The 288358-nt window shown below is 33.7% G+C and overlaps 9 protein-coding genes across 13 annotated transcripts in view; 4 read left to right on the plus strand and 5 right to left on the minus strand.

The window, feature by feature from the left end:
* LOC137925968 (probable sodium/potassium/calcium exchanger CG1090) overlaps nucleotides 1–9384 on the minus strand; it is a 13411-nt gene extending 4027 nt beyond the window's left edge. The window contains exons 1-10 of the mRNA XM_068769472.1: nucleotides 9216–9384; nucleotides 8315–8486; nucleotides 7464–7542; nucleotides 6633–6774; nucleotides 5702–5812; nucleotides 4579–4756; nucleotides 3016–3162; nucleotides 2381–2478; nucleotides 1366–1472; nucleotides 346–462 (exon numbers count right to left, since the gene is read on the minus strand). Coding sequence (XP_068625573.1) covers nucleotides 346–462; nucleotides 1366–1472; nucleotides 2381–2478; nucleotides 3016–3162; nucleotides 4579–4756; nucleotides 5702–5812; nucleotides 6633–6774; nucleotides 7464–7542; nucleotides 8315–8486; nucleotides 9216–9381 — 1317 coding nt within the window. The 5' untranslated portion in view covers nucleotides 9382–9384. The remainder of the gene's footprint in view (nucleotides 1–345; nucleotides 463–1365; nucleotides 1473–2380; nucleotides 2479–3015; nucleotides 3163–4578; nucleotides 4757–5701; nucleotides 5813–6632; nucleotides 6775–7463; nucleotides 7543–8314; nucleotides 8487–9215) is intronic.
* Nucleotides 9385–62171: 52787 nt separating this feature from the next.
* On the plus strand, nucleotides 62172–63469 carry hkb (huckebein). Its single transcript, XM_068769473.1, has one exon. It carries the CDS (start codon nucleotides 62174–62176, stop codon nucleotides 63173–63175), a length of 1002 nt encoding a protein of 333 aa, XP_068625574.1. The 5' UTR covers nucleotides 62172–62173; the 3' UTR covers nucleotides 63176–63469.
* A 12883-nt stretch (nucleotides 63470–76352) lies between these two features.
* Nucleotides 76353–78125, minus strand: LOC137925845 (uncharacterized). Its single transcript, XM_068769307.1, has 2 exons — nucleotides 78110–78125; nucleotides 76353–77332 (listed from the first exon to the last, which is right to left on the minus strand). The coding sequence occupies exons 1-2, from the start codon at nucleotides 78123–78125 to the stop codon at nucleotides 76353–76355; spliced, it is 996 nt and encodes a 331-aa protein (XP_068625408.1).
* Nucleotides 78126–86795: 8670 nt separating this feature from the next.
* Nucleotides 86796–129502, minus strand: CkIalpha (Casein kinase Ialpha). 5 transcript variants are annotated; one of them, XM_068769526.1, is made up of 9 exons: nucleotides 129178–129502; nucleotides 117805–117911; nucleotides 105966–106087; nucleotides 104995–105189; nucleotides 103338–103437; nucleotides 92833–92935; nucleotides 92029–92115; nucleotides 91438–91614; nucleotides 86796–88633 (listed from the first exon to the last, which is right to left on the minus strand). In XM_068769526.1, the coding sequence occupies exons 1-9, from the start codon at nucleotides 129307–129309 to the stop codon at nucleotides 88631–88633; spliced, it is 1026 nt and encodes a 341-aa protein (XP_068625627.1). In that variant the 5' UTR covers nucleotides 129310–129502; the 3' UTR covers nucleotides 86796–88630. The 5 variants fall into 5 exon arrangements, with proteins under 5 accessions (XP_068625627.1, XP_068625626.1, XP_068625625.1 ...); XM_068769525.1 differs by lacking the exons at nucleotides 86796–88633; nucleotides 129178–129502 and adding exons at nucleotides 89736–90398; nucleotides 124315–124539; XM_068769524.1 differs by lacking the exons at nucleotides 86796–88633; nucleotides 129178–129502 and adding exons at nucleotides 89736–90398; nucleotides 121751–122036.
* A 1542-nt stretch (nucleotides 129503–131044) lies between these two features.
* On the minus strand, nucleotides 131045–172081 carry LOC137926006 (4-hydroxybutyrate coenzyme A transferase). The gene is made up of 10 exons (XM_068769521.1): nucleotides 171727–172081; nucleotides 153590–153752; nucleotides 147995–148133; nucleotides 144993–145083; nucleotides 141231–141422; nucleotides 140528–140654; nucleotides 138716–138804; nucleotides 136613–136732; nucleotides 133817–133963; nucleotides 131045–133023 (listed from the first exon to the last, which is right to left on the minus strand). The coding sequence occupies exons 1-10, from the start codon at nucleotides 171911–171913 to the stop codon at nucleotides 132839–132841; spliced, it is 1440 nt and encodes a 479-aa protein (XP_068625622.1). The 5' UTR covers nucleotides 171914–172081; the 3' UTR covers nucleotides 131045–132838.
* Nucleotides 172082–178478: 6397 nt separating this feature from the next.
* LOC137925846 (myrosinase 1-like) lies at nucleotides 178479–183604 on the plus strand. Its single transcript, XM_068769308.1, has 6 exons — nucleotides 178479–178516; nucleotides 179386–179504; nucleotides 180124–180794; nucleotides 181252–181557; nucleotides 182328–182566; nucleotides 183388–183604. Exons 1-6 carry the CDS (start codon nucleotides 178479–178481, stop codon nucleotides 183596–183598), a joined length of 1584 nt encoding a protein of 527 aa, XP_068625409.1. The 3' UTR covers nucleotides 183599–183604.
* Nucleotides 183605–186417: 2813 nt separating this feature from the next.
* Vha55 (V-type proton ATPase subunit Vha55) lies at nucleotides 186418–199439 on the plus strand. The gene is made up of 11 exons (XM_068769628.1): nucleotides 186418–186581; nucleotides 188901–189019; nucleotides 189477–189606; nucleotides 190411–190542; nucleotides 191091–191215; nucleotides 193154–193384; nucleotides 194056–194158; nucleotides 195646–195800; nucleotides 196851–196988; nucleotides 198001–198129; nucleotides 198594–199439. The coding sequence occupies exons 1-11, from the start codon at nucleotides 186497–186499 to the stop codon at nucleotides 198729–198731; spliced, it is 1485 nt and encodes a 494-aa protein (XP_068625729.1). The 5' UTR covers nucleotides 186418–186496; the 3' UTR covers nucleotides 198732–199439.
* Nucleotides 199440–200744: 1305 nt separating this feature from the next.
* Nucleotides 200745–211128, minus strand: Pp2A-29B (Protein phosphatase PP2A regulatory subunit A). The gene is made up of 6 exons (XM_068769324.1): nucleotides 210761–211128; nucleotides 207055–207289; nucleotides 206563–206749; nucleotides 204578–204732; nucleotides 202317–202434; nucleotides 200745–201863 (listed from the first exon to the last, which is right to left on the minus strand). Exons 1-6 carry the CDS (start codon nucleotides 210984–210986, stop codon nucleotides 201012–201014), a joined length of 1773 nt encoding a protein of 590 aa, XP_068625425.1. The 5' UTR covers nucleotides 210987–211128; the 3' UTR covers nucleotides 200745–201011.
* A 2120-nt stretch (nucleotides 211129–213248) lies between these two features.
* LOC137925847 (uncharacterized) lies at nucleotides 213249–214918 on the plus strand. The gene is made up of 2 exons (XM_068769309.1): nucleotides 213249–213408; nucleotides 214521–214918. The coding sequence occupies exons 1-2, from the start codon at nucleotides 213249–213251 to the stop codon at nucleotides 214916–214918; spliced, it is 558 nt and encodes a 185-aa protein (XP_068625410.1).
* Nucleotides 214919–288358: the final 73440 nt, after the last annotated feature.

Genomic DNA, 288358 nt, shown 5'->3' on the forward strand with positions numbered 1-288358 from the left:
ATTAAGCGTTAACTTATTGGTCGTCGATGAGTAACATTAAATGTAAGTTATATAATCTTTGTCAGTCTAGCACTGCTTTTCAGGGGAAGTGATTGACAAGTTTATTTAGGTTGTCAATCTTATTATGTAGTCCGTTAAGAAACAATGGCATTAATACTTTTGAACAGCTGTATTCTTCATTCGTATAGGTGTTATAAAGTAAAACCGCTTTTAAAAAGCGCTTGTTGTCTGATAGTGATTTTATTTCAAATCCTATTTCCGCTTAACGAAGTCATTTTCATAGATTCTACCAATCAAACAATTTTAGTATGAAATTACTGTCATTTTTTTAGTCATGCAGCCTACCGGGGGTGCCGGTTGTTGTTGGTTCTCTTGCGTCTCTTGCTGAGCAGGAGTTTGTGGCTGCGCTTGTGCCGGCTGCGGTTGTTGTTGCCAACCTGGCTGTGCGGAGGCAGCTTGTGACTGGAATCAAAATGAATCGGCATCATCATTCTAGCCGTAGGACCTTCAAGAAAGTCTAGCAGATAGTGTATCTAAGCTTTCCATGGTCTTTCAATGGGTCCTGTTGGAAGCGGCTCGAACCTAGCACCTTCCAATGACCATGAGGCTGTCCATCAACTATTATTACATTCAATGAATTTAAAATGAAGCAATGATTCTTGAACTGTGCTATCTTTGGACATTGCTATAGAAAGACTAGTTGTCGATTTGATGTTTCACAGAACCTTTCTAAAATAGTGAAAACGTAACGACCAAATTGCTTTAACAATATTACACGACTAAGAGGAAAACCGTCTAAAAACATATAGACGTCTAAATGTTGGCGAAAACTTCATATTTAAATGTTAATTGTACCAAAACACTTACAAAGTCACGTAGTCAGCGAAGTAATTTTAAATATAGAGTTTTCCTCCTAGAAGCTATTGGCTTGTAACATTCTCAGAGTGATCACTTTATTTATTGATAAAATGTAAAAAAAAATATTTCATATAGATAAATTATGTTTAATGACAATGTTAATTTGCAGAGATAACTGTCAAACGCGTGAACCTCATAACAAGCTGTCAAGCGCGCGAAGTTCACTGTGAATTGTCAAACGCGCGAAGTTCATAGCCAACTGTCAAATGCTCGAAGCTCGTTCAGCCATATTACGGTCACAGCTGGACATAGACTTCCCCCATAGATTTTTATTAAAACCAGTCGAAATAAGTATTACGTCCTTTTCATGTCTGAACTCTGTAGTATCGGCCGGCATCGATAGATGGCGTTAGTTGTTCGGAAAGTTATTAAAGGGGCACCGCGCAATAGATATACATTAAACAAGAAGAACCCACAACAACACGAGATATAGATTAAAAAACATACCTGATCATCCCAAGCACGGTCCGGGTCCCAGGCCTGGTTGGGATCCCACACGGGGACAGACTCCGCGTTGTACGCCGCATTGTCGTATGCCCCATCTGGATTGTATGCTATAAAATACATTATTAGATAAGGAATATATTAGACTGTATTTTAAATAACAAAATGCACAAACACAAAGTATATTACAGAAAGTATATTTTTTAATACAAAGGATGATTGATTATAGCTGTAAAGACTTCAAAGATAATATAAAGCTAATTATTTAGCAAAAAGCTTTAGAGCTTCCAGAACTATTTTCAATTACACCGTATAAAGTGAGATCGCGTTAAAATATGTTCCATCAATTTATTTTTTCTATTGGAATGCGAATGGACATTCACTTCTGGCAGAACAGTCTGCCTTGACCGATAGCGAAAAATAATTTATTTTAATTCATACTAGCCTTCTCTATTTTAATATATTTTCATTACGTTATTTATTATGTCTGAAGCTATTGATTTTAGGTACGAGATACGTTTACTCCTTTCAACTAATTATCATGTATACTTCGAGATTAAAATTCCTACTGACATTCTGTATCCAAAGCATGAAAAGGACCAATATTTAGCCACTTCCGCACATGTAGTGGTAGTCGTGCAATAAAGTGCACCGCCCGCCAGCCCGCTGGTAAATGCGCATGCGGCAAACAATGTGAATTACACAATTGCTACCGTTAAATCACACAACACGTGTTTCACCCCTCCACGGGGCATCTTCAGGAATTATGTTACACCAATTAGTGCCACATACAGAGCCTCTGTAACTGTGATGACTACCACTGCATGTGCGGAAGTGGATAAATATTTGTAGTTTTCTTATTTAGGATGGACTTCCGCAAAATAACGCCTGATTCCATTAAATATTCTGTATCCACTCTTCTTCGAGAGGAGTCCAAACGGCAACAAGTCTAATAATCCAAAACTAAAATGGAATTTCCCTATTCTACAAATCGACATGGTTACCATACAAAGCTCACCGGTAGGCTGCAGAGGAGTTTCTTTAGTTTGTCCGTCCATTTGCGTGTACTGTCCCTCGCCATTGGCGGCAGCGGCAGGCGGTTGTCCTCCAGAACTTCTGCCGGTATAACATGTTCAAAGATAGTTTAATTCTATTTTAGACCTATTTTTTCTTTATTTATCTAGATTTTATATAACTTCTTCTTCTTTTCACCCCATAGACGAGGATCGCCACGATAATTATTCTTGCGTTACCCGCATCCAGCGACAAATGTATGTATGTCGAGAGCCCACCTAGAGGGAGGCGTATCCACGTTCCGATTACCAGCTCGTGGTCACCACTGGGGAACTTGGGCCCCAAGGATAATCGGATGCACCAGTGATGTACTCCGCCCACTGCCACTTCAAACGAGCAATGAGCATCGAAACTTCGAGCAAAGCCCATCTCCATTTCTCTTGTAGTAGTGACCTTTTCATGAGGCCCATCGTAGGCAACCACGTCTTGGAACTGTATATCATCACTTGCTACACACATTAAAAAAATCAATAAAAATGCGAGTAAATGTAAATGCCTACTTAAATGAAGACATTTGACTTTTTGAATATTTTTTGTTTATTATCTGGTTTCTCAACAGTGTAAACATCACTAACTTACCTGTAAGTGACGAGGGCTGCTTGTTCCTCACGCGTGGGCAGCTTGAAGGGCAGAGGCAAAGTCAGTGCCCAGCGCTCCAACTCCGTATTGAACCTCAGCGCAACGCAGTACACGCCGTACATGATCAGCATGAACAGAGCTTCAGGCCTGGACATCATAAGAGATATTGAGTTTCCCAAATTTCCAAGATAGAGGTGACAAACTATAAAATACCCGGTACTTCTAATAAATGTATTATGAATTATTTTTTTTCCTTCTATACTTAGCTTCTATTAGTTTGCTATAAGCGGATGGTTTGTATGCCGTGTGCCTAAGAGAAACTTCCTCCGAAGCCAGTCCTTTTTCACTTAACTGTATTTGTTTATGCAGGTTCAGGCTTTGATTTAATAACTTATAATTTTTTATAATTCGTCAGCCAACTGATTTGAATGGTTAGAGAGTCGTAAATTACTTTTTAATAAATGTTCTGTTCTCTTTGGTTGTTGTTATTTTTGGATGTTCGTGGAATTCAAAGTTTGTTATGTATCAAGGGAATAAATACCAGAGTATAAGTAACGTAAACGTAAAGTACACGAAACGTAATCTTAAAAACTGGAAATAGTTGGGGCGTCGTTAAAATGGATTAAGAGATGTTACTTCTTTAACATCAACACTGTAACATGCAAAAACGTGGGTAAAAAAATTAAATTATATAACAATAAAAAACAATAACGAAAAAGTATATATCTTTATATGTGTTATATATGTTTTTAAATTTTACTGTATAACCAAAAAAAAAAGTCCAAAACTCCAAAGTTCTAGAAAGTCTTTATTGAGAAAAATAATGTAAATATACTATAATATAATATAAAAAATATACTATAATATAATATAAAAATATAGAAGAAAAGTATTACATTTACTATCCGATACATATCACAAATTAAATTAAAACACCTGTCACTTGCCGACAAACTTTTGATGACAATCGAAAAGAAGAAATATATAGGATATTTTTGTGAACTACCTATTTGAATTATTTAGCATTTTTTATCGAATTCAGCTCTATAATTGCTTCCATTACGGTTAAACTTTGAAATTAAATCGCAACAATGTCAGGCGAGCTTTTTATTTTTCTAATCTCCTCACAAGCTTCCTTGATACTTTCTAACATAAGGTATAGCTGAGACAAAAGAACGGTTGGACGAAAAAGACAGGCAAACATAATGTTTAGTAGTAGAGTATTGTTAAATATCTCGTATGCGGCTTGTAAACCTACTTTGCCGCGTCTCACACAGCCAATAAACCTCAGATTGTACCTAACATTCGCGCACTTAATGAAGAATGAATATAAAATGTATTTTGTTTAATTTGAATCCTATAAATCCTTTACATACTCTACGCTTGCCAATTATATACATTTTCTTATTTTACATTACACAAACAATCAATATAGATAAGAAATGAAGCATAAAGGACAAGCTAAATTTAACATCTCAAAGTCTTTATACAAATTACTGTGATAAAATTTCTAAATTTTGATTGGTACATTGTTAATTTCAGCTAGTATCTAAAGTGACTAACCAGGATACGTATTTATTGGCGATGGTGCACAGCATGACGAGGATGGAGATGGCGTAGAAGAAGCAGTCGCGGCAGAGCGGCCACCAGTTGAGATGCGAGACGGTTCCGGCGCAGAGCGCGCACACCGATATCACGAACATAATGTTGAACACCGCAGACCCGATCACGCCCGATACGCCTGGTGACAAGTGCACACATCTTTAACTTATGCCTTTTATCATTATTACGTTAGCCTATAGATGCACACAGGCATAGGTCTTGTACCAACTAATAAATAATCGAGTAAAACTTTCAAATTGTATTGTTAATATGTATAAATTTTTGCTGTATTTACCCATAAGAGAAAATTGTGTAAGAAAAATTGTAAGAAATTATAAGACAGCGTTTTGTGTCTCGCAGCTGGAAGAAGAAATATCCGTATCAAATAGCGGCAACCCTCTCCCAACTGTCTGCGTTTAGCAAAAGCGAAAAAAAAAATTGTAAAAAAAAAGACACTAGCGATCCAAATTAGAATTAATAAAAAAAAGGCATAGGTCTTCCCCAAAACCCCACGTTGATCGCTCTTACGCTGCCTGTATCCAACAACTTGCCGAGACTCCATGCCTTCTTCATCTCCATTTCTTCACAACTATAACAGCCTACGAAGCAGAGTTCTGTTAAAAATTATAATGTTGAATAAAGGATTTTTATATTATTTTTGTCCACCTAGTGAGGGGGCTCCTTGCACACGCGATACTTTTTCAGGCTTGTTGCCGGAGAACCTTAAAACGGCTGATAGTTGTACGGGCGATGTGCTACTCCTAGTATCACTTCAGACGAGCAATTCTTCGAGCTGCATCGATGACCTTGGATCTTCTGTGGATCTTCTCATATCTGATTCGATTTCGCAGCGAAGCTCTGAGCATACCCCGCTCCATTGTTTTCTGCCGTATGCCTTTACTTCGGATGAATTTATTTGAATATGAATTTAAAGTTCTGGTTTCTTGTTAAGGCCATCGTAAGACACTGAATATTGTACCGTTCGAAATGTTATTAGAAATCTATGGAGAGCGCCTATAGCCTATAAGAATTTTATTTATTAAAAAAGGGCGTTATAAAAGAATGTAAAATGTGGTGCTTATACCTATATCATCTTGGGCACAGAATACACCGATGACGACGGTAGCCAGTTCCGGGGCGGAGCTGCCGGCAGCCATGAAGGTTGCGCCGGCGACGTCAGGCGCGAGTTTCAACTCTATAGCATTAAAAATAGAATTAAATACAGACAGTAAATAAATAGAAACATAAAATATACAAGATGGCAGGTGCTTAGATGTAAAAGCTTTAATTGGATTTCTAAAATAACAAATATATTAATGATAATGTAGTATGAAAAAGAGTTTTCAAAATTTAAATTACTGCGTATAAAATTTCATTATTATTTACTGTCCCTGCAGATTTTTTACTGCAATAAGTTATTGGCCCGTCGCAATAGAAAAAACAAATAAAGTAGAATATATTACTAAATAGTGATAACTTTGTTTTTTGGTGACAAATGAGTATTTAATTTAAATTAAATAATTAACTAACCGTTTTAACACTTTTCATCTATAAGCTGTATATTTAGAATTAATTTTATTAATATCTTACTTTTGTACAAAAAAAATGCATTGTAAAGTCTTTGTCCAAAATCTATTCATTTGTTCATGTTATTATGTTCATATGATCATTTACAGTGACCGCGTGTGTATGTCATGATGACAAGGCTGGAAGAACACAATTTATTTGAATCCAAGCTTTATTCTACCTTAAAAATCCTTAACACTGTGATATGATTTTCTAATAATTTTTTGTTATCAAACTTTTTAAATGTATTACACAATAATTTAGAGAGGTTACGTGGGCGCGTAAATGTGTGTAGCCTAAGGAAAGCCTTTATATATAAATACAGTGTCGTTATTGAAACCTTAATATTTTTTTCCCAAACATTTCTCTAAGATCGTTAAGAAGTCAAAATAATAATATTGGTAAGAATAAAAATAAATTAATGAATTATGAAAACAAAGCGTCCAGACCTTCACAGATCCTGTCCAGGCTGCAGACGAAGTACTCGTCACAAACGATGGCGAGACCGATGAACGTGAACACAGCCACCAGGATGTGGAGGATCAGACCGCCATGCTTACGCGCAGTTTGACCCATCAACGGTTGGGGGAACTGAAATTAATTTACAACTAGGTTAATGTCTAAACTGAATAACTAACATGTTGAATTTGCAAAAGGCAGGCTCCATAGCACATAGAAAATATAGTTATTAAAGCCTTATTCTGTTGAGACCATGACAAACGCAATTTACGACGTCCGACTAAAACGTGGACAGACGACATTCCAATTGTACCTATAGAGGCAGCTTATGTCATACTATCATATTCATAATGTCGCTTCGAATATGGAAATAGCACAAATTTACTGTCAAATCACTATACTGCAAAAAAGCGATTTCTTTATATTTATTAGTCGTATAGAAAGAAACCCTACCGCGATATCAAAAGACTAGTGGCGCCATCTGTTATTGTCTATCTGAACTAATCTAATAAAAAATTCAAATTTGGAATCCATTTAAACATAATAAAATTATGAGGAAGTGTTTCATATGTGTTAAAATGTGGAAAAGGATATTAACGAAATATTTCTCACGGCAAAATCTACATCCAAAAGATTCATTATTAGTTGCTCCTGTAGAATCGTATTTGTTTTATTCTAAAATCAAATATTTGATTTTTTAAATCAAAATAAGTTGATTAGTTTGCCTGTACTTAATACACGCCTCTATCACAAATATCCCATCTGAGATTCTTAAATGTTAAGTGTTTGAAAGTAATAGAGTTGGTAAAAGCATCAAATACCTGTTCAATTGCGGGCGGTGTACAATTCCTCAACGGATGCACAGTCGGGATAGCGTCGTCCTGAAACATAAAAATATTACTGTTTTTATTATTATTTTATTTATTTATTTCTATCACAAAACTGATGCAGACGTATTTGAATTTATCAGTATTAATTCCTATAGTTCATGTGTATTAAGTGAGAAAAGGACCAATATTTAGCCACTTCGTTGCACGACTATCACTGCATGTGCATGCAGCGGTAGTCGTGCAACAAAGTGCACCGCCCGCGAGCACGCTGACAAATGCGTATGCGATTATGTTACACCGATTAGTGCCAAACACAGAGTGAGCTCAATGCTTTGGCACTAATCGGTGTAACAAAATTCCTGAAGATGCCCCGTGGAGGGGCAAAACACGTGTTGAGTGATTTAACGGTGGCAGTTGTGTAATTCGCATTGTTTGCCGCATACGCATTTATTGGTCCTTTTCTTACTTAGGATGGACTTCTGCAAGGTAAGCCTGATTTCATTAAACATGTGTATTAAATTTTAGTAATATTGTTTTCTTTACAGTATTAAAACCGCAATGAATTCTAACAATTCTATTCGGTTTTTTTTTCTCATTGATCATGAACACACATCTAGATCTTTAGGTAGCGAGTTTGATTGATAAAACATTCTGTTACAAGTGCAAGCTTAACTTAAACTTTGCAACCTGGAAGGTAAAACATATGCAAACTCAATATTCAAGTTATGTAACTAGTCAATTTAAAATTAACAAGTGTAGAGTCAAATATACGTGTCATAGTGATATTTGTTAAGATGGCTCCTAGCTGAGAAACCATTACTAAAGGGTACGTATTTTGCTACAAAAATATATTTACATTCACATAGCCATCGTCTTTTTGTTTCTTTTTTTCTCCTTCCTCCTCCTCTTCCACTCCTTTGAGCATTTTTTTACCGCCTTCCGGAGGCTTCTCGCTGCTTTCATCTTCTTCTTCACCTGGACTAGACGCGGGGAGAGCGGACGTAACTTCATTCTCTGAAACTGAAAATGCAATCAACCAGACAATTTCTTTAACAATTAGATACTTTAACGTTATCTTATAGATTTTATATAATTATTGTAAATTGAGATCATAATAATAATTTTCCATCTTGCGGATTCCCTTTAGCCTTTTAACACCACTGATAAAATTTACAAGTTGTGTTATGGTAACAAACTACATAATCATCTTATAGCATAAAATTATGTATATTTAGTCTTGTCATAAATATTGTGACAAACAAAAACAACATATCTTACGTAAGATGTTCACTGGTAGAGATGGTATTAATAATATTGAGTATGAATAGACTAATATTCTAATTGACGAACAATAACCATGTCCATCATCTTGACATAAAAATCTACTCCATTCCTCCATTTTCATCTTAGGCTGACGTAACCGTTATTTATTATGGGACTAAAGCTACTTGTCGATGTGATTACTCAATCCATTTCAACTTCGCTACAGTTTATCCCAAAAAATCATCATCATGTAAGCCGATAGACAATCTCTATAAGTCATAGTTCCCTTCCAAAGTAAGGGACTTCCCGCGACCTTTAATATGTCATCGGTAATTCTGGTAGGGGATTTACCGGCTCGCGATTGTACGACCGATGTACCCTTTGAGACAACCATTCTTCGAGTTTCGTTTGTGAATGAGTGTGAGTTAAACTTTGATTAATGTAAACATAAATATCAGAAAATAATTTTTAAATGTTTACCTTTGGTTGATGATTTCGTAGGATGATCATCGGTAGATAGGGAAACAGGTGTAGTGTCAGTTTTAGTGAGCGGAGTCGTCGAAGCACTCAGCACTGCTTGGAAGATCGAGTAAGCGATGAAGAACACTGACACCGTTAACCAACGATGTCTCCGAGGTCTTCGCATCCTCTGCAATTAATTAACTTTTATAAATAAACCTTACAAATTATAACAGAGATAGTTAAATGATTGAGGAGCAATTTGAAGTACGCTATGGTCAGACCATATGCAAAACAAATGGTAGCCAGAACCTAAAGATTCTAGAGCAGAGATCACGAATCAACAAGCGCAGCGTAAGATGTCCTCCCACAAGATCAAAAGAGGATCCTGTCAAAGTCGTCGAATGAATACAGCACGTCTAAAACAAGTCCTATTGTAAATCTATTGGGGAATCCTATATCCAGAAGTAGTCGTTTTACAGCTGAAATGATAATGGTAAAGTAAATGATTCTCCATCATCAAGACAAACCTCCCAAAGGCTTCTTCTAGGAAGACATAGTTTGTAATATACTTCGGTTGAAGTTTATCAGAACCTTTAGGCAAGTAATGTCTAACTTTTTACTACTCGAGCTAACAATGAAATTGTCGAAACAAATGTTGACACGTATGTAAAATTATTATCAGATGATAAAGTAAATGAATGTTTTACAGAATGTGATGTTTTTTTTTCTATTAGTATTACTGCAAATCATTTTATATCATTCTTATGTAAACGATAGACAAAAGCTAATACTTCGTTTTAGGGAATTCAAAGGGAACTGTAAAAGATTCTTTTACATGTGTCCGATACACGTTTAAAAGACCTATAGTGCTACCGAAACTGCTGTACCACGCCGTAGACATTCACGCGGCGAAACGGAAGGAGGAGGGAGGTATTGACGCAGTTCCGTTAGTTCTTTAACACTCTTGGTGGCAGCGCCCATGTTCTTTTTGCCTTGATCGCTTCGTTTAGTTTCCCTGAGCACGGTGCAGTGATTTCTGTAGGACTATAGACCTATACACGTGTAAAAGAGTGTTTGTCTTACTGTCTCCGTATTGATTAAACAGGTGAATATCTTTATTGCGTCATTGTCAAATATTGCTGTACCGTCCTCTTAAACTTATTATTAAGTCCCTTGGAAACGAAATAAAAATATATAACTGTTGTATAAATAAGAACTATTCACGATAATGTGAAAGTGAAAAGAAAAATAAATGTAAGGATTTGTAGTAATACTAATAGAAAGAACATCACATGGTGTAAAAAATTCATTTACTTTTTCATATGATAATAATTTTATGTACGTATCAAAATTTTTTTAATTAATTTTATGGTTTTTCTAAGTAGTAAGTAGTTAGCCATTACCTGTAGGTTAAGATGAGACTTTGGGAGATTCGTCGAAATAATGAAGAAACATTTTCTACTTTTTGGTGAAAAAAAAATTTATGAGACTTGTCTAGCTGGCATAGCAAAACTAACCTTCCTGTGACTTCTGTATTTATTTCATTATTTATTTGATTCCTGCACAAATCCCTAAAATACATATTCGAGCTTAATTTCGCATTAATGAAAATTATTATTTCTTGATACTGGATTTATGTTAAAAAGCGAATTATAGAATAAATACCATTACAACAAATAAAAATAAATTAATTTAGTTAGTTGTCAATTGACAGTTAACTTTTTAAATATTCAATTCTCATTTGCACGAAAGCGTTCATGTCAAGGAGCTACGCTAGGAAACCGTTATAACCTATAAAATATTTTATCGCACACAATGTTATATTTCCGAAGAATTCAGCTATAAAATGTAAAGGATATTTTATTATAGGCGAGACATTTCGCAGTTTATTAGAGAAATGTTCTAGTTTCAATAACATAATTCGAAATATATCGAAAAATAGCTAAATAGCTATTTTATCGCTTTTAACGATTAAATTAGCAAATAGCTTGACAAAAATAGCTATTTTAACGTTTTTAACAATTATATTAGCAGGATTTGAGCTTACATTGGAGAAGTATATAAATATATAATCTTTTAAATTTATTTATACTCTGGTCGTGAATGAAAATGAAATGAAACTCTAACATACAAGAAAAAAATATTTACACAGGATGATTCATTGCAGATGTAAAACCTTTAAAGGGGTGAATGTATAACCCATTTGCTGCAATTAATATTTCATATGCATATTAATATATGTAGTATTTCCGAAATAATAAATATCATATCGGTAATATAGTAAGAAAAAGCGTTTTAAAAATTTGGATTATTACATATTAAAATTAATTATTATTTATCGATGGTCTCTCAAGACTTTGGATTACCAGAATTATAAAGTCGCATTTCAATAGAAAAAATTGCATTGATGTGACATATTACATAATGATAACTTTATATAAGGTAATTGTATAAATGAGTAAAAAGTTTTTCCTGAAAAATATGCTATACATTCATCCTTTTAAAACTTTTAAAAAATTCTATCTTCTACATTAAACCTACTTAATTTTGTTTCGTTCTATAATACAACACTAAAATTTAAATGGGTTCAAGCTATAACAGTTATAATAATAGTTAAAACGTAGCTAATTTGATCGTTAAAAGCGTAAAAGCTATAAATAGCACAGGTGTAATTTTGCGCTACTTTTCATCATATTTTCAAGTTTATTGAAGCACTTAGAACGATTTAATGCTTTTACACCTATAAGAAATCACGAATAAAAAAGACAGTAAAGAATAAAGCGGGTGAAAGTTCTCTAGTATACCTCAAAGTTTAGCGTTTTCCGATTTTATTATTCTAGTCGTTATCCGTAAAACTCTTTTATATGCAGACGTTATGAAAATTCTTACTACTCGGTCATAATGCCAAGCGTTTCTTGACTTTTAAATAGAGAAAAGAGCTGCCGGGTATTTTGAAGGAAATGAAATGGATTTAGAAAACTTTTATTATTTTGAACTAGCTAGCTATATAGCAGTAGACAGTTATAGCTATTGATTATAGCTATACAGGTAATTAAAAGAGAAAATTAGTTAAAGGTGTTAAGGTTATGTGTGTGTGTTGGGATACAGGAAATAGCCCATCAAGACGTTTGCAACTGGACACGAGCCTCTCCCAGAGGTTTTGCAATAACTGCTTTTGGGAACAGCCTGCAAATAGCATCTTCTGGATATAGAATCACATGGCGACGAAAGATAAAGAACATCTTTACTCCGGAAAGAAATTTATGTACTAACTTACAAGGTAAAAAAGAACTATCAAAATATTATTTACTCTGCAAAGAATATGCGTGAAGAAGCAAATTTGGCATGTCAAACATGAAATTTAGGTAAGGAGCGAAAATGATTCTTGTAATTGAATTTTCTTTCTTACTTAACATTTAATTTGTATTCGTTAAAAATATAATTTTAGAAATAAAACGAAATATTAATGTGCATAAGAAGTGTCAAAATTGTTTTATTATTTTATTAAGTTTTTTTTTTATTTCCAAATCAAAGTAATTTACATGTTACAAATGTTTGTTACTTCTGTTTGTACAATAGACCTATTAGTCTAATGTTAGTATGGTTAGTTTTTCCCTTGATGTGAACCCCTTTAAGGTGGAGGCCTTCACCTTCTTTGACTTTTCAGAATTTTCAGTTTTTATCAAGATTCATTCAATTGTGCCTTGCCATTGCTGATCTAACCTGACATTTCTTTTACCTAATGGGTGTAATGAATTACTTTTAGGGGACTTTAAAAGTAATATATTATTAATAACCTTATTTAGCAGGGACAACAAATCTTTATCAAAATAAACGAATAACGCTATATGACCAAATTAATTAATACAACAGTACAGCGGAGTATTCAGGTCGACAAATGGTTTTATATTTCGCCGACTCATCAGACGCCATGAAGGGATTACGAATTGTTGCCTTTTGCGCGTATATTTTTATTTTTCCGAAGTTCGTTTAATATTCTTGTAAAATTCATTAAAAGTTTTGTATCCGTTTGATTATTTTCTGAATTATTTTTTAGCCAAAAACTTTTTATTTGAAAGTGATCCTAAGCCTGGTACGAACCGGAACAAATTATGGTTTTCTTTTCCGTTATCTTTCCCAAAGATCGCCACGCCGGTCTTGCTTTGTCGATCCACTTAGTAGAGACTTACCCACCTCGCGTTTATCGCCTCATGGTTACCACTCGTGATCTTTCGGTTTCTATGGTTATTTGTTGCATGAGCGATGTGGCCAGCCAACTGTTACTTCAGACGAACAATTCTTCGTGCTATGTCAGCGATCTTAATTCTTCTGCGGATCCTATTATCTCAGATTCGATCTAGCAGTGAAATCCAATCCAGAATCCTGTCACCACCGGCAACACGTATTGATTAGAGACCTTTCTATGTCTACAGACATTGCGGTATTTTGGACGAGATGTTTCGGCGCTTTCCGAATGCTAACCATCCGGGTTATATACGGTAAGTGATCTCTTCCTCGAAGATAGACTTACCAAACTCGACGGCTTTTCCGAGTTTTTTATAATCGTCTACAATTTCGAGCATATGTCCCCAAAATGGGGCAGAGGGCGTTCACAGACGGTCTTGAGCTTCGCGCTTTTCTTCACTTCACGTCATTCCAACTGCCTTCACTTCTGCAGTGATCGTCCGTCGCCAGGTTTGCTTTCGGCGGCCACGTCTTTGCTTTCTTCGAGGATTCCATTCTTGAGCTTTACTCGGTATGTGATTGGGGTTCCTTCGGAGCGTGTGACTTATCCGGTTCCACTAGCGGCGTTTGATTTGCTGGTCGATCGGCATCTCATCGCAGCGTTTCCAGAACTCTATGTAGATTTTCTTAAGCCAGTATATACCGAGAATAAGACGTAGACAGTTGTTAACGACGATTTGGAGCCGACCCGAGATACTTCATATATCTCCACCTTAATTATTACACTAATACTTATATTTGAATTTGGAGATGTAACCTTCCTTTTACGAAAAATATAGCAATACCTTGTGTCAAATTATTATTAATACATTCGAAGGAAGTCCACTGGTGGGCATAGGCCTTCTTCTTCTAAAACTGGCCTGCATCCAGTGTTTTCCGATGACCTTAACATGACCATCTTGTGGGTTGATTGACACTTGACACTGCTGATCCGTGGTCTTCGCTCCAGAACCTTGATGCTCCAGCGTCCATCAATTCTGCGCAGGAGGTCTTCACACACACCACTTCAATTCATCCATATCCTCATTCCTTATTCTTTTGTATGTTCGTAATGAAATATTGAGTACGTAATAAAATATCACGTTTTCCATTTGAATCTCGTTTTCGTTTACTTGGTTACCTAAACCGGTGTAGTATAGCTACTTACGAAATGAAATTATTCAAAAGAAAATCTCATTGTGTAAATTTAGGAGCGTATTCCATTATAAATGTTAAAGAGACCTCTGTAATTCAGTACTTGTGTAATTTCCGTTCGCAGTCGGTTAACAAAGGCGGGGACGCCCCGGGGACGGATCGAGTTCAGGCTTTCATCGTGGAGTACCCTTAAGATCAAGTTACGCGAACTAATAATGATACGATTTTATAGACGTAAGGCTAACTGACGAGCGCTGGGCCCGTTTGAATTCTATATTGGAATTGTCTTGTTCGAAAACAATTGCGCATCTAATAAAAATAAATGCGCCATGTTTGGTTTATTTATGTGCTTTATTATCTGTGGATGGATGTCAAAGCTTGAAACATAAAAAAACTGAAAGTATAGCTCATTTGTCAACAAAAAGAATATAAGCACTTATAATCAAGCACCTGTATACCATTAAAAAATGTAAGGTTAATTTTGGCTGTGATATCTGAAAATGCTACATAATCAGTATATTTTTATATTATCTAGTTCTATTTATATTTTATAGTTATCTTTGTCTATTATCAAAAAAAAAAGTTTATACATCGTTGACCATAACCGCATTGCGGTTTGATTTGTTCAATGTTTCTTAATGACTTTTAGATTAGTTTTAACGTCTCAATCCATTTATAACAGGCATTACAGTGAGTTTTGTTCTTGATTAATAAATAAATTTAAAATATAATTTATACTTCATATCTCTACTTTTGAATATTGACTTCTTTCTCTTACTTTAAAAATGCATTATGTTTGTAAGTCAAAGGTCATCTGTTTTGCGTAAACTTTTGAATTCACAGTCTGTGATATTTAATACGTTCATGTGTACACTTTTAATGTATTTACAAATCGTTAGCAAAACACATCTGCAATTTTTTCAAAATTTCCAACTATTCGATAGCATTTTTTCAATAATTAAAATAAGTCAGATTTGAAATATACTCACACACGGACAACTTGTGAATGTCCTTAAAACACAAAGCTAATAGATAAATTTCTTTTATTCATTATTGGAACTTGTAACAGGACTTCTATTGATCGATATTTTTTTTAATATACTGTGCTCGTAAGGTGTTATACTTGTAAGGAAACAAAAATAAACTCCGCAACACACAAGTATTTTAAACAAAATTTATGAATAGGCTTATATTAAAGCTTTATATATTATATGGAATATGATTTATACACAAACACTTTATCTGATATAGCCTGAATGCTATCAAAATAATCTAGCGACGTACATACCATACCTAGGACTCTTGTCATTTAAATATTCGTTTATTGAATATTATGCCATCAGTTAACTTTTAATATGCATTTTGATTTTTATAAATGGTAGTCCAATAAGGTTTTTCGGAATTTTTTTAAAAATATTTGATTATTTTAACATAAGAAGAATGACAGAAGGGCCCAATTTAATAGAATTTAGTAACAGATTTAACTTCCATCGTCATCCTTAAAGTAAAGCGGCGAGGGTTGCATACACGTCCTTATCAGGTCCCACAAGAAAACAGACTGGTTTTGTTTAAGACATTAACAATATCCGGAATTACATAAGAGCAATTTATCTGATAATAAAGCTAGAGAGCTTTTCACCACTCAAAAAAATTCGCTTTAGTTATTTATTTTAACGAAACGTACAGTAATAAAAAATAATGATAAAAATGAGTAATAAATTTCTGTACACTGTTCCCACCAGAGAATGAAACAGAAGAGTCTTAATTAGTCAAAAACAATAAAAAATGGTACGAAATGGTTTATATTAGTATAGAGCATATACATTAATAACTGTATTCTATTTACTATGTAGTATGTTACTAAAATGAGCAGTGATACTCCAGCGGTGGAGGACTGAGACTTGCAATACAATCTCATATAATTCACACTTTGTGCATTACTTATATAGGTTTGCCACTGCTCACAAACAAGTTTACAGATGTACGTACCATAAAACCACACTGCGATCGTTCACCAGCCTGCCAATCGTGGTGATTATGGTATATATATATATATATACCTATATATAAACATTTACATATACATATATATATATACATATACATACATATATAAATGTATGTATGTACATGTCTTTGGGGTAAGCCTATACTTTGCAGTGAGGTTCTAGGGGCTGAAACGACATTGACACTAAAATTTTACAAGCTTTTCTTTAATAAACTTCGTAATTTTATCAGATATACATCTCAAAAACATTGTAAGGGAATATTGTTTTTATAAAGTACGCAGTTGTCTACAAAATTCAGTTATATTAAGTCTAGAAAATTGTCTAAATTATTTTGTAAACAAAATTACAATTTCGTTTATAAAAATGATTTGTAAATAAATAATTAAATGGAATGTATTATATTTCATTGAAACAGTACATTTTAACGACAAGAGAAATGTATCAACAATGACTCAGCGAGGCTTCACGGCTTCACATGCTGATGTATGAACTTTGATGTACCTTAATACGTGGTAATAAGGTTTATATTGCAATCGATTATGGCTCCAAAGTCACCGGTCATCCGTCGAGCGCATCGCTGTGTCGGATCAATACGAGGAACGCTTTTATAATTTTGTTACCATCGCATTGACGTTAGATTTAGAAGATTAAAAAATGTATGAAGCTAAACCATAGCCCTATAATAAACATAAATTTGGGGAATTGAAATTGGTTTCTACTGTTGGGAGAAAGCTTTGCGAATAACCACTAGGCATTAGACACAACGTGGGTAAACCTGACCTGACCGACGACATAGATCATGGGAAGTCAAGCATTTGGACAGCGTGAGACAGGTCTTGCAATGAGAGTCTTTCACATGATGATAATGATGATTAAAATCGGTCATATTGTAATTTCTTTTATAAACGAATAACTACTTTTTATATTTTATTATGACATTAAAATACGTGAAAAACTTTAATGGTTTTTATATTGTGTACTAACTGTCTCAACTGACTTTGTGGCTAGATTTAACAGGTCCGTCGAATTCAAATAGAAAAATCATTAATTAAATATATATATATATATATATATATATATATATATATATATATATATATATATATATATATATATATATATATATTAGTTAATATTGATTCAATTTGAAATGAATTAATTAATATTATCAATGATAAATACTGGCCAATATAGCTGTGACATGACGATACTAATTTGCAGCGCGTGAATTGTCAGATGCTGATTTTTCAATATTCGTTATAAATTTTTTTATATTTTAAGTTTAACCTTCTACAGAATATAAAATGGCCACCTCATATATTAATAAGTACGGTATGAAGTATTCATTGTTTTTGGGCGACGTCTACAAGATCCTGGGTATCGATCGCTCCAGAATCTTTAAGCCTCAAAGGACATCAATTCTATCTGATAGGTGTCGTGCCCACTGCTACTTCAAGTTGTCAACCTTCTAGACTATGTCGCTAATGGTAATGCTATTTTAGTTTGCTTATATCTCTTTATTCTATATTCGTTCTCGTGGTGAAATCTCGGGCAAAGCTATCTCCTTGGCAGCCTTCAAGTCTGGTGAGATAATGAAGTATCGGTACATGCAAAGATTCTAGAAAGTTCCGGATTTTTGTTACAAAAAGCCTTTTGCGCTTTGCTTTTTGGAACTTGGTAAAGGTGCTCATCATTATCATAATTTCAGTCATAAGACATCCACAGTTGGATACAGGCTACCCCATAAATCTCCAACTGCGACCGGTATGTAGCGGCCTGAATAGAATCCACCTTGTGAAGCTACGAAAACATTTGACGGTGTCAAAAATGTATTCAATCTCTTTTCCGAACGGAATTAATTTGTTTAATAAGTATAACTCCGTCATATTTTCTTCATCAGCATTAATTTTTGTGAGCTAGATATTAATGATATATTTCGTCTATATAAATAAATTGCACTAGCTAATACATTTCCTGCTAGCACGGAACTGATAGCGTCGAAACGGTTTCTAATCTCTCGTTTAATCATACGCGGTAACTCGGTACTACGATAACGTAGATGTAACGTTGCTACTTATATAAATTAACTTTGTATATTGTCACAATGTCTATATATACAAGATATTTTCGGGCAGTGGTAATTGCAATTGTACATCGCGGGTTCGATTCCTGGGATATATTCTTATATAATTCACATCTATTCTATTAATTATGTAGTGTTGCCAGTGCTCAAAAACAAGTTTCCTTGGGATGGACAGCAGCGTCCTTTGAATACTGTATCACACTATGATCGCAATCCCGCCTACCAAGCGTGGCGGTATATCTCCCACATAGATATCTTTAGGAGTGAGGGGTCAATTGGCAGAACCTGTGCTTAATAAATTTCTTTAATTTACCAAGAGATAAATTTATTGCATCACTTGGTACTTTGTAATCAAATCGTATACATACATTTGAGGGAGGAGGAGTCCGGTGTATGAATACTTTTTTTTATTAATTCTAATTTGTATCGATAGTGTTTTTTTTTACAATATTTATTTTTCGCTTAAACTAAACGCAGACAGTTGAGAAAGGGTTGCCGCTATTTGATAAGGATCTTTCTTCTCCCAGCTGCGAGGCACGACAGCGTTTTATAATTTTTTACAATTATTCGCACACAATTTTCTCTTATGGGTAAATACAGCTAAAATTTATACATATTAACAATACAATTTGGAATACTCAATTACATATTAGTTGATACGTTATTTTATTTCAAGTCGCTGCCCAAGCGCTACAGACCGTTAAATGCCTTGAGACTTAGAACAATGTGCTGGGCCAACTTATCAAAAGATTCTGCTGTAGATTTTTTCTTGAGAAGGTCCGGTAAGCTCAACGGAGGTATATTAAGGTTTTCACATAAGGTCTCGTGGTTACGTCTTTTGGATGCGAATCGGGAGCAGTGTCTGAGTAAGTGATCAAAAGTCTGTACTGTGGAGTCGTGGTGTCAGAATACTAAGTGGGTATTATCAACGAGTGACAACAAAAGTCAAGGTCCTCACTTGAAGACTTTTGAGATTAGTCACTCCATGGAGCGTTCTCCGAAAAGATCTAAGAGGTCTGCGGCCTCCTAATCCGGTAAAATAGTAAAATCGAGCGTTGCACGAGCACTCTGTACCATAACACCTGATACCCGCGGAATCTGCAAATGCCATTTTGACAGTAGTGAGAGTTCTGTCAAAAAAATACATTTAAAAAACTTTTAAGTTAAACGGTTTTTTGATACCCATATTGTGGTGGTTGTGGAAAAATATGTACCTAGTCCGATCCATCTTGAATTTTAAAATTTGACATAATCATCGTGTTTTACTAGTGTAGCCCTTTCATTTGATACCCATATTGAGGGGGTTAAGGAAAAATATGTAATCCGCCATTTTGTATCGGCGGCTATCTTAGATTTATAATGTTATTAAATTTATTATATTGTATTGTCATCTGAATTAAATGTGTGTACCAAATTTCAGATCAATCTGACAACGGGAAGGTGCTTAAATTTCAATTTCTAATTTTGATCCAAATAAATTCCGTACGGGTCGAACTAAATAAAACTGTTTAAAAAGAAAGACGTATTTTACGTTTCATTTATTTAGCTTCGAGATTTACTATATATTCAGTTGTAACAATCACGATGATTCAGATAGTATATTAAATATATACGATCCATGTTATAAAATACCTGATTTGTATTCCCCTGATCGAAGTATCTTTTTACGATCAAATAACACTGTTCTTTATTTCGAAGCACGAGTAAATTAATAGGCGGAGTAATCGTAAAAGGGACTTAAAATCCGACATTCAATTCTCGAAGCATCTCAAGGTTTAAAGTCACGCAAATGATCACTCCTTTAATTAATCTACAGTTGACAAAGTAACCGATAAGGTCGCAAACGATGCGATCGTTTACTTCAATAACAGGAAGCCAGATTGGATTTAAGATTAGGGTGCTAGGAGCGATTATCTCCGGAGGTTACTCCAAGCCCCCTTCCCTTTCATAGCCCCCCCTCCATCCGACCCCGGGGGACTATTTTTGGACGAGACCCAGACTGGAGATAAATTGAGAAGATTTTAAATATTATACGCGTATACTGCGTATTAAATTAGAACACAAAGCGATAAATTTGTTGTGATAATTCGCTTTTGCAAACAAATTTGATTATGAAACAAGCAGAATATATTCAAGGCCTGGAAAATAATGTCGTTTCTGTCGACATATTTTACAAAAAAAACCGATTGGTTTGTTACCGCTCCGGCATCGAAAATTTGTATACTAGACGGCAAAAGGTTGTTGATAACGAAGGTAAACATATTGTTGATCAGATATAGAAACTTGTGAAAAATGTAGTCGTGTGAATTTAACTTAAGCGATATTACTTTCCGGTCCCCGTAATATTATCTATTTATTCATATTGTTATCCACAGATAAGAGGGTAAAAAATAATATAAGATTATAAAAACATTTATTCAACATTGAACAGAACATCTATTCAACATTCAACAGAATTCTTTATTTATTATTCTTTATTGTACACATTAAGATACATTTAATAAGTTTTACAATAATATACAAAAAAGTACAATGGCGGTCTTATCGCACAAGGCAATCTCTTACAGACAACCATAGTATGGAAAAGGTAAAAGTACTAATAATGGGCAGTTTACGTGTACAAAAAATATATATTTACAAACAAACGAACATAAACATACATAGACATACATACTTAAATATACATACATACGTATATAACATATATACTTATAATCAATAAGGTTTAATACATATTATAAATATAATACAATAATAAATAAAAACATCTGACTTCGATCAGTATTGGTTCCATCGCACTTGCCTTAGAAAGAAACAGAAAAAGAAAAAGAAATGAATTAAGAGATAGATAATTTATATATAGATATATAATAGATAACTCTTATTGATCGTAAATTTTTTTTAATCTATTTTATGTTCGACTCAGCTCCGCAAGGTGTTATAATTGAAGGAAGAAACTCCACGACAACACGTATGATGTTTAACATATAATTTTAATAGCAACATATTCAACATCTTTCAAATTTTTTCAGTTTTAAAGTACGTTACAACTCTACATATACGGCATATGATATGGCACGTCGAAATATTTTTCGCCTGATATTCTTCTTCTCACTTGTCTCTTCATTTCTAAATGCCATTCTTTTCTGGGTGTAGTAGTAATAAATATTTTTCGGAATTATTAATCCTTTATAAACACGAACACACGATCGGTTTAATTACTCTATGTATGTATGTTTGCACAAAGTTGTCAAACAAAAGGTAATAAAAAGTCAACAATTAATGATATCAGAATCGTGTGCCAAATCAAATGCCGGAAACTATACATATATCTACTATACAAGATGTAATGAGTTAATTGATTAATTACGGTGTACATGTTTGACACAAAATGCGGCAGCCGGAAGATTTTAATTGGCATTGTGGCTGGTTATACAATACACGTTTTACATTCGAGTTCTTCGTGGAATCATTTTTATTTCTATAGTCACGGAATAAGAAATATCTTCAGGCAATCGTATAATTGATCCTTTTAACTTACTTTTTAGCAAATATTGACAGATAGAAGTACGACCTTTTGATCTGAGCTAGAAGAGAGTTTAAAACACAGTCTAAATTTATTCCACAAGAGAGGATTTCGGTTTTAATTATCACACCATACGCTCTTAGACAACTAGAGATAGCCCAGCGGTAGAGGACTAAGATTTCCGATCGTAAGTCGCGGATTAATTTCCCGGGATACAATCTTATATAATTCACACATACAGAATTGCCACTGTTCACAAACAAGTTTCCAGAGGATGAGCAAGAGCATCCTCTCCGTACCATTATACCACACTGTGAGCGCCAACCCACCTGTCAATCGTGGCGATTATGGTATATCCCATCATAGTTTTCTTTGGGGGTGGCTTTTAGCTTTCAGTGGGCGTCTATGGACTACGAAACGACGACGACGTCGCTCGTAGAATTAGTCTATGGTACTGAAAAATGCCGTAAGGTTTATTTGCCTTTATTTTATATAAATATATAGAAAACATATAAATAAAGATAGCATCTGATAGAATCACTCAGAAGCGCTGTCTCCACTTAACCCATTTTAAAGTATTATCAACAGAAGTAAAATACGTATTAGTTACTTAACATATGTTATATACTACATCAAAATTTATAATAAGTACGATATCCGTGCAACGACAAAGAATACAGCGTGATTCGTTATAGCTATAAAAGGGTGAAAAATTCAAGGGTTTGAAAAATAAAAAATAATGTAATGATAAAAAAAGAATTTTCAAAATTAGAATTATTACATGTTAAAATTAATTATTGTTTACTAATTTCAGTAAGAAAAGGATTAATATTTAGCCACTTTAGAGTGAGAGACTCTGTGTTTGGCACTAATCGGTGTAACATAACTCCTGGAGATGCCCCGTGGAGGGGTGAAACACGTGTTGAGTGATTTGACGGTCGCGGTTGTGTTTCGCATTGTTTGCCGCATACGTATTTATCAGCGGGCTGGCGGGCCGTGCACTTTGTTGCACGATTACCACTGCCTGTGAAGAAGTGGCTAAATATTGGTCCTTTTCTTACTTAGGACGGACTTCCGCAAGGTAACGCGTGATTCCATTAAGTTACTAATTTCATTTGTAGCAATAAAATAGAGTTTTAGAAATATCACTTTATACATTGTGATTGGAAATATTTATATAACCTTAAAGCTTTTTGCTGACAAATGAGTTGTACATTCACCGATTTGAGGCTTTTACATCTATAACCTATCACCTTTTACACGCTGGCTTGATAACGATGTTTTTGTTTGTCGTTTTAAATTGAACCTTACAGCTAGTATTTTAAGTCAGAATTATTAACCAATAAACTACACAGTATACCTCTAAAATAATAAGTTAAATAATATGTATTACTTCAAGCTGTAATACGACAATATCAAATACCAAAGTAAAGTCAGGGCGTCGGAAATTCGCATTAATGATTTTATTACATAACATTAATGGGAATGCGTGAACGGAGACGATCCGACGCGACCGTGACGTCATCGGTGCCGTCCAGTCTCCAAGAAATCCTTGACTTTCGTCTCCCTCCACTACTGTACTACATACAAAAGAATTCTTCAAAAGTAAGTGATTATTTCAATAACACTTATGGCATTTAGGAGAATGTATTTTCGAATGTACTATTTATAATTCTAATGACTTGATTTATGTGCAGTTTTTTTTATTTTAATTTAACGCAAACGCAATTAAAACTTAATGTTATTTATATTGTATCCTCTGGATTTTTAATTCAATTATGTTTTTAAAAATCACCGGTTATCGTGCTGATCTTTGGAGAAAGTCTATACCTTGCAGGGAAAGTTTGAGGTTTCGGCTGACATGAATGAAGTTATACTAATAATAAACAGTGTTACATTCGTTAGCGTGGTTTACCTTAAATATAAACGACATATTGTCGGAAGACGTGTAACTAGGCTCTCCGCCTATCCAGTACGAGGACCGACTACATGGTCAAGCTGATGGGAGGCCCACGGGAGGCCCATGGGAGGATACTAACAGCAACCTGTCATCGACGTTATCATAGGGTATGTCTTGTAGTGGATGATCGTCTGATATGATGACGGTGGTGAAAAAACATGTTTTTCATCCAATTAATCTAAAATGTATCAAATAGGTTGTATTAAAATTAAAATAAATTACTTTATTCATTCTCTCGTGAATGAAAACAGCCGTAATTTTCCTGCCACGTTTTGTAATTAATTAACAAGTGACAATCATGCTCAATTAATTTATAAATGAGGCGTTATTATTTCTATAATATTCATGATTTTTTTTTCTAGATGATATACTTATTAGAAATATTTTAATAAATAATCTCTTAAATTTTTTTCAAAATTGATATGAAATTTTTCAGATTTTAAAAATAAAAAAAATACATAGATTTGTAATTAAACTAAATAAACCGAGTGATTGGTTATAATACTGTAGTCGAAAATAAAATATATAATCCTCGTTCGGTAAAAAGTACTTTTGTCAACACTTTTCCCAGTCCTTGAAATAGTCGAAATAGTCTTTTTCCGGTATAGCCTTAAATTCCTTCTTCGATTTGGTTTTTATATCCTGAAGCGTTTTCAAAGTTCGGTTTACTGCATATAAAAATTAATTTTTGTTTACATCTGTCCTTGCAGACTTTATATTGTCAAAATATCGTGTCGCAATTCAATAGGAGGAAACCGTATACATTAATATAAAAATATATTGTATTAACATAAGATATTTCTGTGATCATTTTGTACAAATTGATTGTAAAACTACTCAATCACCCTGTCCATCCTCGTATAAAACTATATAGTATATGGAGCATATATGTGACGGTAGTTTTGGCGGGAAAGTAGGACACTGAACTAAAATGGCGGTGCGTGTTGGCGCCACAATGTCTACGAAACGTGACATGCTCTTCCAGTTATTGCTAAAGGCATAGACACACTTATTTATTTTATGTATGGAATACATATGTGCAATCTTTAATGTCTGATAATGTTATCAAAAATATAGTTAATTTAAGAATAAATGTTTTTTCCTATTTAAATTAAATATGGTGGCCTAGGTATAAAAGCTTGAAAATGTTGCATATATAGGTTTTTACTGTCACTTGATGTACATAGATATGTATGTAGATAGGATGTATCTAAAATCTATGCTTACAGAAATAATAAATAATATTATGATGTCATAGTAAGAAATAGTTTGACATATTAAAAATATTATTCTTTACTATCTGCTCCTGGAGACTTTGAACTGCTGAAAGTTCCGCTAAAGGTTTTCATATTAATATATAAATATAAAATTAATGCAATATATTTCCGAATCATCGCTTTGTACAGAGTGATTTGAAATAGGCGTGAAAGATTTATAGCTTTTTTCTGACAGATTTTGCAAAATTCATTCACCATTTTAAAACAATAAAAAATAGTATAGTTTATTATTTAATTAAATTAATGTATATCAATTAAAATAAAATTTTGCATATATATTGTATATTTGCATACAATACAACCTGCAGATATTTTTTATTAAAACAATCGATACATCAAGATCTGCAGGTTTTGATTTTAACGCGTGATTTTTCTTCATCTACCATCTCGCCATTGCAATGGCTTCTAATCATCAGCTTCTTTTGAGCCTCCTCAATAGGACTAGTGAAGGCATCCGGCGTCTTCAAGCAACCTTATCAAGGTTATTTATTTCCTTTCTGGGCGGCAACCCTACGCAGCGCTTTCTGACCAATGGTTTCTACTCTAGAACCATGGAACTCCAGCAACCAACTCCTTGAAACCATCTGTTCGACGCGCTGTGTATTCTGCCCTCTAACACTTCAACCAGCCAATCTGCTGGGCCATGTCGATTACTTTAATAATAAGTCGTATAGTCTCGACGTATTTCAATATAAAAAACATGACATAATATTTAAATGGGTTACGCTTGAGCAGGTTATCGTTGTCAACTTATCCAGGTCGAACTTTTAACGAGATTTGAAAAATAAAGTTTCAATGGTTTGTTAAACGGAACTATGGTTTTTATTGATATAGTTCTCACAATTTTAATGATCATCACTAATAGTTTATTTCTTTTTCTTTATTAATTATTACTAATTAACATAAGTTATGAAAAAGGGCGTCTTATAAGAAGACTTAAGATACAGAGAGTAATATAAAGTAATATGAGAAAGGAGAAGATACACGGAAGAACCAAGATCACTGAGATAGACAGGACATATAACTTATGCAATCAGATGTTGGAGTCGAAAGGTTCTTCGTTGCGACCACAGCCGGTAGACGCGGCATGAGTAGGCCCCCCCTAGGTAGACCGATGACAAAGTTAAACTTTGCCGGATGTTACTGCATGCCTGCAGCGTAATGTCATCCTGGCGATCTTAGAGGAGAAAAAAAAAACAAATGTGTAACTCACATCGTTGTCTATGACCGGAAACTTCTGGAAGGTGTTGCTAGTATAAAAAAAAAACAAATTCATATAAATGATTCAAATTTATTCGTAAATAAAATGAAATGGCAGAAGGCAGCCTGTGTAACGCGCAGAACAAATGACCATTCAGACTTTGAAGTTCTAGAATGGAGACCGCGGGTCAACCATATGGTGGAATAACAACCCAATGGAAATTGTCCATTGGTCATATTGGGTATTTATGGGGGAGCTCAGTGTCCAGCTGTAGATGTCCTAAAGCTAAAATGATAATAATCATCATAGAGATATAAATATTGATAATATAAAATTAAAAATAAATAAAGTACAAACAAAACTAAAATGTAATACTATATTATCCATTCCATAATTCCACAGATAACATTTCAATAACCTATGTATAATAATCTATATAAAATAATAATCTATACAAACTCTCTTACAAAAGTTATATCGTCGAATATCAAAATTTCTATAAATGAAACACGTCATATTTAGAGTTCACTCTAATTAGTGTAAGAGATCAAGCGTTTGAATCTTAGAGGTAACGAGTAAAGTTCAATTAAGTAAATTATAAACTGGCAACACAAAGTAAATATAACAGCGAAGCTTTATGTTGTGGCAATTATATGTTTAGTTTTCTCTTAGTAATAATTAATGGCGCGGGAATACCGTTTATATTAATATTAATTATTTACTAGCAACAACTTTGTGTTTAGGTATACAGAATTATTAGTTATATGTTTAAAAGTATTTTCAACTAAAGTGTAGTTTATACATATCACTTTGGAATATGTTAAATTAATTTCATTTTTCAAATTATGATGATGTTCACCTATTTCAATTTGGGACTCAAAACATTTATCTATAGAACACGGAAAAAATATCACTAGTACAAACCTAACCATTCTACAGTTTTAACACTACCAAAGGGATGAAAGATAAATATTATTTTAGTATTCAACGTAAATAAAACGTAGTTCTATTAAAATACGTTGACCTAGCGAGCGAGGCTTCACCATACAAATACATCTTCAGTAGAATGTTTTTCAGTAAGCGGTTTTCACTGGAATGGAATTTATATAATTTCGCTCATCTCTAGCGCGGAGGGAATGAAACAAATACGTAACGTAAACTTTATATTGAGGAATATTTTCAGTCATAAATATTCCTAGATGAACATTTTGATATACAGAATGATTAGTTATACGTGTGAATGTTTCAAAGGGGTGGATATATATATACATAGTGCTCATTATATAATTTACTTCCTTTCCAATGATCAATGGATTCAGAAGTAATGAATAACGTAATAATAATATGGTGTAAAAAAGTTTTAAAAATTTTGAATCCAGCTTATTAAATTTAATTATTGTATGCTGTCTGTCCCTGCAGAGTTTGTACTGAAAAAATTTACTAGTCTGTCACATTAAGTTAGAAAAAAAATAATGTAACATATTTCAGAGTGATCACTTTATTCTAAGTGATTAGAAATAGGTGTCAAATAAAAGTTTTTTCGCTGACAAATAATCTTTACATTCATCTCTTTAAAGCTTTTACATCTGTAACCAAACGCCCTATATAATGTTTAAGATAGATGTGCCTTTTCCCACAATTTATATCGAATTGGTCTAGTACTCGTGTAGGTTAATTAAAAAAATATGAATATATTTTCTAAACTTCTTCTTCCATAATCAATCACCTGTATAATTACAGTTTCGTGTATTTAAATATATTTTTTTCGGAATAAAAAGGCTCTAAAAACATGACGTGTTTTGCAGGATTATTCAAAAGTAATAGAAGCTGTAACAATATCAAAACGAAATGAAAAAATATCGAATTCGTTTACCTTTTGTTTAAAAAAGTATATATATGCTATATACATATCAAAGATATAAAGCATGTGTGGTTTAAGGAGTTTTTCTCAGTAATATATACCACACTGTGGTACCTATACCACACTTAAACCATTACTATGTTCGAAAATAATAGACAGTTTCTCTTTAGGGATTCTTTAAATTACGAGTATTATTCTTCACTTGTAATAATAATTTATTTGAGAAGAACGCAGTTAACTATTAGTATTTAATGTGCTGTGACAACAATGGGGTCGTTCTCGTGTGCCGATCACGAGCTAGTACACACGACGTGGTTAAGCCCACCGCTAGTTAGACCGAAAACGTACAGCATTTAGGAAAATGTATAATTTATCAAAACATAATATCCTTTTTAGTATTTATTTCTTGCGTATTTAATTCTGGTATATATTTAATAATCAAGATCAGGGAAGTCGGTGAAATGGTGCTGGTCGTTCAATCATCATAGTGACAATCTTTGGGGGATGCCTATACCTTACCGTGGACGTCTATCTGCTAACTTTATGGTGATGATAGCAATGCAGTTTTCCAGGTTTTTAAATACAAAATCACCATACGCACTGTGATAATATTAGATATTGTGAAACATAAGATAAACTTACTTCGACATTATATATCCATTCATATTAATAAGATTATATATCATTTAAAGCATGGATGCACAGACCGCGGCCCGCCGGTCGAATACTGGTGGCCCGCCGACAGCAAAAATAATACTCTCGTACTTTCAAAAAATATTGAATTCTATTCCAGATCAAACCAAAAAAAGTAATTATCTTTACTTCTGGCGGCCGGCCCGCCATCAGTTCATAATTTACCCGAGTGGCCCCTAGTCTTAATAAGTCTGTGCAACCATAATTTAAAGTGACCACAGAGTACGAAACCCAAAGCCTTTAAGTTTCTGGAGAGACCACAGACGGTAAACGCAGAGTATAGAGCGTCTATGTACAAGATGACAGGTGATTTTGTTAAGGCCGACAGAAAACGCTGGATGCTATCCTATTGGAAATAGATGGTGGAAGCCATGTTAAGTAGTGGATGTCCTAAGGCTCATGATGAAGAAGGTTTGAAACGGTTTAAGCATTTGTGTTTAAAATTAAAAATGAGTTAAGTTCGCTGTGACCAACTGTAGAGTTTTTAAATTTAGAATGACATTTTTAAATTTAGAATGGAGGTTCAGTACAAAGGTCAAAGTTCACTTTCTTGATAACATTTATAGTTCCTCTTGTTGACGGGTACTGCGCTGCCTGCATCTATTGACTTTCCGCGACCTTAATTTTGTAGTCCGTCCACCCAGTGTGGACCTATCCACGTCGCATTTACCTGTTCGTGATCGCCACTAGCAAACCTTTCAGCTCCAACGCCCCTTTGTCATGAGTGGTGTGCCCAGCTTACTGCCGCTACTGATGAGCAATTCCTCGAGATTCGATGATCTTTCGATTCTTTTACAGATCTCCTTATTTCTGTTTCGATCTCCCAGCAAAACTTCGAGCATAGATCTCTTCATAACATTCATTAAAGTGTTACAACTTTAAGAATTTACCAGAAAATTACCAAATATATATATATATATATTGAAAACTGTTATTTTAAGTGAACTAATAAACTAGTTAAGATCGGAAGATGATAAAATAATGTGAGGTAATAGTCTCTACCACGCACTATCACTAATCCTTCGATATATAAATTATATCGAGTTAATTTTGGTGTCGACAGTCTTTTACGAGGACTTTGGTTAAATTTGCAGGTATACAGGTTAGTAGGCGCTGCAAAACTTTAACATGGTGAGCGCCCACTTTCACAGAACAAGTCGCAATAAAAATTTCAGCCACATTTAACATTTGGTACGTGAATTATTTGGCAACACACCGACGCAGCGGAGCGCGTTCCAGCACTCTGCTTCGCGAGTACAAATTAACGTTGATTTTAGAGTTTCCAACGCTGCACACGTTCCGTTGATTGTGACCTAATAATTCGTTTCCAGGTCTTAAATATTAAAATATTTTAGAAACTAAGTATACATACCTGTTGTATAAGATATATACAATATGTATTCAAATAATCTGCTTATTACTGTATGTATGTATTGTACTTTAATTGTATAATTTATGAATTATTGTAGTATGTAATTATTTTTATGATATACAGGTTGATTGATTATAGTTATAATAGCTTTAAATATGGTTATATGGTATAAACTTCTGAAAAACAATAACAGTAGAACTTTTACATCTATATTATATAGTATATTAATAGTAGTAGTATTTCTAGTAACTCGTCTATTAATGTCTTATTGCGTGAATACTTCTAATATTAATAATAAATGCTGGTATTTGAGTGTATTTTGAACACCATAAAGCGTATGACATGTTAATTTAGGTTTATAATGATAAGAAAAAAATCTAAGATTAAAATCTTCTCAATAATCAAATATAAGCAAACGTTTACAGTGCAATCGTGTGATATAGTACTCATGGTATGACTTATATAAGGTTTCAAAGGTGGAACGATTATAACTTAGCAGTAACTTATTTTGGTTCGAAAAAAAAACGTAAATTATTTTTTCCCTAAACTACTAGGTTTACGAAAAAATTATATAGAACAACTTCGATTCAGTTTTACTATATCTATCGATTGACAACAAAAGCAGAAAAAATAAAATAAGTCCTAAGTCCGCCCTACCGTGATTTCGATCTACTGTGCAAAGTTCAGGTGGTTTAAGTGACAACATTATTTGTTACACTTACAATTATTTATATATTATAAGCACTCAATTAATATAATAACATTTACAAAAGTATGTTTACTTCACAATATATGTTTCTTACCAGTCAATAGATTTTACAATGTGTTACATCGACCTACATTTTAATAAAAACGGACTGCCCTCTATAACATACGTTATTTTAATGTATAATTAGTTCACCTCGGGCAGGATAAGCTCAGGCATGCAGGTTGTCGCACGCTGCAGTGCTGTTACGTCAAGAGCTTCCACGTGCATAATAATTTCCCCTTTACCGCCACCACTACTACCTCTAAGCGCACTTGAAACATGTCCTGTTACGTAACTATGTATTAATTAGTCTATATGTTGTTTTATTACGTTTTACTACGAACGCGTCTATTTACACCAACACAGTCGATGTAAGCTTCCCAGAAAGATCAAGAAATCACAGTAGTGGGAATATAAAAAGTTTAACAACTAACAAACCCACGTGGGCTCAGTAATTAGAGGAGGATATTACATTAAACCAACAGTGGGCTGATTGCAAACCGCGCCCATCTACAATAAAGTGGGTCTGTGTACCAACAATAGAAATATATCGTGGAAATATGGGTTTAATAGAGGGATATCTTCTTAGCTTAACACACTAAGTGAGACTAAGAAAAATAAAGATTATATATATATATATATATATATATATATATATATATATATATATATATATATATATATATATCGAGTATTATCATAGCGATATCTCCCAATTGTTTCTCCTTCTTTTCAGCCGATGAAGGCTCCCTGCAAGGGATAGGCCTCCCTTAAACATTACCACGATAAGCGATCTTGCGCCGCCCGCTTCCGGCGACTTATATTGTCATTATCGCCCACAAGTTAAAACTCACATGTATTTTTTTGTTCAACTACTGTTATTTATAGTTAAAAACCTTTTATATATGTAATGTCCATATCGATTATCCGTAATTACGAGGGATGGCGCAAAACTGTTTAATGATATATGTCACAGATAGAAACGGCTTTATTACGTATCTGTATCACAAAATACATCGTTGTGAATGTGTAAGTTGTATTTCTACAGTAATTTAGTAGAATGAATGAACTAATGACAAAGAATTGTGCATGTGGAATGTCTTAGAGCGTAGAGGGCGCTTTACCTAGATGTCTATAAAGTAACTAAGGTCGGACGCTCCCTCAGGAACTTTTATTCTGGCAGTTACATTAACTATTTAACCTGATATCTAAGTCGTCGAGGTCTTACGTCTTTTAGACTATAGCTACATGGGATAACTTGGAAGAAGAGTTCCAGAAAGAGAATCTTAATTACGCTCTCCATTCGAATCGCGTTTGCTTTCCGATTCGATGAGAGAGAGAAATATATATATATATATATATATATATATATATCTTTATAGAGGGTATCTTGGTTGGTTATAAGTGTAAAAATTTGAAAGACCTGAATGTATAGTTCATTTATTGTTAATTTATAGATTCTACTTCATCGTCGAAAACATGAGTAAATTTAATAGTATATTTATATTATAATACCTTTATAATATCAATTTTGATAAGTATTATTGAATGTCATTAATTTTATTGTAAATAGATCGCCAAATGTATTGCTAGACGCAATTTTATTTTATATTTTTATCTTTCGGGTGTAAGTTGGGATCAATGGTTATTAGATATAATTGTAAAAGCCTCAAATAGGTATATATTATAGTATACTTATCCGTTTTTCAGATTATTTTCTGTCTGGAAAATTAAAATTTTCAGAAATAATAATTATCGTAATGATACTGTATTTGTAAAAAAACTTTTTAAAGATCCTATTATTACATATTAAAATTAATTATCATAATATTATTATCTGTGTGTAATTCTTAAGTTATACTATTTGTTTCTGAATGATTTTATTGACATTAAACAGGATACATTTTAAAATAAGAGAGTTAGTGAAATTTTGTCACGAGCCATTTTTCATTTATTTTTCGCATTGTAAAAACAAAAATAAATGTAACGGAGATATTCGTTCCATTTTTAAGGTTTATCGAATTAAACGCATCTATATGCTTTAGTGAAATAAAATCACTTTTATAACAAATACCGTCTCGGAATTCATATAAAATTTGTAGCAAACCTTTCCATAATTAGTTATATGAACATTATTTTATTTAAACTTTAATTACTTCTTACCGGTTATTCAAACATAGTGGTTTATATATGTCAAGAATTTCTAGATAGACATATTGTCATATCTCTCTCTCATCCTCTGTCCTACAGTTCATTAAGACAAAACTCTTCATGTATGCTAGTAATGACTCTTGTCATTGAAACGTGGTCTCTCATATTGAGCATACTTGGTAAGCTCTCTGACGCTCAATGATTCATGAAGAGTTGATGAAGCAAACGAAAGAAAGAAAACGACAAATCTAAGCGAAAGTGACAGTGAACAGGCCACATAGCAGATGGCATTCTGGGCTTCAAGTTTTTGAAGATACCACCAGCTCTGTAAGCAAAGCAAAGAAGCCAACTAGATGGAAACGATAACCTTTTTAAAGTTTTCGGAAGACGACTGTGTCCAGTATTATATGTCTTATAGTTTAAAAAGTGATGATGAAGTAATACGTAAACTTTAACGCTTAGTAATATTATTACAACCTCTTTTGAAATTGGAATTCGTTACTTTTTTAAATTTGAAGATGACAAAGATAAATGTGGAAAAATTTTACTGGAAAGATTCGAAATTTGGTACATTCTGAAGCAATGGCTAGCGATCTAATTTTTCGACTACCCTACAGATATTATTCATGCAGTTAAACGGAAGGTTAAGACATTAAAAGCCTATTGCGGGCACTAATAGGCTTTATTTCCGTTTCCCTACTTCAAGTACTATCATTTATTATTCAATGTAATATATTTTAAACGTATCATATTACATATTATGTACGTATGTGTATATTTGTATATATATAGTCACATCACCAGATTACTACTAACTATAGGGAAAGTGATTGTAAAAGATATCGTTGATCACCAACCCGCTATTGTGATGAATTCAAAAAGCACAAGATAGGATTGTATAGACAGAGCTTGTCATAGATTAGGTTCTTAGTCATCTCTAAATGAAGACTAAAAAGATATTACGTAATATTTATTTATTTATATATTTACACTTTTTAAACATTGTTTAATGGATAATCTAATGCATTACAAACATACTCTACGAGTCAATATATGTGTAATATGTAATGAAATAAAGAATCCTTCACCTGTTTAAAACTGAACGTTTTAATTTTTTAAATATTAAAAACTAAACGTCATAGATATTTTTAATTATTCCTTTGTTTTTTAAGTTTAAAGAATTACTAGCCAGGTAAAGTGTAACATGCAAAACTATGCCAATTCTTTGTCGTTGAGCTTATTTTATATTGATTGCACGGATTCACTTGTAAACGGGTGTACAATTATATTTGCCTATGCTCGGGACTTCTGTACGAGATCACGAATGAGCAATTCCGTAGACAGATGAAATAGCCCACAAAACCCACTAGCTTAGCAAGTTGAAGTGGCAGTGGGCTGACTACATAGCATGCAGAACTGATAGAATCATAAATGAACAGTCCCACAGACAAATCAAATAGCACGCGAAGCCCACCAGATTAGCAAGTTGAAGTGGCATTGGGCCGACTACATAGCGTGTAGAACTGATAGAATCATAAATGAACAGTCCCACAGACAAATCAAATAGCACGCGAAGCCCACTAGATTAGCAAGTTGAAGTGGCATTGGGCCGACTACATAGCGTGTAGAACTGATAGAATCATAAATGAACAGTCCCACAGACAAATCAAATAGCACGCGAAGCCCACCAGATTAGCAAGTTGAAGTGGCATTGGGCCGACTACATAGCGTGTAGAACTGATAGAATCATAAATGAACAGTCCCACAGACAAATCAAATAGCACGCGAAGCCCTCCAGATTAGCAAGTTGAAGTGGCATTGGGCCGACTACATAGCGTGTAGAACTGATAGAATCATAAATGAACAGTCCCACAGACAAATCAAATAGCACGCGAAGCCCACCAGATTAGCAAGTTGAAGTGGCATTGGGCCGACTACATAGCGTGTAGAACTGATAGAATCATAAATGAACAGTCCCACAGACAAATCAAATAGCACGCGAAGCCCACCAGATTAGCAAGTTGAAGTGGCATTGGGCCGACTACATAGCGTGTAGAACTGATAGAATCATAAATGAACAGTCCCACAGACAAATCAAATAGCACGCGAAGCCCACCAGATTAGCAAGTTGAAGTGGCATTGGGCCGACTACATAGCGTGTAGAACTGATAGAATCATAAATGAACAGTCCCACAGACAAATCAAATAGCACGCGAAGCCCACCAGATTAGCAAGTTGAAGTGGCAGTGGGCAGACTACATAGCGTGCAGAAATTATAACCGCTGGGGTCTTAACAGATGACCTTGTTAAGGTCGCCGAAAGACGCTTAATGCTTCCAAACGCTCCTTTTGGGAATATATGGGGGGAGACCTCTGGTTTGGGAGGCTGAAATGGTGGTGATAATAGAGTATACTAGAATTAAATTCGAACATTGATTCCATCAATTTCATTTGCTTTAACATACTATTAAATAAACATGTTGAATTGGGGTTATCATACTCAGATAAAAGTAGTCATGTAACTGATCTACATATAATAATTGAATGATCTAAAATACAAAACGATGCAGTGTACGTAAATAGCTTTTTTATCTTTTTAGTCATCATCTCAATTGTTATTTGAAGCATAATTAATTGTTTTGAATTATTATCAATAGTAATGTTGTAAATTGCATTGTGCATTTAAGAAATTTATATGTGTAAACTATCGCATTACGTCACTAGAATAATTGTTACGAATATAGAAGATTAATAATTATTTTTAAAGAAACTCCTAGAGGATGTAAATGTCCTTTAAAATGAAAATAATAATGTTAATTTAAGTATAAATAATGTAGAAAGGACAATCGACAAAATGCCTCCACATTTTGTAGACAAGTAATGTAACTCACCGAAGGCAGCATTTTATCTGGCGTCCGTCCAGCTGTTCTCAATCGTAGGCCGCTATTTATACGCCCAGGATATCGATTTTCCCCGGTGCCGTTACGTAACACACGCCAATGGGAAAATGTTTGGCACCTCTGTCAGGGCCTACTCATAAAATACCTTCGCGCATAACGGAAATCGGGACTACCGAGTGCTTCCCGGCGACAAGCCTTTCGTTAAATGAAAAATTTACTAATTAAATTGTAAGGACACGAAATGAAAACTTTACAATCGTACAACGACGGTGCAGGATTTGTTTTTGGGAGCCAAGAGTCGAGTGGAGGACCCTGGATGCACGCACAATTGAATCAGGATCACGGAATGGAGTGCCAGTTATTCGTAGCGGGCTAAAGACACGTCCGTGCCCAGTGGCGCCACCAAGCCGACTGGTGGCCGGAGCGAGAATCTCGCGGCTGCGCGCCTCTTCACGCACACATAAACAACATGTGCATTATTCATTATTGATATTTATATTTACAACCTTAAAGTTTACATTGGTTTGCCTGTCAAAGATACACAATCTGTGTTTATATTTGCGGTCGTTCACGACTGTATTCCGAAGACGCAAAGTTCAAATTAGATTATATAATTGCGCAATGAGTGCCTGAATAAAAATGTTACAGCATTGACGGAAAATAGAGACACGGCGTAGTGAGTTCACTCGTCACGAATAATTGTGAGGGATATCCATTGTGTAGTAGAGGTTGGATTTTTTTTAATTTTCATTCGTTTCCTTCTTTTAAATCTGCGTAGCTGAGTAGAGTTTCTTGATGCAAATAATCATACAATATTGGAAATGTAACCAATATATTTTTAGATAAAAATTTTAAATCAGTATTTAAAAAAAACACTTATAAATTTATTATACCTCTTAACATTATTTTAGTGTACAACGTGAAAATAACACCAAATTAGTCCTATTTGTATAAAATTTATATCCATTATAATAGCATCAAAGAAATTAAAATATATCTACGAGTTTTCCAATTACTTCCCGTTCCTAAAACAACCCGCCAAGAATTCCATAGATTTTTAAAATTACGTAGTTACTAAAAATGAGAAAATGCACTGCCAAACTAGGTGATACCGTTTTTAATGCCATTTATGCTATTTACTGTACTAATTCATCAGTAACAGTAACCACCGGATACTTTTATCAATATTACGAAATTTTAAAGTAAATGTATTTGATAATCATTTTAACAAAATGATCTGTCATCCTCTATTAACCTAGTCATTACAAATTCGTATCATTGGAAAATAAATAGTGAAAATGGAGAAAATTTTTATAATTAATTTAAAAGAAAATTAATAATAAATTTTCGAACAATATCATAAAAGACAGCGTAGGATCTTCGTAACGCCGTGCTACGTCATTCCGAAGCTCTACGGAGTGCCTACGTCACAACATAGCTACGCATGCTCTACGACTCTCGTAGCACGGTTGACGTAATCGTAGCAGTAAAAATCGATGGCTTCAATGCTGTTCTTGTTTTCAAATTAATTAATTTTTTTTTCAATGAAATATTTGAAACAGCATTTTTGTTATATAATTTTAATGAATTCAATATATTATCTTTGAAGTCCAAGTTTTGATTTGGAATTACGTGTCTTGCGATTTCATAAGCATTGTTGCAATATAAAAGAAAAGTTGTTTTTTTTTGGTTTTCTTTATTGCCATCTTCTAGCAATTTTGTTAATCATTTAATATTTACATCTGCTGTATATAAGCCTTTCCTATAGTCTATCTGCCTTTTGTTTGGACATCCTTCGCTGCATGCGTTACTCCAGTATCTTAAGACCACATAAATAGAAACATGTAAACAAAAAATCTGTAAATATGTATATTAGCTGGGGTTTGTATTATAATTTATTAAGGTCTGCAGTTACAGTTGCTTCAGACAATAAATTTGTTAACCTTATTAAATATAATTTTATTAGTTAATGTAGGATTGCCTTAGTTTAGGATTTTAACATAGGATTACTTTTTTAAAGTACAAAGGCAATGAAGGAATGAATATACATCAAACTTTTTTAAAATTAATTACCGTTTACAACCTACTTCTGACTTTGTAATGTTAGAAGTTATTGGTCTTTCACAACAGTGCAAATACACAGAGTGATTGAAAGTGATCATATAAAGGTTGATTTAAAATAGATATAAACGTTATAAAGCTTATTACTGGTAGCTATGATACTATTTAACCATTTAATGCTTTTATATCTATATTCAATCGCCATGTAGACTTCTCTACCAATTTCAATAGCACCTACGGTAATAAATAGCTGAATATTTTATGTCGCATATACGGGAGTATTTTTTTATATAGTTTTATTTACAGGGTTTCTTTAACATAGTCAGAGCCTTTATATCTATTTACAATTTCTAGATGGAGGGGGGAAATCCTGCATGGAACTCTTACTGATCAAAACCCCCCTCCGTCGCCTCTGTTACAATTAAGTTGCTTATTCTCTAATATATCTATGGTATCAATTCTTATTTATATTACACTTATTATTTTTTTAATCTATTTACATGTATTTTTTTAATCTATACTTATTTTGTGAGTTTTTTTATGTTTAATACTAATTCCTGTCTATATCTTTATTTATACATTACAATGAGCTTAATACTTATATTCCTATTTTCTTTTATATGTATACATCTTATTATGCGGGAGTATTTGCCGACATAGAGTTCGTGAGCGAGTTTGTGAACCAAGATTCAATGATCAGCGATAAAAAAAGCTGCGAATAGGGAATTAGGCGGCGTGCGCCACTAGACAAGGTTGTTATGAGCAAGCGAAATCTCGATATTCCTTCACGGCTCTGAGTCGTGATCAGCTCGGACAGCAACCCTGAAAAGTCATACCATGGACAGTACGCAGACGCATTAGTATACTTCTCTTCTAGCAGCTTAAGATTAAGACCAGACTCTCCTTAATATACTACCAAGGAGTCCAATTTATTCTGGCCACTTCACCTGCAGACAACCAGATAACTTCGACAACGTACTAGTGCTTAGAGAAAAAGAATGACCACGCTGACCAAATAAACAAGTGAACTCCCAGTTACTACTGTCCGGAGGAAAAAAGACGGAAAAAGCTAGTCATCATTTCTATTAATGCATTTCAAGGACAAACACGACCTTTAGAAACAAAGAAACCATTGAGAAGAGAAAAACTTTATTCAAGGGAGAGGAGTTTTCGATTTCTAGTTTCGGTTTTAGTTTATTAATTTAATTTTAACTAGGCACTGTATTTTTACCTATATCGATCTAAAAATAAAATAATATGTTTTATTTTGGTCTGTACTTTTTCCAACAAGAAACTATTAGTGAAAAAATGAAGCTTCCACACAATCACATGGGATTACGTTATCTGTTATTTCTGTTATTTTAATTATTGCTTTTTATTTTATTCTATACGTAATTTTATTTCAACGGAAAATCTAAATATGAATTATTGTTCCTATTCTTACTAGATTTGTATCCGATACGAAACCTCTGATTGTAAATGAAGCTTACACAAATAATCCAGAGTAACTTCGCTACATCTATCGGGTGGAAATTAAAAATATGAACATTATAACAAGATTTTCTCTGATATCACACGAGATGGCGCTGTAACAAATTTTTAAAACTTATTACTTAATTACTCTGTTTATTACATATTCTACTATAAAATAATATGAACTAAACAGTAAATTCAGCAGTATTCAGGTCATTGTGCTAATAATCTTTTCTAGTTAGAGTTACAAGAACTAAAGAGTTAACCCAATCTGGTAATAATACTGCGTCGGCTTGAGTCGAGTTTCGCAAAAATTTCCAAGCTTGGTTACTTGGAACGAAGTTTAGGTAAACCGGCTTCTGCGCTCTGTCTCCTCAAACATCTATACATCCTACAAAGGAGAAAGGTTTGTAAAAAATTATTGGTTCTGAGAGCATTTGCATTATAGTGAGATTATTCTATTTCCTATGTGTGACGAAATAAGTGGAGGCGAAGGCATCACAGAGAAATATGTAAAACAATATCCTGTTAAACACTAAACCTGCAATATTTATAACAAGATTAGATGGTACTTCCTGACCAATGACCTAAAGTTAGACTTGGAAATGCCAACGACTGCCCAAAATCCACTCAAATAAATTAATTCCGTACGTCCAAACGCCGTGCTCGAAACTCTGTCGCGAGACTTGCGACGTACAAAAAAAATATGTAGTCATTCAAAATCCACACGGTCTCGTTAGATTCGAGGTCGGCTCAAAAATTAGGGAAAGCCAGTCCCCGATCAAGAAGCTTATATCAAGTTCCCTCCGCCACTTTTTCCAACGTCAAAGCTTTCTAAAATAGTACTAATGTTACTTATGCAATTGCAACTGACCGAGTCAAAGTTCGGCCCACACATCCACTGGGTGGAGAAGAAGGAAGAGGTCTAGGTACCTCTTAAATAGACCTCTTATATAGACTATTATATCTATTTATTATTTTTTTTAAAAAAGTCACTCATAATTTTCAAGAAGCATACTGATCACGTAAAAAACAGTAATAAACCATTTACCCTTCAAGTATCAAATGATGTCTGTGTACATAGAAGAATATAAATTAAAATAAAAAAAACTCTCCAGGGTACAGAGCGTCGATGACATAACGTACAAGCCGCAGTAAAGCGAACCTGTTTAATAAATCGCGGCGATACAAAAAGCAGTGGGAAATAATTCGCACATCTGTTCCGCCACACCCATTCGTTTATGAACGAAATGCAAGCGACGCCCCTAGCGATGTAGCAAACTTGCTCCCAGATTTTTGGCTAATATCAACAATTACTTTGTTAAAACCTTATAGTATGACTATCTTATAATATAGGCCACTTTTTGTCGCCTATAGTTAGTCCATAAATATTATATGTGTTTAAAAAGCAGTCTCAACCATCTTTACGAATTTTAGGTCAAAAATGTGCCAATCCCTTGAATTCTACAAAGCTGTAAACGCGCTACGGGTTTTTTTATGGCCCCCGCTTTTGGAGGCCTCTCGTACCCCTAATTAGTTGGGATCAGCGTCTTTGTTTACAAATAATTTTTTCAGATTTTTCATCTTTATTCTTCACTCACTGTCATACTTCTCAATTTCTTTTATTCTTACCTTATTTCCATCACAATATCTTTCATTCCTTCTTGCTTTCATCGCCTTCCTTCCATCATCTTATTACTCTTAGGTGGCTATGTACATCTTTTTTATTCTTTATTTTATTATTTACATACGCGCTACGGGTTAACAGTAACGAACTTGAATGTATTTTTAAAAAAGGAAGCTTTTGTCTTATCAAATTAATCATTTAACTATAATGTAATTTTCCCTTTAAAGCTGTAATGGATACTTTCTCACATACCTAAGCTCGGTTTTTGCGTATGCTAACGAATCGTCTAGAGACTCCAGGTTCTACAGAATAGGCCACAGGAGCACCGTGGTTGTTACCTAATGTAGATCTAAATAAGGACTTAGAGCTGCCAACTATAGGCCAGTTTTACAAAGGAGTATACAGATGATTATGACTATGCTGTTCCAAATCAAAATTTATTATTTTTTCTAGCACAACAACCTTCAAACGAATCGTTTCAGACATTCTTTCAGCACAGAGAGATAAACATATTATCCAGTTTAAAGACGATGTAAACTGGTCAAACAATATATGAAACTATTCGCAGCAAAAACAAGCCGTCATGGTGTGATCGACTAAAAAAATAAAGCGATTGACAAGCATAATTATTATCTACAACTTCATCTCCAAGTGCTTATGCAATACGAAATTATAATAATGTTATCCAGGCAATGATAGCCCGACCAAATCGAAGTTCAGATCTTTCTGGCTTTCTTAAGTCGTAATACCTCTCGGGGACTTTTGCACCATCCATAGAATGTCCACTTAAAGTATTTAAGATCTCGGCGACATCTTAATTTGGTAATTAAAATATTATGTAGCGACCAGAGTAGAGGCTCTCAACGAAACCTTCGAGCTTTGCTACTTAAACGTACTAACACGCTTGGTTGCCAACGAGTTTGAAATTCTTGTTTAAAAAATACAACTTCAGCTAATTTATATCTTATAATAATAACAGAATATTATTCCATTACATCAGACAACCGATCAAGCTGTGCGAAAATTGAAACGTCCCCAAAATTAGACACGGCGCGTCTAGCCCTGTCATGGGTACTCACCAAAGTCAAATATTCAATTACAACACAAAACAATTTTACGTTTTACCAATAATATGTATCGATACATTCAAAACTCGTTCTTAAAACTACCAACATAAAGATTGTGATAGATTAAAGAGATGTAAAGTTAAATTTGCAAATCCGAGTACTTAGTATAGATGACAATGTTGAAGACACGAGTGCATTAGCTATTGTGGTTGCGGACACAATGAATCAATGGAACAAGTCAACGGTTCAATACTGATCGCGATGATCTACAAACGAACAGAGATTCAAACTTTATTCCTTTGAAATAAGGAATGGAATGGAATATATTATTCATGTTTGCATCCCGGACAATGAAATCTATGGAGATTTTTTTTTTCGTTGCGTTCGCTAAATTGGGTAGGGATTTTAAAAGCATTATGTCGGCTTAAGCGGTTGACACTTCGATTTGAGAGGCTCAAATGTTTACGGTTTTCGTTTTGTAATCCCATTTCTTCGAGTATTTCGAGTGTTTATTATTGTTTTCTTCTTTCGCACGACCGTAATTGCATTATAAGATTTCTTTACACGTGTTTGTAACAAGGGAAGAACTTTTAACAATTCAGTGATACATTCCAAATAGATTACTTTTTTTTTCCTTTTACATAATGTAGTAGATGCCAGTGATGATTCATGGTACTTATGTTATTAAAAATATAGAAAATAATTATAATAAAAGTAGACACAATACGAATAATTTAAAAATATCTTTTTTTACATTTATAATCAACTTCATAATTTTAAATTTTTATTAAACAAATAATATTATTATACAGCGATTACATATTTTTAAATGATATAAATTAATTACATTTAACATTAAACCTAAAATTAAATCTATTACCAAAGAAAAACTTATTAATAGCTTTTTTAACCATTCCGCCATTTTTTGAGCATTTGTTTTACTAAATCAACATTAACATTTACTTATAATAATATTAAGTCGTCGTTTCTGCCCATAGACGACCACTGCAGTGGCAGGCCTCCCTAAAAGATATCTATGGGGGGAAATACCGTAATCGCTACTCTTAACAGGCAGTTTGGCTATCGCAGCGTCGTATTATAGTACGCAAAGGACGCCGCTGCTCATCCTCTGTAAGCTGTTTTGTGAACAGTGGCAATCCTATATAATGCACAAAATGTGAATTATATGAGATTGTATCCAGGAAATTAAACCCGCGACAATCGCGATCGCAAATCCCAGTCCACTACCCCTGGACTAGCACTATTCTACTATTACTAAATATAAAGTAGCGATTTGCAAATAAATACTTTACCTTAAATTTATTATATAAAATTACCAATAATAATAAAATTGAAATAGTAAATATTAATTTATAACTTCATATCGGTTTCAAAAGCTTCTAGAATAATCTAGCCTTGTATATATATGTATCATGGCCCGTGTCAAAATGATATGATATCTTTTTTTTTGTTTCCAAACGGCAGATGTGCGCTGAAAGGACAATATCTCATAACCTATTGTGTTGTGGCCGCATGCGATGCACGGCCGATGCCTGTTCTGCGGTGTGACACTTCATCGAGTAATCTTAATTGTCTATGGTAGCCCGCGAAACTTTTGGCGCCATTTTGATTGGTGACAATTGAAAATTGTATAATATTTTTATAATTGAATAAATTTAACATTTATTGGCGAAAAATTGCAAGCTTTAAGCATACTGCAAGTATTATAAATGATATAGAACTCAAACATGCATATAATTACCATTTTATCGTGTCACAAAAACTAAAGATTAAATTAAATATCCGAATCAAATTCGGAACGAGAATTAGAGGAAATTGAAACTGATTATACAATGTATAAACATATATTTAAATGTAAATTATATGAATGTCATAACTATTTGAAAGTGCGTAGACAAGTCTATTTGAAAAATAAAAATAAATGTTTACCAATATATTTCCTTAGCATTTTATATATTATCAACAAACGTTTTTGTTTAGCACAAAAATATAAACAAATAAGTTTAATTGAACAAGAGTAAAAATGATTTCTTTTACTATATTTTTACATATTACGGATAAATTAAAACAGCAAAAAAAACAGCTTGATTTTCGCTATTTCATTAAATTCAGTTTAATAAGCTAAACACGGGTCTCCCCCGTAGATTTCAAATAGTACCAGTTGTAAATGGCTTGCATTGAGCATCTTTCGACGTACATAATACGATCGTCTGTCCATATTGTAGGTGGAAGTTGTATCCTTGTCGATTCGGCCTCTATTCCAACATATTAAGCATTCAGCTTTCAAATATGAGGAAATTCGTAAAAGAACCAATATCACTGACGTAGCTCAAAGAATTGTATTATCCGTTGAAGCCGGAAGATTCCCGAGTGGTGAACACGGGCCGGAAGACGCGGTGTGGGAATTTTAATGATAACGGTGTTGTTCGATTCCAAAATTTAGAGACTAAACAATTTGTGTGAAATCCGGAAAAAAGATTTGAATTTGTTTCGTTGCGTTGGGATAAGTATGTCGACTTATTGCCTGTGAAAAAAAGCATAAATTTAAGTTATTTTTTTAAATAATCATGTTCGATTTTTAAATATATCTTATATATCGTGGTTAAGCCATTAGCGCCGATGACCAGTACAACTATTCGTAGTTTTTATGTTGAAGTCAAGCGCTAGAGGGCGCTGTGGACACGTGGTAGCGGACGCCTCCAACACACCCGGCGTTTCCACGTCACTTCCTTCGCATTGTAGCGGATGCACGTCATTTGTTATCTATGCTTTATAAAATTTTCATTCGTCCCCTGTTCCGAGGCGAACCATTTATACGAGAGGCCAAAAAGGGATGACATCTTTTGTGGCCAGCATTCGATTATATATACATTAGATTTGTTCACATTTTCTTGGTTGCTTCAAGACCACGAAAAGTGTAAACATTCAACTCAGTTGCTTTTATTTTGTGTTCACTTACATAATCGTTCTGAACATGAACTTTTATATCTAATGTAATTAGCAACTACGGGCAAAAATTTACTGCTGTATCAAGGCGTCATCTATATTTGACGCGAAAAAATACAGTCATGGTGCGTTCACCGAAGATATCAAAGAGTTTGGCGGCCTCCCAGCTATTTGGATAGCAATGACAGTCCGGTCTATAAATAAAAAAAGCTTTTTTTATTTATCTACTTACTCATATTATTATAAATACAGGATCATTTACAGTGTGTACAGTATTTATCATGAAAACAATGCCAAAAAAGCTTAATTTAATTGTTGGCGAGCGTGTGGACTGTATAAACGGATTAAATAAATACAAATGATGGTGGTAATTTAAATATAATTTCACAAAACTGGGTAAGAGTACGTTGATGCGTAACAATAGACTGCACTGAAACAAAAGCACATGTAGTACGCCTAACGACACAAGCTGTCAAATATAAAAGTATAAAAAAATCTTAAAAATATAAAAGAGGTTTTAAGGGTCGCTAAAACTGATACTAACTAGATTAAGAATTAACTCCCTTATTATAACATCCTTCAATTTAAAACAACAATGAGCAAAATCTTTAATATAGTAGAACAATTCATTTCCTAGTGTTATTACTTAAAATCATTTACAATATAATAAGAATTCTTTAAAGTTTTTATTTATTGAACTTCTACAGTATATAGGAGTATATTATAATACTAAACACATTTGTAGATAAAAGAGACTAATTTTACGAAGCCTAGAGGTAGAACTTGTCTATATTTGTAGTACTAACCTCATATACATATAAATTTTTCTTTGATTTATTTACATTAAAATTTACATAGACTAAATTGTATATATCGATTGTATACATCTTTACCAAATTTTTTTCTTAGACTCTCTCTGTATTATTATTGTTTAATTTATTTACGAAATAGATTGTTTTACGCTGAATGATATTATATAAACAAAAGGTAAATTTGATTCTAGTTTCTAGAAATCCTAGTCGAAATCCTTTATTATTTGATTTGTACAGAAAACGGAAATATATTAAACAAAATGGATAATAATTTCATGAAATATGTAGCTTTTGTATTAAATTATCTAAATGTATTAATAACAATATATTTAGTCTAACTTGTATCCAACATTTTTTTTTCTTAGTCGCGATCACTTCTAGCGACTGCTAGCAAAGTAGAAGAGTTCTAATTTAAATAATAATAATTTTTACAGATTCTTTTGAGTACATTTAATAGAACGCTTATGCCTAATAATATTCGGCCTTTTAATTTTAGCCCAATTCACATTTTATTTTGTGCTCTATTATTTTTTTATCTTACATTTAAAAAAAATATATTCTCTAATCTATTTACATGCTTTGTGTACATGCACTCTATTTAAGAATAGAATGCACTGTGTACAAATTTAAAATATATTATGATTTAGAAACTATCGTTACTTTTTTTGCCCTTTTATTGGTCGACTCGAAATCAATTAAACAATATCTCCAATACAACTATATCCATTGACAATGTGACGCACGAAAAAAGTCACAGAGATTATGATTGTTTTACATAGATTGAAACTATAAGTGTTTTTTTAACAAGTATCTAAAAAATGGATAAACAAGAAATGGACCAATATTAATATATTGGTCCTTTTCTGGCTTGGGATGGACTTCCGCAAGGTAACGCCTGATTCAATTAAATATCCAAAACAAATAAACACAATTTGATAATTAGCGATAATAACATAGCATACTATTGTTTTTTAAACTTAAACTGTTTAGCGTAACTTTGCAAAGTCAATATTTCTGTAAGGCTTTTTTTTCTTTCACACTCGACAGCTTTACATTGCCAATTGTGAACAATAACAAGGCATTACCGACGCGTTTTTAGACAAGACGACACCTGTTGACAGCCTCCAGAACGCCGACAATGTGGACCAAACAATGATTCGCCACGTCTCTCGGCCGCCGGCTTCTTTTGAACTAATTTACGCGCCTCGGTGTACAAATTCCGCTAGCTACGAGTCGGACTCACTTTAACGAAGGGTTCCGCACAGCCAACGCTAATGCACAAATGATATCGTCTTTTTCCGACAGATTTAATGAAGTGATATTTATCATAGGTCAAAAACATGCTTTATAGACATCACCCAAGTATTTTGTAGATATCCGATTGCAGGATTCCAATATAAACTGCGTTTCAATTGTATAAAATTATTTTTAATTCAATCGCAAACAATTTACATTAAGAATCGATATAATCGCAAATGTCAAATATAAAGAATAAGAAAAAAAAGCTCGTAGTTCAGAACGGTTTTTAGGTATGATTCACACCAGCGTAGTAATAAACTGTGTATTTCTAAACTATCTAACTTTAATTAGTATAAGTTACTTTACTTAATTGAAAGCTTTCCTGAAATCTGCATCCAATGCTGTCATTACTTCAAGTTATTAGCGGTTTATATTACAGTCAATATGACTATTTTCCTTTGTGTATTAATTAACACACAGCTAATTATATGAAGTACTTTAATGTAACCCAATGTTCTATAGCCCCGTTTTATTGTAAATATTTTTATGCATTTTTAAGTTGAAAGTTGTAACAAGCTTAATTATTACCAAGGCTGTGTGCGCCTAACATACAATGAAAAAAAGTAAATAATTTTTTCCTGTTAGCTTGTCTAAGTAAAATAAATTAAGTCATTTATAATTACTGAAATAAATAAGCAACAATCAGTTGTAACATACGTATATGTTCATACCAGGGAAATTTTGATATTGTCTTAGAATGTCAATTGAAAAAAACATGGCGTAAGACGGCAAAGGCTTAATTATACGTAGAACCAGTTCTACGGTTGAGTGTAAAGTTTTTTAAAAAGATATAACGCCGTAATAACTCTGACCAAACTGAAACCCGTAACAATATAAATAAATAAATAATAGGCCATATAATTGAAGGTAGACTTAATCAAGTATTTTCATAATAATTTTTATTTTCTTTGGACCACCAACTCGCCTGTTGAAGAGCAAGGATGTGGTCAAAAATTAAACAATGCAAATTCAGTATGGGAACCTATTTATTCTGACCCTCAAAAGACCTGGGTTGTAATTCTCGAGAAATGAGGTAGACGGCAGATCAGGCTCTCGGGTGGTGCAAATCAGAATCATCCTGATTGCTTGGTATGTCTCCAAAGAAGCCTATAACTCGAGATAGTTTTCGTTGTTGAGCCTTTTTCCAGTGTTGAATTCAACAAGGTTCTCGACTCTCCTACGGGACAAGGTATAATATTAATTGAACAGTACAATACGAATGCAAATTTTTCAAGAGTGATTTATTAAAACTGAACAAAAAGCAAATAATTATATTTTTTGTAAATTGAATAAATACGAAAGATTTTTAATATCTATAACGCAGACGTAAAATATTCTAACTGAACTTCAAAAATGTCCACAGATAATAAATAATTTCATACAGATACACGACAAAAGCAAATGGGCGGAGTCGGTTGAGTGACGCCGCGAACACATCAAAGTAAGTCGGCACTTTGCAACGTCACAAATGTATTTATTTGTTCAATTGACGGTGCGTTTAATGTCGTTATTAAAGCATCGACATGAATGGTCGGCCATGTTTTTGTCATAGCTTCACTATGATAGCCGGTAAGAGGCTGAGTAAAAGAAACTAATATTTGTGTCACAAAACTTGTTATAAATTTGAAATCCTTAAAGAGAGAAAAGTATAGTGTCTGACCTTCAAGTAGAGTTATATTTTTGAAATAAAAAAAATTATTTACTAATTTTTTAACTATATTATTAACTAGGTGTCCTCTTTCACACGTTGCTTTGTTATGCATCTAATTCAAACAATTTTTTTTTAAAAACCATACTTGGGATATATCTATTATTTTAATATTTTCACGGTGATTCGATTTATGATTGAATCTATCGGATAAAGACAGACCGGCGCACATTCATATATATACACAGGTTTTTGCAGATATTCTTTTTTTTAAATAAGTCGCTACTTCCAACATTTTGAATATTATGCAAATTATTTGATATTGATTTTGATGATTAATTAGATAAAATCTATCATGTAGCGTAAAATTCTATAACTTATATCTAATATATAAAATTCTCGTGTCACGGTGTTCGAACTTGAACTCCTCTGAAACGGCTTGACTGATTTTTACCAAATTTAATATGCGTATTCAGTAGGTCTGAGAATCGGCTACTATCTATTTTCTATACCCCTAAGTGATGAAGGTTGTTCACACTTAAAAAAAGTTATTTTTTTAACGAAATTTTTTGTTTTTATTTTTTTATGATACAGCATACAAGAATACATACAACCATAAATTTTCACCCCTCCACGATCAACACTTATTTTTTATTTATAAATTAAAATATCAATTTTTTTTGCAAAACAACGTTTGCGGGATCAGCTATTAACTTATAACTTAATTATTGCCAACTTTAACTGACAAGTGAAGTACCTCAATGATGCTTTAACTATTGGCTTACGGATATGGTTTATAATTACAATTTCTTGTCGCTTTCAACTTATGATCAAAGTTACTGGACTAACTTACTTTGAGACATAGGGAACCTAAAAGAAAAGTGGTTCATTACGATATCACAGCAAGACGAGTATTTGAAAGTCGAACTTTCTTGGTTTTTATCCAGGATACTATTAATTTACACTTGCGTAAATTATTAAATTTGAAAATATCTATCACCACGGAGTTCTTTCTTTCACGAGTTTCTTTTCACAAGGTTCTCATAATAGAAAGAATATGTAAAGATTTTCAGAGAGAAATTCATTGATTTAATAATGCCATTGGCGATATTTAAAACCAACATTAAAAATGAATATTATTCTATCCGAGAATACTGGTGTTATTATGTGGAAATGAATGTTGTTGATGCTCACAGGAAGCTAATTACTGTCGCGGACTCTTAATAAAACTATATTTATAAAGAACAACTGTTAAATTTCCCGTCGGATCTTCTCAACAGTACTGCTTTCCGTAGCGGTGGTTGCTTCCTATAAGGCTAACAATGTCGACATTTTATGTTAATTATCGTCTCTAAAGTGCTTGTAACAGCTTATTCGAATAAAGAATATTTCGATTTTGATTGTTTATTTTAATAAAGAACAATTACTTAAAGTTTTGTACCAGCTTATAATTTTTTGATTTTGTACAATGCATAACTTGTGATTATATTTTCATTCTGAATAATTGTATTGTGATACGAATGACATTAATTATTATTTAGTGTGTAGCATCCACGCTCTATAATACTGGCCAGTTTTTTTTTAATTTAAATCATTCTTGGGCTTTCGATTTTAAATTCGAACGCTGATTTGAATTCGCTGCCGTCGAATTCGTGATGTAGTCGCTGCCCTTCCGTAAGGGTCAAAGGATGTAAATTGTAATATTCTTTGCATATGTGTTATTATACCTATTTCAATCACTCTTGGTTACATACCTCGCCAATGTGCTCGGGTATAAGTGTTTTTTAGTTTTAATTACCTAAAAAATAAAAACCTGAAACATCTTTTTAACTTTCTTTGACGTTAAAAGCTACAGCTAAAAATGGTAGTAGCTAGAAATATGTTTTTTAATTTACTCCGTAATTTGAATGGGATGAAGAAGTTGCGCAATTTTTCATTTTTTCTTTACCCAAAAACCTTCCTCGTGGTCTGTCGATGATTTATAAAAAACTTATCGAACTAGTAAAGGCTTTTCTTTTTGAGTTTTGAGTTTAATTGCTCTCATTGTACGATTAGTTTTGATTTATATAAATTCATATCTATATTTTATAACTAATTTGTAAAACTAAAATCATATTACATAGTATCTAACATATTTAGATTTTTAATTCTTTATCGTATATTTGTTAGCGTTTTTATTCTTAATTATAATTTTTTAAGATCATTTTCAATATTTTATTGATTTATATTTCACTTTTTGTACTTAACTTTTTAAATTAAAATTAACAGTACGTTTTATACAAATATATTTACTTTAAATAATTACATATATGGTAAGAGCGTAAATCTACTGTACAGGAGTGAAGGGTGCGCTATGGGCGTGTCTGTCCGCGTTCTCATGTTTGTTTGTCGGCCGGTATGTTAGTTCTACACCTTGTCGGCAACGCCACAGATGTGTTACCTATTGCTTTGCGGCAATGGACCGTGAATTAACAAGACGAGGGTAATCCACGCGGTTCTGCACGGTTTTAAAAAAAAAATTAAGATTTACACCACTGTTAAATTTTTATTCCTATAATATCACTGTAATGAAAGTATATAGTTGATTTCTAGTTTTATTATTATACAAAAGGCCGTTTTAAATTGTTTTGTATTAATTTGATCTCTAAAGTTCTTTTGTAAGCTATCCTAATTAAAGATAGGCAAATATATCTCTTTTGTATTGTTATATGAAACTAACGCAAACTTATACTATGTATTATTGTTGGCTTGCCTATTAGATATAAATAAATAAAGACAATAAAAAAATTGGTGCATCTATTATAACATTTTAATTATAAAAAGAAAACGATTCAGTTTTAATATCGAAGTTTTAAATTCAACATTTAGACGTCAGTTGCGGGATATAGGCCTTCGATTTAAATTTCCAAGAGGACCCGTTGAAGGTAACCTGCATCTGGTGTCTTCCGACGACCTCAGTAGGGTCATCCGTCCGTCTTGTATGTTGCACTTGCCGATCCTTAACCTTAGCGGCCAATTTTATTTCGTCTCCGAATCTTCTAATATGTGATTCGATCGCGTAGCAAAATTATAATATTTATTCCGTTTTAAATAATAAGTCTTTAATGCAATGAAGTGACACGAAAATATGTCGTTCTACTAATATTATATAATAGATTATGATAGTAACAATGTTTTAGTATCCTGATCGTATACAGAAGCACATATGGACTAAAAGTAATAAGATAACTGAGGCAACAATTGGAATATATAAATAATGATTTATTGTTTAGAACATTACTGTAACTAATATATGGTTTGAATAAACAAAAGTTAATTATTGTAATAAAAAGAAACCAATATTTTTTTGTTCCGAGTGGAATATGTTAAGAATGTTCAAGATACCCTGCTTTTGGGTCTGTGGTTGCACTCTACGTAATTTAAAGGACACCGGTAACTCCATAAGGATATTTTTTATTCTTGCCACAGTCTTTCGCGGAGAGTCATTCCTAGGGTATACGAAGTATCTGTATGCTATCCTTGAAACCCTCGAGGAGTCATCTCGATGATTGGTAACCACATTGATTCATTGTCCACCTCAGAGTCGCTGAAGTTCTAGAAAGTTCAAGATAAATGCCCCCCTAAATACCCATGACTCCAAAAGGGATCTTAAAATATTTCTTATAACATTTTATTGTGCGATTTAAAACATTATTATAAAAATACCTTTAGATATATTACACTGTGGATTTTCTAAAATTATTCAACTTTGGACATACATATCGTATTATCTCAACAATTTTATCAGCTATTATGTCTCTAAAACTGACTAGTTTTAATCGTTGTGCATTTTTTTTTGGTAAATATACCACCGATCAATAATACACACATCACATTAAACCTATTTAGACTTCCTTTTATAATATGAAATATTTTCATCTACAAAAACAATCACATGTGTTTGGTGAATATAGTTTATATTAGTAATAGAGCAAGAGATCAAAGCATCTGTCTAGATAAATGACGTGGTTTCTCTTTAATATTTTAACATTAGCGTGACATACTATGTACTCCAGAAGTGAGCGTATTGTGATGATGCGAGAAACTTTTGATCATTCCACATCATCGTTTAAGCCTATACGCCTACTGCAAGAAATAGGCCTACCTAAAAGATATCTACAGAGGTATATACTAGAATCGCTAACTTGGTATGCGGGTTGGCAATTGCAGTGTAGTATTATGGTATGCAAAGGACGCTACTGCCAATCCTCTGGAAACTTTTTTTATGAGCAGTGTAAATGCCATATAATTAATGCGCAAATTGTGAATTGTTTAAGACTGTATCCATAGAATCTGCTAACTACGATTGCATTTCTCAGTTATATATTTATATTTAATAGTTTTATTGATATAGGGTTCAATATCTTCGACCTCTGTCATTGTTTTCAAGTACTTTTCAAACTATAAACTGCTAGTAATTGTCTCGATGGTGTTATTTAGATCCTTTTGCGTGTATGCCTTATTATATTTGCTGGCGAATCTCCAAATCTGGATGCCGGACACATGGAAAAAGTTAAGTCATATATAGGCCCATTAAAAAATGACAACTATTCAAAATGGCTACCTGTCAGTTTGACATTGTCAATTTAAAACTTGTTTGTAGCGATGTGACATATTAAGACGTATCGATCTTTCAACCCTTTGATATATATGTTTTTTTTTTCACTCGGAACAATTAAACATATTAGTGGCGCTTGTTTGTAATTGATTAGTATGGAAAAAGAGGCGACATATAAAGTGGCAGTGATATTGAAAAACTAGATGTTTCATAATACGGACTATTAATTATTTATGTTTGTTTTGTATTATAAATATAAAACAGAGTCATTTATACTTTTAATATAACGTCGTTTATTATTATTTTAGACGTAGGACCACCACCGCTGCTAGACACAAACCTCTGCCATAGTTTAGCTAAGTAAACAAACACCCAAAAAAATAATGTAATGTTTAGTATATGTCCGATTTGAACATGCAATATTATTTTTGCCTTTTTTCAAACGTACCGTATATATATCGAATATACATTATTTCTAAATTGAAATTAATCAATGAGTAAATTAAAATAAGCCGACTGGAACGTTTGACAAACAATGTTAATAATAAGAGCAATTGTATTTGTTTAGTATTGAAAAAATACTAATTAATACGTGGTTGTACAGTTTTAAATTCTGTACAATTATATACACAAAATACAAATTTTCGAGGCTTTATATAGTGCTGTAAATTTATATCGAGTATGACTTGTCATCTCTGTCTATCATAAAAACCTTGCAACGGAAACTTTAATTTCCGCCAACAATAAATATAACATTAATGGCATAACGAAAAAATATATTAAATCAAATAGATTGTAACCCTAATTTTTATTTTGCCCCCTTGCAACGCTCCCTTCCTATTTGATGGGAGGGTGGTTGCTCCACCCCACTGACCCTAACGTTCAGGGGTGCGACTCTCAACCACTTGATGGGCCTTTACAATCTTGTTGCGGTTAAGTGTTCCACAGATTAAAATAAATAAATTTATTTTTACTTTTAATAACTGAACTTACGACATAGACAAGGTCGCGTGAAGTCGCTGAATATTGGCCCACGGGATACCGATCATCGTTACTTCGCAGTAAGCTGATGATGTTGCTGAGATTAAATTAGCGTCCGAAGTTTATTTACCTTTTCTTCAGTTGTTTTGACTTAGGATTTCTTTAAGAGAACGAATCTGAAATATGATCTTTAGGCAAACAAAAGTAAGTCCACTAGACTTACTTTTGTTTGCCTAAAATTGGCAACTTGGAGCGGTAGGGCGAAGGCCATATCATATATCATATAGAAGACTTAATAGGCTTTAAGGTTCGGGAGTGGAGATGATAGACCGGCAAACGTAACGTACGACGTCCTCTAACAACAGACAGACACGGACAGACATCCTTGTTTTGGTCATCCATTGGATGTAAGCCGCTTCCGACCAGTCTTTTTAGAAATCTGTGGTACCCAGGAGGGTACTCGGCAACGTTTCGATGCTATGATCAGAACCTTACACCGCATTGCAATTATTTTCGTAAACACCATGTTTTTATAACAGATATGAACATATGACCACAGATAAGAAATAAATTTATTTTTCATTTTTATTTTATTTTACCGATGGAAAGTGCAGGATAGGCCGTCAAAAAGGATATACGTCCTTGTTAAGGCCTTAGAAAGACGCTGTTCGCAGGCCGCTTTCGGCTGTTTTTATTATAAATCTACGGAAAAGATCTATTAACCAGTGCTGTGATATATATTAGTCTGTGATTTTAAAATATATATGTTAATAATTATAATCACCACTGGTGGCCCTAAATTAATCAACAGAAACTGCTGTTTTAAGAACTACTCGTAATATTTTAATTGCGTTATCTCAGCACATCGTTGTGCAATGTTTATTGAATTATAATTATATATATTTCGATTAACAGTCAAATTATTATTAGAGCATCCACTTATGGCAAGTCTAAATAAATTTTAAAAATCGTTAAACGGTGACCCGTGGCGTCGTGGCGTCTACTGTTCTCGTCAATGGCGAGCGCGGGACAATGAGCTGTCAGCCACTTTGAATTTATGGCGCATTTTGTTCTTGCGGCCGCTTATGAGCTTGTGCGTTTGTGTCTAAATACAACGCGGACCACACAGCTCACCGCTAGTACTACAGGATGTTCTAAATGTCATTAATATATTAGGGGGACAGGGAAGTAATGTCGCTTTCTTAAGTTAAATTTCCACGACTACATTTTTAACAAGTTTTTATTTGTAATTAACAATATATATATATACAAATTCTCAATGCCGGAGCGGTCATAATTAATCGGTTTTATCTGTAAAATATGTCGACAAAAACGACATTACTTTCCGGTACCCCTAATATGTACGTACTATAATAATAATTTAGTAATTAAATAAATTATAAATAAAAGTATTTACTTCGAGAATGAAGTTAATTTTATTATCCGATCCCACTATTCGGTACCTGAAGACAAATGCCTATCGATGTAGCCTAGCAGATTGGCAGTTTGAAGTAGCAGCGAGCACACCATTTTACGAACAGAACAGATGGCTACTGGACCCTTAAGAACTGAAGATGAAATCCTAAGAAACCAAGGCCGTCAGCGCTAAAGGTGGATAGCAGAGCTAGTGAAGGTCGTTGAAAGACGCCGGAGTTTGGTCGCTTAAAACGGTCCTACTGGAAATCTATGGGGTAAACCGTTGTACAGAAGTGGGCGTCCCGTGACATAAATGATAATAGTAATGAAATTGACGAAAAGTGTAGGTAATTATTAATGTTCGTTTAGCTTTAAAATATATTTTTTTAAAGTTGTAAAGACTAAACACTTGTTTGAGTTTACAAATGGAGCATCCTGTAGCAACAGTGACTTGAGTTCCATTGATAAAGCTTGCACAATCACGACAACCGTAGTAATCGTGATGCACAATGCTGCGCCAAAAAACTGCACAAACACGAAAATATAACTTATAAAGTTGTCACGCTCTTCGAGGATTCCACTCACGAAACTTTGAATTCCTTAGCGTATTGTAAAAGAGATTTATATGATTTTTATAAAGAGATTAAACCATTTTGGCAGTATCGTTGCGTTAGTTACGGCGCATGCAGGCCGATTTGTGAAAGGCGTTATGGAATTTTATTTCGTGATGTATTTTTAATTATCTAATATATAAAATTCTCGTGTCTCGGTGTTCGAACTTGAACTCCTCTGAAACGGCTTGACCGATTTTTACCAAATTCTATATGCGTATTCAGTAGGTCTGAGAATCGGCTACTATCTATTTTCCATACCCCTAAGTGATAAGGGTGGTCCACCCCTAAATTATTTTTATTTATTTTTTAGACAATTTTTTTAGTTTTTATTTTATTATGATACAGCATACAGAAATACATACAACCCTAAATTTTCACCCCTCTACGATCAACCCTTATTTTTTATTTGTTAATTAAAAACTTTTTTTTTTTGCAAAACAACGTTTGCGGGATTAGCTAGTGTGTATATAAGTTACCTGATTCTACACTTTTAGCAAATTTTAAATTCCTTTTTTTTATTTGTTAATCGTCAGTTTATTTGTGAAATTTGACCCCTGTCTCGTCTCATGTAAAACGATGACTTGGTCTACCAGGGTACATGCTTGCCTAGGAGATACCTGTTCACTCTTGACTTGAAGACTCCCAAGTTATATTTAACTTGACACAACGACGGAAGGTTGTTCCACTCCTTGGTGAAGTAGTGCGTACAACTATAAAAGAAGTAGCAAAACGCTTTGTGCGGGTAGAAGGACTTTCAACCGTGTATACTTATCATGAATCCGTACGTCTTGATGTACGATGTAAGAAAGGAGAGAAATTAATCCATGTAACTCCGACCCACACTCTCATTCTCGCTTTCAAAATGCAGTATAAAGAACACTTATAAATTTGTAATATTTCACCTTCTAGCTTTAAAACTTCAGATCGCTCATCAAAGCATTGTTACGAATCGTTATTTTATAATTTAATCATTTTTAACATCTTAATATTTATATTAGGAGGACCGGTAATGTCGCATTCTTAAGTTAAATTCACACGACTTAATCTTTAACAAGTTTTATTTCTAATCAACAATATATTCATCTTCGTTATCAACAACCTTTCGTCATCTAGTATATAAATATTCAATACCGGAGCTGTAAAAAATAATTCGTTTTCCTGTAAAATATGTCGACAGAAATGACATTACTTTTCTGTCGCCTTAATATATGTAATTAATATTAAAAATTTAAAAAACAAGTTTGCAGGAAGTCGTTGGATATGACCAGCTTAAGACCGATTATCCTGACGACCTTATGGTGAATCCTATGCCTTGTATATCTATCGGCTGATATGATAACAAATATTTTAAATTGTCATATTATTGCTTTTTTATATGTATTCTGTGGATGTGGAACTATCATGTGAGAAACTGTTGCGTGTACGCAAATACATATCGCCTATTTACGTTATAGTCTCTATAATAAAAAATAAGCTAATCATTAAATAGGTATATAAATTCTAATTTAGTGATAAGAAATAATTCTTGTTCAGCCAGCTCTTTCAAATGAAACATATGATGTTTTTAATGATTCTTCATTGAGAATTGTATAAAATTTAACACGGGATCTGTTTAAAAAAATATAATATTTATAATAGGTTCTATTACTTCTTTTCTGTTTCTCAATATTCTCAAAATTTGTTTATAAAGTGAGCTATGATCGCCCAGCGATAGAGCATTGACACTTGCGATTGTAGGTCACGGGTTTGATTCCTGAAATCTTATAATTCACACTCTGTACAAATTTCACTACTAACAAAAAAGCTTCCAGAGGATAGGCAGCATTGTCTTCTGCGTGTCATAATACCACACTGCGATCGCCAACCCGCCAGTCGAGCGTGATGATTATCGTATATTCCCCTTCCCCCCCCCCCCATAGATATCTTTGGGGGAGGTCCATGCCATAGGGTAAAACGACAAATCGTTTTAAGTTTCAATTGACCAAAATAAAAATATCGCATTTTGACGGTATTCAAATATTTATTTTTATTTAGATACAGTGATTAGTAATAGATATAAAAGTTTTGCCGGTCCATGGTCTCCACGCTGGAACAGAACCTTTAGACACCAGGGGCTATCTGTTTAGCATGATATGACAAGTTCGGTCACTTTGGTTCATCTACGTAATTGTATTGCGCCTAAATTTCTTAGTGTTTTTTTTTATTCATTTAACAAAAATAGAAATTATAGTGATGTATTCTTTTTTAAAAAGTTCACGGCATCGATCATCCGAGCCCGCGAAGCAAAAGGCGCGACACTTCAAAACACTCAAATAAAACGGAATCACGAAGAAAGACGCCAGAAACGTGTCAAGAAATTGACGTATTGGCCTCTTATTATAATGGCGTTGTAAAAATCAAAGGAGAACCGTTAAAACTTCGTATAACTTTAATAATAAAATATCATATAATAATAATGCTGCCTTTAATCAATACATGTTTGAAATGATTATGGATACATTTGTAAATAATTTTACGTTCGATAAATAGAAGATTTGTAACATGAAAATATTTTGAAGGAAGCGTTTTAAAACGTAAATTTTAGGTTTCTTGTCAGTTTATTCCCAGTTATAATCAACAGTCCGAACCTAGAAGTACTATATAGAAAAAATTAAAACCACTGACACTATGTGTAAATAGATATTTAAATGTACATTATATCAATGTTTTGACATTTCAAAGGTCAGCAAAGTTTATTCTAAAGAATTAATTGATGTCACATTCTTGTAATATGATGCTAATAAAATAAACATATTATTTAAAGAGCCGTTAAATTTGATTTTGTTTTATTCAGTTATTATCATTTAAATATAAGATAGGATTATTTTGGCCCGACCCTAAAACACTCAACCTATTTAATTTAGTACTTTTTAATTTAAATTTTATGAATATTAAAATTATGCCATGCGTTTGGCTTGTTTATTACGGCGTTCTAAATAAATGGCAAAATAAATTAAATGTCGAATAAGAAACCTTTTATAATAATGTTCACTTGATTGTGAAAACTGAACAGGAAACAGAGCAATTTTTTCGTTTTACGTATTAATAAATAGCCGTAATTTAAAAAAGGCTTTTATTGAATTTAATTGAAAAGTATAATTAGTTTTAATAAATCATCGATATAGACAAAAAAACTCAATTATTTTACCATATATTTTTCTAATTTTGTGACATTGTAAAGTAATCAATCTAATAACCTGAACCAAAAAATTATATAAATTAAAACGCATTGTTAAGTAAGAGAATCAAAAGCATAATCGTCTGAATCCCAAAAAAAAATCAATCTGTGACTATATTATTGACGCAATCAAAATGGCGGTCGATCGATCACGCGGGACATCGAATTTGACAGATCGCGTCGATTCCGTATTCCGTCTAAAAACTAACCAAAAACGGATAAAATAGAACTCAATCAAGCCCATTGTATTTGAATGGATTTGATTCGATTTGTTTAGGGCCATCCATTTTATAATATCAGTGTGAAAATTAAAAAGAAATCTTTAATATTATTATAACTTTTAATATTTTTACGACAATCTTTTATATTTTGTATATTTTCATTTTATATTGATTATGGAAAATTTACAGCTAGTAAATATTTATAAATTTTTAATAGTAGCAGAAGGCAATTATAAGTTTTTACATAAAGTGTGGTAAACCATGCTTTCAAACCTTCATTGCATACATTCGTCTCATTCTTCATACATGTCAGAATAAAAGTTATAATAATCTTACTGGGCGACTGTTTGTTTGTTAATAAATAAGTAATATATTAAATTTCAGAAGAGATATCAGAAAAACGATAGCCGATATAGCTATAAAATACAGCCTTACATTATTGTGCATACACTTGAAGCAGCATAATAAGTTGTAATTGCGTAAATTACATTTATTGAACATCGGATGGCTGCTAACACAAAATTTGGTTTATTTGAAAAAAAAAGTTCCAAGCTTCAACATACATTATATATTAGTGCTACTCTTCATCTACAGGGTGTTTATTTACAGGTGTAAAAGCGTTAAAAATGTGAACGTTTACGAAATAAAAATTTTAACATCTATTTTAGTTATAGTGTCACGACAGTTTTTATTCTTCCATCTTTTCGCTTTGACATTTGAAATGTTCCTTATGATTTTTTTTTAAATTTAAATTCATTAAAAAAGGTTATAATACAAGTTGGATGCATCCAGCTATAATGCATTTATTTGCGGTCAACAAAAATCAAAAGTTTCAGAAATTATAAACAAAGTAATGCGTAAAATATTCTCGAAGTTGTATTTGCAGACTTTGTGCTATTAAAAGTCTGCTTGTCACATTCCGAAAGGGAAAAAAAATAATGTTACATATTTCAGAAAACTCACTTTATACAGGTTGATTAGAAATAAATGTAAAAGCTTTATGCCTTTTGCTGACAGGTAGTAAACAATAATTGATTTTAACAAAAAATAGACAAATTTTGAAAACTATTTTTCTTACAATATTATTACACGATATTTACTATTATATTATTATTTTAGAAACCAGAGATAATCTGAAATATTCAGCCCTATAAAGCTTTCACCTGGTAAAAATTGGAAATTAATAATTGTTTAATGTAACAAACATTTCAAATAAATTTTCTACCAACGTGATGAATATTTCCCAAACGCATCTGCACTAAAATCGCCAAGTCTCCCATAAACCGCTTGTTATAACAATAAGTCTATATACGCATACGCGTCTATATGTAACATGTAAAAGGAAACGTTCGAAAACCGCAACAAATGCAGGGACCATTAAAACAAACAAGCCTGCAGCTGTGAGGGCAGGAGCTAGTCGCGCAGAACGCTCTGCCCCTAAGCCCGCCTCCGAAAGAAGCACAAAAATCAACATAAATAACAATACACACCCCTATCTCAAACACCATGACAGCTAACTCAACTGAAACGTTATATCTTGACGAAGAAAATCAATAGAATCTGTACTTTAATACCTAGAGTTTAGAGATTAAAATTTATTAACAAACAGTTAGGTTCATACAGAATATGCAAGGGACCAAAGAAGCGTGCAACAATTGAAAAATATTTCGTCTCTTTCGTCCATTCAATGGCACTGCTATCCCTCTCCTCTCGGGAGCTTTTATTAAATTTATTGTTAAAGAAATGTATATAAAAGTTGTTGAAACGTGGAAGGGTCCCAGTCTGTGAGTTTGTTCGGTGCGATTCGATCCATTAACATGCTGTCCATCGAGCAGAATTATTCGAGGCTCTTCAGGCCGTGGGACGTGTGTGAAAGTAAAAATGAAGAGAAAAAGGACTCAAGTGAAACAAGTAGCTCGAGCAATCAAGGTAAAGTTAAAAAGCGGAAATTGGACGAGAAAAGAGAAAGTCGCTTACGAAAAATTCGCGGCACTTTCAAGAAAACGGAACGCAATGTCCACCAAGATGCAACAGTATCTACAACAACTATAGAAACAGACACCGAATTCAAAGCCGAATCCGAAGATAATACAAACAATCCAGCGGAAACATTAAGTTCGGTAGCAAAACTAAGCATGTGCTGCGACAGATTACTTCACGAACCAGAGAAACCTGAAGAAAAACATAGAAAATATAGAAAAGATACCATAGAAACAACTTCACCAATTTTACCGCCTGCTGATCCTTATACTTCAAGTTTACAACCACATAACTTACCAATCCCCCCTCATCCTTACAACCGACATCCGTTTATAACAGAACACATTTCCACTGACATCGCCCAGGCATTAGGAGTTCCGCCTACCGATCCCCTACTCTTAGAATCACTCGCGCAAGGTTACGCTATGGAAATAGAATATGCTAGAATACTGCAACAAGAAAATGAAGCGAAGCTGTTAAATGCAAGAAAACAGCGACCAAAGAAATACAAGTGCCCTCACTGTCAGGTCGGATTCTCGAACAACGGCCAACTGAAAGGACACATCCGCATCCATACCGGGGAGAGGCCGTATAAATGTGACGAGAAGAACTGTGGAAAGACTTTCACGAGGAACGAAGAGTTGACCAGACATAAAAGGATCCATTCAGGGGTCCGGCCGTATCCTTGTCCAACTTGTGGTAAGAAATTTGGAAGAAGAGACCATTTGAAGAAACACACGCGAACTCATTTCATGCATGCGGAGAGAATGATGCCGGTGTTTGTTCCGTTATCAGCTATTCCACACGTTGGCGGGTTTCCCTATCTATACGGGTATTGATCTTGCATCAACATCATCATATCACCCAACAGGCGCCCACTGGAAGGACGCCCTCCGCTAAAAATCGCTGCGAAAACGGATCTTGACAGTGATTTTGACTGTCATCGGTCCATCTAGAAACATAGCAACAAGTAACTTCGAACTCAAACAATGAAGAGCGTAGACGTCAGTCGTCGAAAAGTCATGAGTAGAAGATGATGGAACATTATGTGAAAATTAAAATATGTTCCTTGTTTGTTCTGTTAGTGAGAACGAATTTTGGTACAAAATTATTTAGATTAATCCCGTATTCGATTCGACATCAATAAGAAGCAGGAAGACATTTTGTAATATTTTATTTTGAAATTGGAAAACGATACATAGATTGTTGCTGTTAACTTTATAAAAAAAAAGTTTTTTTTTAATTTTCGCAACGGTGGAGCAAACTATTATATCAATTAAACTCGCATTGTGTTCAAATCAAATCTGTTTTACAGTGTAGAAAAGAAATATATTATAGAGAATTGTATTTGTAATAACATCGATGAATGTATTGGATTGTGTGCAAGGAATTGTAAAAATTTATATTAGAATAATCAAATGAAGAAATATATTTATTTTTTTAATCTCGTTACATTTCATTTCTCTTCGCCTATAACGTTAAAAATCGTTTAATAGACTTAGAATTTTGATAGAATTTTCAGAGTCAATCTGAAAATGTTGAAGTGTATAAATATTTACAATTTACGTCCCTATTACATTATATAACCAATAATTTACAACATAGCCTTATGGATAAATAGAAAACTTGCTAACATAGTTCGCGGGTCCGAAATCCAATGTATGAATTGATATTAATGAGAAAATTTTTATTTTTATTGCAATATAATAATTTTAAAGTAATTCTAATATTATAGAATAAATTTCATAATTCGCTTCAGTTTTTGACCTGTTCTTCTCAGCAGACCGGCATTCCAAGCTGGTGATAGGTTACCACGTAAAATATTAAAATATTTGACCATTATAAATACGTGTGTGTACATACCTACCTAAATAAAGATATTATGAAATTATAACTAAGGTATTTGGGGTGATATACCATAATCACCACGATTGCCAGGTGAGTTGTCGATCGCAGTGTGGTATTATGCGAAGCAGAGGACGCTGCTGTAAAGTAAGCTAGTTAGTAAGCAGTGGCAATACTATGTAATTAATGCGCAAAGATGATTTACAGACATTGTCCCGAGAATCAAAGCCGCGACCTAAGATCGGAAGTCTCAATCCTCTACCGCTGGTCTACAACTACTCAATGCGAATTTAATTAGTTCAATATTATAAGAAAAGAGGTTATAAAATCTTGAAAATTTTGAAAAAGTTGATAACATATTTCTAAATTTATACAATGATATAAACAACGTATTGTATTCTCAGAAAATACTTTAAGAGAAATAACTATGATAAACGTTTATTATTATGTTATTTATAGGGGAAAAAGAGACAGCGACGTTCGTAAGACAGTGACATAATGTAACAGTTGGACTTTTCAAATGCAATATCTTACGTCGACCAGGTTCGCTTCTCAATACGTAACATACAATGTATTACCAGCTCGATATATTCTTATTGTACATGTGACTTTTGTTTTTAAACATCTTTTTTACTCAACCACACAGATAATGGCGTACAACCTGAGAATGGCAACATAGAGTAGGGATGTAACATTGTCGCACAAACCGTTATTTTAAAAACTGAACTTTGTTAGGATGTGTAAATTATTTTAAAAAGTAGTTAGTGGACTTCAATTCAGTTTTAAATATATTACGAATTAAATAAGTAAATAGTTTAAGAAACAGTAAACTCTGTTACATGCAAAAGCCTGACCAAAAAATTAAAAAATCGGAACTATTAAATGTAATAGTAAAAACAAAGGCAACGGCGCTAATGTCTGTGAAATATAGACCCTACTAAAAAAAAACATTTCTTTTAAACTATAAGACATTATTAACTAACATATACATCAAAATATTGAGACATTGTAATTTATTATAATTTAATTGTCGACTAGTGAGTCTTTATTGGTGCAAATAATTAGGATTGTCATAAATTTATAATTTCTGTTGAACGCAGATATCACGGTGGCTACAATTACGATTGTTTATTTATTTTTAGTCCATATTGTATAATCCATATAAAAGATAAAGATAAAACTAATTTATTCAATATTGGAACTTTAATAGGACTCTTATTGATCGACAACTTTTTTTATTCTTATTATTTACTCTACTCTCTCTGCTTCGCATGTTGTTATAGTTCTGAAGAATAAACAGAAAAAAAACCCGCAACACATATTTTAAACAAAGTTAACAATACACTTTATGTATCCAACACACTTTCTGTTAGATTCAGTCTGAATTAAAACAAAATAATTTCTTGTCACTTAAATATATATATATATATATATATATATATATATATATGTATATATATATATATATATATATATATATATATTAGCTGATCCCGCAAACATTGTTTTGCCATGTATGTTAATTCTAGGAAACATTAAAAAAGAAATAAAAAATAAGGGTTGATCGTAGAAATTTGAAAATTTAGGGTTGTATGTATTTTTGTATGCTGTATCATAAAAAATAAAGTAAAAAATTTAGTCTAAAAAATAAAAAATATTTAGGGGTGAACCACCCTTAACATTTAGGGGATGAAAAATAGATGTTGTCCGATTCTCCACCCTGGCCGATATGCGCGCTAAGATTCACGAAAATCGGTCGAGCCCTTTCGGAGGAGTTCAATCACGCACACCGTGACACGAGAGTTTTATATATTAGATATATATATATATATATATATATATATATATATATAGTGTGTACGAAAGTGTAGCAAGGAGGTTTGGTATTACGTTATATCTGGAAGGTAATTGAAATGAATCCTTTCGATATCAGGTTTCGTCATAATTTAAGCTTAATAACTTTAATTCTGGGCTACAATAATTTTAGTGTTAAAGATTTGCTTTCACAATACAAATATTGTTACAGATCACTTGTATCTAATATATAATTCTCATTTTGTGCATTAATTATATAAGATTGCCTATGCACACAAATAAGTTTCCCAACGATGTACAACACCTGACTACGTACCATAATACCACACTGCGACCGCCACAGGGCATCATAGTTTTTCTAGTTATTATGCATCAATGTATTTCTCTTCTTACGTGTAAAATAAGTAATATTAAAAATATTAAGCAAATAAAAAATTTATCAAAGCATATTAAAATATTTCTTTAATATGAGATTATCATAAACCTGATTATTACGCTAGCTAGCTTGAACTCAAAACGTTCTTATTTCTCATTTATAATTACATTGTTTTTTGTTTTTTTTTTTTTGACGTGACAATAAGTCACTGTTGACCACATCGACATTAACAGGAGGTGGGAGATATTATATTACGTAAAGAAAGATACGAGACAGTTTAAATATTTCACACGTCATTGCCAATGATATATTAATTGTTTACAATACGTAATTGCGCTAATCATACAGATAATGCAAAAAGATGGCGTCCAGCTGTCAGTGAGTATAACACGTCATTCAGCCAATTTGCCTTTCACTTTTCTTAAAACTGTCCCCCGCTGGGATTCCCGAACGGACTTCCGAATACGATGCTCCTTAAAATATTTGGGGTAAATTATCACGTGGGAAAAAGTCTAATTTGCGCATCGATCTATTCAACGTATCCGAAAATAATTTATTGCGTTTTTGAACGTACTGTACATAAAAGATGAAGGTAAATATTATGGCAGAGGGCAAGCCACATAGCACGCAGAACAGACGACAACGAACGGATCTTTTGGAAGTCTGCACAGGAGACTTAGGTTTATCAGTGGATGTTCTATGAATTAAATGATCATATTGATAATAATATTCTTTTTTTTTAAATTAAGCAGTAATTTACTGCATAACACAATGGTTGTTTATATTACACATATTTACGCAAATCATTTTGTGTGTGAAAATTAGACCAGTAAACCAATTAATTATAAATGTTAAACTATCCTTCCTTAGACTGGTGAGTGGTCCACGCTGCCCTCTAGTCCTCACTCCACATGCACTATACCAACATCAACACTGATACGATCAGGAAAACTTCGTTTTAGCTTTTTCAACCCTTGTGAACTATATGAAAAATGTATGTATATTTTAAATATAGTTCACGGACCGTTCCTCTCCGTGAGCTCATATCAAACGAAGCTGTAAAAGCCTTAGAGCTAACAGCTATAACATCTTCGAAGCAATAGAATAGAACATAAACTCTTCCACTTCGGAATTCGTGTTGTTACTAACTCAGGACCTACTCAAGGAAGAATGTTTATTTATTTATTTACTTTATTGGAGATAAACAGTAACAAAAGGGAGTAAGAAAGTACAAACTTAGAAATATAAAATTAGTTAGTAATGATTTATAGTCAAACAATGACAAAACAAATAAAAACATTACTAAACAGGCATTCTGCATATCACACCGCTCAATTGTATTGTGTGTACCCAATGTAACATACTTAATGAAGCCATGATGGTTAAAAGATTGAAGAGAAATCACGTGATTTAATTACACAGTGAGGCATTGATCTCCTGTTGTATTAAAACCCACCCGTCTCGCATCTAATCTGATTACAGATGACACCGTAACAAAAAAAATATTTATCATTAGAATTGACATTAAAGATTACGCTAAGTTAAACGTAATAAGAAAAAAAATATTTAATAAAAGAATGGCAAATCTCCTTTGCCTCTTGTACAATGAGGCGATATTTCAAATTTAAAAAAAAATTCGATCCAATCTGATGCATCGATACATCATCTATTATGCAGTAAGTGATATAAAAACATGCAACGTTTAGTGAATTTAAAAGAAATGCGTTGAGTGCAGACTTCCGTTTCCTAATGCACGCCTGGACAATTTGTTGTCATAAAAATGTTTTGACTTTTGCCATTGTCGACGAATAAAGCATTCGCACTTGTGACTAGAATGAAATTTTAAGAATTGTGTTACGTTTGAATGTTACACGTGGACATTCTGTTTTTGTTCATGTAAATAAACATGTAGGCTCTTTGCCTAATTTACTGTTATTTCCTCTATCCGTCCCTATGCGCACAAATAACGCGTGAATTAAGGGGCGAAGACCTATTGCGCACTACCCTTACTTTTATTAATAATTAATTAATAATTTATTTTGTCTTAAGAAAATTCTTTTACGTGTAATCATTAGAAGTGCAATGTTTAACAGACTATTAAACATTAAAATGTAGGAAGAAAGTAAAATTGAAAACAAAACGTTTGAATAAATAAAATTAAATGTGATACCAACTGCAATAATGTCTACAAATTTAATTTGTAAAAAATGCTAAATACTTTGTGATAAAAAGGTAGGAAATTCATTATCTGTGATATTTTAAAAGTGAGGTAAAGGATGAAAGGTGAAGAAAAAGGGGAAACTAAAAGTGGATGTGTATATAAGATCAGTATGTTAGAAGATCGAAGAAATGATCTTAAGAATGCTGAAAGAGGAGTTAAGAAATAAACAGAAGGATGTGAAATAATTAATTAAAAATTGTAAGTCGTTTAGGCACAGGGTCCCTAAACAAAATAGACATTATATTTAAGATAACTAAGAGTGCAAAAATGTGCAATGCAAAATTGTGTAAACAACACCAATTAAAAAAAAATAAAACGTAACGTAAATAGATATATTGTTGTTCTTGTTATCATTGTTAATATGAACAAAAAATAGTTCGCCATTGTTGATGTCCTATAAAAATAGAAAAATGTAAAGTATGTAAAAACACCAAAAATGAAAGAATTAATAATGTGACATATAATACGATGTATGAATTAATAAATACTATCTCAATTCTTTTAAAAAAATTATGAAAAACATTAAACTTCTAAAAAATGTTAAATTGCCCCAGAAAAAAGGATCAAAGTGGGGGTGTGACCGAACATTTTATCCCAAAAACCAATACACAGTTTCTTTAAAAAGTCTGGGAATCAAACATAATTTTATTTGTTCGATAACCCGCCTACAATCCGAACAAATTTGTTGAATGGGTAATTTATAGCGCGCATCGGAATTAATATCACAGATAAAAAATATTTTTGACATTTGTGTCGCAGGTGGCGGCTTAGGTCGCGGGTGAATAAAATCAATTCACGAAGGAAGGATATTAATGATGGGACCAATGTAAACATATATTGTTTGGTTTCAAATAAGACTTTCGGTCTGTCGCGAAAAAAGGTTTCGGACTTTATGACATCGTATAAAAACTTAAAATTTACAACAAGTATTGAAAATTTTTTTTAATCTAACTAAGAGATATTTATTTACAGCTTTCTTATAATATTTAAATTATTTATTTATTTAATTCGTTACACCAGCAATACAGATTAAAAATACCATAACGAAAACCGTAAAAAATTTAATCCTATCGTGTTCCTTTTTTAAAATTTACTATAACAAACATTACAAAAAAAATATCAAATGCCAAGAAAAAACTCATCGCATGTAAAAGTAAACTTCTGTTTAACAACTTTAAACACCCGAAGACGAATCTTAATGACATAATTTTTCCCCCGGCGCACAACCCTGAAGAAATGTGAAACGAGAAATTCGGCGATCCAGTATTATTTGTCGAAATAATAAATCATACACTAAGCGACTGATAATTAAAGAACTACTAAAGGTTTTTATAATTCAATAATTTAATAAAATTACTTATTCGTTTGTAATAGGAAAACAAATGGAACTATTATGGAGGTATTTTAAGCCAAAATATGGCTTTATTTATTCTCTATTCAAGATAAACTTCAAATTTGTAACGTGAACGAATACAAATAAGCTCCTAACCCTTTAAATATCACAAAAAAATGTTATCACTACAGAGGTATTTCTTCTTTGGCCAATTTGATTTATAATATAAGCAATTCTTTCAGGCATTTACACGTATTTCCAATCAATTCTTTAAAATGATCACTCTGCAAAAATTATGTTTTTTTTTTTTTTATTAGAATGCGACAAACTAATAACTTTTCACAGTTAAAAGTCTGCAGAGACAGATAGTAAACTAATTAGTGTTAATTAATTTTAATTTGAACTACTCGTAATTCAAATTTAGTATAACCTTTTTTATACTACAACATTATATCGTTATTTATTTTTTCTGAAACTGTTTATTTAAGAATAAAGTGTTCTTTCATACTTTTATAACAGGAAATTAGTTAGTTATTAACCTTTATTGTACACGCTATAAAATATATACCCAGTTCTGTAAAGAAAAAATATAATGGGCGGTCTTATCACAAGAGGCAAATTCTTCCAGACAATCATAGAATGGACACAGTAGGGGGATAAATAACGGGTAGTTTACTTGTACATATAAACAAAACATAGATATATAAACATTCATGCATATACACACATGTACATAGCATATATATTTATAATAAATACGGTATAATACATTATTATAAATATTAATATTGTACTATATTCATAGTTTAAATCTTTTATACCTGTAACCAATCATTGTGTAAAACTGAAGAATAAAATAACAAAATAATTTCAATTTAAATTTAAAATACACTTTACATATTTTTAACTCACTTTATAGCATGGACATAAGTAGTTAGTCACACAAAAAAAATATTGTGCATTAGGCCAAATTACTCCAACGCAACATTCCCACCTGGCCTGGTTTCTCTGGGTCATAAATTAAATGTAATACGTCAAAGACACTTGTTATTGTCCGGCCATGGGAACTTCGATCAGGTGGTTCACGCCTACCTTAATTTTGTTACATTCTACCTGAGGCTACTTGCTTTGACCAAAACCAAAAATTAATAACAAAGCGGATATCGTCAATAAATCTTGTACAAGTAATTCATTACTTTTTATAATAATAAAGTATTTAAAAAGTTATAATTCGATAAATCGATTATAAATATATTAATTGATTACAGATTCTCAATAATGTTGTAAATAGATCATAGCTGTCAAATACACATTTTTGGAGACTTTATCATCATATCATAGTCACTGAGCTTCCATTGCTAGACATGGCCTCTCGCATATATTTCCAATAGGACTGGTAATAAGCGGCATACATTTAGTGTGCTCCAAGTACCTCAATAAGACGATCCGTCTACTTTATAGTTGAATATCCTATATGCTTATCGGTCATTGATCTCCACTCCACAATCTTAAGTCACTAGTGACCTCCTGTTCTGAGCGCAGTGGCCTGTCTACTATCACTTTAATTTGCCAATCCGCTTGGCTAAGTCGGTTACTTTCATTCATCTTCACCATCATCGTTGGAATTTCTCGTTTCTGATCCGATCTTCTAGAGAATGCTTGTAGTAACATGGCGCCATTGGCGGGAAAAACAAAAAGTACGTTTGACATTGACACTTGATTGGAACTATACAAAAGTCAGAAAGAACTAGCATAGACTGACACTCGTGCTGGTCGATATGGATATGATGTGATCCGACTCATCTGCTGTATACCTTTTTTTTGCAAGTATAGCCATTTTTACTATTAAATTAATAACTCTTTTATAACTTTCACTGGTTGGCCGTGAACTATTGAAAAAAATATTCTATATATATGAAAACTTTTTCAACTATCACAAGAGAACGTTTTTATTCAATTTTAAAGTTATATCTACATTATACAACACACCCTTTTTTAAATTTAAACACCTCATTATGAAAATTATCAAGACAAGTCAAGCGTTATTGTGTAATTTTGTTTTATGTTGTGTCGAGACAGTTTCATTACTTTAATTTTTTATCATTTACAACTTTAATATTTTATTGTAAGTTTGCTCTTTTTTTAATTTGTAACAGATGCAGTATCTTATACTAAAGATACACATTGTTTTGTACTTCATTTTCAATGTTAACTTGTAATTATAACCCGTATATTTTTTTGGAGAACTTAAAAATAAAAATAAGATTAATATACGGCAAAGAACTAGGTACACTACTAAGAGTGAATTAGGACATTTTGAAAATCGTTTGTTCCCTGCACTTTATTCACACATAAAAAAGTGCACCAGAAATTATTCCAACAATGCAAATAGAGTTATTTACCGCGGTCACTGCATCACAATGCTCATTCATGACTTCGTGTATTAAAAAAAAAACATTACGGTTCCATTCTCATGTGACTCTTGTGCAAATTCGTTTCGCGAAGCAGGTCCGAGCACTTTTTGAGGTTTGACAGTTTTTGAACGATCAACCTTTTTAATGGTGGGTTGTTGCGTGATCGATTCGATGCAATTTTTGTGTTTGTTTAGTCAACCTTTTCTACTTCTGTCCATGTAAATGCACCTTGTAATACTCCCACGCAACAAGTACAGAGCTTCATATTTTTTTACACGAACTGATACCTAATATTATTATAAGACCTATTTAAAAGATTGTAAAATTAAATTAAGGGAAATTTATTGTTAGATAATATTTATCCTATTTACTCGAATTTATCCGTAGAAATTAAATGCATTTTTAACCTATTAGACCATGAAAAGGACTACCAACTTAAAGAGGAATCTACAAAATATAATAACCAGAACATATTAAAAAAAATAGATGAACGAATTGTCTTCGTCCACTCAAAACACAGTCATACTTCACACATACACAAACACAAAAACGTATAAATAAATATTAGTTGTATATATGGTAACACATTTTTTAACCTGGTTATAATTTTTTTATTTAAATAAATTATTTAATTATTTCGAAATTCAAGGAGAAGAAGGCTGTCAGCTATTATACAGTTTGTTACTATTGTATATAATATATAATACAGCCGCTAAAATGAAATAAACTTTTATTAAAGAATAGATATTAATAAAAATATATTTCCACATATGGGCATCACTAACGCAAGTCACGCGAAAAGAAGCCCGCGCAAACTACCACAAAATGGCGGCCACCCACGGCGTTCGATTTGTCACCAATCAATGTGCTAATGATCCTCCTTTGCGTTGATGTGTGACTCTTAATACATTAAATGCGGTAGGGATATTTTTGTTCCGACGTTGAAAAGGTAAAAACGGAAACGCTTATTTTTTTAACAAAACTCGTGTCAGATTTTTGAATGACTTTATAAAATCATTAATTTTTATTACACAACGATTAATTTAAAAAGGACTAAGTTTTTTCGTGATAACACTGACTTAGGTGAACAGTTTTGCTAATATCTATATAATTTATAAATTGTAAACAATATTCCTTAATGATTATAAAAATGTTCGTCACTTGAATTAGTTACCTCAATAAATAAATAGTCATATTTATTGAATATTAAATAGTGAAACAAGAATATATCATACTACAATATTCAAAATCTAATCATATAAAATTACTTGAGACATCATATATTCTCTGTAAGTGTTTCTATCTAACAAAGTCGTTAAATTTTTTACTTTAAAATGTTGTGATGATATTTAATGTCATTGTTGTTGAAAATAAAATGCATTTACCGATAATGTCTTCTTTCTTTATTCAATCGGATACGTTATGTAACGAATTACCTAAGCATAATATGTGCGGAAATCATCTGCGTCGAGTCTCATGATGATAATTTAACGCATTTCGTTTAAAGTATCCAGGAATAAGGGTTAAAATAAAAAAGAGTTAACATTAAGTATTTTAATCGCGATTTGGCTTTTGAGCCTAGTCGATCTATGCTAAGTCTACCGAAGCGATCTCTTAGATCGGCGGCCTCCCAATCCATTAAAATTAAAATACCTACCGTCCTGAGCGATGGCTTCTCAGGGAGCCCTCCATCTTTGCTATCTTATAAGAATAAGGTTTTAGGGTAAGTGCCCTGAGCACCATGACCCCCGCACCTGCGGAATGTGCAAATGCCACTTAGGTAGTCAGGTAAAAAACTCCGTGACATTGTAGCCTTAATTTTATTAGCTCGGAAATAGGAATACTGGTACAAAGCACGGCAGTAGAAATGGACTCTTTTAAAATAGTCAAAACTTTTTAATGAACGAGTGGCATAATAATTTATCAATAAAATATTTCCTTTAATTAAAAACTTAAGAAAAAACCTGTTTCCGTCGATCCTGTCACAAAGACGCGATAGCCAGCTTAGGTAACGTAATGCTTATATTATAAGCAATATCCAACATTAACAATTTTCGATAACACTACGATGAACGGAAAAACTCGAGTTTGTTATTGCGTTATATATATTGAAGCTATGGGATTTTGTATCATAAGTCTAAAGAAATATAAATAAAAATTTTCTACAATGAGGCCTTCTGAAGAAATTTTTAGTCGTCTCTGATCTGATTATCGTATTATGTATTATCAATTTAAAATATTACACCTGAAACGCTTGTTTTGTTAATAATTAATTTAAGACTGGCTGGATATTACATTAGCTTGTAGCGAAATAATCACAGTTGTCAAAATGCTTTCGCTTATCTGTCAATCCATCGGTCTACGCATGCGCAAAAACTAAGGACGCGCGGCGTATGATTTGCAGGCGATTGTCAAAACCTAAACCTAAAAAATATTGTAAGATAAAAAATGGCGAACGGCGTCAAGTGACATATGTGTTGTTATTTGTAAATTTGTTTTAAATCTTTAGTGCTGTGATGATATTTGGAATTAAAGACTATCTTATATCAATTTTGAATCAATGTTTAATATTTACAAATGAATGGTGAAAGTTTTATATGAAAATTATTTCATTCGTATGACAAATAATTTATTACGGCATTGGTGTATCTGAAGTAGTAGGCAGATGACCTTTAAAATAAACTGTGTCTATCTTTCATCTAAGCGTTTTAATTTTTGTGCTCCATCTCGCTAGGTGTTGTCTCTAACATTGCCTACCTAACCTGTTAAACTCCACCACAAGCTGTTAAAAATTATGCAAATCAAATGACGTATGCTATTCAGATCAAGATTATCAAATATGGCTGACAGCTATACTCATTGCACAAATTAAACCAAAGAAAAAAAACAAGTATCATTTGACACATCACTGTCAATTATAAAAGAGGTGGCATTTAATAGAAAGCAACAAAGGCCAGTCGATATCGCGGAATAATAAATCAGAATAACAACTACGTTATACATACGGGGACCAAAATTTTATTGTGCTCAATAACCCCTCTATAGATGCTTTTGTATTGTATACATTATCTGTGGTCGGATTCAGACCACACAGTATAGTATATACGGCAACGAATTATTTCCTTGTGAAATTTGTGACTGTTATAAATTTTAAATGTAACGCACTATTTGCTAAAATATTTTTAATCATTTAATGACTAAATGCTCTAAAATATTGACGTACCTTTATGAATTATGTTTTAAGCGCACTACTGAAAATATTTTCATTGTATTATTTTAATTATACATTATTATACTTATGTTTGGGATTTTCTATGAAATGGAATAAGGTATGAGGAGCGCCGTAGATGAACGAAAATAACCGACATAACCCAGCGGATTAATATATAGCAGTTGGCAGGCCATATAACGCACAGAACTGTTCCACCGAGGCCTTTAGAATCTAGAGTGAAGACCACGGCACCGGCAAACGTAAATTAGAACGTGCACGTTCAAGTTGGACAGACGACCTTTCCGACACTAGATGCTAACCGCTTCCAACAGGTCCAGGATAATTTGAAGGACGGAAGGCAAAATTGCAATGCAAATGCAAATAAAATAAAATAAAAATTATTGTAGAAAGAAAGGCCTATCTTCAACTTACCTTAAAAATGACAGGTCATTTTGAAAATTTAGATTAAGCCCTTATTGAGCAGTGATATACTGATGATAATGATGTTGCATACTTTAATTTTAACCCGTTATGATTTTTATAGTAATAAGACTTGGTATTTAAGTTTTTAACCATATAAAAGACCACGGTCTAAAACTAGATGAAAACGCTAAGTTACAGTAATACATTAATCAGTAATTTTTCCATCTTAAGATACTCTCGATCGTAATTTTCTTCATATATGTCTACAATATTAAATTAAGTAAGACAAGAAATAATGGTAGCAGTGAGTACAGGGCCAAGGAGCGGTAAACAACAAATAATGTAATATAAGACAAGGTTTTATTGCAATAATGGAGGTCACAATTCATCTTTCATGGCGACATATTTCAGTTCCTGCACATACTTCTCTAAAACTCCGTAAATATCCGTTATGTTCGCACCGTACTTGTGGAATACTTTTTCATTACTTGGATTAGTGACAAACTGAAATAGTTCGCTGAACACTTCAATGGGCTTTGATTTGCCCTTGTAGACGTTCATACAAAACGGTTTTATCTTTCTGACTAACTCAAACATCGAAGTTATGATTTGTCCCGCATTGGGGATAAACGGGAGCGAGGTTTCAAAGATGTTTAGCAGACCGTTACACACGTGAGCGGTCGACATTCGCTCCAACAAACCTATTCTTTGGTATATTAACAAGTCTTCATTACCTTTATTCTTCACACCGTCACTTCTCGCTTTTATATGCTCGTCAAGAATCTTATTAAACAAGTTCAAAAGAGTATGGATAGCTGTGACGTCTAGATTAGAAATTTGTCGGTAAAAAGGATCTAAACCTTTTAGTTTCATGACGCGCGCCTGCATCTTCGGACTACCAGGCAACCATAAGTCCAAAATATCTAAGGCATAAGCTTTGATATTTATACTCGGATCATTATCAAATATTTCTAGAAGGTTGTCGAGTATTGCAACAGGTATGACAGCTTTCGTAGTTGCCGGCGCGATATCCATTAATTGCTTCGCAAGAATCAAGAGCAGACGGCGCAATGGTGTGTAAGGTATTCTCATATTTGGAGCCACAACCCTGTCAAGTCCTTTAGCGCGTAAAAATTTATAAACATTATTTGAATTTACATTTAAATCTATTAGAGCTTGTATTATCGTTGCCATTTCATCGTAAAGTTCCTGAGTGTTCTCTAAAGGCAAGATGTCTTCAGCTGAAGGTTTATGTACCTCTTTAGCTAGATCTTCAAACATCTCGATATATTTCTCAATGTCAGCTTGCGGGAACTCGTCGATTTCCTTTTCGTTTATTGCATCTGAAAACTCTGTATCTGGAAAGAAGTATTCTTTTAAAGGGATTATCATATCAGCAAGATTTAAATTTACATGCCCTATATAAAGGCTGATTGATTATTGTTTTAAAATGGTGAATGTCTATACATTTGCTGTCATTTAATATAAATAACAGTGATTAGCGTTTTCAAAATTCGGACCAATTTATTTCAAAATTAATTATTTTTATTATCTGTCCCTACAGACTTTGTATTACCAGAAACTGGGCTATCGTATTCATAAAGAAAAGCAAATAATTCAGAGTGGTCACTTGAACTGGGTTTTACATTCACCCGCTTAAAACTTTTACAGTACCAGGCGATAAATATCGTCACATCGACCTTTGAAAAGAGAATCGGCTTATTACGGCTTCGTAGAGCGTCATCTCTATAGCCTTTACTAAAGATCGCCACGATGACTGGTCTTGCACTGCCTGCATCCAGCTATTTCCTGCGACCTTAATTATGTCAGGGTTCACAAATGTGGTAGACCCACACACGAAGCATATGACGAACATTCTTTCTTCGTTAGCTTGCGTCTTATACTTTCATTTTAACTATTATCCATTTTTTATCCATTTATTATATATTCGTTGTTTCAGCCCATAGGCGCCCATTGCTAGGCATGTCTCTTTCTAAGATATACTATAACTGTTAAATTTAGCTGGCAGCTTGACGATCGCAGTACGGTATTATTGTACCCAGAGGCAAGCGGTTCGTGGTCACCACTCAAGAACCTTTCGGTCCCAAAGGCTTTGGGGTGTAACAGTGACGTACCTCGCCCCACTGCCATTTCAGACGAGCAATTATTCGAACTACGTCGGTACTTTTATTTAAAATATTTTTATTATAAGTCTATTTCCAACTCTCCTGTATCACACGATGACAGCATGCTTTATTTTCTTTAATTACAAAGTTAGTTCAATAGTTGAAATCTTTTTCTTCTTCTCATCTGATGGACGCTCATAAGCCTCCTTCAAAGATCGCCAAGATCAGCCATGCGATGGTCGCATCCAGCGATTTCCCGTGACCGTAACTATGCTATCGGTCCACCAGAAATAAATCTATTTATAAGTAAGAAAAGGACCAATATTTAGCCACTTCCGCACATGCCAAACACAGAGTGCTTCTATGGCACTAACATAACTTCTAAAGATGTCCCATGAAGGGGTGAAACACGTGTTGAGTGATTTGGCGGTGGCGGTTGTGTGATTCGCATTGTTTGCCGCATACGCATTTATCAGCGGGCTGGCAAGCAGTGCACTTTGTTGCACGACTACCACTGCCTGTGCGGAAGTGACTAAATATTGGTCCTTTTCTTACTTAGGATGGACTTCCGCAAGGTAACGCCTGATTTCCTTAAAAATCTATTTACAGTTATTAGAGATAAAAACGCTTTTATACATCTTTTGCCTATTTCATATATTTTCTCTTTATATCTAGTTTTAATGTACAATAAAGAGTAAATAAATAAATTACCTTCAAATATATCATTCGCGGAACAGGCTGTGAAGAAAGACGCCATTACGCACACACAAATAAAATCACTTTTCATTTTGGATTAACTTGTACGCTTCGTTATGTCATTTATACTTCTGCTATAATGACAGTTTACTATTTTCATGTAACATAACGTTTTTCAGACAGTTTGATAATTTAGTTTTTTTTTCATGAAGTATGAAGATCTAATGTGTGTGTTGCATATTAAATAAACGCAATAGACTATGTGACTAAAAATGATTTATATAATTGCATGAATTATTTTTCATAATTAACTTTTAGCTTTTAAAATGGAATTGTAATAAGTTTACTGGGCAGTGATAGTTTAGCGGTAGAGGAATGACACTTGCATTGTTATACATAACTTCCACTTTGTGCATTAATTAAATAGGATTTGCCACTGTTCACAAACTAGTTTTCAGAAGACAGGTAGCAGTTTCCTCTGGGTACAATAATACCACACTGCGATCGTCAAGCTGTCTGCCAAATTTGACGGTTGTAGTATAACTCAGGAAGAAACATGCCTAGCAGTGGGCGCCTATGGGCTGAAACAACGAATATGGATAATAGTTAAAATGTAAGTACACCTATCCCCCGATTTACACGGTACATACGTTCCTGAGAGAAACGTGTAAATCGAAAATTAAAAATTTTCAAGTTAAAACCGTGTAAATCGAAATACTTGCAGAAAATGCATGATTTTGCTATTTAACAGTTGCGGATTTTTTTCAATAATTTTAGGTGTACACAGAAATAAAAATAATGCATTGACAAGTTAAAATATTTAATATATTACGGAAAAACTGATTTTTTTTTTATTATTTAATTACAACACATTAAACAGAAATACAAAAAAGAAATTACTCTCATTCTTTTTTTCGGAATCGAAGGTTCGAATTCACTTTCATCACTCCAAGTTATTTGTGCCGATTCAATATTTGGAGCAGAAATATTTACATTATGAGAAATGGTAATAAAATCGGTTATTAAAACAAAAAAAAACTTATTTGGAAAACCGTGTAAAAGCGAAAACTTGTAAAACGAGTACCGTGTAAATCGGGGGATAGGTGTATAAGATGCAAGCTAACGATTAATGAAAAATGATGAAAAAATGATGATGTCATGAATAGATTTGTTAAATAAAATGTCTCTTTAAATAAACTTTGAAATTAGTTTGATTCTGCTAGCCCTTTTTGATGACAATTTTTAAGGAGGTATATTGAAAGATCGGTTCATAACTCATCTAACACTAGGCTACCACTGCTATATGTAAGCTTAGTTAGAAAATAAACATAAGCTAAAACTGAACAAGAAAGATATGAAATCACCGACATTACTCGGCAACGTACTGCAGCGTTGATTTTTAGTAACAGACCAGCTAATCCGCGGCAATAATTGGACTAAACGCCGCGCATTATTAAGTTTCGTTGACTTCCGTCATCGTCATCATTCCAACAGGAAAAAATATCAATATACGTTTTCCTTTTTGACAATTAGTTAAATTATACAACTGCCTAGCATTGCACTATTATTACGCCATTTAAAATTCAAATAAATATATAAAGGCATATAAATCTTTTTGGGAATATTGCTATTTAAAAAATATACAATTTTAATATTAAATTTTAATAAAAAATAATTTTTAATGTGGCAACGAGAAATAAAAAAAAAAGTTTTCTTATTTTCTGACAGCAATGTCACAGATGTAGATAAATTATAGAAGTAAAGGTTAATAAAAAAAAACAACACGATGGACTCTGTGCGGCGTTACTTCGACGAGCATTTGAACAGGACGATGTCGCCGCGGACTACGGTAGCTGTTATATCCGTTATCAGCATGGTATGAAATGATTATTTTACTTAACACTCTTCAGGATATGAACCATCTAGCAGGCACTAGCTTAACCCAAAGGGCAGGGTGAACCATCAAGAGTTCGCACTTAAATGTTTGATTGTGCAGCCGTGTCGTGAAGGTGTTTCTTTACATAAAATCAAATACAAAATATCTTTATTCAAGCTGGCATTTACATTCACTCGAATCGTTGATTATTTAACATTATAATTAGTAAGCTACCATCAGTTCGGAACGCTTATATCCTAAGAGCCGACCAAAAACTCATTTGCTCTTTTTAAATGAAATTTTTATATGTTTTGAGGTACACAATATAATTCTATTTTAATTTAATACTCTTTATTCTACACGCTAGAAAATATTTTCTTCTGTACAGTGGCATAAATTAAAGAAAAAAGAATAATGTCCAGTCTTATCACACGAGGCAATTTCTTCCAGACAACCGTTTTAAGGAAACAATAGAGGAATAAATAATAGGTGGTCAGCGTTGTACATATAGACCATGGTTACACAGACTTATTACGACTAGGAGCCACTCGGGCAAATCATGAACTGATGGCGGTCCGGCCGCCAGAAGTATAGGTAATTAAAGACAATAAAGAATTGATAATAATTATAATTCGATATTCTTCGAAAGTACGAGAGTATTATTTTTGCTGTCGGCGGGCCACCAGTATTCGACAGACGGGCCGCGGTCTGTGCATCCATGATATAGACCAAACATATATATACACATAGTTGTAAATAAAATAATAAATAAAAACATCAAACTGCCTTGGATCGCAATTGTCTCAGAAAGAATAAAGGGCCAGAAATAAAAATTAAAAAGTAAGTAAATAATCTTGCTAATATTTCTTAAAAATGGGTAGTGACTTATCACGTCTTATACTCAGCGGTAACATATTCCACAATCGAAACGCCTTTGTGGTAAAAGTTTTGACCGTGAACGAAGAAGAAAGCGCTGGCATTTTAAATTTGAGATTCTCTGATAATCTCAAAGACCTACCTTAAATTGAAATCTTGATTTAACTCTGTAGTATATAGTAAAGAAATTGAAATCTTGATTTAAGATCATAGGAAATGAGCGGATTCAAAAGAATATTATAGAGTAGATAAAAGATATAATACGAAGATTTTTGTACAATAACCTAAGGAGACGTGGCGTCTTTTCTCTTCTTATAACAACCTGGCGATGTTTCCCTACTCTATTATCTCTTGAAACCTAAACCGACATAACATAACCGTACATACGCTCCGCGCAAATACGGGACAGCCAGTGATTAGGCACGCCACGATCTGGTCCACCGCAGGGTCGAAGGACTCTCCTCTAGTTTAAATCTATGCAGGTACTCAGCGAATTCCCCGCGCCCCGTGAACATCTGGACCAGAACGGTGTCCAGCTGTAACCGGTGATGAACGCGGTAGGAGTAGACGGGGTACTGTGGTTGTATAGCTTATTTGCTGTCAATTACTGTATGGTACGACTTATCAAAAATCAATGGTTACAGAAATAACAACTACTGTAATGATATTATGGTCAAAAAATTGTTTTAAAAATTCGTATTACTATAAATTTGAATTAATTGTTGTTTACTATCTGTCCATGGAGGCTTTGTACTACAAGAAGTTATTGACCTATCGCTTTTTAATAGATAAAGTAAATAATATAACTTATTTAAGTGATGACTTTATACAGGAAGAATGGAAATAGGTGTAAAATATTTAATATTTTTTAAGCTTTAACGTCCATTGCCAAACAAGCTGTAAAAATGAATTTATTTTTATTCTTTAAACAGATAGCAAGCTACGCGGATTTCTTCACCTGCGACAACGACAGCGAGATGTGCAACTTATGCTGCTCCCGCCGACGCAGCCAGCTGCAGATGTTGCGCGACAACGTGTGCCATCTGAGGAACCTTCTCATCAGAATTTTCCAGGCCGCCAACCTGTTCCTTCTCCTGGGTTGCGTGGTTGTAAGTATTTATTTATTTACACCAGCAGCACATATAGGTTAATAACTACAAGTTGTCGTATAAATAATAGGTGACACGAACAAAACATTTTAAACTTACATAGGTCTTTCCCAACTCTGATATTGATTCAATTAAAATTTCTTTGGAGAAAAGGTCAATTAGTTAATCCAATACGTCAGGCGACGCATCTGACGTTGATTTTTTTTAATATATTAGCTCGCGGATTTCGGATCAACGAGCTCTGAGTCCGAAGAATCTGTAAAAACCAGAACGGCTAAAAGCGTCCAGCACCGATCGAATATAGCCTAAACTTACTATACAAATATATAATCTTAATTTCAACGAGTGACTTAAACGAATTCACCACACAAATGATAATTTTAGTTACTTCGTATATATTGTGATACATCTTTAACAATATACACACGAGATTTTGGTGTATTTACACTTGGGTAATGTACGCGGTACGGGCTAAATCGCAACACCCGTTCTTAGGGGGCGGCCACCCGCTCACTAACCGCGAACAGCGTGGCCGAACCGAAGCTGGATCCGGATACATCCTTGGCTCGCCAGTGGTCCCCGCTGCCGTCCCAAGCCGCAAACACAACATCAATACTACACACCTCTACTCGGGTAGAGCGGTTTACTACGTGCGATCGTCACCATACAACTGAAATGCGTCTGTCCAGTTTCTGTTTTATTTTTAAGTTCACGGGCCCTTCCGCTTAGTGTACTCGGTTCCAATGAAGCTGTAAAAGCCCCCCGGGCTAACAGCATCAACTTCAACCGGAACCAAGCAGGGACCAAGTTAGACCCGTGATCTATTGCAGCCAGGTGCTTTCCCTACGCTACCAGCGACGCCAACATCTGTAACAACATTACGACAACAATGGACACTAGATATTCACGTAGCCATGTGATTTACAGGAAAATTCCGCTCTGATGCAACTGTACATTTGGTACACGCTCAGTTTCGTCGTGTTCGGCTTCGTGGTGTCAATCATTGAGTTTCTGTCCCGGATTAAGAGAGAGCAAGTCTGGAGTTTCGTTGCTCTCCTCGCCGACGTCCTGTATTTATTTGGTGCGTATTAATATAAATTTGACGTCTTACATAAAAGGCATTGCTTCTCGGGTTGCTACCACGAGACGGTACACGCGGCGTGGTGGACTTGGTCACATCAAATATCGACAACTTGCGCGCAGGTAGCCGTAGACATGGGTAAAGCAAGACCAGTCATTGTGGCGAGCTTTTGGTAGACCTGGGCATTGCAGTGGATATTTCTCAATTACCACGATGATAATGTATTTATAAACTTAATCATAAACAAAAATTGTTCAAAATTGTTAGTTTTATAGATTAGTCTTACGAAAAAAGGACGAAAACCTCCTTTTATTATCGTCCGAAACGATGCTGAAGTTTCTTTCCCACGTCTTCTTCCAGCGCTTTATATTTCGAAGTGATAGTAATGTTAGCAAGGCAATAGCGATCGCCCAGATTAAGGTTCGGTGTTCTCAGGAACCCTTACTCCATGGACCGTTTGCCCAAGCGATCTAAGAGCTAAACGGCCTGACAGGCCGTCAATACAAGTAATAGGTAACAACCTGAGCCTGCAAGTTTTACTACTGTAAAAATCTATAAATGTCATCAAATCAAAAGTGATATTCCATCAATTAATAATAATGTTATATTGTAAGCTGTAAGTAGCTCCATCTAGTGCAAACAATATGACACTTCATTCATTAAACGCCACAAATATCTTAAAGATAATTTAATTAACTTCTTGTATTCTTTTTACAACAAAGTATTATAACCGTTTTGTATAGAACATCCTTATTAGGAAAAAAATGAAAGACAGACATATGTGCGACTGTTTCAAAAGCAAACCGCAAGTCGCGTAAAATCGAACAAGACTACGCCGACCTGCTGGCCGCGTACTATGTTCATTTGGCCATTCCCCGGCATAAATACGACAGAGCTGCTGTAGAACCTGTCACGACAAAATTTTTACAAAGATAGTAGTGCATTATAATTATATAACAATAAAAAAAATAATGTTATACTGCTACACATATCATGGTATTAACCATGTCATTATATTTAGTACGATTTTAAAACCTGTACATTTTTACAAGCTTCTATTAAACAACGTAAAAGAGTCTCAATGGCTCTCATCTAGATGGCGCTTGTATTTTACTGCTAAAATTATTTTTAATAATTGTCTGCATAAACGCATACTAAATTTCGCAAAAATAATTAATACAACAATTCTTTAACCTCACTTGTATAAGTAGGTGGAAAATGCTGATTAACTTTGTTCAGCATAAATAAAAAACCGATACGCTGTCAATTTAAGAGATTATTTTTTTAATAATATAGTTTTCAACCATTAGTTCTATGTCAATTGTATTCATGTTTATTCCATGACCAAGGTTGATTCTAGTGCTTCGCCAGGGGCAAAACTAAATTTTACGCCCTTTCACAAAATACACAATATATGTGTAAAACAGATATTTTTTTTAAAAAATAACAATGGTTATTTATTTAGAATTGATGTAACGTATTGAATGATACACATATAATAGAATACAAAAACATTTCATTTCATTCGTCCGATTTTCCCGCCTTTTTATCAGGCGCAGTCGATTCTTGGTTTCAACCACAGGTTAAAAATAAATCTTACCAAAAAGAATTATAACAGAAAAGAACATGTCCGCGCCACGCAAATGACATACAGGCTGACGTTTTGTTTAGCGTAAAAATCTTTTGCTCATTATTATTATTTAGGTGGCATTCGAATTTTCTGGTATTAACTGTCCGGTGAATAGTGTAATACATTACCCGGCGATAAATATTACACCCAATATGCACACTACCTATTTAACGTTTTCTCAGTGGTACGAAAGAGATAACGCTCTACTAAGCTGAAATTATCCGATTGTCTCTTTCCAAAGGTCGATGTGCAATATTTATCGCCGGGTACTGTAATAATATGCCCTATTACAGTAAGTATAATTTAATTTGATACAATCTGCAGTCTTTTTTTCTTTTCAGTTATATTTTGGTGTCTTCCTATTATCGACTCGTACAGGAAATCACTAGGTACCACTCCTCTCCCGAAGAGAGCCTCGCAAGACGTCATTTAAATACAGGATTGTTTGGTTCGCTTGAAATAAAAACTCGGCTCATTAGTGTGTAAAATATATTTTTATTGTCTGATTATAAACATGTGTTGTTGCTTTAGTTTTAATATATACAAAAAACCAAGAAGTTTTTATATTTTATCAGTAGAAGTCGTAGCTTAAATATATAGACGATGGGTTAACGCGTTGAGTGTATGGTTTTATAGCGACTTCCCCGTCAGGCCGCGCACGCAATACTTGCAAATTAGAATTTACTCAAATAAAAAATTATGGACTATAATAGGGGAAAGGCTACTATGGACTTATCTGATCAGATGGATGGTTATAATAATCCACTAAGAAAGGTTTTAATGTGGCATAAGAAAACTGGCTATTGAACTTTTACTAAGTAGTTTTATTTATAAATATAACGACGAAGAGAATCAGCATTACAGAATTCCGAAAAAAATTGTCGATTTTCTTAACAAATTGCAAAGAAGCCAGCGTTCCATCTAGCAGCATTGCAACCAGTCAAAAACAACACAATCTGCAGACAAAACCTGACTGAGTTTGAGCAGTGCGAAAAAAATTGCAAATCGTGCTATGAAGAAAATGCGGCAATGAGTACCAGGTGCCAAACAGGTTATAACACTTGCGAAGCACAACCATTTTTATGTTTATCTTGTTTCAATATAATCCATTAGTTTTCTGTAAAAAATCTTTAGTTTTATTTCATACTTTATAAGAGTCACCAGTGACTGACGTGGCACTCAACATGTTAAGGAGAAAATCTGGTATTTGAGCTATCATTAACATCTATTTCTGCAGACTACTGTTAGAAGTTTTTGGGTCTGTCCATTATAATAAAAAAATATTAAATGTAAACAAGAAATATTGACAGCTACCATATTGTTAAACATTCTTCTGGAACAAATGCTAAGAAATGCTGTCTTTTTTTACAGTTTATACAGGTATATCCACAAGCATTGGTAAAGGAATCAATAAAAAAAACATCAGACAATTTATAATTATATTTATTAATTTATTATAAAGTGCAACATATTTACTCGTTTGGAGACAAAAAGATGGTGTTACAGCGGTCATGATAAAAGAAACATTTTTTGGAAGAACGGCTACGTAATCATGCTTGAGAGAAATGATGACTTTGAGATCCATTTTATCACAAGGCGAAAAATTCCAGTCACCGAATGCTAACTAAATACAAACTACAAGATTTTGACTTACTGGCTCGCCTTTCGCATGAGATGCGACAATCAAACGACGGTCATAAGACTACTGTTCCGCAGAAAACAAGTCGTGGATAAACCTCTTGGGAGATTTCTGGTCGTTATCGAGTTCTGACTAAACATCTTTGTCCCCAAAACTCCACTCATTCACCCGCATGCACTCTATTACCTAATTAGGTATTCCATTCCACGAATCGCGGCACCCGTCTGAGATCTGACGGGGAATCTTATCTACTGTGTTACTCATACAAAAATATCGCTAAGGTCTGCGTTAAAACGGGTAAAGGGACTTAAGACAGGTCCCGCGATTCGCGAACATTAGCGTGTTCTTTAAAAAAAAAAATAAACACTGAAAAATGAACACTGTCTCATATTTACAATTTGTATCATTAAACGTAAATACATATTATGTAAGACGCCTCCGATTCACAACGGGTTAATTATGTACAATTTAGTCGATCCAATAGCGCAGACGATTTTTTTTTAATCTTGTCGTGGCTGCGACGCGGAGGTTATCTGATGCCTTAGCCTAAATTTTTTTTCGCTTTTCATGTATTTTTTTCTCATTTCATTACGGAAACCTATTCATTATTAGTATCAATAATTTTTAATGCATACTTTTAGCCAATAATTCGTAATCGTGGCGGGAGTGTTACGACTTTTCCCTTGCAACCCCCGCTGGCCGAAACACTACCGGCACATTCACTAATCGATAAAGAATAACACTAGCTAATTAGAATGAAACTAACATCAAAAACTAAGTTATACAGAGAGATACTGGACTATGAAAACGCAAGAGTTATTTGTCCCGTCACATAGTTGATAACGGCTTCATTTATTATCATTTATTTTCACATAAATACACGTCTGTTGGACCAGTCGATCCTAATTACATCTACATTCGAAATGAAATAATAGAGCTGTGAACAAAAGTTATAATATATATATATATTCATTCCTTGTGTAAGACTTACACAATTATTACTGAATTTACATTCAAATTACAAAGAGTGTACGGATGACATTTAATTTCTCTTCGTTTAACTAAAACACTTCTGTTAGATGAAAGTGATCTCGTCCTTGAAGCGTTCGACTCGACGCCTGTAAACCATCTCGCAAATTCTAAACGATAAGCCAAATTAAGCCAGACCAGTCCGTGCACCTGCTCCGTTCCCGAGTTGATTAGTGTAATTAATGTGCAGTTAAAACGATATTAGTGAGTATTTGGGTGTCGTTCGCTGTGACGTTTGACTTGAGACTCCGTGACCAACAGCGCGTTTGGCATTTCGTCATATCTTATCTGGCATCAATCATTGAAATAAAATCCAATATCAAATATAGAATCAATAGCATGAGATTTTATTATAAATTTTACTTTATATTTAAAACTGCCAATGGGCGTACAGGTCTACGAGTCCCAGTCACAAGCGTCCAAATGGAAGGTGCTAGAACGTTTGGCTTAAACTGGCTTAATGGCGCAAAGTTTTTGAGCGCCGGCGACACACACACTCACACAACGCGTCCGACAAACACACACAGCACTCGGATGCTATCGCGCTCTCTTTCTCGCCGGACCACCCGTAGCCGCCGAACGCCTTAATCTCTTTCACTGGAAAAAGAAAAAAAACATGTCAATACTTGTAGCATAAGGACCCTCTTGTGGTTGTGGTTGATGAATGAAAAAGTTCAAGGATGCCTTATAGTAGAGTTCAATCTGATTCTAGTTTCTATTAAACTTGGCTCTTCCGGCGTTCTTACGACGTACACAAGTGTTTACATTATTCTATAATTAATGATTTTTAAAATCACGATTCGATGTTAGACTGGGCAACAAAACAAATTAAAAATGTGAATTATGACATTACATCACCACATTTCTAATTACTATTTAATCTACTTAGTTGTAAAAAAAAACAACCTATTTTCCAAATATTACTCTACATCTCATTCAGTAAAGTGCTACATCAGAAGTATCTATATGTCTAAAAACCATGTCAACTTTGCTAAGATGTAATACCTTGTTAGTGATGATTACCATATCCCATTGCAGTCAAACCTTGTTAAGATTGTCGGGAGACGGCCGCTTACAACAACCGGTCCTATTGGAAATCATGATGGAGGTCTATGTCCAGATGTGGACGTCATACGGCTGAAATAATGGTGATGATTGTCCTATTCCGCTGTGACACTGGCAATATGCTGTTATTTGAGACGATATATGATATCTTAATCTTATTGCGTCAGTTACAATGTGTTGTATTATGACTAAATAAAACTGTGTATATACAAATTATTAAAGATACACACACAAACACTACAGCTATAGAAATTGACAAAAATTAGTTCACATTTTAGGGGAAAAACAATGATTAAGATAATTCAATATTGCATAGTAAAAAAGTTTTAAGTGTTTTAAGTGTTAAGTTTTACATTTTGTATGTAGACTCCCTACAGGTACCGACATCATAGTCAAGGGTCGCGGGAAGTCGCTGGATGCAGGCAGAAAAGGATGACGACTCCAAGTTTTATAAATGAATCTTCTGGAAGTTTAAAAAATTGTCAATACTTATCGAACTTTAAGAAAAAACATGTACAAATGAATAATAATGTTTAACAAACATGGAAAGGTTAACAAACAACAATTATATAAATCGTAAAGGTATATCTTCAAAAAAAAACAACAAAAACCTTTACAAATTGTTATGTTTTAATGGTAGCATCCTATTTTAAGTCTCGACGGATCCTTTTAATTATATATAAGTTTCGTTCTGTCGACTTTTTACATTATAATAAAAAAAACATATGAAAGTATAAATAACATCCAGTTACTATTTCGTGACGCATAAAATTGTCAAAAAATGTTTGTGAACAGCAAAGTTCAACGACAATTATCAAACCGTTCACGACACTTGAAAATTTTTATTTACATCTGATAACGCTGACAGTATAAAACAAAAAAACAATAACATCATGAACATTTTTAAACCTTATTTAATATAAATTTACATGCCGACACCCCGTCCGCACGACAAAACAACACTAAAGCACGAGACAGCTTCTAATCAATTTTAATTCGGACAAAACTTGTTTTTTTATTCGCAATTAAACATTGAAAATTTTATGCCAGTAGCTTTGTCATGTGACGCACCACAAGATGTCGTTGTTCGTGTCAAACTATCTAACTATATGAAAGCAGTGAACTGTTATACAATTTAAGGTATATGGTAGGGTCGAACTAAAATAATGGACGAAAAGTGGTGGTTATAAGGTTAGGAGATGGCAGTGAGTTTTTTCTTCATTTGGCTGACCGATTGGTGGCCCTTGACCGTCTGTTTGTTAGCCGCGGAGTCCGCCGTAGCATGAGCAGACTTGACCTAAGCAAAAAGCGTGAGAGGGTAACCAAGATGACAATGAGTTTGGATACGGTTGGTTATTTGGGATGATGTGGTAAACAAGCGGTTGCAACATTGACCTATTTCAAGCAGGCGTCTTACGGCTCGAATGATGATTATTTTGCATGATCTAAACTAGTACTTAAACATCCGCACCTGATACAAATAACACAAAGATGCGTGGTTTCTGTGTGTGCTATAAGTACCTATGTTTAATTTGTAAATGCATATATTTTATTTTGACACTTGATAGTCCATTGATCCATAATTAAATAATTGAGGAAAACAGTGTACCTAGTCCTCTTTCCTACAACGCGAAGCGCCTCCGCATGGTGAACCATTGGAATACTGACAAGTTATGCCCTAACTAAACAAAGCACTAATTTCGCTTAGTGATGCTGTGTAACTTTTTATTGAATACAGATTTTTTGCTAATGTAAAAATGATGTCCAAACGTGACTGATAAAAATATACTTCTCAGAGTGAACACACAATGGACAATGAGACCTGCAGCCCCATCTCGCCGGGCGTGGTCCTGTTGAAATAGTAGCACTACTGGCAAAGCCGTGATAATTATTGAACTTTTACTACTTCTCTACATAGTTTCATGCTTCACAATTACGCTAGTCAAATGTTAGATTTATTAAAATTCTTCCGATGTTCCTAAACTTTTACCTGCCCAGTATGAAAACTTAACGTACTTTAGTTATTAGTAATAGCATTTGAATCAATAACTGCGTTTTAGCACGACGGCGAAAAAGCAATTTCCGTAACGCTATTGTGGTATTGGTTAACCACAGCAGTAGTAGTACAAGCCAGTAGAGGCTGCGCTGGTTAGTAGACCCCTCGCTAGGTGAACCATGACAAAGTGAATTAAAGTCGCTTGGACGTGGCTAGCGCCAGACCGGTTGATAGTTGTCATGGCGATTTTTGGAGTAGGCCTATGGCAATTCAACGCAGTGGCCGCCTATCGGCTGACATGATGATGATGAAGGGCAGTGATATCGGTGGTGGGTGTCACCTCGTTGTTGGGCGGCGGCTGCGGTTGCTGCTGCTGTTGCTGCTGCTGCTGCGCGCGATCGCGACGCTCGCCGGGCATATCCAGCAGCTCCAGGTTGTGCTTGCGCTGCCGCAGCACGGTCCAGTCGAACGTGTAGTCGTACTGGTAGTTCATCGTGCGGAAAAGTATGCGGAAGAGCTGCTCAACAAAAAACATAGGCGGTCATTAGTTCAAGTGCAAAAACTTTATGGCTGATGGTTTTGCAAAGTTATTTTTCCCGGGAATAATAAAACAGGCGGTTATAAATATTCTACTTTTCAAATCTATGTAAAAAAAAATTTGACTTAAGGGTGCCAGAGAGGGACTAATTCTTTTCTATTTTTGACATGTACCCCCTGTTATTTGTAAATCTCTCATTCAATCCTGTCTAGGTGGAGACAGGGTGGACCGAAGTTAGATTTGGTCGGTTGCTACTGCACATCGGAAAGCATCGGTGCTTCCCAATGAAAGTTCTCCAGAGGGCGAACATCAGCTGTGTCAGTTGCTGTTAGATTATCAGACTGTACATAAAGCTTGATTGGACTGGTTCTTTACTAAGTGCAGCATTCTCACCTGTCTAAGGTACATGTAGTCGGGCGACTCGTCGAATGTGAGCCCGCGGCAGTAATTTAGATACATCGCAAACTCGGCCGGGAAGCCCTGTAGGCAAAGCAAACATTTATTAAAATATGCATTTTTTAATTTATTTATTTTAATTTATATCCTTTATTGTACACGTCAGAGAAAAATAATATTAAATAAATATAAAAAATCATATTAAATAAATTAATTACTACAATTACACACATTGTATTGTTAAAAAAATAGCGGTCTAATCACTCAAGGCAATTTTCTTACAGACAATAATAATATTAGAAAAAAGAAAGCAAAAATAGAAAGTGGGCACTCATTATATAGTGACCAATCGCATATTTTTTTTATACAATTATAATAAAAAAACATTAATTAAATCAATCATCACCATCATCTCGGCCATACGACACAAAAAATTGTTAATTCTTATCCTTAATTTTAATAATGAAATGTTCATCAGTTTCTTTTATTACTCAGTTGTAATTAGCTCATTATTAGTACACACATATCTTCACTCAAACCATAGGACGTCCACGGTTGGACATGGGTCTTTGACATAGATTTCCAATAGGACCGGTTGGACGTCCTGCATCCAGCGTCTTCCAACGAATTTAACTAGGTCGTCTCTTCACTCTGTGGGTTGACATGTTATGCTGCGCTCCGTGGTGATGGTATATACATCGCAGATCCTTGTGGCCCCCGCGTCCATCTCTGATGGTACGTGTGGCGAGTACAAACTTGTCGGGCGGCCCTAATGTACGTAATCATCGACACGATACTTACCTTGCAGAGCACTTCGACGGGCGTGGACATCTTCTTCTCGCTGATCCTCTCATACTTTTGCTTCTTCGTAATCGCTTTCAGCCCTTGCCACGGCAGCGAGCCTCTGAAATGACATACGTAAATAATTACATACTGCACTTTTTACAAGGTCATTGCTTACTTATCATCTTTAATTATAAATACAAAAGCTTTAAATGAACATATAGCTCATTTGATGTCAATTAAAACGGTAACTCTCTATTCAAAAAAAACAATGTTTTCAAAAATAATAATACGCGATGATAATGTAGTAAGAAAAAATGGTTTTTATCTTTTTTTTTATATATTTAATAAATATTTCTTTACCATCTTTTCCTGCAAAAGCTATTTTCCTATCACAATTCCAATAGAAAAAATAAAATAATGTAACATATATCATAGTGATCACTTTATATAGTGGGAAATAAGTACAGAAGTGTTAGTTTTTTGTTGATAAATGAGCTTATACGTTAACCGCTTTACAACTTTTACACCAATAACCAAACATCTCTGCATAAAGAGGTCCTTCGCTTCCTATCCACAGGGGTCATAGATAAAGACATTAAAAAACTCTTCAGCAAAACATAAATCAATCGAACAAGAACAGATGAATAAACATGTGACGTTAACTATGAATACAATTTACATAATGAATGCGCGTCGACCAAAACAATAATTTACCGGACGATTATCTAATAGATATTATTAAAATAATACCGTGAATATAGAAAGCGGGTCAATGTGCAATGGATAAGATAAAAACATTCGTCGATACATTTTTTGTGGTTTGTTTTTTTCGTCTGAAAAACATAACTGAAATTGTCTTCTGCGTGTGCGTATAAAAATGTCGGTAAAAATTGTAAAAATATATGTTGCAAGATATATTTAAATATCACAATATTGGCTGGTTAAACCATGTTTTAAGTCGATAAGGTGGCAACATTAAAAATTTTATGGCATACCACTTTATTGGATTTTTTTGGAACGGACTTTCATTGCCAAATGGATTGTGCAGATTCCGTGGATTCGAGGTTGCAAAGCACCGAAACCTCTTTTAAGTTAGTGAAGCTCGAAGGCTTCACGGAGGAGCCGCTACCTACTACTATTTTACCAGATTGGACGTTATTATTGACTATTATCAAATATTGTCAAATGGTTTTTACTTTTATATGACCTAGTAAATACCTCTTTTGCCATAAAAGAGTATTCTTGTTTAGCCATTGTGTACTAGAGTCAATTACAACATCCTAACGCCCGTCGTTCTGCATTCCTCATTCGGCTTCTCAAACTTTTACAAAGGTATGCTATTGTTTAGTCTTAACAGATATTGAGTAATCGATATATGGATTCATTGTTTAAAGTAACAGATGTAGGGTAAGGATTGTTTACCTAGCCTCGCGTATCGCGACAATTACCTAGATTTAACTGCCACGCATCACCGCAGTATGTGCCGTTTGTAAAACTGTTATCCTAAAAAACCATGAATAAATTCAATCGCTGAAATAAGCCATCAGAGCCGTGCACGTGTGAGTGCTTGGGTCGGTTGCACAAGGCGCAAGGATTTCTCTAACGGTTATACAAGCGGCCGCGAACGAGAGCGCGCCATCGACCGCCCGCATTGTGCAAGTGGCGCTCGCGACTCGCGCAGGACGCGCCGCGTGTGCCGCGAGACTATCTCAAACACAACAGCAAGTTTCACTTTCTAGACGCCCCGCAAAACTGGAACACAATTCGTTTGGGTTTTTTTTGACACTCACTAACGCCGTACGTCCGTTTGCATTTACATCTTTAACGGGTTTGTAATGGCGGAGCGCTATGGGCGCTTAGCGTTAACTCTCATTTTTACGTATATGATTTATTGGTTTATTTTTAATTATGTTATCTTATTTCTACGGGTGGCTATCCAAATTAACTAGTTATAGGGTTCCTCAGCCAGATACACTTCGAGACTGGGTACAGGGGCTTTGGTTTGACTTCTTTTATAATAACGGCTTTTTTTGTTCACGGCTGGACATGGATCTTTCTCAGATATTTTCGAAAGAACCAGTTGGAAGCGATCGGTTCGTGGTTTCCATTTCAAAACCTTAAGGCCACAGCACTTAAACATTTCTGCGACCTATGGTAACTTGCTTATTACTACTTCAACTTGGCAATCCGTTATGTGTGTTATTTTCACCCCTTATTCGATCTCGTGGAGATACCTCTAGTATATTCCTCTCCTTGGCCCACTGAGCGGGCTTGCTGTAAGACATCCACGTTTCATTGCCGCCATTGGTTGTAAACTTACGTCATGGTTGCTATTAACAAATTATATAAAACTCAAGCCTCGAGTCTCCAAGTTACATTAAATAACAGAATCCAGTGACTCGGCTCGTAATAATGCGTGGACACAGAGTTCTGATTGATTCTTCAAAACACATTCGGGGACATAGATTGAATGCACTGTCATTTAATCGTGGGATCTGAAACGATTACCCAACACCAAATAAACACTAAAAACATTGAAACTAATTTGCTTTTTCAAATACAGGTAATGTATAAATATCAATCAGCTGTCGTTGTCGTTAATTATATAAAAATTGGTTGCGCGGCGTGGGTGTCACCAAAGGCGGATTGAACGTGCTATTACTGGACCCGCCGCGCTGCGTCGCTTGTGAAGTGACGATATACTTGCATTTGATATTTGTTAGTATTTATTGACGCGATATACAAACAGGTGTTTCCCAGCTGTTCGTGTAATCTTGTATACAAACCGTCTCTTGTAAAATCTAAAATGTTCACGTACAAACCACATTATTAGCAACCTAAATTCACAGTATAATGCTTAGTCATGCACGAGTTATTTTGTACGAAAATTCAGTTACAGGTACAACGGTACAGCAATTACTGTAATGAAAATGTTAAAAAGTTGCATGTTTCTTTGGTTTGAAAATTATAACACGTTTGAATGTTGTCTTTTCAGCACATTGATTCATGACCGTTACAGAGCGCCGAACGAGTATATCGATAAAATAAAAATTAAACACAATCTACTGCTAACTTCTCCTTTTCAGCTTATAGACGCCCACTAGAAGGAATAAATCTACCTCAAAGATCACAACGATGATCGGTCTTGTCTGCGACCTTAACTATGTCGTCGGTCCAACCACGCTGTGTAGATACACCAGATATCTCGTGGTCGCCCACTCGAAAACCTTTCGGCCTCAACTGTCAAATTCTTCGGGCTTCGTCAATGTCAATGACTTTTGTTCGTCAATGACTTTTGTTCCAACTCGGTTTATGCAAATATTATAAATTTTAATTTATAGTAATCCTCACTTTCCACTTCTTCGTTTAACTGTTGTTATTTATATACATTTATGTCGGGTTGTAGAGATTTTTCCTGTTTTCTTTTCTTGTTTTATACTTGTCTCTACCTTTATAACACCGATCCCATTCCCAAAGCTAATGGTTAGTTTTGTGTTGTAATATTACCTTTACCAATTTATGTACGCTTTTGTAAAAATTCTTTTCATATACCTACAATTGAAATCGCTAGCTACTGTAGCCTATCGATCTGAATTCGAACAAACCATGCCTCAGTTTCTCTGAATTGTATCCTTTACTAATAAAAAATACACAAGCAAAAGGGAACCTCGTCGATGAAATATTTCCAAATCGATATGCGCCGGGCATGTCCGTGAGTCAGTTTCCGAGAACGGCGCGTCAGGGTCGTGACGTATCGAGCGGCCGGGCCGTTACAACTTCTATGGCCGCGTATGTACTAACATTAATTTCTTTGAAATCACAACATGGGATACAATATTATGTACATACAAGTGTAAATATACAACACAACCGTTACATTTATTTCGTGTCTGTTTACACATGGACACAGCTTTAATAAATTATAACTCACTCACACAGTGATTAGTTTTAGCTAGTAAAAGTAGTTTTAGCTAGTAAATGTACGGTATATTAAAAAATCTATGGTTTCAGAAATAATAAAAATCGTATGATAATATTAACACATTGTATGCGGGCATTTTTCGCGAGATTCGACAATCAGGTAAATTGCGCTAATTTGGAAAATACTCATTTGATTTTTATTTTATTTTTTTGTATCACCTAGAAATGTTACCTAACCTTTTTACCTGGGTAATTCCCGCTTAACTGTGCGCTAGTACGTACAGATACATATATACAAGCGACCCGCAGCATTCTACCGCCAGTCTATGAAAAACCTATTTATATGTGATCCGCTCTCTAGTACTAGTCGACCAATAACGACTTAACATGCGATTCGACTACAATGTGTTAATAAAATTCGATTCAAAATCCACATTACTACTACATATTAAAATTAATGATTGTTTATCATCAACCCCTGCAGATCTAAGCATTGCCAGAAATCACTAGCCTGTCGCATTACAATTAAAAACACATTCACCCGCTTAAAGCTCTTACAGTTATAATCATCCGGTATAAAACAAAACATAATGATCTATTGTACTACGAGGGTGGATTGAAAAGTACTCGGCCTAACCAAGAAAATAAACACATACTGAATCAGTTATATTTTTATTTTTCTACATAATCACCATCAAGTTCAATACACTTTTGCCACCTCCCCTTCCAAGCATTTAGACCGTTGAAAAAAAATGATTCTTCCTTAGAGTCAAAATATGCGTCTAGAGCTGTTTTGACCTCGTCGTTTGTCGAAAATCTTTGACCTCCCAAGTGCTTTTTTAGGTTAGGGAACAGAAAGAAGTCTGATGGTGCCAGATCAGGTGAATACGGCGGATGCGGTAACAGTTCAAAGCCACAGTTGTGAATTTCAGCCATTGACTGTACTGACGTGTGAACACGGGCGTATCTTGATAAAACAGGACTTTTCTTCTGAGCATTCCTCGACGTTTATCTTTTATTTCATCTCGTAAACGACGTAGTAAGGTGCAGTAGTAATCAGAGTTTATAGTCTGACCCCTTTCAAGATAATCAATCATAATCATACCTTTCGAGTCCCAGAATACTGAAGCCATCACCTTATTTGCCGACAAAATCGACTTAGCCTTTTTAGGGGGTGGTGAACCAGGTCTTCTCCACTGTTTTGATTATTGTTTTGTTTCCGGTGTACAGTAATGAACCCATGTTTCGTCCATAGTAACAAAACGATTCAAAAAATTATCTGCATCGGCTGCAAATAACTCCAAACAGTCGCGTGAAATAGTCAATCGCGTCCTTTTTTGTTCAACTGAAAGCAGTCGCGGAACCCACCTCGCAGACACCTTGTGGAAACCCAACTCGTTGACAATGATGTTTTGAGTTCGTTCATAAGAGATGCCTATAATCTCGGCTATCTCTCTAATTTTTAATCTGCGGTCTGCCATTATTAAATTAAGTACTTTTTTAATATTTTCGTCAGTAGTTGACGTCGAAGGCCTTCCAGAGCGGGGTTCATCTTTCACACTCTCTCTACCACGCTTAAATTCTGCTATCCATTTTTTGACGGATGAATATGACAGAGCACAATCGCCTAATGTACTGACCATGTCATCATGGATGGCTTTTGATGATAGCCCCTTCTTATGGAGGTACTTAATGACGGCACGCTGCTCGATTTGCTCCATTCGCGGAAATTGTGTCCGATTACTTTGTTAATAAATTTATAAAATCATAACTAATTATCGCACACGTTTCGAACTTCACACAATGAACTAGTCTGAACTGAACTAAATAATGTGGATAGATTTGATTATTAGAATTGAATGGATCTGTGTTAGGCCGAGTACTTTTCAATCCACCCTCGTATTACATTCAAATAGGTTACTGACCATACCCGCTCCATATTAGGTCACATTAGAATATATTTATCTATACATTTACAAAGAAATATTAATTAAATTAAATTTTTATCGTAATCCTAATGTGCGAGTTCGCGGGCGCGGGAATGCAATTTAAACCGGTATCAATACAAACTCCGCCGCTGCACTAACGAAACTGTTTTCTTTTTTTTAATTAAAATTGCAACGGAAACGATACATACATTTTTTTAATTTTATAACATTAAACACTGCATTATAATTAAAAATAAATCAAAAGAAGATTTTCATAAACAAATTAAAACATTTTTAAACGGTTTTATTTAGTTCGACCCGTACGGAATTTATTTGTTTATTTATTTGGGTCAAAATTAGAAATTGAAATTTAAGCACCTTCCCGTTGTCAGATTGATCTGAAATTTTGTACACACATTTAATTTAGATGACAATACAATATAATAAAATCAATTACATTATCAATCTAAGATGGCCGCCGATACATAATGGCGGATTACATATTTTTCCTTAACCTCCTCAATATGTGTATCAAATGAAAGGGCTACATAAGTAAAACCCGATGATTATGTCAAAATTTAAAATTCAAGATGGACGCCGTTCCAATATGGCGGACTAGGTACATATTTTTCCACAACTACCACAATATGTGTATCAAAAAACCGTTTAACTTAAAAGTTTTTTAAATGTATTTATTAATGCAAGCACTTTGGCACAATTTTGAATTAGGAACGAATTTGTCTCAATTACCATATAACGTATACTATACACGTGTCATGCGGGCGACGGAGAGAAATATTCCGTACACGTTCGTACATGTTCCTTCTTCGATGGCGACACGAAAGCAAGTGCGATCGAGGTGGTATAAATTATACCAAACAATTTTACCCAAACACAACGGGCAGCGAATATCTCACTGATGGCTTCCGAATACAAACCTACATTCGAATTTACATTTAAACACGCAAGAAAAATATAACTTCGATAGTATTGTGGCCGTAGTAGCCAATCATATACATGGTGAGTAAAGAAACTTTATCAACTTTTATTAAAAAGTATTAATATCCAACAAAATAAATAACATAAAGCAATTCTACTTGCAATTGATTTAACACTCTCGGAAAACCTTGAATAATCATGCAAAACGCATATCGAATCGCAGTCGAAGTCGAGGTCCCACGTCGGGGACCCTCACGCCCACCAGTCATTCCATGAAACGTTCACTTAATGACATAAAACAAATGTTTATCAATACATTGATAAAATAATGCCACGGCCCGTGTCTAGCTGGTACAAAGGGGTGTACGCTAAGCGTCTCCCGGTCCAATGCACGAGCTGCATTCGTCAGTAATGAAAAACGAATATTTTTAGCAACACGTTGAACTTAATTGGACCAATACCGGGTGAACACCTACACCTTGCTTCGTCTCATTAATTTATTATAAAACCTCAGGGCCATTAAACCAAGCCAGTAATTATGCTCTAGTGTATTTGTCTAGAATACAGTGACTAGAATATCATTCAACTAAGCCAACATTGAGCAAATATACACCATAGTAAATTAGAAAGCAGTGTTTACGTTGACCAAACAAGTTCGTAGGGATCATAAAACCGTTTACAACAATCGATAAAGCCTAAAATCATTTGTTTGATACTGCTACGGCACCATTTCTGCCGTAAGTCGTCCACAACTGGAAATTGACCCCCCCCCCCCCCTACACAGATTTCCGAAAAGACCGGTTAGGGGGTTTTCCGACGAAGTTAACAAGGACACCTGTATCTTGTGGGTGGACGTCCAACGCTGGGCTTTCCGTCCGTGGTCTCCAACTTTAAGACTCCAGCGGAGCTTTATTCTGTGCGCGACCTATTATGTGGTCTACTCATACGAGAACTTGTGTTTGTTGTGTTACTGAGATTCGATTATTAGACCCTATTGATCTTCAAAAGTCAGTTTTTGTTTGTCACTCCCAGTAAAGCGGTTTCGACCGCGTCAGTCAAAATGCACGACGCTAAACAAATCTACCTACACACCGACATCAACGTAGGAAATAAACTCCAACATTAATCGCGAGCGATTTCCCTGCGCAAATAAACATTGCGAGAAACGTATTATTGAACTCGCGTGACTAAGCACCGGTGTCGTTGGCGTGGAAACTATAGAACATGAGGCAGAGCGGATTTTATGTATTAACACACACACACATTTTTGTCACATATAGTTCCGGTTATAAATGTGGTCACAGTGCCTATCGTGGTTGAATAAATGCACGATTTGTTAGTTTAGTGTAAATCTGATGAATGTATCAGTCAAAAACGAGATTAAACCGAAAAGATTTTCCGGTATCCTTTTTTACCTTTTAATTTTATGTCCCGACCTTATCTTTTTTACTTCTACTTTTACATCCCATATTTAGATCCACTTTTTTTCTAATACAATACGGTCAACTTCTAAAATAACAATGAATTAATTCAACTCGCGTCGCGAATATTATATGATGCCTGATATATCATGTTCAGCTTAACATATACACCCATAAAGAAGAAAGACGACCTTGTTAGAAGACGATGGATGCAGGCCGCTTTTAACCGGCCCTTCTGGATAAGGATGAGGAGGCCTATATGCAGCAGTGGACGACATACGGCAGAAATAATTCTGAATAAGCATGTAACTAACGATACTAGGCCACATCGATTGTTGTAAACTGTTTTCCGATCCCTACGAACTTCAAACGACCAATAAAATAAGCCACAGCGGAAGGCACCTAGACGGCTTTTTAAAGGTTTTATTTAGTTCGACTCGTATGGAATTTATTTGTTTATTTATTTGGGTCAAAATTAGAAATTGAAATTTAAGCACCTTCCCGTTGTCAGATTGATCTGAAATTTGGTACACCACATTTAATTTAGATGACAATACAATATAATAAAATCAATTACATTATCAATCTAAGATGGCCGCCGATACAAAATGGCGGATTACATATTTTTTCTTTAACCCCCTCAATATGGGTATCAAATGAAAGGGCTACACTAGTAAAACACGATGATTATGTCAAAATTCAAGATGGACGCCGTTCCAATATGGCGGACTAGGTACATATTTTTCCACAACCACCACAATATGGGTATCAAAAAACCGTTTAACTTAAAACTTTTTTAAGTGTATTTATTAAAGACCCATAAAGTAAATCTGTATACATATGAAGCATTGACAAACCGTTAACTAGGATATTGCTATAAAAAAATATAAATAATAATTTCAAAATACCAAAGAAAGTATGAACCTACCAACTTGTTGCAACCTGTTACGACCTGTTGAACGTCAATCGAACACGCCGCGACACGAAACCGGTAACGAACGGTATCCCCGACGCGGACGACTATCATTTGTGCTATGTGCGGGACCGCACTGCCGTCAGTTAACAAATCCTTCACGAATGTAGGCATATATAATAATAAAGTTCCACAAAATTTCTTACATCTTTGTTAGTAGACTTATTAACATGGTTGTTGTTACAATTTATACATCAAACATTGTTAATTTTCACTTAAATAGAGCAAATGTCGAGTTTCTGGTCGGCTCTTCACGGCATATCAGCATTCGGAGCCGGTAGTAGCTTCCTACTTATAATGTTTTAAAAATCGTTGAAAAGGCTATTTCAATAAAACATTTTGAATTTGATTCTAAGCACTGATATACAATGAATTCCTAACTATTCACTTTTGCGTGTCGTTCGTAAAAAATTTTACCCCGGTTTATTACAAAACTGCTGCACTGAACATAATTAAGGAAAAGCCTTCAACTGTTCTGTCCATACAAGGTTATGCACCGTATGACTGACCAGCATCGACAGTGAAAACTTTCCTAAATAGTTAAACGGTTTTTTTTAATATTCTTTTTGTTATTTATTACATTATTATTAATATTTTTTTAAACTAAAAATGAACATTACCGAATTAGACTAAGCATACTGAAATTTATCGAAAATGATTGTATCTATAATTGGTGTTTTTTAGTAACTATAGGTACACTTCTTTTACTCTCAGACGTATATTTGTTTATTTTTTTTATTTTATCCACATATTCAAAATTTCCAGAAGAAAGTATTACTATTACGTAATGCATAAAACTATCTTAACTTTTTAAAAATAAATCTAATGCACATAATAGATTTTTAAAGCTACCAGATCGCCCTTTAATGCTTATAGTGACAGAAGTCTTTTTTAACAATTAAATTCACTTTAAAATTACAATTAATAAAATTATATATTCTACTAGCCACACGAAGTCACTAATGGTCAAGATATAAGGGTCATTGTCATAAAGTGGACACACAATTTTGATAAGGTCTCAACGAAAATCTGTCCGAAGAGTTTGTGTCTAGCTGTGGACATTCTACGGCTGAAATACGTTTTTTTTATTATTTAAATACTAATAGGTGCTTGTATGATATAACGTGGTTTGAAGTCATTTATAATAACAATGTACAGAGTTGGGGTTTCCAAGGTTAATAACTGCAAAGAATTAAGCCACACGTCTTTTGCGACCTGCCCACTCAGAATCCAATTAAATATTGTTAGATCGTTTCCACAAGGGATGTGTTTTTAAGGGACAATAAACACGTACTTTTCACGGCATTCGTCAATGACATAAAAATGCGCTGCACTGACCTGTTGAAGTACATGAGCACGTAGCCCAGCGACTCCATGTCGTCGCGCCGCGACTGCTCGATGCCCAGGTGCGCGTTGATGGACGCGTACCGCGCCGTACCTGTGCAATAGTGCTTACATACACTGCACCGCCTATACAGGCTGATAGAAATACGTAAAGTTGTAAATCTTTTACACCTATAACCAATCATTTTGTATGGCTAAGACAATACCTAACATGCACATCATTATCAGATCGTGACGTTTGTACTATATTTTTGTCAAAGTTATTAACTATAAAAGCTCTTTATTCGCGCTTCCTTCATTGACGTTTTAACTATTCGCGGATTTAAAAAATGCGAACACTATTTTATATTCGCGGCCGAAAATTTCTTTATTCGCGGATCTAAAAAGCACATACGTAATAATAGGTAACCAACCCAATATCCTTTGTAAAGACCTTCAAAAAGACTAATAAAAAATGAAACATTTTATTACGTCTTTCTCTAAAATATGTTGTTAAATAATATCACCGAAGACTTTGACATACGCTATCTTCGCCGTGATCGGTGTATTTGAGAATGTAAACAATGTGAATGAAATCAGCCTTATTACTCAATAAATAAAGTATTTTGGAACAAATTTGACGTAGCAAAATGCAACGTAAACAAATAATCATTAGAAGAACTGAAACCACACATTGAAGGTCATGTCGGAAAAAACTGTGGCCTGCTCTGACTGCGGAAAATAACGAAGAATCTGTGCAAGTTCAAACTTTGACTGCAAACAGTCGAAATCGCGAATATAATAGGGCGAAATGGGTTCAAACAGATAGAAACAAGACATTCAGGGACTGCTTGAATCGCAAGATGTAGATTTGACTAAGTCCGACTTGGGGAAAATGTTAAATTCACAGCCCGTTGAAGAAAAGGCTTCAACAAGCACTGGAAACGTGACATTTCATTTGAAAAATATTAGTGAACGTTTAAAAATTGCCAATGAGCTTAGCGATTTCTTTATGAACATTGATCCGTCTATGGAACGAAGTCATTTTTATGAGGCAACTTACTAATACGACTACTGCGTATCAGTCCGAATTGAAGGGGCTTTAAAAAACTGCCGAGCAAAAGTAAATCACGAAATTCTTCAAACCGTAGTCAACCGTAAGCCTTAACATAATTTTTTTTTATTTCGTCACCTAGGAACGTATCCCCTATAATCCCATGTTAATGAGCATTCCGTAACCACGGTGTCCCGCGAATAAAGAGCTTTTGCTGTATAACACTCTTTCAACCGCTTCATTTTGGCAAGTGAAAGGGACAGATGATTTTAGTGGGCGTCAACAACTCCAAACAAATAAGACGTACTGCTGGCTGTAGGCTACTGTTTTAAGCGGCATTTTTTGTTTCATTGTTTGATGTGATAAAATCTTTTGTTTAAATAATCGACGTCAGTATGCGTGGACATTTGTTTATATTTCGAGATTCTCTCTTTAATATGATTTGAAGAGCAATTTTCTCATCGCAAATAAACTTATAAGACGGACATCATCATCAAGTGCGGCCTACGCTCCTACAATCATCGGCACAATGAAGAATGATGAACTTGCCGCTATTTTAACTATATCAGTATACCTAATGGAAGGCGTACAATAAGATACACGTGGGTTTAAACTCACCAGTCAAATTCTTATCCTCGCGGTATCCTATGTGCGCCCGCGAGCGCAGGTCACGGAACTTCTTGGCGAGGCCGAAGTCGATCATGTAGAGCTTGTTGCAGTGGCGGCCGATGCCCATCAGGAAGTTGTCTGGCTTTATGTCGCGGTGGATAAAGCACTTGCAGTGGATGAACTCCACGCGGCCCAGCATCTGATCTGTTACACGCGTGGAAACACACGTAAGTTGCGCTCTTTACGGTGCACCGTCCCACTATGACATGGGCAAGGTTTAGTGGCTGACAGTTAAATTGCGAAAAATGGTTCTACAATAAACCCAAAGTTCAATGCCATCCGCTGCCGAATTTCAACCTAACATCATTTTAAAAAAACCACCAAACCTCTAAATTACATCTCCACGTCCGCGAAAAAGTTTAAAGCTTATGTCAAGGAAAGATTGATCAAAAGAGCATATTATTGTGTTAAAGATTGAATAGGAAATATGCTTGGGTTTAACATCACGCTAAATTTCGCGAGGAAAAGGGTCGATTTATAAAACGAATTGTTTATTATTATTAGCGTTAAAAGTTAACTATCTAGTTTCTTGTAGAGTTCTTGTCGACAGAATCAACGTCCCGAACCTGGCGTTAGTCTATTAATACATATTTCAAAGTTAGATGTATCAATGACTTTTCGAACGTTATTAGCACGATGTGTATTTATTTCACATACTATTCACTTTTTGTTTCACACGATGTTCAAAAAAAAATTTCACAAAAACACTTTCCTTTGCTTGAAATCGATCAAGTGACTACAATCGTAAGATCCTGTCTTTTAGCTAACCACCTCTTGCTCTGTTTATTTTTTCCTTTTTGAATATTTTTAAATGAAGAGTTTAGTAGGATATTCATCTGATGGTAATAGACCACGATAAATATAAAACAATACTACACAGAGGTTTATATTTTAAAAGTTTAAATCTTATGAATTCTCACCGGCTAACATGAGAACAGTTTTAATGGTGAACTGTCTCGAACAGAAGTTGAAGAGGTCCTCGAGGGAAGGGCCCAGCAGGTCCATCACTAGGATGTTGTGGTCCTTCTCGTAGCCGTACCATCTGCAACAACGGAGACAATTACGTTACAAAATAAAAGTTAAAAATTACATCTATAAGAATCAGATTTATGATAAGAAATAAGTTTTAGGCGTATAATACCGCCAGTATTTAAAATAAGCATTAAATATCGATTTATTGGATATTTTAAGTATTCCTATTCACGAACAGTAATAACGGGATGCGGGTTTTTTGGTACAACTCACTACTGATGGTGTGATATGAATTTAAATAGTACATTTAATTTTTAGCAAACGGACCAACAATTTTGTGTTTTTTATGTCATATACCCATAAAACATCATTTTGTAATATTTATGCGTTTTTTGTGTGCTATATAAATATTTTTATTAGATTGGAATATAAACGACTTCGTTTATCAACTAAAATTAAAAATTAATATTAGTAAGTAGGATCTCGTGTAGCCACAGACGACATATAAGCGTTAAGTAAAACAACGGTCGTCGTAAAAATATACCCCTTACACAGTAACTGGTTTTTATTCGCGCTTCCTTCATTCGCGTTTTCACTATTTGCAGGTGTAAAAAAATGCGTCCTAATTCCTATACTTGCGGCCATAAATTTCTATATTCGCGGATCTGGTACATACATAATAATTAAAGGATGCCAATAGGTGATATACAATCCTTTATTCTTTGTAAATACCGTCAAATGGACTAATAAAAAAAGTTATGTTAAAATGATAAATTCAAAGACCATTGAAGAGGCTTCAACAAGTAATGGAAACGTGACATTTAATTTGAAAAATATTAGAAGGTTTATGAATGGCAAATGACCTTTATGAACTATCTATCTATGCAACGCAGTCTTATTTTTAAGAGGCAAACTGCTAATGCGACTGCTGCTGTCAATATGATTTGAGAGAGCTTTTAAAAACTGCCGAGCAAGAAAAAATTACAAAATTCTTCAAACCATTGTTTAAGTCCTGATATAATTAATCAAAATGTTCAAAAACTCCAATTATATTGTTTCTTTACATATATTTCCTTATAATACATGTAAATTACCAGTCGGTAATCACGGTGTCAGTTTTCACGGCATATTCATAAAAGATACACACCGCGAATAAAGAGTTTTTACTGTAAATCTTATGTATTTAGGTTGCTATAAATATTGTCACAAAAAAAAACAATAATCTTTATTGTAAGTGACGCTTGTTACTATTGCAGTATGATTGTTTAATACATTAATATAAAACGCTTAAAAATTAATAAATTTTGTTGAGCAGCCACTCTCTATAGGAAAATTCATTACTGCTAATCTTATAGATAGATAGGGACTCAAAATTATTGTAGCGTTTAAAGCAAGCTTTACTCTCTAAAACTGACCAGAAGTCATAATCCAGTGGATTAATATCAGGACTAGATGACGGTCAGTCTTCAGCTCTGAAGTCCGGAACGTTCGTTTCTAACCAAGATTGTGCGGATCGAGCTTTATTACCAGGACACCTCTAAGAGAATCATTCTTTGTGATATTGAAACATAGTGTTGTTAAGAAGGCTTAATTATCTTATCAAGAATAGTATCTTGATATACTTGTGCCAATGTTTTCATACCTATTTCACAAAGACTTAGCTCTGGCACAATTTCATAACTAACACCCCACCAAGCCATCACAAGAGTCAAATAACGCCCACGTTGTACTCTGTTGATCAATTGGGAAGTTTCTATAGAGTTTTCAGCGTAAATACCGCCATTTTGTTTGTTTAATATTGGACAATTGTATTTTTTTCATTCCGTACCGCTTAATTAGTTATTTTGACTTTACCACTCAATTCTTTTTTATACGATCAGTTAAGAAATGATCAGTGACTCTTATAGGCAGCAAGTCCTAGGGCATTTTTTAAAGTAAGGAAAATGGTTCTAGGTGCTATCTTCATCACCCGACAGATATAATCGTTTGTTTTCGGACAGGATTTCTTCGAATTCTTTTCCTTACTCTGCTTTGATCGCCTTTTTCGTACAAACACTATGTGGATGGCTAGATATTATATTATACTGGCGCGAAAAGACAATGAAAAAGCATATTAAAACGATCGATTCTAAATTCAAAAGTAATATTTTGTTTATTTTTAATTGTGAATGTATTTACGGTCAGATTAAATATACATAGGACAAGCATGGGTAGACTTCAAAAACTGTATTAAGGAATGAACAAACAATACAAAAATACTTTTATTGATTATTTCATAATCTTATATTTTCCAAGCTTAACAAAAAAATCATGTCAATTCTCTGTAATTGCTTCACTCTCTCTTTAATAGCCTACGAACGGAAAGTGGTGTCGCATAACGAACTTCCCAGTGTATTGCTCATCTAAAAATCGTCTGCCACGATTACGTCGGCTGTCCACGCGCTCGTTTAGACCAGTGCTCCGCAACCTTTTTTCATCTACGGCGCAATAAAATCTTTCCAAGAATTTCGCGGCACACCGAAGGCTGAATTGAAGAGACGAGGAACCGCGCTGTGCCAATGTATTTATTTATTTAACAGTTTATTGTACACAATAAAAACACTAAAGTAACAATACAAATATAACTGACACAACAGGCACTACTTATTTCTAACCAGAAATTTCTTCCAGTAGGCCTACGGAAGGAGATTCTTAAAAAGTAAAGCAGACACAACGTGCACAATAATTAAATTGAAATATTTACAATAGATACGACTTTTGACCATAATTACATACTTAACATGAACATAAATGTATACTTACATATTATATACTTACATAAATAGGCATAATAAACAATATATATACATAATATAAGCATAAATACATATATAACATATATAACTAAAAATATTACATATACTAGACAACTAGCGATAAATAGTGCTCTTTGACTCGCTTTTTAAATACAGGTAATGATGGACAATCACGTACTTCGTAGGGGAGAGCGTTCCATAATCTTGCGGCATGGACAGTGAAGGAATAGGAAAAGAAATCAGAGTGATGGGTGGGGATGGCCAGTGACGTCCTTACGTTCGAACGACAAGGTTTGTCCTGGGCCCGGGAGAAGTGGAAGAGGTTACGGAGATAAGGAGCAGAGGGATAGTATAGGATGTTATAGAGAGTAGAAAGAACATGAGAGTTCCTGCGGTGACGAATTGGAAGCCACTTGAGTTGCGATCGGAACTGGGAAATATGATCGTACTTACGTAAACCGAAAATAAATCTAATACATACATTTTGGAGACGCTCTAGTATGTATCTCAAATATATATGTCTATATGTATCTCAAATATAATAAATGTATACTGAAAAATTGTAAAAATACAATTTACTAATATTTACCGCTGCACACTTGTGTTCGACCTACGGCACATCGGTTGCCAAAACTCTGGTTTAGACGCTCTGACGATAGACTCCGAGCTGTGTATAGGGTTAGCAAGTAAACTAGCAAGGCATCAATTGTATCCTAATTACACAAAAATTGTCGAACAACTGAGCTGCATTTGTTTTGTGAAGACAAAATGAAATTGACAAAAAATTATAGACTACACATAGTATTACGTGATAGTAAATAATACGATATTTTATTATAAAGCCTGTGCCGACAAAATTACGCTATTTGATCTTCAAACAAAAAGTTTTCTTGAAAGATATTTTTTTAAAGAAATTGGTAATCGCTTGCTTCACAAAATTGTTCATGTGCCCAACCAAATGTTTAATGAGTAAAGTGTGCACATATATAATAAAATTCCACGAGATATCTTAGACCTTAATTTTCTTTGGTAAAAAAGTATATAATTAAAAAAATCTCATTACAACATTGAAGAGTTTTTTTAATCGAAGGAAATGTGTGAAACTTGCTTTGTTGACTCATCTACATGATTGATGTTAAATATAATATATAAAAGCAACTGTTGAGTTTCTGGCCGGATCTAGTTCACGGACCGTTCCGCTCCGTACGTAGTACTGATGAAGCTGTAAAAGCTTTAGGGCTAACAGCATAATATCTTCAGAAACAATAGATTCTGGCCGGATCTTCTGATCGGCGTTACGAGTCGGTGGTAGCTTACTACTTATAAAGTGAAAATAAATGCCAACTTGAATAAAGATATTTTAAATTTGAAATTGCCCCGAGGTAAAACAAAAAATAATTGACAACTTAAAAAAATGTCCGTTTGTTGTGGGTGCTTGTCTAAATTAAAACACACTTTAACGAGATTCTTTACATAACGTACACACAAGTGGTGACTGTAAATGACCCAAGGTTGAAAATATTATAAGTCATTCCCGCCAAGCTGATTTAAATTGTCTGCCGGGCGAGATCACCAACATAATCTAATGATAGCTTACATCATCATTAGTTAAAGCATCATTAAGTTAGATAAGTTAGCTTAGGCGAATCCATAGTTACAAGCGATACCGGAACCGGAACACTGCGCAGATCTGATAGTTGCAATTCAGTTATACTTAGTGCGTATTAATTACATCTACATTTAAATGAGAAAATCGAACTTTAACCATTTATACAAAACGCGTTACAGGGATTTTTTAATTACTTTTTCTATAATAAGATGGGTTATTTTCGGGACGGGGATATACACCCTCCTACTTTCACCTTCCCTCGCAATTTTTATCATTCAGCATAAACATGTCACCCACCACCCTGCAATAAAACCGCAAGGTGTGGCAGCTCTTTTCCTCGTCCAAAAGGAAAGCGATGCTCCGACCCATTTCCACTTCTCAAGCCACTTAAAGCCTTACATATACGTGACAGCAAGAAATTGCGTGCACCACGGTCCAGTCCAGTCCAGCGCTGGCTCACAAATGCACGAAGGACTCACTTTGGGCTTAAACTTTATGGGGGGGTTTAGTATTAACTTGTTAGCATAAAAGCGAAATAATAATTTTAATTGGAAAATAGTTTTATTTCTTCTAATCCATGTACGACAGTTGCACCATGTCTAATAATTATAAACCGTATAAATAATCACTTTGGTATTGAGAATATATTGCAAAAGTTTAACGTAGTGCAGCGGATTATTATTATAAAAACTAAAATAACAATGTTCAGAGTAACAAAGCAAGGTTCATTGGAGAGAATAAAAATGATTTCGTCAATGAAACCCGAATTAAAATTGACTGCGCTCGAACCTGAAACAGCGATACACGCCGCCGCCGACGCGACCGAGGTCGACCTCGTGCATTTGCATAGCGCTGCCGCCAGAACCCACACTTGATATTCAAGGAAACTTACAGTTTGTTTCGCATTAAATAAGTTTAACAGCAGCCGTTCCGACAGGTTTCACTGCTCATTTGACACTATCAGACTTGTCGCAGTCTTCTGGTTCCTAATTATTACTTATATTTAAGACAAAAAAAAGCCCGTTTAAACTAACTTTAACTAATGATACTTTTATTAATGAACATGTTATTGCGTAAAATTTCTTTTTGTCACCGGCTTTCAATCACCTTTAATGCTATGATAAATCATAACTTCGTCGCAATTAAATATAAAAATAAATACATAATAATCTTCACCAATTTTGATTCAATTAAACGTCATCAATTCAGCCCTAAGACGTGTGTGTGCACTGCTGGGACATATGCTTCCGACATATATTTTTAATGAAACCGGTGAGAAGCGTCTCCGCGACCAGGGTTCTCCGACGGAGCCTAACCTCAACAGTTGACGTCTTACTACTGAAATGATAAGTTCAACTGACACAATCAGACTTGGCATAGTCTTCCAGTTCCCCTTCAGACTTACGCAGGTGATCACCGGGCAAGGTTGCTTCGGTGATTACCTTTGTAGGATTGGACGCGAAGCAACGGCGAAATGCTTCCACTGCGGTGGGGCCGCGCAGAATTTCGCCTCGCACACGCTTGCGAACTGCCCGGCGTGGCAGTCGGAGCGGCGGATCCTGGCAGACAGGACCTTTCCTAGCCAGCAATCGTGTCGGCGATGCTGTGCGGATCTTCGGCGTGGAGGGCCGTGGCATCCTTCTGTGAGACCGTAATGGTCCAGAAGGAGGCGGCCGAATGGGATCGGCAAAAGACAGATCCCGCTCGGAGACGACGCTGTCAGCGCAGGAACGCGCTTCGTGACAGTCCTCCAGAGATCACCGGGGGGATTTTAGTGGGTAGTAATCCCACATACCCCCTGTCCCCCCCCCCCAGAGGCGAGGCATCTTGAACGTGCGGAAGATTTCTCGCCCAAACAAAAAAGTCTTCCAGTTCCAGTATTACTTATTCCATGTTGTATAGGCTCACTTATCCAAGCACTAAACGTCTTCCGATGACATCAACAAGGTCATCTGTCCAGCTTGTGAATGACACTTTCATGCTGCTCTCGCCGGTCTGTAGTGACCGCTCCAGAAGCTTACGAACCCAGAGGCCGCTAGTTCTGAATGCGGCCTGCCCAATGTCACTTATACTTATCAGTCCGCTGGCCTACGTGGGTTACTTCCGTTCGTCTGGGTATATCCTAGCTTTATTTATTTATTAAATATCATAATAAACGTGTGCTAACAACAATATATTATTTTTAATTCCTTACTCTGTAAGATTAAATATATTGGGTACATGAGATATATTGTTTCATTACATCCTAACACGCCTTAAGTTAGTTTTGATTGACATCAAATGTTATAATTTACTGTGAAGTGACATTTCTACTAGTTTTCTAGCTATATTTCATTTAAATTTGCCGAATTGTTAGGACCGTTATTCGACTTTAGGATTAACAATACATTTGGATATTTTTATTTATATATGTATTATATATGTATTCGCATGTCTCTGTCGGATTTTTGAGTTAACTGAGTGTGGTTTACAAAATAAACTTTACATTTAACTACACCGCTACGTAACATTTGGGCGGCGGTGAGTTCATTGAACCGTTGGCGAGCTGCATCTGTCGATTTAGTTACATTTTTGTGTGCGACGTTTTTGTTTAAAGTACAAAAACGTGATGCAACTCAAACACCGTTGCGGTAATCCATAGAATGTAAAAACTTCTCATTTTTCTTACAATGCTAACTGGACTCTAGTGGATTGCTATTACAGTAGTCCTGCTTTTCTTCTCCCGTGACATTGCGTCCTATTTCCCTTGACCTATACGTGACCTACGCAATCCTGTCTCCGCTCTGCTAGGTTTCGGTAAATCCTTGGCCCCACCAGTCTTCGGCATCTCAGACCTCTTTTTAATTGATCGTTTTCAAGATACTTTCCGGTTTACACATACACTCCTATGCATAAAACACACGTACTATTTTTATTACTGTAAACTTTTTTTTCTTCAAATTCGTTTCATATTTTTATTCAACTGTCTCCTTTTGAAGGTTGCGTACCTGGAAAAACCGAGGGGTCGAAGACCAGTGGGTAGACCCAGGTATCGCTGGATCGATCGCGTTGAGGCAGACTTGCGCGAATTGAATGTCAGCAAATGGCAGACGATGGCGCAAGATAGAGGAAAGTGGAAGTATCTCGCTTCGGAGGCCAAGACCCACTTTGGGTCACTGAGCCAGCGGAATAAGTAAGTCTCCTTTATCGTCACTAACTGAAGTACATTTAGTGTTCATAACACAAGTTGATTCCTATCATAGGCTCAGAGGGTAAATAATTATTTTATCTGTTCATGGTTAACTCAAAACTTTACTTTTTGGATAAATTTATTTCAATGCGGTCTGTACGGTTTATAAATTTATTTGAAATCCTTCTTCTTATCAGCCAATAGACGCCTACTGCAAGGCATAGGACTTCCCCAAAGATCACCAAGATCTTCAAGATCGGTCTTGCACTGCTCGCATCCAACGACTTTGTTACCTTAACTATGTCGTCGTTTCATCTAATAGGGGGCTTATCCTGCCTTGCAATCTTTGTTTTATTAAAACATTTGGAGATCTCGCCTTTTATTAATAAATAAAAGGTCAAAATCATTGTTCATTGTTTATTTCACGGTATCATGTTTAAGGTTCGTTTCGTATAGTTAAAAATAAGAATACGATTATTTCATCAACAGTTTTTCTTGTCACGTATCGACAACCGCTCCTATGATGCGAGTTTTCAATAAATAAATAAATTTTGATATTTCATCGCGTATTGCAAACAGAACTAAACAAATTCTGATAGAATGCAGTATAATTAAAAATAATCTAAATTAGAAAAAAACATAGTTTGCCTTTGTTTTTTTTTTATTTTTTTCCAGAATTCGGGAATGTGATGGACCATTGTGATTAGACCATCACTCAGTAATAAAGACCGAGGATATCGGGATTCTTGTAACATTGTTAAATAAAACGCAATTTTCTCGCAGTTTTAATTTAATTAACTATCGGATGTAGCTTCAACACGAGAGACAAACCTTATGGTCTATTATTCGTCCATATGTTAATCCGACATTGTTCTCCAGCGAATGACATCGGTGGGCAAATCCTATACATTGCGTATGTATGTCTTCCTCGCACAACCACGTAATATTCTATAAGACTTATTTTTCTCCTGACATATTGGACATTTAAAATAATCAAATATACGGCAATGACACCTCTGTTACATTATTATAATTCTGTAAGCAATATCGTACGCGCACGCGTTGCGTTTATTCTTATTAAGGTTACACATGTAGAACATTTTTGTTTAAAATGCTTTTACTATGATTTTAATGATGCGTACATTTTTCAGTCATAACTTTCTCTCTACAGAAACGAACCCTCTGACGAGTAAAATTAAAATTGAACCATTTATACAGAATACACAAGAATGCTCGAAAAATGCCTTTTCACTGTAACACGGAATAATCTACCGTGTTATAAGGGGATGTTACTATATAGCAGGGGTAACCAAACTGCGGATCGCGCGCCACATGCGGGCTCTTTGAACGATAATTTTTCGCTCCGATTGACTGTCGAATTATTTCAATATTTAAATGTATATAACCTACGTCAGCCCCTGGGAAATCTAAACAAATTACTAATGTGAATAATAATTATTATTCCACCATAAAATTAGCGAAATCCAAACACTGATCATAGTTAATTATCTGGCATCTTAAGTATTATTAGGAGTGCTGTCATATACGTGTACTCTACATCTAACTTCAATACGCATATTTTGTACTTTTGTAATATAATTTCAATAAACAAGTTTTTGTAAATAAAAAAAAATATTCCTTGACATGTTTTAAATGCTTATTAAATTGCGGCTTGAAAATATTCAAATTTCGAATAACGGCTCGAATTATCAAGGAGCTTGGGCACTCCTGCTATAATTATAATAAAAAAATACCGTGTTTCTACCAGATTTAATAATTTGACGGATGTTACAGGTAAGGACTGATATATTCTCCTTTCGCTTGGTTAGATGTCCTTAATTAAATTGCCTTTTAGCTACTACAAGTTGTATAATTTTTAATACTATTAAATTGTTACAATTGTATTAAAGTTATCGCATCTAAACAATGCAACGATAATAAAAAAATGCGAATTGAATGTAAGGTACGATTGATTTAACATCAGAGTCACGTAGTATTGTAGTGCAGTACTAAAATAGCCGCGTCTAATTTTAAACATCGTAAGGCATTAATTTTAACCATAAGCCAATTATGTGCACGACAGTACCAACATATAATTACAGTAGTTTGTATATTTAGCACTGCGGGTATCTTCCAGTGCGTCGCGTGATACGTGTCCAGTCTTAGTATTTAGTAATGTTTTATTGAACGTCTCCTTGGCTGGAGGTCGAAGGTCAGACAGGGTACACTCATGCATTGTTTTGTTATGAAAACCTTCGTTGCTAGTCAAATAACTAGCTTAACACATTCCATGCCGTGTGGGGCGTATTCGATCCCCGCTGCACTTTCCGTCCAGGCCATCTGAAGTTATCATTGAAAAACAAAGGATTCTTAAACAAATGAATTGTTGGTCATATATAGATAACTTCACATCACGTATTCGCGTACGTAATGCATATTACAAGTAATAGCTTTTCCCCACTAATTACAGCTTTACAGTATTGAAAGTGTAAAGCGTAAGTCTTAAACGACTTTTTTAATTTTTAAAGCGTCGATCGTGAACGCCCCACGCGGCCTAAATGGAAAATCATCAAAAATTGCCGCGCCGTTGACGGCTGCCACTGAGCCACTCTTGCTCTATAGCATGGTTGCACAGACTTATTAAGACAAGGGGCCACTCGGACAAATCATGAACTGATGGCGGGCCGGCCGCCAGAAGTATAGGTAATGAATTTTTTTTTTTTTGGTTTTATTCTGGAATAGAATTCAATATTTTTCGAATGTACGAGAGTATTATTTTTGCTGTCAGCTCTATAACATATTTGTGATGAGTGTTATGAGATACGACGCATTACGTTCACCTAATGATATTATATAAATATACTGTAATTGCTAAGACAAGTTAAAATTTCTTGGTTGTCGACGTTCGGCTGTTAGTTTGGTTCGTGGCAAGGCAAGCATCATAACAAAGTGGTTAATGATATGTATTATGGTGACCTAAAAGTAATGCTGTTTATGTCGGCATATTTCACATAAAAACCTAATGATTTACCCACAGCATTGAAAAATTTGTATACCAGATGGCAAAAGGTTGTTGATAACGAAGGTGAACATGTTGTTTGTTAAGAATGTAGTCGTGTGAATTTAACTTAATAAAGCGAAATTACTTTCCGGTCCCCCTAATATCTTACGTCAAATGATGATAAAAGTAAACATGGCATAGCGAAACGTTGCATGAAGATCCTGTATTATTAACCTGGACATCCCTTTCACGGGCCCAAGTCTGTGCCGTAAGTCTACCTGCTGGACATTGGTCTCCCTTTGGGTTTTCAATAAGCCTTAGCAAGGTCGTCTGACCACCCAATGAGTTATGTCTTAAGCTGCGCTTGCAAGTATGTGGCCAGTTATTGTTAAAATATTCACGCCCGGTAAATAACAACATATACTATTTTAATTTGACGTTATACAATATTAATAACAAAAGTAAGTGATTCACCCGTAGTTATCGTGTTGTCAAACAACAGCTTTTCCGGAGCTATTCTCGTCAGTTTTATTACAAGCCATCCTTTAGGCACACTTCTACAAGTCCATCAGAATCAGCAAATGTAATTGCTTATTAATATATAAAAAGTATTTAATGTAATTGTACTCCGCAATCGATGTAGATCAACATTTTCCAACATTTTTTGTACCATGCCTCAACATAGCATCTCTAAAATTCTTACACCCTCCATGTTACCACACAATTTTCATATTAAATCAAAAGAGTTTACAACACGTGTAGTCTACTTTGGAATTTCCCCACTTAACAATGAAATTCCACCCTTGGGGCGTGGGCGGCACGTTGCGAAACCCTGATGTAGATTGTAATTGTATTAAATAAAAAGTAATTATTTAAATTCAACATAATACAAACCATCTATTTCAGAAATGTTAAATAACTTAATGATACTATAGTACTAAAAAATGTGATTGGAAATAGTAAAAACTTTTTGCTAGAATAAAGGGTAAACAAAAAAATAATTTTTAACAATTTGTATGTTGGTGGGCATAAATGGCTATTCACCAACTGCAGACTCAGCTGACAATTGTTAGATATCTTAGGACTTTCACTGTCAGATAAATATGATATAAAAATCAAACTATCAATAGTTATACGACATCAATGTCTGCAAATGTAACAGCTAATTCCTCTCATATTCAAGTTAAAGTTTGTTTTAAAATAAAAAGGTTACCTTATATGAGGTATGCCGATGCCCCCTTGGAGCATTTTATACACCCGGCTTTCATAAAGCAGCTGTGGGTGTCTGGCCTTTATAGATTCAATCTTCACTGCTACCTCCTGTAACAATAAAATATAATTTTAGACATCTTGTACATTCATGTCATGAAATTATCTTATTTTGAAATTAGTAACTGATTTTTCATCAAAGTATGTTTGATAGAAGCAAAAACAAATAATGTCTACCCAATACTATATACCGCATCAAGTTAGAAAATCTTTCTATGGGCAATGGTATCATCATTATTTCAGCCATAGGATGTCCACTGGATATAGACAACTTACACAGATTTCCTGATAAGACCAGTTAGCAGTCTACATCCAGCATCTTCTAATGACCATAACAAGATCATCTTTCCACCTTATGGGCGGGCAGACACACTGTGCTTCATGGTCTGTAGGCAAACTTTTCATATACTTTTACAAAAGTATCCTAGACAATTTTCAGTAAGTAACTACTAGCTAGAAAAATTGTCAATGTTTTTTTGGAAAGGGTTGCACTGTTATTTACTTAAAAGAATATAGCACATCTTGCAAATTTGTTCAATTTCAGACTATTACTATATTTAATAAATATAATTAATTTTATACTTATTAAAAAATATACATAGCTAAGTTTCTTTTGTGTGGTCTTCAGAGGCATTTATAGTCTTAACGGTGGTAGACTCAACTCAACATTAACATGAAATGTAATCCATTTTATGTTGAATCAAGAATATTTTAAATTGGATTTTTAGGCAGTTTTATTTTTATATCAAAATAGGCTTTTTGGACTTTTTATGATGTATACTAGTGATAAAGTGATCCAAAGTGATTGCAATAGACAAGTTAATGTATCTTTAAAAAGAGAAGAAAGATAAATTACGACATCCCTTTTATATTACCAAATGCTTCTTAGTGCATTAATTATGTTAGTTTAGTATAAATTTACTTATAGTAATGATACCAAATTCAAATTTATTTACAGGTAGGGCTAAATATTTATATTACAGACACATATTTAAAATATGACCTACTTAGGTAACTTAGTATTTTGAAGGTAGAACTAGCATATTTTTCACTTTTGGTAGATTTATTAATATCTAAGTGCTTTCCAATAAATAAAAACAATTTTAATATAGTATTTGAACAATGTATGATAAATAAATTGGTATCAACCAATGTATTTGAACTATTATAATTTGAACAGGATGCTTAGTTTGGCCTTAATTATAACATCAATGTAATTATTGTTGCAATAATTAGGTTATCTACAAAGAAGTCTCTGCACTCAACATACTGAACATCTAATTGAACATACAATAACATAACAGGACATTAAGAATGCTGTTTTGTTTGTTATGTGTAATAGTTTCAAAGGCAGGCAGATGATTGAAAAGTAATGATAATAGTATTGAATATTTGATAAACAATCAATTGTTGTATATCAAACATCAGAGCAAAAACAACAATAAAGAATATATGCAAACATGGAATTGTGAAATAATAGAATGAAACTACGTAAAATTGTGTATATACCTCCCGGTATATAAATAATCAAACAACCTGTAACTGATTAAAAAATCTAGCGCCTAAAACATAAAAATTACACGCGATTGACAGTCGTACTCATAGACATCGCGTACATTTTTTAAATTAAACGTGGAATTATTACCTTTTGATTACATTCATTAAGGGCTAAATATACATCGCCAAAACTGCCGCCACCTATTCTCCGGACAACTTTTAATCTTTCGAGTTTAGTGTTTATAATTGTATGTTTCTTAAGAGTAGCCATTTTCTTTTGTCTACATAACTCGGATATACTGAAATTATTTGAAGGCCATTTCGTCTAGCTAACGTAACGGTATAATTTATATATTTTTTAAATATCCACAAAACAAGCAAAATGTAATGTTTTCAATGAATGCAATAAAAATGGACACAACTCATTCCATCATGTCAGCGCATATACCGTGACGTCACAGAATGTTGCCAGTGCCAAGAAAAATTACCAAATCTAAAAACTTTAAAATGAATGTTATTTTTACGTATATAATATAAACTGAATATTCACCGCGAAAATTTTTTTAATAGAAATACCACATTTTTAAAGAAAATTTGTTATTTTATTCCTCATATTAACTAAAACTTCAGTTTACACAATTTTTACGCAAAATATGAAAATGTAAAATGTGTATGAAAGGTTTTTTTTTAAAGAAAGTGCTTAAAATATATTATACTTGTAATTTGATTAAATCTGAAGTTTATAGGTGTATTATTGATATGAATTGACATCATGTATATAAATACTTAAAAAGTTTCTCAAGACAAGTTTTAACCATTTGTTTTTATAATTATTAACCCTTTACATTAGTGTTTTCTTAAGAGCTATGCCTACATTTCAAATATTTTTATTACTTTTTTAACGAAATTGCACCCAGTTGTTGTCTACTCAATAAAGCATGAACAATATGAAATACCATTTCATTGCATTAAGCCAATATGTGAACCACAATTATAAATTAGACTTTAACACAAATTACAAATTTTAACAATTTCTTTTAGTAGAAAGGAAATTGATTAATGTAAGTATATAATAGTTTAGACAGTGATATTATCTTCATGACTTACACTTTAAAGATTAAATATATCACATGAAAGCTATTGCATTTCAAAATGCAAAAGCATAACCTAATTGAAATTGATTACTTGATTTGAGTTAAAGATACTGCATATTTCCACGCCTACTACGCTACTTAACAACCACTTTAGTACAGAGTGGAGTAAGAAAAGGTATATAAACGCACTTGACTTATATAAAAGCATACACTACAATAAGGAAATATTGATCCTATTCAGGATCTTTAAATACAAATCATAAATATTACTATATTTGTAATCCACCTACATTTCTCATGACCCTTGTAATTTATTTAAAATGCATTATTAACTGTGTCTATGATGTGGCAAAAATAAAATTAGCAATTATCTACATAGTATACATACATGTACAAAAAAACTATTTGTCACAATAAAATTACTCAATATTAACTGCATCAAAGCTAAGCATTAGTAGATTTTAACAATTCTCAATTATTGACTATCTACTAGCTAGCCATCTAAATTCCTTTTAAACATGTCCAACATATGGTGCAGAGAATTCTTATAGTCCCACTGAGCATTTTTCAGCTTTTTTATGGCCCAAATATATTTTTTAACTGTCGTACAAGCAGCAATTGTGGTGAAAACTGTCATTAGTTGATGGATATGATTAGGTTCAGCATTAGATTCTTTTAACACAAAATTTGAAGGTATTTACCTTTCCCGATCACTAATAACAAATGAGAAAAGTTGGCTGTCAAATCTACTCAAAATTGAGTAGTAACTTTAAAGATTCAATTGTAAATACAATTTTATTAAAATGAAACAAATCGCCAGCATATTTGTCTTTCAAGTTATTCCAGGTGATAAATTTATGACACAAATAGACATTTAAAGACTAAATTTCAAACTGTGGCAAATGGTAATGTATGAACTTTTATGTACTTTTCATTGACATTTCTTAGATATACTTGGCTTGTAATAGTAATAGCATTATTTAAATAGGGATTGTAGTCTATCTAGTCCTTAAGATTTTGCCCCGCGAGTAACAGAGTTTAACATGACTTTTATACAATAAATTATTGTATATTAAACATTCAAGCAAAAACAACAATAAAGAATGTATGTAACATGGAATTATAGAGTTAAATGACATAAAATTGTGTTGGAGGAACGGTAAATTCAACATTACTACCATATATCTAATTGAATAACCTGTAACTAAATAAAAACCTAACATCTAAAAGTACACGCGACCCGTAACATCATAAGCGCAGATGTCAGGTACGTTTTTAAATTAAATGTGAAAGTATTACCTTTTGATTACATTCATTTAGGGCTAAATAAACGTCCCCAAAACTGCCACTACCTATTTTTCGGACGACTTTAAATCTTTCAACTTTAGTATCTATAATCGTATGTTTCTTAAGGGTGGCCATTTTCTTTGTCTACATATCTCGTTATTACAGTAATTATTTACAGGCCATTTTGTTTACTTAACTTAATGTTATAATTTATAATATTTTTGAGTATCCACAAACGTAAAAAAATATAATGTTTTCAACGAATACAACAAAAATGGACACAAACTCATTTCATTTCATCACGTCAGCGCATATACTGTGACGTCACAATACGAATGTTGCCAGACCTAAGAAAAAACTACCAAATTGGTAAAATTGTTTTTACCCGGTTAAGAGATTTTCGTAAGAAAATTTTAATAGGACAAATTTGACAAGCGTAAAAGCCTTGGAAAAATAAATTAGTTGTTACTAACAATACGAATTAACAAATTTTTGATAAAGAACTTCGATAATGTTCTAGCATTGTTATTACAACTATAATATGGAAAGGCAAGTTTTTGACATAAAGAGCAATATATTCTCAATTTATTTCGATTATTTTTAAAGATTTAAAATATATTAATAAGAAATAATCACCATAGACATAGTTTATAAAATCTTTATGGTATTACTTTTTAGTATGATGGGTGGGTTTTTACAATTATTCATTATCAAGTGTTCCCTCATTTGATATTTTTGACATAAAATTGACACCGTTTTAAATTTTTAAATTGATATTGTTTCATGTTATTTATTATTTAATATTGCTACATTTAATTCTTCATTTTGCAACTATGAACAAACTAATATGTCATATTTTTTAATTTAATATGGGTTCCATAATGGAACCAACATTACACAAGCTGCTTAAAGTTAATTCTTTGATTTAGTTTTATTACTAAAGGATAATCTATACAACCATAGATGCAAGTCAACTTAATCAATCTGAAAATGACAGTGGATAGCTAAAACTACAAATTTAGTAATTTGTATAAGTGAATAGGTAATATTAAAATGGTTTTACAAGATTAAAAGTGGAATAAATTGATTGATTAATGAACCTACTAAAACTGAAACAGCTAAAACTCTTTGAGTGCTAACTAGTATTATTCAACACAAGAGATTGTAAATTATAGAATCATAAAAATATATCTTATAATGGCTTGCTTAAAATTAAATTTGATTCGAAAATGTATGATGACCTACAGAGAATAGTTTGTGCATTACTATTAATGTTACTCACTATAGCTATGATTGGGCTCAACAATTACTGCAAATGAGAATTGGCAACAATTGTAAGCAAAATTGAAACAACTCCCTGGACAACTACCAACATTTGCTCTAGCTTACTGTTCATTCAGAACAGAATTTGAAATTGGATAACATACAAGTAAAAAATTTCAATACTAATAAACCAATAAAAAAATTGAATTATGACTCCAGGACTTTTTAGCATGTTTTATTAGATTTATGACCAGCTAATGAAAATCTGTTGAGGAGCCCTAAGGCCCTTTGCCATAGCTAAGGTTGCAGGAAGTCACTGGATGCAGACAGATTTTTCCTTTTCTTATGTAAAGATATACATAATAATGAATTAATGTTAATTAATCAAATGTTTTATTTTATTGTATGATAATATTAATATATTAATGATAATTATTTTAGAGCAATTACATTTCTGTCTGAATAAATCCCTCTTTTGAACTATATCAATATTTATATTTCTATTACCATACTAGCTGATCTAACAAATGATGCCATGTATTAACAACAAATTATAAATCTAAACTTATATCACAAAAAATTTAATTTAAAAACAATGTCTATTCTCATGCATTTTGATACACAACACAGTTAGTTTTATTTTCTGGTATGAAATTGAATAACATACATACTTTTTCAACATGGTAAGGGGTAACATACACATGGAAAACTTTGATTTTCAAGATTGATGCCATACTCACAACTTTAGATTTACTTATTAATAATGCCAATGCAAGCCACATTATTGTAATAATTATCCATAAAACTCTTTTAACAAAATTTTAGGTAATTTAATTTTTTATGAATAAAAGATGACAAATTGGGAAAGTCATTCTGAAGTTATGGCATAACTAGTGGATACAAGGATTTTTTTCTATATAAATATCTTAACAAGAACTTAAAAGGTGTAATGTTTTGCTGCTGCACAATAGACATAGAAAACAGGTCAAGACTTTTCGTCATTATTTCATGTACATAAAGGTCGTGAGAAATTTTTTTGAATACATAAAATATAGTAATACATATTGCATTGTATAGTTTTTGTCTACGATATCACATGAAAAACGTCACTTTTAAGTCAAAATAAGGACCTCCTTTAAATATAAATAAATTAAAAATTGCTCCGTCCAAATCAGCAGTACACTGTTTAAAATTATGTGAAAAACATCACGTAAAAATTACAAATTGTTCGTCAATGAACGCAAGCCGTAATGAAGACATATCAAGCAGGTTTAATTAAAACTAAAAATATAAGGATTTTTGCGAAAAAATACCTCTCCCGTGGCTATATTGTATGCTAAATGAATATCGCCAAATGATCCGCCACCTATTCGTCGGACCATTTGATATTCCTTCGCGATCAACATTTCCTTTCGTTGCGTCGACATAATAAATTCTTAATATAATTCATAACAATCAAGAAAAACAAAGATAAATGCACTTCGTACACTTCACAAAACTAAACACTTTCAATAAAAACACAAGTAACATCTTAGCTACATTTTCCACTACTAAACAGATAACGAAAACATATTGAGGTGGTGTTGCCAGACGGGGATTAAAAAAAATACAAATCAACAAAATTCTTACGGTGAAAATCACGCACCTTAATTAGATAATTCAATAGGTATTATTTATATTAACGTCTGAACATAAATTTAAAGTAATTAGCATACATATTATTTTTCAGATAGCTATCGTTTTTATGCATTTCAATGAATATTAAAATTATTTATCCAACAATTTTTTCGTAACATGAATTAAGTATTTATACAAAATTATGCTCAGGTATACAAATTTTCAACTCTTCTTTTTTTCAGCTGATGGACGTCTACTGCAAGGCGTAGCCCTCTCCAAAAGATCGCGACGATGATCTGTCTTACGCTGCCCGCATCCAGCGACTTCCCGTCGCATCTACCTGCTTGTGGTTGCGGCTAGAGAACCTTCCGACCCCATAGGCTATCGGTTGCAAGAATGATTTGTCATTTTGCCTACTGCCACGACAGATGAACAAGTTTTAAACCTACGTCAGTGACCTACTTCTTCTGCAGATCTCACTTCTAATTCGACCTCGCAACGAAACTCTGACCATAGCACTCTCTTCATTATTCTCTGGGTGACTTTGAGCCTAATAAGTTTTCAATTATTAAACAATATATATGAATCCGGTTCATTGTTCTTCTTTTGATGTATGGTCAAGAATTCTAAAATCGCCCTTTAAAGGTCCCATAGTTACATTTTTGTAAGGAAATATATCGACATTTTACGAACATCGGAAATAATTTTAAATTATTAATATAATGTAGTCACATTCATTTCTGACCAGAAATAACTAGGTAAATAATGCATTTGAATATCCATCTAAAATTATGTCTCCTGCAAATGCAAATTACAATATCTGTAATTTCTTGTGTCTTATGTATTACTGCAATATTATTTAACATACAAGTTTTTCTCTTTTTTCTCTAGTGATGTGATGTATGTTGGTCCCATTAATACAATTATTTTTCAAAATAAAAAACCCACCCAAGTGAATGCCATGAATATGTTCTAAGATGGCCATTTGCCAAAAAGATTTGATTATAACATTGTTTATTTACATTCAAACTTAATATTTAAGAATAAATCTAATATTATATTGATTAAAACTCATTGTAATAGATGATTTACTTAACACAATTTTTATTCTACTATATTTTGTAAATTCTTAATTTTTAATATTTTTTTAATGTTATAGTAATTGCAAGCTGTAATACTACCAAGTAGTCATTTTCCTAAATATTAAAGAACTATTAATTGCTACCTCTATTTTGTCATCACTAGCCACTTAATCATTTATGGTGATTACTTGTTTATGATATAAGAATCCTAAACAAGTTCAGTTATGTAGAATTTAGAATCAGATTGGGCATTGGGCACTCATGTAATATTTGTAATAGACCTGATCTGAGAAGAACATACAAAAAACTAAGGCAGGTTTTTCTTTTGTCATCACTTTTACATTATCCTTACTGCTATAGTAGAGCAATTATTTCCCAAGCTGTATTATTTACTTAAAACATTCAGTATAGAATAATAGGCTTTTTTAATAAGCTTTTTTAATTTATAATTCTTACATTACATGTTTTATAATCATACAAAGTTACTCACTTTAAGAATTTTAAATTCTTAAAGTATGTGAAAAAGATATCTAAACCACATGGATTATTATTCTAAGGCATCATAAATTCCTTTGACTATTAACATTAGCTTAAAGATGTAAGAAAACATTTCATATCTACATGAATATACATTACCACAATGAATCTATAAATAATGCAAAACAAATATGCCATGTTTATTTGTTTATAAAATACAGCTTCAAAACATATGCACTCAAATTTTTATTTTTATATTTTTGCAGAGACCAAAGTTGTGTATTAAATAGTTATTTTCACAACTTTATAATCTTCTGGCAGCTATTGGCAGAGACCTTATATGTTGTGATTATAAGTATCTGTATAGAGCACAATTTTTATCTTAATTTCTATGTTGTTAATTTAAGTTTTTATGTGACCAGTATTCTTTATTACATAATCAATTATCTACCCTTTAATTTGTTTTTAATTACATTTTAAGTCCAATTATATTCCTATACTCATAGTATGTTATTTTTAAATTACTATTTACATTTTTCTACTATTTCTCCATACACTCATATTTTAATATGCAATCTATTATTTAAAACGATGTTTATTGTGGCTTAAATTGGTTATAGAAGTTGTTTTAAGTTTATGAAGTTCAGTGAGGAAAAGATCCAATACAATTCCACAAAAGATCACTGCAAGTTTCATAAACAATGTCTCTTTTGCAAGTGGCCACAAAGTTACTATAACATGGGATCAGCTGTTAAAGGATGTGTAACTAGTGTTTGATAGTCTCACCTTTACAGAAACAATTTTCATTGGAAACAAGACTAGAAATCTGCAAGTTAGGAAGATGATGCCAAAGTTACAGTAACTACTGGGTGACTGTGGTTGTAAATGTTTATATGGCACTACAGAGGAATAGTTTTACAAAAGTGAATGTACTTAGAAACTGTTATAAATGTCATGTCCAAATCTACATATCAGCAAAGCTGTAATAGCAGAAGTTAGAATGAAGATGGTAAAATCACCTAATGTCTCCAAATAGGAATGAACACAGATCTCATTACTTTCAACTATAAAAATATTACAATACAAAACCACTCATCAAATTAATACTTTGTTACACAATTATGTTTTAAATACAATTATTAAATTTAATCTGTTTACACTCATGTAATAGCATACTTTACAAAAGTGAAGTTTGGTTTTAAGAAAATATAAATTTAAATAAACATTTAGTTAGACTTAATCACCTTATTGTTGCAAATTTAAAAAAGTACTACTATAAATTTTTGTTATTTTGTAAACAGTAGTTTGTAGATATGAAAAATATTACATGACAAATTGTAACAATAGTTTTACATTTTATTTCTCAGTGACTTTTTTTACACATCAGTTGGTTGTATCTATTACAGAAGAAATAACAAGAAATACTGTCTTTTACTTCTTTCTTTGTCTCCATATATAAGTCAAATAATCATCTAAGCTTGATACATATTAAGGAAACCTGTATGACTATATAATGATGAGTTGTTAAAATAAATATTACTGCCTCATTTATTTTATTAGGCAGATTTGACAGTAAACTATGACACATCTGTTTACCTGCTCACATTAATCACCAAGCTAGTTTTATCATTAGAAATATTACAACAATTACAAATTTTTAATTTAATTTTACTCAGAAACAAAGTCCAGTAATAAACAATAATAATTTTAATTTTGACTCTTTTAATAAACTTGCAAGCTTGATCATTATCATTTTAATCATAGAATGACCACTGCTGGATACAGGCTGACCCCATAGATTTCAACAGGACCAGTTGCAAGCTTGCTTAGTAAAAATATCATGAATTATTAATACAGATAATGAAATACAGAATGTTTCAAATCAAACATTATTATTTTTTCTTCACTCTTATTGTATGTTGTTTAGTTAGTATTAGAACTATGATTTGATAAGCTAAACATAAGAACATTTACCATTAGTTTTATGTACTTAAATCTGTGGCAATGAAAAACAATACATAAATTTGTATATTTCTTTTTACTTGTAAAAGTAAATTTTTAATAATTAAATATACAACATTATTGATATTTAAAATAAATTTGGTATCATCTGATGTAAAATTTTATGTATGATGAATTAATTACTGCTTGTGGTGTTTTAATTAAAATAATAGAAAAATAAGGCATGTGTTTTTACACATAGTAAATTTTAGCAACAATATGTTGGTAGATCCTCTGAAAGAGGAATGTAAAAACCTTAATTATTTTGTATAATACTTTGTTATATTTTTGCATTAAAGTAATAGACTGAATCATTTGTGATCTACTTTCTGCAGATTGGAGGTAGCTTATTTAAAATTGCTTGTACAATAACAAAGCTTTGGAGTTTGTGATTTTACATAGAAATTTTATCAAAATGGGAGGTCTTTATAGCTCGTTTATTGTAATGTTCCAGGGAGTGACGGGATATCGGCATGGGCAGTCACTCAATATACGTTTAGCATTCCGATTAGACAAAGCAACAGAGGACCGAACCTCTTTTAGTTTTTATTGCCTAGATAAAAGCATTGAATCATAATAAAATTACATTATGAATAATTTTATAAAAACGTCACAGATAAACACGTTAAAATTACGAGATTAAAGTGAAACTTAAAATATAAACCGTTAAAACTAGATTGTTTTATTTGTATTAATAAATATGTTTGAAGTCAAGTGTATAGGAATATGAATATTAATAAAACGCCATTAGACATAAAATTTCATTAACTTCGTTCAGCGCAAATATATTTTAGTTGCTCAATGTGAAATCACTCTATACATTTCCTGACCATCTGCAACGCGGAATTATAGCAACAAAGAACAAAAATAAGTCCTTGAGCCCTCAACTGCGTTGCTTCAAACTAACATACGCAATTTCACAACCCCTTGGCGACCTCTTTTCAAAGTTGTACATTTTAATCGTTAAAAAATAGGTTCGACGGTGAATCATTCACTTACCTCGCCATTAGCCGTGTTGATCCCGAGATAAATATCGCCAAAAGAGCCGCCACCGATTCTCCTAACAATTCTATATTTTCCAGCAATCAGCAATTCTTTTTTGAATGCCAGCATACCCTGAAAGCTCGTCATGGCGATTGATTGTTCTCTAATTTAGGTAGATTACACGAATTTTGTTATAAAACCGCACAAAGATCTTGAAACACTACAACAACAAGTTTTGACGCGCTATCATTTCTATTTCGTGATGTCGTGAACAATATTAGCAAAACGGAAAGAAAGATGTAAAACGAAAGATAGTAACTGGCTGGCACGGGCACGTTCCGATACACGATTTACATGTACGGCATGAACAATGTTGCCATTCATATTATTCTAGCAAATTTATGTATATTCGCCGGATAGAGTCAATACATCAATAAAAGTGAACAAATTCGAAGATGTGTTTACTGGCTTCTTTTTAAATAGAAAGCTAACAATTTACTCTTTTTTACAAAAAGTCCAACACTGCGGTAATTTTGATGCATTAATTAATGGGTTTTAAATAGTAATAACATTTTTGCACATTGATTTCATGTTATATTCCATAGCATTGATTTTTATTCCTAGATGTTTGCTACCAACCCGACTGGAATTGACTCTTGTAACTTGAGTCACCGAGAGTCAATATATTTTTCAATATCTGCTTCTTTAAGTATGTTATTTTTTGCAACTTTCTTTTCACCCCGAGGATATAAAAGACATTAAAGCCCATATAAGTTTAATGGGATTGAATGCAGAGTAATCGTTTTAAATGATTCTATATCATTACTGGTAACTGCTTGTAATATTTTGTCCAAGTTTATCGAATCACATTTTTTTATTATAAATCATAAACAACTTCGGCTGAACTGAATAAAGTCACGGGTGTTCTTTTCTTCTAAAACCCAAGTTATAATTTTGTTACTACAATAAATGAAGGATCTTTCTTTGTATTAAAAACCAAAAGAGAAATTGTCTATTCTTTGATATTAGCTTTGTCCAACGAATATAATTTAACTATAACATCTGATTACGAATGATATTGGAAATTACCTTTTTTTAATGATCTTACACAAAAAAAAGGCATGTTAAACTTTTTTTTGCTTTAATAAAAAAGTATTATTTATATTTATAAAAAAATACGTGCAAATTAAAATTATTATTGTAGAGAAAATACATCATGTTTTATTTTATGATAACCAATATACGAAGTAAAACGAAAGATTTCTATATAAATTTTTTAAGACTTTATTTCTATATTAACATAAATCGATTTAAGGATGGATGACGCAATCGGTGACATATCGGACATGTTTTTGACAACAAATTCAATATGAAATCAAAATCATAAATATTAGTTCTCAATATCGAGTACACGCTTTGTATTAATTAAAATATTAAATGTATAAATAGCGGAGATTGCTTAATCTTTATTAATATTTCATTCTATGAAATGTAACAATGATTATGAATTTTTAAATAATTGCGGAATTTTATTCTGATAATGCTCTCACGGAAATCGATTATAAAAAATTTGAAGGGTGTTAATTATTTTTTCTACTTTCAGAAATTAAGGCTTTCAATTTTTCTTGAAAAGCTTTTCGCTGTTTTTACATTTCATTCAAAATAACTTTTCACAATGCACAATTACTAAGACTTATTGAAAGTTTTTGTAGGAGGCCTATGATCAGCAGTGTAGATCATAAGGCGGAAATGACAATGACTAAGAGGTTATGCCTGTATTTCACATACTGTTTAAATACAACAGTCTTGCTAATATGAAATAAAATTTTCCATAATAAAGCTAATATAATATCGTACCTTGTGTTATTCTAAGCATATCTGAAATATTACAACAAACATGTGTAATAATTGGAATTAATTATTTAGCATAAACTAAAAATGTACAACTGTCTTAGAAATATGGATCCTCAGGAGTAAACATGACTGTTCCATATGGAACGTTATCATTGTAATGTTAGTTATATTATTATACACCAGCGGGAATTATATCATGAAGTGTTCCCACAGTACTGCAGTGTATTAGTGGCTTTGTGTAATGTTTGTCAACACATGTCCTGTTGGACATTAGGGCATTAGTCGCACCTTGTTGTCTGTTAAAAAGTGATTATTCTTTGCCCGAATTACCTCTTAATCCATTAGCTGAGGTTATGCCTTCTCAGATATCCTTGAAATGGTATGATCAAACATAGGTCCCCTGCACACACCTCCCAAACACTCATGTCCCAAGGTTGCTGTTAAGAAAGTCTAACCTAATGAATCTAAAAATATGCAATCTGAATCTGTGAAGTAATCCAAATACATTTTTTTTGGTCTTCTTCAGTTTTTAATTTATTGAATGAAAAAAAAACTCGATATAAACTATTGATATATTTAATTCATTTAGACATGAACATAAATTATTATTTCACTTAATAGACTGAAAAAAAAAATCTAACATTAAAAATTGATTATAAATTCAGGTAGTGACTTTAGTATATGTAAAGGTATACTTGATAAAAATCATACAACAATATTTTTAAACAATTGCTTTGTATATGTTTATATGTTCATGATGTCAAAAAATGGTAAAATACATGCTTAATGACATAATTAAAAAAAAACAAGTTTTCGATGATCATTAGATCTTTCTGACATAAAATGAGTACAATATATTATATAGTAATATCCCTCTATAACACGGCACACTAATAAAACGTTTTAAATAAAGTTATTTCATGACGCCTACTAGAAGGGTTTCCCCCACATAACGCATGGACTTACCACACATTACATTTATATCACTGTACTGTTTTTTATTTGATTTGTACAATTCATATATTCTATGGACTCACTAGATTCTGAAATAATATTTATTATTATCATAATCAGTTTGTCGTAAATATGTACATTGTGTATTTAAAGTCATGTATACATTAGTTCTTTTATTTAAAATGTTTATTTATTAATATTATTATTTAATCTTTTTTAAACATTTTGAAATGCCAGACAATGATGTTCTTAGTTTGATTTTAATAATGACTTTAATCTAACCCTTTTAACAAGATAAGTTAAACGCCAATTATTTCTCCATGCGCGTTATACGGGAATGCTTAAACAACCAGTTTATCTATAACGCAGAACTAATCTACCGAATTATAGAGGGGTTGCTGTAAGGATTGATTAATCATAAATGCTTGTATGTAAACAAAAACCTATTAGTTTTCCACTAAGCATGAAAAGTTAATGTTTAAACTTAAATAAAGTCCAAGTAATTGATTACTTAAAAATAAAAAATAATATGTCGAAATATATGTTACTATAAAAGAAAGCATTTTTTAATTAGTGCCATCAAAAGTCAATTTATAAAATAATGTAAATATAAAATGCATAGTCATTATCAATAATTGATTCTTAATAAATTGGTAACAATGGCAGTAAACTTCTAGCGCTGTATGATAGTACTATATGTTATCATTGCACAAATATAATATGTAAATTCTAATAACAAATTTTCACTGTTTAATACTAGTATGATAACAGCTATAGTTTTATATGTTTTGAATAACTAATTGTAGAATATACCGAATTGCAGTAATTTTTCTATGCTGGCAACACTGTTGTCTTTTTTAATTATTATTTATGGCGCTGGCATGCATTTGAGACGTTCGAATGCGGCCTTTTCGAGTGCCTCGCGGTGGTCGGGATGAGAGATTTTAATGAGTTCATAAGCCCGCTGTCTCAATGTTTTACCGAAGAGATATGCTATGCCTTGCTCGGTGACCACATAGTGTACATGCGCTCTGGTTGTCACTACTCCAGCGCCTGTTGGAAAATAAATAAACTAATTAATAGATAGACTCTACACAACTTTTTGGACTATTGCAGTCCAATAGAATAATACAATTTATTTCAAAGGCAAATGGGACCAGAAAGAAATGTCGCTTTCTTAAGTTAAATTCACACGGCTACATTTTTTACATGTTTTTATTTTAAATCAACAAAACATTCTTTATCAACAACCTATTGTCTCTAAGTTTTCAATGCCAAAGCGGTAAAAATCGATCAGTTTTTCTGTGAAATATGTCGAAAGAAAAAACATTACTTTCCAGTCCCCCTAATATTTACTGCGTAGGTATGATTATTATTGCAATAGGAAAAAAAAAGTTTTTGCTATTTTATTTGAATCTTTCTCACACATTGAATGAAAATTACTGTATTGGTCTAGCTGTTCATGAAATAACTTTAGTGACATTGTTGATTAGTTATAGGTGGAAAAGCTTTTAATTAGTGAATGTATATTTGTAAAGAAAAAGCTTTAATTTTTTTACATCTTTTTCTAATCACCCTGAAGAAAATGATTGACCCTTAAGAATTTGATACTACTAGAATGTAATACACTATTAACTTCTGGCAGTACCAAGACAACAAATGAACTATACATTCATTGCTTTCATGTTTTTGCTTTGTATAACCAACCACCCTGTAGATTTAAAACATTACTCTTAGCCTTGAGTGTGAAGCCGCTCAGTAACGCTATATGTCAAAGTACCTTCAACATTTTAATAATTAAAAAAGATATTTATTTAAATTTTTAATTGCGTTCTGCAATACTAACCGACTTTAAGAGTAGGCACAATCTTGCTCTCTCCCTTCTTGGTGGTGGAGACTAGAGCAATGATGGGTTTTCCTTTACCATCCACTGACTCAGCGGAACCACGAATGAAGTCCACTTGGCCTCCGAAACCGGAGTACATGCGGGTACCTGATTATAAAAACAAAATTATCAATAAGGTATTTTTATCAGTGGTAGTCCAGTGTTTGAAGTCTGTGATTTAAATTCACAGATCAAGGTTTGATTCTCGACAGATATTCAATAACTTGTACAGACAGTCAATTGACTTTCGGCTCAGTCAAACTCCTGGACACTTAACTGAGTTTGTGAGCACTGTGTAATAAATTATATTGTGATTAACACGTTCTATGCCATGGCAATTTTAAAAGATTTTCCATTCAGGCTGCGTGGGGCGTATACGACCCGTATTTAAAAAATTGAAAAGGTCGTTTAAGACATATGCCTTAACACTTTTTCAATACTGCAAACCCATAATTAGCGGGAAAAATTATAAATTTTAATATGCATTACGTACGCGCATGCGTGATGTGAAGTCTATATTCGATCCTACAATTCATTTCTTTAAGAATCCTTTGCTTTTCAATGAGAACTGCAGATGGACTGAACAAAAACGGAGGTCATATACGCCCCACATGCTGTGGAATGTGTTAATATATAATTTATAATATTGTAACTTTTAATTTGTAGTAAATATTTTTTTAAAAACTAAATGTTACTTATTTCAAAACTAGCAATAAACAATTTCTTCACAATTTTTGTTATTCGTGTTGGAGCCATCATACTGTTACTCTATCGGCGTTAAATGCGAAGTTAAAGGCGAGTGAACACAATGGTTAAAAAAGTGGTCGCATGTAGTAAACAGATTTACATAATTCTTTAAAATTGTTGAAGATAATAAAACCCGTCCCTTTCACTCGTTTTCAAAGTGCGAACCGTATTGTTATAGTAACTCTATCAGGTAAATAGAAAGATAAAAAGAATTTATTTTTTACAAAAATGTTTATCTGCAATAAGGGGTCTATGTAATTTAGTTTTTTTAAATGAAATTGGAGTCTTTTATTTTTTAAATCTACAATTTTTTTTAATTATTTGAATAATAATATAAATAAAAATATATGATTGTGTTTTAATACAAAGTATATTCTCAGAATGCACTAGATATTAGAAATAGCTTGTGTATCTTGTATACAAAGTGTGTTCAATTTTTTTATTGTCTGGACTTTTACTGCTGCCCAAATGGCATTTGCAGATACCGCGGAGATTTTTTAAGGTATAGAAGCTCCAAAGGGCTCCCAAAGAAGCCTGGGCACAGGGCGCTACATACTCTTATTTAACCAGATTGATGCTCCATGGGGTGACTCAAAGAGTCCTTCGAGAGGACCTTGTTTTAAGCTGTCACTCGTTGATATACCCACTTAGCATTTCCTCACAAGGGCGCCCCGCCCGAGGGTCAAACCTGGTTAATAACACTACTACCACTTAAGATAGTGTTAATGCTGGAAAAAATAGTGGAAAAAACTCCAGCTACTCTTCTATCTTGTTTGATCTGGGACCCGACAGTGATACTTAACAATGGAGCATCAATTACATTTCAACAATATATATTTAGACCAATTTTTTAACTACTTCAAGTTCCTTAGTGAAAATCAACTTTATATTATGAGTAAAGTTCATGCAATATGCATTATGGAGCAGAATAATGGTTTCTATTGTTGATATGTACTCAGTAACATTTATATATAATATATTACATATAAGTTATTATAAAAACCTGTACATGGATTTCCATGCATATAAGTTGCAATTGATTTAAGTTGGTGTCAGTTGATGTTGATGCTGTTAGTTCAGGCGCTTTTACAGATTTATCGGATCTGAGTTCACAGAGCGGAAGAGTTCTTGAACATAAAAATAAACCAGAGGCTGGACAGACGCATTCCAGTTGTACGATGACGTTCACATGTAGTAAACCACTCTACCCGTGTAGAGCTGTGTAGTGTTAATGTTGTGTATGCGGCTTGGGACGGCAGCGTGGACCACGGTCGAGCCAAGAATGGATGCTCGGATCGCCTACGCTATTCGCAGATAGGGAGTTATTGTGTGGTGAGTAGTGTTTTGTTCTATTATTTAATGGAATCTGGTGTTACCTTGCGGAAGTCCATCCTAAGTAAGAAAAGGACCAATCCACCCCTTCACGGGGCATCTTCAGGAGCTATGTTACACCAATTAGTGCTAAACACAGAGTCCAGTGACTGAAACACGTGTTGAGTGATTTGGCGGTGGCAGTTGTGTGATTCGCAATGTTTGCCGCATATGCATTTATCAGCGGGCTGGCGGGCGGTGCACTTTGTTGCACGACTACTACTGCATGTGCGGAGTGGGTTAAATATTGGTCCTTTTCTTACTTTTGTTCTATTGCAAATGACGCGATGTCATGTGTGGAGTGTCGCATGTGAATTGGGTAGCTGGGGCATTGTGGTTAGCGCTTGCAGTGGTGAGTATTGCTAATTTAAAATATCTAATTGTGTTGCATTTAACAATAACCATTTACAGTTAGCTATGTAATTGTAAAACATGTGTCAGAGTAATAAATAATAATAAAAATATAATAAGAAATCTTGTTCTTTTTAAGTGATAGACGCCCACTGCACGGCATAAGCCTCTCTTATAACAACTTCCCATGACTTTAACTATGTCATCCGTATAATATAGGTGGGCCTAAATGCATACATAAAAGATTTTATTTAGGTTATTACAGAGCTTAGAGATGAGGATGCTCACCAATGGAATCAGCACACACTTGCCCGGTGAGGTCCACCTCAATGCATGAGTTGATGGCCGTCATCGTGGGCTGCAGGGACACTATATGCGTGTTGTTCACGTAGTCTATCTCCAGCATCTCTGCAACAAATGAACTTGTAGTCAAAATTCCTTATTTTTTACTTTATCATAATTGCTTAACTTATAAAAAGAGTTGAGGCGAATAGATTATGAAGTATAACATACATTTTCAATATATATATATATATATATATATATATATATATATATATATATATATATATATATATATATATATATTTATATATACGAGGGTGAATCAAAAAATTCTTGGAATCAATATTAAAAAATGCAAAGATTTAAATAATAATATTTTATTTTTCTACATAATCTCACTCCAATGCAATGCATTCAGAATAACGCGTTTCTAACTTCCTTATTCCTTGTGAAAAAAAATTATTTTCTTGACTCACGAAAAAGTCCTCTACGGCAGCTATAACCGCGTCATTATCGTGAAATTTTGTTCCACGAATTTCCTCTTTTAATTTTGGAAATAAATGAAAATCACTTGGGGCTAAGTCGGAGAATATGGTGGGTGGTCAAGGAGATTGAAGCCAGCACAGCGGATTGCGTTGAGCGCAACTTCCGATCGATGAGCAGGAGCGTTATCTTGAAGGAACAACACGCCCAACGACAGTTTTCCACTACGTTTTTCTTTAATCGCTTCACGCACTTTCGGGATTAAATTTGCATAATAGGGTCCAGTAATCGTCTGGCCTTTTGGCATGTAATCAATAAAAAGGATTCCTTCACTATCCCAGAACACAGAGGCCATAACTTTGCCAGTGGTAGGAGCAACTCGAAATTTCTTAATGGATGGAGAGGATGGTTGTTTCCAAGACATGCTTTGTCTTTTAATTTCAGGATCAAAATGGTGGACCCACGTTTCATCCATGGTGACAAGACGACGGCAAAGATTATCCGAATCACGCTGGAACATTTCGAGATTACGCTTGGAAATTTCCAAACGTCGCTTTTTGTTTTCGTCGGTTAACATTCGTGGCACCCATCTTGCAGACACTTTTTTGAACCCCAGTGAATCAATTAAAATGGATTGAACGCTACCAAAAGATATCTTTAGGATCTCAGCTATATGTTTTATAGTCATTCTTCTGTCTTCCAAAACCAGATTCTCAACCTTTTTGACATTTTCTTCTGTAACGGAGGTTGAAGGCCGCCCAGAACGCGGGTCATCTTTACAGCTTGATCTACCTCTTTTAAATTCAGCCACCCAGTACGCAACCGTAGAATAGGGTACAGCATCACCCCCTAATGTCTGCTGAACGTCCAAAAAAATTTCCTTCGTAGACATTTTTTTCAAACTGAGATATTTTATCACCGCACGTAACTCACTTTTATCCATAATTTTGACTTTTTAGCAATTCGTTGCACAAAAAAATTTATTACATGCGAACGAACTGACAAAAACAAGTGACAGTCTGCATAAATATAGTGTGATAGACACTCTTTACTTTGAATATCGAACTTGATCCAAAAAGATTTCATATATATGCACTTCTAAGAACTTTTTGATTCACCCTGGTATGTGTCATGAAATAATAACAAATGTTACACAATATCCTAGGCCAAGGAACTGTATACACTTTTGATAAATAATCTAAAATGCCTATGCCACGTTTGTATTTTGTTATTGGAGAAGGCTGAATGTTTTAATACCTTGGTTTTTTTTATTTAATTTTTAGGTGCTGCTTTATGACAGATGTCAAAAGGAGGTTGTCAAATGAGTGTGACAAGATGAAGACATATTTTGTTTGTTAAAGACTTTCTAACTAATAAAGAAGATGTATATATGAGTGTACCATTTGTATCTGGCTGGTTTGGTGACATTAAAAAGTTTAGATTTAAAAACGGAACATTATTAAGTTTTTGTTTCAAATATTTTTAATTATTTTTTTTTGAATTTGACGTTTCAATATTTTATTCGAAATATATAAAATTATGAGAAAATAATTTTGTGACGTTTATGTACTTGATCTAGTATTAGTAAGTGTTGCATAAAATTGGTTTAGAACAAGTTCTCACCTATGAAGGGATTGTTATCCACGAAGTCGTACAACTCGCGATTGCCGACCAAGAAACTGCCCACGATGCGCCCTTTGTGCGTTTTCTTTCTGCAAAATTAATATATTATGTACATTAAACTGACTGAATGACATTAAAATTATTTTTTTTTTAAATTAAAACTGAGATAGAAAAATTAGCCAAAGAACCATGGAAAACGTGTTGAGTCAGATTTAGTTACGGAATAAGAAATTTAAAAATGAGAAGGTAAACTGAAGTAACTGATATAAATTTTTTAAATAATTGAATATATTGTGATTTTTTAGACACATTTGGACATTTCAGATATTGCTTTGTGTGATAAAACTGCCTATTGTACTCTTTTGTTTGTTATTATGAAACTATTTAAATTTGTCCTAACGTGTACAATAAATAATATTAAATTAAATTTAAACTGTACGCTTTTACAATAAGAACCAAAATAATATATAAAGCCTTCCATCGATAGTTATAAAAAAATAAAAAGAATTTTTGGATTCTGGGTGTACTACACTATAATTTCATAAGAGATAGCACTTCTTGGAAATTATGTGTTGTTTTCCTTCTTTTTAGCTGATAGACGTCAACAGCAAGGCAATGGCCTACCCTAAACATCGTCACGATGATCGGTCTTGCGCTGCATTCAGCGACTTCCCGCCACCTTAACCCTTAATAGCCTAGAGTTTCAATTTTGATACCAATCTTTTAAACCGAATGTTCACAGTACTATTAGTTTTTTTATAGGTTGGCTGTACGAATTTTATTGTTGTATAATATTCTTTCCAACAAAATTAAAAAAAATATATATTTTTCCCTTCATCTAGACCCTCAAGCAAACACAGTAAAAAAATCACTTTCGTAAATCAGGCTATTAAGGGTTAACCATGTCTTTGGTCGACCTAGTGGAAGAGTTACCGCGGTCCCCCGTTTAGCGCAGAGGGCGACCACCGAAGGGGGTTTTAGTGGGTAGGAATCCCACATACCCCTGTCCTCCCCCCAGAGGCAGGGCATCTTGAATACCAGAAGATTTCCCCAACCGAAAAAAAAAAAAAAATGAGTTACCCAGAGCTACTGTCACGTGGTCGCCACTCCATAACCTTTCGGCTTCAACGGTCAATAGTTGTTGACCGAGTAATGTACGCTGCCAGCTGCCGATCTTAGTTCTGATTCAATCTTTCAGCGAAACTCTGAGCATAACCCTCTTCATTGCTCTGTGAGGTAATCTTGAGCCCATCGTAATCGACCACATCTAGGATCCTTATGGTCAAAGATCTTCGTCTTCAAACATTGCGTTTATTTTTTATAAATGATCATAAGTGGATAATAATATAAATAAATTAATGAACAAGTCAAGGTCACCCAGATAGCAACAGAGAGGGCTATGCTCGGAGTTTCGTTGCCAGATCCAATCAGTTCTTTTGAAATGGCAGTAGGCGGTGTCATGCAAGTCCACCATTAGAGTATGTATATGTTTACCGTTGGAGTCTGTATAAGTGTGTATTCTTAATTTTTTTTCTTCTTTTTTATATGTCTCTAACTTTTTCTTAATCTTACGTCGTTAAATTGATAGGATCTATAATATTCGGGTCGAAATAGTCTCGACTGGCGATTACGAGCAGATGATGCAGCAGGAATAGGTCCCTCTCTAGGTGGACCGACATAGTCCAGCTTGAGTGAAGTCGCTGAATACGGGCGACACCAGACTGATCATCGTACAAACTTTTGAAAGCATTTTCCTAGCAATGAGCGTTCACCAGCTAAAATGACAATGATAATATCGATATAAAAACTCACCGGTTGTTGGTAACGCATCCCCTCTTCACCAGGTCGATTACGCCAACGCTGAACATCTCCGAATGGATGCCGAGATCCTTGTGGTTCTTTAGAGCTGATAACACCGCGTCCGGGATGCTTCCGATACCTGTTTCGAACAATTTAACCACCATCAATATATACTTATTTTAACACAATAAAAATTGTCAATATTTTCATTCTAGTAGAAATTTCAAGCGCTTTTGTATAGTAAATTATTTTAATATTACTGCTAAGAGTCGACCAGAAACCCGACTATTGCTCTTTTAAGTTAAATTTAACAATTTTTATGTTTAAAACTTTAGAATTCTGTAATAAGATTCATTTAATATTACATTTTTAATATAAGAATTGAAAATAAAAAAGAAGTGTCTAAAATATCTTTTGGAACTATTATTTATGCGTATGTTTATTCTCATGAAGGCAATATACAATGGCAACATTGACTGAAAAAAAAATTGGAGAGACCTTGAAAGAAATTATAAACATTTCTGTTGTTGTCAAGTATTTAATAATATATAAAGGATAATATATAAAAGTGATGACAAAAAAAACACGTCTGAGATTTTTAAAGCTTTTGTTAATTTTCCTATATGCAAGTGGACAGTGAATGTATTGTTTTAAAAATAAAACCGTTATAAGTTGAAATCTAGGATACAATAATCTGGTTATTTTGGTTACTAACCCATCTGCAGGGTAGCTCCATCTTCCACCAGGTTGTCGCCTATGAGCTGGCCGATCTTGGTCTCCTCAGGACTGGCGGGACCCTTACTGCCGTGCTCCGGGAGCGGCGTGTTGTCCTCCACGGCATAGTCGATGTGCGACACGTGGATAATGGCGTCGCCGAAAGTGCGCGGCATGTTCACGTTTATTTGAGCTGAACAATTACATTAAAAAAATTATGAATACAAATATATAAAATTGATATGTCTGTTTGTTATATTAAAACTAGCTGATCCCGCAAACGTTGTTTTGCAAAAAAAAATTGATATTTTAATTTACAAATAAAAAATAAGGGTTGATCGTAGAGGGGTGAAAATTTATGGTTGTATGTATTCTTGTATGCTGTATCATAAAAAAATAAAAACAAAAAATTTCGTTAAAAAAATATTTTTTTTTTAAGTGTGAACAACCTTTGTCACTTAGGGGTATAGAAAATAGGTAGCCGATTCTCAGACCTATTGAATACACATATTAAATTTGGTAAAAATCAGTCAAGCCGTTTCAGAGGAGTTCAAGTTCGAACACCGTGACACGAGAATTTTGTATATTAGATAACCGGTTTTTACTTTCATACATACGGAACATATATTATTTTTCTATCTGTCTCTGTTTGTGCCGACAAATCTCTGAAATGGCCAGACCGATTTTGACAGGACATTACGAGCATGTAGCTGAGACAATAAAAGGTATCTTAGGGTACTTTTATTTAAGAAAAATTCTTAAACCAAATACACCTATCCCCCGATTTACACGGTACTCGTTTTACACGGTTTTCCAAAAAAGTTTTTTTTTTGTTTTAATAACCGATTTTATTACCTTCTCTCATAATGTAAATATTTCTGCTTCAAACATCGAATCGACACAAATAACTTCGAGCGATGAAAGTGATTTCGAACCTTCGATTCCGATAAAAATAATGAGAGCAATTTCTGACAGTGATAAATGATAATAAAACACCTTTGGTTTTATTTTTTGTTCTTCTGTTTAAAAAACAGTGTTTCCGTAATATATTATATATTTTAACTTGTCAATGCATTTTTTTCTGTGTACACCTAAAAATATTGAAAAAAATCACAACTGTTAAATATCAGAATTATGCATTTTCTGCAAGTTTTTCGATTTACACGGTTTTGACTTGAAAATTTTTAATTTTCGGTTTACACGTTTTTCTTGGGAACGTATCTACCGTGTAAATCGGGGGATAGGTGTATTATATAAAATTCCAGGCGGACGAAATCGCAAGTACACCTAAAAATAATTGTGGTATATAAGAGTAATAAGATCGGAATTTATTGATGATAATTGTACATACATGAATAGATAAAACTTTTATTGCGCATCGACCTTCGGAAAGAGACAATCGGCTAATTTCGGATTCGTAGAGCATTATCTCTGTCCCACACTAGCTGTGACGTTGTTTCAGTCTTGCGACAGAGATAACATTCTACAAAGCCGAAATTAGCCGATTGTCTCTTTCCAAAAATCTATGTGCAATATTTATCGACGCGTATTGTAATAATAATTTTTTTTTACATATAATTACTTGATTTAGAACGTTCTTAAAATTCCTAACTAACAAAACTTTCTGGTGTACGTAGATCAATGTTTCCGACGTAAATATTCCCTATTTAAACTAAATTTCGGCTAATTTCATTTATTATCTAATAATTTTTGTGAACGCACCATGTTATGTTAAATCTATAATTAAGAATATTACTAAAATATTAGAATTGTTATTTATATATATCTCTATTTTGCACATATAATAGAACATTACAAATGAATTGTAGAACAATATACATTCTTGACCTTATGCAAATCGAGCGCCCGGCAGAACGAGTGGCACTCGTCGATCGCGCCCCAATTAGATAACTGTGCAACTAACTGGTTGGCTTTAACATAACGTATAACCGTAATATACAGGTTGATTCCAAATGAATGCAAGTTTTTAAGAAGTGTATATATATATATATATATATGTAGAGAAGTAGCAGTGAAAACATATATTTGATTTAAACCTAGAACTTTAATTAAACGAAAACTCTCGTACGGCGCATATATCTCTGTCTCTCTATCACTCACTCCCTCACTCTCATGTTCATCACTATATATATATATATATATATATATACATATATATATATATATATATATATATATATATATATATATATATCATAATAAAATAAAAACCAAAAAAATTGTCTAAAAAATAAAAATAGATAGTAGCCGATTCTCAGATCTACTGAATACGCATATAAAATTTGGTAAAAGTCGGTCAAGCCGTTTAGGAGGAATTCAAGTTCGAACACCGTGACACGAGAATTTTATATATTAGAAGATATATATATATATATATATATATATATATATATATATATATATATATATATATATATATATACATGTATAAATAAAGCCTTTACATCTATCTCTAGTTACTGTGTATAAAATGATCACTCTGAAATATATTTAATTAATTTGTTTTTTTTCTTTTGGAATGCGACAGAATGATAATTTCTGTCAGTACAACAATGTCTGCAGGTAGTAAACAAATAATTAATTTTAATATGTTGTGATTCGAATTTTGAAAATGTATTTCTTACTATATTATCATTACGTTATTTATTATTTCAATCTTTGACTTTTGGTCGTTTCAGTTCATAGACGCCCACTGTAAAACACAGGCTTTTCTTAGAGATACCTATATGGGCATATATCATAATCGCCACGCCCGGCAGGAGTATTGGTGAAGAGTGTGGTAATATCGTACGCAAGCATCCCGGAAATAGAACCCGTGACCAGCCATTGCAAGTATCAGTCCTCTACAGCTGAACTACCACTGCTCAGATGGATAGTAATATACATTGATTGACAGCAAATATGCTATACATTCACGCTTTTATACCAACCAAAGAAATTATATAAATTACCAATTTATAATTTGTAAACAATAAATACTCCTATGTCACTAAACATGTTCCATTTGACCACATAGTAATTTTGGTTTTAGGTTTTGTTTTATGTGATTCCCAAAGTGGTCTACGTTAGCGAAAAAAAAAACTGGAGGTCCATGAAATGAAAATGGGGGTCCACAGACTGGACATCATTAGCCGAGGAGATTTAAGATTAACCCTTACGAAATTGACGCCAAATGTTGATAATTTATTATTAAAGCATCACGTTCATCATTCTCACTAAAAATATTGATTTATTGCTTTTGTTATTTTATTTATAGTTTATTTAATGTTACGTATATTTTACATAACAGATACAAAATTTTATTTTGAATAGTTTTAATTTAAATTCAATTAATAAATGTATAAATTAAGATGTGTTTTTAATTTAAATTTTTAACACTAAACTTCACTAGAGCTAGAAATTTACAGGAAATCAATATCAGGTAAGTAGGGGTCTACCCAAAACGGAAAAACATGGCAAGGGGACTACGACACAAAAAAGTTTGGGGAAGTCTGGTCTAGATCTACACTGTTTATTGGCAAAATGACAGCGCAGATGGCACTTAGTATAAACCTAGTTTATATAACTTAACTCGAGGGTTCTGTCGGTAACCTTAGTTCGATTCGTTGCATTACGTGTATATATACTGGAAAACAAGTGCAATTTACAATAAGATGTAACCTAATATAGCATTGTGTTATTGAAATACCAGAAAAATGGTGCTTTTTTTGTCTAAATCTACATCTATTATTAAATTACTCACCGATAATAATCTTAGAATTGACTAGAGCTGATCTCACGCAATCCACGGACGTTCCCAAGCTGCAGTAACCGTGCTGGTCTGGCGGAGAAACCTGGAACGCGTTAAGCATACAAATGAAGAATATAATTGAAAGAATGGAAATATTCGTAATTCTGTATGGGTTTCTGCTTCTATATGTAAACTGACGATTTCTCAGAATATTTTAGAAATCTTTTGAAATTTGAATAATAACAAAATTAATTATCGAATTTTTATTTCGGATATTTATTGCGATCCTCGTTTCAGCCCATAGATGCTACTGCAAGGTATAGGCCTCCGCTTCCTCAAAGATATCTACGAGGGGATTTACTATAATCCCAACACTTGGGAGGCAGTTTTGTGATCGCAGTTTGGTATTATGATATGCAGAGAACGCTGCTGCTCATCTTCTAGAAATTTGTTTGTGAGCAGTGGCAATCCCACGTGCACAAAAAGTGGATTGAATCTCGGAAATCGAATCCGTACCTACGATAGCATGACTCAGTCCTCTACCGCTGAGCTACCAGCGCTCATGTTATTAACCCTTTCCACTCCAATGTCGAGTGTCACTCGACACTGATTTTGTTCCACAAGCTCCACAGTCGAGTGATACTCGACATATAATAATTCTTTTTGCGGAAAATTTTAAAACAGGAAAGATTTTTGTTACTAAAATGTTTGAATCACGAATGAATGAAACATATTCTAGAATCGCAAGATACTATAATTCAATTAAATTTTATTGATGCTACATAACAACCTTGAAGTGGAAAGGGTTAATAATAAATGATTTATGCTTAAAACATTACAATAAGTTTTTACATGTTTTCATGATCTAGTTTTATATTCTATAATAATTACCTTAATATTTTTAAAAGATTTTTAATAATATTTAGCGTCAGAAAGTATGATTTATTTGTCAAATACCATTTAAAACCGAAATTCGAAAAAAAAATCAGAAAATATTTTTTTTTTACCGGAATTGAACTCGCGACCTATGATCTCAGTCCTTTACACTAGGCTACCATTGTTCAGATATTTATTAATGTACTTAAATAAAAAAAAATGTTTTATTATTATATATAATATTTCCAGGTGGAAACGTGGATTATAATATGGAGTAACATATAAAAGTGAAATTTCAGATGACTCTCTCTACCATCTCAAACCAGGTGAAGCTATAAATGCCGATGGGCAAACAACAGTACTAACAAAAAAAACTTAGCCTCTTTGCAATGCACAAATTCGCTTTTTTTTATAAGAAATCGTGCTATTTGCTCCAATAAGACATAGTCCAATGTTAAAGTCCAAAGGATAATTATTACAACGAAGAATTTCAAACAAAAATCTTTCTTGTCTCAATGCAATAAGGTAGGATTGGAAATGATTAGTAAAATGTTCATCTATAATGCATTAATAGATCTGTAAGGTTGATTGATATGACGTCAAAAGTTTGCAATTATTGACTGGACCTAGTATTTATTCGGAGACATTAGGGGGGAATTTATCATGAAAGCAACCGCTCAACAAAGATTGAATTGAGAGAACAAGAGACTCAGCTAGAGATATCACGGTCTAATTGTTGAGATAGCTTGTCTCTATGTCCCTATTTCTAGTGCTATCTTTGTGCATTGTGTATATATATATATGTATATGTATATATATATATATATATATATATATAATTATATATATATATATTTAAATATATATATATATATATATATATATATATATATATATATATAAACCATAAATAAAACGCACTTTAGCTAATGCTTTTTCCAGTCCTCGAAACAGTAGAAATAGTCTTTTTGCGGTAGACTCTCCAAGATCTTCTTCGATTCGGTTTTTATCTCTTCAAACATTGTCCCCCTGGCGTTTTGAGTTTGCTGAATAGCCAGAAGTCACACAGAAACAACCAAGAGAATACGGTGGTTACGGAACGATATCAGTCGAGTTTTTGTCGCTTTTTTTTTTTTTTTTAATTGATTTTTTTGGCACCAATCGAGACACCGCATTAGAAACTCAAAACATACAGGTAAAGATTTGGGCTGAGTCAATTAATATTTCAACTTTTGACAAAGAGACGCTTGAAAAATGTTATAGACAGTCTTTCTAATCTAGGAAAGAATATTTTTGGTTGTTTGAAATCACAATTTCACCTTACTTTTTCATAACACACAAATAAATATTTTCCCAAGAATATTACAAAGACGCATCCTTACTTCCTATAGAGTTTACTGGTCAAATACACAGCTTTCTGATTTAACTGGTATACTAAGCGATAACGATGGGTCATTATACTGAAGTAGGCCAGATGACCTAGTTAAAGTCGTCATAAGACGCTAAATACAGATTGTACATTGAATATTTGTATATTGAAAGCACCTATTGGAAGTTAAAAAGTGGTGCAAAGGTAATATCATAATTTTAACCGACAGTCATTTTGTTATAAATTAAAAAGAGCTCTGTTGTTGAAAAAAAATGTTTGAATTTTTTAGATTGATATAATTAATTAGAAAATATATATATATCGCTCAAGTCGCAACCCCTCGACTTGATGCCAAATGCGCCCGCATTTTGAATTGTTGCACACATAACATCAGGTTCCAAATTCAAGGCTGGTGGTGCGAGGTTTGCGGTAAACTGGAGATCCCTAGTAGACGTAGTTTGCACCAGGCACTCGGCCAAATACTTAATTGTTCAAGCACATGGAATACGACGACGAAATTCAAGCTGCGTTATAACAAAACACTGAAATTTTATCAAATAGACAATAACAATAATTTCACGTTCATGCGGTGTATTGCTTCGTCGCATATTGACAACTAATTCTCTATATATCTACATCATAAATGTCAAAAGACAGTGACTTCCGGCGCCATTTGTAAAAATTAAGGCGCGTTTACATTATGACATTACTTTTGCGCCACCTGTAATATGGAAGACCCACGGTTGAAATGATAATAAAAATAACTTACCTGAATGAGAGCAATGTCAGGCTGGATGATCTTCCTGTGGAACAGCTTGGGGATGTCCTGCAGGAAGATAGGGATGGCGTCGGAGCGGCCCTCTGCAACGGACTTGCGGACGTTTGCCGCCATGAACAGGGAGACGGACCTTAAAAAGAAACAGAAATGAGAATATCCGCAGTAGAATCATAGCTAGCGATGTAGCTCGAAGAATTGCTTATTTGAAATGGCAGACGGTGGAGTACATCGCTCGTGCTGGTGATTACCGTTGGGACCAACAGGCTCCAGTGGTGATCACGAGCCGGTAGACGGGGCGTGAGTATGCCCCCCACCGGTCATTGTGACCATATTTAGGGAACGCCTATACATTCCAGTAGACAGTTGTAAATATAATGCAATTTGCGCGTTGTTAGATAAGGCTGCACCGGACTCAAAATGTCGGAGATCTGAAAGCACTTACCCTACTAGTACCTTGTAAATACTAACAAAATTCAATTATTTCGAAATCCTTATCTTGATCCGATACAATTTATCACATATTGGGAGTAGGGCTTACAATACCGGAATCTCAAATACTGGAATCCCGGATGTCCTTTGTACATTATTAAAAACCGGTATTTTGGTATTACATTATACCATGGATGCACAGACCGCGGCCCGCCGGTCGAACACTGGTAGCCCGCCGACAGCAAAAATAATACTCTCGTACATTCGAAAAATATTGAATTCTATTCCAGAGTAAAACCAAAAAAATTTAATGACCTATACTTCTGGCGGCCGGCCCGCCATCAGATCATGATTTGCCCGAGTGGCCCCTAGTCTTAATAAGTCTGTGCAACCACCATGCATTATACAGACAAAACGCAAGCTATTAATATTATTTAATAAATACTTTCAATTTAAATATATTTTTTCTCTTTAATTATATAATGCCATACGGTCCTATTATATCTAAAATTTAACATAGAATTTATTATGTACTTTTTTAATTGCACTTTTTTAGTATCTATCTATTCCTATTCTCTATGTAATAAAATAAATAATATCTACTCATTTCAGAACAATATTTATTGGATTTCATATATTATTTGTTAACAAGTCAATATAACAACTAAGGTAAGTAACTAGTTATTTTTTATTAATAAAACCGGTTTTAATATCGGTATCCCGGATTTTTCAAATATCAAATATCGGTATTAAAATTTTTGTTCGGTATTGTAAGCCCTAATTGTGAGGCTGTCAAGTTCTTAAAATTCTTGAACGCAGCCTTCAATAAGTGAGTATATAGGATGATTGGTTATAGGTGTAAAATCTTCAAGGGGTGATGTATAGCTCATATGTCAACATAAATCTTATATTTATAATTTATATAATGTGATCACTCTAAACGTTTTTTTTTTCGCAAGGCGACAGGCCAATAACTAGCAGTATAGACTGCAGAGACACAGAGTAAACAATAATTATTATTTTGATATGTAGTCATTTCATTGTTATTTATTATATTAATCACATACATTATTTGACAATAATTGAGCTACATTTTCACATATTTAGAGCTTTTATATTACTGATCAGTCCATGGTGACTGTACATGTGTGTATACATTAAAGTCATCGATCTTGTATAAAAGCTATGCCCGTTGTCAAAAAGTACAGAATAAGCAATGTTTATTTTACAGTTTGAAAGCTACATACATATATTAGGGTGTCGGGCAAGTAATGTCGTTTCTGTCAACCTATTTAACAGAAAAACCGATTGATTTTTACGGCTCCGGCATTTAGTATACTAGATGGCAAAAGGTTGTTGATAACGAAGGTGAATATACTATTGATTAGAAATAAAAACTCGTTAACAATGTAGTCGTGTGAATTTAACTTAAGAAAGCGACATTACTTTCCGGTCATCCTAATATATTTAATGGCATCACGCGTTACCTTGCGGAAGACCATCCTAAGTAAGAAAAGGGTCAATATTTAGCCACTTCCGTACATGCAGCGGTAGTCGTGCAACAAAGTGCACCGCAGGCTGGCGGGCCGTGCGCTTTGCGGAAGTAGCTAAATATTGGTCCTTTATCCTTACATATACTGTAAACCAGGAGCGGCTAAATTCTTTCATTATCCGTAATTAATTTTTCAACATTTTTCGCAGTGGTTATATTTATTATATGTATTCTCATGATAATATTTGGTGAGTAAAAAATGACGGCATGGATTTCTTTCTAAGGCTGGTAGGTCTTGGAGGTAAAAACAACAAGAAGTCCGAAATAAAAGTGTGTATATTCGAGCCCATATTTATACCGATGTATATAATAATTACATTTCTGTGGAATTCCCATTTACAATCCGTTGCTTACGATAACTGTAGTGAAAGAAAAAAATTATAAAAAGGGTAGTGGACAGAAGGCCTATTCTGATTTTACCACAAGTCGGTACTCTCCTGACGGTGGTAGTGAGCAGCCGAACGATTTCCCAGGACTGGTCAGCCGGGAGTTCAGAGGAGGGAGCGCTGGTAGTAGACAGGATGTAATTGTGCCGGTGCGAGGTACGTATATATTCAACCTCAATGACCGAAGATTATTCCGATAATAAAACTGGATATACGGATTGTGGCGTGGATATAAAGATGCTCCGAGAATGAAGTATAAAACCGAGATGGCGTTACATAGTTGGTGAACGCAACTGAGACAAAGAGTGCGTGTCGGTGCGTGAGACGTCACCTAGCTGGTGAACGCGACCGTGGCTAGGATCCTTCTCCCGGGCAATGGATCTACACTCCCTTGGCTGGCGCGCGGTCGCATTGGTATGTCTGTTATAAAAACAAAGGTCCGCTGAGCCGATAGCACGTTTCCACAATCCCACGCCACTTGAGATGTACCGTGCCCCACTAAGTGTTCAAATATTTTTACTGTATTATAAATTATGTGACAGGGGTTCTCCGAGTACCATCACCGGTCCAAGCTCAGGGAGGACCCTTCGTGCTTCTGTGTACCGGGCGTGGACTAGACCGTGGTCCACCTGGCAGCACACTGCCCCGCATTCGGAGGAATCCGAGTCGGCTCCAAATGCCGGTTACTGAGATCTGCGAGGAGTTAATAGCCTCGGTAAATGAGAACAATGAGATGCGATCTGAATTCCTTACGCTATGCAAAAAAATTGTAACACAAATAATAAAAATAAATAAGAATTATAAATGTAAATAATAGTAACATATACATAAATTAAATTCTGTAAAATAAAATAAAAAATTGTAAAATCTGAGGAATGTGGTGATGGATGAAAGGCATCGAAAGAGAGTGAAAATGGAATGACATAGTAAAACGTGAAATGAAGAAAGTAAAGAATAGAATAAAAGATCTTAAGACGCATGGTAAAAGAGCGCGAAAATAATATATGTGAAAAAATTAATTAAAAGAAAAATAAGAATCCCTGTCCCAAACTAGTTAGGGTTAGGAGAAGCCCCCAATAGCAGGGGCTATAAACAAATTATGTGACATTCTTACGTTTAATTTTTTTTTTTAATTTTAAATTAGACATATGGAACGCAAACATGCAGTTACATGACGTAATCTAGCTCCTACATTATTTCTCAGTAATTTTTTCAGAGCGTATAGAGTTAACATCAAACGTTTCAAATCTTCCATTTATCACTCCAACAGTATTTTCAGAGTTACATAATCTACGCTATCTTATCCTTTAAACAGCTTATCATTACGACGTAGATATTCAACTAATGCAGATCTATAAATCCTTGTATCGCGTTATGAGTTCATATAGAGAATTTTTAATAATGATACGATACATGAACTTTTTTAACTCTTAACATGGCAGATTTTTTTAATATTACATTAATATTCATACCACTTGACTTTTAAGACCCAAGGATGCCAACAGAAAAAACTGAACAAACGTTCGAAAATTAAGAAATTACCTAAACATTTACATACAAACGATTACTTTGCTTTCAAAATTAATGTCACTATTTTTTTTAATCCTGATGTATCTCTACAGATACATTATCAAGAAAAGGGCTAAACACATTATTTTTCAACTTTGATATCGAGGTGGAAATATTTAAGGAAATAGAAGAAAGTGTCACCTTATGAGTTACTATAAATGTCACCCTACATTTCTCAGGTATTGTAAACAAGTACTGCTGCAGGGCAACTATATAAATAACAATAAGGGTAAAGACCGACTATAAAAACACAAAAAAAGATATAAAATCAAAATAACTAGCGATGTTATTAAATTAATAAAAGTATATGTACAAATAAAAATTGTTCAACAAAAATATGAAGATGCTATAATGAAATGTTACCAGGAATGTAGATGAAGAAAAAAGGTGATGAGTGAAATATGAAGGTTGTAAAATATTGTGAAGAATGAAAGAAGAAGAATAAAAGAAAAATGAAGGAAGAAGAACGGAAGAATGTAGGAAGAATGAAGGAAGAAGAAAGAAAGAATGAAGGAAGAAGAAAGGAAGAATGAAGGCTAAAGAAAGGAAGAAGAAAGGTTAATAAATATATAAAATTTAAATAATATTTAACACGAAATTGTAAAGCCCACACATAAAGCAGGGGGAACGAACGTTCCCCAAAAACAGGGGCCGATATTAAAAAATCTTTATTGACTATATCTATTCTTACATTTATATAGTCTTTCTTGATAAAACTGTTTATTTGTAAATACTTCTCTCCTAATAACTCGTCACGTTTCTCTACGTTATTTTAGCTGTAAGAGGTCCATCGCCGAACACAGGCCTCCGCCATAGACAGCATAGACATTAACTTCCGTGCCTTTGTTTTTACAATTAAATTTAATATTTCAGACATTTTTTACCCACGTTTTTGTATATTACAACAATTAAATCTCATCATTTTCTCACTAACTAAAAAAGTAAACAAGATATATACACATACATTTAGATTATATTTTAATTAAGAATATTTTTTTAGATTGTTACTTTTGGTTGAAGATACAACATAGTGTTAAAGAGGCGAAGGACGGTATAGCGTGTCTGTGTCTGAGAATGATAATTAAATAAATATTTAAATAAGATTTGCTTCGAATATTGTTTTCAAATCACATCCCTCATATATATGTATATATATACATATATTTGGTTGTTGTAGTTACAACTAGAATAGAACATGCTACGGACATCTTGTGTCTAGCTAATGAAGTTCAGAGTTTCAATTAACATATCTACTTTACATATATATATATATATATATGTATATATGTATATATTATTTTATGACGGTTTGTAGCGTAGTTTTGTAATTTCGTATTGTAATAATAAAATGTACATTTTATTATTTACTACACATCTAAGCTACATCTGATTAACAAAATAGATACAATAATATAATATATATATATATATGTATATATCACACCCCATTTTTTTCAAGTTTAAGAGCAAGAGTACCGTTATAGACAAAAGATTCTAGTGGACCGACGACATAGCCAAGGTCACAGGAAATCGCCGGATGAGGGTAGATCAAGATATGTCATCGTGCCGATCTTTGAGTATCTTTCGGCTGATATGATGATAAACTGACGTTCCAGTATCGTTACAGTATCAGAGGTTTTATTCCGGTACCTGAATATATCCTTGCATTCGGGTGCTACGTAGGGTGCTTCCTTCTCCGTGTGCATGTGCACCACCTTGATGTCACGCAGGCTCCCGGACTTGCCGACCTCGGTCATGGCGTTCAGGAGTGGGACAGGCGTCGCGGCGGCACCTTGAGCGTACACCGTCTGGCCTGGTCAACATTACAAATATAAGAACAACTCCGATTCATAACTGAAAATAAAATAAGTATTAAATTGTCTCACAAGTAAATTTATATTTAGATTTAAATTTAAAAACCCTGGTACATGTACTCCAAGAACGACGCGGTTTACCATAAATTGTAGAATATTACTTAATTGTAATTTAGGATTGTTTATTGCACACGCTAGAAAATAATATAAATAGTAAGAAAAAAACATACAAAATAGTACAATGGGCGGTCTTATCACTCTAGGCAATTTTTTCCAGACAACCATAGTATGGAAATAGTAGATGGATAACGGTTAGTTAACGTGTACATATAGACAAAACGTACATATATACAAAAACATACATATGTATACTATATCTATTCTTATATTTAAACAGTCTTCCTTAATAAAAACTTTTTGTTTGTAAATACTTCTCTCCTAATAACTCGTCACGTTTCTCTTCGTTATTATTTTAGCATCTAATAGATTAAGGCGTTACTTTGCGGAAGTCTATCTTAAGTAAGACAAGGGACTAATATATAGCTATTTCCGCCGTGCAGAAGTAGTGCAATGAAGTGCACTCTAGTGAAAGAATAAAGAGATAGAGAAAGAGAAAGAAAAAGCAATTGATTAAAGCATAAATAATCATTGATCTAGTAAATATTTCTCAACCAGTTTTTAACATCATCATCATCATTTAGGCTGTATAAGGTCCATAGCTGGTCTTAGGTCTACCCCAAAGGTTTCCAATATGACCACCCGAAAGCGGCCTGCATACAGCATCATTCGTCGACCTTAACATAGTCTGTCTACCTTATGAGGGGACGTTATACGTTGCTCTCGATCCATGGTCTTCACTCCAAAACTTTAACTCCCGACCGGATATCTATTCTGCGCCATGTGACTTTTCAACTGCCGCTTCAACTTGCCAATGCGCTATGTCAGATATCTCGTACAGAGGTAATGAAGACCAGAGTAAGATCCCAGCTTTCCCAGCCATATGTTACATAAACATTGGTCAAATAACTACATAAGTATAGTTATAATGGTCGGTGGTAAAATTATTAATATCTTATTGTTTACATAGATTCGTAACGCGTCATCACGATAGACTTTGCACCAACCGCGAACATTACACTCGTTATGAATACGTACGAATCTTAAATAACATAAACATGTAGTAACACGGCGTTCAAATTGCGTACACAAAACAATTTTAAAAAAACAAATTTATATTGTTTATAGACATCCGTGTTTACGTTAAAGTTATTATTGCTATAATATATCTTATTTAAACTTATATTATCAAAACTAAATGCGTCTATAGCTGCGGTTTGCAAAATTTTTATTGTATAATCCGACCAAAATCGATGCACCGTCACGAACAGCGGTATCCGGTCGGATTATACCTTCATTAATTTAGCTGCAGGACCTCCACAGCTGGGCATACGTCTTTCAATGACCTTAACAAATTAATTTGTCCACGCTATAGATATCCTTCGCTTCCTCTACAATTCCATAGTCATTTTTAAAGCCACAGCTGCCATATGTTCTAAACCATGGATGCACAGATCGCGGCCCGCCAGTCGAAAAATAATACTCTCGTACATTTGAAAAATATTAAATTCTAATTATTATCAATTCTTTATTGTCTTTAATTATCTAATTATTATATTAATAATACTTTAAATATATTAATAATACTTTAATTATCGAATTCTATTCCAGAATAAAAGCCAAAAAATTTAATTACCTTTACTTCTGGCGGCAGACCCGCCATCAGTTCATGATTTGCCCGAGTGGCTTCTAGTCTTAATAAGTCTGCAACCATGTTCTAAACGCTATATTATCTGTCCGAAGTGGGCAGGTAATATATTATTTTATTCTGTTATAATAAATTAGCTTTTTAGCATTTAATAACAAATGCTATCATGAAATCCCTTGCAATATTTTTGTACAAAATGTTTAATAAAAACCCGATTCAATAATTTTAAAATATATTAACATTACAGATAATAAAATTAAACAAATACGAAATTAAACATTACATTTGTGAATGTATTTAGATCAAGGAAAGCCGGTTCACGTGACAATGTTAATACAAGAGGAAAATTGCGCTAAGGTTAAAACTATCATTAAATTTTTCCTCAAAATAAACACAGAATATCCACGTATTTATTCATGTGTGAAATGCGAACATCTCTAGAGATATAGTCACAAAAAGTAAATAAAAATACATGAAAAAATTACCCTTGGTGTATTTTTATTGTTCCGTATTGTTTCATCTTCATATGCATTAAAACAAATATATTAAAAATGCAATAAATACACTATATACATTAAAAAATACAATAAAATATAGCCTACCCCATATATATCCATAAGGGATAGTTCTAAGCGTGCATCCAGCGATCATTAAATTTTTAAATTAAAAACAGTAAATTTTTAATGTCGTGTCACCTAGTAAGGAATACGTAATGAATAAAGATAAATGAAAAAGGTAATAGAGCAAATGTTAAAGAGCGAAAGAAAAGAAATGTAAGTATAAAATAAAAGAGAATTGAAAAAAATATTACTCTAACAAAACCCTGTTCTCAACAAAGTAGGGGGTGGAACGAGAGATCGCCAATAGCGGAAGCCATAAAAAAAGGAATACATAATAGAAACATTATTTATACGGTCCCTTTTAACCCTATTTTATTTATTTTAACTGCTGGTGTACTTATTTATACATATATATTAGATAGCGCTTCACTAATAACAATCAGTCAACCCGTAACAAGGTTGTCTTTTCGCCTTTGGGCGGACTTAGTATAAGTTATATTTTTGAAATAGCAGGCATTAGTGTGACAACAGCCAAACTGGGGAATGAACTGTATACTTTCGTACTGACATCGTCTCAAATTACGCCGGAAACAAGGGGCCCAACGACGGTTCAATATATGACAAATTGAATCAATGCGACATGACCTTTGCACCATCAAGCATTTAAGTGTCCACTGGACATATATTCATATGTCATTCATCTTATAGCATCATTCATCTTATAGCTAAGAAAAGTTATCATTTTTTTTTATTAGGGGGACCGGAAAGTAATGTCGCATTCTTAAGTTAAATTCACACGACTACAATTTTAACAAGTTTTTATTTCTTATCAACAATATATTCACCTTCGTTATCAACAACCTTTTGCTATCTAGTATACAACGTCTTCCAAGTAAGTAATGAGCTACCAAATGACATTCAAATATCGACATGCGCAGAAACGACATTAGTTTCCGGTGCCCCTAATAGTTTTAAATGTATAATGTGACTGGCAATGTAATATGATATAAAAGAGTGTTGGATATTTAAAGAATACTTAGTGAATGACATTTTACACAAATTTTAATCAACCGGGTTTTATTCTAGCGATTTCCGTGATAAAGAGCTTTTAACTTTTTAAACATAGAACGTATTAAGGTAACTTTTGATATTTAATGGAATCAGGCGTTATTTTGAGGAAGTCCATCCAACCAATATTTAGTCTTCCGCACATGCAGTGATAGTTGTGCAACAAAGTGCACCGCCCGCCAGCCCGCTGATAAAATCGAATGCGGCAAACAATGCGAATTACACAACTACCACCGTTAAATCACTCAACACGTGTTTCACCCCTCCCCCCCCACGAGGCATCTTCAGGAGTTATGTTACACCGATTAGTGCCAAACACAGAGTAACTTTTGATAGGCAACTAAATGGTGACAAAACCGTGAACTAAAATGAAGTTTATGGTTCATTTTATTTATTTAACTCATTCGTGACAGCATTTATTCTTGAAGACCATCTCCAGAATCTAAAAAGTTTTTATTGCTTGATATTGACCATTTTTGATAAAAAAAAAATATGTTGGCAATAGAAACCAGACACTTTGTATAGATAAGATGATTGCACACTGTATGTCCACATAGATTCTCTGAATATTTTTATTACGAGGTACGAATTGAACACTAAGCGAGCAATGTAAAATAAAATAAAAATACTTATTAAAGTGAAAAACATTTATTCTAGAAATAGTATTGTTACGTAAAATCTTTAGGTTCAGTAATGAAGAAAAGAATATAATCCATAAATAAAAATAAATTTTTACATGCAGTACAAGGTAAGAATTTTTCCTTGTAGGACGACCCTGACTTGTATTAAAAACACTTACAAAATCTTCCAAACATAATCCAGGATTACCGACAAAAGCAAGGCAAGAGTAATTTAATGAGTTCATTTATATTTACCGTCTAATGCTCTAGAGTTTAAAAAATTTACAACATATCCAAGACCTTTATTTTTTTAGTTTTCTCACCACACAATCTACGCGGTTCGCATTAAAATCTTTTTGATTAATTTAAACAAAAAACATGATGTGTAAGAACACGTCAAAATGTCGATGCAAAATATGGGAAAATAAAAATTGAATCAACACGCGATTTTTTGCTGCCATTCGACACGCAGCTGTACATACATAAATTTACCAAAATCACGCACGATTCTTTAAAGTTTAAATCTAAAATAAAAAATATGCTATGAAATAAATCTTATAGCAGTCAGAAGTATATGTTTTGAAGTATGTAGAACTTGATTTGTTGACTTATTTACATGGTTATGTGATTCATATATAAATATACATTATATTTCTCTATATTTCAAAGATTCTTAGCAAAGCCAATTAGAAGAAATTAATCTTTGTTTCATTGTTTAATTGTATACAATTAAATATTATTAAATTTCATTTAAAAAGAACGACTGTTGTGTTTCTGAACGGCTCTTCTCAGCAGATCAACATTGCGAGCTGTTTGAATTACGTTCACAAACCGACTGCAGCGACCTCTTTATAATGTTAAAAATAATTAAACATTAAAAAGTTCGTTTAAACGCCTAATTGACCAAAAATACTTTGAATTTGAATTTTTGAAAAGACTTACAGACAAATTCACCATGTTTGGAGTCCGAACCTGAGCGTTTGCCATTAATCTTTGTATTGTGGCCGAACGTGATCATTTGCTTTCGTTAATGCTTTCTTGATGTACGGTAACTAATTGAGCCTTACAACTCATTCGCCTTAGAGAGTCAGTACACAAACGAGGATCAGCTTAAAAAGTACTGCTGTTAGATACAGTGGAGGCAAAGTCTACCGTAAATATGTCCCTGTCCTCGGGCATATTGTACTTATTTGACCTAACGGCTGGGAACTTTGAAGACAGTATAATCAAACAGATTAGGATTAGACAAAGAGATGGTTTTGAAGTACAAAATAAAAAGATTCTCTGATATTGTGTTTCCAGTAATAAAATTGCATTAGTGAAGTTAGCATATACTTATTAAAAAAAATACTTCTTGGACTTTATTTCTTTTTTTATATATACATGCAATGGTTAAATTGTTTAGACCCATAGATGACTATTATAAGGCATAGGTCTCCACAAAGATATCTATGGGAGGATATATCATAATCGCCACACATTGGAGGCGGGTTGGCGATCGCAGTGTGGTATTATGGTACGCAGAGGATGTTGACAATCCTCTGGAAACTTGTTCGTAAGGATTGGCAATTCTAAACCGCGATCTACGATCTAAAGCCTTGCTCTATCTTTAAATATTGTCATAATTCATTCAAAAACAGTATTACATAAACCGTTTTGCGTCGTTTCGTTTGGAGTTTTTTTCGAAGTTGCGTCGCTGCTTAATTAGTAACAATTTTCACAGTGCGTCGTTAGATTTTCGAGGTTGCGTTGTTTTGGGTTCGAGTCTTTATTTTTTTTTCTAAAAGATGGCAACACTTTTGTTCCTAATTGCGCCATGCCATCAAAACTCAGGGATTCCGTTTCTAACTAAAAATCAACACAATTTTGATAGTTTTATTATCACTTTGTTTTACTAATTTTGGAGTTCAGTTTCAATTACGTAGTGTGTTGTGCTTTTTTAAAAGAGAATAATAAATTTATATAAATTTTAACGTGTTGTTTCTGGTTACAAAAAAGGTATATATTTTTCCAATATATTTATTGGCAGAGTTATATTATGTTCGTTTTTTAAATGTTTACTTCGTTCAATTTTCTTTTTAAAAAGTTGTATTTTCGTCACCCTGAAACGAATCTTCGATCTTTACACGGTTTGCTATAGAAAATCCTAATTCACTTTGCGGCGTTTCAATTTACGTCGTGTTTTTTTGGAACGTAACCACGGCTCAAAGGCATTGGTGTAATGACGGATAAGTTTTTATTGAATTTTAATCAAATGCATTTATTTACCATATAAAACGTCACTTGTTTTTATTGCAGTTTAAATCATCTACTCGTTGATTAAACCTTATAATATATAGATATGAAAAGATAATTCTGATGATGTAATTGTATAATAAGAGTTTAAACCAACGTTACGTCATTTAATGTAAGTACATAAGAAGTAGACCAGAAGTACTTGGAACGACTTCCCATAAAACTTTTTTTTAGAATATTTGGGTTTTATTGGAGAATTAATAATTAAACCCGGAAAGTTATATAGAAATGGTTTAAGGGACTTAAAATAATAATGCCGACTGGTCTTCGGCAACGAGCCAGTAGATCCTGCATGGGCAGACCCCTCACTTTGTTTTAAATGGCCCCCGCTATTGGGGTCTTTACGTATATATTGTTATAATTTGTTGAGTTCGTATATATTACGTATAATTTGTTGAGAACAGGGACTTTATTTACAAAATGAGTATTTCAATTATTTTATCTTTATAATTCACTCACTTTCATACATCTCAATTTCTTTTGTTCTTACCTTTTATCCTTCACAATATCCTGCATTTTTTTTGTTCTTTCATTCCTTCTTGCTTTCATCGCCTTCCTTCCATCATCTTATTACTTTTAGGTGGCTAAGTACATTTCTAGACCACTCACTTTTTTTTTGGCCCCCGTTATTGGGAGCCTCTCGTACCCCCTATCTGTACCCCCCTTATTTTTTCACATAATTTTTTTTATTTTCGCTCTCTTCTTTCATACTTCATATTATCTTTTGTTCATTTCTTTCTTTCCACAATTCCACTGTCTTTCCCTTTCGCTCTGTATCGCCTTACATTCGTCCCTCATTATTTTACATTTTCTTATATTCTATATCACATTTACCAGGTGGTACCCCTCACTAGGTGGACTGACGACATAGTCAAAGTCACTGAAAGTCACTGGATACGATCACTGGTCACTGGATCGAGATCTTCAGAGGAGGGATATGGCTTGGAGTGAGCATCTACCGCAAATACTTCATTGAAGAATGAACTTTATGTAGTTCAAGTAAATCTCACTTTCATTTACATCACGACTCACTATGCATGTCTATTGGTTCTGGAATATTCCTTGTTTGTTTTGGACCGCACTCTCATTTGCCTGAATAGCAATTGGATATTCTGCAAGGCGGCAGGAGTCAGAGGGCCTCTGCAGCGTATCTAATAGAATCAGGCATTACCTCGCTGAAGTCCATCCTAACTAATAAAGGAACTAAGCATTAGTCATGCACACTACTGCATAGCGGAAGTAGCTGTATATTAGTTCCTTTCTTATTCTGCAGCGTAATTTGAGGTAGTGAAGTTCCAGGGCTCCCCGTAAGGATCTTGGTTTAGGTTAATGTTTCCCAACGTGGGGTTCATGTCCTACAGGTAGACAATTTGAGAGTGGACTCGACAAGAGTTTAACCCTTTCGCTTTAAAATAAAAATTATATAAATTACATGGGGGGGGGGGTTAAGAACTTAAGAATGACTTAAATGGTCGCTATAACCTAGTTAAAACGATATGATTAACCCTTAGTAGCCTGATTTACGAAAGTATTTTTTTTTAATATTACTGTTTGCTTGAAAGTCTAGATGAAGGAAAAAATAGATTTTTTTTAATTTCATTGGAAAGAATATTATACAACAGTAAAATAAGCACAGCCAACCTATAAAAAAAACTAATAGTAATGTGAACATTCGGTTTAAAAGATTGGTATCAAAATTGAAACTCTAGGTTATTAAGGATTAAATTGAGAACAGATATACAAGACTTAAAAAACCTTGTATGATGATTCATGTATCCTCATCGATTGACCTGATTGTCGAGGCTGGACCGGTACATATTGAGCGACTGTTGACTATAAAATTTAATTGTGATGACAAGATGTTCAAATAGATTGAAAGGTCACATAAGTTCGATACGCGAGAAACTTTCAATCAATTATCAATTTGTGTCAATTGATTTATAATTTGAATAAAATCAATAAGAGTATTGTGTTATATGTATCGAATAAGTTGAGGTATGAATTAGAAATACTTGTAGTATTAGGTTATGTAGGTCTTAAAGTTCTGGAGTAGAAACTAGGGACCCACAAGAGCACAACAAAGGGAACAGATGAACTTTTCAATGTCGGCAAAACACGCTGGAATCAGACCGCTTCCAGTCGGTATTATAAGTATATTGTAGCACCGTGGTTTAGGAATGAAAGTGAGGGTAGAAAGGTGATGCACGGGAGACGATATGAATGTGAAGAAACAGAAATTGTGAAGAACAGAAGGAAATTGTTAAAATAAGAGATTGTGACGGAAATATTTACCAGAGTTATAACATTCATGCCTCACACACGGACGAGAGGCCTAAAAAAGAGGCGCCAAATAATTAAAACTTTACTTATTGAAAATCTAGACGGACGTCTTATGGCTATAATGATGATCATGATGATGATTTCAAGTTCATCACAATAACCAAAACTGTTTATTTCTATAACGATAGAGCACCAGGTGGGGTATCATGTGATTTTAAAACAGTCTGTTATAAAAAAAAAAAACCATTGTAAAATATGTGTACCCATGAAAAATTTTCAGTACAAAAATCAATGAAGTAAAATAAATAAATAATTTACAGGGTTATTGATTCTAAGTGTAAAAACTTCAGGTGTGAATGTTCATTTACTATCAATTATTACATAGTACACCCTATACCAAAATGTATGTTTTTAAAAATAATATTGTACACCCATTACCTTCAGAAATAATAAATAACGTTACGCATAAAAAACTTTTTTTTTAAAATAGCATTGCTATTTGTTAAAATTAATTATTTTTTACTATCTGTACCCGCAGACTTTGTACTGACAGAAGTTATTGACCTATTCCATAACAATAGAAAGAATTAATTAATGTAACATATTTCACGGTGATCGTTCTATACAGGTGATTGAAAATAGGTGTTAAAGCTTTTTTTTCTCTGAAAAATAGCTTAACACTTAAATCTTTTACTACTATATTTAATCATCCTGTATATTATTTACCAACATTCTACTTAAATTATAACTGTCAACTAAAACCTTGTTAAATAAATAACTTTCAAAATTGGAACGATCTCAGCGCATGATCTCTGTTCCGATTTGAAGCTCGGAAAATCTACATTTTGATGGTTAAACCCTTAAAAGGCGCGAGAATATGATATAGGTTAGAGACTTGGGGGTAATCGTCATCAGGTCAGCCGATAGACGCCCACTGCATGGCATTGGCTTACTCTTAAAGTGGTCACCATGACCAGTCATACGCTGCCCGCATCAGAAGAATTCTACTTTAACTATATCTAATAGATTCAGGCGTTACTTTGCTGAAGTCCATCCTAAGTAAGAAAAGGACTAATATATAGCTTCTTCCGCTATGCAGCAGTAGTCGTGCAATAAAGTGCACCGCCCGCCAGCCCGCTGTGCTAAACATCGAGGACACTCTAGGACTCTGTGTTTACCACTAATCGGTGTAATATTCCTCCTGAGGATGCCCCGTGGAGGGGTGAAACACGTGTTGAGTGATTTAACGGTGTTAGTTGTGTAATTCGCATTGTTTGACGCTGATAAATGCGATTGCGGCAAACAATCCGGATTACACAACTACCACCGTTAAATCACTCACGAGTGCGGAAGTAGCTATGTCTAATACATAGCTACTTTCTTTTCTTACTTCTACCTTAACTATGTCGACAGTTCCACTAGTGGAAGCCTATCCACGCCGCGTCTACTGGCCCGTGGTCAACACTCGATAATCTTTCGGCCCGAACTGCCATCGGTTTCACTGTCACTTTAGACGAGCAGTTCTTCCAGCGATTCATTTCCGATTCTAAAACTCCGAACTTTGCTCTTTGGGTGGTCTTGAGCTTTCTCATAAGACTCGCCGTAAGCGACCACGTCTCGGATCCTTAACCCTTTAATGCACGACTTTTATTTATACTTTTAAAAATATATATCTTGCAGATAGGTACAATACAATGCAGAGGAAAATATGTTTACATATGTATAATATTCTTATACTTATTTAATTTTATTTTCAAAACCTTATGTTGCAGCTATACAACACTATGCATTTACTGCTACTTATATAGTTTAAGTGGTATGTTGCAGATTTGCATCATTATGCATTTGAGGGTTAAGCCACCACCGGCAACACACACAGGTCAAAGACCTTAGACGGGAACCTTTCGGCCGGCTGTGATTGTGAATTACAACAGATAATTATAATTCAAAATAACATTTATTTTATAAACAGAAGTAGTTGAGTCGATTTATTTTTAGAATGCGGTCGAATCGACCGCGAGCAACATTGTCGGATATATACGACGTCACTGTTTATTTGTAGAAATCTAGATGTAGCTCCGATATGTAAGAGCGCATAACATTAAAATTTATTTAAAAAAGAAATATTTAAATATAGAAATTCATTTATTATTAACAGTTCTAGTTGTATGGTGTAAACGAACCGAAGTGACTTGTTCATATTAAGGAACGTCTTCGAAATATAAAATATATCTTTCTTTTTTTTTACTCGTGGGAAAATCCTTCTGATGCGGGGGGCAACGAAAGAGTTATGCAGGACTCCTACCGGTTAAAACCCCGCGGTCTTCTTGAACGCCTTTTGTTAAAACCACGGGAACGCTTTCGCTTACTACCGTAGTTTCAACAGCGGTGGCCTGTTGCCTCAAAATCTTGCAGCGGATCACCCCGAATCCATTGCCAAGGCCATGTTAAGGGGGTTGGAGAAAGGCGCGGTATAACACCCTCCGTAGTTCAAGTCTGATAGCGGATGGGGAACTCAGATGTTCTGTCTCTTTCTATCTCTCTCCTCAGCTTCCTTCTGCGACATCACTTTTTCGCAGGTCATACCAGCGCTCCATGATCGCCTGTTCTGAACCATCGCCTTAACAAAGCCTGGTAATGATAGGTCATACCCCAGAGTGTCGGTGAGTTCCCGGCGCAGCTTTTCACAAGCTGTACACTCCTCAAATAGCTTAACCCATTCGAGAACGACTGCACACCGTGTGTGCAATGACATTGAATTGCTGTTATCACTCACTCTGGAAAAAACAGCCGTGACGACAAGACTAATTTAACATAAAAGTAATCTTATAATTACGTAAAAATAAAATTTGATGTCGGTTTCAATTTAGCCCCTAAAATGAGTGACCCAAAGCGAGCATCATCGGGTTTACAGAAAACGAGTAGCGATAGTGAAAGTGATGATTTAATGCCTACGGAAACTGGAAAAAAGAACCTAAGTGTTATTATGTACAGTGACAATGATCCGGAATATGAAGAAGACATGAATATAGAACATTTAGATGATATATTTGATGATATTGTTGACCATAGTGATTGGATACATTTAATTGAAGATCATACCCTAAAATAAGGATTTCATGTTACCTAACTGTTTTTGGAATATTTCGATTTAATAAATGTTTTTATTTCATTTTACATTGCACTCTTGGTGTGCAATCAGATGACTCGTAATAAAAATATTCGGCAGAGCTACCTGCACACATGGTACTGGGACTGATATCTATTGCCAACATGTTTTTTTTTGTATCTAAAATAGACACTATATAGCAACAAAAAAAAATATTCTGGGGATGGTTTCCAAAAAAATGCGCGGTCTGGAATGGGTTAGTTGTATGTTTGTAAGTATGTTTATTTCGTCGAAACTGCTCAATATTGTACACAGCCGTATCGTGACCTCATTCGTAAGCGACCATGCCCTACATTGGAGTAAATGGTGTGCAAACTAACCCTTTACGTTGAGATTTATTCTGTTTAATTATTTCAAAAGATAACCCACTCAAAATAACGGCGGAAATATCTGAAACCCTAAAAATAAACCAGGTGAACTTTTGCAAATAAATTTATGTCTTGTAATACAGTTTTATTTTAATAAATTATACGTTAGTCGACTTATCATTTTGTAACTAATGACATGATGCTCGTTGCGGTAAAAAAATAAATAAAAATATTTAAGAATCTTTTGTTTTTCAATAAGAACTGCAAGTGGCCTAAACGGAAAGTGTAGCGGGGGTCGTATATACATATGCATGAAATGTGTTAAAACCAGTCAGATACAAATAGTACAATCAACGAGATTTTATGACAAGTTTTATAAATACTTTTTACGAATAACCTATTTTCCAAAAAAAAAAAATTCTTAAAAAAATTATAAATCGAATGCATAACATGTTCTTAAACTCAAATCGTAACTTATCTACAAATAATTAAATTTGTATAGAATATTAAATAACTTATCTTAATATTTCTATATCATAATAATGACACTCCCACTTGTTATTGCTTCGATGTTGTTGTTGTGCGGCTAAAAATATTTTATCAGAGAGGTCACAATAACAATTTAGAAAAAAAAAAACTATATTACGTCGTCCGGGTTTTTGCGTTTTAAAACAAAACACGGACGGAAATAGTATGCAGTATAACGTAAGAATTTATGCAGGCCGATTGATTATAACGGGGCAAATGTAGAGCTAATTTGTTAGCAAAAAGTTTTTACACCAATTTCGAATCAATCTGTATAAAGTGATGATTTTCAAATGTTTACACTAATTTTTTTTCAATCCCGCTCCGAACGTTGAGAGCGGACTGGTGCACGGCTAATCCTCCCCCCGTCTCGCCGCGCGCATACCTAAGGCGCGGTACAGCGGTATCGGTATTATTTTTTTCATCCTTGTATGCTTCTAAATACAAACTTATTCACAGAAGAGTTATTAATGTTTTTAAGCCAAGCGAAATATATAACCTTTATTTCAAGTACCAAAATTGCTTAGAATCAAATCGTCAAATATATTGACCGTCATATTTTCGACTATGTACAGTTGTAAGTGTTTTATTTAATTCAGGTTAGAGACCTCTTTCTATGCCTTAGGTTATCTATAATTAAAACATTACTAGGCGATGCTCACAACTTGTAGATAATAATATTTGTCTTAGATATGGCGAATTATAAATGCATTGTTGATACGGTGTATGATACGCTTTGGGTAATTGTCAGTTTACAGTCGATTTATTTAACCACATTGTCAAAATAATTTCTTCTTTTTTCATATATTTTTTATATAATTTAAAAAAGAAATAGAATAAAAATAGGCTTTATTTACACTACAATAATAGTCGCCTCTTTGGCATAGGTCTTTCAACCCCTCCATCTATCACACACCCTTAGCACCCACTCTATTAGGCATTTTGCCCATCTGGAGTTGTCCAACCTGCAGATGTGTTCCGATATCAACTTGATAAATAATATCTAATATATAAAATTCTCGTGTCACGGTGTTCGAACTTGAACTCCTCTGAAACGGCTTAACTGATTTTTACCAAATTTAATATACGTATTCAGTAGGTCTGAGAATCGGCTACTATCTATTTTCTATACCCCTAAGTGATAAATGTTGTTCACACTTAAAAAAATATATTTTTTTTTATAACGATTTTTTTTATTTTTTTATGATACAGCATACAAGAATACATACAACCATAAATTTTCACCCCTCTACGATCAACCCTTATTTTTTATTTGTAAATTAAAATATCAATTTTTTTTCGCAAAACAACGTTTGCAGGATCAGCTAGTTTTATATAAAAATACATCATTATGGCTAATTATACGAAAGTAGCCGATATAGTGCGGTGGATTGACATGTTGAAGAGGCTATAAACAAGACTTATAGCGCTTAGAACAGATACCAACGGGGTCCGGAGTTGGTACTATGCACCCGCAAGCACAAAATAATACAACCACTTACAAAGTGGAAAGATGATCTTCATGGAAAGGTGCACAGATGCAGATTACACATACAGGTGTAAAACATCTGCTTCCGTATCACCAATGTGCGTGGACAATGACTCATCATAATTATAAATTTAAATTATATTTACATTAGCATTATCCCTATAAAATAGCATTACAGAGGTCAACTGCTATAACTGAACATTCAATGCTAATATTAATTTATATAACAAATATATGCTATCTTATCGCATGCTATTTATTATCGCGTACGATTATCTATCCAAAACCCGTTTGACAGGTAAAATTTGATTAAATATATCCACTTAAATTGTTTTATGTCAATGTCATGCCGTCATAAGCTCCATAAGATATATATTTTTTAATTCACAATCGTGAGTATTTTCTCGTCCAAAATACCGTAATATCTGTAGGCGAAAGTATTTGAATGTTGTTGCCGGTGACGTCACATGGATCTGATACGTAGTTTTTTTTTCTATACTCCACAGACATTAGCATGCGTGTCTTTAATTTTACAATAACATTCAAATCCATTAAACGAATTCCTAACTTAAATCAGTGGCGTAGCTATGGTATTTGGGGCCTGGGGCAGATTGGGGCTTGGTGACCCCCCCCCTAGAGTCTAAATAATTTCAAAATTCAGAACAGAATGTAGTTAATATATTTTTTTTTGGTTCAAAATAATAATAAATATATATAAATAACATTAGATCTTAATAAAATTTATTGGGAAAATTTAAAAACGAACATTCCTCGCTTTTTGGCCTGCAAAGTCATTAATCACATTTTCAAAATCAATAGTGCCGACTAGTTCATGTTCTATTGACATTATTGCAAGATTATTTAATCTATTTATCATTAAATTATCTTGCAATAATGTAATAATTTAATATTTTGTCATTTATGGCCCTTTTAAAAAACACTTTGTGTTTTGCGAATGAAAAGCTTAAACACTGTGTACATTATAATTTGTAACCGTTTATTTTTTTTTATGTTCATATTATTTAACAAATTTTTTAGCACAAAAATTGTAAAATTCGATATTCTTTTTATATTATTTACTTTAATTTATGGTTTTCATTTTTCTTTTAACATTTCATTATTCATCATTCAAAAAAAAAAATTCAAATAAAATATTTTCAACTTTGGTGCCCCCCCCCCCTACTTGTGGTGCCTGGTGCGGCCGCTCCGCTCGCCACCCCCTAGCTACGCCACTGACTTAAATATTAGGTTCTTATATCATTTGTGTCTTGTTGGTTTTTCACGTCCAAGCAATGTCCGGCTTTTAAATATTAGAGTTGGTGCGGCCACTTCCTCATCCCTACTCCAAATTGCCATCATCAAGTTGTACGCCAGGATATGTGCGGTGATTCCCGTTTTCGTTGACTCATGAGAAGGCTCAGGGACACCTAAAGTGCAAGGGAGAGGATAGACGTGGTAGGCGGCACAACACTACGTAGACAGATGATATAATCAAGGTTAACAGAAGTCGCGACATAAGTAAAAATTTCTTATATATGAATAACATTGAATTTTTAGTATTTTCATTATTACATTGAAATTAAAAATGTCTGACGTATAAGCAATTTTTTATTCTTTACGACTTACACATTCATGTCAATGTACGATTAATTAGTTTATACAGAGTTCATTAAATAAAAACAAATCGCTTATCTAAACGTCAAGGGTTTAACGTTTTATGAACGCACATTTATAGGAGACACTCCCATATTTATTTATTTTCATATATATTTTCAACCAAACGTAATGAAGAATTATTTCATAATTACTATTATTGAAACAAAAACCATTTATCGACAACTGTTAAATGTAATATTAAATCAAATCCGTCATTCAAGTATCAAATAACAGTGCTACCGAAACCGCTGTACCGCGCCTTAGGAAAGCTCTTGTAATGGGGCTCAAGGAAAAATCTCAATCTTTAATAAAAATGCAGTGTCTTCTAATATCCTTAACAAACTGGTCTGTTCACCTTGTGGGTGGACATATAACCCTGCACATGCTAGTCTATATCAATGTTATTATATTGATCAGGAATTATTGGATCATAATTTCAGCCCATAGACTCCTTGCAAGGCATAGTCCTCTGAAGATACCTATGACGGGATGTTTAGCATACTTGGCGGGTTGGCGATTGCAGTGGTATGACTGTACGCAGAGGACTCTTAAGGAAGGGTTTCAAGAGGACAACCAAGGGTTTTCATAAACAAATTTCCAGAGAGAGAGATTAGTGGTTATCATATATAATTAATGCACAAATTGTAGTGAATATATGGATGTATTCCAGGAATTGTAACTAATATCACAGCAAGTTTCAGACCTCTGCTGCTGGGTTATGACTGGCAAATTGTAACGATGACAAGGATCACAAGGACAAAAATTTAATAATTCATATATTAGTTATTTGCATACCTTTTAAAAAGTAATGAAATATTTCTTTACACTAGTTGACATCCATTACAATTATCTCTCCCTTTCACATGATTACAACTATATGGCTCAAAGAACACTATGTATTACATAGTACCTTTCAATGCAAAGTAAAAAGTTTGTAGAGCAACACTAATGTAAATTACAGTGTCCATTCACATTGTGGGTGGACATCCTACTTTGCTAATATTTACCTTAATGTAAATTGATGTTTGGGTTTGTTATGGAAAATACTTTTATAACGCATTTGGGAAATGGATGACTGGGACAGATAATGAGGAAATATTAAATCCAAAAATAGTAATTTTTGTTGATTCATCTATTAGTGTTTACTCGAGTTGCTTTCATAACAGAGTGGTCATATACATCTATTTTATGCCATATTTGTTAAAGTAAAAATAAATAAAGTAATGAATTGATAATATGGTTTATGGCTTAGAGGAAAATATATGCATCAATTAATGCAACTTTAGACTAACCAACAGACATGAGCATGTAAAATTTCCCTACTCAATTTACTTAAGACTTTTATATTATTGGCTGTTCCAATTGGAAAATTTCATAAAAAGATTAACATAAACAAATAATGAAAGTTAAATCCATTAGTGATCCCTAAAAATATAATAAAAATGAAAGGAATATATGGCTAGTAAACCTATACCAAAAACATTTATTAAAAAAATAGATGTTGTGTGTACTATGTTTTTAATGTTTTTTTCTCTCAACACAGACTCTGCCACTGATAAAAAAAGAAAACTAAATATAATACAATTTTTGAAACATCACTGTCTTGTCAAATAAAAAGAATAACTATGACATGATTGTTAGAGTAATAAAAGAAAAAGGTGCAGGTTTTTTTTAAAATAAAAAAACCTTCAGTGTTATTACTAGAAAAGTTATCAAAAATAGTTGACAATTACTATACATAAAAGAAAATAGTTCTTCATTTAAAAATTAATGTTAATAATTAAAAAAATAGTTGTCCTTTAATTGATCATACCATAACTACATTTAATCATAAAATATATGAAACACTATTTAATAATTTAAAAAATAGCTCTTATATGGAGCTTGCTACCATGTAAAAATGGTTTATAACAGATAAGAAATATGTGAGCACTTAAGTGGAAATTAAGCAGTGTGGATTATAAAAAAAAAAACAATGTTATGGAAACAGGATAACGTCATACTCTGTAACGATCTATGGCGGAAATCATTGTTAGACTAAAATTATATTAACTATTATGGAATGGTTTAATGAACATTTGATACAGCTCAAAATAAATTAACTTAATCGATTGTAAATAACGTCAAATACGGTACCTGTATTGTACAATATTAATATGTACAATTATCTATGAAAATTGGCGTTTATGCAGAAAGCAAGCATCGAAATAGAATTAAATCGTATAAACAACAACTTACCGGACTTTAAACATTTTTGAAAAGCCTCTTGTGCAGTTAACTTTTCAGGTCGTCGGTCCAATGGTTGGGATAATTCCTGAGTGTAAGTGAAATAGTTCTTCGATTTTACACTTTGTAACGCTGCCCCTAATTTAACAAAATTTCGGCTTGTTAAATTTGGTACAACGACTTTACCCATCACAGACATTTTTACGTATATTTACAGACGTATCTGTGAAACACCGTTGAACAATATTTAAACTGGGGTAATTCTATATAATGCAATTAATTTGACTATTAAAACCGGATTCTAAACGAAACGCGGCAAAGCTTAGAGTAAAACCGAACCGACCGCGACCAGCTGAGCTGCGATACGATTACGTTGCGTGCGAAACAGAGTCACATAGAGTAGAAACTCTGTGTTGTGATTAACAAAAATCAAAAATACCAACAATGACAACTTTTATTAAGCACAATAAAACTACTTTATTAATACTCTGTTGCAATTACATCAAATTAATTATTTGAAACACTGACACCATACAAGGTCAGCGAGTTCATTAATTGTTACACTTTCATGTTTCTAATAATATGAATACTATAAATCAAATGATTTACTATTTCTAATATTTATTTAGTAAAATTAATTCTACCCTAGGATTTTTATTCAGACAAGGCAGTTTTAAATTTGTCTTTTCAGTAAAATTTATGACTCAACATCTTGTTAATTAATGTATTGGCCATAAATAATTGAAAGAATAATTGGTGTAAATACCGTTTTTGCAATACCGTAGTAAATCTGAAAAATTGGCAACACTGTTTTATTCATAATATTATGCTTAATAATATAACCATAACGAAACGAACATTCACCCGTAGATAAAATTTCGTTTTCCTCTTTGCAATATCAACACCAAAAATATAGAAGTTGTAATATAAATCTATCCTAGTGTTACAAAAATTAGTATGTTCTAATTATCATGACAATCGATAGATGTCTACTGCAAGGCCTCCCATAAATATTTCTCTAAAACGGGTCTTCCGTTGTTTGCTGCTTGCTCCCGCAACCCTGACTATATCGCCGGTCGACCTAGTGGGGGCCGAGCCAACGCCGCGTCTACCGGCTCGTAATCGCCTGTTGATAACCTTTGGGCCCTAACAGCCCTCAGTTACATCGTACACAGCCCTCTGCCACTTCAGACGAGAAATGACTCAATATCCTTCGGAATTTAATTTTGCCTACTAAATCAGAGGAACTCAAAATGAAGATATGTACCCTTTGGTACCGACATTTGTTTCTTAAAGGTTGACATAATCCAAAACTGATATTAGATGTCCAAAAGGGTAAAAAATTGACTCATATCAATTAATATAAATCCTTCCTTGAAACTTACGGGATACTGGCCACAGTCCACGTATCTCACGTCAGTCAAAGAAAGCTGATCGAAGTTGGTCACCAGTGAAAATAACTAGAGAAGCTAAGTTAAATCATCATTAGACAAACTATTAAGTTACTTAAACAGTTATGCTAGCTTAAACGACCCCATAGTTTGAACCCTTGCATAAATTTTGCCGTTCATCAAATTGTATAAAGAATTACTAGTAATTAAATATAGAGTACGATTGTTATAATTCTAAAATCTTAACAATTCGATAGATAGATATTAGCGTATACAGTTCGATATAAAAATTAAGCCAATTTTATTCACTTAACCAAAAACAAAAGTTTTATATATGGTATTAATTCATTGCGGAAAAAGGTTCTATTGTATAAACTAGTTAAAAAGTTCTCGTACCAGACCATATTTTAAATTTTATAACAGGAATAGTTGTCTATGGACCCAAAAAAGCCAGTGATAAAAAATATTTTCAATTAAATATACACATGTAACGGCTTTAGTCGACGTTGCTCAGGAACACCTCGGGACTAATGATTAAAAAACATTTAGGCAAAGCTTTAACTCTGCAATTTTAAATCCGGTGAAGTTGTAAATGGTTAGGAGAAAACAGTTTTTAACAATGTAATTCAAATTCAGAGACAATTTTTGACAATTATTTTACTTTGACACAAGATGGCGCGTTTTCACAATTTCTTTAATCTAAATACGATAGGAATAATGTTTGCATATGCATCAGAAATAGGTACTCAGCATGCAATGTCACCTTCCTGTAAGGAAATCTAATCACCTGCCGATATCAGAATTTATTAATTAAACATCCGGGTATTAATTGGAAGTATATTTAAATTCACTTTTTGTACACAATATATTTATATGGTTAGTAAGTTTTTGAACAATATGTTTTTGAAATAAACCAATTTATATTTAAATTTTTGTTAGAATTTTCGTAGAGACTTTTTGAAATAATCTGCTAGTAGGAAATTTTACTAATTTGATTTTATTGATATAATTAATTGCCATTATTTTTAATATGTCATCGAATTTGGCGGTAAAAATTATGTCGTGTGCGAATTATGGTCTAAATAATTAAATATCTATAAAATGCAATATAAAAAGGAAAATAAAATAAATATTTTTTTTTTTACTTATACGATGTAATGATTTATCTATATTAAATTGGTTGCCTTTATTTATAAATGGCATATTTAGGCAGTTTGAGTAGATTTTTTAAGTAATTTTGTTAATTATGTCAGCTTAAACATGTCATAAGGTTTCGAAAATAACAACATGTTGCATAGAAATGGGCACAGAAATTTTATCCTGTTTATTTGTTTACATTTTGCTTTAAAAAAATTTTAATATCTAGGAAGACATGGTTTAAATAAGATATTTATATGTAATAAACGTCAAAATATAAACGCAAGATGAAACTTCTAACGCAAGCATGAATGAAAGTGAAACAGGATAAGGAAGAATTTACTGGCAATAAAGATTATTGTCATATGAATTTGGGTGTATTTATTTGTGCAAATCAATCAAAGAATATTTATTGAGTGTTTATTCTTCTTAGTCGCTTCCTCATGACTAAGGGTCGGGGTCAATCATGTCAGTCTCCGCGTTGTTCTGAAAAAAACACAGAAACGACATCTAAAGTTATTATTTAAATTGACGATTCCTTTTTAAAAGTTTACATTTTCATATTTTTTAACACATCACAAATAATCCACTGCTTTACCCACCGGCGACCGCAAATGAAGCCATCTACGACTATTATTAACAGCGCCATCTATGAAGTGTCAAGGTTAAACATCCGCTGTTTTGCCGACATTAAATAAGCGCGGCTCAATACAAAATATAATTGTTGAAAAAACTAGTTTCTTTACGTGTATTAATGATATCTGTGACATAATTAATGCCATATCAGAGTAAGATATGTGTCAATTAATTGCGCTGATATAAATGCCGTGGGGGGTGATATAACCACTACAAATACAAGATATAGTTCTAGCTGCAATCTATATTGTTTTCTTTTATTTACCCTGAGCTGAATCCATAAATTGATATCTTTATATGACTTCATAAACATAGATAATAGCATAGGGTTGGTTAGCTTGTTATAGATAATGTATATTAACATTATTTATTTGAATAAATTTAGAAAAAAAGTTTTGTTTACATATGTTAATTTAAAACTCTGTGATCGTGCATTTTTAACGCTGTTTTACATAATTTCGTGTGAAATTGTCAAGTTTTTTTCCATTAAAAAAACTTCTAAAACACATTCTAATTTTAAATAATAAAAATGTAAATGTTTTTTTTAAGAATTAAATAATGCTTTACTAATGAATAATAGATTTTGACGATAAATTATATGAAAAAAATCGTAATTATTATACAATATAAAATTAAGTCATGAAAGTACTGTAATGTCATGAAACTGGTATTGAATTGTTTTAAGCATAAATCATTGATTTATTAATTATAAATTACAGGAGCACTGGTAGTCCAGCGGTGGTAGTCTTGCGATCGAGAGGGTGAGACTTGCGATTGTAGTTCGCGGGTTCAATTCCTAAAAAACAATGTTACATAATTCACACTGTGCATTAATTATATGGAACTGCCACTATTCACAGACAAGTATCCAGATAATTTGTTATACAGCTAACAAAGTGAACATTTAAATAAGATATATATTGATTGTATGACACATACTCCATTTTTTTAGCCTTATTCCAATTTTGATAATACGAGGTCATCCAATTCTGCCACAAAATACTTGAATTATTCATTATTATTGTGTGCCAGTTTAGAAAGCGCCGTATACGGTAATAAAATAATGATAACCGAATAGATCAGAAGTACTATCACCTGGTAGTACGTATTACAGTCAATCCATTTACCTAACAGTTCGGTGGTGCAGCGCGTTTAATTTTTTTACTTTTTTTTATTTGTACTAAACTTAACTATTTACTATTATAAAAAGTATAGTAGTAGAATTTTAAAAGAAGATTAAAGAGTTGTAAGTACAAACTGTAAAAAGTAGTCACACCATTCACTAGTTATATTCATTATATATACAAAAGTTAAGGTAATGTAAACATAAAATAAAAATGTAATAAAGTAATAATTTAACATGGTTTACAAGAGCGCAATGTGTACAATAAGTCCGCATATAAGTCGAAAGATATACTGTAGTAGTTCAGTAGCTTACAAAGTCAAAAATCTAGTCAGTTACTACTAAATATAGATTTCCACAGCGGATGCGATAGAGTAATAGTGACATTATAATTCAAACTTGACAGAAGCAAGAAACAGACTATTAAACAATTAAAAAAAGAATGTTAAGTTTAAAATATCCTTATGGTTTATATAAAACAGCTATCCCGAAGAGCAATTTTATTATTTAAGAAGCAATATCCTTAACACCGTCAAATTTATACCTATATCTTTTTAGTGAGTTTAATTTTTTCTTCACGGATTAACATTGTTTTACTGTAGGCATTTATAGCTTCACGAATCACTATGTGCCGAGAAAGTCGTTATTTTTAACTTCTTAAAAAAGCTGCATTTTCACTACAGATGTATGAGAATTTATAAAGAAAAATATGTTTGTTAAAAACGAATAGAATCATTTCATTTATATTTGCACTAAGCGAGGCTGGATAAATAAAGTGATTCTATTGGGTTTTAAAAATACATTCCTAGCTACGCATTCTCGCACTTCTCTAGTGGAAAGGCAGTCTAAATGATGACGTTTCTTACGCCATTTCTTTGGTAGTAACATTTTTTTTGGTAGTTTTATTAACTGTCATCCTACCAGTGGTCCAATAATATGGACTAATTCGTCTTTCGGCCATCACGAGCAAATTTATACATTGAACTCTATGTGAATAGTCGAGTATTTCCATATAGCCATCTCTCACTGTATCATTAAAGCCAAGATTGTCCCAGTGAGATGTATAAGGTTCATCGGAAACTATACTCACAAGACACGTATTACAACTGTCAAACAAAAGGCGTGGTTTTCAAATAAAAAACATTTTTTTTTTGGTTTTAATACTTTTGCTATATCGCTAAAACTATACGGTCGTAGTCACTAATTCATATTTTATTTATACTCTTAAATAGCCGCATTTTATATACTTTATACAAGTAAATTTCAGTTTATAAAAATAATTGATTTCCTGATTTTTCTTGGCCCGAATGGAGAGTCACACTTGGCTTATCTTTGGACCGTAACGCTGACAAGTGGTAAACAGGTATCAAGAGTCAGCCAAAGAAGTCATATTTCGACCACCTCTATACACAATCACATCATGGAACTTCCGTCAGAGCCAACTATGATTTGACTATGGCTTGACGGCATCCCCGGTAGGATATCAACCTGAGTCGATGATTCCTCAGAAGACCTTCAACTTAGTTACCATAAAAACTTACAAATTCACATCCAGTAAAGTTCTGGAATGGAGATCGCGAACCTACAGGCGCTGTGAAGGATTTCAACTCATAAGTTGGACAAACAACTTTGTTTGGGTCAACTTTCAACGATTTACGTTGCTATACGTTGGATGCTATCAACTAAGTCCGAGTGTCTGTTATAAAGGCAATAGAAGGAAAGAAATTAAGAATGAATCAGAAAGTGATTTATGTTAGAAGAGTGAATGAACGATTATGTGAATGGAAGAAGGGAGCGAAAATAACAGACCCGTGAATTATTTATTAAAAATCTTTCCAATAAGGTAAGGGTGTACGAGAGGTCCCCAAAAACGTGGGCCATTAAATAGGTCTGGGATTCAACAGAAGCCAGTTGACATTTGAATTTATGACAGTTCATTTGACAAATTCAGACTTGTACAGTCTAGCCTGTGTTACTGCAGACTATGGTCTAATTTAGGCTTACTTCAACATTACAACTATTGAAATTCAAATGCCAAGCGTCTTCCAACGACATTAGCAAGGTCATATGTCTACCATGTACGTGCTTTCTTTTGATGCGTTTTACGGTTTGAGTTCTCCACTCCAAAATGTAAAGGCCCTAGTGACCAACTGTCAGCCCGCTGGTTGTTGGTTACTTTCGTTCGTCTTCTAACTCATTTAATGACAACTTAATAACCCTTTAATTAATGATGATGTAATTCATTCTTACATTCATGACATGACACAAGATATCATCATGTTTTTTGTTTTTAATTCATTATTTTTTTATATTTTTAGTTGAAGGTAAATACATATGTTATCAAAGATTTTGATAACCCTATTGGCGAAATTCATTATCCGTCGCCTATCTGCATATTAGACGTAAGATAAAATTACGGAAAATTATAAAAGGCGTAAAGAAATAAATGTATTAAGTGAATCTTACATCGATTAAAAATGACGCGCCAACCGAGTAGAATATTAATATTGTTTGGGTAAGTGCGTAAATAATTGTTCAACTTATATTGAAATAAGCGAAAGTTATACATATACAGGATGATTGGTTGTAGGTATAAAAGCTTTAAAGTTATAGGTAAATGCATTGCACGTAAAAATGAAAGGTTTTAGATATCATAAATAATGTAATGATGACATAGTAATTAAAAGTATTTTCAATTTTATATACACGTACAGAAAATGTTTTAGAACATTTAATGATGAAAAACAATCGAATAATTATTATTAAAATTAATTATTGATGTTCTATTACCAGAATTTACCGGTGTATTACATTCCAATAGAATAAATAAAATAATTTAACATTTTTCAAAAAGATCTCTCTATACAGTTAAATGGAAATAGGTGTAAAGGTTTTAAAATTTATGTATTATATTATATATATAATTTAAATATTTTAAATATTATAATCAGCTAGATATTAATTCATATAAAGCTTCTACACTTATAATCAATGCAAATACTGAGTGGGCTTATGTATAAAAGATTTCTGCTATGTACTGAATCATCACGATATCTCTGGAACTATAAGGTTCGGGGACTTGAAATTTTGTTACAATATTCCTTTTGCCAAATAAAGGTTAGCTAAGAACTAATTTTATGAAATTACACCAACAAGCGTTAAGGATGCGTTCATTAATACCGCGAAACGGGTGTAGACAGTTTACAATTTAATATAATATAAATACAAGTTAAAAGGGTTCTATCTTTCATTATAAATATTTCGTAAATACAAATCGTGTTTCTACATGTGTGCATTCACAATCAAATTAAATAAAATTGTAAAAAAACTATTTTACTTTTATATATATTGGTTGTGTTCTATGTCTTGCGTCAACATTTTCAGGGTGCTTGGATTTGCGAATTCTTTGGGAAATCAAAGCGATTTAAGAAGTTTTCCTCAAGATTTTGAATTTGGAACTGCGACGTCTGCTTATCAAATTGAAGGCGCTTGGAATGTTGACGGTAAGAAAATTTTAATGATACACTAAACTATAAATCTTTTTTTACAACCATAAATTTATATCATCATCACGACATCTGATAGAAGCCCATAGCAAGGTATATGCCATCCCCAAAGATCTCCAAGATCACCGGTCTTGCGCTGCTCGCATCTATTGGGGGGCATATCCTCTCATGGCTTCTTGAGAAACTTCCAGACCCAACGGTTGTTGGTTACTCGAATGATGTGTCACGTTCACTGTCACCATAGACAAGCAATTACTACAATATCATTACTTCTACTACTTACACTATACTATCCTGTCAAGTTTATATATTTAACTTGAATATTATTTTTCACACCTACCCTGTTCTTTTTGAACCACAGAAGGTTACTTGGTTATTGCCTTAGGCATTTATCCAATTTGTAAACGCTTGTGTAACAATTACTGATTAAACAAATAAATTATGTTACAAGATATACTGAAGACGTACACTATAATGTAGGTAATCAATAAGGATAGAATAATCGACTTTCTTTCACAGATAATAAATTAAAGTTCAATTATCTGTGTTCTATTGTGTTTTGGTGTAAATAAATGTGTAAATAATTCTTTCATATAATTTGTGGGCACTTTCACAGGTAAAGGATGGTCAATGTGGGACCACCTCGTCCGAACAGACCCAACACATATACGGGACAACACTACTGGAGACATCGCTGCCAATTCTTACTACCTTTACAAACGTGATGTCGAAATGTTAAAGGAACTAGGGGTCAAGAATTACCGGTTCTCTATATCATGGCCGAGGATATTACCTTACGGTCGTCCAGATTATGTGAACCCTTATGGCGTTGCTTATTACAACGCATTGATAGATGAACTACTTGCGAATGGAATCACACCTTTTGTCACAATTTACCATTGGGATCTGCCCCAGAATTTAAACGAATTGGGAGGCTGGCTTAACGAAGATATTGTCGATTGGTTCGGTGACTACGCGAGGGTGTTATATCAGAATTTCGGTGACAGAGTGAAGCATTGGATGACTATAAATGAACCCCATATTCATTGTCATTTCGGGTACGGGGTAGGTTCCCATCCACCTCGAATGTTCTCTCCGGGTATTGCGTATTACGAATGTGGTAGAAACATTTTACTCGCTAACGCTAGAGGTTATCACATTTACGATAAAGAATTCAGAGCCCAGCAGGGAGGAGAGGTAGGGTTTGTAGTGAGTATGGAATGGGCAATACCTGCGAGCGATTCTGAAGACGACCGTGAGGCAGTGAAAGATTTTATTACTTTTAATGTAAGTAAAGTTTTCTTTTTAAATTTGTGCTATATCCTCACTCGGAGGTAGGTATACCCTCACTACGTGTAAGTCGCTGCATCCTGGCAGCGCAAAATCGGTCATTGTGTCGATCTCTGTGGGAGGCCTCACTCTAAGCAAAAATTATTTTGCCTATGTTTATTCATTCCTTTATTTTCCATTTTGACACCATTTATAGTAATCTTCTATAAGTCAAGAGAAGTCCGGTCCATAATAAAGAACCCTTCTCTGTTATTCCGCATGTATATGTAGTCATGTAATTTTGTCCAGTATTCCGTAAAAGCGTTCCGTAAAGAGTAAAGTATAGCGCATTAAAATAAAAGTCTTTTATTTAATTTAGGATAGAGTAATTATTTCCTGTCCTAAAACAGCAAAGTGTCATTCAAATTACAATGTCTTTTTTAAATAACTTATTATTTAACGCTTATGATTCTAGATTCACCATTTTATGGATCCGGTGTTTTCTAAAAATGGTAATTATCCTGAACGCATGATAAAACGCATAGAAGCTGCCAGTCTGCAACAAGGTCTCAACGCGTCACGACTTCGTCCGTTTACGGATGAGCAGATAGAGTATATGAAAGGAACTGCTGATTTTCTTGGTCTTAACCACTATACGAGCAGAATAGTTTACAGAAACGAATCTCTTGTTGGACAGTTCTTTGTGCCGTCGAGAAGTGACGATAGTTTCTATGGTCAGTACTCACATCCATCATGGCCGGTTGACACAGGATTTGTAGTTGTAAGTGTAAACAAACTTATTTTATAATATTAAATTGTTCATTATAATTTACTTATTTTCTAATAATGAAATAAAATAAATTTTTAAAATAAATAAAAATATATTATATTTTCTAATAATGAAATAAAATAAATTTTTTTTTACTTGTTAGACTTCAATAAATTAGTAATTCTATTATAGGCATCTGTATACGGTATTACAAAATACTCCCATGTACGAGAGCTCAATCTGATTCTAGTTTTTTTTTAAAAAAAAGCTTTTTCCTTATTGTCATAAATTTAATATTAAATAATTTATTTTAAAATCATTATGTTCTTGGTAATGCAATTTTTACCAAATATTTTGACGTTGTTTTTGCTTGGTCTAGCGTACTCTAGCGCCACTGCGGAGTAACAATAAAATTAAAATGGGCGCGAATTGTCAAATTTAAAAAAAAAACAATAAACTATAATCATTTGTAAGAAACAGATTCCTCAATTACATGTAATGTTAAAATATGATTTTTACGTATTTCGTTAAAACTCCAAACAATTACTATCTACACATTTCAAATTTATAATATTAGGAAGCAGGAAATCTTTGTAAATAATAGTATAAAATTTAAAATCAACAGATTGCCTTTTAAAATACAGTCACATAATATTAAGATTTTTTATTGAATTAAAAGTATAATAGTAATTTTTGAAAGTAGTAGTGTATTTTAAAGCGTTCTTTAATTTATTGTATTAAATTTAAGTTTATAACACAAACATTATGACTAACTTTTACAGGAATACGCACCTGGTTTTTACAATTTATTGGTGTACATAAAAAATAATTACAACAACCCGAAGATATACGTAACTGAAAATGGTTTCTCGACCGGTGTTGGACGTAACGACAACTCTCGAGTACAGTATCTAAGGAATTACTTGAATGCACTACAGGATGCGTTGGATGAAGGCGTCAATGTCAAGGGCTATTTTGCGTGGTCTTTAATGGATAACTTTGAATGGAACCATGGCTACAGGTAAATTTAAAATAAAAAAAGACTATGCAGTCTTTCCGCTAAGAAAATAACCTGAAAAAACCTCATAAATAAACGAAAGTAATCGATCGCTCAGCAAAATGGCTAGGTGAAATAGAGACCATGGATCCCCTCTCCACAAAATAGATAGAAGAACTCGCCAAGGTTGTCGCAAGACGCTGTGTACGGGCTAGATATACCGGTCCTATTTGAAATTTCAGGGGATGGCCAATATCCAACAATGAAGTTTTTTGGGCTAAAATGATGACGTCTGTCTAAAAAATGATTGATAGGAGATCAATTAATTTCATATTAGTACCTCCTGGTGTAATAAAATGAAAAAAGTTACATTTAAAACACAAACACACACATAAGTGGACCCGTTTCGAAATAGGATTTTTTTAGCAAAAAAAAAATGACTTTCGAATTCTTAGTTTGTACCTTGTATGAAATTTATTAAAATATCTAAGAATAATATAATTACATCATATTCCGTGTGAGTAAAAACTTGAATGAAAAAAAAACATGAATAAAAAAAAAAGCTCATGTCCTGTCAATTATTATATGATACAGCCTAAATAAAATTCAATGATTTCAAAACAAATAAATAATATTATTACAATATTAAAAAAAAAGAGTTTTCAAAATTCAGATTATTACATGTAATAGAAACAAAAATATTTACGAGTGATTACTTTATATAGGTTTTTTGCCTACAAATGAGCTATACATTTATCCTTTTAAAGTTTTCATACAACCAAACACACTGTATGTTGTTTACTATTTATTATTATAATTATGTTAAACAAACTTTTATATTTTAGCGTAAGATTTGGAATCTACGAAATTGATATGAACGACCCCGAGAGGAAAAGATTCCCTAAGAAATCAGCATTAGTGTATAAGGAAATAATAAGAAGTAAAGTTATAGATTATGAGTATGACATCGATCCATATGCGCCGTCGAGTGCGTTCTGTAAACATGTGTCAATGTTTGTTACTTTGCTAATGGTAACACTGGGAGTTATTTCTTAAATTATAACTTATTTTGTAATATTTAAGTAGTTATTTAATAAAAAATATGAAGAAAAACGTTGTTTTAAATAATTTTTTATTTCGTATATTAATGTGTCGTTTATAACAACTAGAATGTTGTTAATTTAGTTTTAATCAAAATTCACTATTGTCTTTTAAACATACTCGAATTACCTTCAAATCTATAAACTAATGGTTAATTCGTAATTGAAAATCTAACATTGTCAGGTTTATATTAATGAAAGTTGCCATTACATATAAATAAATCTAATAATTGTGCGATACATAGTATCTTAAATATGAAGAGAAAAACAGTATTTGAACATTTTATATCTGATACAATATAAAAAATATGTAAGATAATATACCCGGAGATGTAGTAATGAAATAATTAATCCGTATTTTTGTCATGGTTATTGCCATCTTGCAAAAGCTTATGCTTTTTTCTCAGTATATTAAACATAGGTAATATAATTAATGAATTATTTTTTAAATGTTATATAATTTTAAGAATATTTATCATAAAGAGTTTGATGGAACACTCACACGGAGTATTATTAATAAAAGTAATAATAAGTAGCTATCAGAAATATATCATAAGTCATTAGCACGTAAAATAACTTACTAAAAATTAGGAGTACTGAGTTGTGTATTCGGTGATATATAATATTAAAATAAAACAAACATTTATGGTGATATAGTTTTATTTTAATAAAAATGTGCGAATACGAAGTGTACTAAGCTAAGTTTTCCCGGCACACCTACAACGATACGATTACGCAGAGTATTGTTTTGCAATATCTAGCTTAAAACTTGTAATTCTCGCCGTTTTAAAACGTAGGATGGTCTGAATTACATTAGGGCTTACGCCTTAAGGTTACACCTCACGACATATCTAGCAAAGCTGAGGTAATCCATTGAATCACCTATTTTTGTTCTTGTGGATTAAAGTGCGACTTTATCTTCGTTCATAAATACTTCAGCGAACTTTATGTTGAACCATTCCATAAAATGTGGAAAAATGTATTTCTTAAATAATTCATGATTGATGATTCGAAATTGACGATTGATTATTCACAATGCTTAGGGGTACGGAAATTTCGTATTTACGAAATAGATGCGAATAAATGCGAAAATTACACATAAATGCGAATAAATGCGAAATATATGGTTATGTTCGTATGATGGATTATTAAATTATTATCGTATCGCCCGAGTCGCGACTCGCGTCAATTAAACTTGAGTGAAGTTCGTTTTGGACGAAACGGTCGACGCACTTTTTGGACACGAACTGACTCGACAGAACGAAAGCTTTCGAGTCTCTCTTGTTCGTTGCCTATCGCTCGAGTCGGGGATGTTGCATATAAGCACTCGAGCAGTGTTCATTTGTAACGCTTTAGGCACGCAAGTGTTTTACAAAAATATTTTTTTTGTGCTCTTAAAATGGGACGCCCTAAGAAAGATTTGAAAGATAGAATACTGGAATTTAAGAAAGATGGTCTGTATGTGTCCGACACAAATATTTTGATGTGCCAATATTGTAACATTCGTTTGTCTTAAGGACTATGAAGGAATTGATGAGACAATGAAAACTATGTTGAAATCAGCAAGCGACAAAAGTTTCAGGAAGCTTTCTCTTCACATGAAATTAAATAAGACGAACGAGGCTTTATTTCACATTGGCCAATTGTTTTCCCAATCTGCGGCTGCAAGTTCAACCACATTAAATATAAACGTATTGCTGGAAAGCTTTTCGAAAATTCCTTTTTCTAAGGATTTCCTCAAAATAAGTTAATTGATGGGCATGCGCACTTTCATAGGTTAATTCTTCGGTCTATTAATATAAATGAAAACCCCAATATAAGGAACATATTGTTGGCTGTCAAATGCAACTTTCCGTCCTTTGCTGAAGCAGCATTACAGAGTATTTGGAGTCCAACCAACAGCGTGGACACTGAACGCTTCTACAGCATATACAATGTCGTCGTAACGGACCAAAGAACGACGCTTAAGGAGTCAAATGTTGAAATTTCCACAATGTTATCTTTTAATTAATTAAAATTGTTTTATGTTAAGATTTGTAAAAAATTACTAAACAAGTATTTTTGTTTAATAAATACCTAATTTACCCAAATTTTACAATTTCAAAAATATAAATGCGAAATTTATGCGAAATTTTTAAATTTTGAAAAATATAAATGCGAAATTGGTGATTTTTTTTTGCGAAATTTCCGTACCTCTAACAATGCTTCTAATTTAATTTAATATGAATTCTACTGATCAAAAATTGAAAAATAATTCCCACAAGTATTGATTTTTGATTTGCGAGTATAATATTTTTATTTATAATTATGGAACATGCCGATGGCTTAAAAACTGAAATAGATTTCTACAAAATCGTAATTTTACTTCTAGTATGTCGGGTTATACCTTATTTATTTAGTTGTTTTTCTGTTAATAAAGAAAAATTTTTGTTCCTCAAACTTTACCACGTCCGATTTTATATTTTAACAAAAATTAAAATAATTTTAAAGGTAAGTTAAAGTTATGTTCAAATTATTTTTTTTAAGTATTTTGCAAATAATGTAATTGTATATTTACTATGCTCTAATCGATGCATTAAGTTTTCCATTCTATTGCTCGATGATAAGATAACTCATTATGTTCTATTTCAGAATATTTATTATTACTTCAATTACAATATTAATATTTTAAAGTTGTAACAATATTTCAAGTACGTTGAAATTATACTTCAGCATCTAGCAACATGAGCCTTGTGATAGATCACGTGACGGCACGTGAAAGCCCATAGAGAATAGATCCATTCGTCAGTTTTCGGGCGAGGAGGTAGCGCAGTTTGGTGTTTTATTGAGCGGACTGCCTAAAGAAAACTGAAACATGGCTAAAACCCTCTCAACCACCCAGGCTAACAAGGAGCATGTCCTGGCCGTGTCTCGGGACTTCATATCCCAGCCCCGGCTGAGTAAGTAACTTATTTATTAAATTTCTGTAGCCATTATCCCTGTACAACTCGAACGTCAAATTATTGATTTTACATCTTGGACTAATGACTTATGTTTGATGTTCTGCTATTATTCTATGTGATGTCGTAGATTATACGCATTATATATTAATTTCAAATTGAAGTTTGATTTAATATGTTATTTGCTTAGATGTGCTAGTCTTGATTGATATATCATTTGTTACGCTACACTATGTCTATTTCCTTTTTTCTTCCATACCGTGATAAAATCTTGTTGGATTCTTTTTCTTAGTAAAAACATCTAAAATCTGTTGAAAGTATTTTACGTTGTAATACTTATAACTCCACCTTACCATTTTGCCTAAGCACAAAAATATTCAACTTAGATAAAGCAAATTGGGTTATACAATTACTCGTCTTGAGTAGATATCCTTTTAGTTTTTGTTATATGTGTTATGACTTAAATGAGTGCTTATTAGCTATTTTTCATGTTTCAATCATTCAAGCTAGAACATGATTTAATATCAGAGTATATGATTCTGATCAGCTGATTGAATTGTTAGTGTCTATGGTTTTGTAAGGAAGAATATTTTCTTCTGAAAACTTCTATTAATATTACTATGTAATAAAGCTTACCACTCATAATGGTTATTATTTTGTGTAATATTAATTATCCAAATGTACTACTTTGACTTGTCTGATCTCATGAGGATCTTATAAGAATGTCACATGACTTGAGTTTCAAATTTTTCTAAATGCAATTTGAATGTCTTTAATATTATCGAAGTAGTTTCATTGGAAACAAATAAATTTTAAGTCTGTAAAAGATCAGAGAAAAGATCTTATATAAAATTGAAAATTACTCATATCTTGTTAAAATTATAATCATACAAGTGATTTTTGAAATGAAAATATGTGTTAAGGTATTTTTGAAGTAGATAAAATACCTGAAACCAATAGATCAATAAAACTGATAAACCAATGCCTACCCAGTAAATCTACATCCAAATATCCAGAATCTGGTTATATAACAATTTCAACCTTACACAGAAAAAAATTTCATTGCTTTAATATTTTCTATTGTACAGAGATAATTGATAATTGTACAGAAATATATTAATTTTTTATGTTAATCTTTACTATCCATAAAGTTTGCTAGTAAATAGAACATATTTTCCAATTAAACAAATTAATAGTTGTAGTCAATATTTGATTATATGTGATTATTTGGGAGGAAATTTAGATATTTCAATACTATTCTGGTATACATTCTGTATTTATGGACATAGCTATTGAGTTCTTACAAAACTTTAAATTTGAATTGGTAAAAGCCTTGAAATAATAAATTTATGAGAAAACTAGGTGACCCCGCAAACTCCATTCCTTCTAAGTTAATAAATGAATAGTTTTCTGATTTTCAGTTTTACATATAATTTTTTTTTCACAGCAGATGACAGATTGTTTGACTAGAATTTTTTGTGTGTAGTATTCTATTCCCGATGAAGACAAATCTTAAAATAGGTTGACTAAAGTTATAAATTGTGTAACTGACATACATGACTTTTTTATATATTAGAGGGACCAGAAAGTAATGTCGCTTTCTTAAGTTAAATTCACACAACCAGATCTTTATAAGTTTTATTTCTAATCAACAATATTTTCACCTTCATTATCAATAACCTTTTGCCAACTATTGTATAAATTTTCAATATTGGAGCTGTAAAAATCAATAATTTTTTCTGTGAAATATGTTGACAGAAAAAACATTACTTTCTGATCCCCCTAATAGATTGTATCTATATACTGGTTGATGGCCTTGTCAATTGTAATCTTAAACTTAGGTAATTTGTATAATTATTACAGATTTTTTGTGACTATTAATTTTTAATAGTATACATATATCAATTATTTGTTGAAATATAGGTACATATTAATAACATACACAGCACTAGTGCTGTTTTACTGGTGTAGGTTTTGATAAAATTAACCAAATTAAGATAAAAATACCAACGGTTTGCAAGTTCGTTATAATATTTTGTTTTAAAAAAGGTTTTTTTTATAATGAGGCAATCAACAATAAAGGCAATAGTAAATGTACACAGGTGTCAGTAACAGAAAAACGACAATTGATTGAATTTATTTTAAAAGTATAAAATAAAATTAATAGAATTTTTTTATAAGTAGCTTACAAGCTTTTTAACTAATTCATAAGTATAATACAGTATTCTATAAGAAAATGCAATTAATCTCTAATATCTCTTTTAACTTCTATTAGTTTTTTTTAATGAAGGACTTAATTTTTCAATATTTTTTATACAGCTTACAAGACAGTGTCTGGTGTAAATGGACCATTGGTCATCTTAGATGAAGTGAAGTTCCCTAAGTTCTCCGAGATTGTCCAGCTTAAACTTGCTGATGGCACCCTACGCTCTGGACAGGTATGCAATTTACCATTAATTATTAAAAAATAAAAAATTCATTTCACCATTATATACATACAAATACATACATAGCTACAACAATCAAGTAATTCACTACTTTATCAAGGAAATATCTCCATTATGATATATCATAATTCAAACAATCCAAATTCAAAATATCTTTTTAAGTGGGCATTTAGAAGCACTACTGAATCTTTTCAATTTTTTATAACATTATTAATAGCTTTGTGTAGTTTGTTGGTGAATAAGTTACAACCAACTCGGGATGATGATCTGGTGAGAAGGCCATCCAAAAAACTCAACTGCTGATTGTTTCAAATGAAAATTAAAGTTTCATACACATTTCATCATAATGTAAATTTTTAAATGTAATTTTTAGGTCATAATAATGTATGTGTGAATTGTTGCCAAAACACATTCTGTAATTTTATAACTCAAGGTCCTCTTTCTGTAGGTTCTTGAGGTCAGCGGCTCCAAAGCCGTTGTCCAGGTGTTCGAAGGCACATCGGGTATTGATGCCAAAAACACTCTCTGCGAGTTCACTGGCGACATTCTCCGCACACCTGTGTCCGAAGATATGTTGGGTAAGTATTTATAGTTGTCATACCTGATGATTTTCTTCTGATTAATGATTCCAAATCGATTAAAAGCTTCCCATTCTAAGAAACAAATGGGGCAGTGCTTGACACATCTGCAGTGTGATACAATATGATGATATAGATCAGGGGTGACCAAGCTCTTTGATAGTGCGAGCCATTTTTCGAAATTTCGTACTTTTGGCGAGCCGCAATTGAATACACATTTAAAAAACGCAAAAGAATGTTTTTTTTTCAGAAACTATATGTATAAAAATTATTTAAACATAAGTACAAAATATGAGTATCGAAGTTTATTAAACATATATGACACCTCTCCTAATAAAACTTAAGACGCCGATTAGTTAATTATGATCGGTGTTTGGATTTCGCTAATTTTATGGTGGAATAATAATAAAAAAATTTCGCACCAGTAATTTGTTTCGATTTCCCATGAGCTGACATAGGTTACATAAATTTAAATATTGAAATAATTTGACAATCAATCAGATCAAAAAATAAGCGTTCAAAGAGCCGAATGCGGCTCGCGAGCCTTAAAACTTAAAAATATGATTTTTATGTTTTATTTAATATCAATATACTTATTCAACACACAGTTTTCTATTGTCAATTATTTTAACAATTTAAGTAGTAAGCTGCCATTACTTTTGAATACTGATCTGCTGAGAAGAGCTAGGCAGAAACTCAACAGTTGCTCTCATGTTTCAGAAATTTTAGTTAAAAAGTTTAAAATTTAATTAAAAAAGTTGATAAAATACATAATTGTAAAATCCACAATCAATTTACGATCAGGTCGTGTCTTCAACGGCTCCGGAAAGCCAATCGACAAAGGTCCCCCAATTTTGGCTGAGGACTTCTTGGACATCCAGGGCCAGCCCATCAATCCATGGTCGCGTATTTACCCCGAAGAGATGATTCAGACTGGTAAGGTTTTTCAATATTTAAATATTTACAGATATAATTATTTTTGTTTGGTACCATCACATATGAAGCCTTAAAAGCCTTGTTAAATTTTATTACCTAATTATGGTCATATAAGAGACAATAATTTTGCAAGTAATAATAAAAATACTATAACTACTAGATAAACAGTAGCAAATGGTTTTTTAACAAAGTAAGTAATTTGTACTCTATTATTTAGTTTTCAAATAGGCTTTACTAAGAAAAATCAAGACATTCATATAACAAACATTTAAATGTGTATTATGTATTAAGGAATGTTAAGCATATAAAATAGAAACCAGCGAAAAACTCTTTTTAATGTCATTTTTAGCTTTTATAAAGTATAAAAAAATACTTTTAATTTTTAAATTATTTGTCACAGGACAATTAATATGATATAATAAACTTGCTTTGAGCTTATTTACTGAGAAATTTAAAACTGCTTCAAAGATTTTATTCTAGAAACCTATTCCTTGTCTCGAATAAAATTAGTTTGCAATGACATTCCTACATTTACTAAAATCTATCAGGTATCTCTGCCATTGATGTCATGAACTCTATCGCTCGAGGCCAGAAGATTCCCATCTTCTCCGCTGCCGGTTTACCTCACAATGAAATCGCCGCCCAGATCTGTAGACAGGCCGGTCTTGTCAAGGTATGTAGTTTATTTATATACTAAGTTTAATTTATCTCATTTTTTATACTTGTATATTGTATTCTATTTATTAACCCATTCGCTGCCAAGGACGAGTATACTCGTCTTTACCAGGGTGTCACGCATCCTACTTTAAATATATTATAACATGCAGGCTTTTGAATGAGCAAATTTTTTTGTCACAATATAAATATGTAACAAAATTGAAAAATACTAAAAATATTTTTTTTACAAAAATAATACTTTGTTTCTTATAGAGAATGATCTTTCACGCGAAAATCATCTTATTGTATTTAAACAAAATTTTATAGCAACTAATCATTTGTTAATCTGAACTCTACAAAACTATTGCGATTACTGATAAGAGGTGTTGCAGTTACTCAGCTCGAAGTGAAATAAAAATACGCGGTACTACATTATCCCGTTTTCTACCAAGACACTATAATCAACAATAATTGAATTTTTAAGTGTTGCCAATTTACAGAATGCTGTGTCTCGTTTTATTGCATTTTCATTATTTTATCCATCTGCGTGATTTATTATTTGTTTTTCTACTTAAATGTACGCAAATACGAAAAAGGATATCGAGCCCTTTTGCCTTCCCATTGCCAAAGTCGAGTATACTCGTCTTTGGTTTTATGCTTCTAAATGATTATGTATGATAGTATATGTGCTCTTACCAAGAAATAACAAGGTTTTGGTAAACAATAACGCGCAAAATATAAATGGCAATGGGGATGACTTCATATAATTTGGGCTTGGCAGCGAATGGGTTAAGGATTGTCAAGAAAATTAATAATATTTCGTGCAAATACAAAAGAATTAAAATATGCGTAAGGTTAAACAAAATGTATATGCCTATATCATCATTATTATATCAGCCGATAAAGGACTTTGCAAAGCCATGTGATCACCATGGTGACCATTGGTGCACTGCATCCATCTTTTTGCCATGACCTTAATTATGTCGACGGTCTACCTAGTGGGACACACACCTACAATTCGTCTACCGAGTCATGATCGCCACTTGAGAGCTTTTCGGGCACAACTTCCATTGAATGCGAAAGTGAAGTGCCCTGCCCACTGCAACTTGATCAGATGAGCAATTCTTTGAGTGATTTACATGCTTTGATCTAATATAAAAAGGTATTAACTAATTATAATACTTTAATTAATTACTATTTATTTATTCAGTATTAAGTGTGCCAGTAACTTTGTCCGTGTAGAATTAAAAAAAGTATTTGTTTTTGTTTAAGAAGTTTTCAAAAATAGTATTACGATAGATTAAGTCTCTACAAATTTTGTCCAGTCATTTTTGAGATTATTTGGAACAAAAACTAAAAAAGAAACAAAAAATTAAAAAAATTAGAACATGGTACATGTACCACACACACATATATATATATATATATATATATATTTGCATGTGGTAAAAAGCTGTTACTTTAAAATTATAGACACAATAATTTTATTTATTTGTTTAGATTATGAGAATGTTAAATATCATTATTATTTTGTAAAGCAATTTTTTTTACATAAAGTTATACTCAAACCATGTCCTTGTGGGGTCTTTTTGTATCTCAAGTATATAAAAACTTTAATTAAATCGAAACAATTGACGAAGTAGATAAAAGCATATATAGAAACAACAGTTGATACAAAAACTAATCACCAATTACATTGTAACTGAAAAAAGTCAATTCTTAACAAATGTGAGGTAATGTCTTTCAGGGACGAAAGAGTTTTCGATCCAGTTTATCACAAGAAAGTACCTCATTTTGTCAGATTATGAAAGATAATGGTTTTGTCTTTATGTGTAATTTTTAGTAAATTCGTAAAATTAAAACCTTCATTCAGAAGTGTTTTTTCACTTTAGGTTTTTTGATATCTTTTGTCATTATTTTTTTTACAATCTATAACGTAACATGATGACCTTAGGTTCCTGGTAAATCTGTGCTTGATGACCACGAGGACAACTTCGCCATCGTGTTCGCCGCTATGGGTGTCAACATGGAGACGGCTCGATTCTTCAAGCAGGACTTCGAGGAGAACGGCTCTATGGAGAACGTGTGTCTGTTCTTGAACTTGGCCAACGACCCTACCATTGAGAGAATCATCACTCCCCGTCTGGCTTTGACGGCAGCTGAATTCTTGGCTTACCAGTGCGAGGTAAGATTTTGACTATAGAACTGGAACAGAATAAAATAAATCATTTCTGAGTGACTTGAAGTAAGTCAGTCCAGTCAAATTGATCTAATTTAGTTTAAACCGCATAAAGCCCACTTTGTTTAAAACTATGAATTAAACAGTTTCCTTATAATAGCATTCATCAACTTAAAGCTTTGATTTATCTATCTTTCGGTGTTTTATGAATTAAACCTTATATATTTTTTTGTATATAAAAACAATGTGAATATGAGGAAAAAAAATATTTAATATTATTTAATTGGGTTATTATGTAAAAAAAATTCTACCTACATTAATATGTGCAGTATGTTAGGTTTGTTCACTTTTTAAATATAACACTTGGGTTAATGGTTGATGAATATTTGTTATATAATTATTATTATGGCTTCATATATACACTATAACTTTCTGTAAAATCAGATCACTAAAACTTTAATTATACTTGGTACATATTTCGAAAATATTCCCTTCCTGATTGCTTTAAAACTGCTTGTCATTGGTTGTCATCTTGATGAGGTTTTAGAGATATTGTCATATTTTGCAAAATAAACAGGCAGATCTATTGTATAATTTGTTGAAGAAAAAATATTTTTTATTAATATGTAAATAATTGTAACTGTTAATTGTAATGTAATTAATATTTGTTTGTACAGAAACACGTGCTGGTCATCTTGACCGACATGTCCTCGTACGCCGAGGCTCTGCGTGAGGTGTCTGCCGCCCGTGAGGAGGTACCCGGACGTCGTGGTTTCCCAGGTCTTTATTTATAAATATATATAATATTTATATCTTACAATTACATACCGTTGTTGTAAGGTTGTTGATTTTAAAACATACTTCATTCAAAATATTATGCAGTAAAGATATAATTTGTGTTAGTGTTTTGGCATTTACAGTTATATGATATCAAATTATAATGTTTTTACTTGTTTGATCATACTTCAATAATACCTAAGGAATAATGAAATAACTTTTGTATTCAAAAACTAACTTAACATTGCAAACGAGTTGGCAAAAAGAAGCCTGCATAATCACTTGTGAAAGGTAGTGGCAATCTTTTTATACTAAAGGTCGTCACATATCTCTGGAAAGCATAGTAAATTAATTGCCTAAAACATAACATTTTGAAAATTATTAGGATTACTTCACTCCATAAGTTCCAAAGTTTTACTAGAAAAGGAAATGGCATATTGTTTAAAAAAATGTTTGCTGCAGAGGTTCATGAACACTTTTTTAAAATTTAAAGATAGTTGAAAATAAGTATTGGTATGTAATGCCTATTTAAATGTTAATTAATCCTGTAATATTAAGTAAATGATTGTTTTAGACAGGCAGGCAAAATGTTTATATCAAAAACAATTTTTCCTAGCCTGTTAACCCATGCATTATTGGTGTACATGGGAAGGTATGGAGTCAAAAGAACAGTGAATAGGCCCTAAAGAGCTATGTCATACATATTATACATTTAATAACTTAACTCATTTAGTTTTGTTTTTTCTAATACTAAGATAACTAAAAAACAAAACTATTTAATTTTCTTAAATTAACGGTGCAATTTTTATACCATAATTTTTATGTTAATTTGTAATTGTTTCTTGTATAATATATTTTGGACTTCTAATAAAAAAAATCATACTTGGACCTGCAAATAGGGGCGATAATATTAAAAATCCAGCGCGGTAGGTATCAAAAAGCGGGAGTACCGCCTACTTATACACCAATAGCTCAATTACATGAGTTTGTTTTGGTAATAATATTGGGGGGACCGAAAAGTAATGTCGTTTCCGTCAACATATTTTACAGAAAATCCGATTGCTTTGTTACCGTTCCTGCATTGATTTGTATATTAGATGGCAAAAGGTTGTTGATAACGAAGGTGGATATATAGTTGATTAGAAATAAAAACTTATTAAAAATTTGATTGTGCGAATTTAACTTAAGAAAACGACATTACTTTCCGGTCCTCCTGATATGAGGTGAATCTAATATCCTCTATTAAGTGTCTAGGATCTTTAGTCCAATTTACTATTACGGAGTAATGATGTGTGTAATGAAAACAAATAATGCGTGGGTTTGATTAATAATTCTTTCATGAATAATTGCCACATTTGCAATGTTCTACCAACTCTCCGTACTACTTTAAGTACATATGTCGATGTGCGCCATCTAAATGAATATAGATTATTAAAAACTTTAGTTATTATTAAATATTTATGATATAACATTCGTGTTGCCTTTCCCAGGTTACATGTACACCGATTTGGCGACCATCTACGAGCGCGCCGGACGTGTGGAGGGACGCAACGGTTCCATCACCCAGATCCCAATTCTGACTATGCCTAACGATGACATCACCCATCCAATTCCTGATTTAACTGGTTACATCACTGAGGGACAGGTGAGACATAGATATTAGAGAACTAATGCAGTATTATGGTACTCAGAGGACACTGCTGCCGATCCACTTGAATTTTGTTTGTGAGCACTGGCAAACCTGTATAATTAATGTGCAGTGTGCAAAGTATATAAGATTGTATTCCGGGAATAAAACCTCTGATCTATGGTCAAGTTATCAATCAATTAAAAAAAGCTTTTTTAGACATTACATGATTTAATAAAATTCGCAAGAACTAGTTTAAATCAATAAAGGCCTCTTTCAACTGGTGCCATTTGTGGTATTGTTCCAATATCTTCAAACGATGGTTAAAACTTTTAGCTTGGTTGTTTTTCTGCCATTTGTGCAGGAATTAATATTAATTTTGATCATTTCTCATTTTTTTGTACTGTGTGACTAGTCCATTTACACTTAAGGAAGTATATATAGAGCTTATTAAACTGCACTTGTAAGTGAGTGAAAGGGACAGATGTTTGTAATCGGTCTCAAAATTGTTAGTAAAAGTAAAGATGTGCTTTACACTTGTCTACTTTTAGAAAAGTGCGAAAGTAATAATTTTTTTAATATGGTTCACAAACATTTAATTATTTGGATTTTTCAAAATTAGCAGACTTCGCTTTAAGTTAAAAAGTTAAAGTCACTTATGTGCTTTAACACCTAGTTCCAATCACCCTGAATAAAGTGATCACTCTGAAATTTGATATTAAGTTATTTTTTACATTGCCATTACAAAATAAAAAGTTATTACTTCTGGCTGTAGTCTGCATGTACAGAGAGTAAACTATAATTCATTTTAATATACAGTAATCTAAATTTTGAAAACGCTTTTTCTCTTACTGTACTATTTTTATGTTTATTATATTTGAACCGTTGATTTAAGATTGACTGCTATATATTCACTCCTTGAAAGCTTGTACACCTATTATCAATCACCCTGTATCTAACAATTTTACAATTGTTGTTTATTACATTTAATAGGCTAAATATATTTATTAATTAGGTATTGTTAATATGTATTAAGAGCAGAGTGATACATAAATATTTTGATAACAGATCTACGTAGACCGTCAACTACACAACAGACAGATCTACCCACCGGTGAACGTGCTGCCTTCGCTGTCGCGTCTGATGAAGTCCGCTATTGGTGAGGGCATGACCCGCAAAGATCACTCCGATGTCTCCAACCAGCTGGTAAGTTCACACACCTTCCTTACCTCGTAGCCAGCTAGTATATGAGCACTGAAAAACATAATTTTTATTTCTGTTTTTGTAGATCCACCAGCGAAATATTTTTTGCCAACAATATTATATTCAAACGTAAAATGACGTAAAATCAAAGACAAAATAATATCATTAAGAAGATAGCAACAAGTACAGCGTCTGAAACCAAGTATTGTAGATATATGAATAATAAATGGAATCAATAATCAAAAATATTTATTGATAAATGAAAAGACCATTGCAGAAATTTTATTTTTGAAATCAAATTTTAACTTATGATTTTTCTTTAATTTCAATTTTTGATTTTATCTATTTTTGGTTGTGTTAACTGCATTGTGACCATCATAAATATACAATATTACAACATTTAAAATTATTATGAAGGCAAGCCATCAATCTGCCAATGTAGGCATATCAATATTATGTGTTAAAAACTTTAAGAAATTTATTTATAAATCATTACATATAGTTTTCAGAAAGTTAGTCACGTTTTTGTAGGCGACTACGTACAGTTTTAAATTTCGCTCCTGTATAATTTTTCTGAATTATCATGAATTAAATTTTTTTTATTGATTATTTATTTTAAAAAAGATTATGTGATAATCTGGCTTGGAAATTTATTATATGTACATTACATTGATATAAGGATAGTTGTCAAAATTACTACAAAAGAAATTTGCTTGGGTTCTTCAGATGAGGGCATGTTGGGAGCTCTCGCATTTCTATGCTCAAGGATGCAAATATCACCCCTATATTGGCATGCCAACAGAATCCACAACAAACTGGGGCAGTTATCAGACTGTAGATTCAGACTGATATAACTTCCTATCAAGTTCATGTGTTCTGGCATTTTTTTTCATGAGGTCATAGTGATCACTATAATTGATCATTTGTGGATAATTATGTGAACACGAGTAAGATTACTCTACTGAATAGTATCAAATTATGAGTTATATGTAACTGAGGGTTTTGTTCTCCGCAGTACGCTTGCTACGCCATCGGTAAGGACGTGCAGGCGATGAAGGCCGTGGTGGGTGAGGAGGCGCTGACGCCCGACGACTTGCTCTACCTCGAGTTCCTCACCAAGTTCGAGAAGAACTTCATCACACAGGTAATGTATATATAACGTGATAAATACGTGATACTTCCATCAACTTTTAAGCTGTAAAATCTTCACTCCTGGACATATGCCTACCTTTTTCAAACATTTCTATTTATAAAAAGGAGAACTATCTTTACATACATAAAATATGATTAAACAAAAATATCAGCTATCAAAAAATGTTAACAAGAGACTACAATATTGGCTAGGAATACTAGTAAAATAAAACATTTTTTCAAGTTTCTTATCAGTAGCTATGTCAATGATTTAAAGAAAATTCTATACCTGCTATTATTATTAAAAAAAAAAATTTAATATAGTTTTCTGTTATTTTTTATTAATTTATTGATGTTTATTTAAAAGCTAATATATTTATGGCTGAGTGTGCCTTTAATTAGCAAACATATAGTATGTATTGCTATTGGCATGCCTATTCAGAATAAATAAGATATTAACTGCTGTTAAATTCTCAGGGCAACTACGAAAACCGCACAGTGTTCGAGTCCCTGGACATCGGCTGGCAGTTGCTCCGTATCTTCCCCAAGGAGATGTTGAAGCGTATCCCGGCCTCCACCCTCGCCGAGTTCTACCCCCGCGACTCCCGCCACTAGGCACACAGCAGCACGCGGTCCAGCCTTCCACTTCGATACGGCAATACCAATTGAGATTTTATCTATTGTCAAACAAGTTTATTTATCAGAGACATCTCTCGGAGGTTTCGGCGCCGTGTTTGTCTATAGCTAGGACCGGCACAGACGCCGAGAGATTCTTTTTATCCGTATTTAATGTCACTGGAAGGTCGCGATCGCAGGCATCTTGTAAGATAAATAACTGTTTATTACCTAGTAAGTTGTTAATAGATTATTGTAATTGTATTATCTATATTATTATCAAATTGCAAAATTATTACAATAGTGTTGCTATTCTTAATTTAAAAGTTGTCTATGGCTACGCAGCCAGTGTGTTACAGTTTTAACAAATGTTGCCGTCTCTGTATATATATATTTTTCCTCGATAATGTGAGATGAATTATTGAAATATATATATATAAAAGTGACATAATTTAATTTCGCTGGTGCTTCGGACACGTATCCTGTGCACAAAATTGTTGGAAATGTTATTTAGAAGTCAACGTTGCCATTTACGTCCGAGTGTGATACTAAACAAAGTATTTATGTATATAGACCAATTCATCTTCACCGCTGGGTAACTTATGTTACATTCCAAAATTATTTTCTATAGTCGCATATTGATTCAGTGACTCCCATGTCGTAAGCGTTGCTGATGTTTTGAATGGAAATAAATGTATAGAAGTTTAATGCTTTTTCATTTCGTAATCCAGTTTTTATAGATTGTCCATGGCAAGTGAAGCTTCTTATAAAGAGCGAAGATGCTATAATAGTTGTTATTTAACATGCTTTGTGGATGTTACTATAAATTAAAAAATTTAAAAATACGAATCTTTAATTTGTCATTAATAAAATAAGAAGGAACATTGCCTCTCGAATCTTGTTACTGGTACAATTTTTATTTATTTATTGAATCTATATTCCAGACATTAGCATCCATACCTTAATATAAACAATTACATTTAATATTTCGATATTTTATTTCAGTATTTGACAAGCCTATTCTTAGCAGTTTTACTGAATAGTCTTACCAGTAAGTACTAATGGGAATTTCCTTTACAATAGCCTTACTCAGTAAAGTTACTGGGAATATTGATTCCAGTGTATAAAAATTATTAAGTTGTAGACCTTATCGTTTTATTTATATGAACGCTGTTCGTAATAGATATATTTGATCGACGATTTGTCTGTTATCAAAAATCAAAATATTTTGAAATAAATCAATTATACTAATATTATTTTAATTCCGTAAATTTAAAAATGTATGATAATGTATTATCATTGCTATATATTTGACTTTTAAAATTAGAGTTATGTGGCGATGTGGTTTACATGGTAAAAGCAAATGCGTTGAAACACATTGTTACATCACAACCCTGATTATGCCCAACGCGGGATAGATATGACGTTAGACAATTGTAAAAAACAAGTAAAAGAATCTGATAGTCCTAATATTACGCTATTAACCTTATTAGAAAGTTACCACAGTTCTCTTTTATATATATATATATGTATATATATATAGGCAGCACTACCTACATAGAAATAAAATATTTGACGTAAATAAATTATAGTATAAAAAGTTTACATATTCCCGGTTACTTCTAAATTTGATTCATTACCGTTAAACATTAAATGTGTTTTGCTTTATTTCTAATATTTGATTTTCCTAAGTGATCAATTTTATTACAAAGATATGCTATTTAAGGCTTTTTAATACGGAACACAGCTTATTCCTGACAACATCAAATCCATATACGTTATTTTTCCTTCTTTTTTTAAGTAAAATTTTTAAAAGTATCCAAATTCTTCATTACATTCATTTTTACAAAAAGAAACAAATGACAATTGCTGTGATAAAAACAAAACTACTTATTTTTTAATGTCATTATAACCAGCCAGATACAGCCAAAGAGATTTTATAACAAATTCTATTTGCGAAGACTCCCTAAACTTAGTATGAATGTTAGAGGTAATAAAATAAAACTAGCTATAGTACATTTACATTTATTATAATAAATTTAGTTCAGTTTATTGTGTGCAGATTAAATGCCGTCTAAAGTGAAGTTACCGACGACCGGCAAACTAATTATATACTTTGCACTCGCGCGTACAAACCGCTCAATTGCTTTCGTACGCGTAACACTGGAATGACGACCTCGCGGGCGCTGCTGCGGTCTCCAAGCTTGCGAATTTTGTACAAGTCTAATTTAAGTTTAAACTTTATGATTATATATTAACTAAAGACGAGTGTGGTCGGAGCTAACCCGCGATGCCGGCGATCGCTTCCGAGGCGAAGTACTTCACGTCGACATCGGGATCCACGTTCAACTTCTCAAGTACGGGCTTCACTTGCGGCTGGATGACGGCGGGGTCGAGGAACGGCGCCATCTTTTGAAGTGTTTTAGCCACGTTGAACCTAACATTTGCCACCTCGTCATCGGCCATAGTCAGGACAGTAGGCAGCAGGACCCTGGTGGTTATATCCTTGCCGCAGACTTCAGACAGCACGTTGATGCAGAACAGATAAGTCATCCGGTGCAGGTAGTTCTGCTCGCGGGATAGCGCCATCACTTTGGGTATGACGTTGGTCTCGGCCCATTGCGCTCCATATTGTTCCACCAGCTTCTTCAGGTTGAGGGTTGCAGCCTCCCGAATGGCGTACACGTGGTCGACGAGCCACGACATACACAGCCCAGTGAGCTTCTCATCAAAGAACTCCTGACCCAGCTGGCCAGCCAGCAGTGGCATGTGTTCAATGATTGCCAGCCTTACACGCCACTTCGTATCCTCAGCTAATTCAACTATAGCAGGCAGCAACGACTGCACCAACTGCTGAATACCAATCACCTCATTGACGCACTCCAAATTTGATATGATATTCAACCTCACTTCTGGGCATTCGTCTTTCAGCTGCGTAAGGAACAGTGGCAACAGATATTCAATGGTATTGTGCCTGCCCACAATTGGGCTCAATCCCATTATAACTGATGCAAGGGCAGACTTCACATGTTGGTTGGGATCACAGACTAAGTCCTTTATCTGGGGCAAGATCATGGTCATAATGATGTGCTCCTGGTGAGCTTTGTCAAGGTTCATGCAGAAGTCCTTCACCTGCAAAATGCGAGTTTAGATTACTCTTAAGTCCTAAAGGAAATAATCTGAAAATGGTTATCTATTTTAAACTTTACTATCCTAATTGTCAGGAACTTGGACAAAAGTTCTTAGGTCCGTCGAGAATTTAATATCTAGAAGACGATACACTTTGATAATAAATATCACGCCTGTCAGAAATATGTAAAATAATTGCGAAGGAACTAGTATATCTTGTAAAAATGCTCTTAAGTCGATAGGTAAAAATACCTATAAGATATTGAGTTTATCTATTGTACAATGTTTGTATATGAAAATAAATTCAAAAGAAATTTTGTTTGAGAGGTTACACTGGACATAGGCCTGCTGCAATAGGATTAGTTGGAAAAAGCCTGTACCCAGAATTGTCTGAAGATCGTGACCCCTTTTGAATAGTTTGTGATAAAATGAATGGTAAGGCTATATATTACTAACTTTTCCGGCTGCAGCCGCGCGCACTTCGGCCTCCGTGTCCTTAAGCAGGCCGTGGAATATCGGCGCCAGGTCGGAGCGCGCCAGCTCCGGGCCCACAGCCTGTTGCAGCTCCACGAACCTGCAACCAAAATATTTTAAATTCAAAATCACTGCAAGGGGGAGGTCCCTTCAAAGATCGCCGCGATGAAGTCTTGTGCTGCTCACATCCAGCGACTTTCACCATGTTGTCGGTTCACCTAGTTGAGGTCCCAACAAACATGGCGTCTACCCACTCATAATCGCCTCTTGAGAACTCTTCGAATATAACGGTCGGCTTCGAGTGCCGGTCTGGCGTTGAAATCAGGGAGGAGACAATACCCTCCCTGATAGGCGGCGATGACAAACAGGCGTTCATATCCCTTTGTAAAGAGATCGCCAAAAGGGCGATAGAAAGAAATAAAACAAACAGAGTATAAAAAGATAAATAGATTAAAAACATAAATAGAAACAAAACTGTGATAGAAATAATTATATATAAGTAATAATGTGTAAAAAAAATGTAAAATAAAAATATAAATCAAAAAATGTAAAAAGAAAAAGGGAAGAATGATAGACGAACAGAGCAAAAGGGTAAGAAAGAAGAAATGTGGTATAAAAAAATGGAATGAAAGATCATGTATAGAATGGAAGCAGAGAACGGAAATAAAAAAAAGGTGAAAAAAAATAAATTGCCCAAAAAAGACCCTGTCCCACCACAAGATAGGGGTTATTTCCATTAAATTAAAAAAAAAAATAACGGTCATTGGTTGCACGATGATGATGTGATGTGCCCTGCCCACCGTCACTTGAGATGGGCAATATTAAAATAAAAACTAATAATCATTTCACTGTCCCTGTTACCCTCAAATGAGAATAAACATATTTATTTTATATAGCATCGGTCTAAGATTTTTAATAGCTTGCTGTCACATAAGGTACGCAACGAGGGCGGTATCGCCCTCTAAAGAGCACTTGAACTTTCAATGTCAAGGTAAATTGAAACTTATTGAATATTATTATAAATAAATATTCTATAGAACAGTCTAACATATTTATATGAATATAAATAGATGAGAATAAACTGGTATAGTTAGCCATGTTTTAAAAGGGGCAGTGTTATATTTGTTTTGCCAAGAGATTGGTAGTGCGTAGAAGGTTGGGTAACTATGGTTTAGTGTATTTCCAATTCTTTAAATGTTTGGAAATATCACTACAGCTTGTAGTTTCTTGGAAATTTGTAAGGTCAGAAATGAATGGAGGTAAAATATTACTTTACCTACCAAAACAATACAAACCCACCCTCCTCCAAACACTTGACCAATTATATTTCAAAGTATGAACCCAATTACAATTTTTGGTTATTGGTATAAAAGCTTTTTATCATAGGATGGATTTGATTTTTTATATGCATTAGGATGAGTCTACAGGATGTTACATATTTAATTAATCTGGTCTGAAGATGTACCACACCGTTTCAAGGTGCACTATTTTCTATGAACAGCTTAAATGACCCTTAAAACACAGAAACTTTTGTTTTACTGATGAAAAAAACTAGTGTTGGTTTATAAAATATAGAAAGAATGAGTTTAATTAATTTTGGGAATTAATTCAGAATAGAAGTGATTCAAAGAATTTTTTAAATACAGTATTTCAATAATTACACTACAAACAGCAAGTTATTGAAGGTAGTATAGAATGCAGATCAGTTGCAACAACACTCATTATTAAGACACTCAGACCATCTGTCTTTGCAATTAAAAAAGTACTTATTTAAATAAAAAACACAGACAAAAGATAAACACAAAAAATAAAAATAAACTTCTAATTCCCAAATTTCATCTTGTAAAAATTAACAAATCATTCATGGGCCTGCCAGTGCATAATGAAGTTATTACAGGATATATCAGATTGAAGTTTTAAATCTAAAATTAAAAGTTTATTATTAAATAAATCTCATTATGGCATTTAAGGTTTTTAACATTTACATGTTTTGATCAACTAAAAAACTCAAATAAGCTTTGTTTTGTAGTCTCATTTGCATGGCTAAAATTTTAATGTACAAATAAAACATTATTAAATTTCTTTTAAAAAAGTCAACTGTTTAGTTTCTGGCTGGCTCTTTTCAGCAGAACAGCATTTTGAGCCTTTGGTAGTTTACTACATATAAAGTGTACATAATCGATTCTGAAGTGCATCTAAAGACTTTCTTCATTAAAGATCATAAATATTGAAATGAGACTGACTTGTCGGCGACCATGTAGCGGACGCGCCAGGAGGTGTCTCCCGCCCGCGCTCGCACGGTGGGCATCACCAGCTGCTCCATGTCCTCGGGCGGGAGCAGCGCAGCCACTGCCGCGCAGGCCTCCGCCGCCAGCAGTCGCACCGAGTCTTGCTCGTCCTGCAAAACACACATATTACACCATCTAAACTTCCTACAAATACATTTACTTATTATGCAGATTAACCTCTCCACAGTTATTGTTAAATGGTTAATGGTGAACATTTATTATGGTGACAATGGGGTTGTTATGTCGTGACAAGGATAAAACCACAAATTGAAAATTAAAATTAAATCAAAATATATGCTTTTGAGAGAAGAAAAATGCAGATTTTTTCAAAATAGAAAACAATTTGGGTATTATGTTAGTTTACTTTTTAGACTTGTTTAGATAAATAAATAATATCTTTATCTAACGTTGTTGAGTAAGATTTCTATTTCCTAATTTTCCCTTAAATATCTGTAACTATATAGATATGGAGAGAGACTACACAAAGAGGAATGAGAAATGCAAAGTAAAAAAAAATTAACATAATATTCTAGACTCCAAAATATTTCTTGAAACTTGACCCATTTCTAATGCAATGAGCATGTAGTCTTTTTTAAATTGTTTTTGTGGATTATTTATACTTATTTACAATACAATACCCTTGTCTTAAGATAGGATATTCTTGCCACTGCAAAGGTTTAAGATAGGAATATAGCAGCTTTCATTAAATTTAGGACTGCAATTACTACCCTTTAAAATATATGTACTTCAAACATTAATGATATGAATTCTATTAATCTTGTTAGTTTTTAGCTATAACTTCATCACCCATTAGATCTCATTTTAAGTTGGAATTTCTGTATAAAACATGTCAAGAATGCTTTTAATGTTAATGTCAACCAACTTGTATATGCCATGTTAACTATTGAATATTTGACACTATGTCTTGAACTGGTCACTATTTAATGAAATCAGGCGTTATTTTACGGAAGTCCATCCTAAGTAAGAAAAGGACCAATATTTAGCCACTTTCGCACGTGCCAAACAGAGAGTCAGAGCTCTGTGTTTGACACTAATCAGTGTAACATAACTCCTGAAGATGCCCCGTGGGGAGGGGTGAAACACGTGTTGGGTGAAATGGTTGTAGTTGTGTAATTCGCATTGTTTGCCGTATGCGCATTTAACAGCGGGCTGACGAGCGGTGCACTTTGTTACACGATTACCACTGCATTTGCGGAAGTGGCTAAATATTGCTCCTTTTCTTATCTGGTCACTATGTCATTTGTCCTTTTACAAATTATTTAATTCTTATTGCTATAGACTATAGACGCCCACCATAACACATAGGCTTCCTGCAAACATTGCTATAATGATCAGTTTAGTGCAGCCGGTATCCTGTGTCTTTCCACGTGACCATGCTGTCGGCCCACCTAGAGGGGGCAATCCCACGCCGTGTCTACCGTCTCGCGATCACCACTCGAAAACCCTTCGAAATTCTTTAGTAACTCTATCAAACCAATTTTTGTGAACACCTTTATATCAAATCGATCCTGACAGCAGAAGGAGTTTAAAAGTGTCCCAGGCGGTAGCTATGATTATCAATTGCTACAAGGAAATTTATTTCTTGTTGAAAAAAAAAGCTGTTCAGCAAACATATAACAATTTAATTTTGTTTTTCATAAAATGATTGAATGGTTTATTTTGTTTTAATTAAATACGTTTTCTTTAATTTTAGGTTTTTAAAATGTTTACTTTGTCCAATTTAGTTTGAAAGTAGTAATATTTACACAGCCCTGGAACCTATCTTCGATCTTTACATGGTTTGCTATAGAAAATCTTAATTCACTTTGCGTCGTATTTTTTTGGAATGTATCTACGACGCAAAGTGAGGTATTGGTTTATATAGACTCGTGGTTGCCACTGGAGTACTTTCAGTGAAGCCAATGTGAGGTATAGTGTACCTGAGCCAAGTAGACGAACATGGGTATGAGGTCACTCTTCACGTATTCCACCTCCACGACGCGCGCGAACTCGCCCAGCTTGTAGGCGGCAGCGCGGCGCACCATGGGCGTGTCGTCCTGGCACAGCGAGCGGAAGTGCTGTCTCAGCTCTGCTTTCACCGGGGCCGACACGCGAGTGTAACACACGCTGGGAAAGGAAAATATCTTTATAGCGACTGGTATAAACAATTCATGAAAACTGTAACAATGTCATTTGTGACAGGGAAGTGAAATAGTACTCAAGGGACATGAAGAGAAAGCATGGCATGCTTTCAGGCTACGGTAGACAACATAAAAAAGTGACTGGTGGAGTTTGGACTACAACAGCAGAGGGCAGATAAACATGGCAACACAGTAGATGATGTGGATGTTGAGTGTGATTATGGCAATTAGTTGTAAAGCTATATTGTATACTTTACTATTCCTGAAACAAAGATTATTATTATTATATACCTGAATAGTCCACATGCTGATGCTCTGGAAGTGAACCAATCACCTCCAGCAAGACGCTGGACAAGGGGAACAAAGTGTTGTTCCAATGCCTGTGGAGTGTGATGTGCAGCTACCGCTCTCAGTGATGCAACAGCTTTATCACGGACTACGGTCTCTTCAACTGTGGCAAGTGATTCCAGTGGTGCCAGCAGGCAATGGGCATATTCACCACCACCAACTAAGTTGATGAAGTTGCCTGTAAAATAGTTTAGTATAGTAGTATTTCAAATATTAATATACTTATAATCAGCAGTAGTTCTATATAACAAAAACTCCACTAATATCTTCTTAATTATCTTCTGTTAGAAAATCAAATGGATAACTGGATGCATAGTTTTTTGGCAATATCTTATGACGGCATCTTCAATGTGTAATTAGTAAATAATTAAAAAAAAGCAACTATTTACTGAGTCTCTATCTGCACAGAAGTACAATACAGGTTGATTAGTTATAGGTGTAAAGCTTTAAGGTGAGAATGTACAGCTTATTTTTCAGCAAAAAAAACTTAAAAGCACACCTATTTTGTATTGAAATGCAACAAGTAAATAGCCTCTAGCAGTAATAAACCTGCAGACAGATGGCAAACAGTAATTATTGTGGTAATTTGAATTATGAAAATGCTTTTTCTTACTATTATATTATCATTACGTTATTAATAATTTCTAAAATCATTGATTTTTAGACATGGTGTACAATACATTAATTAATAGCAAATGGGATATGTATGTGCAGTGTTAGGCCAGCAGTAGAGGACTGAGACTTTTATTATTCAGTTTGTGCATTAATTATATAGGATTACCACTGTTCACAAACAAGTATCCATAGGATAGGTGTACCATGTGTGATGTGTATAGTACCATACTGCGATAACTAATGCCTGCAAAGCATGGTAATTATGATATATTCCCCTATAGATACCTTGGGGAGGCTATTGAGTCTATGGGCTGAAACCGGTTATACATTCACCCCTTTGAACTTATAAGCAATCAACCTTTAACCCTTTGCGTTTGGCAAATTTCTCTGATGGGAGTACCAGCTAGACGAAGCAAATTTAACTTTTCAGAGTTATTCCTCCTTTAGAAGATTTAAAACAAAAATAAGGATATTTGAAGACATAGAATTCATTGAAACTAGTGTTTAATGGTACTTCTTCATCATAATCATCTTCACTATTCTCCATGTCACTGTCAATTCTGTTTTTTAGGAGGAACTATGTAATTGTCATTGTCATCACTTTCACTGTCCACATTTTCATTATGTACTTCAAATTCTAATTCTAATGAATTAGTTAGAACTAATTCATTATCTTCACAATCATTCCTAAATTCTTCCATTTTTGAGAATTTTTATATTTTGAACACAAATTTGGTAATATGAACAGTTCTTTTTATTTTAAATTAACATGTGATATACTGAAAGGCTAACTTTCTGTTGATCTCACTACTTCTACTGATCCAGAAATCTTTTCTTCCTTCTCAATGACACTGACTTTTACAATGACTTGCGAATACAGCCACTGTTGCAGTATCAACAGCAAAAGGTTAAACAAACAGGTATAACTATCCTTTAAATATAATTTTATAGAAAGCAATTGCTTCCAGAAATCTTTCCTGCCCTCCTAATGACACTGACTTTTATGACAACTTATGAATGCAGCCATGGCATCAACAGCAAAGGGTTTAACAAATAGGTATAATTATCCTTCAAATATAATTTTATAGAAAGCAAATGCTTTAGAAACTACATTCTATAATTAGCTATCACTTCAACTACAACATATCTAATATTTGCAACCAAACAATCTTTGGTAAGAAACCAGTTCTTGTCAACAGACTTGATGGAGTTGTTACTATTTCAGAGAAAGAGTGTTTCTAATGGCATGTTTAATATTATATATAGTAAGGCATGTTTTACAAAAATTTCCAATTATGCTGATATGTTAGAAAACCAAGTCACCTTCAAATGTTTTTATGAAAGGTGTAATTCATTTCTATTTTTAATTGTTATTACTTTTCCATATGTCAACAGCCATCCAGTAGTGACTCTCTGGGTAATTGTAAAATGAATTTTATAATAGTAAGCATTAATAAATTTTAAGGTATCTTCACAAGCGATAAATTATTGTGTAATATTTTAAGACAACAATTTATATTATTCAATAATTTTTGTATTTCCAATACAGATTATTTATCCCATTGGGTACGGATTTGTTTGAGAAAATATTTGCTTGTGGTGTTTTTGACATAATAGGCCAGTGTATCGCAAATAATGTTTACCAAAATAATGTAAATGATTCTTCTACTATGACTGTTATAAGATAAAATAGAATGATCAGAATTGTGCCTAACCACAAATAAGTTTATCCACTCCTAGGAAAAATATGTGAAGGTTGTATGTCAGCTATCCAATGTACCTAAGAGTTTAATTTTTGGTCTGATATCTTAAACACATTATCCAGTCCTATAGAAAAAAATTAGACAGTTTTGTACCCAAAGAGTTGAAGTTCTATATTGGTTTTAGCTGAATGACTTTGATTTTAATATAAGTGTTTAGTTATAGGTGTAAAAGTTTATTTGCAGTCTGATATATTCCATCCTATCTGAAAATTATTAGTTTCACAAAATAATAAATATTGTAATGATAATGAAGTAAGATAAAAGTATTTTCAAAATTCTTATTACTTCTTATTAAAATCTGTCCTTAAAGACTTGACTGCCAGATGTTTATGGCCATATTTCAAACTGATCACTTTATCCTGTATAAATTAGAATTTATATATTTATATACATGATTGGAAAAGGATGTAGAAACTTTTTTCTTAAAATGAGCCCTATATTTATTGCTTTGAAAATATTAGGAGGACCAGAAAGTAATGTGGATTCTGTCAACATAATTTATAAAAAAACAGATTGATTTTTACCACTCCAGCATTGGAAATTTGTATACTAGATAGCAAAAAGATGTTGATATCAAAGGCCAATATATTATTGATTAGAAATATATACTTTTTAATAATGTATTAATGTGAATTGAACTTAAGAAAGCGATATTACTTTCTGGTCCCCCTGATAGTTTCTATTGATATATCCATGAATATAATTTTTTACATGAAATAACATAAGGTACATTATGCAACCAACTATCCCAATGTCTCTTCCTGGCATACAAACAAGTTTCTTAAATAGATCTTTTTAATAATTTATCTATTAGTGACTCATTGATTGCCTCAACTCTTTTGTTATTAGTTATTTAAAAGTGAAAAGCAGGCTTCACAGTAAGGCAATCTTGTAAATCTTCATACAAAGACAAACATCAAATTAAGCTAATATTTAGAGATACCATTTGTTGTTGTATGTCATAATTATCAGTTTTTATATTTTTATTTTTATTTTAATATGTAAATTTTACCATATAATGTATAAAGGGTTGACAATTTCAATATATTTTTGGGATAAATTTGTTGAATTGACTCAGAACTTATTTATATATAATTAAACTAACGCCAAGCACCTAAACATGCCTCTTGTCCGAAGTTAGTTTGGACTAATTAAGAAATATTCGGTTACCGGCAGGATGTATGGATTTCTACTCTGACGACTTTGAGCTAAATAGAGATCTCACTTGATACTTTATAGATTAGTTATAAAGGAATATAGTGAAGACTTACCGAGTTGTTCTGCTAAAGCCAACAGCACTTCATCCTCGTCATAAATGGTGTCTGTGAGGAAGGGGATCAGCTCAGAGCGGGTGCGTTCCACGCCAAGCGCCAGAGCTATAGTAGACAGCTTCTTGATGGAATTCAGTCTCAACTGTACATCCTCGTTTTTGAGTTCGTCTATCAGTACCGCGATTGGGTACAATGACTCATCTGTCCCAGAGTCGCTGGCAGCCATTTTCTCTAACTTTTGGTTATTTTTTTAGTAATTTTATTTCGAACACGAGTTATAAACCTCTACACTGATTTACGTCGTTATTTTTATAAAATTCTTCTACTTTTGAAAGCAAAATGGCAGCATTAGTTTTCGATTGTCTATAGGAGGACCATAGACAAAATTTTCTTTTCATGTACAGTAGGGATGCCAGCATAAAATGATATCCATGGGAGGAAAGTCCATACGAACAAGTAATCCTGCTCAGGAATAGTTTACTTTTGTGATTGGATAATGTAGATATACTCTTGAAGTTTCACTTTTTTCGGTACATTAAAATGCATCTTTATTTTAACTTGTTATAGATAAAACCATTAACAAGTGTATCATTATTATGAAAGGCTATTTGAAATCTCTTGAGAAAAATTTATGGTAATTGGTGCAGCACTCAGAAAATAGCAATTATTTCATCATAAATATAATACATAATATTACTATCTACTTTGCTCTAGGAGTTTCTAAAAATTAATCCTTAATTTTAAAAAATACCAATTTAATTCTAGTAAACTTACAGCGATGCCAGACATTGAAGCATATAAAGATTTCTGTTAAAGAAATATATTCATTACTACCATCAAATTTAAAACTTGTTATTTAAGAACTTAAATTTCTTCATATTTTTAACTTTAGTGTATTTAATAGTTTCACATGTTTTCTTTGCTTAGGTCTTTTATCTTAACATGTAATTTTTCTCATGATACACTGTAACATTTTGCGTAACATTTTTCAAACTCGCGATTTAATTGTACATCATAATTTTTTTAGTCTTAATTTATTTATAAGGTTAAAAATATTAATATTTATGTCATGTAATTTTATTACATGCAGGCAACATTTACCGAAAGAAGTACAATTAGTTTTATAACTTTATAGAAAAAAGTGATTCAAATCAACAAGAAACATATACTCTGATAAAAAAGTTAGAGAATTTAACTTAATTCACTGATAATGTCCAATAAAATCACTCAGATATTGTTCTCATTTTGAATTCAAAATACCTGACTCTTTGGAAAAATCTTGGACCTCCTCAAGAAAGAATCTACTACAGAATCGTTTGATAAGCCGGTCCGGTACATTCTTTTAAACCTACAGACATCTAACACACTGTAGCTCACTACGTACTCAGCGAGTTTGAATTAAACTACAAGAAACTTTGTATTGTATTATGTAATACTTATATTGTATATTTTATGCTCAGAGAAGAAAGTTCCGTATCAAATAGCTGAAAACTCTCTTCTTACTACATGCTTTTAGTAAACGTAAGGATAATAATACGTTGTAAGCACAATACCCTAGCGATACAAATTAGAATTAATAGGAAAATTTAAAAAAAAACGCACTGATCGCGCTTCGAGTATCAGTGAACGGCATTGACAAGTGCTGCCATGTTTCATACGCCGCGCGACTGTCAAAAACCTTTATTCCCATAGATACATAAATAGCCCTGTAATTTTGTCAATACAAGTACTGGACAAGGCGGACAGGCGATCTTGATAATGTCGTCGGAGGACGCTGAATGCAGGCTATTACAAACCGCTCCTATTGGAAATCTATAGGGAGTTCTTTGTCCAACAATGGACTTCCTATGATTGAAAAAAAAATCAAATAACTCAAATACTATAACTTAAAGTAACAATACAGGTTATTCATGTATTACAACAATAAAAAAAATAACTTGAAATCCATTCATTCTTTTATACATTTAACAAAAATACAGATAACTACTATTAAAAAAAAACACAAATGACAGAACAAACTACGTAAAGAAAACTATGTTGATTTGAAAATATGTAATGTTATTGTAATATTTAATAACAAAATTAAATAACATGTGTGCTTTATTTTATATATTATCTATCCGCCCAATAAAAAAAAATCGTTAATTCAATAACAAATAGTTATAACATTCGTAATATAGTTTATTGTCTAATTTTAAGTAATTATGTATAAGTTTTATGACAATAAATTATTTAAATCCGACCCAAAAGGATGATGATTGAGCTTTTCATATGAAACAGCCGCTTCACATAGTTTTATTTCAGAAAGAATTTATACTGTACTTATTAAAAACTCCATGGTTTGATTTGACTTCTTTAAGCCTTAAAAAAGAGATTTTAGTTACATCTATTATTTATACTTTTCTATTTATGTCATATAATTTATGTTTTGTCAATTTTTGATAATGTTAATAATTTAAATCTTTTATAAAATTATTATTAATTGCTAATGGGGCAAGACGAAGATGATCTTAACGCTTCCATCGCTCATGTTATATTGTCATGCGTCGCCGGACGAGGGATCAGCTCGCGTTCCTCAAGATACGCGCAGCCAGGAATGCACGCAAACTTTTTTATACACGGTATAATAGGTTTCATGCATTATCAGAGTAAGTATTTTTGCCAGACTGACTGACTGACTGACTTTTTTTTGTCACATTTTGAATTTAACTTCATAATTCAAATATTATAGTGAATATCATAGTAATTTAATATTAATGAACTTACTGTAGATTTTCAAGGTTTTAAATAATAAATAAAGTGAATAATGTTATTTATTGTTTCGAATTTTAAAATACACGCTATATTGTATACGTATTTAAGCGTAAAGAACCTTAGATGTAGAAGCGGTTTTCTACTCTAATTGAAAATAAAGACTTTTGTGTGAAGACCGCATGATTCCGCGCGGAACACCATTATGGAATGCTTGTACTGACCTATTGTCTATTGTCTCATGTGAAGTTTTTGCTGTTAGCCTTGTGGCTTTTACAACTTCATCGGAAACGAGTTCACGGAACGAAGGGGTCCGTGAACTATATAAAATTACAGGATTCTAGTTTCCGAACCCGTATCAGTACATGGCGGGAAGATGAGGAAGTTATAAAGGTAGTGGTCGCGACATAGTAGCAGCCTACTTGTACTGACCAAGTTACATAGCTATCAATACTCCTGTGGGTATAATATCATGAAAGGATTTCTCAGTAGTGCGGGTTATGAATGGTTCTTTGTAGCGACCTTTGTCAATCCGCATCCTGGTAGACTTCAGACATTATTAGAATCCGTTCTCTGTCAACAAGATGTTTAGTCGCTCTTTGCTAAAACTGTGTCCCTATCCAAAAAATTAATGGTTTCAGAAATAATAAATGACGTGACAAAAATACATTCGTTCATTTTTTTAAATTAGGTTCACTACATATTAAATTTAATAATTATTTATTATCTATCCCTGCAGACAATACTGCCAGAAGTTATTAAGTTAGCTTGTCCCATATTTATAGAAATAATACAAGATTGTAATATATTTTAGAGTTATTATTTTATATAGGCGTAAAAGTTTTAAAGCTTTTTGTAGACAAATCAGATGTATATTCATCACTACAAAGCTTTTACAACTATAACCGGTTTGTCTGTTATACAGATTGCATAGATAACAAATTGAATAAAAGGCCCAGATACACGACGGTTTTTATCGTTTTTTTAATATTCGTTTTGTTATTTTCAGGTGGAAAGTTCAACAATGATTTTGCACGTGCATATGTTATAAGTTACAGAGCGTCAAAATATCTCGCATTGCCGTGCCTAATGGCCGATTTGTATCGAGGTAATGACGCCTTGAGTGTTTTACATCTAGCGTCTGGTATATTACCTTTCGCCCTCTCTTTATCGGAAAAAGACAATGTGGAACTCGGGAGCTTGATGATTGCTTGCAATATTATATCTTTATGTTATTATTCTTTTGAGCATAATAGAGAATGGGGATGGTTCACGGCGGGCTCTGCCATCTTTGCTTACTTTTTAGCACCACAGATGGGGCCTAAGATTATGTATCCGCTTGGATTGGCGTTGATGGAATATTGTGCATACCGAGTGAGTAGTGTACGGATAGAAACACCTTCATAGATTTTAATGACTATCGAAATTTTGTCACGCTAATTTATGTAACTTATATCTTATTTTTTCTAAGAACTCTTAATAACAATTAATGGCTGGTGCAAAAATTGAATTAATAAAAGAACAGTTATTTTTCTTTTGTGTCTATCATTTTTTAAAACCCTTAACGTAATATACATATAACATTAATAAAATACAAACTTAATTAAAAAAGTTGAATTCTGAATAGAAAAGCTACAAGTTGACATGAAATAATTTATGAGAAAATAATACACAAATTTAGTAGAATTTTTGTTATATTGTAGTAAAACTAAATTGAATTTTTAAAAATAATTCTTTTGTTTTACTATGGCAGCACTATCTTGACTGCAAATGTAAATTAAAAAGTTTGACGGTTTGAATGACAGGTGACGTACGTAAGGGGCACACCTAGTGTGACAGCCAAAAAAAAAATGGCGATTTTTGGGAATTAAATAAAATAAAAAAATATAAACAATAAAAAAAATAAAAACTTGTGAATCAATAGTTTTAAAATTTTGAGGGTGTATTTATACATGTTTTGAGAATACGCATTAAAATTTTTGGAATAATATATTAAATATTTTTGAAATAACACGCGATCTCCGGCGGCGCAAAAAAAAAAGGTCCTCCACTGCTGGAGTGATTGCAGCCTTCTCCGTTGATAAAACCTAAAAAAAAAATTCTCGTTATACAAAAACATATTGTCTGTACGATGACCCTCGGGCAAACCAAAAAATCAAAAATTGACAAAATGGCGACATGTTGAAAAAAAAAGTTAAATTTTACCCAAAATTTTGGTCGTTTTTGGCCTACCAAAATCCGATTTTTGATCAGATCAAAAAACTGGAGGGTCATCGTATGGAGAACTATATAGAAAGATGTGGAAAAAAATTGATAGCGATCGGATCATTTGTCTTCGAGTAATCACTCCAGCAAATTCGAAAAATGCTGTTTCGAGAAAAACGCGTTTAAAGATAAAATGATCGTTTTTACTGTTATAAATGGATTAGTCATACTTACGGCTAATCTGCTATTCCAGGCCCATATAATTCACCTTCCTCTTCCTCAAAAAGAGCTTGTTGCATACTTAGTTTACAAACGGTTTCGGCTGCAGTCCACAAATTTTTAAAACATCCATCGAAAGTTTGATGGTAAAATTTGCTTGCAAGATCCATTAGTCCGTAAAAAAGATCAATTAAGATCCCATTTATTCCGACGCCCAAAAGACGCATCACAGCAACAAGACGTCTATTTATTTCAAATGCATTATCGATCATTGGTCCAGAATTAATGTACGAATTACCACATTCCCAAATGACAGCTATTTTAAACCCCAGGCCTCTTGGACTTGCTTGATTAAAAGTAATTTCCCTGTGACAAGTTTTGCACATCACTAAATTGTTGATAGCACTAAAAACTGAAACAAACTGTAGAATACAATATCCATGGGATGGGTCAATCACAATATTCTCATCATTATTATGCAATAGTTTCTCTTCGGACGTACTTGTATTTGCTCAAATGTATGTTGGTTTTCTGTAAATTTTCGTTTTTTTTGTTTTTGTTCGGTATCTGGGAACATCGTGAGTTCCCTTTTGATCTAAATAGGAAGATTGTTTACTCATTTTAAATTAAATAAAATGCGCTTACGAAGTACTCGATACAACGGTCAGAATAAAACTAAATGTATCTGGCTCCGAAAATACGTGACGTGGCAGTAAACGAAAAATATACCGAAATAATTATATTTAAATATTTACATCTTCACAATAGAAACCGGAATCCTATTTGCAAAGGTTGGAAAAGACGGTAGACTCCGAACAGTAGCTCAGGTATGTCACGTAGCCAATGCAACTACCTAACTGCCGAGCGGCTCCTCTTTTAAATGGCTGTAACTCAAAAACTATTTAAGATATCGATTCAAAATTTAGAATGTTATTTTTAAAGATATAACCTATCGAAATTTGAATTAAAAAAAAAATCGATTTTTTGAAAATTTCACACTAGGTGTGCCCCTTATGTAAAATGTAAACATTTTTTTAAAATATTTATGGGATATCTGTGTAATTGTTTATACAAGGGTTTGTGTGTATATAAACAGAGGAAATTCATTTCTTTTATTTACATCATAACCTTATTAAGAAATATTTTATACGAGATCATTGGTTTATGTGTAAATAGTTTAAAAGTGGTGAATGTATAGCTTATTTGCCGGCTAAAAGAAAAACATACATCATCCTTACCCATACATTATCCTTACGTGAAAATTTCTGGAAGCATAGTCTGAATGGACAGATAGTAAATAATAATTAATTTTAAAATGTAGTAATTCCATTTTTAAAAAATTCTCGCTTTATTATAACCATTGATTTTTGGATGGAGCGTACCATATAGTAATTTATTGCAAATTGTGTTTGATTTATTCAGACAAGTTAAAAGGGAAAGTTTCAAATTAAAGATCCAAACTTTACACACGTATAAAGACAATTAACCTTACGATAGTTAAGAAAGAAAAGCAAACTTTAACATTCTATAGCTAAATACTTCGCTCGTTAGTATAATTTGTCGAGTTACTGCTTTAAGGGCTGGCTAAGTAAAATTGCCGATTACTGAAGCGCAATGTATTTTAATTTATGTAAACGATTTTACACTATTAGTACTTTTTTGTAACTTTTTTTATTAGAAAAATATCCACACCCTGTCGGAAGGAGGTTGGTGTCGATGTATAATATTTAATGGGGTAAATGCATAGCTCATTTATAAGCAAAATTTTTACATTCAAACACCAAACAAAGCTTTTACATCTATTTCCAATCATCTTTTATAAAGTGATCACTTTGAAGTATAATTAGTGTTGCCATAAATATTTGTTATGAAGATAAACAACATTTTTATTTTACGTGACATTTATTTACAATGTGTTTAATACATTATCAACATTATAAATATATAAAGATTATTCGAAGTGGTCTCCATTGGCTGCAATACATTCCTTTAAATATTGAAGCCAGTTATCAAGAGCAGCACGCACTCATTCTATGGGTAAATTCTACACTGCCAATCCTATGGATTGTTTGAGAGACTCCGAATTATTATGGCGTTTAGAGTAAACATTACTCTTTAAAACTAACCATAAATCATAATCCAGTTAATTAAGATCAGGGCTTGATGACGGACAGTCTTCAGCTCCGATGAGTTCGGGAACTTTAATTTCCAACCAAGATCGGGTGGACCTGGCGCCTAGTCACGCGGAAAAGACAATTCCTCGTTTTTCAACATGGTGATCTTAAATTGCATAACTACCTGTTCAAGAATGGTATCTTGACACATTTGTACCGATGTTTTCATACCTTTTTCAAAAAAATATGGCTTTGTCATTCCTTTATGGCTAACATCCCACCAAACCGTCACTGAAGTCGGTAAATGTCCACGTTGTACTACGTACATCAATTGGCGGGCTACTTTAGAGCTTTCATCATACATACAGTAATTTTGTTTGTTAAAATATTGCTTAATTGTAAAAATGTTCTCGTCAGTAATCAAAAACTTTGTGTACCACATAAGTAGTTGTTTAGATTACCACCATATTCTTTTTTAAATTATCAATTAAGATATGACCAGTGTGCATCATATAGGCAGCAAGCCCTAAATCATCTTTCAAAATACGCAACACATTTCGACGCGCTATATTTATCTCTTGAGAAAAAATTGTTGGCTTCCAGACAGGATTTCTTCGAATTCTTTCCCTTACTGTTACTTTGTTACAAACAGAGGTGGTTTCATTGCACCCGCCAATAGCCCTGTACATAAACATTTGACTTAATTTTATAAAATGTAGTTTTATTTTTCTTAAATGGCAACACTTCCCGACCCCGTCACTTTTTTGTGACAACTTCCGGTAAAAGGATTGAGAGTGGTGGGGTTGAAACAGCGTTTTGATTATTGAGTCAGGAGCTCGGTCACTCGTTAGATAACCATCGAAGTGATAAGTTGTCTAGTGGAAAGTGGATTATAATTATTTACTGTGCTGTGAATTGGAGTTTTTCTGATACAAGCGTATGGAGGATTTTAAAAATTGTGTTTAGCACCTTACCTACTTTATGTAATGCAATTGCAGCGATATGGTTCTCTTTATCACTTCACTCCATTATAACATCATAAAATATTTTGCAGTATGTTGGCGCGAAAATAAGAAAATACAATGAACAATCATAAAAAAATGACAGATTCCAAATTCAAAGGATTATTTTGTTTATTTTTAATTATAATAGTGTCTATGGACAGACACAGTATTAGATACATCCATTTATTTTTTATTTTGAAATATGACAGGTCATTAACTTTTGACAGTGCAGTCTGCAGGGACAGATCATAAACAATAATTAATTTCAATATGAAATAATAAGCTTTTTGTTACGATATTATGAGTACTTTATTGAATATTTATAAAACCATTAGTTTTTTGATAGGCATATATTAAAGGAAAGTATCTTACCTATCCATTCACCTCTTTATACCTTGGACACCAGGGGTATTAATCTTGTGGCTCGAGTATAACTATTTGCGACCAAGTAAACATATACGTAATGGAATTTTCTATTGAAATATGATAAAAAAGAGATGTCAAGTTTCAAGACGTAAAAATAATTTAACTTTATTTATGTTTATTGATATACTAGTCAAAATGAAAATATTTGTTTTTATGATCATTGAATTTGCAGCCCACCTAAAGTAAAGCATTGTTTATTTGGTCCGAGGTAGCTTTTGTGCTTGACATACCTATTTTACACTTATAACTAATCACTATGTATATGGTTGACAATAGCTTTCGCGCGTTTTCAAACTGTCAAAATACGAAAAAAGGTTACAATAGGTCATTTTTTTTTTAAATTTGGATCGTTATGAATTTTTAAAAATAATGTGTAATAGCGACTTATATGTTAATTCTTAATATTCTGCAACGCGTTCCAATGATTATCTATTGATTAATTTCAATTATCTACATTTTTAATTGAAATAAACTGAATGGCTATGATTTGTTATTCGGAATATATATATGTATGTATATATAAATATAATGTAGCGAAATAATCAGTTGTCAAAATGCTTTCGCTTGTCAGTCAATCCATCAGTCTACGCATGTGCAAAAATTAAGGACGCGCGGCGTATGGTTTGTAGGCGGTTGTCAAAACCGCGTCTCACGCCATAAAATATTATGAAATATAAAAATGGCGAACGGCGTCAAGTGACATATGTGTTGTTGTTTTGTGAATTTGTATTAAATCTTTCGTGTTTGATTATTTCGCTACAATATTTTTTTTATCTATGGCACAATTGAAAAGAAGCCTATTAGATATATTATCATTTGATTGTGGTTATGTATTAGCAAAATTTGATAGTTTTTGTTATGTGTGCAAGAATCAGTGTCGCCCACTGCTACTATAGTTTTCGACTTACAGACATAGTAACTTAAAGGCCGCTAGTGCCTTAAGTTTTTGAAGTGAAGACCACGAATCGACGAACTCAACGTAGGTCGCTTCCAACCGGTCTTATTGGCAATCTATGGGATATATGTGATAACGATGATTATTATATAGCTTTCTGCCATTAGAATATTGTATATGTTCCAGCTTATGAATTATTCAACCGACAAATAGTTTCGGTTACATAAAAATATGTATTTTGTTCGTGTGAAAAAAGAGGCTTCATGAATATATAGGGCGTGACAAAGGAGCCATTAGCGAGCGCGGTTACTACGTGTCAAGACGTACAGACATTTGCACAGCTTCCGTTGTGTCACTTACATGATGGATGACAATCCAGCGCGACGGATCTGAAAAGGATTTGAATATGAAGAGAAATGTTATGAAGAGTATAGTGTCTGTATTTGTGTATCACTTTGTTTACGTTATTTTATGTACCTGACTGTTGTTTTTTTTTTCTCGGACTTACACTGTTGCTAAAGTGGCATTTGTAGAATTTGCCAGTTCGAGCGGGCAAAGAGCAGCGGTCACTTACAATCATCCTTTTATATAAAATATTTTTTTTCCCGTTCCTTTATAATTTTTTGAGACGCAAACTTTGATTTCACAAAGTTTTTCAGTATTTTTTTGATTTATATTTCTTTATTAGTCCGGCATAATATCTGGCAATATCTTCTTTCTTTCCTCACATGTTCTTTTCTTATTACTTTTACCCCTTTTTTGTGCCCTAACTGAGGTATGCGCAACGAAACGAGGAGTAGTCACGGCTGCTCCGTTTAATAAGTCCGCCATCAACCCTCAAGGCAGCGTTCATGATGATAAGATTGGTGAAGGTTGCACGTCAGCTTAAACCATCTCTAAATGCACGTGAAGCATTTAGATTCGGTGGTCCCTGGAAGGACAGGACTTCGGCTTGATCGATTGGTCTTATCGGAATCCGTAAAGGCTGTAACCTTAGTCGTTTTTTGACGCATGTTGTCAAAATTACGGGAAACGGATTTGCGTACTACCGTAGTTTCAGTGGCAGTGGCAGAGTTCCTCGAGTACGATCTACACATTCTCAATCATACAGATGCGAACAGAGTTAGCTCCCGCGCTAGGGACGGGCTAAGATATATGAGCGGCGGATCACACCGAATGCAGCAACATAAAAAGGAGAAACAAATTTGGACAGATAAATAAAGGATGTTAGTTCATTTTTAATTTTATATATGGCTACACTATTCGAGAATCAATAGTTTCAGATGTAATAAATATTATAATGATGATATAGTAAGTAAAAGCGTCTTCAAAATTAGAAATATTATGTTTTAAAATCAATTATTGTTGAGCATATATTTAATGAGCTATGCATTTACCCATTTTAAAATATTAAGATCAATCACCCTGTAGAGCATGGTTGCACAGACTTATTAACACTAGGGGCCACTCGGGCAAATCATGAACTGATGGCGAGCCGGCCGCCAGAAGTATAGGTAATTAAATTTTTTTGGTTTTATTCTGGTATAGAATTCAATATTTTTCGAATGTACGAGAGTATATATAATATTTTTGCTGTCAGCGGGCCACCAGTATTCGACCGGCGAGCCGCGGTCTTTGCATTCATGCTGTGGAGAGTATAAGCAATTATTGTGAAAAACTCGCTGTACTAAAGTTTCAACTGCAAAAAGTCTCTAATTGTAAGAAATCAATTTTTTTTATTTAATTCCGCAAAAAATTTTATGACTACCATTTACAAAATACAAAACTCGTATTAAAAGTAAATTGACGGAAAAGCTTATTTCTTCAATAAATTAATATTTAAATGACAAGAATCCTTGCCAATGATTTGCTTGATTATTTTGATTTCATTTAGGCTGTATTTGATAAAGTATATATGTGGTAAATCGGTATTAAACTTTATTAAAAAATGTGTTATTGTGGAGTTTCTTACTGCTTTTTCTCCACAACTATAACACCTTGCGAAGGAAAGTAAAAAATTAAACAGATTAAAAAGAAAATAATAAGTCTCCGATCAATAAAAGTTCTGTTAAAAGTTCCAATGTCGAATAAACGAATTTTATCCTTAGAATTTGTATGTAACATTGGCACGATTTAAGTCTTGTGTTATTAGTCTTGTACTGAAGTACATCATTACCACATCGTCTATAAGACGACGGCTAGAATAATAAACAAATTGTTAGTAAATCTGCGGTCGGAGCTTGTGGGTGGTTTGATAGGCAGTTTAGCAGTTATAGACGAGTGATTTCGCTGTGATTTGCTATTCTGTGGCTATTGAAATAACATTGCAAGTGGTTTATTGAATTTGGCCGAGCGAATTTATTTATTTTTGAACGGGCCATGAATGAGTGATGGCGTGTAAGTATAAGCCCTGTTCGATTTATAAAAAAGCAAAAGTGGCATTTCAATTGATTTTTTTTCTATAACGTCAATGTAACGATAGTATAAAGTCTTATCTATGACTAATTTAATGTAGATTGCTTGTGTGTATTTTAAATATTATTTAGAATGCCGTTTAATATTGTTTTTTCTGTTTTATTCACTTAATAACGTAATTATGGCCAGGGCTTCGTGAGCCTACAATAGGAAAAAGTGTTTAATGCTGAAATGTTGAAAGAACTATTTAAAATAAATAAATTATAATTAAGTCTTATTTATTTTAGCTTTTTTACATTTTTAATGTGGTTTATAAGTGTCGGTATATTTATCTCTAGCATTACTATGGTCTGTCAATCATTTTATGCAGTAAATGACAGTCGAATTTAAAAAAAATATTTTCTTTAAGACTAGAATACAAAGGATAGATTATGTTTTAGGATCGACTGCATTAGATGTGATTGAAGTTATGCTGCTTGCGAAGCCTACATGAAGCTGCATGAAGCCTACCGCTTTATCTAACTTGAGCTTGTGATTGCAGCGGTCAATGAGCTAATAAGATTTCTTTAAACGATCGTATTCCAGTTACAATAATGACTTTTTGAAGACAAGCACGTATCTGATCTTCGAAGTGATTTATCACCCGAGCACTTTATCAAGGAAGATGAAAGCCAAGTTTGAAGAAGGTGTATTCACACATGTGCAAAGAGTATTTACAAATTACACGAACCTAACGCAACAACAGCGACCTCATCACTGATGGCGACTGAATTCAAATACGCGTTCGAATTTGAATTTGAACGCTCAAGAATGATTTAAAATAAAAGTATTGTGGCTGTAGTGGCCAGCAATAAGTAACGTGAACGCTATATCCTATTCTTTTAATGACGATGTCAGATTTTTCGTACTACTATTATACCACCACTATGATGGAATAAATTTCAATTTATTTTTACTAGAAGGTTATTTTTGCCAGTTGTTTATATGGATGAAAGATAACTGTTGCCTGACATTTACAGATTTCGCAGACCTCAATGGCCAAAGCTAAAGGCAAGAGCTAAGAGCTAAGGGCGTTAAGTCAAAATCTCGTTTTATGTAACTTAGTTCTAGAGCTGTTTCGAGAATCTAGGTTCGGGTTACATCATATCTTCATCACCAGATTAGAGTTTAAATCAATATTTCTTTATGTTACTAGTGTAACCAGTTTTATCATAGCGCGATGTATAATGCAATCAGCGCCATCTAGTATGCAATAGAGGAACATTAAATGTTGTACATTCGTTGGTGCAACATTTTTTCTTTATGAACACCGTTTCAATAAACGCCATATCGGTACTACCAACGATACCAAAATAAAACAAAGTAAATAAATAATAAAATTTCAGGCAGTTCTCCGAAACTAAATTTAAGTCGTAGAACCTTTTTTGTTACACTTTATTTATAAAGTAGAATTGATTCTAGAAAGTAAGAAATGTCAAGTTTGATCATATAAAAGATGTGTCGGTTCCGTAATATAAATTTTATTAAATTATGGTGCTTCTTTAATAATCTGTAATGTGACAATACAAGACATCAAAGGTCCCCTGTTGCGAAGGTAAAAAATATTTTATTTTGGTGATTCCATTTACGTACATTTTAGGTGCAACAGATTTAGAGGGATAAAGGTATAACTCATTTGTCAGCAAAAGCTTATTAGTTTTTACACCTATGTCCAAACATCCTGTATAAATTGATCAGTTTTAAATATTTACATTCATTTATTTCTTCTATTGGAATACGATAGGCCAATATTTTTTGGCAGCACACAGTCTGCAGAAGGAAATGATAATTAATTTTATTGAGTAATGGTTCTCTCTTCTTACGGAAATAATTGATATTAATTGTCAGCGTATGCTCATTCACTGCATATATATTCACCTTTTTAAAGCACCTGTAAGCGATCATCCTTTATATCGTCCACTGTACCCAGACACTGGACATTTGTACGAATATTTGTGAATAACAAATGTAACTTTAGGATTCGAGACGTCGGTGTAATAGGCGGCCGCATCTCTGATAAATGATGGAATAATTCAGAAGAGCCCCTACTATTCTTTCTACGCTATCTTTGCAGGAACCCGAAGTAAGCTATCAAGCGAAATTAATTTCATCTTACTGAATGTATTGTATATTGTGTTTTTCGTTCTGATTTTTAATGATATTTTTTCCGTGGTAGGTATTTCTCGTGCTAAACCTGTTTATATATTCACAAGGCTTGTTGAATATATAAATACTTACATTCTACTAACGATAATCATATTTAAAACAATTACGCATAATTTTGAGCCACAGTGGCAAGCTTATAGTCGAACAATGCGTCGGAGAGAGGGCTATGTTTCCTATCACTCCTTGAGATCGAAGACTAACGAAAGTGACAAATATAGCCCACCGGAAGGAAGTGGGCAAGTCGCAGAAAAGACTGCGGGGGCCTTGAGGTTCTGGATTGCGAACTCTGGACCTGCAAGCGCAGTGAAGGTGGATCACAAGGTGAATAGCTGACCTTGTTAATGTCGTCGGAAGCTGGATGCAGTCCGCATCCAACCGTTCCTATTGGAAATCTATGAAAGAGGCCATTTCATTTCAGATTCCACGACGACGTTCGCACGAAGGTGGTAGAGAAGCTTACCTCGTCATGTAAGTGTGTAAAAAATCAAGTAAATATATACGAGTATATGAAATCTTATATATATGTACGGTATTTATACTGTTCCGAAATTGGCTGTCGTTTTTTTATAATCATACTCGTTCGCCCCTATCTATATAGGGGCAGGGTATTTTTATTGTGTTAAATATTATATAGAAAAATAAAATGAAAATAGTAAGGTAAAACTTACTATTTTCATTTTTTTTCTCTCCCTGCATTGATTGTCTTCTTATACACACTACCTTCCTTCTCTTCCGCTCTGAAAACAATACTCAAAATTATTTCTTTATATCACAGAGCAGTTTTATCAATTGTACTATCTCTCAATTTATCTACCTTATTTATTCTGTTCATATAAATACTTTTTAATTTTTATTATTTTACAATATTTTCTAGTTCTTTAGTATAAATTTTACCTTCTAAAATTAAAATACGAGACAAAATTTACTACTAACCCAACCCTTCCTAATTTGTTTCCTTTTTATTAATGACTTTTTTATTTATCTTCCACCTGTACTTCAGGAACGGAGGGCGACTGTTTTTGTTGCCCATCCAGGAGGAGATATTTTCAGTCTCCATCTTCTTTCTTACCTCTATTTCCAGTTCCGTTCTATGCCTCGAAAATGCGCGACAGCCGGTTGAATTTGCTGCATTATTTTTATGATAGATAATAAATATTTCGAATTAATAACAGGTTGTCAAATATCTCGCTTCCGCTTTTTTGCTCTTTATTCAATGCTTTATAAAAAGTGTTACAGTGATCGGATTTAGTTCAAATATGCGCCGTTTTGTTCGATAATCTGTTTTCATCTAGACGGCAACTTCATAATACCTCCCTCGTAGAAGCCCCCCTCCTTATTTGAGTCATCAACGAAGTGTGTAGTCTGGCGTTGTCCTGGTGGAACACTACACCCTTCCTGTTGGCCAATTCTGGACGCTTCTGGTCGATCGCCTGCTTCAAGCGGTCCAGTTGTTCGCAGTAGATGGTAGAATTAAGCGTCTGGCCATATGGGAGCAGCTCATAGTGGATGATTCCCTTCCAATCCCACCAAACACACAGCAAAACCTTCCTGGCCGTCAATCCCGGCTTGGCCACTGTTTGGGACGATTCACCGGCCTTCGACCACGACCGTTTTCGCTTGATATTGTCGTATGTGATCCATTTTTCGTCGCCAGTCACCATCCGCTTCAAGAATGGGTCGAGTTCGTTCCGTTTCAACAGCATATCGCAGGCGTTGATTCGGTCCAGAAGGTTTTTTTGCGTCAAATCATGCGGCACCCGAACATCAAGCTTTTCTTTGTATCCAGCCTTCTGCAGATGGTTTTAAATGGTTTGGTGACTAACTCCCATCTCCTGGGCGATGTCACGAGATGCCACATGCCGGTCTAACTCGATGTAGTCCATGATTTGATCGGTATTTGTCGTCACAGGTCTTCCGCCGGCTGGCTTATCCATGGTGTCGTTTTCGCCGGCTCTGAATTGTCGAAACCATTCCTCAGCGGTTCGAAGTGATAGAGTACCATCCCCCAAAACACCATTAATCTCACGGAACGTTTCTCTAGCGGATTTGCCTTTAACGAAGGAAAACTTTAAAATAGCGTGAATTTCGGCGTTAGTGAACTCCATATTTACACGTCTATAACTGTTGAACGCAATATCCAAACTAATCATGCATAGCATCGTTTTGTAGGTTATGTCAAGACCTTTCAAATTATGTATAGTATTGCCAGATACGAGCTCTGTAGCGCTTTGTACATAGCCGCGAAATTCAAAAGACAAAAAGGCGGAAGAGAGATATTTGACAACCTTTTATATTTATGCCTCGGTTGGCTTTCTTGTAATGTTCGTTATTGGGTCTTTTCAGTCTAGGGTTCATTTGGAGCCGTAATTAAGTTGGAGAATGCCATTATAGGAGAGCTCAATTTAATTATAGTTTCAATCTTAAATCTTTTTCTGTTCAATCCTTTACGAGCAACACTATGAATAAATTAGTATTTTTAAATGTCAATTATTCTCTTTAAATATCTACAGACTAATCACGATTTCTCTGGAACTATAAGGCTTCGAGACCTGAAAATTGGTAACAATATTTCGTTTTTGAATTTAATTCAGCTAAGATTGGATTTTACAAAATTTTATTCGCAAGAGGATTTGGAGGACATTGTTTAGGAACGCGAAATGGGCGTACAGCTGGTTTATAGATGTATTCGTATATATATACGTATAAATGAAAAACAAATTAATGTATTTAAATGTTACCAATATATATATTTTTGTTACACAATGTTTGTCAATGTTATTATATTGGACATTTAGTTTCAAGATTAAATTATTTATTATAATAAAGGAAATTAATAATTTTATTGCGTAGTTGTAAGTTGGTGCGTTACCTCGCGGAAGTCCATCCTGAGTAAGAAAAGGACCAATACAAGAACACAGACTCTGTGTTTTGCACTAATCAGTTAACATAACTCCTGAAGATGCCCCGTGGAGGGGTGAAACACGTGTTGAGTAATTTGGCGGTGGCGGTTGTGTGATTCGCATTGTTTGCCGCATACGCATTTATCAGCGGGCTTGCGGGCGGTGCACTTTGTTGCACGACTACTACTGCATGTGCGGAAGTGGCTAAATTTTGGTCCTTTTCTTACTTAGTAATGAAGGTATAATATTTGAATAATTTTAAGACACGTACCTGTAACAATGAGCTCGCGTATTTGTACTGTCACTTCCCTCATTAACATTACCGTAAGATGTTCACTGTAGGGCATAACACCTTTTCTCCCCTCCAGGAAACTTAATAGGACGCGTTGTTTTGTTGTCTTTGTTTCGTTACTACGCTGTTCAGCCGAGTAGAACCTTGGCCAATAAACTAAAACATAAACAAATTTAAGGATACGTATGAAACAGTGTTTATATTAGTTACATATTTCACCACGCTTGTATCTGAAGTTTGTAACTTATTCGCATTGTCAACAAAGCCACTAAGTTTACAATGAAGGACGTGACCGACGGCGCAGGGATTCCATTTTGATTACAATGTTGTTACAACTGGCTTCGATAGTAATTTACGAGGATTTTCCGAAAGCGTTATGTAAACACTCTCAACCTATTTATGTTCAATTTTTTAGCGATGGAAAAGGCGAAATTCTTAAGAACACAGGATTTTAATATTCTCGGAAGATTTGAACATCAGCGTAGCAGCGGCACTAGGTAACCATAGCAAAGTGTTTTTAGTTAAATTCACGGGTATCATAAATGCCACCGCCCTGTCTACTTAGAGGGTAAAAAAGTTCCTGCATTCGAATTCTCTGACTGTAGAGCGATGTTACTAACCTTTAAGAGTCACACTATGAACCCTGGGTTAATATATGAGTGTCACAGACGTCTAATGAAGGAAAATAGTAACAACCTCGTTACACTGCAGTGGATAAAAGATCAAAGCTGCTCCAGAGGCAACGATGCTGCAGATAAGTTGGCCTGGAAGGGCTCCAGCATGGTCATTTAAGGCCCGGCACCCGTAGTCCTACTAACAGTGGGTAAGGCCAGATCTCTAGTAGCGGAGCGTACCTGGAGCCAACACAGAGAGCAATGGACGAGCCATGAGAAGTGCCAACAAGCTAAAGAGCAATGTCTACCATAAGCTGCTGGCTCTTTACCGCCTTGTTCCGGCAGTCGCGACACTGACTGTGTTTGGTGGCAGGGATAACAGTCATGATTGTTTAGCAAATATCTTTTTATATTAGGCGCTACGGACAGTCCTCTGTGCAGAGCGTGCCTGGAGGAGGACGAGACTGCTGCTCACGTACTACTTCAGTGTACGGGAGTAACACCCTACAGGGCTACAAATGTCTGATCGGCGAGGTGCCTCTCGCAATATCAAGGGTCTGCTGGGATTCCTCGAGGAGTTGGGTTGCTTTGATTAAGACCAACCACAATGCAAAATTAGCGCATTGCCGCATAGTTTTGGAAACCAGCCCGCTGAAACTAGACAAGACTTGTTTAATTTTTTTAGTGTTAGATTTTCACAGATGTTGAAATGATTTTCCAGGTTATTTGCTCACTAACTAAGTAACTCTATGTTTGTGTGTGTTCGGTGGTGTTTGGTGTTGATAGTGTATACAGCCTTTCTGACTTTAACTTACTTTGTAAGTTGTAATGCGACACGCATCTTACTTATGGCAATCTATCGAGACAGCTAGTTTCTTAACTGTGTTATAAATGTTAACAAGATTAACATATACTCATTATATCGTCTTGAAATAACATAGCGACTTATTTATGAGATGTTTCCCAAGATGTACAGTCAGTTTATATCGCGATAAATCCTTGAATTCGATATCTTTATTTAGTACAGTTGGAAACGAAAAAATCGAGAGAGCTAAATCAACTTTGTTAGGAAAGTTCTAGCAAATCAGTTCATAAGACTTTCGCAGCCGAAGTTTGTGATTAGACGGTCGAACATGCGGGTAATTCGGCGATGTTTATACTTTGAGAGGTCAAAGAAATACAGAATATCAAGCGTTAATAAAATAGCCTTGTCAAATTTTCACACGACAAATTATTATTACAAATATTATAAATATTAAATCGATAATATTATTTATTTATTGCAAGCAGTACACGTTGTAGAAAAAACGAACTGAAACTGGACTAGGAAGATGCTTATTAAGACAGTTCACCACGTACGTCACAAATCGTGTAAAAATGGTCATCATGCTAGACAATTATGTAGAATTTAGAATTCTTCCTAAGACCAATAGCTTTTGGAGATAATAACAACACGAAGTCCGAAGTAAAAGTGTATATATTCAAGCTTAGCCCGTATTTATACTAATTTAAAACTTTCAAAACAATTTTCGACCAATAAAAATCGTCAGACAAGTCAAGAATTATTGTGAAGCGCTCTCTTTAGACCAGTGATTCCCAAAGTGGTCTATATCGACCCTTAGGGGTCTATGACAACCTGCAAGGGGTCTACGTCAGCGAAAAAAAATTTGGGGGTCCATGAAATGAAAATGGGAGGTCCACGATAGTGGATCTCAACACATACACTGATAGTACCTATTTACTTACATCATACTATCTTATAATATTAAAACATTTACATTATTTATAAAAGTACCTATGAAGTAAAAAATTATTATTATGTTACGTATACTTTACATAACAGATACAAAATTTAATTTTGAGTAGTTTTAATTTAAATTCATTTGATAAATGTATAAATTAACATGTGCTTTTACTTTAAGTTTTTAACACTTAACTTCACTCCAGTTAGAAATTTACAGGAAATCAATATCAGGTAAGTAGGGGGTCTACCTAACACGGAAAAACATGGCAAGGGGTCTACGACACATAAAAGTTTGGGGAACTCTGCTTTAGACAGATGTATATATGTATAGAATTATATTTTTCAGTGGAATTCCCCTTTTTGATGTGCCGCTGACGATGACGTAACGTGGCTCTTACAAGACAAACCAATATGTAATGCTCACTCTGAGCACACTCTTCACTCTGTTTGGTACTAATCGGTGTAACATAACTCCTGAAGATGCCCCGTGGAGGGGCGAAACACGTGTTGAGTGATTTGACGGTGGCAGTAGTGTAATTCGCATTGTTTGCCGCATACGCATTTATCAGCGGGCTGGCGGGTGGTGCTCTTTGTTGCACGACTACCACTGCATGTGCGGAAGTGGCTAAACATTGGTCCTTTTCTTACTTAATATGTAATGCGGCGTGGGTAAGCCCCGCAGAAGATTGACCGGCGATATAGCCAAGGTAGAGATATGTCGTTGGATGCGAGCAGCGCAAGACGGGTCAGCGTAGCGATCTTTGGGAAGGCCAATGCCTTGCAGTAGTGTAACAGCTGACATGATGAAATTAATTTGTGTTCCCAGTGATAACTTAAGGAATTGAAACGCGTTCTCTCATTGGCAAGCTGATGAGCTATGGAGAGGACTAAGATCGGGAATTCTATAGACAAGCAAATCAGGAATGAGAGCAACGGTTACTTTAACATAGTCCAGGAGATTGACAAATTGAAGTCTCAATGGGTACTGCGACTTAAAGGTTATGTGGAGTGAAGACTGGCAAGCATAGCGTTGGATGTCACAGGATGGGCCTTTGACCTTGTTGAGGTCATCGAACGAGGCTGAATGCAAGTCGCTTCCGAATCGAAATCTTTTGGAGAGATCTATGTAGTGAACGTGTTACAGTTAAAATGATGATATTAAAGCTTTTTTAGCTTTTGATTCAAATAATTTAAATATCACGTGTCATTTATTCAATGTATGTAGCTTTGTCAAAGTTTATCACAGATAATTAATTAATTTAATTACTTTTATGCGCGATGTAGAAAGTCACAGACTTAAAACCGTGTTGGTTTAGGTCCTCGAACTAAACCTTTCTAAATACAACTATGAAATTGTCCATGTCTATATTAGTTTAAAATACATCTCTACTTACAGTAGGGTAGGTCAACCTGCGGTAAGCCACGTTCTCTGAAGGATTATATTTGGTCTCGATTATTTGTTATATTATTTTAATATTTAAAAAAAACGTACTTAGACTACTGTTTTATTACATTTAATTCGTGAAATTCAAACACCGATCAGTATTAACTAACTAGCATCTGAAACATTGAGACTTACTGATACGTGCTATTATCAATTATTGACGTAATTTTTTTTAATCTGTTCAATAAATATATTTAAAAAAAATCACAACCTATAAATTTTTGCAGTTGCGAAAAGATATTCAAATTTCGAAGATTTACTCGAACTACGAGTGCAACACGTTGTCATTGTACATGACTTATAGCGTTTTATGAGTGAAGATAGGCACTTTTTTTTGACATCTGTGGTTAACTTCATGCCATACTTTTTAGATTCTGCGCACATGTCTATTTTCTCTGATAAAGGAGGCAAAGTCGTGTTTCATTATGTTATGTTAATTATTTGATATAATTGTACACATCATAATATCATTATAAATATCCGACGATTATTATATTTTTAAATAACTTATTAACGACTTGTATTTCTTGAGACATTATTTATTTTGTCAAAATCATAATTACTGTTGATCTTAGCTTGATTAAATATAGTTTTAAAAATGGTTTTTAGATTGTGTATTCCTTCTAGTTTTCTTTTATATATTTATCTGTTAAATCATGAAGCCTACGTTTATGAAAATAAATTAATATTTTCATTTTACACTTGTGTTAAATATTAAGATAAACAATTAATATTTATTGCTTAATTAAGTTTTTCATCCGTTCTATTTTTTTCACTCTCAATCATGTGCGAAAATATTCAAGTTAATTAGTTGTATTATTGAATGTTTCATTTATTATTACGTATTTTAATGTATTTATTATTATTGTTATTTTTATCACTGCAAGGCATAATCCTTTACTAAACATCGCCACGATGATCGGTATTGCGTTTTCCGCATCTAGTGACGTCCCGCGACTTTGACCGCGACAACTTTGTCCTTGGTCCACTTAGTGTGGAGCCTACCCATGTTGCTCTACCAGCTTGTGGTCATAACCATAGGGCCTTTATGACGCCAACGGCCATCGGTTGCACGAGTGAAGTGCTTCGCTCACTGCCATTCCAGACGAGCAATCAAAAAAGGATTGCTCGTACCTTAGTTCTACTGCGGATCTCGGAACAGGCAGCGAAACTTCTAACATAGCCGTCTACATTTTTCTTTGGGTGACCTTGAGTTTTTTTTACAAGGATCGCCGTCTCTGATCCGCGCGTTCTTACCGGCAACACACACTGGTCTTCAGGTATTGCGGTATTTTAAACAATAAATATATATACTACTTCACCTTCTTCTATTTTCATATTATGGTTGTCTGTAAGAAATTTCTTCGGGTGATAAAAGAATTATATTTTTTTTAGTTTTTAAATTTTTTTAACGTAATAGCAACAATAAAGAGTATTAAATAAATAATTAAATAGAGATTTGTTTTATTTAAAAGATATTCTATTTATGCCAGAAAATACATAATAACTCTTAAGAACTAACAATGGAGTTGTTTATTGAAGAGATGGTTACAAAATAGTGGTTAATAGAGAAACATTTGCCTTACGTGATGTTTTGACCGCAGAATAATATACAACAGATTAATAATTGTGTTTTGTTTTAACAGTACCTCAAATGGAACGATTGTTGGAAATATTACTAAGTATGTTATTGCGTTATGTTAAAATTTTAATGGCCGTTGTCAGAAACAAGGAAAAAAACTATTAAAAAAAATCTGTGTATACGTCAGTGGCGTAGCTTGGGGTGGCGAGCGGGGCGGCCGCACCAGGCACCACAAGCAGGGGGGGGGGCACCAAAGTAGAAAATAATTTTTTTTGAATTTTTTTTTAGAATGATGAATAATGAAATGTTAAAAGAAAAATGAAAACTATAATTTAAAATAAATAACATTAAAAGAATATCGACTTTTACTACTTTTGTGCTAAAAAAGTTGTTAAATAATATGAACATTAAAAAAAAGTAAACGGTTACAAATTATAATATACACAGTGTAGATCTTTCATTCGCAAAACACATAAAGTGTTTTTAAAAGGGCCCTAAATCACAAAAACACATATCTATGTTTCAAACTAGTCGACACTATTGATTTTGAAAATGTGATTAATGACTTTGCAGGCCAAAAAGCGAGGAATGTTTAAATTTATTCAATAAATTTTATTAAGATCTAATGTTATTTTACATATATTTATTATTATTTTGAACCATAAAAAATTATAGATTAACTACATTCTGTTCTGAATTTTAAAATTATTTAGACTCTTTGGGGGGGGGGGGGGGGCACCAAGCCCCAATCTGCCCCAGGCCCCAAATAACTTAGCTACGCCACTGGTATACGTATATATAAAAAAGTTCCACTAGATATCTCAGATTTTTTATTTTAAATCTAAAATTAACAATATATTATGATATACATCTTATCACAGCATTTAAGACATTTTAGTTGATCGAAATGTGTGGAACTTGGTTATTTGACTCAATTGCAGAGTTTATATTATGATGTATATATAAATTATTGGTAAATTACATTTAAAAAGAGTAATTGTTTAGTTTCAGACTTTTTTTCTATACGGCGCCTGACTACGATTACCCTTTTAAAACGTTAAAAGTAATTGATTCAATAGTGCGTGTAAATACCTATTTGAATAAAAATAATTTTAATTTTAAATTGAATAACAGAACGACAATGTGATCTTTTTTTTTCAGACAAAATGTTTTTTTTATGGATCCGTTCTTGGCGTTCCCATTCAGCCCCTGTCATGAGTGGACAGCGTCTCTATTTACATTAGAATTTCTCACATAATTATAAAATCCATACTCGTCATTCGTCTTTTACAATGTCTTTCATGATTTTCTTTAATTTAATTTACAATATCTGACATTCCTTTCCACACTTTCCTTCGCCTTCACTCCAGAGTTCTACAATTTTATGTTTATTATTATAATTTTTGTTTATTTTCTTACTATATTTACCGCTTTTAATTTACATATATAATATCACAGCTATTTTATGAATCTTATACATTATTTTGGATATTTTTATTTTATTTTTAAAATTTATTTATTGCTTTTCATTGTGTACCCCCCTATTATCGTTTTGCAGAACTTCTAAAAGGTTCAGCGACACTTCTCTCTACTCACAAGTGAGGCGATGTTCTCCTTCTCTGTTCTCTCTGCTAACCGTGGCTGGTATTCTGCTCTCACTGCGCTAAATAGTGGAAAGCCGGTGATCAGGTGCATCGCAGATCACAAATGGATGAAGGGCTCTTTTTTAAATTGTGTAGATACCTGGAGAATCCTCCGAGCCTTGGGAACATTGTGAACAGAATCGTGTCCTGGTCAAGAGTAGTGATCTAAGACGGACCCTGGAGGTCCTGGGTCTCTTGGTAATTTTTATTCAAACATTACAGAATATAAATACAGGCTATATTACATATAAACAGAATATATTACATAAACGAGTACAAGTTTAAAAAAATAATTGGTATGCATCATGTGAGTGGACAGGCTACGGTGCGCTTACGTGTTCCGTGGTGTACCGAACCTTAAAGCCCCAGTGGTCTTCTGTTCTGTGCATTATATGGCCTGCCCATTCATCTTGCTAATTCGCTGGTCTATGACAGTTGTTTTCGTTCGTCCATGACTTCTTAAACGACTGTCAGCTTGCCAATGATGTCGAAAGAAGTCAATGACGTAAGTCTACCACGAGCTGGTGGATGAGGCGTAAGTATGCCCCCCACTAGATGGATCGATGACATATTGAAGGTCAAGGAAGCGGGCAGCGCAGGATCGGTTATCGTTGCGATCTGTCGGGAAGACTATGCCTTGCAGTGGACGTCTATCAGCTGAAAAGGAGATCATATAAGGGAACTTTTGCGAGTGATTATTAATATATGGTAATTTTGAATTTAGAACCACTCCCGTCTTCCACTGCCGTCGCCTCCGTGTGAGACGTGGTTCCACAATCTCCGGCCTCAGAAGGGAGAGGATCTCCAAACTCTAATATAGATTCAGCTAAATTGTCTTCTGAGAAAAGATTCACACCTTTCTCAAAAAACAACGCCAGGCGCCACATTTAACGTAGATATTTTTCTGAGTTGGAAGAAGCTGTAAAAACCTGAAAAATTCACACCGCCGATGACTAATCGAATCACGGAGACATAATTCAACGAGTGTTATTCTGTCAAGAAAGCAGTATATTCAGTGTAATAACTTAGAGTTCAGTATCAATAGTTAACGTAATAGCGTTCCCAAATTTAACATGTAAGAAAATCCGTGTAATTTTGCGGCACTTAATTTGGCGAGTAAGTAAAGAAGTGGCTTTGCCCGAGACAGATTGAGATATGGGCGGCGTAAATCTGTCGGTTAGGAACAGGCCTAACGAAATTGAGTACAAGCAACATCGGGCACGAGCGCCGCGATAAATCAATGTCTATTTAAACGAAGTACGTTTGTGTTGTAATAAAAATATGATTCCATACATCCTTACGTGTGTTTTATTTGTTTTATAATGGCAACACAGACTGCGCATAAGTGTTTGACATAAAGCTTCTGTTATAGATTAAATATATCGTCATTACACTGTTGTAAAATCGAGTAATTAGTGAAAATTTTTATTATACACGCATATTATGTACGCACCTGTTTATTGATGGAAAAATAATTCTTTTAAAAACTATACACCGACGACACGAGAGGAGATTGTCCCTTAACCGCCGAAGCGTTTGGATCTCTTAAGACATTACGCTGTGAATGGAAGAATTTTCCAGAAAACTATTGGTAGAAAAGTCACCGAAATAATGATAGCGACGCCGTCATACCAAGAATAAATAGGAGAAGAACTGTAGATCAGGTGTTTGTTTGCGATTAGAAGGAGATGTGTTACCATCCGAGCACGATAGTCATCCTTCTCCGAAGAAATATGCGCGTTTAGCATTTCGAAGTGATCATACGAGCACATTGGCTAGAAAGATGATAGCCAAGAGTGATAGAAGGTGTAATCACATATTTAAAAAGAGTATTTACAATTTACACGACACTGAATTCTGAATTCAAAATTTCATTCGAATTTGAATTCAAACGCGGAAGAATGATTTTACACAAATAGTATTGTGGCCTTAGTGATTAGTATTACGGAGTGTGAACGCTATATTACTTTCACGTCCCTGTGCAGACTTCAGACTATTCTTACTTGGTTTAGGTTGAAGTTGATGATGAATTCACGGAGCGGAAGGGTCCGAGAAGTTAAAAATAAAGCAAAAGCTGGACAGACGCATTCCTGTTGTACCATAATGTTCGCACGTAGTAAACCGCTCTACCCGAGTAGAGCTGTGTAGTGTTGATGTTGTGTATGCAGCTTGGGACGATAGCGTGGACCACAGGCGAGCCAAGGATGGATCTGGATCCAACCTCGGTTCGCCCACGCTGTTCGTGGTTAGGGAGCGGGCAGCCCCTGAGAACTGGTGTTGTGGTGTGGTGAGTAGTGTTTTGTTCTATTGTGAATGACGCGATATCCTGTTGTTATATCCTGTGCTGTGCAATGTCGCAGGTGAAGTGTCCGCTGGTGATGCATGGTTAGCGCTTGCAGTGTTTCAATTATTCCCTTGGTCTGAGACTTGTAACTAGCAGTTCACCCCTTAATAACACCGCCATTTATTACCACCCCACTTAATGATATACAGGATAATTAGTTATAGATGTAAAAGCACTAAAAGAGTGAAGATATACGAGTAGCATTAGCAGCATGATGTAAAAGCACTAAAAGAGTGAAGATATAGCACTAGAATAATGTATAATACATTTAATTAAAAAAATCAATGGTTTCAGCAATAATAAATGACATAATGATAATATAGTAACAAAACGCGTTTTAAAAATTCAGATAACTGCATATTGAAATTAAATATTGTTCTGTCCCTGAAAACTTTCTACTTCCCGAATTCATTTTCGCGTTTCAAGAGTAAAATAAATTAATACAACTTATTTCAGAGTGATCACTTTATGCCAGAGTTATCCAACCCTTTTTGTGCCATGCTCTATCGAAGCATTTTTAAAATTTTTACGTATCCTTTTTCACGTACATAATTTTTATATTGAAGCGAAAGGATTAAACTCTGGTCAAGTCCCTTTTCGAATTGCTCCTTAGCAATCAAATTGCCACCCCTCGGGGAGTAAGCACTATGTTAAGAAACACTTTATACTAAGTATTTATAATTAGGTATAAAAGAGTTAAAAGAGAAGTTTGAAGTTTTCTATGAGACTTACTTCTCTTAGAAAAATTTTCTATCTATACCTTCATCTTGTATACAAATATGTTTGTAAAATATCTCGGCGCATTCCAATACAAAAATTGTTTGAGAGTGAGTACAGTTTACAGAATGATTAAAAATAGGTGATTATAAAGGCTGTACAAGGTGATCTGACAAAAAATCTCATCTATCAGGACCATTATGGCAGCGAAAAAAACATTTAATAAGACTGAACATAAACTTTCCCAAACAACTTTCTGTTCAGCATTTGAACTTAAAATTAATCACAAAAGTATTTCAGAGTAGAAGTTATTTAAGTAATGAAATTTAATAAACGGCAAATTTGAGAGCATACCTTAAACTTGTTCATTAGAACAGTTCTTTATAATGACAATTATATGAGGATATCATTTTGATCGAGCGTGGGGGGAGATAAATCGTATAGCATTACTTCTACCTGAATAAACTGATGGTGGATGGGACTGAAAGGTTCTGGAGCAGCGGCCACAAAGTAGCCGGTAGACGCGGCGTGAGCCAGTCCCCCATAACGTCACTGGGTGCTAGCAGGGCAGGAACGATCATCGTATCGATTTTTAGGGGAGGCATATATCTTGCAATGGGCGCCCATCACCTGAAAAGAAGAAGAAGAAAGTAGCAAATCATCTTAACACGTTCACTGCGGCTTGAGGTCGATTTAGCCTCATGGTAGACTTTGCATTGGTGCGGCGCGTAAAACTCGTGTTTTCTCTCTAGTGCGGCGGCTGTTTACACTCAACCGTATGAGATATGACAAAGACAAATATAGCTTTCTTTATGTCTGCGAAGCATTGACTCAATATTGTAAAAAAAATTGATTGAAACATGAGGCAGAAAAGGCCTCAACCGCACTACTAGGAAGTTCAGCTTGAGGCTGATTCGACCTCAGCCGCACCAGCTGAAAGTTCTTCAAAATTGGGCCCGCAGTGAACGTGTTAAAAGCTGCTATCAGGATATAAAGGAGTAGGTGTTAAGTTGCATCTATTCATACTTAACGTATGTATCGTTTATCCACATAAAACGAAATGTACCAAATTTCAACGGACTATTCAGTTCGACTCTACTCCTGAAAGACAAAAGTTTTGTTTAGCCAAAATTAGGTAACTAAGTTGCGTGTTCGATTCCCGGGATACAGTCTTATATTTCACACTTTGTGCATTAATTATATTGAATATCCTCTGCTCACGAATAAGTTTCCAGAGGATGGGCAGCGGCGTCTGTGCGTACCATAATATCACCCTCTGATTGCCAAACCACCTGCCAAGGGTGGCGATTATGGTATGTCCCCCGTAGATTGGAAGCCTATGCAGTGTAGTGCCGTCTATGGGTTGAAATAACTAAACAATGTAGTATTTTTATAATAAGTATGTGTGACGTCAGCTTTGCCAACCTCACTGGCAAATATATTGTCAATCCGCCTGCCAAGCCTGGCGGACCCTCCGTGGACATTTTTAGGAAGCCTATGTCTTAGAGTTGTCGTCCATCGTCTGATATGAAGACGATGGTAGTTTAAAACATTACTCATATGTTATTGGAGAACTACGAAAGAGAGTAATTTTTATTAATAAATACATTTAAAAAACTTTTAAGCTAAACGGTTTTGTGATACGTCCGCCATATTGGAACGGCATCCATCTTGAATTTTAAATTTTGACATAATCATCGTGTTTTACTAATGCAGCACTTTTATTTGATACCCATATTGAGGGGGTTAAGGAAAAATATGTAATCCACCATTTTGTATCGGCGGCCGTCTTAGATTTATAACGTTATTGATTTTATTATTTTGTATTGTCATCAAAATTAAATGTGTGTACCAAATTTCAGATCAATCTGACAACGGGAAGGTGCTTAAATTTCAATTTCTAATTATGACCCAAATAAATTCCGTACGGGTCGAACTAAATGAAACCGTTTAAAAATGTACAATGGTACAAGTTGTTTTGTTATTACTGTGTTGTATAACACTGTTTCGTATACTACATTAATATAATTATAATAATACTGAGTAATATATTATATACAGTATTATTCTATGCCGTGTGACGGGCTCCAAAAATACATTTATACATTCTCTCTGCGTTGAAACTTTTTATTTCACAACGTTTCATAAATTTAACGCTTTTAAGTCTATTGTCGGTGAAACATTCCATTTTCACCTGCTTCCTATTGTTCCAGGCGTTTAAAAAATTCGTAAAAGGCATTTTAGTTTGAGTTTTTATTTTAATAAAACGCTTTAAACCGGTTTTGAACTGGTTTTTGCGTAGTTTTAACAGCCGCATGGCGTTGTCGCAGTCGATGAAAATATTTATTTAAACTGAAATTATTCAATAGCTTCCGTGCTAAGGATATGTTATAAAGTAATTAGACTGCCAGTGATTTATTTATATTATTTCTAATTACACTATTAACAGTAAATTATCTAGAACTACACAAATTCAATTCAATTCAATTGACTAATATTTTTCGTTAACTCTTCCTGACCTATACCATTTGCCTTTATCTTTATTACATTTATTGTTATTATTTTGTTCATTTCAAAAATGTGATTAATATTTTAATATTGAATAGAATGTTTATTGGGTTAATATTATAAATTGACGTTTTTTAATCTATTCTACGATTATTTTTTTAAGGTGTTATAGTTGTGGAGAAGAAATAGGAAAAAAATCCACAACAACACATTTTTTAATATAGTGTAATATAGATTGATACATATGCACTTTATTAGATATAGCCTAAATGAAATCAAAATAATCAAGCGATTTCACTGCCATGGACTGTTATCATTTAAGTTCCAATATTGATTAAATGAATTCTATCGTTATTTTTCATTTTTAAAATAACTATTTACTAAGTAAGAAAAGGATCAATATTTAGCCACTTCTGCATATGCAGTGGTAGTCGTGCAACAAAGTATACCACCCGCCAGCCCGCTGATAAATGCGCATGCGGCAAACAATGCGAATTACACAATTACCACCGTTAAATCACTCAACAAGTGTTTAACCCCTCCACGGGGCATCTTCAGGAGTTATGTTACACCGATTAGTGCCAAACACAGAGAGAGAAGACTCTGTGTATTATCAGCGCGCTGGCGGGCGGTGCATTTTGTTGCATTACTACCACTGCATGTGCGGAAGTGGCTAAATATTGGTCCTTTTCTTACTTAGGATGGACTTCCGCATAATAACGCCTGATTCCATTAAATAACTATTTACTACACTTACTAAAATCGACTATTCACAACTAGTCTCTTATACAGTATGTTCCATCTCTTTTGATATATTAGATGTACTCGAAAACATAAGAATCTATTATTATTATAAATAAGTAAGGTTCCCGGGAATAAAATTTATACTCTATAATTTAAGCAATATATTTCCAAAATTAATTTCTCTAATCCGCTGAATTATTTCGAGTAATGCATTAATTTCCAAATTTTATAACTGAACTGCGTCCTTTTTAATATCCAAACGAACGAAGGGCACATTAAGATTTGAAATATGTTTGCTTTATCCAAGAGCTGTTACATTCTTAATTAGTACCCGCTTAGATATTACTACGATATGATTATTGGTTCAGTATTACCTTTATCGTCGTCAACGGCGCCTCTAGCCCGTGTGCAATGAAACCCTGGCGCCCTCTGGGCCTGATCCCCCCCGCGGCTATAACGATTAACTTTCCGTCGTAACAAGAATTTTTTTTCATATTCCTACAAGCTATTTTATAAGTATGTATAGCTTACAGTATGGTATTAGTTACGGCCTTCCGTCTTATAACGGCAGAATAACACTCATTGTATTTATGTTTGCAGCACATCTCTGTTGTGGAACTAAGCTGCGATAGTTCATGTTTCGTTTTGCGTTTTAAGTTTTATGGACAGCGAAATAGAAAAAAGCCGCTGTCGGCTGCGCCCGTGTGTATTGCACACCCTGCGCTATAGGTTAAGCCGCCCCTGATCGTTGCCTTTGATGCAATAGGCGCCCACTGTAAAGATATATATGAGGTAATATACCATAATTGTCATGGTTGAAGTTTGTGATCGCAGTGTGGTATTATGGTACGAAGAGATCGCTTCTGCACATCCTCTGGAAACTAGATTTTGAGAAGTGGCAATAAAAAAACACAGTGTGAAGTAAAAAAAGGACCGATATTTAGCCACTTCCGCACATGCAGTGGTAGTCGTGCAACAAAGTGCACCGCCCGCCAGCCCGCTGATAAATACGCCACCGTTAATTCACTCAACACATGTTCCACCCCTCCACGGGACATTTTTAGGAGTTATGTTACACCGATTAGTGCCAAACACCGAGCACTGGTAGAGGTCCTTTTCTTACTTAGGATGGACTTCCGCAAGGTAACATCTGAACCCGTTAAACACATAGCGTGAGTTAAATAAAATTGTATTCCGGAAATCGAAGCCGTGACCTGTGATCACAAGTATCAATGCTCTACAACGGGCTACGATTGCTCGTATATTGTATTATTGCCGTATTTAATGAAAAAACTGTGGTAATATTGCTGTAAGGGATTTCGCAGAATATTGTCTCATATCATTGGTGTATGCTATTTGTATGTATGTTTGGTTACAGGTATAAAAGTTTAAAATTATCAATGTATTGGTTTTTTACTCTCAGTTAATTAATGGTACACAATATTCAAAAGTCAATGATGTCAAAAGTAATATGTAACGTAATTATAATAATATAGTAAGAAAGAGTATTTTAAAAATTCAGATTACTACATATTAAAATTAATTATTGTTTATCATCTGTCTCTGCAAACTTTATACTCGCATAAGTTATTAATTTGTCGCATTGCAATAGAAAAAAATAATCAAGGTAATATATTTTAGAATGTTTATTTTACACATGTTGATTGGAGATATGTGAATAATCTTTTTGCTGCTTTTTGTTTATTTTTATTTTCCATTAAAATTTGTATATATTATTTTCTTATTCTAATACTTATTAAAAATAAAATTTTGTAAATAAGTGTTACATTATGTGTGATCAGCCAAAAAAATTTAAATTTAAAGTGATAATAAAAGGTTGTTTACCCCTGGAGTATATTATTTAGTATAAAGACAATATAGGCGATTCGCAGGCACCAATAGTTAGATCTACTCTTATAATATAATTTTGACTTTGACTGTATTCTGTATATGTAGAATTGTAATAGATATTGTACATACATAAATTACAGTCAGACAGGCTAGACAGTTATCGTTGCGATTTTCCGATCATTGAAAAAAGAATTTTACAATAGTTCATTGAAATCTATATACTAAATTTTATACAGTACGTTTCTAGTTGAAAATAAACTGAAATCTAAAACATGTTTCCGTACCCAGTCGAAATGGTACGTAAAAATAAACCAGTGGACTGGTACCCGAGTCACATGCAGATGAAAAATGATCGTTTTCCCCGCAATCTCGGTTTAATAGGCTGTCGCTTGCTGACAAACGACTAAATTACTTAGCGGAGGCTTCGCCGCTTTCTAACTTTAAATCTATGCGAGCTGGAATCAGTAAAATAAATACCAATACACTTAACGGAAATGTACATGTTCCACCGTCATTCATGATATATAATTTCACTGGAAAGAGCGAGTATTTTTTTTGAGCGAGTTGAGTATTTTTGTTAAAGGTATTTAATAATATTATTTTCATAATTAATAAACGATCGTCTTGTCTATATATGTTTAAAATAACAATAATGCAGCGAAGAGGTATAATGTTTTTAAAATGCTAATAAGTAACGAAAAAAGTGGAATTCGGGATACGTTTGAGAGTCCCATACAGTAAAAAAAATGTCGTCCATGGATTATAGAAGAGTGAGAAAGAGTTATACACAGCTGCACATGTAGATTTCCTGTTTGGAATGTCCTGTGCCGATTCGCCAGGCCTTCAGTTGAAAGCCCTAAGACATCGTTGGTCATATTTTCTCAGTATCATGTAGCTTCTCACTGTCAGATCTCGCAGAGAAATATAGTCCTGTATATGGCTTCTCGAAATGAATATAAAAAACGTTTTTAACATTTAAAATTAGGACACTTAAAAATATTTAGGATTTCTGTAAAAAAACAATGGACTTTGTGAGTGGGCTTCCAGAATCTGCATAACATGATATATTTATTTAGGTTGTTTATTAAAGATTTACAGCGTCCCCTGCTCTGCGGTTACACTGCGTGATAAATTATTGCTAAAGCAGGACGACAAGCTTTTTTGTAATTTCATGGCTTTTATTGTGTTAACATGTATGTGAAATATACATAAACTTTGAGATACTGCAGCACTGGGGGATAATGGACGGGCCATTATCCCCCAGTCCCCAAAGACGAAGGTCTACAATAAATAAGTCTTTGTGGTCCACAATGAACATGTGTTGGTCTCATTGGTAAGCTCACAGTTACTCCAAGAACCCTGGAGGGAGATTTGGTTCGGGATTTTTCAAAGAGATGGAATCACTAATGAGGACGTATATAGAGGAACAAAGAATAACTGATACAGCCACGCGTATTAGCGGGTAGAAGTAGCAATAGACAGGCCATATATTATACATGGCCGCTGAAGTCTGAAGGTTCTGGATCCGAAAGTATATTACGGTAACCTCAGCGAAATACGTCCACCCACGTGAACAGATGTGGTACGGCGGTGAGTTTGAAAATCCATGTCTAATAGTAGACGTTCTATGGTTACAATAATGATGACGAGGAGAATTTTTAAATCACCGTACATGCAGTGGTAGTCGTGCAACAAAGTGCACCGCCCGCCAGCCCGCTGATAAATGCGTATGCGGCAAACAATGCGAATTACAAAACTGTTACCGTTAATTCACTCAACACGTGTTTCATTCCTCCACGGGGCATCTTCAGGAGTTATGTTAGATCGATTAGTGCCAAACACAGAGGCATGTGTTTCTAATGTTTCAAGTTGACGACCGCACACGTGTTTCAGAACTGCATATGTACTTTACATACACTTTAAATATTATAAATTACAAAGGGAAATTCTCTATGCGTTTACTTTTACAAAATAGATATAAGAATAAATTTATATAAAGAGAAAAAATCGCTAAAATTTAAATACAAAAGGTTGATGTCATTTCACATTGAATTAAATAAAACGCTTACGTCCAAGATCTCATACATGAATCAAATTTGACAGACGAAATAAATAAAAGATATACCGTCCAACAACCAAAGCCACGGATCAGACGTGGGATTACACTGGTATTAGAATTCCAAGAAACTTTCGAACGTCTTCTAAATTCAAACGAAAGGTGTTTGAATTTGGAATTAAAAATGGAAATGTATAACAATACAAGTTATCAATAGACAATACTAATTTATAATAGCAGCTGCCTATATACAGCCTAGCCAAACGGCCTTTGGTAAGAGATTATAATAATTTTCCCATTTTTATCCGAAGGACATCGACTACTAGACATAGGAATCTCCAATAGATTTCCAATTGGACTGGTAGAAAGCGGTCTGTATCTAGGGTCTTTCGATGACCGCAACTAGCTTGCCTGTCCACCTCGAGGGTACTGAAGCTGTACTTGCCAGAACTTGGTCTCCACTCTAGAAGTTTAAGGCCCTGTCAACTATTTATTCTGGGCGCTATGAAGCTTGCGATTCGCTACTGATCTTGCCCGTCCGTTGGATTAAGTTGGTAACTTTCGTTGGAAAACAAATTAGTTTGTTACGATGCTACCGAAACAGCTGTACTGCGCCTTAGGTATGCGCGCGACGAGACGGGGAGGGGCATATTGTCAGTACGCTATTTTTGAAGAAAAATTGACCACCTCTAAACTATTCATTATGTATATATATATAAATATATATATATATATATATATATATATATATATATATAAATGTACATAAATATTTGTAGATATATAAATATAGAGGGCGATTGATATAAGAAATATATATATCTATCAATGTGCAAACAGGAATAGGTCTGTCGAATTTTATTTTGAAAAGTTCAGGGACCTCCCATCCCGTGAACTAATTTCCGACGAAACTGTAAAAGTCCTCAGAGCTTACAGCGTTAACTTCTTCCGAGACAATAGTTAATGTATAAATCATTTATTGTAAACTAATGTACGGTACACCATTTTAAAGAAATCAGTTTCAGAAATAATAAATAATCTAATGATAATATAGTATGAAAAGCATCTGTCCCTGCATACTTTAGCGGCAGAGGTTAATGGCCTGTCGAATTTCAAAAAAAAAAAACAAATTATTTCAAAGAAATTACATTATATAGGATAATTGTAAATGGTGGTCACCTTTTAAAGCTTTCACATCTAAAAACAATAAACATGTATAAAAATTAACTATTACATCTTTTGACCAAGCGATTAGACTTGAAAACGAATTTGTCGATTTTATTTTTATTTCTTCTTAAGTTTCATAGAAATCCTTTTCACCTATAACCTGATATACAATAATGACTGCCAGTTATTATTAACACCATAAAAATATTGTTACAAATCACGAGTTACAGAACCCTCTAAACAATAAACACTGAACCCTAGGATCAAGAAGTGCCGTAAACATGCGTGAACTTAAAGTTATTTATAAATTTTTGTGTACGGTTCTCGGAAATTCTAACCGAGTACTATCTCGAACTTACTGGAACCCTATCCGTAGTATAAATAAGTGTAGTCCCCATGACGACAATTCCCTTGTGTGTGTCCCTTTTCGAGTTATAAGATTAAGATCTACGATCAGTGATAAAAAGTGACAATTTGATAAGTAAGTTATTTCTTAAGCGATTTGGAAGCGTATTTTGGACTAAGCGAAAGTGTATTTTGTGTTAAAGTAGGGTGACCATCTGATTTGTTAATAAAGGACTCCTTGTGAACCAGTGGTGTTTCATTTCGAATCAGAACCCACAGTACGTAACAATATATTGTAAAAAAATCTTTAATTCCTGAAGCGGAATCCCAGTAAGGTAAATATTGTTCGGCACGCGTTTGGCGCGGTGTAGATACGCAGCGTTGAATAACGCGCCCGACGTGAGTGGCCTCCGGGGATTACGTTCATTGTTAAACAATGATGTGATAAATTTGGATGTGGTATTTATTTATTTGGAAACATACAGTAATTATAGCAATAAACATAAAGACACTGGTATCGTGTTCCATCCTATAAAAAAACGTATTAGATGAATCATACGTTGACACAAACAATAAAAAAGATTTTATATGTTTAGTGCAAAATGTACACATACAATATATGTAATTGATAAGTATTATCTACCTCTTTAATTTAATTTATTATTTTTAAATGTACACGATAGGATTCATAGAAATAGTTTTATAATAATAAACAAAAAAGTACAATGGGCGGTCTTATCACACTAGGCAATTTCTTACAGATAACCATTGTATGAAAACAGTAAAAGTACGATAATGGGTAGTTAACTTGTACAAAACGTACATATATACAAATATATGTATAAGTACATAGCATATACTCTTAAACAAAAAAGTATAGTACTTATAACGGTATAAAACATTTTACTAATATTTTTCAATTAAAAACAAAAACATCAAACTGACTTGGAACTCATTTGCCTCAGAAACAATAAACAGAGAAAGAAAACAAATTTAAAGTATTAATAATCTTAGGTCTAGTAAATTGTTCTTAACCATTTCTTTATCTAACATGTAGAAAACCACTACCTTATTAGAGTCTTTTTAAAAAGTCTTAGTTTGTTATTGAACAGGTCATTATTTACGCGGAACTGGTTATTTAACTGCGTATCGAAATTACTTGTATAGATTGATTATTATTCCATGAACTTACATTTATAAATGATACTTTAGTAAAGCATTTTGCAGCTTATCAAGATCAGTATTTACAGTTAAAAAATTGTGAGTTTCATATGAAAACACGTTGTCTAGTTTAAAAATTTACCATGACATGTTGCTTGTAAAATATTATAAAAGGTTACCTAAATATTCAACTTTATTGAAAGGTATATTTACTAACTTGAAGGATGTTTTTATCAAAAGAAGTTTTTAACTTAACCCGTGTAAGGCATATTTCATTTTTGAATGCACTAAGTAAATTTTAGGAGTTTTTAGTACAGATAAAACATTATATATGCCGCATCCATTTTGATTCGTAGTTTCTTGCTCGCACACAGTTCGGCCGCGTCACAAGGCGCCGATGCCCCCTGAGGAAGCTGACGTAAGTGACGCAACGGACAGTATTAGGACAATTTATTGGATTATTTTTCCCACAACAGGACGCAATTGTTAAAAGATTTGTTGGATTACGGGGAGCCTGTGGGGGCGTGCGGGGGGCGTGCAGGGGAATTAATGGACGCAGCGCGTTAGAATTAACGGCGTTTATTTCTTTCAAGTAGTAATAGAACATTTTTGTTCGGTCATTGACATTATAGACATTTTACATTATACTACAAATTTTTACAGTAAATGATGTCCTTATCATCAGTGATTCCCAAATAATGATCTATATTGACCCCGAGGGGTCTATAACAACCTGCAAGGGGTTTACTTCAGCGAAAAAAAATTTGGGGGTCCATGAAACGAAAATGGGGGTCCACAATAGTGGATTTCAACACATACACTGATAGTACCTATTTACTTACATCATACTATCTTATATAATAATATAAAAACAGATTGAATTGACGCAAATGTTGATAATTTATTATTAAAGCATCTCGTTCATCCTTCTCACTAAAAATATTGACTTATTGCTTATGTTATTTTATTTATTGTTTATTTTATGTTTATTTAATTTTACGTATATTTTACATAACAGACACAAAATTTTATTTTGAGTTGTTTTAATTTAAATTCAATTAATAAATGTATAAATTAACATGTGTTTTTCCTTTAAGTTTTTAACACTAAACTTCACTACGGTTAGAAATTTACAGGAAATCAATATCAGGTAAGTAGAGGGTCTACCCAACACGGAAAAACATGGCAAGGGGTCTACGACACAAAAAAGTTCTCATCACGCTGTACCTCCGTTTTGAGTCAAACAGTAATATTTTTAATTTATTCTTAGATTGCGTGTCCAGACTCCATGAAGTGACTGTACCATATTTACGAAGAGAGGACCATTACATGTGATTTACTCCAATTAAAACTTTTACACGTTGGATGTTTTTTTATTGTCTTTCTGGTGTAGTTAATCAAGGATATTTCATTCCATTTCTGATTATACATAGAGCCAGGATGTTTAATCCAGTTCAGCTGATATATTATTTGTATACATAATGAGAACTTTTTTTTAATTCCTACACTTTTTTTTTCTTTCCTATAAATTGTAATTGTTAAATGTCATAATACGATTTTGAGCCGCTTTTTGGTCGACGCAAGTTTGCGACGGGTGAATTTATTTAAATTTCTCGACCGTTGCAGCGGCGTTTTTGGAGGCAAGTTTACCATAATTTTGGATTTTAAAATTTTAATAACATTGCTCAGTTATATATATATATATATGTCACTCATTTTCAGGTGAACGCCCCACACGTCTAGACATAGAGACCGACGTCTAAGTTAAAAATGAATAAATTAAATGAAGTTGTAAACTGCAATAAATTTTAAAAATTTCGGAACATTAAGAATCCAAAGTTACAAGGTTTAAAACTCGAGACTCCTTATGTATATGCGATTGTATTCTAACAGGAAACATTTTGATTCTTTAAAAAAAAACATTTTGTAACAGTAAGAGAAACCATATTTTTTGTACTAAAGTACGTAAGTGTCACTATTCCTAGTTTGACTTTTGGCGCCTTTTTGACACAGTGCACGGTTGACAGCTGTCATTTAATTGTCAAACTTAGATGTCAAAATATAAATAGAGATTACAATTGTAAGAAGCTATGTTATTATAAATTTACTAGCAATAAATCCTCTTGAAGTTTTTCGTTTTATCTTCTTGTTTCAGCTGACAGTCGCCAACGCTAATTACGCATTGACTTCATCAAATATTAGACAAATGCATTAAAAAATCATCAAAGAGAATATTGACTTAATTGAGATTTAAAATTTAATTGTAATATTAGATCTTTGGAAAGTATTTACTTTGAAATAACTTTAAAACTTTTTTTTAAAAGTTTATCATAAATTGCTCTTAGATGCTATAACATAGTATATATGTTATATACGTATATCATAATATAAATATTCATTGTAATTAATTAACCAAGGGAGTAGTAGCCCAGCGGTAGTGAACCGAAACTTGCGATTGTGGGTCCTGGGATAAAAATGTATCCCGAGAATTGTCTCGGGATACATTTTTAAATATAATTCACACTATTATCCATTTATTTTATTTGCCAAAAAACCTGATTTTTCAGAGATTTTTTAAGAGCTAAAAAACAAATTTCACATAAAAAATTATCCAAATAAATAAAAAATGATGCGAAATTTCATAATGCAGTTAAACGAACTTAGTAGATTCAAATCGTACCTTGATTTAAATAGCAAAATAATAATAAAATAATTGTTAAAAAATATAGTTTTTAATATTTTTGTATTATAGTGCCAATTTATCATTAATTTTTATTTTTTTTCCTAAGTGTCGTTTTGTATCAAGTTTATAATGGAAATTATAATATTTTATTGCATTATAACAATTAAGTAATCATTATTTTAACGTTTATTATTTAAAGAGCGTATAAAAAATTGAATACACCCATATTACTACCAAAGTGACGGTTTATCATTTAACAACGGAAGTTTTTGAAACGAGCGAGCACTGCGCGAGGCAGGGTGTTTTGTTTATTGCCTAAACATACTAGTACCTTCTAACGGTTGTTTTGAACGTTTTTAGGAATGTGTTTAAATGGCTACATGTATTTTCAAGTTTTACAATAGATGGCATTCATAACTCGAAATCCCAAATTTTGGATAGTGACAGTATTGGATTAAGGCTGCGATATGCTTTATTACTTCATTGACTCTCCCGCATAAAAAGCCACCTGTGTACGTATTTTTTACCTCTTAATAAAAGTCCTTTATAATCTATCTGGTGTATTAAAAAGTATTTTTATTATTAAGCGACCAAATAAAAATGTCAGTGACGATCTAAATGACCGTATTTGAATAGGAACCGGCATTCTAATTTAAAGTTGAAATATGACTTGTTTGTATACAGGGTGACTGATTTAAGGTATAAAGAATTTAAATATGTGAATTGATAACTCATTTGTTACCACGAGATTTTAAAGTTTATACACCTATTTCTAATCACCCTGGATAAAGTGATCTTTGTGAATTATGTTACATCAATTATTTTCTCTATTGTAATGCAAGGACAAATAAAAATCAATTCTAAAGTCTGCAGGAACAGCTAGTAAACTATTATTAATTTTAATAAGTAGTAATCCGATTTTTGAAAACTACAAAATAACTGCATTATCATTATGTTATTTATTATTACTAAAACTAATGATCTTTGGGTAGAATGTACCATATATTAACAAACAGCAAATGAACTAAAGATTCATACCCTTAAAGATTTTATACCTATAAGCAAACATCAAGACAATTAGAGTATTTATAAAAAAAATATCCCAACAAAAATAGAAGCGACAATCTAACTGTCAGCGTTCGAATCGTTCTAATTTCAATTTGAATAAAAAAAGTATCGAACACTAAGAAATACTAATAGTTTTACTGGCCAGTGTACATATTATACTACTCAAAACAAAATAGGGCCCACCATCATTTTGCCCTTTAATTTATGTGCATACATGATTATTAAATTTTTACAATTAGTCGATGTTGAATTAGGGTTTTACACATAAAGTAAACACAAAATAACGTTTGAATTGTTTAATTTTATCGCAATACACTCAAATACACATTTTTAGAGAAAATGAGCACTAAGTAGACTGTCAATAAAAACTTTTATAGTCACTGTTTGTTTTTAATAAACTTGCCGGGAGCTTTTTTTTAGTATCGAGTAGGACCTCCTTTGCTCCGTATGCACTCTCTGAGCCTATCTGGAACACTCTCAATCAGATGAGTGATGTTTTGGTCGGGTATTCGTTCCCAACAGAGTTTCAGCACGTTTATGAGGTCCTGTTGGCTGTTAACGTGGCTATGGGTCTCTTTACGACTTCTTTTCAATTTATCTCATAAATGCTCAATCGGGTTGAGATCGGGACTCATTGCTGGCCAAGGTAAAACCGAGATATTGGCATCAGAAAGTGCCCTCTGAGTGACCCTAGCTGTATGCGCACGAGCGTTGTCTTGCATAAACACAAAATTATCACCTACTCTTTGTGAATATGGGATGACATAAGGTCGGATTACTTGCTCGACGTAATTGGCTGCAGTGACCGTCCCTTCGTTCAAGATCACCAGCTCTGTTTTGCCTAACAAGCTTATACCGCCCCATATCATCACACTCGGGCCCCCAAAACGATCAGTACCCTGCATGCATGGTTCAATAAAACGTTCTTCTTCTCTTCTCCACACACGTACACGTCTGTCATCGCTAAAAAACTTAACTTTACACTCGTCTGAAAAGAGTACTGTCCTCCAATTGTCCATGGTCCAGTCCAAATGCTCACGCGCAAACCTCAAACGTGTTGCCCGGTGAGCCCTTGTTAATTTTAAACGAATAACACGCATCCTAGAATGTTGCCCGTCCTCGTGGAGTCGATTCCGAATGGTTTGACCACTAACGCGTGTGCCAGTAGATTGCCTTAGCCGGGATTGCAAGGTCCGGGCGTTTGTCGTGCGGTCCCGGCGCGCAGTCAATCGAATGTACCGGTCTTCTTGAGCAGTTGTGGCTCGAATCCTTCCTGATCCAGGTCTTCTAGCCACACTACCTGTCTCCTGGAACCGCTCTCATACGTTTCGAATAGCTCGCCGTGACACATCAAGGTGAGATGCAACCGATCTTTGCGATTCTCCCTCTTGAAGCAAAAGAACTGCCCTTGTAGGAGTTTCCGCATCCATATGACGATGAGAACCTGGCATTGTAATCGTGAATAATGCCGAAACGAAAAAAACACAGCTAAACAAAGTGTGATCAAAGTTTTGCGCTTAAAGCAAGACTGAGAACACAAACGATTGAAAATTTAAGAAATGGATAAATTTAAGCACTTTACTTTTTTGTCTACCCACTTGAAATCAACAAAAAAGTTAACTTTTAAAACATCATTATGAACTAATAAACATGTGTGCTAGAAGTGGTAGTACTTCATTTTGTCAATGATTAGTATATGAGTTATTTATAAACACGATTAGAGACAAAGTTGCGGTGGGCCCTATTTTGTTTTGAGTAGTTTATATGTCCACTCGAATGTCACAGTCTTTATTTAAATATCGAATATCAAACTTATGTACTGTCTGTAATTGTGCGCCGAATTTGTCTTTCCAAATGTACTCAGCCTAAATAATTGTACAGCAATGAGTGAGCCAGCAAAAAGGTTGTATATGAGACTGGCCGCTGATATCGGTTTCCACTTAGCGATGGCTGGGAGCCGCCGCCTGCGTTCTTTATATCGCGGACCGACACTGTATCCATGCGGTATGACGCTCTCTTTAATCGCTCCAACAATACGATAAATTTACTATTATATTAATCCTTACTGTACTGTTTTGATAATGGTAGTGCTATTAGACCTAAAGATTTTACAACCTCGCCTGACATGAGTCCACGGAGCGGAAGGGTCTGTGAACTTTACTAAAAACTAAAGCATTCGTGTTTCAAAGTCTACATTTGACACTCCGATGAAGGTGAATTTATCCTTTTTTCTTTTGGTTTAATATCTTAAAATGTTAATCAACTAATCCTCGAATGTGCGATACGTGTTTATGTAGATGTACTCTGTAGTTAACATGACGGGAAGTCGCCGGATATGGGCAGCGTAGGACCGGTCTTTGAGGCGGTCTTTGAGGGAGGCCTTTAACTTGCAGAGGGTGTCCATTGGTTGTTAAAGAAGAAGAAGGACTCTAGAGAGTTTTTATTTTCTCTGAGCATTTTATGTCTGCCCCATATACATACTTTGGCTTAGGGTGCTTATAATGGATCAGTGGTAGTAACTCTAAATTATATCTGGAAGTTTCTACGACTTAACCGCTATTATAGGCTATGTTTCTATCATATGCTGAACAGAGAGTTAACACATTTATAAAAGAACTGGTTAGGAGAGGTATGCATCCAGTGTCGATCACGACAGGGTTATGTTTCCACCTTATGAAAGTTTCTTTACTTGTGGTCGTTCTAAACTACTGTCTAACTTCAAATTGTCAACCCTCTACTATATCGGCTCTGTTCATCTACGGATCATTTATTCTTGATTCAATCTGATTATCCCGAATATAGCCCTCTCCATGGCTTGTTGCATGGCAGACAGGTTGGTAAAAAAGCCTCGAAATACGAAACTAAGAATCATTAAGATGTTAATAATAAAATACTTTGAACTCCTACTGTCCGTTACGTAAACGGCGTCGGCCTCCCGACGCCGCCGCCGCGAACAGTGTGGGCAATCCGAGGAAGGATCAGTATCCTTCCTTAGATTGTTGAGTGCTCCACGCTACCCTCCATACTTAACTCCTCATTCAGCATACGATCAATAACACTGACTAGGTGGTCTCCGGCGCGCTAGCCGCGAGTTCAGCCGGCCGACAGGGTCGCGCTGGGTTTGTGTCCTCGGGGGCTGGCTGGGTGAGCCCCGCTGCTACTGTCTCGCGGCCACTACCTTGTGTGACTTCCTCGTCCTCCCGTCGAGTGCTGATACGGGTTCGGAAACTCTCATCCTTTAATTTTATATAGTTCACGAACCCCTCCGTTCCGTGAACTCGTTTTCGATGAAGCTGTAAAAGCCAAATGGCTAACAGCAAAAACTTCACATGAGACAATAGACACATTGAACGTACGTAGGAATCAATTCACTTTTAATTGATGATTTGAAAATTGTGTCTATATACGAAAATAAATTTATTATCATTCTCTAACACGCTAAATAAAAATATCTAAAAGCGAGTAAACGTTTGAAAGACTGTAAACGAGGAATAAAACAGAAAAATATCTTAGACGAAATTGAAAAAAAAAATATATCTGTCTCATAAAACGTCAAATATAGAGACAGTTCGTCAATTTAGAAATGTATTTACTGCACAAAAAGTTCAATTTCACATCTAAATCTCTCATTCGTTATTCGAATGGATCGAATGGTGACGAGAATCCGTAGCCACTGGTATGGAAATAAAACTGCCAATGAACATACAACTGGCTGAATATATATGTCATTTTAAAAATAAATCGTTTGTGTTTTTGCTTTATTTTTTATACGAATAGAGAGATGTTTTTTAAATGGTATACTCGAAGTAGATCACTAGTTTTATATATATATATATATATATATATATACATACATATATGTATATATATATACACACACATCTATATTATGTACAAATATATAAAGAATATTTTACTATATAACCTTTAATTGTGTTCTTTAACCTAATGCCGATATTTGATCAAACATGTTACACACGTTCCTCCCTTGCTATTGGTCAATTTAGTAGTCCTTGCCTTGTAACCATAAAATTAAGAGAATATGCTCGGCCTTAGTTGTGATGCTGACCCGAGTCTGTTGCTTCCCGTTGTTTCAATGAATTTATTTGGGGACGAACAGAAGCAGTACTTCTGGGTATTTTTCAGCAAAGAAGGCAGATTTGTGCAGGGAGAGCAGTATCGATGTTACAATGATTTCCGCTAACAGTACACAATTGAAAATCGCAGTAGTGGTCGAATTATGGTGGCGGTGTAACCAAACACAAAGACCAGACCCGCCAAACGAGGTAGTTTTTATCACATTTTTATCACGTTGGCCTCTTGTTAATGAACTTGGGGGAATCCATCACCCGCCTTAGGTGTGATAGGCCAAAATGAGAGAGGAATCTTCGTCCCAGTAACGAACGTCGTTGGTTGATGTGCAGAAGCGTATTTGGGTCCCGCCCTATAGATAGGACGATGGAAAATCGTTGGGGTATTGGTCTTATCATGCTTAACGGGAGCAAGCACGTTTAAACGAAGGCATTTTCATACAAGTAATTCTAAAAATAAAGTAGCCGAGAATTGAAACACGTCAGATTTGTTTCCCCCTGAGACGGAACTATATGTGTGAGCGTCACTAGCGAAGTTCTCTGGGCAAAAGCGCATGTCTCACAAAGTGACAACATAAGCTGATACAAGACATTTTCAAAATTGAAACAAGACACATGTAGCATTCACGTTAGTACACTTTGTCTTGCTGGCCACTACCTACATTACTTTTTCATGTTAAATTATTTTAACGCGTTTGAATTCAAATTCGAACGTTAATTTGAATTAGGAAGACGTCAGTGATGTATCCGCCGTCATTGTATTTCTTTTTAAAAAAAAAAAAACAAATCCGTACATGGATGGTAGACTACCTCCGCTCACACGCGTATAAACTCTTAGAATAAGCAATGTAATAAAACGCAAAGTAAACAAATTAAGAAAAAAGTTTTATTTAACTTCATTAAAAGGTTTAAATCATTCATCAGTTCAGATTAACCGTGGTCAGGCGATTGAACTGGGAGCAAGAGCTTTGTGCGTTTTGTTAATGCATTTGTTGTAGCGTAAACTTTATTAAGATATAAAGTTTCGTTTGGTTGAAGTTTATTTTGTTTGTGAAGTTCATTACTGGCCGCATAAAGGCGTAGATGAGACTTAAAATATGTAGAAAAATATATATATGAAAAAATCAAGGTATGCCTGTCAGTCTGTACTCAATAGATTCAAAAATTATACATCTAATAATCGCGAAAATTGTGTTAATTATTAGGTGCACCCCTAGGACGGTTTTTTTTTTTAAAAATATCAGTTTGTGTATCAGGTATCAAAATTGCTTTTTTGTTTAAATTTTTATTTAATTCAATAACATACAAGGTACACTTGATAGTAAATGAATAAGATAGATAAAAATAAAATAATGTAACCTAAATATTTCTTCGTGACTCCTTGAATTAGAAATATCTTTAAATTTCAAAGTCAGTTTTTTACTCAATGTAACCTGACTACATACAAGTTGATTTGTTATATATGTAACCGTTGGGGTAAAAGTATATATACATCATTTGTCAGTAAAAACATTTAAAGCTGTCTGAGTTTTTTTTTACATTTATTTTCAAGTACCATTTATGAAATGAAGAGTCTAAAATATGGTAAATTAGTTTATTTTGTTCATTGATTGTTGGCATTCATTTCGTCCATTAAGTCCACATCTAAAGATTAAAAAAATATAATTAAGATTTCTATTACTATGTTATCATTAAGTATTTAGATAAGGTGATACATTTATTTCCAGAGATATACTTTCATCTCTATAAAGTTTACACTTATAACTGATCACTCTGCATTTTCGATATGATTACGATTTATGTACGAATAATATATTTTTTTTTATTTTTTTGTGTGAATAAAATACTTTAATATTATATGTGTTTTGACGTATCGCGGCCATTTTGAATTTACAGTTATTTACTAAACTGACATAGCTTTTATTGTAAAATTTAGTAAAATAATAAAGAAAATCTAAGAAATTGTATAATTTGGATTTGAAAAAATAAAAAATAAGTTTTAAATATATTTTTATACTTATTATAACGTTATAGACAGCTGGTAACAATAAAAAGAATCAGCTGTTAAAAGTGATTTAGCTACTGAAATTAATATATTAATAATGTACTTTAAATATAAAATTAAAATAAGTACATTTAAAAAACTTTTAAGTTACACGGTTTTCTGATACCCATATAGTGTTGGTTGTGGAAAAATATGTACTAGTCCGCCATATTGGAACGGCGTCCATCATGAATTTTAAATTTTGACATAATCATCGTGTTTTACTAGTGTAGCACTTTCGTTTGATACCCATATTGAGGGGGTTAAGGAGAAATACGTAATCCGCCATTTTGTATCGGCGGCCATCTTAGATTTATAATGTTATTGATTTTATTATATTGTATTGTCATTTAAATTAAATGTGTGTACCAAATTTCAGATCAATCTGACAACGGGAAGGTGCTTAAATTTCAATTTCTAATTTTGATCCAAATAAATTCCGTACGGGTCGAACTAAATAAAACTAATAAATTCGGACATTGTTTACTTTGATCTTAGTTATTAGTTTGTTTTAACAATCTTTTTTTTCGAAAAAAAGTTTATAACGAACGAACAAATACATAACGATTTGCTTATTTAATCTTTTTACATAATAGTGGAAATTTTTAAAATGAAATGTCACTGATGTATGTTAAAATTTTTGACGTTTGGAGAACATTCTAGAAGTGCTTCGAGGCGTTGCGTTCCGAAGCGATGCGTCTTAGGAATTTTATTTAAAACGCAAAACTGGAGCGTCTCTCAGAATTTTATATTTCCATTGATATAAATAAAGTTTGTTGGCAAATAACACCATCAAACGATTATGAATGACAATTGAATCTGAGCGACGAATTTTTGAAATAAATTCGATGTCCGAACAAAATAATAAGGCATTGGTGACACTTAAAGTTTATAATATAACAACTAACTAAAGTCTTTGGCTGTACGTTATATTAGAAGCACTTAGTATGTTAGCATCTTCTTTGGAGTATTATTTTTAATTTTCGAACGCAACTATCGCTTCTACGGTATCTAAAACCAGTACGTCACGCGGTTTTTTTTAAGATACATATATATATATATATATATATATATAATTCCAGTTTATTATATACTATAACATACAGCTTGAACAGGGTCACGAGATTATATTCCGCAGGCCGGTTATTCAGAACGTAACAGGTAATTGCCTCAGTTGAAGTAATGAACAAATTTTTGGGCTCAGTGAATATGTTTATCGTCGCAAAAAAGATAAAATGTTTTTTTACTCCGTTGAATTTATGGTTCCATCTCTTGTATTTTTAAATTAGATAGAATTGCCTTACATTTACGATATATATCATGATAAATGGATTTAATAGTCTTGGATTTAATAAACTTTTATGACATCATTTCTGATGTTGAAATAAATACACCTATCCCCCGATTTACACGGTACTTGTTTTACACGTTTTCGCTTTTACACGGTTTTCCAAATGAGTTTTTTTTTGTTTTAATAATCGATTTTATTACCATCTCTCATAATGTAAATATTTCTGCTTCAAACATCGAATCGGCACAAATAACTTGGGGCGATGAAAGTGAATTCGAACCTTCGATTCCAAAAAAATAATGAGAGTAATTTCTCTTTAATGTATTGTAATTTAATGAAAAAAAAACAGTATTTCCGTAATATATTAAATATTTTGACTTGTCAATGCATTTTATTTTATTTCTGTGTACACCTAAAAATATTGAAAAAAAAATCACAACTGTTAAATAGCAAAATCATGCATTTTCTGCAAGTTTTTCGATTTATACGGCTTTACGACTTGAAAATTTTTAATTTTCGATTTACACGTTTTTCTTAGTAACGTATCTACCGTGTAAATCGGGGGATAGGAGTATTACATTTAAAAAGTGTGATGCTTAGTAACGAAGTCATCATTAACATAAATTCTGGTGATATTTGTTCATCTAATACCACACAGTTACGGTCAATCATCTTTATTTGATTAAAAACGTAACAATGTCCGAGAGATTTGAACGTTTCAACGCTTCGAACAGTCTGTGATCTGTTTGGATGATGTTAATGTTATGAGCCCCTGGACCTGGCTTCAGCGGAATTGAGCTTGCGAAGCTGGGGTCTGTAAGCTGTACCTAAACTAAAAAAATACATCAGATACATGGTAATTGCATGATGGCGTGTACTAAACCAGAATTACTGTTAACTGTGGTGTTAGTGTAAAAAAAGGTCCAAAATTATTGCTAAATTATATGTAAACTTAAATAAAGTAATAAAACAGTATAATATTAAAGAGTTGTCTAAATAATAATAAAATGCGACACGAACAATTTAAAATTGCGTTTCATTGTGTTTAGCGGCAGTTTTAAATTCGCCGCGTATTGAGACGGAATGTCTTATTGCCTCCTGGGCGTAGTCTTCTGTTTAGATCAAGACTCAAACGAATATTACTAAAAACATAAAAAACTGCGTAATAAGGCGTCATAAAACATAATACGCGTGCTAACCAAACTAACCTTTACCGCATACGATCTTAGGGCATAGTGAGCGGGTGGCGGTCTGTTGTCAAAGTTTATCACACACACACGCACACGCACACGTACACGCACACGTACACGCACACGTATAGGCACACGCACACGCACACGCACACGCACACGCACACGTACATGCACACACGCACATACGCGCGCGCGCACACACACACATATATATATATACACATATATATACACACATATATATACACATATATATATATATATATATACATATTTAAAACGACAACTGTCAACGACCGAATTCCGACCGACGTTCAAATTTCAATTTGCACATGACTTCATCACCACTTCATTATCATTTCAGCAGTAGAATGTTCATTGCAGGACTGCCTTTATAGTTTTAAAATAGAACCATGTACGGGTTCCTGCTGTGGGTGAGCCAGAATAGAAGAAAAATATATTTCAATTGAAAGGGTAGTGGGCAGAAGGCCTGGTCTGCACTGCCGCACGATTTCTCGGGAACGGGAAGCGCTGGTAGTAGACAGGATGTTTTCGTGCCGGTGCGAGGTACTAATAGATTCAACTTCAATCACCGAAAGTTTTTAATAATAAAACACGTGGCGATATAGAGATTATGACGTGGATTTAAAGATACTCCGAGAATGAAGTTGAAGAACAGAGGCGACTGATGCGTCACATAGCTTGTGAACGCAACCGATACAAAGAGTGTGTCAGTGCGTGAGACGTCACATGGCTAGTGAACGCGACCGAGGCCAGGGTCCTTCTCCCGGGTAATGGATCTACACACCTCTGGCTAGCGCGGGCGTATTAGAATGTCTGCTATAAAAAACAAAGGTTGGCTGAGCCAATAGCACGCTTACACAACCACCGCCACTTGAGATGTGCCGTGTTCCAATATTAGTGTTCAAATATATTTTTTTAATGTATTACAAATTATGTGACATTCCTTACTTTTAAATTAGTCGTGTTAAAACTTTAATTTAGACATATGGAAGGCTAAGCTATAATCTGTTCGAAGCTGCTTGCATCCAAAATTTTCCAACAACAAGGTCACAAGGTTGTTTGTCAAGAAAGACAATATATTACAAATAAATAGTATCAATGGTCGCAGTGGCCAGTTCTAAGTGCACTATATGTATTAAAACTATGGCAGTGTCAATATATTTCAAAATAATGTTTAAAAAAAACCTGTTATAACAATTCCCATAAGAGCGTTTGGTAAAGAATTTATTCTCTATAGTTACACTGACTAATGATGGAACAACACCGCCGGCGTTCCGAATTCCCTCGCGCATTCGTGCCTACGAAAAAAGCTTCGCCTTTTACACGCCAATTTGTAAATTCATTTATCATTTTACGCACATAATTCCGGAATTTCACGTACAGTTTATATTACAATAAGAAAAAAACAATATAAAAAATCAAACAATTATACAGGGTAATTAGAAATAAGTGTAAAAAACTTTATTATGTCAATTAATGTACAGACTTATCCAAAATTAAATAGTTTTATAAATTAGAAATAATGCAATTATAATAAATTAAATACAGTAATACCCCGCTTTACGCGACCCCGTTATACGCGGTTTCACTATAACGCGAATTGCAAATTTCGCGCTCAAATGCCTCGAATTACGCGAAAGAGTGCGTATAAATATAATGTAGTCATCAACTTCTCTATGGTGTCTTGACCATATGTCAAACAATTAAAAACAGTGTTGGGTGTTATGAACGTATTTTACAAGAACGTAAACAAAACGTTACCCAAAAGACGAATAGAAAGAATAGATGTATTTTTCGTAAAAAATAAGAGTATGTATTGCATAAAGTGCTCCTAGAATTAAAGTGATTGATTAAAATGATTTGTATTTTTTTTTGTAATAATTTTTGACTATGTTTAAACATAAACCTCGTTATACGCGAATTTCAGTTAACGCGATTTTTTTGGAACGTATCCCTCACGTAAAGCGGGGTATTACTGTACAGCTTTTCAAAAATTACAACTTATTAGAATTATTTATTGTTTTAACATCTGTCCATGTACATTTTGCACTGCCAAAAATTATTGGCCTATCGCATTATGGTGATCACTTTATAAAGAGTGTTTGGGAATATAGATGTAAGCCGGATCCACTTTAAGGCTTCACCTACCTTTTTTAAATCACTCTGTATTATATGGTCAAGCGAACAGAGGTTCCACATACAAGAGATTGCAGCAACAACATGCAAACGTAGTTGTTTTTAGTTAGTTTTAGTTTCAACACTGTTGCAAATATGACGTACTATTTTGAGGAAGAAGGGTACAAATGGCTTTCTTTATCGGTAACATAGCTCGAAGGCTTTAGGAATCTAGGTTCAAGCCGGCTTAGGTGGACGCTGTATATCACGTTCACTGCGGGCCCAATTTTGAAGAACTTTCAGCTGCTGCGGCTGAGGTCGAATCACCCTCAAGCTGAACTTCCTAGTAGTGCGGTTGAGGCCTTTTCAGCCTCATGTTTCAATCATTTTTTTACAATATTGAGTCAATGCTTCGCAGACATAAATAAAGCTATATTTGTTTTTGTCATATCTCATACGGTTGAGTGTAAACAGCCGCCGCACTAGAGAGAAAACACGAGTTTTACGCGCCGCACCAGTGCAAAGTCTACCATGAGGCTGAATCGGCCTCAAGCCGCAGTGAACGTGATATAGTAACATGTCGTAAGGACGTCAAAGAGCGCCTGAATCTACTTGATTGGCTACTATTGTATGACTAATTTTAAATGATAACCATAGGTATATAATAATGATATTTGGTATAGTTTCAATAATTATTTTATAACGCAAGATTAGTTTTACCGTCTGACTTCAGCGCTTGATGTAGACCTATTATTCCATTTCATTATGTTGTATATATGACGACTTAAAGGCGACATATTCATATGGCGGAGGCTTTGACCGGCCTTCCGTTACGACCTGCGTAGCATTAGACACAACAAGAGTAAACTATGTTACAGAAGTCAGAACCCTCATCCATAAACAGTAATCAAGTATATAAATTTTATTTAGAATTAAAGTTAAAATAGTTAACAATGTAACAACTGATTATATATGTAAATGAGTGGATTTGTTCGTATGATATTTAAAGTCTCATTTAAACGTGTCTGCCGCCAAAATACAATGATTTTTATATTGAGGTTACTATTTTTCATTTGGCTTTTATATCGTACTTTATGTCCTTATTTACTACTCTCTTTATATGTTTATCGGTTCGATCCACAGCTTGTACATAAATTCCTATTTTATATTTTTCTAGATTTCTTATTATCAATTACTACATTGCTAATTATGCACTATACTAAGATTTTATTCATGGTATTTCTGTCCTATTATATATATATGTACATGTATATACACACACACATATATATATATATATATATATATATATATATTGATTGATATATATTGATTCTATCTATAATGTATTGTGTGTCTATAACACAAATACATGACATTAATGCACACAGTTCCTCTCTGAAGTTTGTGAGTGTGTGTATGAGTTATTAAGAGAAGTGGTAAGAAAACACAAGGAAGTTTCTTTTCAAATTAAAGTGAACAATAATTGAAAACTACATCTAGTCTAAGCTCTTTCTATCCGCTTCCAAAGTGCAGATACTTTCAACGCTAAAACGAAAAATAGACCTTTGATAAAAATGAAACAAAAATATTTTTATTCCTATGTGATATAAGGATTGCTTCTCTAACATGTACAGAGCTTTCAGCGCCGTCAATTTATAATGAAGGGTTAATTACAAAGTTTGCGGAGCAGGCTCGGGTACTAAGTGGTTGTGTTGATGTATAAAACTCTCTCATTAACCGACATTACACGAATTCTATTTTAACCTGAGTTCACGGTAACACGAAACGCTGAAGGTCCAGTGTTCAACTCCTCAAAATCAAAACTGATTACTCTTTAATTTAAATAGATTAAAAATTTATTTAATTTTGTAACAATGTCAACATAAGACAAATGATATTTCTATATTCCATACTAGATGGCGCTAGTTGTATTTTACATCGCGCTATTTTTTGCAGGCATCCGGTAACATTTATCATAACCATCATATCAGCCGATAAATGCTCACCTGTGGTCCACGCTGCCGTCCTAACCCGCAAGCACACTCCAGCAACACACCCCGTCAAAGCTCTACCGCGGAGAGCCTTAACAACGTGCGAGCGTCCCCGTGCAACTGGTAGGCGCCTCACCAGCTTTTAGTTTCTAGTTTTAAATCTAGTTCACGGACCCTTCCGCTCCGTGAACTCAGTACCGATGAAGCTGTAAAAGCCTTAGGGCTAACGGCATTAACATCTTCAGAAACAATAGAATAATAGATAGCCCACAGACGCCTATTGCAAGTCATAGATCTTCCTATAAAATCGCTTTGAAGATCAGTCTTGCGCTGCTCGCATCTAGCGACTTCCTGCGCTCTTTACTATGCCGTCGGTTCCCCTAGTGGGGGCTATTCACGCTGCGACTACCACGCCATCACTCAAGAAACTTTCGGTCTCACCCACCGCCGACTTTCTGTCACTTTAGACAAGCAATATTTCAAGTTATTATTAAAAAGGTGTCGCAAAAGGATACTATTAATTGATTGTACATACTATTAAAACAAAATATATCACTTTAAAAGAATTCGAAGAAATCTTGTCCGAAAGCAAGATTTTATCTCGGGAGATGAAGATCGGAAGGAAGGAACACCATATAACCATGTCGCCTATTTTAAAATATGACTCGACTTGCAGCTTCTTAGAGACGTACTGGTCATTTCTTAACTGATAATTTTAAAAAAGAATAAGGTGGTAAAATTAAAACAACTACTTAAGCGGTACGCAGAGGGTGGTCCATAAAAACGTTTACGGATGAAATTTTTTTTACAATTGAACAATATTTTAATAAAAAAGACCGTATCTATGCTAAAAGCTCCAAAGAAGCTTCCCAATTAGTCAACAGAGTACGGCGTGAGCATTATCCGACATCAGTGATGGTTTGGTAGGGAGCTAGCTATGAAGTAGTAAAGGAGGCATTTTTTTGTGAAAAAGGTATCAAACAAGTGTATACATATATATATATATTTATATATATATATATATATATATATATATATATATATATAAATTAAAAATATTATAGAATTATAGAAGGAACTATTATAGAAGGTAACCTATCTAACATGTTCAATAACCAAGAATGGTTAGAAACGAATGGTCTGGACTTCATAGGAGCTGAAGACTGGTCGACATATAGTCCTGATCTTAATCCACCGGATTATGATTTATGGTCAGTTTTAGAAAGTGAAGCTTTCTCTAAACGCCATTATAATTTAAGGTCTTTTAAACAATCCGTACGATTGGCAGTTTCTTATTTAAAGAGTATGTGCTGCTATTGATAACTGTCCTCATTTGCTCGTAGGGTGGTGAGTGACACTGTTAATAGAAAAAAAACATATATAGATAAGTAGGTACCTAATAAACTGCACATAAGATAACTAGTCAATTATTAACAGGAAAAATAGAATAAGAAAAGTGTAGTAATGTGTTAAGAAAGCACAACCCAAAGAAAACTATGATAAAAAAAATAGAATATGAAAACGTAAAATAAAGAAAAAAAAGATACCTAGCCACCTAAGAGTAATAAGATGATGGAAGGAAGGCGATGAAAGCAAGAAGGAATTAAAAAACAAAATGAAAGATATTGTGATGGAAATAAGGTAAGGATAAAAAAAATTGAGAAGTATGACAGTGAGTGAAGAATAAAGATGAAAATCCTACTGATCCTAACTAATTAGGGGTACGAGAGGCTTCCAATAGCGGGGCAAAAAAAGTCTGTTCTCGACGTTTAAAGGACTGTATTACAGCCAGTGGAGACCACTTCGAATAAGCTTTAAATATATTTAATGGTTTTATATTAATGTATTAAACTAAACTAACACACTGTAATAGTAATAAAATTAACTAAAATAACAAAATGTTGTTTTTCTTCATAACAATATTTATGGCAAGACTAAGTATGCTTATATATTGTTAATAAAGGTTGCGTGAATACGGTTGAATGCGGTCAGTGTAAGGCTGGTTATTGTGAAGACCTTCCGGGGAGCTCTGTCCTAAAGAGCATAGGCCTATGTTTTAAAGTGGACCTATCGGCAGAGCGATTGAATGTATCTTAGATAATAAATTGTTCTCAGTAATTAAATACATATAAATAAATGAACAATGAGACGTATACACATAATATATTTAAAATATTACAGTTGTGGAGGAATTACTTCGGTAGATAGTAATGGTTAGTGTTTTTCTTTAATTTTCATGCCTTCGGACCTAATAAGATTGTGTTTGGCACTAATCGATGTAACATTACTCCTGAAGATGCCCCGTGGAGGGTTGAAACACGTGTTAAGTGATTTACCCACTGCATGTGCGGAAGTGGCTAAATATTGGTCCTTTTGTTACTTAGGATGGACTTCCGCAAGGTAACGTTTGATTCCATTAAATATTTAATAAGATTGTCTGTCCACCTTGTGGAAGGAAGTCTTACGCTGCGTTTACTGTTCCGTGGTCTCCCCTCCAAAACTAAACATAGACCTATTCCAGTGGCGTACCTGGGGGGGGGGGGCGGTGGGTGCGGTCCGCACCGGGCGGCACTTACCTTGGGGCGGCATTTTTTATATTTACTTATAGTTGTAAAAAGCAACTTTTTCATTTCAAATTTATTTTCTTTCTTGAATAATAAATGATTATTATAAGTTTAATATTTGATTTATATAAATTATGATTAACTTTATGATTTCGAATATTATTCCTCGATGTATATAAATGCATTTTAGTGTAAATTTTGGATTCTAATTCAAGAACAAGATAATAATTTTATTTTATTGTATTCATTAAAATTCGTTGAATTCGTAAAAGGATCTTTACGACTTTGTTCGGCAATTTTTCCTAACTAACATTTTTTGATGTCAGTTTATAAATGTCATTTCTTTTGAAAAGTTTATATGATTACTTTGAAGGGATATATCAATATATTTTTAAATTAAAAACCATTATTTGATTGACATATAATAGAAAGGGCGGCAAACTGGAGATCGCCCCGGGCGGCAAAAGTTCTAGGTACGCTACTGACCTATTCTATAGATTTAAATAACAGTTAAAAGCGACATGTACATGGCTGGTCATTATTATCAATGGATTCCTTATTTTTCAATAAAACGAGTATCACATCGCTCAACACGATGAGAAGGAAATCTAATAAGCTATAGTGATTTATTTGAAAGGATTATCTGAAAGAAAGTGAGGGAAGATGGACTATTGTGGCGGTCGTCACAAATCCACGGCGCCGTGCGGTGATGCGGACTGACCGACTTAGGGGAATATTTAAGCCACGAATCCTTGCATTGGATACGGCATAATTTTTTCAAGTGGTATTTCTGATATATATAAACTAGATATAAAGATAAGCTTGTATAAATTAATCTAGGTGTCAGAAAAATAGTTACTTTTGTTAGCAACTGTAGTGTTTTACGATACACTATGATATGATTCTAAAATATTATGTAAATGATATATAATTTATAATACAAAAATTAATTAAAACAACTGATTATAGTGTTAAAAACTTTTTAAGGCATTATAAATCTTAGGAATGAATGGTTCTACCAGTGCATTAGGATCGCATTGAGCGATAACACCGCCTCTTGTAGCTGTATACAATTTTCTTTGTTCTTTAGTTATTATCTAAGTAATTTTGTTAAATTTCCTTTGTAATTTTTTCATATACATGTTTGGTGTACAATAAAGTGTATATAAATAAATAAGATTATCGGGAAAGTGATCGCTAAGAAACCGTAAGAGTTTTTGTGGGCTTTTATCAGGTCAGGGTGGCACTTGTACTTTTTTCTTGTTTTTTTTTGTAGCTCTAATGGCGTACTTTTTAATTTATATTCGCCATCTATACCCTGAAACCGCGGAAACCTTATACCAGCGCATTTACAACTTTTTTGTTTCATAATTTTATTTGTACCATATCGATTTTTTTCATTCTAACAATCGATTTTTTACCGATTTAAATAAATTTTAAATCGTCTTGTTCCTTGCACGAACCCGCTTTTATTTATATATGTAACAGATTCTGTGATCACAACTGTCATCACTAGCGAATTGAATATAAAGGAATCGTTTGTTATGCAGGCACGTGTTAACAGTACGGGATCTCACGCGACTATCTTCATGACGTACTTAAGTGATTATTTTAAAAAGATTTACTTGATAATAATACAAATTAATGAAAACCTTAGCCAATAGGACGTGATCTATTTAAGAACATGTAATCAGATCATATAATATTACAATAATTATTAATATGATAGCTATTGCGACTTATATGTTCTGGATTGGAGACCACGCAGTGCAAGCGCAGTGACGACTTCAACAAACTCAATAGACGACTTTAACAAAGGTGGTCGGAAGACGAGGGATGTAAGTCACTTCCTATCGATCGTGATAGGAATATATCTGATGGCAATATAGAGTAGGGATGAAGAAATGGTCGCACAAACAGTAACTTTAAAAACTAGACATCGTTACGGCTTAAATAGCTTGCGATTTAAGTTGAAAAAGAAGTTGAAGAGACTTGTGACATCAAAAAAGTGAGCAAAAAAAAAAAACGGAAATATTAAATGTAATTGCAAAAACAAAGGCATGGCACGGACGCTAATGTCTATGGAATATAGATTCTAATTAAAAAATGGAAATATAAGGGGAGGCCTTGGTCGTGATGCTGTAGACATCTGGACTTAGCAAGTGAATTTTTATACTGTAAAATATGCCGCATCCATTTATTATTAATTATACTATATGTTCTCTGACCGATTGTACTGTGGCGCGGGGGATTGAGCCGGTGCGCGGTGCGTATCTGCAACGCACACGCGCTCCGCGACCTGGAACTAATCATTTCGGATGCGGCAAATAATATTTACCTTGAGTTTATTATCTTCATGATCTATAATGGAAATGTAATTGGAGTGCTTTATAAATGAGAATAAAAGAAGGGATTCGTCCTACTTTCGTTTTTTTGTATGAAATGTTTTTCAGTATAACTTTGTCAACTTATTTTACTGGAATAAAGTTTCGATTGGAACAGATAAAGCGATTTTTGATAATTGCATCGAAAGTCATAACATGTTTTCATATTTAAACATTATTTTAAATGTACTGTTTAACCCTTTGAGGTGTGTTGTTGCAGACAATTTTTATTTCGTTCAAAATTTAACAAAATTGCGTGTTATTATTAATAAGGATATACAATGATATAAAAAAATTAATTCTGTTGTTAACTACTAAAAATTTTCGGTTTCAACTTGATGAACCTGTCACATGATGAGAAATCTTGCCAGCGCAATCGAGTATATTTTTAACAATTGCTAACGGTGATGCCAATTACTTTAAATAATAAATTTCAGAAAAAAATGTATGAGCGCGCAATTATTCCAATATTTCCAGGTGGGTCGAGAAATATCTCACAATGCGTTATTACGCATCAAAAAGGTGGGACATTTTTAATACCAGCGTGCCCCAAAGGGTTAAATAAAATTACGCGAAATAAATAACTTTTATTACATAATATTTAATGTTAGAGTACCATCAATTAGAAAGCCTGGAATATCTAGAGCTTGTATTGTCTACACCATGAGCTTGTAGAAGCGGTGGGAGTAGGCAGCTCTATTGGTCGATATAGTCAAGTTTGTCGATGGAAGCGGTCAGCGTAAAACCAGTTATTGTGGAGGTCTTTGGGAGAGATCTATTTTGCATTGTCTATCTATTGACATAATGAAGGCTTTAAAAAGTTTAATCAATGATTAAATAAAAAAAAACTACATGATCACAGTCGAAGATGAGTTTGAAGAAATTCGTAAGCAATATACGTATAAATAAGTTTAACAAATCTTCATTGTAATGTTTAGAGTTTGTAAAGAGAGCATTTAATCTCAACGGTGTTGTGTACAACTGTGTTCATTATACATTAAAACATTAACCTTGTTTTTGGCCGGTTTACGACACCTACCCTTCAGAGCTCGATTACTCCGTGCGTCAGCTTTAGGGTCTGTTTATGACCTTAAAGTTTGTGAAACGTAATAGCTTGAGAATTATACGCGACGGCTGCGAACTATAGTATGGTTGCCTTGATGTAAGGAATTAGAAGAATAAAAGTTCCCAAATAATATTGTTTTTGAAATTTCAGCTAAAATCGATAATATAACCATATCGATTTTAACTGCAGGAATGCCAGTGTCACTACAAGTAAGAAAAGTACCAAAATTTAACCACTTCCGCACATGCAGTGGTAGTCGTGCAACAAAGTGCACCGCCCGCCAGCCCGCTGATAAATGCGTATGCGGCAAACAATGCGAATTACACTACTGCCACCGTCAAATCACTCAACACGTGTTTTACCCCTCCACGGGGCATCTTCAGGAGTTATGTTGCACCGATTAGTGCCAAACAGAGTGTCAGGGTCACTACATTCATTAAAAAAAAAACGATTGTAATAGGCCAGCATCCAGCGTCTGCCGATGAACATAACTAGGCAGTCCCGTCTGTCCATCATGAGATATATCCAAAATTTAAAACCTCGTGAGGTGAGGGAATATCATATTTCTACAGAATGTACCAGGGTAATCACATAAAAGCAAGTATCAGGTGGACGACCTGCTTAATTCTGTTTATGGTATGAAAACCACTTAGCAAATTAAAAGTCAAGTTATTTATCATATGAAAAGAATAACAATACTACACACGAACGCTTCTTTTACATGAGAACATGTTTACATAACTTATAACTATCCGAGAGAAAATTTTTGTTGTGTATATCATAAATCTGAGCCGGTGGTAGCTTTCTACTTTTATCCAAAAATGCGTGCAAATGTCTGCATGAATGAAAACATTTTTAATTTTTCTTTCTTTCTCACATCATATAATAGTTGTCAAGTCTAAGTGACCCTAAGATGAACCAGGCACCGTGGTACACCCATAAATGGCCTCTTTTTAAAAGATATATAGTACAATTAGTATTTATTTAATTATGTTAATACACCTGTAATTTTTCTTGTTTTTACCACCCTTTGGGGTTGAATACCACAAAAAACATTAAACGTTGGATGCACCCTCGTAAATTTTACTTTTACTACGTATAACTTTGCTTTTTTATTAAATATAATACGTCGTGGTTGACTATAAGACTTTGTTTTTCTAAAAATCTTATTATATTTAATGATTCAATGTTTTTTCACTAAAAATTTATGCCCGAAAAGCCATAACGAAATCTTGAAATTATATCTACTATTTACATTTATTTTTTTAATAATATATACAGAGATGTTTACCAAGTGTGATCGAAGAAGGAGTTTTCAGATATGTACAAAGAGTTTTTACAATTAACACGACCCTAACGCAACGGCAGAGACCACATCACTGATGGCGTCCAAATTCAAACAGGGAATTAAAATTCTGAAATAATTTTACATAAAAGTTTAAATGGCTGTAGGGGCCAGTAATATGAAGTGTAAACGCTACAACTTATTAACAATGTATTTATAATAATTATGAACATTATGCATCATTATTATGTTCTAAAACATATCGTTTGAAATAAATTAATAAAAACAATGTTCTCATTATTAAAAATAGCAATGTTTCAAAAATGTATTTTGTTGCTATTTTTGTAACGTAGGCGCTTTCTCAAATTGAATTCTGTAAAGAGTTTCTGTCTAAGACAGATACGTATATATTTCAGAGCAATGACTGATGTCTTAATTACACGTAATCCCACTGAGGTCTCTGTTCAGTACATCTGCAGACAAGATTTAAAGTTTGACAGAATGACCATGGACTTTAATCAAGGAATGTCGATCGTCTGGATTTGGATGAGTTCGAGTGTATTCATTTACTTTTTCTGTCTAATTTTGTTTGCATTGTATTAGATATATAATGCATCACTTTGTTTGCACAGCCTTTTTTCAAAAAAGCAATGAAATTAAACAAATTAAAAAATATTTTAACAAGTTGTTTACCAACACCAGACAATCTCATACCTGAGAAGTACAGGCATCTGTCTTTCTGTGTCAATAATTCATTATGATCACTTTATACGATTGGAAATAGGTGCAAAAGCTTTAAAGCTTATTGCTTTATGCTTATACTGTTGTTAAGGCATTTTGTTCTACCCCTGCGGTGGGTGGGTGGACAGGCTCTTCGTTTCACTTAAATTTTTTTTTATTTTTTTTTATTATTTTCTTTCTTCTCTTTTATTCAACACATGATCTTTCGTCACATTATCTGCATTTCCTGTCCATGCTTCATTCCTTTCCATACATCGCTTTTTATCCCTCATCACTATTCTTAAGGTACATTAACCTCTTTAAAGTTGAAACGCCTAATACCAATCACCCTCTCTATTCATTATAATTTGAATGAAATATCATCTTTAATAACATGAAACGGATTAACAAATTTCAGGTAGCGTTATTTGAAGCCGAGGTTCGCATATTCTCATTATGTTCAGAATTTGCAGTCATTATCCTGAGTTAGGGCAGCGTATATTATCTGTAGAGCAGGCAGGCGAGGTATTCGGCCGAATTATACACAGACCCGTATAAACACTAATGCGCAGATCTTCAGAGTTATTTCACCAATCCGACCATCCAACGAATTTAATTTCACTTCTTTTTATATAACACGTTATGATTGTAAAACGAGTACAAAACAAGCGAAGGCACGAAAAAGTTATTCTACAGAATAACTAATGGCTTCGTGCTGCTAATCCCATTAAAACGTGTATGAAAACGCTCAAATAGGAAATCCTACCTTCTTGTCAACAAGTAGCGCTGTATGATATATAACTTCTATACTTTGATGGCATATGGTAAGACTACAGGACATCTGTAAATGGCTTTATTTTTGTCTCAATAGATGAACACTTTTAATGTAACGATTTCGAACTGATCTAGAAAGATGTAGCTCATGACGGGCAATAATTTGAATAATATACATGTCATTGTCATTTCAACCGTAAGACGGATATATTGCTGAATATGGACCTCCGTGATGGATTTTATTAGGGGGACCGGAAAGTAATTCAAAGCAGTTCGACGATTATTCTACCAATATGTCTCGGATCTTATTTATAAACATGTAAATGTATGGTGAAACTAATTCCGAGGGGGTTTATACAAAAGTTTGAACAGAAAGAAAAAGAATAAATGAAATCGAATATTTATCTTACCTATTAAATAAATAGCAAGAAGAACAGTTGCTAATAACTTGAAAATGATTTAGGTTACTTAGTGAAAGAAATAATAAAGAAATCCCAATGAAAGAAAAGAGGAGACTATAATATGTGTATTCAGTTTCCTTTAGTTTACATATGCAGGATATGAACATTAACAGAACAACTAGCAAACAAGGTAAAAAATTGTCAAAACGGAATAGAGAGAAGAATAATAGCAGTTAAAAGAAAAGATCGATTAAAATTAAAGAATGTAAAAAACAAAGAAAAACTTCGTAAACAACTTATTAATTATTAAAGTGGAGATGGACATGATACATGATGAGAGAGAACAGGAATAAATGGACTAGAATATTTACAGAGTGAATCCACGAGACTTTATAAGATGAAGAGTTAGACAGAATAAGAGATGGATGACATGAAAATAGCAGGTCCAACATGAATGCGTATAGCAAAAGACGTAGGAATCGAAGGCTTTTGTCGGAAGATAGGCTAAAAAGATTTAACAACCTCTTACCGACATTTACGTTATCTTATTATTAAAGCTATATTCAGCAATAAAGTCTATTTTATTTTCTTAAAAAGCTAAAAAATTCGTAGACATTAAGAAGCGACTAAAAAGAAGATTCAACAGTTGTTTATGTTCTAAAAAATATAGTATACTTTTTAAATTACTAATTATAGCAAATTTATATAATTGTATAATTCGATAAGAAAGGGACATTGTTCGCTAAAGAAATAGTCGATCCACAAAGTATTGTGACACAAGACCTTCGTAAATCTACGCTTGGAACATTAAGCTCAAAGCAGAGACATAGGTTTGGATAATGTATAGTAATTTAGAACGATGTAAGGATTTTTTATACTTTCTTGCTATCATGCCAGATTAGTTAATGATGTTTTGCGGTGAAAGTCCAGAATGTTCGAGACGGATATTTTCTGTAATATCATTAAATATAACTAGTAAAATATTTTATAGAAGTACAAAGTAAATACTTACTTTTTTAATAACAGGTAATGATGAAACAACTAGAGTATATATTTTTTAATTAATCAACTGGTGTGACCGATGGTAATCAGCCAGTATACACCGTAAGTAAAGGTTCCTCACAATGTTTTATTTATGGCCCACGTTTTTGAGGACCTATCGTTTCACCTCTATTTATGTGGGAACAGGGATTTTATTTTATATATTAAATTATTCACTTTCTTTTATTATATAATTCTCTTACTTCCATTCCTTACAATATATATTCATGTTAAAGATTGTGTTGTCTAATATTAAGACAAAATTCAAAATATCTTTATTTAAAAAGGAATTAAAATGTGCTTTGGAATCATAAATTGTTCTTACAGGATAAGTCATTTTTTCCCAAAGTTGGGCGTACGCCCTACAGTGGGGGAGTTGAATGGTTGGGGAGGCCAATTTGACATGACATGAACATACCCCATAGCAAAGGGCTTTTTAAATACAAAACTATGTGACAAATATAAAAAGCAAACTTTTAAATAGGGACTTAAATCATTAATAATAGTTTTTTAAATGGTTACGAATTCTCAACTATGTTATTAGAGTCCGCAAATGAACTTTTCAGCGTTTCCAATTGCTATTTTTCTTGTTGCAGAAATCTTGTATTTTTTAAAGTCGCTACGTACCAATGTTTGTGTACAAAAATGTACTGCTTCTAACATAAGTAGTAAGTTACCACCGGCTTAGAACGCTGATCTCTTGAGAAGAACCGGCCAGAAACATAACAGTTGCTGTTTTAAATTAAATTTAACCTTTTTTAAGTGTACTTCATGTAAATGAATCAACAGGTCAAGTTCCACACATTTCGATCAACTAAAAACTCTCGAGTTTTTTTAATTTTAGAGATAAAGCTAATAAACGGAAGGTATACCTTGTGGAACTCTATATTGTACACTAAAACCAATGAAAGATTTGTTAAATTTTTGAATACGACACAAAAGCTAACATAAATATTCAACGAACTATAAAACGTTATAAAGCGAATAAGGTTCCAAATAAAAGGTCCTCGGATATATCAAAGCCCTTTTCAAGTCTTCGCGATTGTGACATGTGACAGATGACATCTAGCGTCAAAAGAAAATAGGTTTTATACAGAAGGACTCCGATGATAAAAGGTATTATAATAGAATGATTACGGTAAAATCTATTTTGGTACACAATGGCATTGATAGAAGATGAAATAGATTAAATTCATTTATTCAACTTTAGAACTTAACAGGATTGTTATTGATTGTCAACTCTTTTTTAAATCTAGTTTATTTTCGATTCTATTCCTGATTCCCTGCTTCTCAAGGTATTATAGTTGTGGAGAAGAAGTATGAAGAAACTCCACGACAAATCATCTTTTAATAAAGTTTAACACAGATTTATACACATACACTTTATCAGATACAGCCTAGGTGAAAATAAAATAAGCAAGCTACATCATTGCTAAGGATTATTGTCGTTTAATTATTTGTTTATTGAACAATATACCTTTTCCGAAATTTTACTTTTAATACACTTTTTAAATTTTATAAATGAATGTCCTGGTGTATCTTGAAGGTTTTAAATAAACAATAACGACTCAAACAACCTTCCGAAACAAAAAAGGTAGCTATCACTTATGTATTTAATGGAATCAGGCGTTACCTTGCGGAAGTTGTTTATACCTTCACTTTGAAGTAATCACGCTCTGAGGGCGCTCGGTTTATACATTTTTGTATCTAAACTAAAAAACCGTGGAGTCAGTAAAATTAATATTTTAATTATTGAAACTTTAGTACGATTTCAGTCTCTTCAAATTTGGTATTGTAGCCTCAATAAATTAAGTTTCTTTGTGTTTAGTATCAAGTTATTACTTTAGTAAGCCAAATAATTGTTTGTGACATTGCACCACTTCGTCATAATCCTTATTACGATCAACTTTAAAATTTAACTTACTTAAAATAATTACAATTTTTATTAAAAAAAAAGACTATGAATCGATAAAAATACGATATGTATCAAATAAGATAATTGATAAAGCATGAGAATGTAAACGGATTTCGGTACATACATAACATTAGTTACCTTTTAAATAACAGAATAAGCACGCTCTGACATAATGTGACGCGAGGGTCGCTTAAATCTTCTCTTGTGTTAGCTTACACTGAAAAATGGCGACGTAAAAATAATACCGTGCAAGGTTGAAACGCAAACATAATTTATTCAATTATCATTATTATTTGACATTGATTATTAAAATTGTTCTTCGTTTTGTCAGAAAGTTATAATAGATCTTTAATTCCATATATAAAACAACGTGATGATAAATAAAAGATATTAATTAATTACGATATAATTTAATGAATTCGAAATCAGCAGATTTCTTTGCGTTTCATAATATACTGCGATCGCCAACCCGCCTACCAAGAATGGCAATTATGGAACAAGTAAAAAAAAGACCAATATTTAGCCACTTCTGCAAAACCGCAAGCACAGAGTCTTGGCACTAATCGGTGTAACATAACTCCTGAAGATTCCCCGTGGAGGGGTGAAACACGTGTTGAGTGATTTAACGGTGGCAGTTGTGTAATTCGCATTGTTTGCCGCACGCGCATTTATCAGCGGGCTGGCGGGCGGTGCACTTTGTTGCACGACTACCACTGCATGTGCGGAAGTGGCTAAATATTGGTCCTTTTCTTACTTAGGGTGGACTTCTGCAAGGTAACGCCTGATTCCATTAAATTATGGAACAACCTCATAGATATCATTGCGAAAGGCCTATGCTTTGGAGTGGGCATCTATGGGGTGAAACGACGATTTTAATTTTATTTATTATTTAATTTAATTTGCAATTATGTACTTAATATATTGACCTCGTTCGAGTGAAAGCCTCCAACAAGGTATGCCCCGTTTCTCTATCCTTAGCTATGTCCAACTAACATTTGATGTGAGCCTTTAACTAGATATATAAACGTTTAAACCATGGTTGCACAGACTTATTAAGACTAGGGGTCATTCGGGCAAATCATGAACTGATGGCGGGCCGGCCGCCAGAAGTATAGGTAATCAAAGACAATGAAGAATTGATAATTAGAATTCAATATTTTTAGAATGTACGCGAGTATTATTTTTACTGTCGGCGGGCCACCAGTATTCGACCGGCGGGCCGCGGTCTGTGCATCCATGGTTTAAACCAATGGCTCTCAGGGCGCATTTTATACAAAATTAAGTTATAAGCTAATGCAAATAACTTTCGTCAACAACAAAACAATCTGCTTGTAATAGAAAATTCATATGAGCAGTGATACCCTAGTGGTAGAGGACTGAGTTTTGTGATCTTAGGTCGCGGGTTCGATTCCGGACATACAAATGTATATCATTCACACTTTGTATATTAATTATATAGGTATGTCACTTTACTCTGTGTTTAGCTTAGTCCAGTGAACTTTAACCTGAGGTCGCAATAATTTCAACTGCTCGTGTGCCTGCCTGTCCTCTTGTTTTGGTACCGTCGTACCAAACATCCCTGTATTAAAGTTATACCTTCTACCATTGCTACTAAATACATTGCAAATTCATCCTTAAAAAATTACAAAAATAAAAAAAGAGTTATTCCGTTGCCTTTCAAGTCTGGGTTGAATAAATCCACGTGCAGACATACCCACACCGGCTTGTGGTCTCCACTTCAGACACTTTCGGCTCCAACGGCGATGTGCCCACCAGCTTCAGACTTTCAGACGGGTAATTTATCGAACTACGTAAATGATCTTGGTTCTTCTGCAAATCTCGTTGCTATTCCTCCTTTGATTCTATTGTGACGTTGCAAGTTAACGTCCCATAAATCTTAGTTAAAATTTTAACCAAAAAATATAAACACGAGAAACATTTCATAAATCGCAATACAGCAAAAAATTGTTCAACCCTTGGCGGGGAACGGTACATCTCAAGTGGCGTGGGGTCGTGGAAGCGTGCTATTGGTTCAGCGGATCTTTGTTTTTATAACAAACATTCCAATGCGCCCGCGCACCAGCCACAGCAGTTTATATAATTGTCCAGGAGAAGGATCCTGGCCTCGGTCGCGTTCACTAGCTACGTGTCGTCTCACGCGCCAGGGCCAATTAGAATTTACGTTATAAATAATAAAGTCTTGGTCCTTTTCGTTGCCTGGGCATCATTTAATTCACGCCACAAGCTTTACATCGCCTCGCACCCCAAAGAAGTTAAGTGTTAAGTGTTGAACAAATATTATAAAGACATTAATATTAAGTAGCGTTTAGCTATAAGTTAGAGCTCAATATTTTGTCTGTGTCCATAGTTCCATTATTATGTATTCATTATTACTTTTCAATTCGTTTATTTGTTTATCTTTCCTATTTTTGTTTTACGTGCTTTACATTTTGTAACTCCGTTCTGACAGTAAACAATCACATCAATTGCTTTCGGTTTCTTTCCTTCCTTCATCACAAGCCATCGCAGGGTTTACTGCCCGCGGAGCAAATTCTACATATATTTATATATGTATTTCATAACTGTGACATTTATTCACAGGTGCGAGTTTTATACTAAAAATTACCAACTATCATTGAGGTTGAATTTATATCACTTTGCACCGGAACCAACACATCCTGTGAACTACCGGCGATTCCTGCTCTCGACTTGCTGCCGCCTGACCAATCCTGGGAGATCGTACGGCTGGCTACCACCACCATCAGGGGAGTACCGAACTGCGGTGCAAAATCAGATCAGGCCTTCTATCCACTACCCATTTTAATTAAAAATTTATTTTTTTCTTCTATTGTTACCCTTTTATTTTTAATTATTTTCCACTTTACGGCACACTATTTTGCAGAGAAACTCCGAGCATAGCCTCCTTTATTTTTCTGTTCCAACTGTTTACGACTACTAGTTACAGTAAATATAAATGTTTAAAAAAAGTTTCCCTATGCTTAGATATTCAATATTTGAAAAAATATGATTGAATCTCCTGTTCATTTCGTACAAAAATATCTACTATATTTCGAAGCTATGTAAGCTTCGTCTCTCTTCTGGCCATCCGTTCCATTAATTGTATATCTAGGTTTTATATCGAAGCTTTTATCACTAATGGGTGTCTTCTGTAAAGAAATGTTAGAATGATACGTTGTCTCGGTAAGGATTGATTGAAGGGATAATATTGTAACGTATGGCTTCGTGTTACTAAGACACCGTCTTATTCTTTCGTAAACAAATAATAAAAAACATTTTTTTGAACTATATTTTCTTTGTTTATTTTTATTATTAAATCTTAACATATAAATTGATTACGTTTAATTCTTTTAACTTCTATCAGCTTCATCTAATTCGTCGTCATTGTTTCAGCTCATAGACGTGTACTGCAAGGCCTGCCCCAAAGATGTCTGTGGGTGGATGTACCATAATCGCCATATGTGGCAGGCGAGTTGGCGATCGCAGTGTGATATTATGGTACGCAGAGGACGTTGCTGCTTATACTCTAGAAACTCATTTGTGAGTAGTAGTAATCCTATATAATTAATGCAAATAGTATGAAATACATAAGTTGTACCCTGAGAATCGAATCCACGAACTGCGATCGTGAGCCTCAGTTCTCTGACAAAATACTTGTATGATGCGAGCTAGTAGGAACACTTTGTCTTTATTTTTCTAAAGAATCTTCTATTTAACAGGAAACGTTCAAAAAAGATGAATGAAATCTGTAAAAACGTTTTCAAATTATAACGTAGTAAGATTTGAATGCGCCAAGATTATAAAGAAGCAAAATTGAATACACAGTAAGTTTATTGAAAAACAAATGAAGAGAGGACACGAAGAGATAACCTTCAATAGAAATTAAGAGAGATGAAGACCATGTTTTAATTTAAGACCATTTCACATATACCTGTGTATATATACATATACATTATAGAAGATTTTTCAAGTCGATTTCCAAACTCAAGTAAATATAAACTTTACAGATATCTTTTTCATTAATATGTTTACCATATTCAAAATCACGATGGTAACAAACGAAAAAGTTGTACAATTATTGATTAAATAAAAAATTTGTAGTACACGTTTGGGAGGCTTTGTACTACACGTCTATGGGCTGAAACAATAACTACGACTTAGATGAAGCTAATAGAACTTAAGAGAATTAAACGTAATCAATTTATGTGTTAAGATTTTAAAATCAAAATAAACAGAGAAAAAATAAATGGAAAAAAAACTTTTTTCATTACTTGTTTACGAAAGAATTCACACCGTCTTAATAAAAATAGAGATATATAAAAATAGCGATGTATGGTTACACCAGTTACATTAGAAATAAAGACAATCTATATCTTACTACAGACTTCCTAAAATTAGTAACTATTTTATGAGAAAGCTATTATCTATATAAATAATTATCTTTTTTAGTTTTTTACTAAAGATATGCCAGTAGAAAATATGTCAACATAAAATAAACTATCTAAAATATATATTAATTAGAAATAATAACTTTAATGATCGTATAATACGAATGCAAGAAATATACGTGACAGCGTGCCGAAATAGCGTTGCACAACGCACGCTACGCTTCACGTAGCATGACTGCTACGCGCATTGTCGGCTACGACGTCGCTTTGATGTCGCTCCATTAGCATCTGTTTGTTTTGTGACTGAATAATAGTCGATACAAATAGACGTTTCCCTGTTCCATTTGGAATACGTGTCGGTTATTGTTGCAACAGTTTTAAGAAGCTAAATAAATCTATGAGAGGTGTTAGTTATACGTGTAAAAAGGCTTTTTTTAATGGTCCTCCTGTTTGGTGGCCTCATATTTCACCTATCTTACTACCGGAGCAGAGAAGAATTTATCAAAAAATTTTTTATCACCTTTTTTATCTAATCTACCCTCACTATATACTATTTCAAATTTTACAGTTACTTACATTCACAGTCCCTAATATACGTCGCTTCTCTTTGTTAGCTATGTTCTTTGATATCACAGTTGGTTACAATTTGTTTCTATACGTGTTTCTAAGAAGTTTAAAGTGATCTATATAAACTTCTTTGGTCAGCACCTATTTCCATTCAACATATACTAAAAGTAACTAATTTTAGAAAGCTTAGGATAAGGTATAATAAGGTAACCATCTATGTAAATACATAGCTAAGTATCAATAATTATCACTATTTATATGTACAATTCACACAAATAAATGTAAAAATCTTTGATCAGGTAAAAGTGTATCTAATTTACTGGCAATTAATTTATGGTACACTCTATCGAATAATGTAAAAAGGCATTTCCGAAATTCGAGCGTTTATATATAAAAAAATAATTATTATTTACTATCTGTCCTTGCAGTACTCCCTTTGTAATGTCAGAAGTTAAAGGCCTATCGCAATCGCAATGAATTTTTTAACTTATTTCAACGGTATTAATATAAACGAAACCGTTTGGTTTGCTAATGATTAATGATTGAGACCATAGATGATCTGGTTAAAATGCTCGATGATCTTGATAGAGCCTCTTGGACATTACATACTCTGTAAGCCTTGAAATAATTATGGCGTGTGTTGGCCGTATACTACCTGGAACGATATCATAGTTAATGTTGCAGGATATTGCAGCGTTTGATAGGCTTTTAATTACACGAATGCTTTGGGAGTCCTTCCTTACAAAATATCATGTTATTGATCTACTTTTCTATTAATAGACAGAATTTTCAATATTGTCATAGGGGTAGTGGAGTGAAGATTTTCTCTACTCAGTGATCAGATATAGTAGAGTGATATATTTTGTACAAATAATATATACGATCAATTAAGAGACATTCCTTTACGTGAATATTTTAAATCAACCCTGAAAAAAGTCTTGTTACTGTAACAGGTCGCGAAAGTTAGCATTACTTTTACGTTCATAGATTAAGTGACTTAAAAAATTCGAATAAAGCTAGGTTTCCCTACAAATCTATTGTCTATTGTTTCTGAAGATGTTAATGCTGTTACCCCCAGGGCTTTTACAGCTTCATCGGTACTGAGTTCACGGAGCGGAAGGGTCAGTGAACTAGATTTAAACTAGACCCTACAATAGCAAATTAAAATTTGTGTAAATAACCACGTTAGTTACTGGGTACAAACAATAGCGCGATGTAATATACACTTAGCACCATCTAGTGTAGAATAGAGGAACTTCATGTATTTTGACAATGTGCTAATGTATGTCGTTACGCTTGCGTTATGACAACACAAGGATTCGTTGACAACAATGATATCAAAGCTATTGCATCTATCAAAATAAACCGTCATTATGTATTATTAAAAAATAGTGGTAGAAATTTATGGTAGAATTATCATTAAAATGTGAAATTGGTCTTGTCGTCGGGTGGGTTGTTTTTACCGCGATTACACTTGCATACAAATAAATAGCTAAAGTTTGTGAAAATTTGAAATACAAAGTGTCATTTATTATGGTTCTTCCAAAAGAAATCCTATTCTGCGGGTAACGTTACTACACGCCATTATCTAGATGTCTGAAGGCTTATGGCCTCGTAAATCGTCTAGACTCCATAATAAAATAATAAATAGGCTATTTTTTAATGTCTCGGATTGTAATTCCAATACAAATTACGTAGTCCAGTACAATTCTTTTTTTACGTATTAATAAATATATAGGTAAAAATTCCACGTTCCAAAGAATTCTATAGCGAAAGTTTTCTATTTTAACCGTGCTATTTTCATTTTAGCTATGATAGGTCTAGTATTAGATCAGTCGGAAGCGGAATACATCAACATATTCCAATGACTTTAACAAGGTTATTTGTCCACCTTGTGGGTGAACGCCCCTCATAGCGCTTGCCGGTTTTTCGTTCCCACTCCAGAATCTTAAGGTCGCAGCAACCATCTGTTCTGCGCACTATCTGGCCTCCCCAATACCCCTACCATTTTATTAATCCTCTGAGTTATATCGCGTATTATTAATCATGTATTCTTGACTTATCCCAAATATACTATTCATGGTCATAGGTAATTTTTCTTCCTGATTTAATAATGGTTTTCTGAGTGTTTTCACATGATCCATATATCGTATGCGTCCCATGGATCTTCCGTAATTTTCATGATTTTATTATTAAAAACAATTTTTTTTATATCGCTATATATATACATTCAAATATTTTACTCTGAATAATTGAGAGTAAAATGTTTCCGTGCGTGGAGGTGAACACAACGTACGACTTTGGATCGACCGGGGTTACAACACTCTACGAGAACTCATGCGTGTGTTACACGGATAAGAATCAACATACGATCGATTCATCGATGTGGAAAAATAGGCAACGAACGCACAGATGCTGGCGCACAACCTGAGGATAAAAATATGGAGTGGGGATGAGGAAGTGGTCGCACGAACAGTAATATTAATAAATACATTTAAAAAACTTTTAAGTTAAACGGTTTTTTGATACCCATATTGTGGTGGTTGTAGAAAAATATGTACCTAGTCCGCCATATTGGAATGGCGTCCATCTTGAATTTTAAATTTTGACATAATCATCGTGTTTTACTAGTGTAGCCCTTTCATTTGATACCCATATTGAGGGTGTTAAGGAAAAATATGTAATCCGCCATTTTGTATCGGCGGCCATCTTAGATTTATAATGTTATTGATTTTATTATATTATATTGTCATCTAAATTAAATGTGTGTACCAAATTTCGGATCAATCTGACAACGGGAAGGTGCTTATATTTCAATTTCTAATTTTGACCCAAATAAACAAATTTCGTACGGGTCGAACTAAATAAGACCGTTTAAAAAGTAGACACAGCAAAGGCGTTGTGAAAAATAAACAATGCCACTATGTAAATAAAAAATATGAAACAAAATTTAAAAGCAAAAAAAAATTGTCTAAAGTAGTTTAAGATTTAAATTCATCATTTAAGAAGAGATTAGTGTAACTTAGCCTAGTTAACACTGTGATATGAAGGATCGTGAGAAAAATAAAGAAAATTTTAACTATTGTTTGTAAAAACATATGGACGGTCGCTAATTTTTGCGGTATATAGATTCATACCTAAAATATCCCGTGAGTATATTTGTTGTGTAATTTAAAAAAGCTCTTCTGCATACTTTATCCCCTTATAACGAAATTTCCTCTGTTTTTAAATACTTAAGCAAGTTTAATGGAATCAGGCGTTACCTTGTGGAAGTCCATCCTAAGTAAAAAAAGAGTAAGAGTCAAAGTCACCTACAAAGTCTGTGTTTGGCACTAATCGGTGTAACATAACTCCTGAAGATGCCCCGTGGAGGGGTGAAACACGTGTTGAGTGATTTGACGGTGGCAGTTGTGTAATTCGCACTGTTTGCTGCATACGCATTTATCAGCGGGTTGGCGGGCGGTTCACTTTGTTGCACGACTACTACAGCATTTGCGGAAGTGGTTAAATATTGGTCCTTTTCTTACTTAAGCAAGTGCTTTGTATTTCCCATAACTTTGAAAAATGGGGCGGCATTTTTCATCATTGTACTGCTTTCGTTTTTTTTTAAATTGTCTCAAAACGTCACGTGAAAGTACTTTGACAGTATATTGTAAATAAAAAAAATCCTTATCTACATATATCCAATCGTTATTTAAAAGTGTAACAGTAAAATAGTATGTCATAAAAAAGAACAGTACAAAAAATAGTCAATGGAAATACAGTTTCAATAAGTCTCCGTTCCCGCTTTCCCGATAAAAAACGTTAAACGCTTTATAAATCTAGCAGCTGTTGCCTAGATCCGATACTTCAGTGTAAATTTGAAATTAATTGCACGTACGAAACTTTGTTAAATCGTTTTAAATTATCCACCAATTTGAATATTTTTTTTTAAATCTGTTACACATGCACTACTAAGGCATGACTGTAATTACTTTATTATCCGATAGATGGCGCTGTGTTCAGTAGCAGAATGGAACCTCACAATTTGAAAATAAATGTTGATCGTGAACCTTTTTTTGGAAAGTTTGTGATGCACTTTTTAAGAAGGTGTTGTTTTGTAGTTCGGATTTGGAACAAATATCTTTACACTGAATCTCTCGTGAAACTGCGTGAACTTTATAAGCGATGTACCAATTTTTTAATATTTAAAAAAAAATTTGCTATAAAATTATACAAGCAGTTGCAATCAAAATCTAACATCATTCTTTTAAATGACACTACAATAGCTATTTTTTACTTATTCTTTATATCATTGTTACAGTGGGTCGTCCACTGGTGGGCATAGGCTTCATTCATAGAACCGGTTGAAATGGATTTGCATCCAACATCTATCTACGACTGTAACAAGATCATCTGTTCACCTTACGGGTGAACGTTTTACGCTGCTATTGCCTGCCCACTGCTAATAAGCACCTAATTTATCCTATTAATATCATAAATGTTTGTCCCAAAAGTTGACATTCCAAAGTCATCGTGAATTAACGTTTTTAAATAAACAACCCGTCATCTCGACGCATTGGCGACTTACGCCAGATGATTTATTCACTCCGACGCATATTAATCGCACCTTGCATTGTTCCATCGCTCCGTCTGTGTTTCAACAAGTATTCATCTCAGCGGAGAATGATTAGTTGCATTTCAAAGCGTTGAAGATAATTTTAGATTCACATCGATCATTCGAGACCATCTGCGAGTTAGTTTTATATTTACTTTATTTATATGTTAACACTTTTTCGTATATCATACACGGTGGTACATAAAGGAAAAAAAATCAAAGGGTACATGAGGCGGTCTTGTCGCCCGAGGCGATCTCTACAGAACAATTTTTGGATGGTGATGATACACATGAAGGAGAGGGCAGTTTAGGTTGTACGTACATACAACATAACGAGTAAAACACACACACACACGCACACACACACACACACACACACGCCAAGACCTACTCATGCAGACTGTACGGGAGCTAAAATTAGACATAGTACTAATTTCGGAACCCTACAAGCACATCAGTGGCCTAAACTGGATCACTGATAAGGAAGGAAAAGCTGTCATCTGGGCATGTGGCACTAAACCTCTCCAGGGTAATCAAAATAATTGTTCTGGATTTGTAAGAGCCAAATTTAATGGAATACATTTCTACAGTTGCTATGCACCACCTAGCCTAACACACGATGAGTTCGTCCGGTTCCTGGCCAAATTAGTGGAGGATGCCCGAATGTACTCCCCGGTAGCTATAGCTGGAGATTTTAACGCTTGGGCAGTGGACTGGGGTAGTAAAGCTACAAACACTAGAGGTGGCCAGCTTCTGGAAGCGATGTCACTGTTGGACGTCGCCTTACTTAATACAGGCGATAAACCTACGTTCACAAGAGGCGAGGCAAGCTCAATTGTGGATCTCACTTTCGTCAGCAGTACACTGGCAAGAGGAAATAACAGTTGGGAGATCTCGGATACTTACACCGCTAGCGACCACTGTGCCATATACTGGGAGGTATCATGTAAGCCAAATACAAATAGAGTACCACACACAAGAACTGGCTCAGTGGGTTGGAGGACTAGCATGTATGATCCCGGCCTGTTCAAGATAGCACTCGAGGATCGACCACTGCTTTCCAAAAGTGCCAGTGAAAAGGCGGCTGAAATCATAAGGAGGCTGACCGAGGCCTGCGATGCAACAATGCCAAGGCGACGCAACAACAACCGAACCCCACCGGTGTACTGGTGGAATGATAACATTGCTGAGCTTAGGAAAATATGTGTTAAGGCGCGTAGAACCTCCCAACGGGCTCGGAAAACACCACAATTCGAGCAGCTCTACGACAAATATAAGGAAGCGCGATTAAAATTAAATAAATCCATTAAAGAGAGCAAGAGAAACGCGTGGAAAATATTGTTGGAAGAGGTTGAAAAGAATCCATGGGGCAAGCCGTACCAGGTTGTAGTTAAACAACTGAGACATGAGAATACAACGCCCACTTGTCCTATTCTACTGGGAAGAATTGTCAGAGCTCTGTTCCCCACGCAACCAAAATCCTCCTTTCAACTAGGGATTGTGGATCCGAATGAAATCCCCCCTATTACCGAGAAGGAGCTAATGGTAGCATGCGGTAGGGTTGGAAACAACAAAGCTCCGGGACCGGATGGGATCCCCAACGTAGCTCTTAAGCAAGCTATTGTAGCAACACCAGGAGTCTTCTTGGAGGCCTACAATAGCTGCTTACTGGAAGGCACCTTTCCTACCGCGTGGAAACGACAGAGACTGGTACTTCTCCCTAAAGGTAAGAAGCCACCAGACGAGCCATCGTCATACCGGCCCCTCTGTATGCTGGATACTGCGGGGAAAATACTAGAACGTATTATCCACAGCAGGATCGAAGCAGCAGTTGAACCCCACCTAGCTAACTCACAGTATGGGTTCAGAAAAGGCCGGTCTACGCTAGACGCTATAGAGCAAGTAGTCAATATAGCAAAACTAGCAGTGTCTGGGAAAAGATGGAAGAGAGGCTCGATAAAATACTGCCTGGTTGCCACCTTGGACATTAAAAACGCCTTTAACTCAGCAAAATGGGAGGTCATCATGG

This window comes from Battus philenor, unplaced genomic scaffold (genome assembly GCF_028537555.1).
Source record: "Battus philenor isolate CCGP_79_NKW_IND1 unplaced genomic scaffold, ilBatPhil1.0.hap1 SCAF_28, whole genome shotgun sequence".
Taxonomy (NCBI): Eukaryota; Metazoa; Arthropoda; class Insecta; order Lepidoptera; family Papilionidae; genus Battus; species Battus philenor.

Bases quoted from the DNA above. Each gene is read 5' to 3' on its own strand.
- hkb (XM_068769473.1), top strand. From the start codon at position 62,174: ATGCTGTCCATCGAGCAGAATTATTCGAGGCTCTTCAGGCCGTGGGAC.
- CkIalpha (XM_068769522.1), bottom strand. From the start codon at position 129,309: ATGACGAGCTTTCAGGGTATGCTGGCATTCAAAAAAGAATTGCTGATT. The intron at 117,912-129,177 runs GTAAGTGAATGA...TTATTGTTACAG, and splicing joins TCAACACGGCTAATGGCGAG to GAGGTAGCAGTGAAGATTGA. The intron at 106,088-117,804 runs GTAACCTTTTTA...CCGTTGTTGCAG, and splicing joins ATCGGCATACCTCATATAAG to ATGGTACGGCTACGAGAAGG.
- LOC137926006 (XM_068769521.1), bottom strand. From the start codon at position 171,913: ATGTCTGTGATGGGTAAAGTCGTTGTACCAAATTTAACAAGCCGAAAT. The intron at 148,134-153,589 runs GTACCGGAATAA...TTTCTTTTTAAG, and splicing joins GAATGCAAGGATATATTCAG to GTCCGTCTCCCTGTTCATGG. The intron at 140,655-141,230 runs GTTAGTAACCAA...TGTTCGAAACAG, and splicing joins TGGAGCTACCCTGCAGATGG to GTATCGGAAGCATCCCGGAC.
- LOC137925846 (XM_068769308.1), top strand. From the start codon at position 178,479: ATGACGCGCCAACCGAGTAGAATATTAATATTGTTTGG. The intron at 181,558-182,327 runs GTAAGTGTAAAC...TAACTTTTACAG, and splicing joins TTGACACAGGATTTGTAGTT to GAATACGCACCTGGTTTTTA. The intron at 182,567-183,387 runs GTAAATTTAAAA...TTTATATTTTAG, and splicing joins GAATGGAACCATGGCTACAG to CGTAAGATTTGGAATCTACG.
- Vha55 (XM_068769628.1), top strand. From the start codon at position 186,497: ATGGCTAAAACCCTCTCAACCACCCAGGCTAACAAGGAGCATGTCCTG. The intron at 186,582-188,900 runs GTAAGTAACTTA...TTTTTTATACAG, and splicing joins CATATCCCAGCCCCGGCTGA to CTTACAAGACAGTGTCTGGT. The intron at 193,385-194,055 runs GTAAGATTTTGA...TTGTTTGTACAG, and splicing joins TCTTGGCTTACCAGTGCGAG to AAACACGTGCTGGTCATCTT.
- Pp2A-29B (XM_068769324.1), bottom strand. From the start codon at position 210,986: ATGGCTGCCAGCGACTCTGGGACAGATGAGTCATTGTACCCAATCGCG. The intron at 204,733-206,562 runs GTACACTATACC...TGTGTTTTGCAG, and splicing joins TGTTCGTCTACTTGGCTCAG to GACGAGCAAGACTCGGTGCG. The intron at 202,435-204,577 runs GTCAGTCTCATT...TTTTGGTTGCAG, and splicing joins CGCTACATGGTCGCCGACAA to GTTCGTGGAGCTGCAACAGG.
- LOC137925847 (XM_068769309.1), top strand. From the start codon at position 213,249: ATGGGGCAAGACGAAGATGATCTTAACGCTTCCATCGCTCATGTTATA. The intron at 213,409-214,520 runs GTAAGTATTTTT...TGTTATTTTCAG, and splicing joins AGGTTTCATGCATTATCAGA to GTGGAAAGTTCAACAATGAT.